This window comes from Chaetodon trifascialis, chromosome 22 (assembly GCF_039877785.1).
Source record: "Chaetodon trifascialis isolate fChaTrf1 chromosome 22, fChaTrf1.hap1, whole genome shotgun sequence".
Lineage (NCBI taxonomy): Eukaryota > Metazoa > Chordata > Actinopteri > Chaetodontiformes > Chaetodontidae > Chaetodon > Chaetodon trifascialis.
In genome coordinates, this window is record NC_092077.1 from 3,368,096 (window position 1) to 3,592,249 (window position 224,154).

Here is a 224,154-nt window from a genome sequence, read left to right on the forward strand (position 1 = left end):
TGATAAATTTGCTTATTATGTATGTAAGAAATTGAGATAAGGTTTATTCCACTGTTTGTATTTCACAGTACACTGTCTGTATGGGCAAATTAGTGTACTGCTACAGAGCAGTGAGACATGTTTTCTCTGCGTCACAGACATTAATCCAAGTCTTCCATCAAAGCACTGAACATGAGTGTGGTTAACAGGAAAGACAAGTCAGTGTGCAGCCTGTGTGTGGTTTGTCTGGTGAGCCTGACGTTCTGATTGGTCATTAAAACAGGAAGTCCACAGCTTCAGGCCATAGGCAGCTCATGATAGGCTGCGTACTGTCCAGTAACATGATGGTAGATCTGTAAAAACAAGGACAGATGAAATATATATATATATACACTAGTGTGCAGAGAATTAAGGTATGGAGAAAGTACTGCGCGTTGAGTGATTTCCCACCTGCCTCTCGATGTCAGCCAATAGGCTGCTGGCTCCCAGGCGGAACAGGTGAGGGCTGAGCCAGTCATTGCCCAACTCCTCTTTGATCAGAGTGAGCCACAGCAGAGATTCCTGAGCCGTCCGGATTCCTCCGGCCGGTTTAAAGCCCACCTGATGAAACACACACACCTCTTTCAACAGGACACACACTTCATTTAAAGCTGGGGTTTCAAACTTATCACTCAAAGGTCCACATCTGATTTTTAATCAAGGTCAGAGGTCCAGAATGAGTGGAAATAACATCGACGCAGACAGTTTAGTCAGTTAGTCCATATTTATTTGTGACTCAGACATATTCTTAGTACGTTTACACTAGTTGTAGAAATTGAGTACTAGAGAAAACGAGCCTCATTCTGGATCTGTGATTTAGGAGCTGATGGCCAATTCTCCAGTGTAACATTAATGTGTGAACTGAGCAACAACAAAACACTCTCCAGCAGTTAACATCGCCATGACAACGATATCAACGGTAAGGAAATAAGCCACATTAAAACCACATGCATCTAGGGACAGGATCACTGTGAATGAACTCCAGATACACTGAATATTCAACATCACTAACAACTGACTGATCAATAGATTTCAAATTAGAAAATGTTCCACTTTATAACATATTGTGGCCTATTCATCACATGAGGTATGGCAGGGGTCCTCAACTACATTAGCTCTAATTAGCCTATCAATGTTTAATATTTTCACTTCGTTAATGTTATTATTAAATGTTGCTATAATCATGATGATTATTATTATTATTATTAGAATTATTATTATTGTTGCAAATTATATTTTTTATGAGGCTAAATCAATGTGAATGTCAATGTTTTTAGGAGTTTTTAGACTCCTAAAAACATGGAAAATCCATAATGATAACCAGATACTGAACTAGAAAATGCTCTCAGACCTCAGAATACAGCAGCTGGCCAAAGAAAATACAGTGAAGTCCTATCTGATAAACAAGTTTCATGACTTTCTGTGAGTGTCCGTAGAACCAATGAAGTAAGAGTTACAGACATTTTGGCTCGTCACCAGGCGCTGGCATGCTAATCAACGATCACACTCAGGATGGACTGTGCCTCTTCCACTGGTGAGTAACATTAGATTGTGTGCAATTTCTGAAGCTTTGGAATAAAATATTATTTCTGAAAAGCTAAATAAAATGTAGAAATGCACAAGCACAACAATATATAATGAATAAGGCGGAAACTTATTGCCACATAACATGGCTAATGGTACACCTCCACAGATGGTTCACACTGCGCATGCAGCTGGACGGGGTGTGTTTTACTTCAGCAGTGTGGTCAGGAGCATCAGAGAGATGTGGAGTTCATTCCTCTCAGCATATCACTCACCACACTTGTCAACATACAGTTGACACTACTAGCAGTTAATTATGAAACAATGTGCACACACTAATTCAGTTCCAGAGAAATGAGGTGACGATTAACATTCCTGTTTAAAGCAGGTTAAATAAAGGCGTGTCCTTGTTAGGCAAGTAATGACAGGAAAATGTCAGTTACCTTGTCTAATTTTGAAATACATTATATTCTTTATTTTATATAAAAACATGCACATGCCAAAAACAGAACACAGGCTCCTAAAAAAGCGTCACTGTATAATGTGAACTGGCAGACACAGTGTTGAGTCTTTGGCTGCTGGACTGAAGTATCAACATATTTCAGACTGTCCTCTGATGAAGGACACACTTCTGTTGACTCTTTCTGTGTCTGCCAAACAAACACTGCTTTAATCCACCTTCTGCCATGATAAATGTGTAGAACAGCATGCCACCGCCTAGTCTACAGTGTGGGGAGTCGAGAGGAGCCCCTCTTGTTTGTCACTTATTGTAATGACGAAATGAAAAAACAACAAAATAAATAAAAACTAGACTGTAACTCTCTGTAATTCCATCAGGATGAGTACAGATTATTGTCTCATTTATACCTTCATACCCTGTGTCCATTAATACCATTGCGAGACTTTCAGAAATGAGCAGACCACACCGGATGTGCTTGCTTTAAGGTTTGTGCAGACACTGGTGAATCTATTTACTGACATTACTGAGCTGATTTCCACCTTCCAGACCTTTAAAATCCATTGTCTGGCTACTGAATGGAACTAACAAATCAGACAGTTCAGCGAGTAAAGAAGACTAACTCTATGCGGCCTATCTACACTGTCTGGCCCACTTCATCTTCTCCTCACTAATCAGAAAACATTCACGACCTAAAGAGAGGTAGGAGTGAGCACTGTACCTTGTGGCCTGTACACAAGAAGTAGTCACGGATGGCCCTCACCATCACTATGGCGACAGGGTAGGTCGCATTGACAGCCTCCTTTCCTGTCGAAGTCTTGATGAAGTCCGAACCTGTCGGGTTTAAAAGGAGACACGTAGACGTCAGCACAGCGACACACAGACTGGAACGTATGATACAGTCATGCTGCGCTCATCGTTCATCTGTCAGTATGTTTGCTGTTCAGCTGCTCCACATTAAGAACTGCTCAGGCTGATTCAACATGCTGCTGAAGTAGGGAAGCAGAGTCAGCGACAGTGTTGGTGTGGGGGTGCAGAGAGGATGGACAGGGCATTACTCTGACAGTCTGGCCTGGCCAGACAAGAACATATGCTGCTGCTGATGGCTAACAGAGGGCAGCTGCACGCTCATCAATAAAATCCTTCATTTTTCCTTCCCTTCCTTCACAGCCAATTATGTTTTATCAGCTTTCCTGATAAAAATAGAAGATGAAATGAAGCTCTTTAATAGATTACCCACAAACTGTGGGCTGCAGGAAAGAAAAAAAAAATCAGCCCTTCTGCCTCCCTGGTGTATAATGACTGTTCATTACTGAACAGAGCAAGATGAACATTTTCCAGTTCATTAAAGACATGTTCTATGTATTTTTCCAGACAGGTCTTTCAGCCTCTCTCCCCTCGTCCTCAAACTGGCATAATCCTTAAGATTCGTTATGGGGAGTCTTAATTACCAGATAATGGATAACGGTTATTAAATGCGGGTGGCGGTAATGAAGCTCTATTCATTTGCGTGGGCAGGGGGATACTGGCGGGGAACAGCGGAGTAAAATAGCCTGCATCAGAGATTAATAGGTGAAATTATCATTCAATTTCAGGAATCTCATACGCAATTCATAGGAACAAGGGGAGATTAAGGAGTGAGTGTGGTGACAAAAGCAATGCATTTTAATAATGATCTCTATCAGAGCCCCTGACAATTTGGTTCTGTAATCTGCTTATTATGTGATGGCTAGTTAAGCATACTGCGTGTGTGTGTGTGTGTGTGTGTGTGTGTGTGTGTGTGTGTGTGTGTGTGTGTGCGTGCGCACGTGCGTATGTGGGTGTGTGTGGATGTGTGTGTGTGCACACACATGAGAGAGGGAGAGCTCCATTCATCAGGTTTGCCTTTTCAAAAGGCGAGAGAAAAAGCTAAGCAGCAGCGCCACAAGTCGGATGATGGCAGGAATTACACAAAGACGTCGGCTTTTACTGACCTGGACTTTAGACTTTTTAAAAGCTTTAGTGCCACATGAAAATCAGACCAACGTTATCACAAAAAATACAGGACTGCAGCCTCTTTCTATATACAGTAGGTGGGGTACAGCGGCATCTGCAAACCAGGCACTAACAAGGCTGAAAAGGTAGAGTTAACTGCATATACTGAGCTTTGTGTGTTGTCCCTCTATGAGCAATCTCATCTATCATGAACCTCATCACAGTTTAACACAAGTTTATCTGTAATATTTAAGTTCACCTCAGAGATCCATCAGCCTGCAGACAAAGTCATACTGCCCTCCATCTACTGAAACGAGTCCGAGGAGGAACGTCAGTCCGTCAGCTGAGGGTAAGGAACTACACAAAGTCTCAACACAGGAGGCGTAATGTGAGCAGCACTTTAGCAGAGCAGCAGCAGCAGTTTACATCCTGTGTCTGTGTCTGCACAGGCACGGTACTGACTGCAGGTCACCCATGCTTCGGAGGCACTCAGAACCCAATACACAATCAATGTAGTTACGTGTATGAAACAACAGACTCAGATTACAGGACAGCCCACTTTGGGCTATTTCCAACTGACCTATTAGAGAACATTTAGCATGACTGGTTTCATTTTAAGACTTTAATTTGAATAAGATAAAGTCAGAGCTAAGGTACACCCTGCTGTTATGTAGCGGTACAGTCACAGCAGGCATTCTCCAGCTCGCGTCCAGGTTCCAGCCGCTTTCCGCTCTCCTGACTCTCTCATCCTACAGTTAACACACCCATTCATGTGGCACTCACACATCTGCAGGGCGTCACCATGAAATGGCACTTTTTAACAGAATCACAGTCATATGCACGTACATACTAGACCTATATGTGATTTGCTATATTACAGCACACTGTGGAGACCCATGTGCATCCAAGACTTGAATATGATAGTGTTTTTTACCGTTACACACACAAAAAAAAAACGTTTCTCCATACTTACACACTCTCAGGACAAAAGAGTATCAGCCTATTGGCCAAAATGTTAACTGAAACAAATGCCAACTACTCCTTCAAATAAACATTTTCTTTATGTAGAAGAAACATAACTGTGACTATGACTGAAACGAGTCAGAGCAGGTTGCTGAGTCATGCTCAGACTGACCTGCCATCATGGCAACCAGGCTGGCTTTGTAGACGTTGGTGAAGGTGCCCAGCTCTCCAATAGCCAGGATGGTTTTCATGTGGGCATCACCACAGGCCTCCCGGAACTGACGGATCTCGTTATACATGGCTGTTGGAGGGGGACAAGAAACACTGACGAAACATTCTTTATACATGATCAATTAAAATTAACTAATCACATTCATCATTAAACAGTACCTGACATAAAACATTTATTTTTGCTTTTTAGTAAGAAGCAGAAATCGTTTTTATGCTTTCTGTGGGGCTTGTTTTTCCACTGATCATGGAAATAGCAGTTGATAAAACAACCTCCACTCATGGTCCTTCATCCACTGATGAAGACCATAGAATATGACTCAAAGCTCCAGAAAGGTAAATAATTGGGCCTTGAGTGGATAATGTCAGTTTTCATTTTCCTCTGCAATGACTGGCCAGTCACAAATGATGCCAAGTAGTACCTTCCCACTGTCCTGTGATGGCAAGCGTCCGGTTGATGACTATGTCGATCTCGGTGGCTCCATCAGCCACTGCCATGCGGACTTCTTGCAGGCGGGTCTCCAGTGGTGTCTGGCCTGCTGGGAAACCAGTGGCCACTAAGAGAGGAAGCAGAAGACTGTCAGTGAAACTCAAGTTTTACTCGTTTTCTTTATGTACAGTGCGCACACACTCACACACAGCTCACCATTCATTTCTTTAGAACTTACCTGAGGCAACAGGAAGGCTGGAGTTGGCTGCTTTTAGTGACCTGACGGCATCAGCCACACGGGATGCATACACACACACTGCTGCTGTCGTCACTCCTGACACACAACACAAGACAGGCAGCAGATCAGAGAGTATGAGTGATTAGGTGGTCTGTGTCCCCCTCTGCTGGTGGAATTCAGGTCGGAACAGACCCTCTGACATGCTGAACCTTATTAAAAACTCCAACTATGACCATGTGATCCAAACCTTATCAGTCACACTACAAGCCATGTTTAACTAATTAGCAAAATGAGGTTTTTTCTATGATTTTCATAACCATGGTGCGTGGCTGTTGCAGCAGACCTTTGTTGTGCATATCGATCTTCTTGAGCAGGTCGTATCTGACCGGCTGGATGGCTTTCAGACACAGTCGGTGGACATTAGACGGTGTATCATCTCCAGCCAGAGTTGTCAGGTCGATACATGTGACAGCCTTTAGCAGCCAGGCAGCCTGCAGGACACACGGAAATGGCACCAAACATCAGAGTTAATAGTTTTACTTTTGTCTCCATCGTCAGAGCTAAATCTTACTGCTGTCCGATGCTTTGTCAAACAGAGTGGACATTAGTGAGACATCTGTTTTCTCAGATCTGTAGAGCTGGGTGACAGAATGACATACAATCTAAAACTGTCGACCAGTTTTGTCAAGCTGTTATTATTGTGATATCATCTTGATATCACAGAAAATTTCAATATTTTCAATTTGGAGCCAAAAAACAGACATCCCTGCCTGATTATTTCAACAATAAAGAGCTTCTTAATTGACTTTCCAGAAAGAAAGAAATAAACAAACATTAACATACATATGCATGCGTGTACGGACATATGAATGCATATTTATGTCATTGTCTGTTGAAGCAGAACGGGCCTCTTGTCATCAGTGACACACACTGAATGCAGCTGAAGGCGAGCTCTACCTGCCACTGTTTCTTCGGGGTCTTTTGTCCTTGGATGTGCTGAGCTCTCTTCAGGACAGCCTGTGTGTTCACTCTCACTCTGGATATCCACTCCAGGTCTGACACCCATCAGGGTGGAATGTAGAGGAAAAAAGTAATCACATATGTTATTATATGTAAGGGTATAAAAGTTTCTGAAACAACATTTATGACACCTTAAAACCTTCTGCTCACTCTCTTTGCAGTAATTGAACTACTACATCCTGGTGCATCTAATGTAGACATGCTTCCACCATGTGTTTAGCCTAGCTTAGCACAAAGCACAAATAAACAATTTACAACATGTCAATACGAGACCTTAGCTGGAAGTTGTATTCTTTTCAATTCTGATCCCTTTGCTTGTCGTCTTTGTGTTTATCATTACAGGTCTATGATTCTACTGGACACTGGACAAACTGATTTTCTCATGTGACTCTGAGAAGTTTTGTAATGCTTTAGTGTCCTTTAATGCATGTGCATTGAAATTAAAGTCTTACACTAAGGTTAGAAGACTGTTTCCATAGCTGTCATCTGGTGCACGGCATAGATGGGTTGAGATTTAATGTTTAACATTCAGCATCAACCCAGTATAAACTATAAACAAGCCAGTCTTTGTTGGAAAAAGACATGAAAAGTTTAAGAAACTGATGTGAAATTCAGACAGCTGCTGGCATGATGTGTAAACTGTCCTGCCGTCATCAGAGTATGTCAGAGTGGTTCACCAGCACTAAAACTAATACTGAGCTGAAGTACACTTCAACTTAAACTTCATGTTATGTAAAGTGGCCATCACCCAGAGACTCTCTGTACATTTTACAAATCAGTAAACAAAAACAACAGCAGAAAATAAAACACAGGAAAAGTACACACAATATCACACCATCAGACATAAACAGGTCATGTTAATATGACAACAAGGTTGAGGTTAGTCATTTAAACACAAAGATCACACAGTTAGGTTGAACCAGTCAGCTGAGCGGGGAGGTCTGAGCTGTCATGAGTTCTCAATTACGCTGTCACAGCAGCCAAGTCACATATTATTTAACAGTATGTTCCCTGACGGTATGCAACAGTGAAAGTGGATTTATTATTTAAAAGAACAGTTTTAGAAATACAATCAGGCTGCTGGGTCAAAGCTATAAATGACAACTGCATCACATTTATCTTCATCTAACTTCATCTTGCTTGCTATTAGAAATACTGTCAAACAGCTCCTGCTGGGTGAAAGTTATAAGGGTACATAGGGTAATATTTCACACACACTAATGTTGAGTTCACTTTCACTGTACATAGGGGTAACATGTTACAGTGTGCGCGTTACACTGGGTTACACAGTGACATCTCGATGCTCAGCAGGTCAGTTACCTCTAACATGTTACTTATTAAACGGCGACCCTTCGCCCAACTTTGACTGTTCAATGTCTTTAATAAACTGACACATCTGTTTAGCGGTGCAGTGAAAATAACATGCGAGGCGAAACACCGAATTATGAATTTCACGTTACATAAAGCTGGTAAGATGAAAAGCTGTGCTAATGTGAACTCACAGCAGAACGTTGTCAACCACACGTGTTTATATAAGGATACGAACATGTGGAGGTGAACGGGGAGCGAGTTTAGCTTTAGCCTTCAGCCTCTTACCTAGCTTAGTGCCTGGGTTCCTGGCCGACATGTTGAAGGACAGATAGTAACGTTATTTATTCATGTACATGTACAGATACTGAAATTAAGAGATGCAACCGCCACCAACAGAACTCTCCACTCCACTTCCTGACTATACGTTTGGTGTTCCGGAAGAGGAATCCCTCCGCAGTAAAACGACAACCACAAAATTGCTCGTATTTCATGTGCTCGTAAGCATAGACAGATTACTACTTCCGGTGTGGCTTCCGTTTCAATCAGTCATTCTTTTTCCAGGTAATATAAATAAGGCTGCTCACCACAGTCTAAGAAACGTAATAAGGACAGAACAGTGTGAGCAGTGTCTCTGCAGGTGAATATTTAGTGGCTTCAACCTCAACCATAAAATGCTGCCTCCACGTTGTTGCATCATTAAGGTGGTACTAACTTAATGATATAGCCTATTGTACAGCTGTGCACACGATCCTTGTGGAGACACATCCCGCCCAATATTCCAATATGATCAAAATGTCTACGCAGCATATAACGTAAAAATGATAAATCTACCTTTATCGGCTGCAATTTTTAAGTAACATATGTATTACTGCATAATACCATTACTTGGTCAATCTTAAACCATCCAGAGTGAAAGTACAAGGTCTAAGTACTCTTTATCACGTCACTCAAATATTCAGTATGAGCCATGTGCCATAGCAAGTTAGGGTGGAGAGCAAAGCTGCTTTTGTTAGTGTGCTTTTGGATGCACATCTGGACACTTCCTTTTCAGTGTCATAGTACCTCACACAGGCATGTCCAGCGGTTTCCTGAGAATGGTGACCAAGCTGAGGAATTTCTGGCGCATGAGCCAAGTGCTCTTTTTCAATTTGTACATAGCACAATTCTATGTCACTGCCAGCCCTGGAAGCAAAAGCCACGGTTTTCTTGTTCTTCACATACAGCACCAAGTCTATGCTGAGAGGCATCTGCTGACAGCACAGCCGGTTGAGGTACTGCAGCATTGGTGAATTTGTTAGTATAATATACTTCTATACTATAATATACTATCTTTCAGCTGAGGAAATTCAGCGGCAAGGTGTTGATGCCAACACTAGCCCATCTCCTGAATGTATGTCAGAATGTAAAGGAGATTTTAATCACTGTCAGTCAGTGCTGGGGTACCTCTGTTACCCCCTTGTAAGCAAAGCATTAGAGTATTCGGATTACTTTTTGTTGTAACAGGTAACTTAACTTCACAATTCACAATTCATTTTACAATTCAAGTAATAACTTTTTTAGTTATGTCATATAAGCTATCTGTTACTGTTCACATGTCATTTTTCCTTTTCCCTGCCCTGCCCCTGCAAGCTAAGCACATCTCCACAACACTCGTACACTATATTTGTATTTGCTTTTATTTTACTTCAAATGATTCAACTTTTTTCATTGCAGTTAAAGTGCAGGCTGTACTCTTTGGGCTATATATATTGAGTCCTGGTACCCTCTTAATCTCATGTTTACTTGTAATCAAACATCATTAATAAAGAGATGTCAAGGGATATTCCATCTGTCATTTCTTTTACTAGTCTGCAGAGTTACACATTATGGGCTGTAGATGGTAGACTCAAAACAAGACTTTTAGGTTATATGAAAAGTATTAAACAACACTACACTACACTAAAGAATTCTATTAGCTGGCTTTACTTGATTTGGTTTGACACAGTGTATAAGCCCAGAGCGCAGGTATTTACATCTCCATTACAAGAGGGTTACCTGCTTAGAGGTTTGTTTGGAACTGATGATGTACTTGTCTTGAGTTCCTTTCTGATTGACTTATTTTAAATTAACCTGTTCAGCTTTTGATGTTGCTTTTAGATTTTCTAACAGACACAATCTGGTAGGTTTTGGTGAATGGACGTATGTCCAACACCAAGGTCTTTGAGGATGTTCAAATTGCTGACACATATAAATATCTAGGAACAGTGTTTGACTGAAAACTCAAGTTCTATGTAAAGAGAGTTGCCAACAAAGAGCTCCCTTAATGCATAAGCTTAACTCTTTCCATGTCTGCAATATAATTTTATGTAATTTCCATCAATCATCCATTGAAAGCCTTCTCACTTTCTCATTTATTTGCTGGTTTAATGAATTGCCTGTAAAGGACAAGAATAGTCAAAATTGTATCATGACATTGTGGGATTGTGTCATATTAACTGTCTTGCTGTCAGTAACGTCATGTGATATCATGCTTACTTGCATATAATGTTCATGTCGATTGCACCCAGCGCAAACATGTGTTCCAAGCACTTTAGCAGTGGGAGTTTTGTGTGACATGAAGAAACTGGCAAGACATGTCTGCTTCGACATTACGTTACATTACACTGAAAGCTTGATTACATCCAGTGCTTTTATTTCTAAGCTTAAACAAAGGTGTCCAAGAGAGGCCTCACGTTCAAGTTAAAGGGCTGATATACTGACAGGCACTCGCCCTGCAAGCAGTTAAAAGCCTGCAAGACCAGACCCCAGCACAGTTTTACATGCTTGAGTAATTGTTGCATACCAGACTTGTACAGAGGCACACATAGGATCTGTGGCTGGGAAAGCCCAGCCCTGAGCCAAATCCTGCCCAGTTACCATGGAGCTGCTGCATAATATTAGGGATGCATATGTTAGTGAGGCCTAGTATTGGAGTTTTTCACAAGGACTCCATAAGTAGTAAATGCAAGAGTGAGGCCACAGTATTCATTTTCAGCTTTAGTCTGTGGTGACTGCACTGTACAGAGGAGGAGGTGCAACACGCAGAAACAGCTTGTTTGTGTGTGGTCCAACACTAGACATTTCACAAGCTGCTTGTTTAATGTCTGGAGGGTTTGTATTATTATTATTATTATTATTATTATTATTATTATTATTATTATTATTATTTTATAGGGTTTTTTTGCAAATACCCTGTGAAATTTATTAAACATCTTAGAGTTGATGTTCAAAAACTGGGAAACTTGTTACCTGCTTTAGATATATCCTTTAAAAGGTAAGGACACATGACATTCTCACTAAGACACACCGTCACCTTATTAAAATAATCGCCTAAATCATTTTTCAAAGTTTTTCAGAAAACTTTTACCAGAGGTGCGCAGCATCATAAGTTGATTTTGGGGGAGAAATCATTTTTGTCAAAAAACAGCAATTATTGTAATAAGGTGGCAACATGTAAAAACACTGGTCCTTTTAGCTGTTACTGTGTATCTGCGAATCAGTTTGTTTAGTTTGAACTAAGGATGTATAAAATGATCTGCAGATGACTCCATAACAAAAGGATCAATCTGAGAAAGAGCAAAAATTATTTTAGCTTATTGTTACTTGATTGACCAAAAAACTTTTTGTTTTACAAGTGAGCCAAATTAAGAAGTAGAGAAGTCCTTTATAATGCAGTGTTGACAGGTCGTTGTGCATTTGATTGTGTAACCATTGGTTATTGTTGTACCCAGTGATATTGACTTCATAATGAGTTTTCTGTAATGAGCTAAAGAAGCTGTGGATGAATTAAGCTTCCACTAGGTGTCAGTGCAGTGATGGATTTTGGCAAATACTGCGTCCTTAAATGTTGCTTGAACTCCAGAAAAGAGGAGACAGAAATCATATTTTTGTCTTAAGTTGTGATGGAAACCTAAAGATTTCCAAATATGCTAAATGTATCAGGCTGAATATAGGGAAATGTGTTCAGAATGAAGAAAGAGAATATTTACAGCCATAAAAAAGAGGGGGGGAAAGTAGTAATATGTAGTAATAGATATGGAAATCAGTAAGTTGAAAATAATATATAAATAGGACTATATGTATGTATATGTATATACTATAATAATCCTACCAGCAACTTGGGGTTGCAGGTTCAGTGCAGGAAAGCAGGGTTAGCAAGGTTCACCCTCTTTTTTCTTTTCTTTCCTTTTGTTTAATTTTCTTATCTTTATCTTACAGGTGTCATTGCCTTGGGCCCAGGCTCAGACCTTTAGGATGGAGCTGATGGGCTGCTCTCACATCCCCTGGGAAGGAGCCAGTCCATTGCAAGTGAGTTATTATATTTTTTGTTATTTTTCTTGTCTTTCTGTCATTTGAGGTGACATCACCCTCGCTCACGTTGGCCTATGCCAGGCGACATACGGTGCACCAAGTTGAAATTTGTCTTCTGCTGTCACACTCTGCATTCTGTGGACACTAACCGATCAAATCACTCAAGAAGAGGGACTACAATAAGTATAGTTAATTATAGTTTGCAATTTACCTCAGACAAGTACACAGATGTTCTTCAGGACTGATGGGCCTTCTAAAGTTTGTTCAGTTCATAAATCACCAGTCTCACAAGCTCCACAAGCCGCTTAAACTGCCCAAGTAAATCTTCAAATGGGCAGCATCCAGATGTGACTCTTGGACAAGCTGATGAAACTCAATGGTCAGGTCTCCCAAGGAGGATATCATGTACCTGTGTTTTGGCATGTTTTTCTCCTCCTCTTCAAGGGCAAGAGGAGCAAATACAAACTTTCCCTTGCCCATTTGAATTTGTAGCAGCATAGCCTTCTTTCATGGATGTCAGCTGGAAGGATGATGGAACTCATAAGGACTGAATGCATTTTGCACTCCAGTGCACCTGTGAGTGCTCATGAGCCTCTGTGTGCAGCACTCACAGAGACACTCACAGACACCTTGTATCTGATCACAGCTTAAATGAGCAGTTGTCTGGGATGGAACCTGCAAAGCCTTTGCCATGACTCTGACTGAAAGAAAGTGAGGAAATGTTTCAGGGCAGTCAAGTTAGCCGTCATTTGAAGAAATATGGCCAAGCCAGGCACTGCTTTGATTTTGTTGCCTGTCTATTTAAGATAAGGCATCTGAATGGAGGCTCTGAACCCTAATTTTAAGGAGAAAACTTGAACCAATCACACGCGACACTATGAGGAGTGTGAGGCTTAGTCTGGTCATGAAAATATTACACTGAAGCTTTATATGAATTACTTTGTTCATCCATTGTCAGTTGTATGTAGTAGCTAACATAGGTTATTCTGGTGAGTGTGTGAAGCCACACCTCCTAATAGCATTAAAAGAAAAAATCTACAAATGACATGTGTCTGTCATTTGTGACTTATTTCAACTTTGGCTGTATTATTCTGTTATAGTAACCCACACTGACCTTCTGTAAATGATTTTTCTCTGTAATAATAATAATACTGTAATAATCTCTATAATAATATCACTGGAACTGTCAGTCCTATCAAGGCTCTGCTGGAGCTTGTCAGTTGTCTCTCACAGTGCACTGTTAAAGCTGAGCAGTGTCCAATAAATGATAGCATAATGATACATATAAGAAATAAGAGTCTTGTCATTCTGCATTTTCAACCATGAGTGAAGGCTCTGCGTAGGTGACTTTATCTTCTGTCAATGAAGAATTTTGTTCATGTAGCGATATAGCAGGATGTGTATTTGTGTATTATGGCGAAGCGAAGTAGTAACTGCCATTCAGCAGTGAAAGATGAAGTAGAATGTAATCAACAAGACTTTGCTGTGGAACATCATGTGCAGCAATCTCTGTTTCTCATGACGGTGGCAAGTGTGGAGACTTCTGATGAATTTGTGTCTCGCTCACATGTACTAATATTAATAAAGGCACTGTACTTGTGTGAGAACAGCAATCTTTGTGAGAACCAATTTGATTTTAGACCTTGAGATGAGGACAGTTTTGGAAAGTGAAAACATTTTGGCCAGTCCTCAGTTTCAAACAGATCTTCAAAGGGCTGTTTGAAGGTTGCAGTAATAAGTTGCCATGATGAATGTCGCTCCAGTGTGTAATTCTTTAAGGAGACTGCAACACTTTTCATTAATGTTGAAAATAAAACTCTGTTTTTAAGTAATTGAAATGTGGGAACAGTGGAAGATCATCAGAACTTTGGATGACCAGTCTTGTGACATGCTTGACCTAATGACTCGACTTGCTTAACTTATTACTTGCTTTTCACACCGTAGTAACTTGGGACTTGCTTTAGACTTGGACCTGTGTAACTTACATTCACCTGTGGCATGATAACCCCCCCTCCAGATGCTCCTACATGACCTGACTTATGTATATTGTCACCTTTTTCACTATTCTAGGTGGTTTTTTAATTTCAAAATGTCTGTGCCCACCCAGTGAGCTCATGTCACTATCAGGGATCTTTTATTTTGAAAAGTCTGTGGCCTTTCATCTGTCTGTCTTTCTTTACAGAGACACCAAGTGTCCACACAGGTATTCAGACTCTGTCCAGACACTTAATAAGGCAGCTTTTCACCTTGGCTGTATTCATTTGTTTATTTCTTTTTTTATCCAGCGTGGACATTAACATGAACAAAAATATCATCAGCCAACAACTTTAATTAAAAAGGCTCCCAGTTTGATTGAAGCAAGGATAACATGGATAACATTACGCTTCCAAAGCAACAGAAATACTGGGGGGAGGACGAGCACCAACTCCAATGACATTTGAAGTGAAATCATCTTCAAAAGTGGAGCACATTTCAAAATACTTTTGTTCATAATTACTTTTTTGTGCATTTAATAGGCTAAATTACAAGTAATGATGTAATGATATAGTGTGCATTTGTCTTTGTATTCTTAGTTATTTACAAATGCATATAATGTTTTGTTGATTATTAGTTCATCATTAACTCAAGGTTTATAAATGACTTCTGAGTGATTGTTACAGTTTGGTAGTTGTGAATAAAGGGAATGAGAGGAAGAGAGTAGTGAGGATAGTGATTGTCTTACTGCTTCTTCTCTGGAGATGTCCGGAAGTAGCACTTCCTGACACAAGAAGTGAGATATTTAGGTTATTTACTCAAGAGGTCTGGGGAAGTGCCTGTCTGGAGTTCGTATATGGTATGTGTTAGGGGAGGTGGATAGGGTGGTGTGGTATATCCTACAAAGTTTGTTTATCCTGGGGTGCCACTGCAAATCCTGCTCAGTGTTCTGTTTGTCTGTTGTGACAGTGCTAACAGTCTGTACAGACTTTCTAACATCGTCCCTGTGCTCAGTAGTCCAGATGGCCTCAAGATGCCGCTACAGCTTATTTGCACTGACTTGAGTACAAACACTACCCACAGTACAACGGTCCCTAAGAGATGATGATTGCAAAATATATCTATTACAGTGATCTTAGATGGCAAAATGAGATGTTGCAACTTTTTCTGTAAAATGACTGTTAATTTTTACTTCTTACATAAGATGATGCAGGTCTGACAGGGGCTTTACACATTTATGTTGTTTTGTATGTGTTTTCTGTGTTCTTATTTTAGTATTGGCATGAGTAAACACAGTTTCCTTCAGCAGTGTACCCCTTCATGTTTATGGTCTTGAATGGCAATCCAGTTTATCTTGTACCATGTAGAGCCATTGTTTCCTCATGTTGAATGAAGCCAGTTTAGGTGGTCTGGGAGTAGGATCCAACCTGTACGCCCACATGTGAACGTATTTATGTACACATCAAACTGGGCATACCCAGAATGCTTTGGTGGGATAACATATCCCATCTAGCCTGGAAATGCCTTGGAATCCCACAGGAAGAGCTGGAGGATGTATGGGCATATGATATATGACATATGACATAAGCTGCTTTGTTTAGCTTGCAACCACTGCCACTGCAAAAAAGAAAATGGATGGATGGATGGGTGGATGGCCACCATGAAGTGACAGATTTGCTGTATGGATTACGTTCACTAGCAATGTTTTTTGTTTTTTTTTTCTAATCCAAGACATGCAATATTCTTATACTGTGCAGAAGTCACAGGGTGTCAGTGTACAAAGTACAACACTTTGACACTAGAGACCAGGGTTAATGTCGCGGGTCCCATGTGTTGTTATTTTTAAGATAGTCAACATGCACCATTTAGCCTGAGCTTCAAGTTGTCAAAACATTAAATAAATTCAGACATGGTATAACATAAGTGATATTTCTTGTTAAGCACATCATTTCCAGTTATAGTTCAAAGTTTTGTGTCTCTAGCATGTTCTAGCTCACCACAAATTCCTAAAATAAAATTCAAAAGCATATAATGATAAATAGTCTCATAAATAGATACTTGCTCCCAGAGCATGTGCACCAAAAATTATGTAATGATGAACTAAGTGTCATGAACCCGCCCTAAATTCCCTCTCTCTTCTCTTGAAATTGTTGCCTGGTTTGACCAGAGTTTAAAGGGATTACTCCTACAGGCAATGAAACGGTGGAGGGCCATGAGAAAGGAGTCTGTGTCAAGACCACAAAGGAGATCCAGGTGTGCGCAGCAAGTTGCCAAATACATAAATATAATGCTCCATTGCTTTTCTTTTTTGTCTGATGTCCTTACATTACATGATATAGACCAAAGCAATCCATTCTTATGTAATAAAAAACACGCTTGTGCAGCTGGAGAAGAGCTATTGGAATCCTGGCCATCCTGGGAACAACTGGTTTTTCATGCCACCATTGTCAGTGAACACAGCCATGTTGGTACTTACAATACTTACTGTATTGCATCTCTCACCCTCAAAATCCAGAACCACCTGCAGAGCACCGTGAATACCATTTCAGGACTGGAGTGGTTCAACCTTTCATCATAATCCCAAATGAGCAGTTTAGACACTAGATATTTGGGATTGAGGACAATTTTGTGAGTGGCATCAGGTTCCTGTTCACTCTGCCTCAGCCTACCTCCAACATGAATAAGGCCTGTTTCTGGACAGACTTCTGGTACAAAGGTGAATAAGAGACTGGTTGACAGTAGGGTCTCTGTGGGATGGTTTTACAAGCAAGCTAACCTGAGCAAGAGGAAGGACCCAAATGCAGATGCTTGATGCGAGGCTGAAGAAGTAAAAAAGCCTCACATGACAAAATTATAAAGGCTTAGAGGGATAAGGCAGGCAAGAGTCAAAACCAGATAAGGCAGTCTAAACAGACAAACTAATCAAATTGGGAGAAGGCAGGAATGAAAACAAATCCCAGAAACTACACAAAACAAATCCAAATCAACTAAACAGTTGACTAAATGCTAGGAAAAGGGTTGGCATTGTTGTGGTGGTTTTCTGTTGTGTTTTTTGGTTTGTTGCTCCTACTGATTCTCTCTCTCTCTCCTGTAGTGCGAGTGACGGGGGGCAGGGTGATCTGGAGCGCTGGTTCTGGCACACCTGCAGCTTATTCTGCCTATTCATCCGGCTTCATAAACCACCCTCTCGAAGTCTCCAGTGCTAGATTATTCTCTCTGCTTCTCGCATGCAGTGCGCTGCTTGAGATCATCTGCCCCTCGTCACGAGTATATTATTCAGAAGACGGTTCTCTCGAGTTCTTGGTTTTGTGCCAGATATCTTAGTTGTATTTTTGGTCTTGGCTTTTTCCCTGGAAGGTGATTTTCTGTTCATAGTTTTTAGTTGGAACTTTTGCCCTGTGAGTATTTCTGTTGTTACTTTGTTCCGTCAGTCATTCCTTAAGAACTGATTTTCTGTTGTTACTTTGTTAATAAATCTTCGTTTAGCTACACTCTGCTACTGGGTCCTGGTGTCCTTTGTTTGGCCTTAACAGAATAATCTGGCCCAACATGGACCCAGCAGAGTTGGAGAGCTTAAAATGTGCGCTCTCATCACAAGCTGCCAAGGTGAAACAACACGAGTCATCCCTGATGCAGGTGATGGATCACCTACAGCAGCTTACCGCCAACGTCTCGCAATTAGGCACTCAGATGATGGCTCTGACAGACCGGCTCACTCCATCTCACATTACTGCCGCTCACCATCAAGCCGATGACCAGTCAACCAGCCCAGCACCTCAAGCACGTGAGCCCTATATCCCCATACCTGCTCGGTATTCCGGAGATTTAGGCACATGCTCACAGTTTTTACATCTGTGCAGTTTGGTTTTTCACCAGCAACCCCACACTTATGCCACCCCTCAAGCTAAAGTAGCCTTCGTCATGAGTTAACTCTCTGGACAGGCAGCAGCCTGGTCCCTAGCCATATCCTCTCAACAGCAAGAACTCCTTCAGGACTACCACAAGTTCACCGAAGAAATGAGACGGGTTATGATCACCCAGTCAGGGGTAGGCAGGCCGTGAGTCGGCTGCTCGACTTGCAGCAGGGTCGCCTCTCAGTGTCACAATATGCAGTGAACTTCCGCATTCTAGCGGCCGAGAGTGGGTGGGATGATTTGGCTCTTCAGGCCATTTTTCTTAAGGGGTTGGCTGGTGAGGTTAAAGACGAATTGTCGGTTTGGGAGGAGTGTAATTCACTAAACTCCCTGATTGATCTAGCTATCCGCCTAGATAACAGGTTAAGAGAGAGGTTTAGGGAACGTCAGGAGACAAAGAGATCATCCAACCCAGCTCTCCAGAATCCACCCCGGTGCTTCCTGACACCTCCTATTACACTCACGAGCCTCGACCTCCACCTGCCGACGAACCCATGCAACTGGGATGGGCCCGCCTCACCCCAGCTGAGAGACATCGAAGGATGCACGACAAGCTGTGCTTCTACTGCGGCCAGGGGGGGCACTTTCTCTCCAGTTGTCCCAAGACCCCAAAAGACCGGGCTTGCCAGTAGTAAGGAGGACTCTAGTGAGCCGTATCTCCTCCGCCTCCGCCACGAGAATACAGTTGCCAGGTATGATTCACAGACTCAAACACTCGGTTCCGGTCCAGGTGCTGGTGGACTCCGGAGCAGATGACAATTTTATTGACGTTAATTTTGTGATTAAACATAACATACCCATGTATAAACTGTCGTCCCCCGAGGAGATACTCACGAGTGATGGTAAATTATTAGAACTTAGTAACTCATAAGACTGAACCACAGAAATTAGCACTCTCCAGCAACCATCATGAGTATCTTGAACTCTTTGTTATCTCATCACCTCTCAACTCTGTCATTCTGGGGATTCCCTGGCTTCAACTTCACAACCCTCACGTCGATTGGTCGACAGGCACTATACGCAACTGGAGTCATCACTGCCACGCCCACTGCCTCCGCTCCGCCTTGCCAGCCAGACCGGCAGACCAGTCACAAGCACCAGAGGTAATCGATCTGTCTAATGTACCCCCTGACTACCATGACTTACAACAAGTTTTCAGTAAATCTTCCGCCTCCTCACTGCCCCCTCATAGACCCTACGACTGTGCCATAGATCTGCTTCCCTGTGCTCCTCTCTCCACTAAAAAACTATTTAATCTGTCCAAACCCGAGCGAGAGGCCACGGAAAAATACATTACGGAGTTAGTTGCAGCCGGCCTCATCCGTCCCTCTTCCTCTCCAATGGGGGCTGGTTTCTTTTTTATTGAAAAGAAAGACAAATCACTATGACCCTGCATAGACTACACCGGACTGAATGAAATCACGATAAAAAACAAGTACCCACTCCCCTTGATCGACTTGGCTTTCAATCCCCTGCACTCCACCTGCACCTCATAAGAATCAGAGAAGGAGATGAACACCCATCTAGGGCACTTTGAATATTTAGTCATGCCTTTCGGACTCACAAACGCTCCTGCCATTTTTCAATGTGGGGCGTGGTGATCTCCTGGAGTGCTGGTTCTGGCACACCTGCAGCTTATTCTGCCTAATCATCCGGCTTCATAAACCACCCTCTTGTAGTCTCCAGTGCCGGATTATTCTTTCTGCTTCTCGCATGCGGTGCACTGCTTGAGATCATCTGCCCCTCGTCACGACGGTTCTCTCGAGTTCTTGGTTTTGTGCCAGATATCTTAGTTGCATTTTTGGTCTTGGCTTTTTCCCTGGAAGGTGATTTTCTGTTCAGAGTTTTTAGTTGGAACTTTCGCCCTGTGAGTATTTCTGTTGTTACTTTGTTCCATCAGTCGTTCCTTAAGAACTGAATTTCTGTTGTTACTTTGTTAATAAATCTTCGTTTAGCTACACTCTGCTACTGGGTCCTGGTGTCCTTTGTTTGGACTTAACAGGCATGCTTGTCACAAGGTACAAAGATGAATTGGCAAGAGAAGGCCAATGAGATACAGGTGAAATTAATAAACAATTACAAAGACAGGAAAAGCACAAAGATAGGAAGTATAACAAAATATGACACAAGGAGAGTAACTTCCAAAATAAAATGAGAAACAAACCAATAAAAAAAACCCAAAATCAAACCACTCTGAGCCATGAGATGAGCAAGATCTTTTCCAAAGCAGTCAGTCTGTGCCTGCTTTTTTCTATGTCTGGAGAATTTTTCAACTAAATTGAGATTGGCAAGTATTTAAGGTCTGAAATATGGGACAGACCTAACAGTAGCAACTGCTACCCAAAATTTCAAATTGATGATAATCTACATTATTGTTGGGGTCACTGGGAGCTTGGGGCCAGGAGAGTGGTAAAAGAATAGAAGGTCTTGGCTCCACCAGTTTGGCTGCTGGACCTCTACATGGTTTCTGCTCCTTGTAAGGTCATCAGCTGGGTTGTTGGCTGCATTACCTTATACATCCAGTCTTTGCAATTAGTAAGTTCTTGTAACTTGAACACTCTGATACAACAAAGTCCTAAAAGTGGAATGAAATGCCTTCGAGTAAGCAAATATTGGCACTGAATCTGCCCAAAGGATGGTATGTCTGATAGGAAGAGTCAGTTTTGTCCTCACAAAGATGAGCACCCACTAATGCAGCATGGAGCTCAGGTTTAGGAATTGAATGCTGGTGTTTTGGCACCACACAAGATAGAGAAGAGAAGAGAAGAGAAGAGAAGAGAAGAGAAGAGAAGAGAAGAGAAGAGAAGAGAAGAGAAGAACACAGAGAAGTTCAGCATTGCCTTGGTCAGCCATAGTTCTTAACAGCCTGTCTGGTGCTCGGACTCACAGGGCAAAGGCGTTAAGGCCATGACCATCTCCAGGACATACAGGGGGATAAACCATTAAGATCTTCAGTTCCTTAAGTGCTGCCTGTTGTGGTTGACCATATCATTCATCTAGGGCCTTTAAGGTTTCTGTGAATGGGTGATGTGCATCCGAATAGGCTAAATCCAGGTGTCTGGCCTGTTCCACCTTAAGGTGATCAAGAAGAATTTGAAACTTGAATTCTTCATTTTTTTTTCTGGATAGAGTAGGTTTGTCAGTGCCCTTGACAACATCCTGTATCGTACATCATCCTCTAGTGAAAGAGCCTGGAATGTTATGTTGCTGCCTCTCTGGAGGAGTACAAGATCTGGGTTGGAAGGAAAGAGGGAGGTGAGAAAACAGCGAGTGATAAGAGATGTGACGGATGTGAATGTGTTGTGGGATCTGAAGGCAAAGGATTAGACAAAATCAACTAATGATGAGGGAGTAGAAGATGCAAATGTATGCAGGAAAGAGAGGCTGAAGGATGAAAAGACATGGGTGGCTGATGAAATGGATGATGTGAGACTGGTTGCTGATGAGCTAAAGGAAGAGGGTGATCTTGTGGGTAAAGAAGAGGGGTTAACTGTGTGGGCTTTGATGCTACATTTTTCCTGTAAAGGTTTCTGGTTTGGAATAGAGCTACTGCTGCAGATTCATGACCAATAGCTGGTAGGGCTAGACATGACCCACCTGGAATCTGCTTGGTTTCGCTGGGATGGTTGTCTAGTGGTGGATGTGATATATTTTGGTGACAGGTCAAAGAGGAATAGTAACTTTCTGCCCTGGAGGCTTCATTTTGCTCCATGAGTTGCTGGAATATCCCCTTTTGCTGCTTTACAAAGAGCTGTTTAGTTGATGTCAGCATGGCTGAGTTCTGGAATATCACCTTTCTCTCTAGTAGCAAATGTAGAAGGTACTTGGGTTCCACTAGTGCTGATGAGAGGTTGACTGTAGTCAGTGAGCTCAGTATACTCTTCCTCTGCATCTCTTTCATGTTCTTCCTGTTGGCACTCTGCATTCTGTATTTGTAGCTGTATTCCCATAGTCATTTCATAGTCCTGTAGACGCCAAGGTGGTGGATTTGCCATAGATAATGGAGAGCTCCATGGCTTAGAGTTGACTTGCCTTCAGCCATGACAATGTTCACATCTCTGGCTAATAGGAACTTCAGCATCACCATGGTACATTGAGAAGAATGTAGGAAGAACAACTGATGTTTCCATTAAAGCCATTTATTTCCATTATGCAGAAATGTAGAGATGGCCCTCACACACAAGCACACACACGTGTGGACTTTGTGGTGGACTTTGTGGTGGCGTGTGTGTGTGTGTGTGAGCGTGCGTGCGTGCGTGCGTGCGTGCGTGCGTGCGTGCGTGCGTGCGTGCGTGCGTGCGTGCGTGCGTGCGTGTGTGTGTGTGTGCGTGTGGCCTGCATAGTAACGACCAACACAATACAGTTGCATTGTCACTCCCTGTCCTCCTATGTGAACATCTGCTCTTAAGCCTGAATGTATCTTCACTGTGGTCTAGGTAAGCCATTATCATGCTTGTATGAAACAGAGTAGCCAACTTAAGAGGCATATGAAGCTGCTCTGTTCCACCACTTCCACTCCACACACGCGTGCACCCACCTCCTTCTCTTCATGGGTCAATCGGGAGGAATTAGCACATGGCTTTATGATGAGTGCTGGCACTAACAGTGGGAGGTGGGGAGACAGAGGGGGACTAGCTGCTGAGTGACGGGGCCTGTCAAGCAACAGCAAGTCGGCCAGCTTTGATGTGAGAGAGGGAGCCCCCCTTTTTCACAGAAAAATCCCAACAAGGTCAGAGGTTTGGGTCTCTAAGGTGGTCATATCCTCCTGAGTCCCACAGAGAAAAAAAGGGAAGGAGGGAGATGGAGAGGAATAGTGAGTCTGAAAGGATGGACAAGGTGCAGTGTAGCATAGGGGGCAAAAATATTTTAAACTCTTTTTAATCACATCAAAACCTGCTTTGTCCTCACAATGTGAAAGACCAACATATAGATTAAATTAGATTCAACTTATTGTCATCATCAGAGAGCAGCACAGAGACAACAAAATGCAGTTTAACATCTAACCAGATACAAGTAATGCAATTGGCATGAGGTAAACAGTAATGAGGTATGTAAAGGTAGTGCAAGTAATTTCTATAAAACTATAAAACATGGGCAACACAGTATGTAAACACATGACATGGGCAACAGGTAGCAAGTGGCAGTTCAGTGAAAAGTATGTGAACAGTATGAGGAATATAGAGTGTATGTATATAAAATAGAAAGTGTTAAGTGCAGTATGACATGGGCTGAGTTGTAATGTTCATCTTTGTTTATACTCTCTTGGGTCCTAAATGAGGGCCACAAGGTGGTAAGAGGAGGTGTCAATGTCAATGGGAGGGTGGTGGGGGTTGGAGGGGGGCCTGCTGGGGGAGAAGCTGTTACTGTGCCTGCTGGTGTGGGAACGGAGACTCCTGAACCTCCTACCAGATGGGAGGGCGGCAAACAGTCCATGGTTGGGGTGGGAGCTGTTACTGCTGATGCTGCGTGCCCTTCTTAGACACCGCTTGCACTGGAGGTCCTCGATGGCACTTAGCTGAGCACCGGTGATGTACTGGGCGGTTTTCACCACCTGTTGCAGGGCCTTCCACTCGGAGGCTGTGCAGCTGCCACACCATACTGAGATGCAGTTGGTCAGGATGCTCTCAATGGTGCAGCGGTAGAAGTTAACTAGGATTTGGCCAGCCAGGTTAACTTTCTTCAGTCTCCTCAGAAAGTAGGGGCACTGTTGAGCCTCCTTTACCAAGATGGAGGAGTTGAGAGTCCACGAGTGGGTGAAGAGGGAGTAGGGAGTAGAGAAGAGAAGAGGGCTCAGCACACAACCCTGTGGGATGCCGGTGTTCAGGGTCAGGGTGGTGGAGGTGTGGCTGTCTAACCTAACAGACTGGGGTCTGTTGGTCAGGAAGTCCAGGGTCCAGTTGCAGTCCAGGGTCAAGCCTGCTATTACTCCTTTCCTGGGACACTGTCTTAACACACCTGCATTGTAACATACTGTCCAGTTACCCACTTACACAAAAGAGAACTGGATACATGTATACTGAAAACCTCATCTCAAATCCGCAACAGTGTTCAGCTGTTTTAAATTCTGAAGTTTTTTTGGGGGGGGGGGGTTGTTTGTTTGTTTTTTTAACGAAACTGTACAGTATATTTGGGAGGCATTTGGAAAGATTTACATCTTCAGCATGAACTAATGGGATGGAGTCCCACAGACAGGGTAGGAGAGTTATAAAGTATTGAGAAATGTATTAACATATTGCTGGTTTGGGTGTAGATTTTTAGATGAATGGTTCATTACTACTAACTACACACACACAATAACTGCTAACTACACACAACTAATAACTACAAAACATACAAATAAATCAGACCGTTAATGAAAAAATACAGTGGAACGCAGCAATCAGCAATGAATGAAATCAGAATCACAATCAGAAACGCTTTATTGCCAAGTACAATTTACAACGAGGAATTTGCTTTGGTGAGGTTGGTGCATGACACATCTATTAAAAAGCTATTAAAAAAGTAAAAATATAACAGTAAGTAGAAAATATAACAATAAGTAAAAGATATAACAGTAGAAAATATAGCAATAAGTAAAAAAAAACAATAGAAATATATATACGCAAGTTTGTTTGTTTGTTTGTTTGTTTGTTTGTTTGTTTGTTTGTTTGTTTGTTTACAGAACCACAATCCATTTTGAAAGTGTTATTTAATGACTGAAGTCTGCAATGCAACAACATATAAAATTTCTTAATGAGGGCATCAGACCAGTTCAAGCATGATATCTTAATCAGATGCATTAATTAGTGGAAACATGAAAGAACAAGTGGATGAAATCTTTGAGATTTAACAGAGAAATCCTAAGACACCATGGAGCAGCTGAGAGAAATGGTAAGCCAAAAGAACTTATCTGAAGTAACAACAATATTGATAGGAAATCCTATTTTTGATCTAATGCATCTTAAGTATTTCTGTTAACCTATGGCATCAAACCAATATATCACAGGAAAATTCTTTGTTCCATGTGTTACTTATAATGATGGGGTGTTTGTTCCCATATACCAGTTTAACCAGTTGATATGTCTTTTCCTCTTCTCAGAAGCTTCCTGGAGTTCTTGCACATTTTCAGGCATTCTGGATATGGTGACTTCAGCTTGAGTCATCAGTCTCTCAACAGCTAATAACCACTTAACAATTCGCACACTTAGGTGTGCAGGAGACGTGGTGCAGGAGAATTTGTCTGTCACAGTTCACAGTTCACATCTCTCTTTCTCTCTGCAGCACAGCTGCCTCCCTTAACAAAGAAGTAGAAGCGAACTAGTCTCTAAACGAATAGGCCAGTGGCTCACTTGACAGGGACAAGACTCAAAAGCTTTTAAGTCAATTGACTTAACTGAAGAACAGAAGAAGCATGAACCAAAGAAACATTAGCCTCCTCTTGCTTGTAGTCGTCTGTTGAGAGGAGTCTGGTGTCGATCAGCAGTGTCAATACATCCTGTTATCCACGGGATGTGTGCTTTCTCCTCTCCATCACTCACACATGTACTCTAAGGCTGGCCTGTGTGAGTTTTGGCATTTCAATTCTACCTTTCCTTTTATTATAAGCTGTGATCACTTCTGTGGTTAAACATGTACACATTAAGAATTTTTGCATTATTATCTTAACAAAGAGTATAAACATACCACCTAAGCTATAACAGTTGGAGTGAGGACATAATGAATCATGCACATCATAAAAATATAAAGTAACGTTTAGACATGTTTGAAGTTAAGTAAAAACAAGGATCAATTTAAAATATTCTTTGAAATATGTAATTAGGATTGAAGTAAGGGCATACACAAATGCAACTGTGTTTCCACAGTTATCAACAATTTCACTGAAAAATTAGTTTGTGTCAACTACAGTGTTTAGTTTAAAAGGTGATCGCACTTGGTATAAAAGCCTTTTTAAAAATACTGATTGTTGCCAATGGAACTCCAAGTTTAGAGCCTATAACAGCAATTGTAGAGAGACGGGATAGGGGAGGCATGCAGCCTCTGCACATGTAGTGTGTGCTGTGCTAGGTGAGCTACCGGTTCACCCCACAAGTCCCCCATTCTGCTCATGGTCCAGGTAATAGCAGGAGAAAAATGCTTCCAGCACCTCTGCATGTTGTGACATCATGAAAGGAGGCCTAAGGGAAAACTGTAACTGATGGCCATTGGTCACGGTAACTCCAATCTTAAGGTCTCCCCCCAAATTCAACCATGATGTTTTGTAATGGGCTAACAAGGGAGAGTGGCTGATTCTGGGAATTGTCAGGAATGAGGAGGTCACTTTGAGGGTTTCTAAGTCTGGGTAGCAGGTTCTCCTTTATTCTCTCACTGCTGGATGTTTTGCATCAAAAAGCCTCTAGCTGGGGCCTGAGGTTACCTGGTCCACATGGGGGGGCCTCTGGCAACAGCTGAGATACGGGTTTACGTTATCCACCTTGAGCTTGTGGTGCATCTAAAAAGTCTGAGAAGGGTAGGGGGACAGACTGGCCCCTGTATTAACCAGGTGGGTTTGTGAAGCCTCTGTGCAACTTAGTCAACATGCCAGCCATAATCCTGCAGTTCCTGCTATGGTGAGTGGCCTTGCCAAGAATAGAACATGCCAGTCAGATACCTGACTGGTATGCTGTATGCCCTAAGAATAGGGGTGACAGGAGGACATGCCAGGGACTTGAACAGTCCCCGATTTCCTCTCTGGCTTCACCCATTTTCCAATAATTTTCCGCAAGCACTCTCACTGCTTTAGTGTTCTCATACAACTAGCAGACAGCTCTGTTAACTTTGTCCAGCAAGGGAAGGACAAGGGAGGAGAGAAACGTGTCCTGTTTAAGACAACACAGGTTTAAACCCACCTTTAACATTAAACTGCAGTTAAGGTAATGACAGAGAAACAGCCTTGTAAACTTCAGTCTGTGTTATCAGCAAAACACAGGATTGACACACTTTGAAAAAAATTAAAGAACAGAAATCAAGAATTCTCACACATTTAAGTGATGGATGCCACACTTTTTATTGTGTTGAGTACAATGCAGTGAATATCTATAAAGACTTTTAGCAAGCAAGCAAAATTTGTTGTGAAATCAAACACATTAATACTATGTGGACAGGGAAAGCAATAAAAGTTAGATACTGTAGAAGACATGAAATGATACACAAGCAAGGCAGAGGGGGAGCTCAAAAATTTTTCAACTTCCCTCACAGCTAACTACAAAACATTGCATACGGTAAGAAAATTCCTTTTTAAAGGTACATTTCCAGTCTTACCTAATGGTGACTGAGAGGCAGAGAAAAACAGTCTTATAAAATGTATCCCCCACAAAAATAAACTATATATATAAAATTTTAAGATGTTCTCCATATGCTCTCTGACACCTGAAATTTAAACTGTATTTAAGTTTGAAAACGAGGTAAAAGTAGGCCTTTCTGGAGGTAGTAATGTGTATTTGATTGTACTAGGACATGAAATCATGAAGAGAAAAGATCAACTTCATTAAAACTCCCAGAGCTGAAAGCTTATCAACAGTGGCTTCTACAATCATTCTGCTGAACAGCGAGGTAACATCACTTCCAGAGAACATTAACTGCCATTTTATACTCTACTGAACAAGTCCACATCTCTGAAGGAAATGACAAACTTCAAAAGAAGCTTGGAGCTTGTTGAGTTCGGTGCTCAGTTAGATCCAATGTACACCTGGTCTTATCATGTGATCATGTGTATCTGGGTATGTCGTCTGGGTCTGGTCACATTCTGATTGCAGTGCATTCTGTGTGCACTAACATGTCTTTTCCCTTATTCAGATACATACAGATCACATGCTAATAGCAGGTCTACATGGGATCTGTCCAGCTGACGGATGGGGTGGTGTTTAATGATTCTTCAAATGATGAAGCCTGTCTGTTTCAAAGCCCTTCGTTCAAAGCTACTGATCAGCCTGCTTCAACAGGTGCACACAGTCTATTCAGTGCTTCTTAGCTAGCTGGTTTAATGGCAGCTTGTGATTCTCTTTGTTTGGGTTGGTTGGATTATTAGAAATAACATGACCTGCACAGTGTCTCAATATGTTAATTATTGAAGGTAATCTTTTACATTACTGGTGGAGATGTGTGGCTACTAGCTCCTAAAATTAAAGGTAAAACATTTCACACTTACATACAATTGTCTGATGTTTTGTTGAGAGAGATATGCTCAATTTCTGTTTGTCCAGTGCAAAGATTTATATTTTAGATTTACAGTTTAGTTAATCCTCACACACAAGTTACACTATCTTAAGCCTTGCAAAAGTCTGGAACCAGATAACCTTGCTTTGCCAAAAAATCTGCCTTGTGACAACTTCAAATTCAATCTATCTTGCACTAAAACATATTGCAAATACATGAGCTTATATAATAGGCTGTTTCACAGCATTCCTTTTGACTCCTCATAATAGGAAAAGAATGTGTATTACTAACAACATTAATAATGACTCAATTCCATTCACATGTCTTTAAAAATCATGACAGTGAGTCACCATGTACAATACCAGAACCCTGAAACTGAATCAGTTAAATGGAATTCCTTATTATTTATCTTTTAGACCTGTGCTTTTCCTACTATGATGTGAAAATGACATTGATGGAAAAGGCCTACTCTTGTAGGAGCAGTAAGCTAATGGTACGAAGATCTGCTCAGACTGGGTGTGCAAATTAAGTATTGTCAACATGAATAAACCCAAATTTGCCCAAGGCAGTGTGATATGAGGTAAAGACACACCAGCCCAAACTGAAAATGTTTCAGCCTGAGCAAAAAAATTCATGTTTAGGGACAACAAATGACAGCAGCATGTAATGTGTCAACACCTGCATCCATTGTTTTTTGTGTGCTTCTGCATGCCGGCAGCATCACTGCAAGACTGTGGGTGGCTTTTTACTTCAACACCATCAATTTTTTTTTCGTTGGTTTGGGTTTTTTGTTTTTTTGTTTTGTTTTCAGTTTCAAATATTGATTCTTAGCCACTCAGCCTTGTTAACTGGCCAGTATCCATAACGATTACTCATGAAAAGACTATGTTGCTGCCTAGTTACCAGCTACAGCTAACATCTGTACAATTGTTACAATGGCTGTGTGTGATGAATAAACACAGACTGCACAAACAATACAGGGGTCAGATTTGAATTCAGATCCATGAAAATGTGCTTTGCATTCAGTTTGAGGGCACCTTCCAAAACACTGTGCAGACTGTTGTTGAGTGAGAGTTTACTACAACCTCTGTTAAACTGCCACTATTCCATACTGGTGTTGCTGGTGAAAGCAGGTTGACCAAAACAGTGTAGCTCCTCTGAGGCTCTACCTCTGGCCCAATTCAAAATACCATCTTAACTTTTCAGATTGCCATGGTGACAGTTGAAAAATGATATAATCCATCACGAAGTATGAAGCAAGTCCATATACAAGAAAAGGAAATCACATTTGTGTATAAAGTACACAAAACAGCTAATCAAGTATACCGATATCTACTAATTAAAACAAGAAAACATTCATGAATACAACATACAAAATCCAAACATATCTGTTTCAAAACCTGAAAGTCACTTTGAAGGTTTGAAGGACTTCTGCAGTCCTGATATAGATCATATCATATGACAATGTAACTCATATTGACAGTAAACCGGCAAAGTCATTCCTTTTCAAGACTGGAGGTAGGTATTTGTCAATTGATGAGTCCATTTTTATCTGTCTGTTTGAGGTACTGTACATATATAGGTAGTACATAACTCAGGAAAAACAAGCTATTCAAAGTAAAAAAAAATAATAACATTTGTAGTCATATCATGTAATGTCATACAAACACTTGATCCTTATTAAACCATTGTGTATATCAGTACAAAATAAATTCAAGTCGACAGTCTGTCAAAAAGAAGTCCCAGTTTGCAGATAATGAAAAATATGTTCATTACAATGTTTAGATACAAATTAATGTTAAGGTAAATGAGAAAAACAGTACTTAAGAGGTTAGCTGCTTTTGTGTTTTAAGTATAAAAAACAGACCACTGAATCTAAGCTTTCTGTGGGAGTCCCTAAAGAAAGGAAACGTCAGGGAAGTCAGTACCAAGTGCTCGAGTGCTGGTGGAGACAAACTCTAAAGAATGCATCTTAACAATTACTTGACTTGTGAATGTGATGCCTTGATTCATATTTAAGTGTTTCATGTGTAACATGTTTGAAAAGAAAAACACATTTAGGATATACCCCTGTTTACCACGAGTATCATGTATAATATTATTCCCAAGTATTCTAATGAAATTAGACTATTCACATAAAAGAAAAAAATGGGGGTTTCCACATTTATTAAACATTTTGTATGGAAACCACAGCTGAAACTGCAAAAAAAGAAATTACTTTCAATGTGACTGTAATGTTTGAAGCAAAAAATACGGACATATGGACAAGGAAATTGCAAATGCTGGACTGTAGGCTCTAGAGTCTGTCTCCAATTAAAGACATTTTTCCTTTTTTAACAGCCTGTGTCTTATTTTCCTTGTTTTGACCATCATGCCTGAAAGTTATAATGACATTTTGGCCACATTGCTGGAAGATCCAGAGTTCTGGAGTCACCAAAGAAGTGATCAAATGAACACATCCTCAGTTTACCACTTTGAGGTACAAAGTGCAGACAGGACGTGCTGGGGCTAGCTGGTTAGCACGCTAACTTCAATAGATGTTACTACAGCACAATACATAGACATGTTGTACACAATGTCAGAACTATTAGCTGTTCACATTTTCTTGATAAGTTCATTTTTTGAATGTTTTTTGAATGTTTTAACTATAATTCTGGCCATATCTTACACATGGCTTTAACTATTTGATCAATATCACTACAAAGAACTCTTATTGCCTTATGTAGGAATAAATCCCAACTGTGTCGTTTACTTTTTATCCAAAGTGACTGCTGTGACTCTTGTAGTCTTGGCTACATTTTGGGGTGTTCCTCAGGTTTTATTTTCTCTTTTTAAAAAAAATGTCATTCAGATAATGTTGTTTGAAGCTGAGACGGTATTCAGACTTCATGTCTGTGCACTCCTTGTGACATTCTAAAAGTGCTTGTCTGCCCCGTCATAACCAACAGGAAAGATGGACACAAATGAAAAAAATAAGGCTGCTGTCATGACAAAGCTGAATCTTTCTTTTTTAAATGCTGATGCACATGGCTCTGTCATATCTGACTTTTGCTTCTTCAGGATTATGTAGGGTTCACTTGACTGAATCAAACAACAGAGTTGCAGACAAATTGCGCCGTGACAAAACAACAACCCGCATGACCTTGCTTTAATGTACAGTATAAAGTTCCAACACATTATGAAATATTTGAACGCGCACTGCTTTCGCGTGCATTGGTTTGTGTGTACTGAGCAACAGCATTCATGAGCTGGTTGTGCTGAGTCAGAGGTAGTTTGAAATTAGGACAAGATCTTGCATATCAGTGACCAGAATGCGCTGGCATGCTATCAGGTTTCCTCAAATGTAAGGCTCCCTGAAGTTACAGTGTGAGATGAGTCGTCTAATGTCACGCTGCTACTAAATCCAGGTATCAGTGTGTCATGAGGTAATTTGTGGTTTGTTCTTGTGGTTTTTGTTCTTGAGGTTGCAGTGTGACATTATTGATGGAATCAAGGTTTTAAAGCTATGTTGCACAAAGAACAAACTGAATAAAGCTATGCAAATGATCTTGTGAAAGTTAATCTGAACAAATGGCATACAGTAGTCTTGAGCAATGTCAAACAGTGTGCTATTGGAGTACTGACAGGTAGTAAAAGAGGCATGTCAGTCCACCAACAACAGGGAGAGCAGAGCAGAGGTCTGTAGTACTCTGATGTTCTGGTCTATCAAGCATCCTGGATTAAATCATGACCTTCGGTGCATCAAAATTAAAGCTTTAAATTCATACATGTACTTGAGGCACTATGTAGTTGATGTTCTCACAATGAGCTAAATTCACTGTTACTTCGAGGTAATCTGACTGTCCAATATAGAATCACAAAGTTCAAGTCAAGGATGTGCACACTTAACTATGATCAATAATTAGCCCTTCATTTTGAAGTCCATCAAGGTTAACGATCGGTTTTTGATGAAATTCATAGGTCATGTCATGATTTAGGTTCCTTAACTGACTGAGATCCACTCTGATCCCTTGCACGACCTGCAGCTATAATCTGAAAATGAAGTGAGCATTGATTTAAATTTGGATATATGAATGAAAGTAGGAGATTTCAACGGTTGAAGCTAATACACTGGGTTTTGCACCCCCATGTTGGCTTCATTTTTCAGCCCTGACGGTTGCCTCTTTGCCCCATGATCAACTGTTACACTGGGTGCTGTTTCTCCCCCTGCATATTAACCTTTATGGAAATGGAAATGTGATGTAAACACTCAGTAGGCTCAGCCCGATGCTTGAGTTCCATCTGAGTCAGTTCTAACAACTTCAGCAAGCTGTTTTTTTGTTTTTTGTTTTTTTTTGTCTAAATGGGTTTAAGCCAACATGATGGATAAACCACTGCCCTGAGGAAGGATCTCTGTGTCTCCCTGTCTTTGGTGGTCCAGTTTGGGTTAGGGGTCGGCAGGTCAGGGGGTGGTTCGTTTTAGAACTAACATTTGTTCTACATTTCTGTATGACAATACCAGCCTGTTCCAGTCTCTTGTCCTGTGTCAGTGTCTTGAGAATTGTGTGTGTGTGTGTGTGTGTGTGTGTGTGTGTGTGTGTGTGTGTGTGTGTGTGTGTGTGTGTGTGTGTGTGTGTGTGTGTGTGTGTGAAGGAGAGATGGAGGAGTGACACTGTGTGTGCATTTGATTTGCACCTCAGTACAAAGGTGTTAAATGATGCACCCTTATCTGAACTGGAGGTGGAAGGACAAAGGGTGTCATATGCTGTACAGATTGTAAAGCCCCTTGAGAAAACCTGTGATTCATGATAATATAAACAAAAATTGACTGGACTTGACCCTTGCTCATCTCATTTGAAGATGATGATGCTCTCAGGATCCTGAACCACAAATCTCAACTTTTGGCTTTTGGCCACACTTACTCATTGTGTCTGTCTGACCCCCTTTACACCTGGCATTAAAATGTACTCTGGCTGATCAGATTGCAATTATATAGTGCTTGATCACATGAAGGTATACATATAAATGCACCCAAGATGCATTGAGAATGGATTGTGAAACTGTAAATGCCATTGCGTTTTTAAGCCACATTCAACATCTACATGGGCAGAAATAGCATCAATAGCTAGATAACACTGGCCACAGTCTTTCACTAGGCAAATCAAATTGATGGCGCCGATTTAGGTTTGACAGCCAGTCTTCATCTGTGAAGCTCCCCTGTGCTCTCCCACCAGTCTTAACTCTGGTCCTGCATCCTGATCGCACTCTAAACAGTGGTGGTACTGACCACAGCTGAATAAAAACAGCATTCTCCTCTGCTTTGAAGACGGCTTCCTCCCCATGCTTTTGGGTGTCAGAAGGAAGGAGGACAAGACAAAGAAGAGGCTGGACAGAGTGATTGGATCTCAATCAGATGTCAATGTGGAGACACATATTAATACCAGGTGTAAATGTACATCAGATTAAATCATATCTGAATACAATCTGGATACATTTTAATGCAAGTTGTAATGGGGGTGTCTGAATCTGTTTGGTTTTAGTTTGTTCTCATTGAGGAGTGTAAGTTTGTTGACCAGAGCTGATGACAAGTCTGTGTCTGCCTGATTTGTCTGTTCTGACAGGTAAGTTTGTTTTTGATGTCCCATGTTGCAGCATTCTGTATGCTCTATGTAAAAAATGTATCAAAGGAATTAAAAGAATTTAAAGAGGCACACATACATTGAACAATTCTGCCCACTGAGTGACAGATCGTAGATGAAAAATATCTGAAATGAAACCAACTAAAATAACACATGGAAAAGTCAAAAATAAGTGGTCAAGGCAGTCTTTTCCCTTTGAAAGACCTGACAGCTGAATGAGGTAGAGGTTTCATGGTGTGGAAGCTTAGTCTTCCTCTGGGGACTCTCCAGCCTCTTCCTCTTCTTCTTCTTCTCCTTCTTCTTCCTGTGAATTAAAACAAGACAGTCTCATGTCATTTGGGACATGTCATTCTGTGAGCTTGTAATGTATGTTTTGTGTGTTTTTAATATTTGCATGTATGCTGCTTGATACACTGTAATGGTGCTATCTTGGCCAGGGTTCCCTTGAAAAAGAGATTTGTTTCCTTACCTTACCTTTCTTACCTGGTTAAATAAAGGTTTAGTAATAAATAAAATTAAAACTCTTTCAGTTTTGTTATACATAGAGTACCTATTTCATTTGACACCATCTCACCTAAAAAATGAGGATGATCAGAACTAAAGCTGCTCAGTCACTTGTTCAGCAGGTTAATAAAGCAGCTTCAGTAAGGTCACAGAGTGAATTATTAATCTCTGGAAGGAAATGTTCATATGCATGATGGGACAGAGCCATCACTGACGAAGAACCATCACACTGTCACGGTCCTGATGCACAGGTTAAGTAGAGGCCACATTTCAGTCAGTTAATGCTAACAAGGTTCTTAGTGGGCCGAAAACACCAACTCACTGTGCCTTCTGCCTTTTTTGTCAGATTTGGATTTCTTTAATTTACAGGCTGATGGCACAGTCATAACTGTGTATGTCCTAGTTTTGCATTCCATGCAGGATACTTAATGTCATTTATACACTTATATGAAAGGTAAAGCATTGATTAGATTGTCTTTGTACTCTTTTCCATTGAGCATACAGTATGTCAAAAAGGATGAGCAAATTATCAGCCCATGTTCCTCCACTTCATGTTAGGCTGCCTGTCAATGACATCTTCACTAGAATGGAAGTGCTGATAAACAAATAGAGAAATAGAGACAGTGAAACAGAGACAGATCGGAAAAAATCTAGTTTTCTGTTAGATAGGGAACCATGAGACAGTAGTAGTAATGGCTCCAGTTCAGTAATACAATTTGGATGTATGTGGAGTAGCGCTGCTTTCATTAACAAAACTTTAAGGAAATGTTCATTAACAACCTTAAAAACTAAAGAGCCTGTATAGTGTTTTGGTGTATGTTGTATGTATAATGCCATCTATACGACAACATGAGGGTAGTACTACACTATCATTGTCTGCCACTAAACAGAAGTAGAAGAGAGAGGGAAATGAAGCATTTTTGTGCTGTGTTGCATTTTAGTGTACATAGTGAGCTTTTAAAAAACATCTGAAAATGCTGGTGTGAACAGAAAACTTTCTTCTACTTCTGGTGGCTGTTTAGTCCAGAAAAGGGTCCCAGGTGCATCTCTCTCCAGATTCTCCAAGAAATACACACACACGCATTCATTCACAGTCTGTTACAGGCTTGGAAAAACAGGAGATCCAGTAGCTAGCAGTAGTTGAAACTTCACTGGGAAACGATGCTATGTGTGAGGCCGTAGCTGCCGGCGGGGTCACGCACCCACCCCACCTCACCCAGAGTACTGGACTGAAAGGGTTATGACATTTTGTACAGGCTGGTGGTGGGATTGAGATAAAGCAGCCTATCAAATCGGCAGAGCTAAATGACATTTTTACGGCCTGCAGCTCCCAGGGCCTCACAGCACCTCCTCAGCCTTGTTCCCACAGGGCCACAAATCAGAGCCGAGTTATGCATTCACACCAAGAAATGGCCCGCACCAGCGAACAGAGAGAGGCTGGTGGATTCCTGGAGTGTGAGAGAATGCCTTGGTTGGGGGTCCTATGTCTTGTTTCACTCACTTATAACCATTCTGCTTTCATCCTGCCTCTGATGCACACATGAAGGTGCATGCAACAACAACACAACATTGCATGTAATTATCTGCTGCATGTGAATAATGCTGGGGTGGGGAAGGGTGAGGGTGGGGGTGAGGGTGGCTTCAGCCATGAATGTTTTCTCAAAAGCCCTGAATCTTTTAGGTTTTAGATTAACTTTAAACTTAAATAACTTAGGCTAAAATATCTGCAACTTTGTTGTTGTCTTGTGTCTGTCGTATTTCATTCTTCGTGTGACCTCAGTGACCAAGTTTGTGGATTTATGGACAATGGAAATAAGTAAGTTTTTCACAAGGAGTCAACCTCAGCCACCATTCAAAGCTTCAGTAAGTGAACCGTGGACAAGGTGAAAGAGAGAGTGAGGGTAAGAATGAAGGAGAGAATAGGAAATGAAATGTGAAAACTTGTGGAGAAAGCAGGTAAAGACATGAAAATGTGTTGAGAAGAAAGGAGTGAAGAACAGAGGAGGAAAGGTGAGCAGAGGTGGCAGAAGCAGCTGTAGGAGAATAGATGTGTTTCAGTCTTTTTTGGATCTAACGTTCTTCAGAGTAGAGCTGAGAGAGCGAGAGAAGTTAAGAAGAAAAAAAGGAGAACAGAGCGACCAGGAGAAGATCAAATAAAGAACCATAAGATAATAATGTATGTCCATGTTGTTCATCCTACCATGCTATTCCCTAAAGAAAGCAAATACAATTTCAATAAATGTTCCTCTGTTGGCCCAATACTCAATTCAGAGTATGAAGAACCACATTTACTTGGTATTGTTGGGGATCTCTGATTTGCAATTAGAGCAGCCCAGATTATTATGGCATGGATTCAAATGCAGCTGATTTGTCAGCTGTTAAAGATAGTAACATCTGACAAGATTTTCCTCTTTTAGGTGTGAAAATTAGTGGTCCTCAACATTTGTGGTGCTATGGTTTCAGAATGATGAAGACAGTTTGAGAACAAATAGTTACAAAATGGGATGTAGACTCTACAGGATGGGGGTTTTTTTTCCCCCTGGGCAGCTATCATGTTTTTCCTAATGGATGTGTAGATTTTTAGGCATTCTGTTATCTCAAATGGCTTGTAAGATTGTGCATATAGCTGCTGTAAATGCCCTCAGGCCTTCCATGGTTTGGGCCCTGAATGTTTACAAAGTCTGGTAACAGTCAGACATGGAAGAAGTGCAGATGACTTACTAAGAGTACAACTTTCTCACCTTGTTGCACCTCTTGCAAAAGCCACTCCTGTATTCACAAATGCAACTTTAAGATGCAAAGTAAAAAAAAGTCAGCACAAGTGTGAGCTTTAGCTTCAGACAGAGTTACTGCTGCAGCAGCTACACAATGTTCCAAGCCTCTGAGAAGCACAAGAAGAACTATCACTCCAGTACCTAAACTGACGACAAAGCAAACACACTGCAGACCCAAAATGTGAGACTCGTTAAGAATGAAGCAATGAGCAACAACCTATGCTGCTGACAAAGACTTCTCAGTTACGACTGATGTTGTCATTAGTGCTGCAAAACTCTACATTTTAGTATGTATGATATGTTTAGTATGTTTGGTTTTATAGCATGAATAGCAGCAACATACTTTGCTATTCAGTATGGAAGTCCTGTTTCAAAATACAAATAACACAATCAAATTACAGTCATGTCCTCCCCTCATCCCAAGGTGATTTTAATCCAGGACACCTTCCTCCTCATGAGGAAAACATTTTTTTTTTATTTCTTATGCAATTTTCGATCATGATACAATCCTTAGGATCTCTTACCTGAGTGGACTTTTTCTGGACAACTTGCTGTGGCTGCAAGAGAGCAGAAATGAGAGGTTACTGTTGTTTCTTCACATGCTATCATGAACAAGAATAAGAACAGTTCTTAGCTGTCAATGTCCAAAAATACAAGACGGTGGCAATGATTTCAAACTGGAAATAAAAGGATATGGAATACACAGAGTATCTAGGCTCAGGTTAAAACAATGTCCACTAAGTACATCTGCAGTGATTGGTCAGTAGAGTATCATGAGACTGATGACTACCTCAAATCAGCACAGTTCTGTATACTGATTGCACAGGTCTTTTTGAACCCGGCCCGTACTGCAGGTTTTATCTAATGAGCTCAACTACTAGAGCGAAGTTTTAGACCTTAATGACCACTAGCTTGCAAAGCTAATGCAACAGGTTGGCTATGCCTCTGCCCATCCACCAGACCAGTAATTTACTACTGCCACTGCTTAACACAGTGGATAGCATGAAGGATGTAACAGCCTGCACTCTACAATCACACTCAAGTGTCTCTGGTATTAAGGAATGCAGAATCTTTGGCTGAAGTCCACACCACACCTGACCAATCAGGAAATCATGTGAAGTGGATGCAACTGTCAATGGAATTGAATTTCCTGGGAGTTGGCAGTGCTATCCAGTCTCACAATGATAAATAGCTTGGTATAAAAGCCCATCTTTGTGAAAGCAAATCTTTGTAGGCCCTCTGAAGATGTAGATATAACATACACTTGCATTTGACTGAAGTCTTTTTTCCTGTTGGCCTTTGACAGCACACACACTGAGTAGTGAAGGAGGTGCATGCAGCTCTGGACCAGAGTTGAACAGCTGAGCACTCCAATAGCTTTGAGAATGTAAAAAGATAATGTAGACTCCCTGGTGCTTCTAAGTCCGGCCAGCTGCTGGTCCTATGTAGGGAGGACCATGTACCTCACCCCCCCACACCCACCCAAGATCAGTTCAAACAGCTGGTGTTTTCTATGCCAGGTCTGGCTGGAATGTCAGACAGCTCAAACGCAGTAATGGAGTCCATGTCAACACTGCCTCGTATGAAGTATGCAAGCAGCAGTGATGGGAAAGCAATGCAGTGGAGGATGCAGACCTGTGAACACCGCCAGGCTACACCCTTCTGAAAGGGTGTTGTTGAGCAGGTGGATGCCCAACCTCTTCTCCCAAGACTGGCTGCTCGCCATCAACAGCTCACAGTGGGTGGTGTGGGAAGTACACCCCCTAAAACCAGACTTCACAAAGACCATCTCTCCGGAACTGGATTGCAAGTTTAAGGTTGATTCACTTACAGCGTATTAACAAAAAGTATAGAAAAGTATATCAAAATCCAGAAATACTAACTCATAACTTTACTATAGTTACTTAATTAAAGTAACAACAGGTACACAATATTATTTGGAATGTCTAACAAACTGAATGCAGTTACAATGACTATTAAGACAAATACTCGGTTTACAGCCTGGAGGTAAGAAAATAGTGCAGCAGCTAACATTAGCAACTAGCTATATTATCTGTTATTGCTGACATGCATGACGTTATGTTAGGATACCTTGGCCACTTGCAAACAGTAAACAGGCAGTGTCGAGTCATATGGATCTGCTGGGGAACACTGGCTAAGAGTGAAGAGCAACTTACTGTAACTGACTTCAACAGACAGACATCTAACTCACTAACTAACAAAATAAAATTAACAAAAGTAACTTTGTTTCATATCATGAGCACTGAAAAGGAATGATAGATTAAACTGTTGATTAAACACGACTGTTGAAGCCGTGCAGTGCATGAGGTTAACACAAGCTGCACTGTTCCTCCTCTCTGCTGACACACATGTTTCACCTGAACATCACAGTGAAGGACCACCTCGTTTCACAGCTTCGCATCAGTGATCTGCCCAAGTGTTCCCACAAGTGCTCAGTGGTGGACATTAGACACACAGCTGATTCTGTGGCCGCTGGATCAATGGACGCCTTACTCACTCTATATAAGTGCAATCATTTCTTAACCAGTGAAGATGAACACACTTTACATGACTGTACAGTGACAGTCCACATTTTTTGTGCAGTACATTATTTGCTCTGACTTTGGTAGATCCACTGCTGGAATTAGAAAGGTATGATGACTCATTTGGCTGCCAACTCACGGCCACAAGTTTATATTAACTACTATTACAGTAATTCAGATCGTATTATGGAGAATTCATCATTTCTTTTGCTATCTTTGGAAGAATCCATCCTTATCTAACTTCAGGATAATAAAATGTTAACATAAGTGTTCCTTAATAAACTATTGCAGTAATAGAAGGTTCCTGCACCGTGTCCCAAACCTTACTCTTCTAGACAACAGCCAAGTATGCTAACCACTCAATCATGCCTCAGCATGTCACATTGCTAGCAGCCATCACTGTGCTCTTTACCAGTCAGTTCCCCCTGCTGTTCATACTGTTCCCCTGCGCCTCAGGTGTCTCAACCCCTCCCTCCAGCCTTTGGGCATGCCTCCTCATTTAAATCCACCTCAAAAAGCCAAGAGTCACATGGAAAATGGTCAAAAAGAAATTGAAAAGGCCAAATGGTAAAGTGCAAATGCAAAATATATATATATATAATAATTATAAATAAAATAGTTCTTTTTTCTATTAAAGATTTTGGTTGAAATACTTTTATTATTATATCATTTATGTATATTGTATGACATTTAAGATTTTCCATTTCCCATTTTGAGTTTCATCTTTGATGCTTACCTTTTCTTATTTCCATTGCCATTTTCACCAACATCATTGAAGCTATTGCCATTTAAACTTTGGCATTCAAAATTTTACTTTTTTTGCTTTACTTTTTTTTTTTTTTCATATTTTGAATTTGCTTTTTCGAGTTCCTTTTACTTTTTAAGTTTAATTATGGCCTGATTATTCCTAGTAGTGTAGTAAAAGAATTTTCTTTTTTTAATTTTAATTATGACCAAAAACATCCTCCACATCCTCTTCCTCTATAACAATGACAGCATTGTCTTTGGCATGCTCTGCAGGTCTTTGATGTTGCCTAATACTATGAATCACTTGTAGGCCACACCAGCTGCTCAGCCCTACAAGTGATTTGGAAGGCAGCTTTTGGCTGAGCATGAGGACAGCACGGGCAGCTTCAATCCTTTCACAGTATGCTAGGTAAGTATGACTAAAAGTAGGAGTCCTATGGTGGAGACCTCATCTGTGCTGAAACCCAATCCCTCTGCTGCTACAGGAATGCAACGCTCCAGGCTCTCAGCTCTACAACCACTCAGCAGCCTGTTTTTCAGAAGTCTTCCTCTGATCAAAGAATGAAATGCCTTCGCTCTGCTGAGCACCTTGTACAGGCCACCATTCATAAAAGTGCCACCGATCAGGAGAGGTGAACCGCTCACCCTGCTCTCTCCCTATCACCACTGCAGCTGCCACTCATCACATTGACTAACTTTACTCTTTAGCCAACTGGGCATATAAAAATGCTGCTGTCATGCCATCACTTCCAGTGTCTTAAAATAAAAATAGATATGCACAAGCACTTGAGGCAGCTTGTAGACAGCTTGGTGTAATCACTTTTCTCTTGCTCAGCAGACTGCCTAGAGACCAGAACATCTTCCTACGGATCAATGAAACAGAATGAAGTAAAGTCTAAAGCAAGCTGTGCATGCTTCCCACAGAGCCTGCCATAATCAGTGTTGTCTCACCAACTATTAAACGTTCAATTCATACACAAACAGACAAGCTTAAGTCAGTTATTAGTGCAAAACAACGTCACTAAAATGGCGACATCGTGATAGCTGCATCAGCACCATGGACAGCACTATGCAACACTACGACAGCATGCAGCACACACATAATTTTATTCTACTCTCATATATATATATTACTCGATATTGGCAAACATACATTGAAAAAGATCCAATATTTTTAACTAGAGCTGGAAGACCATAAAGGAAAACAATTTACACAAAATGATAAGACTGATATGATTGTGGCCAATTTACTACACTTTGGCGGCTCAGGATGGGGCTTATAAAGCTGCAGTCAGTATTTCCCCGATGAATGGAATCTCCTCAGTAAACTGTTTTCCACTCTCTCTTGTATTTTTCAGTCAGCCTCTTCTCAAAAGCAACTTAAATTAACTTAGCTTTCTGGGGGCATGGCATGCTTCTTCAATGCTCAGTGACCAGTGGAAAATGGAAAAAGCTTTTTACAATAAAGCTGATGATGCGTGAGGGAAACAGTACACAGCATCGCCTTTCAGAGTACTCAAGCCAGGGTCTGTTTTTATACCGCGTACTGCCAAAAGTGTGTTTCTTCCCTGAGAAGAATTGTTAAACTTCTTGTTGGTAAATCACTTTCTTTAGTCCATTTCCACGTATAAATACAATTGCTAATAGTGAAAGCAAGCTAGCCAGACACTGGCTACAGTGAAGTATCATGCTGATTTAAAGAACAAATAAAACTCTTAAGGTTGATGTCACTCACGGTGTTACGCACAACTCAAAATCAGTCTTGCGAATCACCAGCAGAGGGTGTACTTAGAGTGTATTATTGGAAACAGAACCAAGGGCCTTTCAGCCTTTCATCCCACACCAAAAACATGATATTTCATACACTAATGTTGCGAGATAGTTAAGCACAAAAGAAACATTTGGACACAGCACAGGTCCCTCAGGGCCCACCCATAATGTGAAGTATGGGTGGGCCCATATACCACATTTCATGGAAATTTGACTTGCAGTAGATGACATCTTTAGTTAATTCTCAACAGTTAGGGAGCAAGTCCCGAAAATTTTGATTTTTCTTTGATATTAATAACATGGCCAAATCAAGTTGTCAAAGTTTTTACAGTGACGCTGGTAGCCCTGTGACAAAGGTAACACAATGTTGGTTTTACAGCCAAAAGCCAAAGTTTGAGCCACAGAATACTGTATGCAAACAGCAAATAAAGAGACATCCATGCAAAGAGTAGTGAGAGCAATGCATGGGTGCGCGGTTGGCTGTTGTACAGTGTCTCCATTTCTGGTCCATTCTTGCTGTTTGTGCTATCAGCTGAGCTTAGTAATATCTGGTCATTGTATCTTGATGACACGTGATGTGAGATCAGTGAGCATTTTGGCTGCTGCGTGAAGCTGCTGTGACCACTTTCACACTCACATGCAGGGGATGAGATGATTAATGGGATTAAAAAATGCAGCTGCATACAAACAACATGTAGTCCAAGCTACGTGTGCAAAGGCAGCCAGAAACAATTTTCAAATTACTCCAGCTTTGCATTCAATTCTCTTTCTATTATCCATATTATTGTGGCTACTCCTATGTTTTAACATGTCATTGCATGTCATTGTCATGTATAGTATTGCATGTACAGGATTAATAAATGTTAAGTATCTGATATACCTGTATTTACATAAGTGTACTTGATGTGTCTATATACAGTGTATTGTGTATGCATGTGCTCTAGATGTTCCTGCTCTGTTCTGCTGTAAAGTCTGAGTGTTAATTATCCCATAAGACAGGTGCTGCTGCTGTTTGTTCTAGTTAACCGTTACTGGGCCAGCTAACCTTTGGACCTCGTTTGAAGCTGAATGGATAATTTGACCAACCAGATTCAACCTTTCCTCCGCAAACAGTCTCCACAAGTCTGCATGGATGAAAAGTCAGTCATGAGATAGGCTTTAGATGAAATGCTGTGTAGAGTATGAGGTTGTTAAAACTTGGAATGCTTACCTTTTAAATCGTTAAACTGTAACAACCTTGCCTAATAGAGCACTAAGACAGGTAAACATTTGACTGGCAAGTCTGTGAAACACTGTGGAATTCACAGCTGGCTGAAGTGAGGTTTCTGGGAAACTTTTAGGGATACGAGTCAATCTTTTATGGAGGATACAGAGTACCAATGGAATATTACGGACTTTAAAGCGGTTATTATGATCAATAAGTTAACTAATACATTTATAAACCCATTTCTAAAAATAAACCATTAACTGATTAATTAAATTTACGATTACATGAAGTTATTTCAAAATAATTATTAGCAAAGGCAACCAAACGCACTGTGACCCAACCTGAGGATGAAGTTGAGGCTTTTTATGCAATTTTAAAGGTAGCCATGACATTCACTGATCAAATTGATCCTCCCAAGAAACAGAAGCTTGGCCTTGTGCCAAATGTAATAGTTTTGCACCACAGGTCATACAAATCATAAGTTTTCTGTTTCCCTCTATTCACACACACACACACACACACACACACACACACACACACACACACACACACACACACACACAGTCTGATCTCACCCACACGTGGATTCTGTCTGTTTCTCTCTCTCTCTCTCTCCCATTCTCTTTCATAAGGGAGCTGGTGAAATGACCTTTACATTGCTATCATTAAACTACTTTGCTATCCCGGACTGAAACACCAGTTCACCAAAGCATGGCAGCATTAGACCTGAATCTAACTCTGGTGAAAAGGAGAGTCACCTGACACACAGTAACCTATTTCAGTCCAACAACACTGCATCTTTTTTAATGTAATAAATCACACAAAGGGAGATTTCTCTCTCCACTAAGACATCCCTGTGTTTGCACTTGGTTGCACACATAAAAAGTGGTTACTCTTCCACCTCAGCACACCTGACCACTTCACTGCTTAACGTGAGCAAGATTGTTAGATGGTCTGTTACTAAAGGTGTCAGATGCACACTCCATTGATTCCACTGCTGGGAAAGTTAAGGGAGAGGGGATTGTACATCGCTTTTGCCCAGTGACAAATTGGAATTGTAATTGTAATCTCAGATGCTGTGACACAAGTATATGCATTAGTTTTATCTTGCTGATGCTATAGTCCAAAGCAACCATAAGGAAACAACCCAAAATTGCAAGAATCATGCAAATACATCCACTCCATCAACTGCTACATTTAGAAACAATAAGAGATGGATTTTACTGTTGTTGTTGTTGTTGTTGTTGTTGTTGTTGTTGTTGTTGTTGTTGTTGTTGTTGTTGTTGTTGTTGTTGTTGCTGATGCTGCTGCTGTTTGTTTTTCATGGGCCAATGTGCAGTCTGAACAGATGTGTAGAGTTTCTGCTGTCCTGATGTCAATGGGGAGCTCATTCCACCACTGAGGAGTCAAGACAGCAAACACTCTGGATTTTGTTGGTAGGTGGGCCCTCTTTGTAGTAAGGACTGGCAAGCCATTTGGCAGTAGCAGAGGCCTTGAACTTGATCCCGTGAGACTTCCGTACATGAGTGGTCAACCACATTCATGGCTTGCGGCTCCAGAAAAAAGCAAAGGTTATTAAATATGATCCGGAAAACCTTGGTAGCTCACATGCCTTCTGTGGGAGAGTCTTATTACAGCTTGTTGTTGTCTGTGTTCCTACAGAACAGGCACTCAAACTTGCTCAAACATGCAGGTTGTCTTCTAAAGATTGTAGCATTGTATTCAAAAGGTTATGTAGAGGTTTTACGGAAAGTTTGGGAATTTCTGTTGACTCACTCACTGCTTAACCCCAGAAAGCACACAGAAGAAAACAATCCAAGACAAAAGAACAAACATTCAATTGACCAGTGCAAATTACATCAACACACCACTACTATGATTACGGAGCGGGCCAACCAATAGCTTCCCTCCTGATCTGCAGTCCTTATCCTGGATTATGTTTTGTCACCTGGAGGGCAGAAGTGAAGGAAGTAAACCCCAGATCGAACAGCTTCAGACAAGTAGCAATTGCCTCATCATCTATCTGAAATATTTCACTATTTTATTAGATTCAGCAAGCAAGAGAACAATTACTGGGATGGCAAAATGCATTACATCATCTAACCAGATGCTAGATGTATACATTATTAACAGTACAGGAAGTGCAGCTCTGGCAGAAGGGAGAAATATATAGTGCAGATATACAGAATAAACAGCTGGAGGTATGGTATGAATAAACTGCTGATTAGATATATGTAGTATAGACCAGGGCATCTCAAATATAGGACCTTGGTCCACATTAGGACCACATGGCAAGTCAATCCAGACCCAGCCCTTTAGTCAGTGATCGTTAACTGGCCACATCAATCCTGCAGGATATTGATGAATTCTGAAAATGTGCCATCTAACATCACTCACCAGCGGAAGTGGCCCAGTCCATCCTGAGAGTTTGGTTTTAATTTATAGTTCACCTGCCCTACAGAAACCCATTACTCTCCAACTCCATCCTCTCTACTCCGTGGACCCACCATCTAACCGCTCAGCTCCTGGGCTGGCCTTTCCCTGGAGCCGACAGCAGCCCACTGGACTGACTATGTAAGATAACTCTGGTATTGTCAGAGAATCACAAAGCTTGTCTGTTGGACATAAGAGGTGTCGCTGTGACTTATTTTTGTTGGCCAAATGTTGTATAGCTTCCCAAACTGAGTGTTTTTATTTGCTTCGTGGGATCCCAAAGAGGAGTTTGTTGTTGATATAAGGACTCATTCATTGGTAGTTGAACTGTGGGTTTTGAATTGACTGCCTCCTTGGTGGAGGTCTGAGAGCATTTTCTAGTCAGGTATCCAGTTATCATTGTGCATTTTCTATGCTTTTGAAGGGTCTGTTCACACTGATGTAGGTTCATAAAATGAATATTAAGAAGAAGAAAGTGAAAATATTAAATAATAATAGGTAGATCCAAATCCATTTATTTATTCATTTAATTGAAAGTTTAGCCCCCACAGTGTCTGCTTGGAAAAATTCTGGCTCTTGGACAAATGGAGCTGAAGACCCCTGTCATATTTGTGCTATGTATTGGCTATAATACATTATTTAGTGTTACATTTTAGTGTTACATTTGTGTAACATTTTCTATTTTGAAAAAATTTTGACCAATAAATGGTGACATTGAATATACAGTATAGCTAGAGATCATTGACAGTGATTCTGATGACTGTGGTTGACTCCTAAATCACAGATACAGAATGAGTCTTCTCTCTCACAAACTAAGTGTAGTTGTAAGAATACATCGGAGTCAGATGTAAATATGGACGAACTGTCTGACCCAATCTCAAGAGACGTTACATTTATTCATTGATCAAATGTTATTTTGTTGTCACCAGTCGTTCTGGACCTCTGACCTTGAATGAAGATCTGAAGCAGACCTTTGCGTATTAAGACTGAGAACTTCTGGTAGCTGCTCTTCTCGTCCACTGTGCAACACTTCCCCCCAGGCCCCCCACCCCCTTCTCCAGTCCCAGACCTGCATCCCAGCCAATGCCCCAGCAGAGTTATGAATTGTATCTATCAGGGTCCAACTAAAGGGGGAATTAGGGGGAATTTGCCGAAGGGCCCTTTGTAGAGGAGAAAAATGTCTGCCGTTGCAAGGAATGTGGAAAATTCCTAGCAGACAAGCAGCCTTTTGTTGGGAGGGTTTTGCGGGGTGCTCTGAAAGGAAAGAAAGGCGCAGACAAATTGGATCTGCTCCATTTAGGAGCCTCTGCTGTTTGATGTGAAATCTGTTCCCAGAGTATCTCAAAGGAAAAGAGGAAGAAAAGCAGAAAAAAGGCGATGCAATATGTCTTCCCAGACTTTACAAATCTGTCTTTGCTTATTGTTTGGTTCATTGAATTTTGCATTTACAGAATCAAAGAAATAGCAAACATGTTTTTGTTTTGTTTGGTCTTCACTGTCTTGGAGCCATTTGATTCAAATGTATGCGGCTGTTTCTCAGCATGCATGCGTGGCTGCTTTGAAACAGGAAGGACTGGCGCTCAGCTCTGCCTTGTTTTCACAGAGCATTGCAGATGTTATGAATTAACCTGTTGTGCCTGAAAGAGCTCACTTCCTGCCACATAATAGTGTTAGCAGAAATACTCTAATGACATAAATGTCCATATCTATTTAAGGAATTTGAAAGAGCGGCATTGTGAAAGGAAGAGAGAAAAATCCAAGCCATAGCTAAACAAACAGCCAGGACACCGCAGGACAGCCGTGTAACTTCCTGCGTAAAGCAAACAGTGAATGAGGGGTACTCTAAGTAAGTGCTCTCCTTCGCTAACTGCCTGACAAATGTTTATCTTTATATTTTATGAGCTCATTTCATCACAATGTACCTGCAGAAGCCTTGTTTATTAAACTGTTATTTATTATTTATTGCAATTCTCTCATTTTGGACTAAAATAATTTATCATGAAGTTTCCACAAATTCCTCCAAATAGTGTGAAATTGAAAATAATGACTTTTTTTTTATCCTTGATGTTCCAGCAATGTGTGTTTAAGGTAACTCCATATTGTTTCCATTCAAAGAAACAAGCAGCTTGAGATCACGCTATCTGAGCAAAAATCCTCTCTCAAGCAATTTAAGCGTTTTGCCAGGTTTGCCATTGTGGTTTATCATTGCTCATGCTAACTACTTAGGGTTTCCTCTGTTTATTCCCGACAAAGAGGAAACATCATTCATGCTGAATCCCTATTTTGCTGAGGCAATGACTTAATGAAGTAAAAGAGAACTGTACTAAAATGTTGAATTTTTCCAAGATGGTATTGTATGTTATGACGATTGAGTAATCCCATGTTGAGCAGAATGCTATTTCTGTAGCAACCTGAAACACTTACACCGTAAACTGCTTTTTACATCCTAATCTGTGCAGCAGCCCACTGCCATGTTGTTGTAGTTGAAGACCCAGAGTGAAATGATTAAACTCTTCCAGAAGCTGCAGCAGGAAAAAAGGGGTGGGAGTTGGGGGAGGGAGGCATAGGTGACCTGTGGAAATCCGCTAAGGTCCCAGAAAACTCCGATGTTTGTAGAGTCCCTCTCTGAACAAAGGCCTCTAGTGGCTGGAATTCAGCCTTTTAGCCCGGCAGCAGCCAAGGCTGGAGGAAGGTGGGGGGTTGAGAATGTAGGGAATGAGGCAAAACTGCTGCCCACCCCCAACTCCTTTTGGTGTCTGTCAGTGGTCTCTAAGGTCTTTCTTTCTCTCGCTCTTGGAAACAGCCTGGGGAAGGAGTACGATAGCACCAACCTAAATATAACTGAAAGTACCTCATCCAGCAGAGCAGAGACACAATAAACACAAGTCACAATTGTAATTAGCTGCAACCTCAATACAAAAATTCTTTTTCAAGCAAGAGCAAATGATTGTAACTGAGTCATATGCATCACAATTTCTAACAGCATTAAGAAGAATGAACCCTTCACATGATCTTAATGTTGCTCTTGTTCAGTTGTACTGCTGCACATTCTTTCACGTGATAAGATAACCAAAGTGATCCTCAGCATTTTCACTGATACAACACATTAGCATAGGAAGTATTTAAGGTTTTCAGATTTGCAGTGGCATGCACTCTATGTTGGTTGGTAATGTGTTTTAGATTTCCTGTTTGTTTGGGGGTTGTTTAGAAGCAGGTAGTCAGCAGCAGCCAGCAGAGGGATGCTAGGGTCAATGAAATGTGATCTTGATTCTTTGTGATGAAGACATTTCCAGAAACAGTCTAATCTTTTAAATCTTTCTCAGAAAACAGTACTCAACCATAGATCTAATGTGTTTATCTAAGTTAAGGCTGGTGTTAAAGACAATATCACGAGTCCTATAATGTGACAATACAGAATGAGACGGTAGGCCAATCTGAGGATAGAATATTTGCACTGTCTAGACCCATGGTCCCTGTCTTATCACTATTTAGTTGGAGGAAAGTCTGAGACATCCACTTCCACATCCACATGAGAGCGGCTTAATGAACACTGTGAATGAGCAGATTTTAAGTTGATCTGACATGAGATTTTTCTCATGTCAGATCATTCTATGAAAAGATTTGTCTCCCTCATGGTACAAGGCAAAAGAAAAAAGTCATATAACTACAGTTAAATCAGTCTAGCAATTATACTATCCAGTAAACACATCACATAAAGCACAGTCCCAGCTGTCATTCACAGGTCAGTAGACCAGGTGATAAATATCACAAAACACTGCTGGTCTTTCCATAATGGTCCTGTCATTTCAGCAGATGGTAGTAATACAACACTTATGGATGCCACCATAAAACTCGACAGAGGAAGAAGATGTGCCAAGGCTGAATGTATGTGTAAACGATGGAACATGGTGGGCCAGGAGCTGTTTATGTCTGGTGCCTATGTTCTTGTAGTGTATTTACATTCAATAAGTTTGCAAAATTGCGATAAGTAATTTTTTTCATGATCTACATGAATCAGAAACATGCATTACATTAAAAGAACACTGAATGCAAATATTTGAGGTGGGAATTTGGTGGTACAGATTCCCTGAATATCGATCCCTGTTCTTCACACATGACCCCATGTAGGAAACGTTCCAGGCATAGACTGCATGTCTGAAAAGGGCGCCTCTCTCTCACTCACACACATCCACCCACACACACCTTATTCAGAGGCTTCCAAGATGAATGGACATGTATTCCTCTTAGTCTCTTATTTTTGTCCAAAAATATCAGATTTATTTTTTTCAGGTCATTAAAAAGATGCCCACACACCACATGTGTTTTTTGAATTAATACAAATGTGAAATATCTGCTATCACACAGTCCTGTGGTTGATCCAGTGGAATGTGGCCAGTTAGGTCAGAGTAGGCGATTGAGCTTGCTAGGTAGCACCATCAAACATAGTCAAAACAATATATAAACAGCTGTAGGCTATTTGATGTTCAAATCAGATAAATGTGACAGCTGATGACTGAGCAAAGAAAAGGACATCACCTGCAGAGCATCATAGTTCATCAGGTGAAAACATAAACAACGCATGAATATTCATACTGGACAAGCAAGACGACGAGTCTACAGCCATGCTAGTGACTCTGTGAGGCTGTACCTTTGCTTGAGTGGTATTTAAGGTAGACACTTAAGTCAGAGTGCTAACACAGTCACAATGATAATGCTAACATGTTGATATTTAGCAGGTAAAATGCTCACCATCTTAGTTCAGTGTGTTAGCAAGCTAACATTTGCTACGCATTTCCCTGGAGGCATTTGCTCAGTAATGCTTCCAGTGCCTTCAAGAGAGCATGTCTGATCTTCCACTTGTGTTTATTAATGTAGTATATTTTAGTTTCAGCTAAGTTTGTTTAGTTTAGCTAGCCGTACATAAGCACTATAATGTACTCTGCAATGTTTCTGCAGGAGCTATATGAGTGGCGGCTATGGAGGGACAAGCCCCCTTGTTTAAACCAGGGAGCTACTCCTCACCCGCAGATCGACTGAGGTGCCCAGGGAGAAGCTGGGGATCTTGAGTGAAAACAGGAGGAAGTAACAGAGCGGCAGAGCAAGCTGTGTTAACAACACTGGTCATATTAATGTCAAGGAATGTGTATGTTGAGGTGGGTCTTCATCTATATTATCTGTATACACAGGCTATTCTTGTTGCTGCTTACAGTCTACAGTCTCACTTAGTCACAGTCAGACTCCAGACACAATACTCCAGTGACTTCAGGGTGATCTCTGTACACTTTTACTAACACCCTGAAAAACCTCACACTTCGTGGAGTCCCCCGACAGAGACAATAAAATACAGGCTTTCCTATGTGCTAATGTCAAAAAAGATTCGGCCCCAACTCCCCAACCCCAGTGTCTAGCACTGGAACACACCATCCATACCCCAAACCATTACAGATGACTATGTGAGAAAAGGACAGCAAAGATTGCACTCAGGAAAGGTTACAGCCCCTGACAACGTGTGCAATGAGGTGCTTCAGGCGAGTGCTGAGCAGCTGATCCTCAACCTAAGACTGGAAAACGTCCCCATACAGTGGAAGACATTACATTATTTAGCTGAGGCTAAAGGCAACTTACAATCAGTGCATTCTACCATGTTCATACAACCCAAAAAGAATCAATTGCAACTACCAACTTAAAATATGTCGAACTGCTTTTTTTGCAGATGTGGGACATCAAGCACATCAGGCAGAGAGGCAGAGAGTTTTTGCACAGAAATAGAGGAGAAGAGGACACATCAGGCACAGTTAACATATTCCTCTTTGTCAGGAGCATCTACAAAGCTTTTTAAGTAATAGTAGGGTTAGGATAGGTACCCTAACCCTGGGCAAAAATACAGTATAAACACATATGCAACTATAAAGTTTGCCACCAAATTACACAACTCAGAATGAAATATGTGATTGCAAAAATGACATTTAAATCTTTTATGGTAAATTCTTTTAGAACATTTTACAAACATTCACTATTACTGAGCACACACCTGCACAGAAACAGGGGACAGATATAGCTCGTTGTCCATCAGAATGTGAGAAAGTACTCAACCAAAAATAACCTCAACCAAAGTAACGCTCACTCTCTCGACACACAATCGAAGCACACAACTGTAAAACAACACACTCTTATAACTCACAAATCCGCTGAAATCCATAAACTAGCATAACTCAACATGGAGCGATGTTTTCACCACCTTACCATCAGGAGCATCCATTAAGCTTTAATGTAAGTAAACATGTTTTAGAAAGGTGTGCGTCTTAATTGTGTCCCACTTGTAACACATTAATGGAACTGTATGTAGTAGACTTGAATCGCATAAATTGAATAAAAATTTTGAATGCTTCCTAAAAAATGAATGACATATTAATGTCGAGTGAAATGATAATTCAGCTACACTTAAATTGCCATATTGCCATAGACAATAACAAATAGAGAATGATTTTTTTGTGGGCTGAGGTGCTGCTCTAACCATAACCCTAACCCTACCCTAACCCTAACCCTGACTATCTGAGGAGATGAGTTTTCAGTCTGCGAGACATCATCCCTGGTCCAAGTAGCCACAAACGGGCATCCCGAAGTTTTAAATCACAACAGATCAGCCCTGACATCCCACATGATGAAGCCTGTGGCTACATCCAAAACTTTTGCTTTAGAAATACTGATGACCTTGTTTTAATTTGAAAACTCCAGGATTTGTGTGTTTTAGTTTGACAGGGTTCTTATCAGTCATGATGTGTCCTGTTATTTGTCATGCCCCTATCACATGGCCCTTTTCCAGAAGAAGTAGTTGCTAGCAGCTGTTGTCTTATTTTGCAGTTTATCATGCTACCACTGCCTACATGTGCGGTAGGCAAACACTAAACACTGGGACTCACATGCCCAGTGTATCAGTGTGTCAATGCTCATGTGATTGTTTCAGGTATGTTAGTTAGGCAGATATTATTTCTGATACAGTGATAAAATGCTTGTCTGGCTGTTTAAAAAAGGCAACATGTTCGTGTGGACATAGCCTGGTACTCTCCCACCTTAGGCCTTTGTTCAGATCAGCACTGGAACCCTGCACCATGAAGGTGAGAGGCACTATGAAGCTCAATGAGCTATTTAGAAAGCTGAGCTGGAATACAGAGAAGAGGATGCTGCCCAAGTTGGTTAGCACCCTGAAAAACATCTAACACCATGTGTGATACACTGGTTGAGAAGCATCTGGGATGTTTTCATGACTGCTGTCAACAGTCTGGATGAGTACAGCAAGGTGGGGAGAGATGCTAAATTACTGCACTCTGAGGCACTCCAACAGCAGCTCTCAGCAAATAACTCTGGTTCTGTCTGAAGGGGTCTCAGGCAGATCCAAATACCCAAACACAAACCTAAAGTCATTTGAAAGTTGCTTGAAAGACAATAGGACAGTCCTGTCACCATACCCATGACTTCATCCTCCAGCTCCAACTCCAGCCCACCAGCAACATCTTCCCCACCACATCAGGGGTCTGGGCCTCTTCAAAGCTACATACTGAAAGAGGCCCCTTCCTCTCCTACCACAATGCTGATTCTCTCCATCCAGAGGAAAGACATCAACAGACTGTTCAAGAGGCAGAACTCCCACAAAGCAGCCAGACCAGACTGCCTCTCCTTCCACTCCTGCTGAAGACATGCCATGTGTGAGCCAGCCTCAAAGCCTCCTCCATCCCCATGCATTCCCCCTACAGTTCACCTACTCTTCTCTTCATGCTGACCATTTCGCAACTTGATGCAGACAGAACGAGTTGGAGCTCAATCCTCTAAAGACAGTGGCGACTTGAGAAACAGCCCAGCCCCACTTGCCACTATCATCCTGTGTGACTCCCCAGTTAACACTGTGAAGTCCATTTGCTTCCTGGGCACCATCATCACCAAGGAACTCAAGTGGGAGGGTGGGATGTTCAGCTCCATCATCAAGAAAGCACAACAGAGGATGTACTTCCTGTGACATCCAAAGAAGTTCAACCTGGCAGTCAGTGATGGTGCACTTCTTCACCGCCATCACTGAGTCCATCCTCAATGACTCCATCATCATCAGGAAAGACTGTGGACGACCCGTAACACAAACTTTTTGAGACACTGGTATAAAGCTGCAGTCCATCAGGACAAAACCTCATGCCACAACAGTTTTGTCCCAACTGCAGCTGACCTCGTCAACAGGACACCCCCAAAACAGAGTCTTACCCCAAATGTTTTGCACATTCCTGCACAAAACTGTACAGATCTTTCATTTTTAAAATATGTATTTAACAGATTTTTTATGTATAATTCCATCCTGACTTAAGACTTGGACAGGAGCTGTTAAAGTGACTAGGGTAATCACAAGCATGCCAGTGGGACTCCCATTTACATGACTGGACTGTCAGAACATCTAACTATAGTCATAGCGCACTCTCTCAGACGATGTGTTGCCCAGAAACACAGGAGACCAACCTTCATATTTTCTCTATGAGGCATTCCAGAGCTATAAAAGCATTTCAATATCTGACACTGATCACAATAGCACAATTACCACTGCCTCACACATGCACTCATTCAGTGGGGAGAAGTTTTCACTTTCCAGGCCTCCTCACCACTTTTTCAAAGCTGCTGAACAAACACCTAATCATGCTGCTCATCGCCTCTGCCAGACTTTCCTACCTTTCTTGTCCCCTGAACTCTGATTCCATTGCTTGGCACCTGCCTTCAGTGTCTGACCTGAAGCCAAGTGCAGCAAAGCCATGTGTGAGATGGGAGATAGACCTCTCCCCTTCACACTACATCAACTCTCCAAACATACACTCAAGCCACGGCACGGCACTTGTGTTTCCTTGCTCATTCACAGAGTCATTTCCGCACATTTAATGCATTAGTCTCAAAGCAGTAGGGGTGTAACGGTACACAAAATTTATTGTTCCATATGTACCTTGGTTTTGGGGTCATTGTCAAAACAAAAAAATGGCAAAAACATTTTTGTAATTTATTTTGGGAAATGAAATCATTTGACAATAGCTCACTCATTAGCCATAATTCTCACTATAACAGTTAAAGGTCCACTGTGTAGGGTTTCACTGATGTACTCATGCATCTCTGTTGACATGAATTTTGCATCTGGAACATTTTCTGCATTTTCCAGATACTCTGCGTGAGGTGTGATGACTTTAACTAAGGTAACCCCACATGCAAGTAGTAGGCAAACCTACTCTATTTTGACAGTAATTGTTTGGGTCACAAGATGTGCAAAACCAAGGAAGTTTCACACAGAATGAACATCCTAAGCCAAAAGGTTTGCAACAAATACACATACTGGTACAACTGCTTCAGTTTGGAATCTTGTTTCTGATAGGGACAGTCCTGAAACTAGACTGCAAATATCACGTCAACATTCACTGAAACAATTGTATATATCAGTTCCATCTTGTCCACACATTTCAAACATGTATTTATTATAATTCAAAGCACGGAGCAGCAAAAAAGATAACCAAAGTTTCTGTGCACTGTCATCTATTTGTCCATCAGCACTGATGAATACTGTATAAATGACACTAAAGTCATTCATAATTTTGCATTGAACCTGACCATGAAGTACGATATTTTCAGACTTTTTTTTACTGATTTACATACTTTTTCCATGACAAATAGGCTCCTGTCTACAATAAAAAATGATGTCCATTATGTCTATTATTGGCTGTAATGAAACTTACTAACAGATGCTGAGAGTCTGTGGAATGTAGATCAACATATTCAAACTTGAAATGTAATTATCACTTCTTGGCGACAATTCTTTAAAAAACAAATTTAAAGGATCCTTAACAATAGAGGATCTCAAGCAGTCCTCTGGCTCACTGAAAAGGCAGCAAAATATATAATCATGTATAATGTATCACAGGGTCTTATACTGTGGCAGCAGAACTCTGCACTACCTGCAGAGGTGGGTAGTTCTGACCTGTGAGAAGAACCCTCACAGAGATCTGCAGTTTACCACCTTAAAAGTGAGTTAGCCCATTATTCAAAAATCTAGATATTTTCTGTCCTAAGGTTGTGGGCCTTTTCCACAGTGCAGAAGAAGTGAAGGAGATTTCATTTGTGCTCCTCAAAGTATCACAAGATCCATGCACATTCCAAAAAACTCAACAGCATTGTGTTTTAATTACTCAGGGAAATCAAGCTTCTGATCAACACACTGGGATGCTTTCTTGGGTAAAGAGCAGTTTCAATGAAAACTGTCAATACTTCACAGTTGGGTTAGCAGTGGAAATCTCTGATGGATGGATCTAACAGAGCTGCAAGTACCTGCATGGTTAGATACCACAAAGTTAAATAATATAATTATTTGGCTGACCTTTTGCCATTGGCTGAAAGGTTGTGCAGATTGTTCTAGTGCTAAATCTTCAATGAAAAGAACTCTTAACTAGATTTATCTAACTGAAGGAAATTCTACAACAAAGCCATTATTTTCAATGGAGAGAGCTTTCTAGAGCCAGATTTCAGCCACAGCTCAACTAAATTGAACTTACAGACTAACCTCCATGACATGCATCCTTTAGCCATCCTTTGTCCTACATCCAGGACAGGATGAGATGGTTGGGACAACGACAATTTCACCAACAGAATAAAGCTATTTACTCTGAACGTGCATGAGAAAATTCCACCTTTAACTAGAGCAGTCTCATTACAGTACAAAACACAAGGTACTAGTCCCATACCAGTAAGTGAGCACTGTGGCGTTTCCTTCAATAAAATGCAGCACTATCAAGGCAACTTTTGTTTTACAATTTTTATTGTTATTGCCATGACAAGAGGGAATTTCATATAGGCAGCCAAATGTTGAGGATGCCAACGTTTGATTGTAATAGGGCTACAAACAGGAACAAAGACTTTAGCTTGCCTGTAGAGGAACCAACACATAAAATCCAATGGACAGCAGCCATTTGGCAACAGAAAAGGGGAACTGCTGTGCACAACTGATGAATGTAATCTATTGGAGAGCAGACCCCCTTGAAGCTTTTACCAGCAGAGGAAGCTGGTCAGCTTGGCAGAGGTCTGTCTATCCATCTCAGCACCTGCACACAGAGGACAGGACCTGCAGCCAGGCAGTGGAGGAGCAAGAAGACATAGTGATGAGGGACAGACTCTGGTCAGCCAAGTCTGATTAACCCTAGCAGTTCCTGCCAGCTGTGTTACAGAGGTATACAGTGGATGATGCTTAATAACCCACATACAAACCCCATAGAGCCCCTGCACCAGCTGACTGAAAGGCCACAACTCACCTTCTGCTTGCCAGATATTTGGAATGTTTCAATTCACAAAAATGTATTCTGTACTATAATATACAGTGGTATTGATCTATCCATTATATATATCCGCTCATTCCATCAAAAGCAGGGGGTTGGCACAGAACCCACCTTATAATGGCTGAGACATATCTTGATACCCTGATAGCAGCTATAAGACAGCACCTGTAATTCAGTGAAAAAGGTGCACTATCTATAATACACAACTGACCAGTTTGCAGTCCAGCCTGTCTAGTTCTGCCAGACAGTTGACATAAAGCAGTGGAGTCACTGTGTGGGTGAATGTGTGTAGCTGGGATGTGCAGACAGTGGCCAGCAGCACTACAAAGGGGACACTGCGGTAAGCCTCAACTGTTTTATCAGTTCAGTCCAAGGGTTGAGTGGCGGCCTGCAGCTGAGTTGAGAAATTGATTTGGTGGTGTTGCTGCTTTGACAGAACAGGTGTCAGGCTGAATCATAATACTGTTAAATTACCTTCATTATTGCAATAAATTCCAGAGAAAAGACACCACTGTTTTTACATGTTTCAACCCATTTACTACAGATGTCTTTGCATTATTGCCAATCATTTTAACCATTGTGTTTTCCTATCTTCCAGGTGACCATTGCTCTCCACTGATTATCAGTCCACAGTGAAATCCAGCAGCCAATCAACATAATTTCTTGTTTAAAGCACAGTGAAATACAATTCAGGAAATCCATCTGAAGTGATAGATTAATATGTTTAAAGGCTAATCAGATGTTAAAACACTGCACAATGGTTTGTAGTACTCACAGACAGAAAAATTATCTGGTAACTGCACAACACAAGGTACACAGTAGAAATACAGCAGAGCATAAGTTGGCCTGAGACCCTAAGGTCATTATCAGTGTGCAACAAAGTAAAAGAACTTACATTAATTTTACTTAATTGAGTGAAAAATAATGACCAACATACATCACAACAGATGACCTTACCTTTAAATCAATTCAAAAGAACAAAATGCATCCATCCATCCATTGTCTACCCCTTTTCGGGGTTGCAGGGGGCTGGAGCCTATCCCAGCTGTCAACAGGCAAGAGGTGGGGTACACCCTGAACCGGTCCCCAGCCGATCTCAAGCCAACATGTACAAACACACAACCATTCACACTGACACTCACACCTTTTTAGAGTCACTAATTAACCTAATGAGAATGCGGAGTGCCCGGAGAGAACCCACGCATGCCATGGAAGAACATGCAAACTTCACACAGAAAGGCCCTGCCCGACCCGGGGATCGAACCGGCAACCTTCTTGCTGTGAGGCACGCGCACCATCTGCTGCACCATCGTGCCGCCCAGAACAAAATGCATACAATAAAAATACAAATACATTACCATACAAAGACACTGTCACTTTGAGTGATGTAGTGATACGCAGATACCCATTAGCAGTTTGTGAAGAGCACAAAAAATTTTCTTCAGTTACTTTCTGTTACTTAAAAAACAGGTGAGTTGGGAAATCCTACATCAGAGCGGAGACGACAAGATGACTACTCTGGTTGCACTGATTCTCTCTGACCAATGAAGGGACTGCAGTGTTTCTAGCTGCACATTTAAGTACTGTGTCAGTGTACTGGGTACCTCAACAGGTGGGTAATGAAAAAAGGGATAGAATGAAGTGGTTCTATTGGTAGAACAACTGTTAACAATGGAAATGCAAAAATAACTGCTCTAATGTATAACACACTGAACTGCTTGGGGGAAACGTGGCTATAAAGTCTGCAAAGTCTGTGGACTGTTGTTGAAGGAGGCCATAAAGGCTAAGAATTCAGTGTGCATGCATGTGCAGTTAATTTACTTGCCGCAGACTTTAAATCCACCGCATGGAGCTGATAAGTCTCAGCAAGTGCTCGCACCAGTAACCCAGCAATGTGAACAGTGGAGAATATACTAATATGCTGACAGTTGATTCGTGGAACACACCATTCCTTCCAGGAAAATAAAATAAATATAAAACATAGACTTTATGAACTTTGTTCTTGTAGACGTCCAATTTTTTCCCCCACTTTGACAAATAAAAATATGATATATGCAGGAAAAAGTTCACATTCCCTGCATGTCTCCTCACCCTTCCTAGTGGCACTTCTGCCTTCTGCTTTTCACTGCACAATCAATCAGGCCTGTTACTTTAGAGCTGATAAACACTGAGGCCTTCAAGCTGTCAGTGGAATTATTTAAGTATTCCTGCGGTCAGCGTGGAGAGTAAACATTTTCTTTGACTGATAACATGAGCATTTTGGAAATCTCCCTGAACACACAGAGACCAGCAACAACCTGAGAGGAAACTTGAGTAAAGTAAACAAAGTAAATAATGAGAAAGGACGACAAAATGTTCAGTGCAACAGCCCATCTCAATATGGACTAAAACCTGGAAACATACCAACTGAGAGAACTCGTCAGGTAACAGAATGCTTTTGAATGACAAATGTGTAGTAATAAAATCATTTCCTTTCCCATGCACATTTACCTCCTGTCAGAAATAGATTTCATCAACTGACACAACTCCTTCTTCACAGCATGTCTTTTGTTGTGTACATGTGTTCCAGTATCCAGCATGCCAGCAGCAGACACAAGCTCAGACCTTAAGAGAAACACTGACTCACCCATTTCCTGGGTCGCCCCCTCGGTCTTTTCTCCCCAGTTGCCTCGGCTTTCTGTGAGGACATAGATTAGGAGCAATGTGATCAGTCTTTATCCTTGCTATCAGTCCATGACATTAAAATTGTACATACAACACCTAATCAGCCAAGATAAAAAGCGACACATACTATGGATGTATTCATAGCACTACATATTATGTTCCAATATGGTGCTTTCTTCCAATGAAAGCGTATAGGGTTTTCTCATTTTGCAGACCATTAGAACACAAATGGAACAGAAAAAATTTACTGCTCCAGCTCTTCAAGACTTTTTACTCTTGATTGAACCTAATGGATCAAATTCTGATAATACAAAGAGTCACTTCAGGCTGACTGCTGTGCAGAAAAATGTATTAATCATTTCATAGCCATTCCATTTGTACAGAAAGTGTATGAATAAAGTCAAAAAGTCTAGTGTGGCTATCTTATCAATATTCCCAGCACAGAACTGTTTCTGAGAGCCACATTTTTAGTGCCTTCTCGACAGCCATTGTTGGCAGTCCAACAGGTCAAAAAACACTGCCAGTGGGACAAAACAGTTTATCCAGTTTATCTAAACCACTTTGCACTGTCCCTGAAAATAGTTCCCAACAGATGCACTACTGTATTTACTCCTTTTTCAGTAATATTTGCTAACAAAACTAGGCTGAAACCTAATAGATGGCTGCATTGTGTATGGTCAGGACATACACACATGACCAGCAACTTTCTGTCACTAAATTATGAGAAAACTGAAGTCAAAGTACTTGGCATTAAACACGTTAGAAACTCACTATCTAATGATATAGCTAGTCTGGATGGCACTGGTTTGGCCTCCAGCACCACTGTAAGGAATCTGGAAGTTATCATTGATCAGGATATGTCCTTTAACTCCCATGTAAAGCTAAAAGCTAGGGTTGCCTTTTTGAACCTAGGACACATCTTGTCTCAAAAAAATACAAAAGAACTAGTGCACACATTGTTTACTTCCAGGCTGGATTATTGCAGTTCCTTACTATTAGGCCACCTCAATATGTTGCTAAGTACTCTCCAGCTGATACAGAACAAACGTGCAAACATGATGCTCCTGTATTAGCCACTCTGCACTGGCTCCCTGTGAAATCCAAAATATAATTTAAATCCATCTCTTTACCTACAAAGCCCTAAATGGTCAAGCACCATCATGTCTTACAGAACTCATATTACCCTATTACCCCATTAGAACATTGCGTCCCCAGAATGCATACAAAGGCTCACTTATGGTTCCTAAAGTCTCCAAAACTAAAATGGGAGCCAGAGCCTTTATCTAGTTCCTTTCCTGTGGAACCGTCTTCCAGTCTTTGTCCAGACGGCAGGCACCCTCTCTACGTTTAAGAGTAGGCTTAAAACGTTCCTTTTTGATAAAGCTTACAGTTAGGGCTGGCTCAGGCTTGCCTTGGACCAGCTCCTACTTATACTGTGACAGAATTTGACTGCTGGGAGACTTCCTATGATTCTCCAAGCTCCTCTCAACTTCTGTCCATCTCGGTCTGTATGCATTCATGTCATACTAAGGCATGTTACTAACTTGGCTTCTTCCCCATAGTCTTTGTGCTTTCTCATCTCGGAGGTTCCCTTGGATAGTGGCTGCACCTGCTTTGTGGATTATGGTTGTGCCTCCTGCTGTGGCCCTGCCTGACATCCACTATCACTGCTTTTACTATTACTCATAGTTCTATAATTATTACATTAATAACATGGTTATTATGTACATATACTATCTGATACTGATATATACATATACTATGCGCATAAATATAGCACATAGTTATATACTGTAGTATATATAAATTGCCTCTTTCTTTCTCTCCCTCTCTCCACCTCTCTAACCCTCTACCCCTGTAAGCAAACAGTCAAGGCAGATGGCCACCCACCCAAAGCCTGGTTTTGTTCTTAGCCACTGTCACCAAGTGCTTGCTCATGGACGACTTGTTGGGTCTCTGTAGATTAAGACTATGGTCCTGACCTGATCTATGTGGAAAGTGTCCTGAGACAACTTCTGTTGTGATTTGGTGTCAAATAGTGGCCAAAATGTTACATGGATAGTCAGTAGTAGTGTTTAAAGGTTCATCTGCAGTTTTGTGTTGTGGTTCCAGTATTATTTGTTCTTAAAATGTACTGATGTAGCAGAGTTCACATGACATGGTTAAGCTACATTTAAATGCAGTGGCAAGATCTCTACTTTCCACAAATATTTTAAGATGTTTGATTTGAGTATATTAAACAGTTTATACAGACTGAAAAGTAAGAGCATGACATACAGTACATAAAGTTTATAGTATTTTCCAGCTTGTTGGAGCATGTTTTTTACAAGAATACATTATATAATTGGTGTGTATATAATGTATATTTCCATCACTTTAATTGAGTAAATTCAACAATATAACCATGATTTTTGTTGATTACTCGTGATGTGTTATTGTTCTTTTTTGGTGTATGTGTTAATGTCTCATCCAAACTGTTTTTTGTAGCAACGTACAAGTGCCACAAGATAGCAGTAGCTACATTTGAAGTACCAAGTGGCAACAGTGCAAGTCACTGAATTTTCCACAACACGGTTCTGCAAATGTTTCAGAATGAAAGTCTTGTTAGGAAATAAAAGGAGTCTGTCCACTGATAGGACTTTTAATTTGAAACAGATACAGGGAGTGTCACACTTGTATTAGCAGCTTAATAACAAACATTTAACGGAGAAAACGGGAGCAAATCAGAGAATAAGGAGGCTTCATACTGAAGTACATTGTCAGTATGTACATACGTGTGTGTGTGTGTGTGTGTGTGTGTGTGTGTGTGTGTGTGTGTGTGTGTGTGTGTGTGTACACCTATTTACAATAAACGTTCAAACTTACAAACGTACATATGTACACACATAGTTAGGACATTCCAGTCTCATTCTCATGGACACGGTATCTCAGGAATACTGTGAGGGAATTTCTTCAAATTTGGCTCAAACATTCACATGGACTAAAGGAAGAACTTATTAGATTTTGGTGGTCAAAGGTCAAGGTCACTGTGACCTCACATCTGTCTCATTCTCGTGAACCTGATGTCTCAGGAATGCCTTCAGGGAATTTCTTCAAATTTAGGTGAGACGTTCACTTGGACTCAAGCATTAACTTACATTTTGGTGGTCAACAGTCAATGGTCAAGGTGTCCCTTTCTTGTGATTGTGAACTTCAGGAACACCTGGAGGGAATTTCATTTGATCTGGCACAAATGTAAACTGAGGACTGTTCACACCTATTAATTTTAAAAGAGCAACAACCAATGAGGAAACTCCAATACTCCACAGCAATAATGAAACTCACTCAATCAGTAAGTCAATGACTGATAGTCACATTTCTAGAACTGGTGCCACTTTGCTGCAGTTGAGCCAAAACCTAGTCAGCAGCTGTTTTAGGAAATTACTAAGTATTTTTATTTTTTTAAATGAACTATACTTATGAGCTGTGTTTCTAAGATCTGCATCTGCACTAGAGACAATGTGTATTGAAAGCCTGATATATTTTATTCCTCTGAGACTGAGAGCTCCACTGTTGTCCAAAAACTATTAAAAACACATCAGGGAGCCACATCGCTGCACTGGGTGACATAATTCCTTGCAATGAATACACACTGTACACCATCCTGCATCCTGCACAATCCTCATGACAGCATAAAATGTGGATTAGTCCACTGCTGAAAACAGTCCCCAACAAATGCACAAATGCATTTTATTCTGTTTGGAAAACATTTGTTAAAAACTAGAGTACCTCGCTGTTTTAAGAAATTACTGAGCCTTTTTATTAAAACTGATGGAAAGTTTCATGTCTTCAGTAGGTGGTACTGCATTTGCATCCTGAATACACCTGTTACAGTAGGAAACAATGGGTTTGGGGCTGAGTGTCACAGGCAGGGTAGAGAAGTCAGGAGATTTGTTGACAATGAAAAGGAATAATTCCAGACTTCACAAATGTTCACTAGACATAAGACAAAATAAAAATACATAGCACATTTATATAGTGGAACATAACCTCAAAAGGCAGGCACAGGAAAATACAAATGCACATACAGTAAAACATTATGGTTCTGATATCGTATAAATAAAAGTATAAAGTAACAAATTATTAGTAGTAGTATTTATTGTCGTTGCAAACTGGCTTTCATATTGTACTGAAATGAACAGGAAGCAGTGACTGCCTGGAAGGAAGGGAAAACACAATCAAACATATAACAATCAACACTACGCAGCCTGGCTATATTCAACACCTGTACTGTACCAGTAGCATCAGTAGCATGTACTGGACTTCCCCCACAGGTCTCAACTTGCCAACTTCCAAACCCTGGCAGAACTCCAACAATAATATGTCCCCTTATGGCAGGAGTATTAATTTTGATAATCATATGCTTTCCTGAACACTTTTTATTTAACCGTTGTCATGTTTCCTATCCCCTTTATATGCTTGAATCAGTGCCTGCTGCCTCTTTGAGCTTCAATTCAGTCACTGCAATTGTCAAAATTGCTGGGATAATAATTACATATTAAGATGCATGTACTTTCAGTGGAATTGTGGGACTGTTTCTTTTTTCACTTTAACTCTATTTATTCTGTTGTCTAAATTAACCACTCAATGAATTTTGTCCTATCATCACCATCAGGTTTGACATTGATATGCCACTATAAAGTCAGTGCTCCATGACACAATATGCTTATTGTAGATGGTAGGCTGAAACAAAGAGAAAACCATTTTCAAATGTGTCCACATTAGCATGGACATTGCCTGAAGAAAGCGGCAAGCGTGTATGTTTACAGAGCATTCCCTTACTGTGAAATGGATACCTCCAACTGGAATGTCCCTGTTTGTTTGGCTTGAGGGGAGGGAATTACCTTTCTTACTAAGATAACAGAATGATTTGACATTTGTGGGAATGAGAAGCGATAGAGCCCCGCAGACCGTCCACTGCAGCCAGAAGGCCAAGGCCTGAAGTCATCCACGATTAACAAGACCAGACCAGTGTCAATAATTCATCTGATATATCCCGGCTCCATGGCTCTAGTTGGCAGGAGTCAGGTGAAATCAAATTGCTGAGCTGCGATGAATTTTGCAGATGATGACCAGCAAAAGGTCAGTATCAGTGATATGGTGGTGTTGGGGCTTGTCTGTGGCTTTCTGCAGTTGTTTGGCTCAGTAAACAACACCAGCTCCTTTGTCAGTCTGACACTGAGTACAAGCCACCCAGCGTGGTCACAAAGTAGCAGGAACCCAGAGTCAAAAAACCAATAGTAAGACATCTTAAACCATGTCCACATTAATGCAAACACATTATTCTTTCTTTTGGCCATCCACTCTAAGCAGTGGCTCACACTGTGGTGTACACAGGATAACTGGGCTTTTCAAAAAAGAAAAACCATTCAATTACAATTGTTAACCTTCCTCAGGCAACTTTTTATATGGCTTCTGGCAATATGGAACTTATCTTATTTACAGGCTGCACCTTTAAAGCTGCTAACTAGCCATGATACATTTAAGAATCACCTTGGTTTGTTTAAATTTGGACAGTGATTTGGTCTGGTCTTTGTGGGTTCTTCATATGGTGATTGTAGGTTATCTGTTAATGGTCAGTAAAACCTCAAAGCCTAGACTGGCAGCTTGCACAATGTTTCAATTCAATTTCCACACATATGGCTTTTTCAGTGAGCATTAAGTAACAAGCAGGTATATTTTCCAAGGTACAAGTCTTTCACTACAACCAATCACACAACACTGGAGGAAAGAAGACACTATAGTTATATGGTGCTTTAATAGTACTTCCATTCATTTTGAAGTACTCCACTTCTACCTACGACTCTACGTTTCATGGTTTGTTGGTGGCAATGCACAATTCTATTGTTTGGTGAATATTATTATATTAACAAGAAGGAAGGTCTTTTTCTGTCACTCTGACCTTTCAGTGTGGATGATCAACTCTTAGAAACCAATGAGACTGTGCTGGTGTTTATAGAATGTACAGTATGTGACTGATATATACATGTTATATTAATGTACAAGATAAGGCCACAGCTGGGTTGTCTTATATGAGTGAATTCACAGGGAAAAAACTGCATCCCATTACCTGCTCTCTAACTGAGCAGAATCAGTATCCCACTACAGAAAACCATCTAACCAATGCATCTATGTACAACAACTTGTAGTGTTATGTGCCAAAAAGAAAGAAAATGTCGCTTAAACTGAGCTTGAGAAAGACCAAGTGTGGTTGAAACATTGTTCATAAAGTAACTGGAGGTCAGTGTCATCATCGTCTCCTCAGTATACGTCATTGCCATGTCATTACTTAGTCTTTGGTGTGCATTAACTTTTTTTTGCTGGTCCTTTAAATGAGCTGCTTTTATCATCAAATAAAAGGAACAACTATCAGGTCGCATCAAGTGGGAGCAGGGGCTGGTTCAGAACCTTCCATTTAAGAGAATCAGAATTGTATTAAGCTACAATGCTAAGTTACTGTACAACCAAAGTCTGACATATTTAAATCTATTTGGTCATAATGTCCTATGAAAACATTCTGGCTCTACATGCTGTATTCCTCCATCCTCCACTCTCTCTCTCTCTCACTTTTCTCCTGATATTTCAACTTTGTGGTGAATTTTATCGTGTTTCTGTCAATTTGAATGAAGCGTGTTTTACAATGATAAAATAACTGTTCCTCTGAATGGTGTCTGGTCTGGTCTGGAATGGTGTCTGAAGTGGCTGTTTCTCGTTAAACAAAAAGGATCTTACTTTTTAACAAAAAGGTCTCTCTCTTTAGGGATCCTTTCCATAATGGTGTCAGAAACTTAGAATAACAATCTGAGTCTGTCAGTGGCAAAAATAAACACTTTTACAGTGGGCGTACAATGACAGCACACAAATGCCTGGAGGGACTACATTGCAGCCCGTTTCAGGGCTGCTGCCTGCAGCACTGTCACTCAATAGTGGACTAACTGGAATTAAAAAAAAAACAGTCATCCCCATTAGTCACTTGGACAGAAAAACATGGGAAAACAGGGTCCATAAACTCTATAAAAGAAATAATATTTAACCAGAATTTCTGCCGTTTGTCCAGGAAATTGATATCCCCCAGAACACGTGGATCAGACAGGACAGAAGAGAACAAAAACTGCACTCATGTCACTTTCACTGATTGAAAATGAAATATAGGTCAGACTACAAGTAGCAAAAAATTCAACATAACCATGAGAGTTCATGACGAAGCTCAGGTGCAGAGAGAGTGGTTTGTACACTGAGCAATCTAAAAATCCCTGCTTGGAAATACTTTAGATTGCAGTCAGTAGATCTCACCAGGATGAGGATTACCTAACATGAACAAAAAATAGGTTATCAAATAACATATCAAATTTAAATCCTTCATTTGATCTTGCTAAGAGAGCCAGCGCATTCACGGTTCTCATTGTAACATCAGCCATGGCACAAAGAGAGAGAGAGACAGATAAAGAGAGAGAGACAGAGCTCTATGGTCTTAAAATGAAGTTTTACTGTATAATGCAGATCTTTTAAAGATGTTTATGCTGCAATAAATAGACCTACAACATAGTATGTCTCTCATATTGGTTTGCCCTCTTATAGACATAATGCAGACGTGATGTGTTTTTGTTTTTTGTTTTTTTGAAGGAATAATTGAATCATTTCTTGCCAATTGTGACAGCCTTACATGTCATGTGCTGTTCATTGGCAAGTCTCTATCATGACACATCACAATGCTGGCTAGCCAATCTGTGCACTGTAATTCCAGTTCTCTGCTGCATTTTTAATGTGGAGATTTAATGGTCTGAAAGACAACACCCTGTTCAATTAATCATCAGTGTGTTTTATATGTCTGAGCAGCGAGACGCAGCACGTCTGCAGCAGCCCTGAAAATGCAGGGATCTGATGCCCCTTTCATCAGGATCACCTTGCAAGATCATTACAGATCACCCTTGCAAAAAAAATGTAACCATTTTTTGATCAACCACTGCTGCAGTTAAAATTTGGTTAGGTTTAGGCTGAAAAATGACAGCAGTGGGAAGGATTGTGATTTGGGTTTGAAAAAATACTTCATGCCTCTCTGATGTCTGCCCTCCCTTTCGCTCTGCTCCTGACATCTTCACACCTAACTCTGTCAATGAAGGGTTTATTTCAAACCAGAGTTAGTTTTGAGTGTCATGTCTGACTGACGTGTGTTTTATGATGATAAAATGACTGTTTCTGTAAATGGAGTCTGGTGGCTCTGGGATGAGCAGTATAGGCTGTTTCTGGTTAAACAAAAAGGATTTTACTCTTTAACGAAAAGGTCTATCTCTGCAGGGATCCTTTCCATAATGTTGTCAGGCCTGTTCACTGATGGTGCACCTAGTGACATTACACTGCCATTTCGCGGTTGTAGCATTCTTTGTCAATGCTGGACCAGTTTCAAAAATTGTTGCCTCATTAGTCATTTGTCCAGGAAGCTAAAATCCACAACATTTTTTGTAACAGAAACTCTGAATGAAATCCATCTTGGTTTAATAGAATAATGATTTGTTTGTTTAGGCCTACACAATGAAGAACAGATCACAGGGAATGAACTTGGCACTAGTCATACCATACTGTGATGCAGTTAGGTTGCTTTCGATGGTCCTCAGAATATGAGGAGACAAGTGGACCTTCTTCAGTCTCCTCAAGAAAAAGAGATGCTGATGAACCTGCTTGACCAGGGTTGAAATACTGAAGGTCCAAGAGAAGTCCTCTGAGATATAGACACCCAGAAACAACCTCCATCCCACTGATCCAGACGGAGGTGTGTACCAGTTTTGGTCTTTCTGAAGTCCCCAATGAGTTCTTTGATATTCTTGGTACTGAGGTCCAGGTTGTTGCTGGACTTCCTCCCTGTGGGACTCACTGTTTTTGAGTCAGTGCACAGGGTCGTAGGTGAAGAGGGACCAGAGGTGAGGACTCAGCACAGAACTCAGCACACTTCCTCAACCTTCACCCTGAAGGTTGGGAATGTGTGTTTGTCTAATCTTACATATTGAGGTCTGTTGGTTGGGTTGTCCCATATCCCGTTGCAGATGGAGGTGCTGATGCCAAGATTGATGAGATCAGAGATCTCAGGTGGTGATGATAATGAATGCTGAACTGTTGATGCTGCTGATGAGCAGCATTCTCACATAGGTTTTGTTGTTGTTCAGGTGGGAAAGGTGTAGAACTATGGGGATGGTATCCTCCATACAGCTGTTTTGGCAGTAGGCGAATTAGATGGGGTCCAATATGCAGAGGGGTTATGAGATGAGCCAAGACCAGCCTCTCCAAGCACTACATGATGGTGGAAGTGAGCGCAGCAGGTCGTTTGGGCTTGCCTTGGGAACACTGTAATCCATTTGAGGCTGATGACACTATTGATGTTGGTGTTGACAGAGTCCAGAATGGAGGATGCATATGAATCAATGTCTGTGAACAAGTCCAGAGTGGCCTGAATGGCAAAAGTTCTCCAGTCTCTGTGTTCAAACCAGTGCTGTAGCACAGCATCTGGTCTCTGCGGCCAAACCAACAGCCATGTTGGTGTAAACATGGTCCAAAGTCTTGTCTTATCTAGTGGTGCATGAGAGTACAGTCTTCAGGCTGTAGCATTTGAAGTAACCCACAACAAAGGCTGCCTCTGGATGTGTAGTCTGTTGTTTGCTAATGGAAGTTTGCAGTTCTTTCATTACAAGTTTAGCATCATATGCTGCATTCACAACAATATATGTAATAATCTGATATAAACATGTTAGTTCAGATCCAACTATAAGTATGACATGTTCTATAAATCATGACTTATGTTTTCAGAATGGTGTAAAAACTAGTCTGTACTTTGCAGTCAGGTAAGCAGTCTTCTAGTCAAAGAGTGCTGATTGTTTCTTCTAACAAGCTGCCATGATATCTGTCAGAGATTGCCCGAGTGATTAATATTGGGAGGGGAAGTGAACTTTTTAAAAGTATATGCTAAAGGTGTGGGCTGATCCAGAACTCGTTTCATCTGGAAAGATTGATAACTTCACTGTTTATCATAACAATGCCAGATGAGATGAGACTGGATTACGGTGAGAGCAGAGTGGTTCACTTTTCAAAGTGCTGGGAATGTTTACAGTGGTTCATGGTGGCAATGGAGCACTAAGGCAGCTGTCATTATGAGCCTAACACAGCTTCATCTAACTAATGAATGAAGACATAGGGACTTGCCTCGGCCTCGCTCAAATGTATCAGTACCACAACCCAAAAATTCCAAAGGTTCTCTCTGGATCAGTTTTTCTTTGCCACTTTAATCTTTTCTCATTCATCACCTCTATCTCTCATGCACACTGTCTCCATGTGGAAAAATGTACACAAGTGTGTGAGAATGCTGTTATGGCTGCATGTCTCTACCAACAAGGATGCACAAATACATTGATCTATTTCTGTGTTTTCATATCTATCTATGTTTTAAACTGCATTTTTACAGCCAAAGTGGATTCCTGTTATAGGAAGATTTAGTTTTTTTAAGTGTTGAGGTGCTTTTTAGAACTGGAACAATGTGCACAGGCGTCAGTTTCATGTTTTTGTGTTAACCACAAACACCAACATCCATAAAGATGTGTACATTTCCACCCTTTCATCCATGTTCTAACTGATCGGTGTCCAACAATCAATAGGTCAGGAGGAGAGCTCAGTACTGTGTGAAATTTTTCAAAACTAGTGCTGGCACTGATGCAGTAATAATAATAATAATAATAATAATAATAATAATAATAATAATAATAATAAACTTCAATAAAATCCAATAAAACCAGAACACAAACAGGGCAAAATAAACTAAAATGTCATAAACTAAATGAAATCATCAAAAAGCTTGCAAGCCTGATCTCCTCATGCAGGAACAAAGTACAGGAGCCCTCACTGCAAAGGCTCTGTCACACTTGTGTATTAATCTGGACCTTAGAACAACCAGGAAAGATCAATCCCAGGATCTCAGGGAGCAGGAAGGAAGACAGGGCCATAAAATAACTTTGGGAAAGGCCTCTCAGGGCTTTGTAAGTAACCAATAATAGCTCTGAAATCAATTCTGAATGCATCAGGGAGCTAGTGCAAGAAAGCAAGGAGCAGTGAAATGTGATTACGTTTCCTAGTCTGAGTAAAAATCAAGGCAGAAAATTTGTGGATGAACTGAAAGAGCGACGGGGATTTTTTACTGATGTCAAATCTAGGAATTACAGTAGTCTAATCGATAACAGTTTTCAGCTATTTGGTGGAAAGAAATGGTCTTTGATTGGACATGTTTGTCTAAGATGAGGCTTTGATCAAAAATGAAACCAAGATTTCTGCAATGCTGAGCTATTGGATGAGACAGAGAGCCAAGGCTGCTTGACAAAGGGGTATTTGCACTATCTTGTGTACCTATGATCATTATCTCTGTCCTATCAGCATGTAGCTGCAGGAAATTCTGTGACATCAACTTGTGGATGCCATGAAGGCGGTTAACAGGTTGACGGTGTTCTGATAGTTGTTTGCAGGGTCACAGCTTAGACAGAGCTGAGTATTGTGTGCATTAAAATGGAAATTGATATCAAGGTCAATGGCATCGAATGCTGTGCGTAAGACAAGAATCGATTTATGGCCAGCATAAGGTGACAGCAATTCGTCCTTTAAGACCTTATGAAGCACAGTTTCACTGCTATGGTTTTTCTAAAAGCACAGTGGAATTTCTCAAAAATAGATCTCCTACAACCTTTTCTAAAATCTTAAAATTGGACCTTAGAAATAGGTGTAATATGGGTAAAATCACAGGCATGAACAGACAGCATTTTGTAAAGGCTGTTGAACAAATCAGTTTTAAAAGATTCAGGAATAGAACCTGTCGACAGAGAGCAGTTTCAAATCTGCAGTGTCTTAAAAACATTCTTTAGAGATTTTGCTGATAGCCAAAGGACAGGTCAAGGGTGTCGCTTTTATTACCAAATCAGTTAGGGTAGATGGAGAGACTGGATTAAATGAGCAGAGGGAAACTGCACAGGGCTTATCAACAGTAATTGGAGAATCTGTGGGAGAAATGCAGCTTCTGATATTTGAGATCTTCCGAGAGAAGAAGGGAAGAAATTCTCCACATTTCTCAGGGGTGGCAGCTAATTTCTGGCATTGTGGGTCAGAGATAAAGGCATCTTCAGATTTGACACCTGGAATCTTTATATCATGGGATAATACCTGTCCTTTAGATAAGGTTTAAAAACTCTGAGCCCAGGGTCATCAGGGCAGCAGGCATGGATATTAAAGTGTCCTAGTTTGCCAAATCTAGGCAGAGCTCAGAACAGTCAATGAAAGAATTCACTGAAAAAAATGGGAACATTTCTAGTGATGCATATATTATCAAGTGCAGACAATGAGGTTTCAGGAAAGGAAGGGCTTCAAATGTGCTTAACAGCCCCAGATCACAGCTGGAACATCTGTAGTTTTCTTTATATAAAATAGCAACGTCACCACCCCTGCCTGTTTAAAAAGCAACAACCAGGTGGACAAGGGTCAAGAAGACAACATGATCATTCAGTATCAGCCAAGATTCTGTGATCATGAGAAGGTCTAGATCATTTGTAAGAATGAAAATCACCACACAAAAAAAGATTTGCTTCTCTCACATTAAGAAGAGCCGGCTGCAATTATTCAGGCAGAGATGACAAAGGAAGGGAAAGAACTGTGATTGAATGAATAAATCTAGATTAGGAAATTACAGCTGCTGGCCTTTTTGCTGTGAGGAAATTTGTGCCCTTTTTTTAGAATATACATGATCTATTTTATACAAGTCTGTCCAATTCCAAAATACATGGTGGCAGAACACTTTATTTACACACTTTTACAAGAATATCAATGTTTCTGTCCACAACTTTTTTTACTGAACAAAAGAAGCCAAACTTTCTCAATTCTAAATGTTATTTGCAGCTGTACACATATAAAATCGTGTGACATTTGGTACAATTTCAATTTAAATCAGAAAGTGTGTAATCAAAGGAAAAGTAAACATAATCACACCCAGACAGTTGATAGATCCTCTTTACTGAAAGGTGTTTCTAGTATTCATGTAATCCATCCTGATTTATATACATGAATGGAGCAAAAGCAACAGAAATATGTGGTAATATAGTGCAATCTAATAAAAGCCCACCACTTACTATGACCTCAAAAATATTTAAATCCACTCATTTTTGACACAAACTCAGCTCTACATGATAAGCCTCACTAAAGAGGAAATATGGCACAGCTGTTACATGGAAGAATACGTTAGATTGAACAGGCAAACCTAAAAAACTACTGAATCAGTCAGGCGTGTGTGTGTGTGCATGTGTGTGTCTGAGTGTGTGTGTTTTGGGGTGGGGTTTCAGTTAAGGAAGAATGAAATGTGAAGTGTGTTTGTTTTGTAATTGTCTCATTTTGTCCCATTAAAGTTGAGACAGGGTTTGCAGCTCAAATGTCACGCAAACCAAAAGTCAAAATATCAAAAGTTATTGGAAGGCGATATGATCCCAACTGAAGATAAAAGAATTAAACATGTTTAAAACAATCTTCATGACAACAAGCAGAACAATTAGAACTAGACCGCACACGTCCTCTCCTTAAGCCATGTATCGATTTAATGAATGTTCCCAAAAGTAACGTAGCAAATGTGTGTGTGTGTCATTCAGGTGCTCAGACTCCTCACCTTCTGCACTGCCTTGGAGGGGCCCTTGTTCTTACTTCCTTTGGGGCGGCCCCTCGGTCGCTTGGGGACAGGCTCTCCGCTGGGCTCCTGAAAGGGAGGGGGAACATGACATGGGTGTTGAGGACAGGAAACAAAAGTCTGAAACCCCCCACTTGATCATTGCTTTATGGTTCAAGTCCAAAAGAGGGACAAAGGTTTTGTGTGTGTGTGTGCGTGTGTGTGTGTGTGTGTGTGTGTTACTTGTACAGTTGTCTTTATGAGAATCAATTTGAGTTTTAGTCTCTGACAGTGAGGACACTTTTGGAAAGTGAGGACTCTTTAATCAGTCCTCACTTTCATACAGACTGAGCTGTTTGAGGGTTCAGATGTGGTCTTAAGTGTTAGTTTAGAATTAGGTCTAGGTTAGGGTCAGGCTTAGGGTCAGGCTTAGGCATTTAGTTGAGGTTAGATTTAGATAAGGGCGCAGTGCTCTTGGGGGAGCACTCCGAGGGGCACAGGCTCTCAGGGGCTCAAAGGATCTTTGATCCTTGGGAATACTTAAAAGACTGGCCCAGTGTGATGTTAAATAAAATGTGCTTGGTGGATTGGGCCACGGTGCAGGCCGGCCACGGGAACTTGTATGTTTATCAAAGTCCCCCCTCTCTCTCCAGGGTCTCTGCTGTAACATTTAAGGCTGTCATTACTTAAAAAAGAGCAAGCTTTGTACAATATAATAAAAGAATAAATAATAATAAGTGCTAAGATGTGAATGTAAGGAGTCAGACATAAAACAAGAGGGATTAGTAAAACATAAGTGCTAAAAACATGAAATAAGAGCATTTAGTTGAGGTTAGAGTGAGGGGCTGGGAAATGCAATAGGTCATTGTATACATGTATAGAAGCACAACTGTGTGTGTGTGTGTGTGTGTGTGTGTGTGTGTGTGTGTGTGTGTGTGTGTGTGTGTGTGTGTGTGTGTGTGTGTGTGTGCCTGCCTCTGATCTGCACACACCATGCAGGAAATGAATGACAGAGATTCATGTTCAGTCTGATTCTGCTCTTAAATGTCACACTGAATGTTCAGTAGTCGTATTCTTCTGCTGACCTCCGTGCAGCCTGCCAGTGTCGCTTCATAATGTTTCAAGCTGCAGGCGGAAAAACCAGCAGTCTACTGCTGAGTTTCTGAAAGAAACCCCCTCGAACACAGCAGCAATGTCCGCTTTCTATCGCCTGTGGTGTCAATGGACGTGATTTTGGTGTCAAATCCTGGTCTGAAAGTGAGTCACCCATGAATCACACCTATAAACACACTGACACGGACACGTTCAAAGCGCTCACTTGTCATGGCATCTCTGATTCAACTCACGGAAGAGCCGCAGAATTCCATGAATCACCATGCTTTTCTCTTTACTCATGTCAATTAAAAATCATGAGCAGAGCCGAGAATAGAGGCGCATTCCTCATCAATGTGCGGAAGTTTTCAGCACTCATACATACACATGTGTGTAAACAGCAGCTGTAAACTGCGCTCCAGCCCACAGAGAAGCTGAACTTCAGGAGCGCTTTTAGGTGCATAGGAAAGGAAGAAGTTAGGGTGGATTTCACACCCTGCTTCAGTGTCAACAGGAAACAAACAATTAGAAACTAAGACAGAATAAGCTCTGTGTCATAAAGCAGACTAAATCAGAGCCATCTAACTACCTCATTGCTGAAGTTTTACCTCAACTCAAAAAAGGCTCAATATAAGCACCACATCTCGGTCACAACCGTGCAGATACAATCTGGATTTGATTCTTTCTGAGACGTCTGTCTGTCTGCCTGTCTGTCTGTCTGTCTGTCTGTCTGTCTGTAGAGCGCCTTCCATGAACAGCACAGACACACACACTTACTTTCTGGGGCTTCCTCGGTCTCCCCGGCCTCCTCTTCTGAGGCTCCGCCTGGGTGCCGGAGCTCTCGCCGGCCTCGTCGCTGCGCCCGCTCATGGTTCCCGGTTCCTCCGTTGTCGTAAAAAAAAAGAAAAAAAAAAGAAAAAAAGAAAGAAAGAAACAGGGGAGCTGATGAGGATCGTTTCAAAGCCACATTCACAGGTCTGTTGTCCACTCGTAAGTCTTCCACAGGCAGGGGGACAGGCTAAAACAGCCCAGTGACTAGTTGGAGGTTTGGCTCAGTGAGCAGGAGACAGAACACCGGGGACAGCGGAGTGTCCGACAGCGCGGCACCGGGCAGGAGCATGCAGCTCGGCACGGCTCGCCTGAGAAGTGTGGGCATAATAACCCAGTCCAAAACGAGGCTCCGCTGGATGAGGATGGGTTTAAAAAAAGAAAAAAGAAGAAGAAAAAAAAATCACCTCTCCCGTGGGTGGATAAGGAGGGGTGGGGGCGGGGGTGGGGGGGTCTGGATGGGAGCCAGAGAAAACAGAGGAGACGGAATCCTGGCTGCGGGCCAGACATGGCAGCCCGCATTTATGAATTAAATTCACATTTTCACACGTTTCAATGGAAAGTGTGGGACACTGAACAGCCATTCAGAGTTCACCTCTGTGAAATATGAAGTGCCGCTTCATGTTGGGGAGACAGCATCCTCAACGCTGGAGTGAGACAGAACACAAGCTGCTGTAAGCCTGCTCATCATCAAGGACTTTTTCCAAACTTATTTCTGCATTTACTCAGCCTGCGTCTAGGCCCAACTTTCTTTCTTTTTGTGCATTTGTTTTTGTGAAATTGAAAATCACAAGTTGTGAGTTTGCATTTCCAAGTGGGAAATGTCTCCTTCTGCATGTTCCTCAGTGAAGCTGAACATTTCAGGGGCATTTTTAGAAATCGTCCTTTTCTGCATTTGTTTTAGTTTAGAACACACATGAATCCAGTTCATCCGTGAATGACGTCTCTCTGTTTAGAGCAACAGTTAAATGTAACCATGAGGATTTAAAAGCTAAACCTGAATGATGAATGGTGTCTGACATGTCCATGAAGAAAGACTCCAGTGTATTCTCCCCTCTCCTCATCATGCAGAGGTCATACAGTAGGCTTATTCTCCAGAGTTTCTGTCTTCATCTTGCATTGTTCAAACCTGCATAACTTTATTGAATTCTAGTAGAGATCCCACACTTCAAAGATACAAATGTGTCAAGCTGGGTTTTAGGAAATGTGGATAAAATGATGCACAGGACATGTTTTCACTTGGTGGAACGGTGCAGTCATAAAAAGTGTGGGGCTTTGAAGCACTCGGCCATGGACGTGGAGTGAGATCAATTACACAAGAACAACAGACACAAAGAATAAAGTGCCTTACGTGGAGGACCTTTCCCACGGTCCTGTAGCACTGTGAAAGCAGCTTAATGCTCAGAGAATATCAGCCACATTCTGAGCTTTCTGAAACGTTTCAGTAATATCATCTAAATGCACATTGTTGTCTAAAACATTTATTTTCATAACTGCTGAACTTCCCCCCACAGACACAGTCGATTTACTGAGAGAGTGTGTTGTTAATTCGCAGCTGGCATCCACTTCATTCATAAAAAAAAAACAGCCCTTAGACCCCCCAAAGAAGGGGTTTCTGTGCAGACCCCTCCCCTTCAGACAGAGCGGCGTCAGCATCAAACCAATACAATCAATGGCTGCACAGATCCATTACCTAAGGCTGGTTTCATGCACACGTTTGAGCCGGGCACACAGCTCTCTTGTGTCATTGTGCCAGCTGAGGCACAATGACACAAGGAAATAAATGTGTTATTGCACTGAAATGGAAAGCTTTGTGTGTGTGTGTGTGTGTGTGTGTGTGTGTGTGTGTGTGTGTGTGTGTGTGTGTGTGTGTGTGTGTGTGTGTGTGGCAGAGTGAACATTCATTTCAGCAGCAGGGACACACAGAGCACTGTTGTTATACTGCTTAAGACAGTGACCTTTCACCTTCTTTGGCTGAAGTGTCCTTCTGGATAAATTAGATATGTCAGAGTTAGGGCCATGATTCATCATATTTTAATGATTGCTGTTACTGTTGTTGTTGTTGGAATTTTTGTGATTATTATTGTGAGAAATCTTATCAAGCCCCTATTCTACAAGTGGTGATGTCATCACGTTCAGTGTTGGCATTCAGAGACTGAAATGAGTCTTTTTCTTTGTTGTAATAGCAAGTCGTGAAGCTCAAAGTTTTAGCCTTGCCTAAGAAAACAATAGACAGACAAAAGATTCTTCATTCAGGTACGAGATTTCTCCCTGAACGTTAAGCATCACATCTCATGAACTTCATCAGTGGGTGGTGTTTGTTCAGACTGTCAAGGAGACTGAAATACATTCTTTATGGGAACATATGATGCATTTAAGCAATGAATAAAAACAAATGGTTCATATTCATATTTTATGTTATTACAACTTCTTTACATTATTGTCAATTATTCATTACCGGTTTATACACCAGTTACAGATGCTTCTGTGATGAAGCACTACTGTTCAAATCCCTACATATTTGCTCACACTTGCAGCTACATGTGTTGCAAACATTTGTTAAGTCTTTATAGACTGCTTATAAATACAAAATGGTGAGATTACAGTGTTACCAATGTTACCCCAGTGTGTAAAATTTGTGCAAATCTGTACCATAATTCAGGTGTGCTGCTGCAGTGGGAGTTTTCACAGTCAATTTAAATGTAATACAGTACACTGCAATATTAATAGTAAAACATAATTATAGGCATATATTGTGTATATGTCATTATGTATAGCTAGTGATTCGTTTAAGGTTGGTTTGCATATTTGTCTTAAACTGATCATTTTGTCATGTTTATTTTTAAGATTGAGGGTCATTTTTATAGCTTTTTTTGATAGAAGCAGTAAGTATAGATGCTCATACCTACAACAAAACTATTTAGTGTTAATTTCATTATATTACATTAGAGATTTTGGAGCTCATCATATGGGCTAGTGTTTGGTCAGAAAAACTAATTTTGACCTAATAGCACAGAAGAATGGTAAAGTATGCCAAATTCATGTAGTCTCACCAACTAAGTTATTAGTTCTAAGCTAAAACAGCGACATCGTGACAGCTGCCTCAGCACCACGGACAGCACTGCTCAAGACTGGCCATGAGTCAAATATTGCACGTCCTACTAAATTTCTTAGAAATATTCAATTTTTATTGTGTTTTCTATATCAGCTTCTTCCAGGTACAAACTTTTCATTGACACTAAACGATGTTTATTTTGAAATGCTGTTTTTTATGGCTGCAGCATTCCATCAAATGATACGATTTTACGTCTGTTGAGTATCATTTTATACATCCATCCATCCATTATCTATACCGCCTATCCCTTTCGGGGTTGCGGGGGGCTGGAGCCTATCCCAGCTACAATGGGCGAGAGGCGGGGTACACCCTGAGCCGGTCGCCAGTCGATTGCAGGGCCACATGCAAGGACAAACATTCACACTCACACCTACGGACAATTTAGAGTCATCAATTAACCTAATGAGCATGTTTTTGGTCTGTGGGAGGAAGCCGGAGTACCCGGAGAGAACCCACGCATGCACGGGAAGAACATGCAAGCTTCACACAGAAGGGCCCCGCCTGACCCGGGGATCGAACCGGCAACCTTCTTGCTGTGAGGCACCCGCACTACCTGCTGCGCCACCGTGCAGCCCCATTTTATACATATTTCGGCCAAATATTTTGTGCTGTTGTAAATTTTAGATCACTTTAGACCACTGAAAATATAGTTCTGTTGGTTTAATTGATGCTTGACAGCACAACATGACTTTGCCTCAGAGATGATGCCACCAATACACACTCAGTGTTTAAAGGTATGATGTGCAAGAATTGGCCACCTGTGGAAGGTTGATCCAGGCCTTTATATCCCAAGAGTAAGTGCTAAGTGCTGCTCACTACTTTGGTGGAGCTATCTTTGGCTGTGGTTACTAGCTGTCGTTAGCTCAGTTAGCTGTGCAACAGTGGAGAGATGATGATTTCGTGAGTTTTATTTTGTTTCTTTACATTTCTTTAGCATTTAGAGGGTTGCATTTTTCTGCTTAATGGGGAAAATAGGTGTTTGGATATTTGCTTTCTTGACTTTTTGTCAGTTTATTTAGTTTATTCATTTGACTAAAAAAAGCTAAGAAAGCTTGTGAAACATAGCAAACACATACGTCTCCCAGCTGTAAAGACAAGAGCTATACTAACAGATACTTGAAACTTGGAGGCCTTAAGTTTTTACCATGTTCTATGTTGTTTGCTCTTGGTTTTGTTGGTTCGCCTGTCTAACTTGATGCTAGCATGTCTAATAATTATTTTACCTGGCAACATTATCTAACTTTGATTAACGTCAAGCAGTGAGCTTGCTCAGACCATATGTTTGAACATGTGCGGTGGTGGTTTTTATTTTAGTTGTTACTGTGGTGATACTTGGAAGTGCAGCCAGCTGGACATTTAAAACACCTGAACTAAGCAATCAGAGCGAACTAGGATTTTTGAGTCAAACTATTATGCTTCACATTCCTTCATTATCAAAAATAACCACCCTGTACTTTATTTTGACTAAATCCCACATATACCAACCTGCTACTCAAATACTCACTAGAGTATCAAATGCATATTAATCCACTGTTGAAAATAGTCCCCAACAAATGTCCTATTCCCTCCTGCTTACCAGCCGTTTCAGGAAATTACTGAGCCCTTTTTAAAATTGAAACAATGTATTTGTGAGCGGTTAATAGAGAGTCGAAGACAGGGTAGGGCGGGTGAAAGACAGACTTAGCACGTTGGTTTTGGTTTTTCATGGAAATTGCTGAGAAAAAAATACAGAATAATAAGCAAACTTTCAAAAACACATTCTTAGTCCTTTTCTTTCTTTTTGTGTGTGTGTGTGTGTGTGTGTGTGTGTGTGTGTGTGTGTGTGTGTGTGTGTGTGTGTGTGTGTGTGTGAGTGTGTGTGTGTGGGGGGGGGGGGGGTGTCCACAGCTCACCAAAATATGTGCTGTCTATCTCTATCTACCTCTTTGACCATAGCCTGTTTGCCACCCAGTCACTTTTAGCTGTTTGCCCTGCAGATATGTTCCTCCCACACCACATATGTGATGCATTTACGGTGCACGACGCTAAGAGGCCGCCTGCCACACACTTTCTATTTCTAACTACTCTCAGATTACATTATTTTCCAACAGATTTCCAGGGCATCGCACCACAGTGGTGTCCTTAAACCAGTTAAACACAGCAGCCACAGTGTCTCTGTCCTCGCGCTCACTCGCACACACTGAATGACAGTCAGGAGCTGGTTACTGCAGCGAGATGAGCTGTCTGTGCTCATCCCCACTCTCAGAGAGGAAATGAACAAATTATATATAGAAGCTGGGAGATAGATTAAGCCATCCACACACACATGGCTGTGTGTGTATGTGTGTGCATGTTCATATATGTCAGAGGTGACTATAAGTATGTACAGTGCTTATCCAGACAAATTCGGATCTGTACTAGATGTATTCTTTCTTCATTTCTGGTGGACAGTGAGAACACAAACAAAGGATGAGTATGGGGCTCTTGTGAAGTCCAGGCTACTCTGGTCTATTAATAGTACTTTCAGCTTTTCCTACTGTAAACGGACCTGTAGAGCTATGCATGCTGTAGATGACACTATACGCCTCAACCTTCCTGATCATCAGATCCACAACTAAAAGGGTCTTTCAAGTATCACGTCCTCTTATATGAAATCCATCAATATTCATGACCTGGGTGCCCCTGATAGACATTAAACTGATGGCAATGGGTGAAGATACACTGCATGTTAAGCACCCCTCCTCCACCCTCTGCTGCATCTGATACCACCAAGAACACAGCAGCTCTGATGTAGCTTAGACAATAAACATTAACGCACATTAACACAAGACAAGAAGATTATTAAGAACACATTTAAATCGTTTATCAAAATCTATCAGAACAAAATTATTTATTATATCCACATTCTTCAATTAGAAGTTAGGAAAGAACACATGCTTAAAATTTGACATATCTACAAATACTACTAACAATGAAAACACTTGCACATAAACAGCTCCATGAGTGGATGGATTTCAAACCTTATTCAGCATTTTAGACAAAAGTTGCAGCTTTATTAATAAAAACTTATAAAACAAATTTTTAAGTGATGGATTAGCAAAGGTTCAACCTGATTTGATGCTTATGATTCAAACAGGAATCATTAAAAACAGACTCCACCAAACAGGCATAAGAGTGCATGCAAAAAAGCATTGCTACAACTTGTTCCAACCGTTAACTGAAGTTTAAGTTGCAATCCAATAGGTCAGACGTTGTAGGTCGGAACTCTGCATTATCATGAGGTATTGTATTTTAAATGGTTTTGTTTATTCATGTCATTCATCTGACAGTCCCCCTCTAAAAGTCTGTTTTTTGACTTCACAGAGGTCTGTCAGGAAAAGGTCAAACTAGTGTGACCCCAATCCTTCTTCACACTGGCCTTAATTTGAATTTACAAGTTGTCCCTAATTACAATTCATTACCTGGCTGGTCTTGCACTCAAGTACCTTCCTTGCTTCCATGTAGCTACTGTGTGGCGACAGAGCTCAGGCTGTTTAACGGCACTGCGACCTTTAAGCAGAGCTGCTCACATTGTGACCTGTGTTAGGTGGCACATGATGTCAGTGCTTTAACTGAAGCTCCACGGCTTCTCTCTGCACTGACAGAGCAGCTCAGTTTGGGAGAAACTGATATGCAGGAGAAGATGACAAGAATTCATGCAGCACACTGACTGTGCACAGGCATGATTATGTTTTGAACTTCACAACAGTGATTCTCCTGTAGCTTGCAGCGCAGACACAAATTAAGTTCTCTGTCACAAAGTGGTGCGTATACTTCCTCTGAGAGATACAGAGGAAGCCAGTGGTTAAAAAAAAAAGACCTTTAAAGCAGTGCAGTTGAACTGCAGTGGATTTGCAGTGGAATCCAGCCACCACACCCACAGAGGTCAGAGATCACGTTGCAACAAAGAAGTCTCTCCCAAGAGCTCTTTGTCCGCACTCTGCAGAGACTGCTGCTGAAGGTATGTTGCAGGGATCTCATCAAAGTGGCCTCTGACATTGTTCAGATCATAACCGCAGATTTTCCAAAACACTTTTGCTGTGAGATTTATTTAGTGCCGTGTTGGGATGTACAAACACAATTATCACCTCTCATTATCTAATCAGTTCTAAATATAACAAGCAGTCACTGAAGAGGACTTGCTCTTGGTTTTCTTCTTTTGTTTACAGTAACAACCGGCCAACTCTCATAAGGCTCTCTATGGAGCAGTGTCACTGATGGCGGGGAGAAGGCTCCATCTGCTGGTCTCCAGGCCTTCAGAGCAAGTTTCTCCACATCATGAGTGTGCATACAAAAAATGACGTTTCCACCAGTCATGTGTTTCTGTAGCGTTGCATTTTACACCCTGTTGAAACGTACGAGTCATTTTTCTTCTTTTGTTATTGTTGCATTATTTATTACTTTTCAATATTGCTTCATACATGTTATTGTATATTGTATTGTTTAATTTGAAGCACATATTACCACTTTCACAGTTTACTTTAATATGCTATAACTACAATCTCCTTGCCTGTCAATGTATAGTATGAAACTGGGACATTTCCCATTGCATAGTTCTAATGTGAGGAAAGATGATCAAAGTCAAATTGCATATTGTTTCTTATTTATTGGTTCAGGAGGGCCAGGGATTATAAGACTGGGGTTCAGTCCATCGCATAAAATGAAATCATGCCTCCTCATACATGTCAACTGGATCAAACAAGAGTCTACAGACACACTAATGGCTCTCTGAGGGTGTTGACACATGGATACAGACAGTTCAACACACACATCATTTCATTTTAAACCTTTAACCAATGTGCTAGTGTTGCTTAATGTCAGAGGAGCAACAAAGTGGTAAATCCCTGGAGAGAATTTAATGGCAATCCACCATGTAGTTGTTTTCTTGGACCAACCAGCTGACCCATGGACAAAGCCTTCTGGAACCTGGAGCCAGCAACACACTTCAAGGCCAAACAAATAAATACAAGCACACACTCCTGGTGGATTAGTTTTGAAATCCTGTCTAAATAGCACAACTCAAACTGGACAGCTGGTTTGTTTGTAGCTATTTCTGAGAGCCTGTTAAGACTGAAAGTGTCTATCTGTTCCTTTGTGGTGAGTGTGTTTGCAGCATGTTGAGATGGACTCCAGCCCACCCATCTTGAAAAGTAATAGCTGGGTAGTGACAAAGAATCAGTGGAGGTGTAGGAAATAGACCCAAAGAGACATGACAGCCAGATAATGTGAAGTATTAAATGTGATCACTTTCATAGAGCAGTTCTCTTCATATGGAGTATAATGAGCTGAATATTTGTATAATACAGTCTTTTAATGACTGGATTGTACAAGCCAGATATGATAACCAAAGAACTTTCTTTCTTTCTTTCTTTCTTTCTTTCTTTCTTTCTTTCTTTCTTTCTTTCTTCAGGAACATTTATCACTCCTCAAAACAAGAACAGCTGCTATCATCTTTCTCCAGTCTTAATCATAAAACTTAACAAAACAAACAAAGTCATCCGGCTCTTAAGGAATCGTTCACCTCCTCCTCAGTCTGCGCCAGTGCTCAGCCCTTCTTTTCAATATTTTCTTCTTATTGGAGAAGGACACTTAAAGCAGACAGGAAATGTTGCTTATTCTATGGGACAGACACACAAACATGACAGCAGCAGCTGCTGGTGGAGTTGGTTGGATGAATTTCGTTTCAAAGCTAAAGGCTAGGTGTTTTTCTTTTCACATGTTCCAGGCCTGTCTCAACCAGCGGATGTTTGAATTTACACTAATCCACATTAAGAGTGTTCGGGTCATTGGTGTCACTTCGGAACAACTCCTCCATTCCTGCACACACACACACACACACACACACACACACACACACACACACACACACACACACACACACACACACACACACTAACATGTATAACCCCCCCCCCCACACACACACACACACACACGTCTCTAACTACATTACTTACCATAACCTTAAACATCAGACCATCAGACCGTCAGCTCCACATGCCTTACCCTGCCTTCCATAATGACCCCGTGAGGGACCAGACCAGCAGGTACGAGGAGTGAGGACAGTCAGTTCATTAAACATTTTGTGGCACTTAACTAACCCGCATACCCTGAAGAATCCTAGCGTCTGTTCTGATGCCTTCAAGGTACCATTGCTGTTGTAGGAAATTCCATACGTTGCGCAACGTATACAATATGCAGCAAAGCTCTGGGCCCATAAAAGAGGTCAACTAAACAGAACTAAAGTCAGGCTATAACTTTACAGACCCTGAATAAAAGTGAACAGACTAAACTGACTTCACAGAGACTAAATGGACCTCACACACTGAGCACAAAGGGGAACATTTATAAAGGCTGCTCAGTCCATTATTGAAACAAAAGGGGCAACCAGGACAAACACTACCAACTAAACAACAAATACAACAAAATCTAAAATTAGTTCAGTTTAGATATTTTAACAATATTTTAATATTTTAAATATAAAATATTAAATTTTATATTTAATATTTTTTATTTTATTTTAATATTTTATTTTAATATTTTAACAATATTTGGCCCTTAATACACTCTGATTGGCCACTTCCTGTATTTAACAGCTCTGCTTCAAGGTGTCCTTCCGGTAGCAGCAACAAGCAATGAGAAATTAGAGATAAACTATGAGTATCACTTATGAAACAAAAGCTATGTTTCATTGTACCCCAGAGATGACTTTGATTCACTGTTAATAGACAAACCATCTTGGAGTCTTTACAAGAGTTTATTACCTCATTGGACTGAGCGGTAAAGAGGAGGGAGGACCTCACCAAGTGTTGCCAGTCTCCAGCCTTCACTGCTGTCAAGTCATCGCTCTCTGTGATGCTTTCCTGCTAGCTGTTGGGTGGGACTGGAGCCGAGTTAAGACACTGACACTGAAAACAAGCCATTACCTACATCTGCCCTTGGATCACTTAATTATCAGAGACAGAATTTTTCAATATAGAGCTCTGTTATATTTTTCTGGGTGCTTTCTCATGGAGCGAGGAGCATCAGGGTGACAGGGAGAGAAAATCAACAGGACTAACATTTGACTGAAAAGCTTGACATTTATTCATAGGAAGATTCATTCCAGTCCATGACTCCATTCTTTGGACTTTGGTTTCTTGAGTTTATATACCAGAGGACATGTGGACATATTGTCACTGTGGCCATCATTTCTTTCATTCTTGTTATTCTTGTTTTGCTCATGTTAAAACAGTGTTGTGCGGGGCGAATGAGTCCGTCATTTATGGGGAAAATGAAAGAGTCAACATGGTCAGGCAGTGCATGTAGGATTTCCAACTTGCATCAACTTCCATGTATAAACACCTCAGTTGGCAAGAGGAAACCAGTTTGTTTTCTTCTTGTCTTGCTGTGAGGAACTTCTCCAATCATTTAGCAACAGCAATTCCATGTATTTCCCATGCGGCTCTTTGCCAAACACATAAAGCCAGTGAATGAAGTGAGGTATGGAGGGCACAAAATCACTGCTCCACAGTAGCAGTATGCAATAAACCACAGGCTTGTGAGTTTTTCCTAGAAGGTGAGTGTTTTTTCCAAGAGAAGAAATGCTTCCAGAAAGACTGAGATGTTCCTATCCCGCTCGCACACAGTGTTCTCTCTCAGTCTGTGTTGCACACCGCTTCTCACATTTTATCAAACGGCAATATTCTCTGTGCCAGACAGAAGCTTCATTTAGATAGCAAAGAAGGCCCTCTGTTCTGCAACGAAACCAGTCATTGAGCAGCAGAGAGGCCAATGGGGCTCTACGGTGACTTTAAATTTTGGCACTGAAAATAAGATTTGGCATTAAAAAAAGTTTTCGTTGAAACACTTGCATTGGATAAGACTGCATTGGCACTGGAAAATAAAAAAATATCTCATTTTATTCTGATGTTTTTGGATTTTTGATGTGTTTTTCAAAGACAAATTTCTGATTTTTATCCAATGAGTTATTTTGCCGGTGTCTGGTTGTCATCGTTCTTCATCATTTTTCATCATTCTATCAGTTTTGGCATGGAGAGGAGGGGTTTGAGGGGAGGTGCAAAGACAGCGTGATTTACATATCTGCATACCAACAATAACCTAAGCTAAAATCAGCTGTCATAGCTAACAGTTAGCTAATAGTGCTAATGTTAGCTGATGTCAGCTGTCGTAACTAATGTTAGGAAAAAAGGGAAAATTATGAAACATGGCTGTTTTCATTATATCACAACTATATTCAAGTCACAGTAATTTATCACTATTCCTTATTTCCCATTTCCCATTCATTTTTACCTGTATTTTTTCATTCAAATGAGTTTTCATCATCTTACATTTCTTATCAATTAATTTTTGTCACAGTGGCACGGTGGAGCAGCAGGTAGTGCGCGTGCCTCACAGCAAGAAGGTCGCCGGTTCGATCCCCAGGTCGGACCTCTCTGTGTGAAGTTTGCATGTTCTTCCCGTGCATGCGTGGGTTCTCTCCGGGTACTCCGGCTTCCTCCCACAGACCAAAAACATGCTCATTAGGTTAATTGGTGACTCTAAATCGTCCTTAGGTGTGAGTGTGAGCATGAATGTTAATATATGTTTCCCTGCAATCAACTGGCGACCGGTTCAGGGTGTACCCCGCCCTTCGCCCAATGACAGCTGGGATAGGTTCCAGCCCCCCCACAACCCTGAAAGGGATAGTCGGGTATAGACGATGGATGGATGGAATTTTTGTCACGTCCACTCCTCATACTCTTCCTCCTGAGCCCTAAAACTATGCAGAGGTACAGTAATGCTAACAGCAGCGTACTCCACAATGACATGATCTTTAATTCAACTGCACTGCTGTGCATGTTTGGCCTGATGACCAGCTGCTGGGTCTGGCCCACACTGACACTGACTCTGAGGCTGAATGGCACCTCTCTGGACATGGAGCGCTGCCCTCTGCAGCTGCAAATGCACCAGCAACTTCTTTTCTACGACAGCTCCTGCTTGGGCGACACTTTTCTACTCCACAACTCACAAGACTTTCATGTGACTCTATTCAAAGCAGATACAACTTTAAATGTAGTGTAGAGTAAGTACAATACTTAAGTACACAAAAAAATTACTATGTTACATTATCAGCATTAATTCTGTTACTTCAACATGTGAAAACTACCTATGACATAAGCCCATGATGACAAGCTTTTGAGATGAGATAAAAGCCCCAAAGAAACTAGTAGACTAGTACTAGTAGTAGTATGTGTACCTCTACTTGAGATTATTTTTGTTGCTGTTTACACTTTTCAAAAAAGGGAAAAAGTCATACAGTAATTCCAGATATTGTATTCAGTCATTACATGTTTTAATGCAAGCTGTGCACAAAAACTGAAGGATTTCCTAATGCAAAGAACTAAGAAAGGAACAAATACAGGAAGTGACCTGCAAATACAGGAAGTCCACGTCAGAGAATGAAGTTTCTGTCTGTCTCACTGCTGATAGGAGCACCTGCATATTTCACTAAATCAACCTCTCAGTATCAAATATCACTTCAAAAATATACTCTCACAAAATATATTTAAGTGGGAATATCAAAAGTTATTGTATAGATATATATATATTTTGTTTTGCAGCTTTGACTGTGGCTACACAATGGAAGTGTACAATTTCCCTGGTGATAGATTAGATATGAGTGTATTTATCTGGTCTGTGTGTGAGGCCTGAGTACCTTCCTACCTTTCATAATAAAACCACTTCCTCCATCTTCACTCTGTGAATGAAAAACACAGAACCTAACTATACTACCGCTTTACTGTATATGTTCCCTACACAGGCACAGACATCATGCAGCAGTTCTTGAGTTTTTCTTTCAGAGCTCCGTCTTCCCATCACTCGCTGAGCTGCTGGCAGCTCCACCCTCGGCAGCAGAACTGGAGGTGGAGGAGGCTGTGTGTTTGGGCTGGAAAGCCAACGAGGCCGAGTTAATGCAGTAGCGCTTTCCTGTGGGTCTTGGTCCATCATCAAACAGGTGTCCCAGATGAGCTCCACACTGAAACAGGATGGGAAAGACTGATGAGCATCTCTTTGCCATTTTAGAAACAGGCTACACATGTACACATGCACACTGTGAGCATGTCCATTTGGGATCCTGTTAGTTGTGTCAAAATGACTCTGGACACGTGGCCACTGGTGAGCTGTGTGTGCCTCTTTAGACAAGAACTTTTATTTCAGTCCAGCATCAATTCAAATGATTTTGATGGCAGAAACTGTGTCACGTAAAAATGAAAAAAAAAAAAAAAAATGTCTTCTGTTGTCTGTGAAATGCTGCACAGGTAAAGGAGTAAACATCAGATGGTGTTAGGGTGTAATGGAGTGTTGGCAGTATACCTTGCTGCAGGTAGCCTCCACTCTGTGCATCCCATAGGAGAAATCATCTGACTGGGTGATGGACTCCTCCTTCATGAGGTCAAAGAAGGATGGCCAACCTGAACACATGATGTGTGAGATGAGGTGACATGCAGAGGGCAGTAATAATTCATCAGACAGCTCTGGTCATACCGTGTGTTTGATGGAGCCTGAAGCTCAATATCCGCAAAACCAATCAGCTTGCTGTCGACTACAATGCTTCAAATATGGATGTTGCTGCAAAGAAGCTCCAAACTGTAAAACGTGGAGGCTTCACACACAGCTTCAACCCGACAACACAGAAGATCTAAACAATCAGCACAGTTTGAAGGTGGACACCAAGATTAGTGTCACCAACTCAGTATCTGACCAAATGTGAAATATGGTCACAATCTGCCCTTCTGTTCCTGAGTTATGGTGTTGAATAATGGCCAGAAAAGTGTTTTCGTGTGATGTCACAGTGAAGCTGAGCTTTGGCCTTTTGGCTATCACTTCATCATTTTATTATATTCAACACTTGTTTGAAGTTTTGTCATAATAAGCGTAAAAAATCTTGACTTGTGGTCAAAAAATGTGTTTGGTGTGGTCACAGTGACCTTAAACCACCAACATCTAATCAGCTCATCCTTGAGTCCAAGTGGACGCTCCGTGTCAGATGGAATAAAATCCTCTCCAGGCTTTCCTGAGATATTGTGTTGACATGAATGGGATGGATGTGAGGTCACAGTGACCTTAACCTTTAATCTTTGACCACCAACATCTAATCAGTTCATCCTCTTCTGTGCCAGATTTGAAGAAATTCCCTCAAGGCGTCTGGAGATATCGCGGACACGAGAATGGCACGGGCAGACAACCCGAAAACCTCATGCCCCCGACCACGGCTGTCACTGGCACAAAGGCATAAAAGTCTCATTATATGAGTCTGCAGGCACGGCGGAGGGATGAAAGAGCTGCATGTGGCTCCAGAGCCGCTGGCTGCTGACCCCTGATCTAGGGCAACAAAGGGTTTTACAAAGTACCAGTCAGTTAGAAGTAAAGAAGCCCATTGGATGAGAGGCGAAACTTTTCAACAACCAAATCCAGCTGTCATTGATTCAGCTCTTCTTGGATGAGCATGACCGATAATCCTCACAGACATCTTCTGCAGCTCATTTACTGTACAATGATAAATGTGGTAGCAGATACTCTTTGGCTGTACTTTCTGAGTTTTTACTGACTCTACAGCACAACATCTTAACTTCAGTTTGAGTGTTTGTTTTTTAGTATTTCATGAATAGTGTATATTACAGAAAAAAAATATGAGCATTCTTCTACTTCACAGACAGAGACATGCCACAAACATACAAGAAACATTTGATAAAGTCAATAATTTTAACTTCACAGTTAGCGAATATAATGATTTAGATATGGTCCATTCAAAAATGAATGAAAAAACAAGGCTTCTGAGATGTGACTGCTTAGGCAAACACAGCTTGTAAAGACAGCAGAGCAGAGCTGCACGTGAGAAACTGGACAACTGGGCTTACAGTGATCCAACTTACCCGATCCTGAGTCAAATTTAGTGTTGGAGCTATAAAAGAAAACAAAACATCAATTAGAAAAAAACATCATTTTCATTTTTTAAATAATACTGCCTCTATCTGTTCTTTTGTTCTGGAGCATTATTGCTTCTGATCATACACAGTAAATTCCGTTTTTCAATTTCAAACCCCCTACACACACACACACACACACACACACACACACACACACACACACACACACACACACACACACACACACACACACACACACACACACACACACACACACACACACACACACACACAGTGGGCGAAGCTCACACACAGAAACAGTGCAGCTCTTACTTGAACAGCGGGGCCCCGCAGACGACACAAGTGTAGGTCCCCTCATCTTTATGTTCAGCAAACTCTCCAGTGAAGGCACTGTGGAAGATGGCTGTTTTAGTAAACTCACCATGATGAACAAATGACTAGCTGTTATATTGCCATCACAGGCAAATACTATATTCACGGGAACAACCTCATGCTTTCTTTGAAAACAGCTTTTTTATGTTTTTTTGAAGAGATTGTCTGTCAGCCCAAAAGGATGGTCTAAATACAGTGACACGTAGACTTTTGGGCAGGTGACAAGGAAACACAAAACACTGCTGAGGAAGACTGAAAGCTGGCATCGAGGAGGCCAACTAGAGACATCGGGAGAGACTGGAAAGAGGTCTCAACACCAAAGGTACGTGGTAGGTGATCCAGGAGCACCCTCATCATGTGTGAGTTCACGATGCCAACCTCATCAGTTTGCATTCAGAACCAACAGTTCCACAGAGGACCCCGTCTTCACAAACCTTGAGAATGACAACATCCAGATTTCCCTTTTCACACTGAACCAAACAATAGCTTCTGCCCCAGTGTGTAAGTGTAAATAGCACGGCACCGTTCAGGAAGTCAGCATCTATACTGCACCAGCCAGCAACACTGCTGTCAGGATGATCTTGTCCTCTTCTCAGAGGGTAAGGAGCTCCCGGACTTTGCTGTCTCCCCAGTTCACAGACATTTTCAGTAGCTATTCTTCTTCTTTGACTTAGCCGCTAAGTGCTGGTATCTGGTCTTTAAATACCCCGCTGGTGGGTCATGCACATAACGTGGCCAGCTCATCCTTTACACACAGACATCTCTTCGGCTCTGTTACTGCCTCCTCTGCCGGCTTTAAGGTGGAACAACAATGTCCCCCATCCCATGTTCATACCTTTTATACAGAACAGTAGCACGGAACAGCAGGGCAACATTTCCTCCTTGAACAGACTGTGTATAAGGGGCTGGTGATATCAGCGAGGTGACGCTCCTGCTCAGATCCCGAAGGATACTGGAAAACAATACCCACCCTTGGCAACTGCCATTAACCTTCAAATTTGGGATTATGGAATGAAATTCAGATATATGGATAATATAAGTCTCAAAAAGACACTTTTTGAGGAAAAACACAATAGCATGTACTAGAGCAGCCACACACAAGATGAAACGACACAAAATATGAAATTAAACTTTGAAAATATTGAATAGAATCCTGAGACTATGGAATAGATTTGTGAGACTTCAGAATGACTCTTGAGAAGTCTCCCTGGGTATTTAAGAAACTCCTTTTCTGTTTGTGGATACAGTGCAAAATGATCCATGATATGGATATAAAACACAGCCCAAAGTTTTTGTATTAAATGCTTGCCTAGGTTGTAATTTGACTTCAAAATTGTTCAAAACAAAAACAAAATTTGACCTGGTGTAAAGTATATGGGCAAAATCAGTGTCTATACCATCACCTGCAAAACTGTGTACATTTAATTTTCATGACAAATATGTTGCTGGTGTGAGTGATCAGTAAAAAAAATAAAAATAAAAATAAAAAAGAGACAGGTGGTTCCAGCAGTTTGTCCTACCTCTCAGTTCCCCTCTCCTGGGTAACGTGGTACTGCATCGGTGTGAGGCGTTTCCTCAGCTCCTCCTGAGAAAAGCTCACTGGCCATGTCTTCTTAGTCCTACACGCTCCTGAAGGGCAAGGCAGGAAGGACAAAAATATTAACTAGGCAGTATTACCTGTCTTCCCATGGCACCAGGAAGAAAAAAGAGCTGCATGTCACTACTACACTATGCCTTAAACACAGCTATTCTACAATAAAATCTTCCTCAGTCTCAACATGTTCAGACATAGTGGACCAAAGAAATGAGCTTACAGTATAATACTAACAATGGAAAATCAATATCTAAAGTGCTTTCATTAGATATGACAGCGGAAAATGTGTAGTTTTGTCTGAGAGTGGTGGACAACAATATATATGGCAGCATGTTTACTCCATTATGTTTACACACCAACTGTGAAAATGTTGTCATAAATGGTTTTGGATCACAGATTCTCATGAGGTTCATCAGAAGGGAGCTCTGTATCACTGAATGAGAACAAATGAGAGATGTGAGCTTTTTATCAAAGATGATGCTTCCCCGAGGTGAAGAGCTGTGTAGCTGTGTGTGTGTGTGTGTGTGTGTGTGTGTGTGTGTGTGTGTGTGTGTGTGTGTGTGTGTGTGTGTGTGTCTCTGACTGTCAGATGTTCTGCTTAGTTCTTTAGGTTCTTTTCTACATGTGGTTCACGGTAATGATCTTGCCTGCCCTGAGGCTTTTTCTCCTCACATATCACTGCTTCATCATGCAGACACTTAGTGTGCAAGGATGCAACTGCGTGACTCGTCCACAAACAGAACATAAAAAGGTCCTCTGAGCAATAAAACCCTTTAACATTAAGAGGAAACACAACCAAAACCACTCCATGCATGCAAGCTGCGAGGAAGCCAAGCAGTGAATCACTGGATTATTCTGTTAGCACCTGGAGTTTCAGCTGAGTGACAACTGCATGTGAGTGTAGCTAAAAATTCAAGAGAGAAACTACCCTGAGGATTTTTAACCATTAATGGAGCTAATGTCAGAATTTTAATTTTATTATTTTAAAGCAAACATTAATAGGACTGTTAAGCTCCTTGCCTTTAATAACTGAAATAACTGTTTTTCATTGTGACATGAATTTTCCATGCCACATTAAAATCAAATGACAGCACAGAAAACAAAGGCGTGTGCTGAGTTTCACTGTTGTCCTGTGGAGGGCAGCAGAGACCTGCCAATACCAAATGCAGCGCACTGATGTCAGCCTTCATAAGGTGGAGGAGAGCTTTTTCTTTTTTGAGACTGACAAACACCTTCCATGCCACAATGAAAAACAATAAACTACTCAATCACAACTTTCAGAAAGTTACTGTAAGAAGAGACCTCATTGCTACAAATACAAATTACTTCCTACTTAAAAAGTACTGGGGTCCAATAATCATTCCTGTTTTGATGTGGTCCAGTTTGGGATATCTCAACTATACTTCACTGCAAACATTTGATTACTGTTCCCTGAGATCAAAATTAAGAAAAAAGGTGAAAGAAGCTCACATCATTCTGAACACTCACACACACAGAATGGGACAGTAAAGACATGCTGACACACCAGCCAGGTGTTAAGGCTTTAAGAGAGGCAGAGCACACCAGGCACACAGCACCCAGTCAGTGGACCTGAGGGAAGACTGCAGGACCTCAGAGCTACAGGCTGGCTCTTGGTTATTAGATGCAGCAGATTGAAGCCCGACATGACTGCTGGAGAGAGGTACTCCACCCACCACAAGAACCAAACACCCCTTCAGAAGGGCTACAACCAAGGACTGGGCTGGATGAAGAGGAGCAGACAGATGGAGAAAACAACACAAGACAATACAGGTCAAGATAATGAACAGCATCAGAGGCACGGTGGAATAAAAGTGCTGGTCATCAGGGTCGTTTGGGATTCCCACTGTTCATGCAGAGTGTGAAGGACACTGGTTAACAGGCATGAGGATCATGGACACACACCTAGAAAAAATGACATTAATACCTTTCCTGCATGGGTGACTAATTCCTTCATTATAATCCATATATCTGGAGTAGTTTCTGACTTTGAACTGATGCTGTCTAAAAATCACCATGAAATTTTTAAAAAGGTAACATTTTGAGAAATTTCATTTCAATTGAAACTTAAAGTAATTAACAGCAATTTCTGTACCTGACTACAAAGCATACAGAAAAAGTCAACCAGCCGATAACACCACCACAGCATTAGTTTACAGGGTTGAATAATCTTTAAAAAATAAAAAATAAAAAACTGAAGACTACACTACTATACTAAATCAGAGACAACAGAAGCACCCTTCAATGATAGTGATGATGAGACAGATGATTCATATGCACTGTGTCCAGAAAACACACGCACACACACGGCCCATCAGTGTGACTCATACAGTGAATGGCACTAATACTGTCATATTATTTGATGATGGATATTATTTTAGTTTGTGTGATTTCATAGTTGGAGATATTAAAACAACATGGTATATCTGTATAAAACCTAAGTTCACCTTCCTTATCTTAATGCAAACATTTTCACAAATGAACCACAATTATTAGTAGAAGTAGCAGCAGTAGCAGCAGTGTTAAACACATAACTGAAAACTGACACTGACAAACGTAGAGACAAAAGAGCAATGAACCAGAGGAGACCATACCAGAAGACTTTTCCAAACCATCAGTGCTTTGAAACTGAAATAATCAACTTCTGACCACAACAAAGTATGACTAGTTTGACCACTCAACACAATCCAGGTCCAGCTGCCAAGTGAGAAGCTTCAGGCGATGCAGGTAAATGCCTCCACCACCTCCTGGATTCCTGACTACCTGACAAACACACTGCAGTCTGTGCAGCTGGAGTCATGAGAGGTGTGAGGAAGATGATGCTGCACAAACTGTGCACATTACAGAAAACACTTCCCATCCTTTCCAACCACCTCCTGGTCAAACAGTGGAGCAGACTGATCCATCTCCGCTGTGACAAGGACCACTCCAGGAGGTCTTCCCTGCCGGGTGCTATCTCACGGTACAACCTGCCCCCTCTGCATCAGGACAGGGAGGTGAAGCCTCACGCTTCCTCCTGTAGGGCTAAGACTAACACAAACACTCTCACCCTGGACTCACACACCTTTCACTTATCTGATCTGTAACTGCATTACAACATTACAGTATACTTGCGTTTCATTTTGCACTGTATCCACTTCACTGGGTTTTATTTGGCTCCTGCTGCACTAAATATGCATCTGCATATATACAGTAAAAGTTCTCCCATGTAAAAAAACACTGAAAGCACTCCACAACAAAAGTCAGCACCCATCCATTCACACACTCATTCATATGCCGGTGGCAGAGGCTACCATGCAAGGTGGCAGCTGCTCATCATTAACAAACACATTCACATACAGACGCACACGCTGATTAGTGAACTTGCAAACAACCACTGTACCTCCTGAGCCAGTGTATAAATGTTTGTTCATCATCTTTGTCTCTAAGATAATGATTATCCATCTATCTTACATCCTAATATTCTAGTGTACACTGTTATAGCTTATGGTATCACATTACTCTTAGATATACTACACTTTGTTGACTTTGCTGCTGCTACACTTTGCTTGAGACATGTTGAGGCGTGCTGAGGTGCGTTCTGCTATTGCCTAAGTGCTGGTGCAATTTTGAATTTAATTGCTCTGTGTAGTTTTTGCCTTATTCTATTCTTATTTTTATTCCATATACTTCATGAATGTACTCTGCACGCTGATCTGTGTATATGTACACATACTTGGCCACAAAACTGATTCTCAAGCAATTCAGCATATCTGCTGACGTGTGGTGCACTTGCGTCATTCTTGCTATTTTTGGGTTGTATCCACATGGTTGAATGCACTTATTGTTATTGGCATCACCTGAATTAATGTGATGTAAATGGAATGATCAGTTCCACAAGACAAGACAAAAAAGTCCAAAAAAGTCTTCTCTTCAACCAGTAGCCCAAGTTCAACATCAGAAACCTTCACTTCATTACTTTCCAGATGCAACATGTGTACAGACAACCTGGAATCAGGCCTAGCCTAAACCAGCACAAACAAAACAGTCCACCATTAATCCTTGACCAGACTCTACAGGTGGCACCATGCATGCAGACAGGTAGCATCCTCCTGCTATCCAAACAGACTCCATTAGCCTGTCAGATAGGGAAGCAACACTGCTCCAGGGTCCAATAGCAATGCGCCTGGCATTGTGCATATTGATCTGAAACTTGTCAATCACTGTTTGATGGAATGGAAACATTTGCCAAGAAGCACCTGACAATCAGCTTTTATTCTGTTGTTTCCAGAGGCAGTTTGGTAGTTGATGTTACTACAGACGACTAAAGATTCTACTGAAGATTTGTGTCGTTGTGGCTTGCATGACTGTATGCTTGATTTTATGCATCTGTCAGTGCTAACGGGTGTCCACATACTTTTGGTCACATAGTGTACGGCAGGTGCAGCATATAATATGTTATGTTACAGGTATATCATGATTGTGGTAGATGAACTAAAACATGCATAACACAGATATGTTCCTCTAAGAAGCACTACATTGTCCTGTCACGCTACAGTTAACATGTTACTCTACCTAGAAGAGCAGCAGGCAGTGCAGGCTGGCAGACTGGGCTGCTGCCATGCCGAAGGGCATGATGCAGGGCGAAGAGCCCACGTCTGAGGAGGACAGCCATGAGACACACAGTCACACTGAAGAGGAAGAGGGAGGGAGTGAGAGTAAGAGAGAGAGACAGAGAACGAGAGAATGAGAGCGAGAAAGGGAGGGAGAGGGGGAGACATTATTCTATAACCACAAAAATATCCACTGCCGTGATTTAATGACTGTTCATTTGGCTGTGATTTATAAGTTAGATTGTACCGAGGTACATCTGCCCACTTCTGTAAATAAAACAAACATATCTATTTATGCCAGTTAAATGAATGTTTTCAGTCCCTGAGAACAGTCTGATCACTGCCTGCACCGGATGAAGGCTGGACTACATTTAATCACTCTGGATCAAAGCTTTGTCACAACTGAGAAAATATTCATGTCACAGAGACACACAACCAATGCCAGGCAGCCAAATTCCAAGAGGAAAATCGCAGTCTACATGAGTGACATGCTTTTGATAAATGGCTCTACAAAGATGGCCTTATATAGCAGTGTTTTCAGCAGTGTGTGGCTAATATTAACCTGCAGTAATGCAGAATTCTACCAAAGGATGTATCAGCCATACACTTGCTCAAAGGCCATAACACACCAAGCCAACCTTGAAGAACGATGGACAGCAGCGCCTAGCTGATCAGATGCTTTGTATTGCCTTGCATCACACCATACAGGCTACAGTGAACAGCCAGCTGACTGCTGGGATGTATGTCCGCTCAACAGCTGTGTGAGAGGACAAAATACAGTTTCCACAATACTGAATCTGTTTTAATGACCGATCAGCCTCTATTGTGGGCCAACTATTACCAATGCTGGTAGATGGACCACAAACAACATGTAATCTACAGACACTGTTGGTTTGGTGTGTGAGGACTCTAACACTCAAAGACACACACACACAGGTGGAAGTATTAGGAAAAGCTGCATTAGTAGGCGAATAGTAATGATAATTCTGCTTATTTTTCCCTCTTGATTTAGCACTGTTAAGCATTCTAATGACATTTTGTTTGGACTCTCATCAACACAAAATACATTTCCAATCTGCAAAGCCTTTTTAAATTGTTTAAAACCAGCACTTTCTACCTTCTGTGTTTCCATCAGTTTCCCAGGCTTCTCCTGTCTCAGTTAATGACATCTCTCAGCACACTGTTATGATTTGACACCACACATCACAACAAGCTGCAACACAGTAACACTAAATCCAAGGTATGAATATTTAAGTTGCAAACAAATAAATGTGACTTACTAGTGCGTCCACGGTGCTACAAAATCCTCTTTCAGCTTTGACCACTGAGGGAGGAACTTCACAAATACTTTCTACAGGTTTTCGTGCTCTCTCTCTCTCTCTCTCTCTCTCTCTCTTTCTCTCTCTCTGATGCCCTTAGCGCTGTTGCAGAATGAGGTCAGCCAAACAAACCCATAGCAAACAATGAACAATTCTGCCACAGTGTCCTCTGGTGCTGGCAGGAACGCCACAACTAAAGGCAGGAGGAGCAATCCACAGTTCAGCATCCACAATACAGCATCCAAAGGACAACGTCCACAGTACAATGAACACTGTCAAACAGTGAGAGAAGTCCTGACATTTTCAGCTGAAGGGAAATTCCACGTACTAAACCCTCCTCACAGGTAAAACAAACACATGGAAGATTTGCATTGCAACTGTAACATTACACCGTGTGCATCCTAGTAAGACACCTGTAAACCTGGAGGACCAGCTCATAAACACACTCTCTCTGCTCTGAAGTCTGTCACTAGAGGTGGAGTCAAGCTGCTATGACAGCCCGCCGCCACTAGATGTCAGCTGGGTGCAGCAATTTGGGATACCTTGATAGCTTCATCTTCTACATATTCACTTTTTGAAATGTTTCATAAGGAAAGGGTTCCGTGTGGTAAACCTTTCGCCACACAAATGAAAGCTAGACGAACTGTAGATATATTTAAGCGAATAAATTTAACTGACTCAAATGATCTCCTTCGTGACGTCAGCGTAGAACATGGATAACAGGGCTGGAAAACTATGAAACAGTCTTATCTGAAGTCCCGAAGCCCGCTACCGCTTTACAGCTTATCCTGAATCACCAGTGCGCCATATTGAAACACACGAAGTGCTGTTTCTATCTGCCCCAGACAGGCAGCCCCATCCTGCAGCTGCTCGAGCGTAGTTATCTGATAATACTTACGTTGTCGATGTTTAAGTATAATGTAAAACACTGCGTCGTTCCAGCAGCATGCCGCTAGTCTCTATCTAATACATGCTAGTCAACACATGAAAAATACAAGTAACTGGACACATTGCTGGTATTTGACTCAGTCTCTGACAGGTTGCCAGTCCTTACTGGTTGTTATTTTGTCCCACAAAATACAGAAGATACTTCCATACCGGTGAAAAGCAGCAGCAGGAACGCGACGTTGACGGTGGAGTGCAGCGTTAACGTTGCTCGCGAAAATGTGCCGGTTGGTCGGTACATGAACTGGACCTACAACAGGCCCCAAGGCTAACAGGCTAACAGGCTAACGCAGTCCGTCCCGTCGACCAACAGGCTGTATGTGTGTGTCTGTATCTGTGCGTGTGTGTGCGCGCGCGGGTAGGATGACAGCGGACCTGCACATCTCCAATTATGGCAGGACCCCACTCAGCTGCCGTTTTGCTGCGTCGTCACAGCATGATGCAACCAGACTACAAAGCAAACATCCAACCAATCCTTGGTTCATTTAACAGGTGAAACGACGAGTCAAACAACAGCTGAGCAGACAAAACAGCTCCGACTGATGAAGCTAACGAAGCACCAAGAAACACACATCAGGCGGATGGACACATCTAACAGCGTTCAGAGGAGTGTTGAAAGCACTCACTTGTGTTCACGCATCATTAATAAGTCATAAACTCGTCAGTGTGGAAGAGATTGTTGGTCACAGCTATGTAGACCCATCACATAAAGAAATAATGCAAATAAAATATGTAACCATGAAATTGGGAAATGATCCAATATTCGTTCAAAACTCACCGCAAACGTTATTTCAAAATAATAAAAAGAAGCAGGATGAAATGGCACCTGATGAAGAATTGAGTTTACTTCACAATCTAATGTTTATGTATTTTTTCTGTTTATGTTATATCATCATGTCTTATTCAGTATGGAACACTTGTGCACACATGGGCACACATTAGATGACCAATTAATGACACTGTATTCTTTTGACTTTAATTCTTAATTTCTCCTCATAACATCGTTATTTTTATTTGTTTTTGTGAAGCGTCTTTGAGTGTTATTATTATTATTAAATTATCTGATTATCTGTTATTGAAAGCAGAAATGTTTCTGTAAGAGTGTATAAATGGGAGTTTGACTTGACATGAAAAGGCGAAGCTTTAATGAGGTGAAGAAACTAGGCTCAGAGCTTAATGGACTGTTTAACTGAGGCGTTCAAGGTACTGAATGGCAGGTATTCAGGACTTGAACACCTATTGTGTAAATATAAAGACAAATGAATGGATTTCATTTAAAAAAAAACTGAAAGGTCCTCAACACAGATGAAAGGTTTCTGCCCCATGTGTGCAAATGACAGAGAAGCACAACAAAGGGTTTAAAAACCCCTAATAAACCTTTAATTTTAGCTGTTTGTACAATTGACAAATTACATTAAAACATCTGTATCTTTTTAAATGTCTGTAGTATTGTACACCTCCCCCCTCTGGCTAGCAGGTTAGGGATACTGGTAACTCCAAACATACAATGCAATGGAAATAAAGCTGCATATAATAGTTCATATTACAGTTATATCAATGTACAGTGTTTACATAAAATACATCAGAGGAAAAGGATGCATCCAGAAGGATGCATGTAAAGGTGGAGCACAAGCCTGGAGACGTGCCGTCACATCAAACCAACATTTACATGCAGCCTCATTACAGTCAGTGTGGGCTGAGACGCTGCAGGTGCACAATTCTGCTGGAGACGTACAAAAATAGATTGCAGTGATGCACTATCAACTGGCTTATTTATGAAAGTGTTCACTTTATTTTCATTTACACATCCTGACATTGTTTGGAAGCGGATATAAGGTAGATGAATCGATGTCTTGATGAAAAAAAATAATCCGACACACTAACAGATCAGCCACAACATTCAAACCGCTGACAGGTGAAGAACCCTGTTACAATGCAACGTTCAGCTGGGAAACCCTGGGTATTGGCATTGGTGTGGAGCCACTCTGACAAGCATCACCCACCCAAATACCATTGCAGACCAAGCAGTTTAAGGTGTCGACCAGACCCCCAAAGTCCCCAGACCCCAATACGATCGAGTGTCCGTGGGAAGTGCCAGAACAAGTCTGATCCTTGGAGGATCCACCTCACAACTAACAGGACTGGAAGGATCTGCCGCCAGCCACCACAGAGAAACCCCCAGAGGTCCTGCGTCCATGCCTTAATGCGGCAGGGCGGTTTGGGCGTAATGAGGGGGGCTGACAGTATGCGACAAGCCGTTTTCACGCTGTGGCTGATCGGTGTGTGTAACAGGTCTAGTGACATAAAAATAGTACACCACGACTGATTTTAAAAAATAATAATAAATAGAGAAGCATTTGGTTTAATATCAAAGGAAACCGCTACAAAACACCAAATTTGAAGATGTCAACCTAAACTACATCTATGGCAGGCCTTACTCACCCTTTCAACTGTTTCAACATGTCTTAAATCCAGGACATTCTCCAGTAATGCAGTGCCAGTCTTAAAAAAGCACAAATTTAAGGCACAGTTGGGTTGTCTGCTGCAGCGGGTTTTGAACACTTGAAATGTGCATCATTTGTACAATTTCACACTGCAAATACTGAATCCAACTTTCAATTCACTGCATTAAAAATGAAATTATGTCTGGCAACTCCTGGATTTTTAGCATTTTCTGGAAAAAAAAAAAAAAACACACAAGCAACAGGAATCCCTAAATTCAATGTTGGAATATTTGGGGGTATTACAGACTGTCAATATCCCCACAGGACACCTTATGACAAAAAGAGTGGTAGCATCATTACAAGAGGCTGATATGATCAACGACCAGTGCTGACACTGTCAGATTCCATCATGGCAGGAAACACCTCTGGTCTTTTGGACACGTGCACAAAGAGTTGACAATACACACCACTTGTTCAGGTTTGGAAATACAAATCAATGAGGGGACGCACCAACAGTGAAAATGACCCAACTTGAAAAAGGTAAATAATAAAAATAATAACTAATAATAATAACTTGGGAATATATTGGGTTATATCTGGAGAAGAAAGCTGCAGGTGACTGTTAAAGGTACACTCCCTGATTCTGTTATATCGCTCAAAAGTGGAGAGTTTGGTAGCACTGCTGTATGCTATAACAAAATCAAGGACAAAGGGAAAGAAAAGGCCATACATGGAATACATGGAGCAAACAACAAACACAGTGGCTGAGTCAACATCCTGTTGCCCTGATCTATCAGCTGAACCTGAGGCAAACACTGCCCGAGACGCTGCAGCAGCACACGCCTCGGGGAGCGTTCACCTCCAGCTCCAGATGTACTCTGCAGTGGTAAGAGAGCAGCAAGAAAACGTGAGCTTATGGTTTGCTTTTAATACAGAGGATGTGATAAAGCTTGTGCCACCATTCACGTGTATTTACAACACAGCCTCTACAAGTCTGTTCATGCCTTCCTCACTTGACTAAATAATAATAAGAAGAATAACAAGGAGTACACTGAACATCTTCAGGAAATTAACACCCACACTGTGTTGTATTGAAAGCTTACATAGAGGCATACTCTGATACATGCAGCCATTTCCATACAGTGCCCAAATGAACTCCATCATGGCATCAGTTAGACTGTGGAAGAGAAGGAGGGAGGGTTAGAGTCTCTGCACACATCTTAAATATTCCAGAAGAACTTTGCTTCCTTGTTATATCCATGACATGTCTAATAAAAAGATTACAGAAAACAAACACTGCACCGCCGAACAGCTTCTCTTGCAAAGATCCTGTGTTGAGAAAAGAAAAACAAACAGAAAAAAAAAGCTCTCCCATGACACAGACTGAGGTCTTCCCCGTTATAAAGCAGTGAGGGCGCAGCAGCAGCCTGGTGCTGTCATGCTAGGAGGGCACAGAGGAGAATGCTAAATCTACTGCTAATGCTGATCTCATGAGAAGCCCGAACAGTTGGCTGAGCCGCGGTGCTGCAGGCGGGGCGTAGTGTTCATGGTGCTTGTGGTGTTCAGATGGAGGCTGGAGGCCTTCAGGGGCGTGCTGCAGCCCTGGGCCTGTGGGAAGCGCTGGTGGTATCGGTCCAAACGCAGATACTTCACAGTCACCAGCTTACCTGTCAAAGTAAAGTCACAGTCACTACTGTGCTCTTCAACACAACACGTTAGAGTTTAGAGTTTCCCCTGAGGGAGCCAGGCAGGAACACTCATCCAAGAGCTCAACTGATGAGTCAAAAGCAACAGGCAGGACGCTGACACAGCGTCACCTTCTACTGCTCTTCCAAAATTCACCAAATCCTCCCACATAAAGTATCTGGTAGATGATGGAGATGGTGACTGAGGAACAGCTCAATTCTCTGGTATCTCTGCTGTTAATGATACTGTGAAACGATACCTTTTTTCAATCATAAGATGTGCATCAGCAGGAGTTCAGGCTGAGTTTAACTCTTTGTTAAGATAACACGAGGGGCTGTGTAGGTGTGTTGCTACAAGTGAGAAGACGAAACACAGTCCAGACAGTCCAGGTTTATCATCTGCAAGTCTGGAGACTCGACCACAAAACAAGAGACACCAAAACACTGCGCAGCGATGTCAGTATGAACGAGGGCTGACAAACTCTGTGTGCTTAAAGTGAAGTGTTTGTCAGGTGGTCCAACATCTGCTCAGAGATCTCAGACAGGCAAACTCAGCGTATCTCTTGTGAAGACTCACTGAACTGATGGTATTTCTTTTTTCTATGTTTTATATTATAGTCATAGGTTTAAATAGTCAAATAGATTCAAACTCATTTAACCCTTATTAAGATCACTATTTTAAGAGGGTGAAATGTCAGAGCTACCTTATTCAGTTCTTAGTAGCCTTTAAACAGTTTAAGATGAAGATTAAAATGAGTTTTAGTAACTTCAATCTAAATGTATGTAAATGTCCAAATTCAACTGTACGGTTTCAATCTGATTGACTTTTATTATTTGCTATTACAGCTCACTGTAACTTTGGTTTGAAAGCTAATTTATAAATGAAGTTATCATTATCTGAAATCCCATCCCAGCCAAACTGAAGACCACTGAAACAAACAAAACAGTCGAAAACAGTCGTGTTTCCATCTAACTGTCGAGTGGATCTGACGCACACTTTAGTGTTTGTGGAAAAAAGAAAACGTGAATTAGCTGGTTTGGAGGGGGGCAGTACAAGCTGTATGTCAACCACCAATAAAACTTAAAGAGGAAGAGACAGGACCAGTTGACTTGGCCTTTTAGCAGAGGAAATGAAGAGACGCTATGAAAATATCTGGGAAGACACCAACAGTGGAAACACCCTCTAATTCTTCTTTCAGAGTGGAAACAGCTGATCGATCATGTGACTTGTTCCTTATGTCAGAACTTATTCAGAAATCAAAAGGATAAATTATTTTCTAAAAAGGCAAAAACCACTTCAAGGAAGTGTAAAAACCTTTTTGCTAAATTTTGTTGATTTTTTTTCTTCAAATACTGCCTTTTCCCATCCAGTAATTCCAACCGCATATCAAAATACATTGTTGGAATCACGGCCAATGATGGCCACTTCACACAGTGATCTGCATGGTGTGTGGGGCTGTAACTGTCACTTTTTGTATGAACAACCAAACTTTGCAGATTAGGTCTCAACACTAGTAAGGACAGCATGCTCCTCACTCCATCATGTAGTGCATTCGGAAGCATCACCCTGCCTTTATGCTGCATTTGGACCACTGTGTCGCCTCATAAAACTGCTCAAACATAATGGCTGCTCAACGTAATATTGCTGTTCTGGGTAAGGAAAACTGCCATTTTTAAGGAAAAACTAATGTCAAGGGCAAACAGAACTGACCCACCCGCCTGTTTCGTAGCAACATAAACTGTATTAAGACTGATCAGCTTTCAGATCTCATGGAGGAATAATTCCAACTAGACTTCCTGGATCGTATGTCATCCTCTTTGTACATGTAGCAACACAGCCACCCAAACACAGTCCCTTGTTTTGTTCTCTTCTCTTAGTGCTGTTGCTCTAAATGAAAGTGTTAAGTGTATCATTTACCATCAAACCAGGAGCCATGAAGTGCCTTGAAGGCTTTCCCTGAGTGCTCTGCAGAGAGACACTTCACATAGACGCAGCCCTGTGGAGAAAGCAGGAAGCATGTCGTGACATCACTGCAAGTCACAGAATGGAGGCGTGACATCAAAGTTTGCTCACTGCTCGTTGGGACGGCGCATACCTCTCGTGAGTTCTTGTCAACAGCGATGTGGACGATGCCGTCATTGTCAATGCACTTCTCCAGGATGGCCTCGTGGATGGCTAGGTCCCAGTTCTCCCCCACCTCCCTGAAAACACACACACAAAGAAGTTAAAAGCAGAAGTCGATTCAGGCTCGATTTGGTAACCGCTGACAGCGCATGGAACAAGAGAGGTACTCACATGACTGGATCAAACATGTTTCTGATCTTCAGACATGGAGTCAGGCTGTTGGGAGGTGAATTCCTCCGATCTAGAGGGAAAGCTGAAGAAACACAATCTCACTCAACCGATGATTACGTCAGAACACACAGATGGTTCAGAACAGTCCACTTAATGTGTCAACTGGCATGAACAGTGGAGTCACAGCGAGTCTGTTTTCTTGGATCTGAACAACACTCAACAAGTTCACTTTGCTTTTTTTGGTTTAGACGACCAAGAGCTCGACTCAAGTGGATATGTGCACACAAACTGCTGCAGACAGTGAACACACTCGCAGGGGAGGTTATGCTTGGTTCATTGCAACGAGAATACAGGACCATCTATTGTCAGTGATAAAGTGCTGCTGCCCATCAGTTCTAAATGTCTCTTTACCCATGATCCCTGGCCTTTTCAGCTTTCTGATGAGTCCTTTTTGCAAAGACATGCTCTATGGAGAAATGTTTTTTTGTGTGTTACCTTTTCCCTGCCAGACTTTGGAGGGCATCGAGGAGAGTTTGTCACAACTGAGCGAAGGCTGAATCCACCTCCAGACCAGGAAGTCTGCTCCACCAATCCTCTGAGTCTCTGTTCGGATCCTTGACTCGTTGGCAGAGAGGAAGTTCTCAGCCTTCTCCCAAATCTTCTTCATTTTCTTCCTGTAAAATATCACACATAAGCTCCTCAATTGATGGGTCAATAGACATAAAGTCAGTCACTTCTCCCTAAAAGTCACAACAGATAATGGGCCAAGTAACATCACTGCAACATTTGGAACATGAATGCAGCCACATTAGCGTGTGCTGTAGCGTTGTGTACTGACCGGTCCTGAGGCTGAACCAGGGAGTCTCTGACATGAGGAATGGGCAGGTAGGGCTGAAGGTCCTGGTTCTCTTGACAAGCCTCACTGTGGGTCCTCAAGACATCTGACAAACAACATAATTAGGAGGAATGAAAGATTAAAGCTGAAGGAGAGAATACAGCACAAATCCATTAAGTCAACTGACACAAAAGACCAAAACATCCAGTACATGTTTTCATTTCATATATTTCAAAGCAGCGATTCACATGAAATGGAGACCAGACATTGGCATTAACTGATAAAACTACACAGATAAAGGAATTGTGACATTCCACTCAGTAAAACAGTTATGTGCAATAAAGTGGAATGCCAACGGAAATAAAAACTTGAACACAGGAAGAAAAAGCAGTAAACCAGCTGACTCTACTGATCAGTCATCTGACTTCAGCTAATTAGAATCTCCTCATGAAAGTCATTGTTTTAATCGCTGAAATCCAAGAAAATGAGAGATATGAATGAAAAGAGTTGACTTTTATGGGCAATCGAACAGTCCACACGTCCGTCAACACAACTGCACTACTGAGTTTTCAGGTAAGCTTTCATTGTATCACTGGAGTGAGAATATTCATATAAAGCAGGCCACACAGGAGACAGTTAACACCTTCTGCTAGCTGCTGCTTGCTAGCTGTTACCGTGTGGGATGTAGCTTAATTGAGCAGGATAACTGACGAGTTATAATTAATCTATTTTCATTCACTCCTTCTTGTAAAAAATGTCTTTTACAAATTCTAAGCAATAGCTTTCCTCATTAGTTTGCTAACTCGTCATATGTCACATTTCACACTGTGTGCATTTGACAAACTAATGTTCAGTACAGTGTTATATGAATCACCTTGTTAGAAAAGGTTTGTTTCCACCTTTATATGACATACAGTCTGAGCAAAGAACCCATGTAATTGGACTCACACAGATGAGAGTGACAACCATTTCCTTACCGATAATCCTCTCCACCATGTCATACATCTGCCTGGTCTCCTCCTCTTCTCTCCTCCATCGATACTTCATGTAGCAGACCACGCTCCACACACAGCCGACCACTGCACAGGAGCACACACACACAGCATCCACAGGTTCAAACTCTGCTGAAAAACTGCTCAAATAAGCCCATCATAAAATATGATACGGATATGAATTTTAAAAAAGCCCCTTAATCAACAAGTGTGTTCGTGATTTGTCTGCATCTAGCAAACAACTTCACAAAACCTCTTTGACGTCTCTGTGTAGGATGTCAACATGTCTGGCTTTGGTGACTTCTAGTGTCATTAAAGACATTTTCTCCGTTTCTCGAAATAATCATTGACCATAGTGGTCAGTCCTGAACTAGGGATGCACCGATCCGCTTTTTTCACCTCCGATACGGATACCGATATCTAAGGTTTAGTAATCAGCCAATACTGATCCGATACCTATTCAGGAAAACAGCACTGAATTACCTGACAAACGGTATGTCACTGTGTGGAAAAGACTGGGATCATTCTTTTGTGCATCAGACTTGACTTAAACATTTCTTTCCTGTTTTTTTTTAAAAACAAACAGATATAAATGTACTGTTATTTATTTAATAACTGTGCATCAGTACAACAATCTTAAACCAACAGCTTCTGTAGCTTGGTCAAACAACATGTAAAAAAAATATAACAAGTGTAACTGGTTCAGTCAGTGCATTTAGGAATATTAAAGGAATATAAAGTGTGCAACAATCTGTCTCCCACTTGCAACAGCATCACTCGCAATGTATGCGCAACGCAGCCTAAACTACGCACTCTCATGCTGTCCATCGCCTTTCACACGTTGCTGGCGTTGTCCCTCAGAATCACGTGGACTTTACTCAACGTACGTCAAACATTTCCTTCAGGGTGGCTGCGATCGCGTCGCTGGTGTGTGACCCACGGAAGTGTGTAGCATTGAGCATTGCACTGTGTGGCACGTAACTCTCATCCAGCCAGCGTGCAGTTAAACTTAAAAGTGACACGGGACATCCTCTCGGTGATTTTTGCTGCCTGCACACTGTTGGGTTTAAATTTTTCACCTCTTTCCTTCATCTCCTGCAAAGTTAGCTGCGTCATACCGCCTCCTTTTTGTTTATTCAGTTCAATGAAGTCAGCGTGCTCCCTGGCGTGAAATCTCTGTAGGTGCTTCATTAAGTTGCTCGTGTTATAACTTGGCGTTTTACCACCGCCCCTCGGAACATTTACTGTGCAGGTATTGCAAGTAGCCGTCGAGTTTATAGGCTGAGGTAGTGTGAAAAAGTTCCAGACAGCGATCCTTTCACTTGCTCTATTTTGAAAACAATGCGGTCCACATCATGTGCACTTCAGCACTGCGTGTTGCTTGCGCATGACGCCCCTCACAGCGCCTATAGCATAGTGTTAGACTGAATAGATCAGCCCCTATGTATCGGGCCCATTGTCGCCAATACCTGATCTAGAATTTTCTTCAATATCGGGGCCGATACCAATACCAATATCGGATCGGTGCATCCCTATCCTGAAGTATCATTTCTTCAGGACTTTATCCTTATTCCACCCTTTTTTTCTTCAGTGTTATTTTCTCTTGATGTCAAAGATGAAAGACATATTCTAAAGAAGGAAATCAGGCTGTATATGTCGGTCAACAGTTCTCATCTCTGTTGTGTTCTTTTAATTATTCAGTCATCAGTAGTGACACAAGCAGTGCGACTGTAAACAGGTTGCGGTAATCAATTGTGGGCTTTGGGAAAACACAATTAACTGTGATGTAAGAGTCCATGTTTCAGGCCTGCTGTTGTTTATGCTGTGCGGCTCACCAACTGCGATGAGAAAGACTCTGCTGATGACGGTGAGGAAAGCTCGGCGGAAGCGGCACGTGAAGGGCATCTTGGGATGTGTGGACTCCATCCGAGATATCTCAGACACATCGGTCACTGGATCATCTGCGACCTGTCCAGTCAGCCTGCAATTGCACGTGTGCACGCACACACGCACACACGCACACACACACACACACACACACACACACACACACACACACACACACACACAGTGAGTACACAGGTCACATGCAAGGCCTGTGATCACCATGGATTCATATATATCATGTATTACCTTATCCCAACATCCTGGCCTGTCCGGATGATCCACTCCAGAGAAGTCTGAATGAAGTTTTCAAACTCTTGATTCTGACCCTAAAACAAAAGACACATGGCACTGATGAGAGGAACAGCATAGATGTAAAGATCTAGACCAATCTGTGTGCAAACAAGTCCGGGCTGGGAAATCAAATCTCCCTCTGGGATAAAGACTATCCATCATCTTTGCGCAAGAGATAAAACCAAAGTTTACGACTTTAAAAAGCTGCCCCACCCTCCAGAGAAAGGAAATACACTGCTCCTCTTCTGCTATCCACTCTACATCAGCATCTCTCTCATACCATGCTTTCATACTGGACTCGAAACGTCTAATCCAAAGGAAAAGGGGAAAATGCACTCGAGCTATGAAGGCCTCAAGTTACCCTGTCTGATAATGAATTCAAAGAATTTTAGCGCCATTGTGAACCACAGTCCTCACATACCCTGAAATCTCTGCTTGTTGGAAAAACTCAGTAATGATGCTGACAGACCAGTGGACATACCAGTAAATACGTCGAGGCCTCCTCCATGGACAGACTCCTGTTTGGATGCTGCTGGTCACCACAGTCATGTTGGCCTGCAATCACAATATCAACCCATCACTGAAGATGCTCGTCACTGTGCGTTTGACACTCATTCAAACTGTAAGTGTAAAACCAAGCTACACACTGCTGGATTCTGTTTACTTTCCATCTGTACCATACCTCATCAGCTTCACTGATTTTTGTAAATATCTGCTTATTCTGAATTAGATGCAGCAGCATTTGTCAAACCAGTTGGGACAGGAGCAACTAAAGTCTAGGAAAGTTGTGGAATGCTCCAAAAACACCTGTTTGGATCATTCCACAGGTAAACAGGTTGATTGGTAACAGGTGATAGTATCATGATTGGGTATGAAAGGAGCATCCTGGAAAGGCTCAGTCGATCACAAGTGAGGATGGAACGAGGTTCACCACTTTGCGAACACATGATTGCATAACAGAGATTACTACATTTGCTCAGGAACACTTTGTAAAACTGCTGCCAGTAAACAGAGTTTCTTTGGAACTGACTGCATTCGGTTCCTGTTTACACTTTTAGAGAGTCACATCTTTATTGCAGTCCGGGTTGTAATCATTAAAAGCTGGGACAACAGCAACATGCTCATTGTGTCTTTATGTCTAATGAGACATATGTCACTTAAACATTTCCTAGATTGTCTGGACTAGGGCTGGGCGATATGGCTGAAAACTGTATCACGATATGAGTGTTTTATATTGGTCGATATCGATAATTATTGATATTTTTTATTACCTATTTAAAATAAGGACCAGGAGAAAAATACAGTCAATTTAAACATTTTTATTTTAAATTTAACCTTCCTCTGATTATAACCCCCTCAGCTATCAAGGCAGAAAGGAAAGGAAATGTCAACACAACCATGGAAAACACTCAAATAATAAATGTAAAAAAAGTGTAAAAATGTAAACAGAGAGAAACCTGAGAACTTTTTTTCTGCAGGTTTAGTGCAGAAAGTTCACAAGCTGATTCACCTTCTGCTGAATAAAATGTTTTCAGATATGTGCAGTGTTTTGGAAACATAGCAGAAACTGAGGTAGACTTGATATCTTCACACAAACATGACAGACAGTACAATAAGATTGACTGAGCTATAAAACCAGCCTAGACATATGAACAACTTTAGTCACTCTTCTTACTCTAAACATACATGAACTATTCAATTATATTTTTGTTGTGTGTTAACAAAAAAAAAGCATGTGTAACAGATGTTTAGAACCTGGCTTCTCCTCAGTGCTCAGTGAAGCATGTCTTTAGCTATATGATATGCCGCTGCCTCAGTTACGTCTTCGTGCCTTTTAGATGATTTGTCATCAGGCACTGAAGCAGATACCTCTGCATGGTGGTCTGCTGCTTGTGCGGTGGTGCTGCGGTTGGCGGACGTTGGCAAATACGGCTGCGCTCCAAAGAGTGAGCGTCGCTAAGGTGGTTAAATAAGTTTGTGGTATTGCTGGTCTTGGTGGGGACGACAGTCTTGCATAAGTTACAGACCACATTGGTCTGACTACGGTCCGACTTCCAAAAAACTCCATACTGGCGAGCTGACTTTCCCTGTTTTATCAACAATTTCTTTGCTCGCTGCAGCGCTCACTTTCTATTTCTCATCTCACTCCTTGCGAAGCATCAAATACAAGACAACGAGATGGTGCAACCGAACTTGATACTGTTACGTGATTGGCGTGTTAGTGTGTCACTCCCACTGATCAGCGATTACTCCCTACGTTGCTCGGTTACCTGAGAGCGAGTGCCTTTGTTCATGTAATCAACCATGGTTCGCAACTGTTTCTTACAACAAAGAAAAAAATTATCAAATGTTTTATCGAACGCATTTTTTATTGATCTTGGTTACGTGTCTATCGCGAGACATATCGTTATCGTTTTATCACCAAGCCCTAGTCTGGACCTTGTGTGAGCTATCAAAGTAGTGAACATACAGTCAAATGTGTCAACGATCAGGTCCACTTTCCTCTTAAATGATACCTATCATTTGTCCCTGCGTTGGGTATCAGCTTGTGGGCCCACTGACATGCTCCATCTGCCTCTTGTGATGCAACATACCTTTAAATAACCTATGAATCCTACTCTCAACCAAGCAAAGAGCGAATACTCAGCAACTTTACCCAAACATATATCTTCATAGCTCCTTAGTTTGAACTGACTCGCACAGTCGGTGGACACAGTGCAGAGAGTTAATAGCTACCTGCAATATGAGCCAGGTGGTTGTGCAGATTGAGCAGCAGCTTCAGGATCAGGTCCTTCTCCGCCTTGTCCTGCAAACAACAAATACTTAGTGAACATGTGATACCATAAGATTTTGCATTTTATCATTTGTAGACCCATCTGACGACGCTCAAGTTCAACCTGAAAACCCAGAGGGAGGCTACATACTACATTCTAGCTGGGATGTCCTGGTTTCTGGTCCCAATCTGAGTCCTTTAACACTGGACATCCTGCTGACGCTGAATCTGATCTGATGCTTCTACTTATTTAAGATAATGAATGTGGCACACCTTGTATTTCACAAGCTTCTTTGTGGAAATGCAGAGGGTAAGTTTAGAAGCTTAAATTTAAGATTTGATTAGATACATAAGCTCAACAGGCAGAATGTGACTCTGACACTGACATGATGTGATCATTACTCTGATGGACGTGTTGAAAATACAAAAACTCTTTCAGTTGCAGCTGTACAGATGTTAGTGGAGCTTCCATCACAAATGATCTTTAAGTACAAATAGTAGAGAGCACTTTAGACAGGCAACAGACAAGGTTATGGCCTTTTATCAACTTCCTCAAAGAATTAACAATTAGTGGGAGCTAATATGATATGTTGCTGGTAGTAAGACAGTTGGTACCCTCTAGCTTTCCAGGCGATCAAAGATGGGAGGGTTGAAGGGTATCGCTGTATCTGCGTCAGTTCACTTCAGTACAGCCACGAGAGCGAGTTCAATTCATTTCCATGGCACAACTTGTGCTCACGTTCACTATTTCCAATCTCATTCCAGCCCATTCCAAGTGTACAAAGTACTTCCTGTACTCTATATATTGACCAAAAACTTTACTACACCACTTTGCTGTACACAGAACTAAAAGATGGGGTCAGAGGAAAATATCTACTTACATAAGTAGAGTCAAACTCGCTGCCAAAAGGGTGGCTCTTAACTGCAACAAAAGAGAAAGAGATAGAGTCAAGAGACAGAAACAACACAGAGTCAAACCCCACTGTGAACCACCACGTCGTAAAAGGCACAGGCTTGATTAGTGGAAGGGAAAAAATTTGTCTTTTACAATAAGATGGCATGTTTGGAGACTGTGGACTGTGAGTGAAGTTCAGACATCACATAACACATGAGTCAGTGCACATGAAACTCAAGCCCTGAAACCTCACCACATCAGCCAGCCAGTTGGAGCACTGCCATTTCACTACATTGACCATAATCACAGTAACAAAGTACTGTAAGCTGAATTATACAGTATGGAGCAGGAAGATAACTTTTTTAAGCTGAAACATATTTTTACACTGGTACGAAACTTTTAACACTCAGATGGAAAATGTAAACCCCACTTTCCCTGCAAACCCCACCTATTGACATACATTATATTCACACACACTATTCAAGAACAATTCAACACCACAACATTTTAAACCCCATTATGGAAATGTAATGCTGACAAGGCTCATAACACAGTGAAGAATAATACCACTGGTTACACACCAAGTGACCGTGAAAACAGAAACCTCTGTGTAATGTAACGCCAACCTACAGTCCTGTAGATACCTGTGAGAAATGTGCCATTTTTAACTGCTGACACTGTGTCAAAGAGGAGCTGAAATCCATTGTAATCCACAGTAATGCTTTAGACGCTCTGCATCTCTGTCTCTTTGTGTGTGTGTGTGTGTGTGTGTTGTGTGTAGATATTTCTGCTACAATCAAAATTCCTCTCACCTCCACTGTACTGCATGGTGGTACAAGTTTCTAGCAGAACTTAAAATAAGACTGTAATTACATGGTGCACAGCTAGACAATACTTTCCATAAATGGGAAAATCTGTCTTCTTGTGATCTGAGTGAAAACCAAGGAATAGGTTATGCAGGGAGGGTTGACCTGAATGACCAACAATGTGACAACAGATCAATTATCAGGTTTTAGGGCATTTAATAGATTAATGACCCCCCCCCCATTTAATTTTTTTGATTTAAAAAAAATACGACTTTATTGTCAAATTAGTACAAATGTGGAAATGAATAAAGTGGGTTTATTTGTTTCACACCAAACTTTGTTTTTGTTGGCATATTATCACCACCTGTGGATCAGTAGTCTGACACCACTGCCAGGAGTGTGTATCACGTCACCCATACGCGCATGAGGGGCGCCCATGTGTGCCTGCATGACATATCTTGGTATCTGTGAAATTATTGTAAAAGAACTGCTATCCTAACATGAATTAATTCATCAGTCCTAATACTTGTTTTAGTTATGTGTGAATTATCATTTTTCTCTACTTGATGAACTGCAGATTTTGGCAACCCTCAGCAGTCACAGACCTACTGGGAGCACATCCTTTCAGTCCACTCAGGGAAGTCTGGACGTTTGTATCCTTCATAAATCAAGGACGGCTCATGAAAGTTTGGGCCAACACTGAGCCACTGCCTGGAGACTGCTGAAAAGTTATTTGCTTGATCACAAACACGGCAGAAACAAGCATCTAGGGTCTGTTTGGAGGCAGAATTGAACCAACGTTTGCACCAATGTATCTCAGAGGGTTTGGATTACGTTCCCGTCAGATGGCTAGCTGGCTATTACAAAGTAAATCTTGTGATGGTACCTGCGGGGGGATAGATCGAAAATCTGGAGAACAGTGTGTGGATTCTACTTTGTCTCTTGTCAGTGAACACAAGCAGTGCGAGCTAATGAGCAAGTGTAGCCAGTCTGTGTTGGAACTAATAAACACAGTGCATGTCTGAGTTCTGCTTAGTGGCAGTAGTGACAGTTCATAGCTATTTGGGACAGTTGCACAATTGTTTTAGCATTTGTGCAGAAAAACCAAAATGCTGTATATTTCTTCTAAGCTTCTAAGGCTTTTTGCCATAATGCTGTATTCAGCAGCTCTGTGTACACTGTGTATCATTCTTTCAATTACCATCAATCACCACAGAGCTGATGACTGTTTGAACAAAAAATAAATAAACATACAAACAAAAACCCACTAACATGCCACATGGGGATACAATCTACTTAACACTGAATTTAAAATGCCACTCAACAATCAAAAGCTTCAATAGCACATCTGGTCATATACTTACTGACTCCATCCACCTCAGAGGATCCAGAGCCCCTCATCCTGAGGTACATGAGGCCCAGCAGCAGAAAGAAGAGGCAGGCTGCAGTGAGCAGGAACATGGACAGGTAGTGAGCGCTAAAGCTGCCAGACGAGGCCACCTCTTCCCTTTTGAATTGCTGGAGCAGCTCGTCCTCCGGGACAGACACCTTCTGCTTCAGCAGTGCCTGGCTGTATGAGTGGTTGGGAGCGTGGTTGGAGTGGTTGCCCCTGTAGGTCTGGGACAGGCTGCTGTAGTTGGAGAAGCGCGGTCTCAAACCGATGCTGAACCTATTAGAGCTGCTGCTTCTGGAGGCTCCGTGATCCCCGTCGACGTGGTTGTTTTTGACGGTCTCTCCTCCATGGTTCTCTGAGAGGGACACGTAGATGGACTTCCTGGGAAAGTTGTGGCTCTGCAAGCCTCCCGATGAGTCCGATTCCCCTCTCTTTGCCTCGTCTTCTCCCCCCTCCTCCCTACGGCTTCCCACCATGTTTAGACTCTCGGGCGGGTTAACCTCTCTGGCTGCCCCTCCCGTCTGAGACCCTCGGCCGACTACGTGGGAAGGGAACGCCGCTCGCGGGTGGCTCCGTCTGGGCTGCAACCTATCCCGCTGTCGGTCTGCGGCACCATGACCCCCAACCTCTTCCTCGTCCGAGTCTGAGTAATCCCCGGCTAGCTTACTAGTGTTCAAGTGAGACGCCCCACAACCATTTAAAGAGCGAGAGTTCTCCGTTCCCCCCTCATAATCGTCCTCGTCCCCCGATTCGTCGTAATCCCTCCCTTCCGCCTCAGGGCTGGATCTGGCACGAACTCCCCAGCCCAGCGAGACACTTCTCTGTCCGTCCGGATCCGGGGAAGAATTGTTGCTATTCAGCGGACTCGTAGCGACAAACTGACTCTTGATGGCCACACTCGGTGTTGTAACGGGTCTTATCTTCGGTTGTTGTTGAAGACCAGAGCTTCGGTCTGTCCTGCCGCTGTGATTGAGGCCCTTTCTTTTCAATGGAGTTTCAGCGTCAGACTCGTCAGAGCTAAAGCCGAGGACGGAGGACTTCCGGCCCGGTCTCCTGCTAGAGCTCAGGTGCGTGACGTCATGGCTGGCTGGCCTGGATCCCGCCGTGTTGCCGCCGCCAGTGGTGCTGTTGATGGCCCCGCTGCTACGGGTTTTACCTACTCTGGAGCCCCGCTGCTGTTGTTCTTCGCGAAGCTTCTTCAATTTCTTCAAATATACCGGACGGGTGTTTTCAGTTACGGGGCCTGGAGTGAAACCAAAGCGCTTCAGTTCGGAGAAAAGCTCCTCATCTGTTAACTGCGTTGACGCCATCTTGGACAAAACTCGGAGAAGGTTGTGTAACGGAAATGACGTAGGGGTGAAGTGGCAGCGGACCAACTGGGCTGCGTTCAAAATCGGGTGCAAGCTGTTTAGAAACGACAACGCGCACCTTTTAGTTAGGAGGAATTTCTTGGATCTAAAACGTCTTCCACTACTTATAAAGAACGTCAGAAGATAATAGATGCTTCTCCTGGTGTGGTTTTACAGCTGCTGACTCTAAGCAGCAAGGGTTTAAAAATCAGAGTCTATCTTCTTTGAAAATGGTACAGATATAAAATGCCATAAATGTATCAATACACATATTATGAATCATTTCTGCAGTATAAGGGAAATTAGTCCACATGTATGTATCGACGGGAAAAGGCATAAAAAATGTCCTATTCTCATCAAATGAAGAGAAGTTCTCCCATGCATTTGTATTCATGATTGAATTTGGAGTATGTTGAGCTCCGGCATGAGAGATAAAGAAAAGATGCAAAAAAGGGATATTGTATTATCACATTTTTAGATACAAGGGAACATCACGTCAGAGAAGGGCTTTGCTGAACACCAGAGAGCATCTCTGAGCAGACAGGCTACAATCATCCCAAAACCTTCAGTTATATCATGACAAATGAACTATTTCTCCAAGAGAAATGAGCAAATCTATCCTCAGATGAAGACTGTGAGCTTTAGTTGAAAGCTAGTGAGTGAGCCTTAAGCTAAGAGGGGGTTTTTTTTGTTTTGTTTTTTTGTTTTGTTTTGTTTTTTTTGTTTTTTTTTTCAAATATTATTTCCAGGTCAAGAATGAACATCCATGCTCCTGTGAGTGTTTGTTGTCACAGAACAGTTGACGGTTCTGCAGATCTGGAGCATCAACAAGTCTTTCTTTACATTACATTACAGCATTGGATTTTCATCGTGTGAGAGACAAACAGCCTTCATAAATACATTCCAGCATGTTTTGTATGAGCTCAAGGCTCTCCATAATGTCACACTGGATCAGATGCAATTTGATGTATTTGTTTCTGTTCTCTTGTTATGTTCATGTAAACATGAGTTATTTTTAACTTGCTGGCACTTCAACAGGTACAGCTTGATGTTATTGAATTTGGTCCTAGAGGTTTGTTATTGCTCACTTATTGGTTTCAAAAGTAATGAGCTGTGATCCATCTCTCATTTCAAAACACCTTTAAATGATAGAACAAGATTGTCCTATAGGATAAGTCCCCACGAGAATTAAGCAGTCCATATCAGAATCCTCCAGGTACCGTGCAGGATCGTCATACTCTACAGGATCGGATCCTCTATAGATGTCCTGCATGACAAGACAGTCAGCTGTCCAGCAGGACATCTCAAAACTTCTTGCAGGACAGCTTGTACCAACTGCACAATACCTGCACATTTCCCACAGGTCTCCTTCACAACAGAAACACATTCCTATGGAATGGATTTGTAAGGGATGCAAGGACACAGTTAGGAACTAGGGGATACCAAACATGGCTGAGTGGCTACAGAAGCCTCTGAGAGCCTACATGTCTCTCCATGGTTTACAGATGAATTTTTTCCTCCAACCATCAATTTATAGCAAAGCAGGATGGTTGGTGCCGGTTCAAGTTCTTCAACATTACTCTTTTGCCTGGGAGACAGCCTGGACATTCTACACATACATCTCTGTCACTAGGACTCTACTCATAACTGTACACAAAGAGCATTATTGTCAGCGTCATTAATTAAATTCAGTTTTCATAGCACGATAAATCTCTTGTTTTATGGTCAGCAGCATTATGGGAACATTGTAATAATGCTGAGGTGCCAGCAGCTCCAACGTTAAAGCGCTCATTTGATTTTAATGCAACAGCAGTAGACGATGATAAAATGAAATAATAATGACGATTATACATTCAAATGATATGTCAGGTATAATGTAACAATGACAGAGGTTATTCTGCTGCACAATGAGTACTTTTACTGTGACACACTGTACCTACCTCATCCACCAGTGCATTCAGAAGTATTCATTTCTCTTTTGCAGACATTTTATGTGAATGATGGGAAAGACTCTTTGGGGCATCACAGCTTTCTCCAGCAAAATCCCATTGACTTCTTGTGGTCCTTGAGGACATGGAGTCATTCATGATTATTTTTTGCAGTATGTTGCTTGTCCAAAGCACAGGACAACATGTACAGTGCAAAAAACCAATGATAAGATAAGACTTTATTGAACCCACACTGGGGAAATTAAGATGTCATTTACATTAACATTCAATCAATCAATCAATCAATCAATCAATCAATCAATCAATCAATCAATCAATCAATCAATCAAACTTTATTTATAGAGCACTTTTCATACAAAGGAGCAGCCTAAAGTGTTTTACATAAAAGCAAAACAACAAATAATAGACACAAGAGATACACATACGTACATACGCACGCACACACACGCACACACACACACACATACACACACACACACACACACAACTTTAAAAACACTGAGGAAATTAAGAAAAACTGAAAACTGAGGAAAACTGAGGAAACGCTATCCCACACTCGCCACTTTGAAGTGAGGAAACACCAGAGAGATAAATCATAAAAAATCATTAAAAAAATCAATTAAAGACCAGACTAAAAGGTAAAAAATAATCAAATAAATAAGATTCAATTAACAACCAGTCTAAAAAGATAAATAAATAAATAAAAATTCAGAGAACCAGGCTAAAAGGTTAAAAATAATAAATAAGATTTAGTTAAAGGCCAGACTAAAAAGGTAAGCCTTGAGTTTGCTTTTAAAATGTCCACATTCTCTGTTTTCCTCAGGTCCTCAGGCAAGCTGTTCCACAAGCGCAGGCCGTAATGGTAAAAGGAGGCCTCACCATATGTTTTGGTTAAAACATAACATTACAATAATAAAGGACACCAGGTATACAAAGACATCTGTAATTCAAAAAGTTGAACAAGCAGCATATAATCGTGAATATCAATAATGAAATATCTGTATTATTGACAATAAGAATTATTATTGTTGTTGTTGTTGTTGTTGTTGTTGTTGCTGCTGCTGCGTGTGGACTGACCATGGAATACTATGCACTAAAAGCCTGGATGGGTCTGGAGGAGAATAAACAACATTGCTGTGGTGGGAAGCATTCCAACAAGAATTTGTTCAAGAATTTTTTCACTGAGCAGTGCAAACAGTGGGCAATCATTTATGCTTTATTTTGTCTGAGTAGACTTGTTGATGGTAGATAAGAGATATGATAAGTGATCCCACACTGGAGAAATGAAGTTGTTACAGCCAGCAAAGTATTAAAAAATAGGCAAAAACAATGGCATATAACGGTCAAGATAAAAATCATACAGGATAAAGAATGAAAAATCAACTATGTATATGTATGTATATTATGTACAGATTCTAAAAACACTAATTGCCATAAAAATACTACAGCCCATAAAAATACTGTTGCAATTATTCTTATGAAAAACTACCGATGCTATATGTGGAACTGCACTTGAGAAGCACTGTTGCATAAAAAGAGCATTGAATTGCACAAGTCTATTTATATATACAATTATTCATCATTTATTCTATGTATAATATGTGCAGTTTATAAAAACACTGTTGCCAATATGGATAACAAATACAGTGTTTGTACTACTGCACAGTTGAAAAATATACACCAAAGTAAAAATTGCACAAGATGTAATGGATAATGGATGGCACAGTTTGCAGGCATGTATTATTCTGTGCTCTAGTGCATCGCTCAGACGACTTGACACAGTGTGATAGATTCCATCCATACATTATCTAGAACTGCTTGTCTTCTGTGGATCACAGGGCTATGGACACATTCCTGCAGACATTAACATCCACATGTTTTGCCCAGTTTGGGCCTTCACGCTGCATTTAATATGTACTATTCTACAGATTGTCCTGAATGACACTTACATATATGTAGTATTGACAGTGTACCTGTCAATACTACATATACCTTGAGTGTTGTATATTCAGTGTTTACAGGTTGCCAGTACTCCACACATGGGTCAAGGGCAGACAGGTCAGTAGAATATGCAAGATGGTGTGCAGGCAACTCTTTTGAGGAACAGGTGCTTTACCCTTAATCAGAAACACCACCAGCCACTGTGAAACCGTTCAATGATGTTTATCTCATGTCAGGCAGGACAGCATTCAGGCATGTTATTGCAAACCTTTCATGGCCTGTTGAAGTCTAGTCTAGGGGACTAACACCTCCTGCCAGCCTGTCTGCACAGAAAGGTGTGTGATAACCAACATGTCCGCTGTGCACTGAAGTAAACCAGAAGGAAAGGTGTCCATAGATATTCTAAAGTGCACAACTGAATTACATTTTTGAGCATTTCAAGACAACAGAGGGGACAAATTGTATATTTTTTCAACGTAATTAAGCTTTCATTCAGATACACTAAACATTTGCAGTGATGTGTTACTTTCTATTAATGAATTGAAGATAATTGCCTTTTTGTTTTATACCAATCATGCAGAAATACCAAACTGTGATAAGAGCAGTGGAGCTTACCACTTCATTCCTTCTCTCACACCCCGACATGTCGTCTTGGAGTGCCTCATTAAACAAGTAAGAAACAAGCACTTTCACTGCATACAGACTGACCCTCAAACTCCAATGTAAGATTTCTGATTGGCAGAATCTCCACAAATTGATTTCAATTAAATACAAATAAAACATGACATATCCAGTTAGAAAATATGCTGCCCATTCACTCAGTATTTCATAGTTTTCAGTCTGTTGGTAAACTGTCCATATCCTCTTAGGATAACAGGATACATCCATGGTTTGCAGACTCAGGAGTGAGAATCAAAAGCTATTTCTGACAATAAAGCCATTTGTTTCTGCTGTTGTACGTGTATCTAAAAGATGTTCCAGCAGAATCCCAACAAATCAAACACAAAAAAATCAATGTAAAAAGGAACTAATCAACAAAACACCATGACAGACCCAGGGGCAGGGCTTGCGTTCAGGCAAGCCAGGCATTTGCTGGAGCCCCCAGCCACTAGGGGTCCCCGGCCACTTATTTACAACAACAATTGCTGGTAGGCCTGGGCTTTCAGGGACCTCTGTTGGTCCCTGGACCTCACTTTGAGAACCACTAATCTATTAAGAGAGACCAAGAGACCCTACCAACGCCACTCGACAGACCAACAGACAGACATATGAGTCAACTTCATAGACTTTCAGATAAACATTGCATGTGGTCCTTTTTATTAAAATCATTTCTTGAGAACAGTTAAAGCAAATGCCTTCATATTTACCCATATCCTGATGGTTGAGTATCTCAAAGGACAGAATCGCATTGCACTTCTCTTAAGTCTTCACTAACTTCAGCACTTCATGTTTCCCAGGTTCAGCTCTTGATCCCAAAAACTGTACAGTTACATTTACACCATAAAAATATATTCACAAAACCAGGCATGCACTTTATCAAAATGAGCATACAATGAGCCATCTTCTTGCTATTGTACATCATTGACAGATGCAGAACATGAGAGGGGTGCAGTGATACTCAGGACAGCTCACTGATGGAATATAAAACACTCATTTTTGACAACACTGAAAACATTCAACCATAAATTTAGTCTGAGAATAAACTGGTGGAATGATAGATCTGAAAGCCCAGTGAGAGATACTGCTGGAAAAATATACTTTGAAAAACCCACTCGCTAATTTGTTCACGTCCACTCGTACCTCTTATCAAGTCCTACCAGCTCACTCTTAATGTTAATGTTTTGTCAATACCAAAAACTCCCTCCAGGCCAGAACGTGTGCATCACAAATCTATGACTCATTTCCAGAGATCAGTGCACTAAACTGAAGTTTCACTATAACACAATATATACAGTGCATAATATATATAGATACATCTCAGGATTTTTAAGGATAAGGCTGGTGAGATGATATATTCATCTTATTATCATTAACAAACCCCGTGAAGAGATCAAAACCAAGCCTGACACATGTGATTTCTCTGTGCCATAGAGCTCCATTGTAGTGTACTTTGACTCAATCTCACCTACACCGTCCACCAAATGAGGATTCGTTTGCTGGCAAAAGTCTGACTGAGACCAAAAATGCAGAGTTAAGATCCAATTAGGCCAGTTGGGGGTGCTAGTGGGCTGTATATCAGATCAGGTAGTGCACCTTTAACTCACCGAGCTGTGTCCTCATTGCACACATTTTGGTTTCAGAAAAAATAAAAGATACCTGATATAGATCGAATTAACTTCATATAAAATAGTTGAGTGAAAGAGACACAAGCACATAGTACAGCTACCTGTAGAGAGAGTACACCAAGTACACACTGTTTTTTTTCCATTTAGGAAGATTTCTCTTTAAGTCCCAATTTTTGGTGGACTTCAGGACAGTAACATTCACATGAACACAAGGCAATCACAGCACAATCTGTGGGTTTCCAGTGAGGCTGCTGGAGTGACGACAAGCTATCAGAGCTGAACGGAGCAGTGTGAAGCTGTACTGCAGCGTTCAGTGCTTCTTCAGCGAGTCGAGGACACGCAGGATGTGCAGGAAGAGGTTGACGATGTCCAGGTAGAGGTTGATGGAGGCCAGGATGTGCTCCTCGGGAGACAGCTGCTTCATCAGCAGGTTGGTGTCGTAGATGATGAAACCGCAGAAGACCAGAGCCCCGGCTCCAGCCAGCACCAGCTCTGTGCTGTCACTGTTGAAGAAGAACTGCAGGGAGACCAGAGGTGGCATGAAGAGCAGATGAGGCTGAAGGCTGTTTTTTCTGACATTACGTCTTTGTTTCAGTTTCTTTATGCGACATGGTTTCTCTTTCTTTTGTTTGTTTTCTTTCTTTTTTCGATTTCTGACTTTAATTTCTTTTTCTGTGCTTTGCTGAATCTCTTTCTCTCTATTTTCTCTCTATTTGCTCATCTCCTCTTTCTTCTTTTCCATTTTTTTGGCCGCTTGCTGACTGACTTCAAAAACACACACAGCTTCCTCATTCATTTCAAGGAGGCCATTTTGTTGATGCCATTGGAGCCATGACGCAGAGGGCAGAAAACACAGCTGTCCATTAAAATATACTGAACCTGGCCTTCTGCAACATTATCTGGCAAACATGGATCTGTTCCTCACACTAGTCTTCCTGGATCATAATTCACCTGTAGCAACACGCACCTGGACTGCTATTTTGTCTCTGCAGGCTTCTTAATTGCTTTGATCTCTCTCCTTCTGACTGGGATTTTCTCTCCTTTTATTTCTTTCATATGAAAAAGACACATGAATGTAAGTTCCACTTACCCTCATGAAGCTCGCAATGATGAGGATCCACAGGCAGGCGAACAGTCTGGAAGGATAAACAGATCAGATACTGTGAGTCCCTCGAGAGGACAAATACAGCAGCACTGATAACACCACTGAGGAGACAGTCATGAGACACTCACCCTGCTCCCATTTTGCTGAAGTCTCTCTTGGACTGGAAGGTGTATGCTGTCAGTCCAGCAAACACAGCACAGGTCAGGAACAGGGCTTGCAGCACGGTGGAGTACTCATAGAATGTCACTGTGGAGAGAAAACCTCTGCAGTCAAGACAATCCTCAACAGGCTCAAAGGATGGGAACTGACAGACTTCATCAAAAGTTACTTACAAGCTGTGGCCACAGAAACTGCTTCCAGCAGAGTCTGAAAACAACACAAACAATCTGTTCAAGTGTGTTTAAGTCTACAGGTCCTAAAGTCCGGCTCTACATGCTGCTTTGCCCTGCTTCTCGTCTCCACCCTCTCTCTCTGTAGTGGACATACACTGATGGTGCGCAAACACCCGGAGGATTACATTGCAGCGCGGTTTGTGGATGCCGACTGCAGCACTCGCACTCAATACTAGACCAATTTCACAAACTGCTGTCCCCATTAGTCACTTGGACACACTTGGAAAATAGGGCCTACAAACCAGAATTTTTCTGAGACGTTGAAATCTCTCAGAACACGTGGACCAGCACCAACTGGAAACTCTGAACACTATGTCACTTTGATTGATTGAAAATGAAATGTAGGTCCAGCAGAGCAAATAATTCAATAACATGGTACAGGACTTTATTTGATCTATTTTGTAATGAGTAGCTATGTAGATATTTTAAAGGACATGTCTTATGTCAAAATCAAAATAGCTTTATAAGTAGTATGTCTCTCATTTGCCCTCTTAAGACATTATGCTCAAAAATAGATTCAAATGGTTAGAAGCTATGCCTGTTTTTAATTTTTTAGGAGAACTAACCAAACGTCATTTTTGACCAATTTTGACAGCCCCACTGAGCAGCTACTCTAGCATCACAAAATGAAAATGTATGTATGGAAATAGATGGATAAATATACATTTGCAACAGTGCTAGTAGGCTTTACTGTCATGCTCCAGCTTCACAGATGTTCTAAATGTTAAGCTCCCTAACAATGAGCCAGTGAGATAATGAACAATGAACTATTCACTTACGAATGCGATGAGCAGGTAGAGGTTGACTGGATGTTGGTGTCTGTACATGGCCAAGGCCAGCAGGAGAACCAGAGAGCCCAGAGCCGAAACCAGAACCACAGCAGGACTGAGAAAGAAATCAGACAGGCAAAACAGGACGACACAAATAAGTGTGAATGTTTGGAGACATTCATTATAAATTCAACCCTACTGGTATGAGGTAGCACCTCAGTACAGATATCCCACAATCTGACAAAATCTGCACTGTTTGATATCACTGGAAATGAAACAAACCTTTAACATGTATATGTTTGCATTTTGGATATTAGTTGCTGTTCAGCAGATAATGTGCATTGTTATGAGTTGTCACGGTCAGCACCACAGACCTTTAGAAAATGTCCAAAGAAATAGAGCGGTTTCCTTAATGGCTTATCGGAAGAAGAAAATGGTCACTTTCCAAAAATAAATAAGATCATTCACTTTTTGGAAGGCTGTTACGAACACAGAAGGACAAGTTAATTCAGGAAGAGGTCATGATTCCCCAAGCTTTCAATGTTAAGAGGGTCATGAGGCTGTCACTTCTCATCCTGACACTGGGCGTTTGTACCTTGGTTAGACGATAATCAGACCATCCTCACCTGGCATGGACAAACTCCTTGATGGTTTGAGAGAACATGAAGAGGGCGGACGTGGCTGTGGTCAGAATGATCTGCAAGCTCAGAAGGGTGTACACCTTCCTTAGGAAGTCTGAAAAACAAGGAGAGCAGTGGAGACACAGCATTACAGCATCAGTGAGCTGAACCCTCAGCTGGATGTGCACACATAGCTTGGAAAACACTATCAGCTTGCTCTAAGGGAACAGCTAGCTCAATCTGAACTGGAGGTGACAGTTATTTATGTATTTATGTACAAACAGCTGGGTATGTTGGAGGAATGCTAACATATATATGAGCAGTTCGTTTAAGTCAGTGACACAGGTGGGGCTTCAAACCAACAACGTCAGGTAACTTCGTTATCATTGTTATGTAATGGTTTAACTAAGCTAGTAGCTAACGTTATGATTTAACCAGTGTTATCCAACCAACGAGCTTGCAACCGAGGTAATAACTGGTGATTAACGATTCGTATAACAATACAGTGGAGGCAGTCCTCGTGATCTTTGCAGTAATAAATACTGACTAGCGTTAGCTTCAGCCGCCAGCTGCTGTTTACATTACGAGCCAAACATTATTTTACTTACCCATTCGTATCTGGACACTGGCTGTGGCAACATTTGTGCCATAGTTGAAGTCGTCTTCAATGGAAGACCTGGGGTATGTTTCACTACTCATTCTGTCGTGTTAGTGGGTCGTTTCCTCAGCTAACAAGCGATGTAAAGAAATGTAGTTACTGTGGAGCCTGAAGAATACGGAAGGACTGCCGTGAAGACGTCATCTACGTCGACGGAGTGCTGACGTAGAAAAAAGTTTTAAAAAATCTTTATTGATTATGTACAGTGAACAATGCTAAGAACGGAATAAAAAAGCAGGTCTGTGTTTAGAAATGAAATTCAACTTACTAATTTACAGCTTTATGAACTGCTCGTGATATTACATATATACATAATACATATATACATCATATGTCGCGTCTATAATATAGATCTCAGAATTTGCTCTATAATTACAATAATTAGATAAGTTGGCTATTCATTCAAAAGCAAAAATACCAATGACATAAAAATTAAATAAAATACACTTGCTTTTGTGATCAACTTGCTGAAACGCCTCACAGTCTCTTAGTCTGGAGACGAAGCAAAATAGAAACAAAACAAACAAAAACAGTTTCAGTTTCTACAGTGAACAGATGATAGCTTTAACAAAGAACACAGCGCAACACATTTACAGTATTCCTTGGTATTTTAAACGATAAATTGTGTGTTAGCATGGAAACATCGTGGAAAAGGGAAATTGACAGCATCTTTTGTAAAAACAATTTGTGGCTCTGTTTATTCTAACAATTGTAAAAAATAGAACAAAAAAACAAAACAGGCTCTACCACTCTGCAGGGTGATTCAGTGACACATGACAGAGAAGACGACGCCATTACCAACAGAACCTGTTCATTCTGGATCATAAAAGAAAACGCAAGTAGTCTTAAAGCACAGCTGAAGTTCTTAAAAAACATGGAGTCATTGTGCTGTTCTAAAAACAAGTGGGCACTTGGGATGTGTTGGAAATCTAGGCCGTGTTCCAATCTCAGATACAGGCTTTGTGTTCATGACAGTTCATGGTTATTCCCCTGTGCTTGCTTGCTTATTTATTTATTTATTTATTTATTATTTTGCACATTTTTCCCACACTGTTAACATACCTGCACATTCATAGGCTGAACGACTGAATATGTGACACAACTGCATGTGTAGAGACTAAACTCCAGATCCAGCATGATGATATCTGCAAGGTATCATTTATCCACTATTCAACAGTGCATGAAGAACCTCTTGTTGAGAATTTTGTGTTTTCTTTTTAATTTAGTAACTAGACAAGACAAAAAAGCAAAAATTCTGTTTTGGTTTGGTTTTAATGCTCACCCACTCTCGCTCTGACTTACTCATTATGTCTGAACCAGTGGTGGATTTGAGGGGCAGGGGGAAAAATATAAAAAGGTCACCGGCTGCATGCACTGCATTACATTTTCAATGTGATACAGCAGTGTGTTGCTGTAGAATTACTGCATTGAGCCGTGATTTACCAGTAAAACACACAGCAAATTACATGATTCACGTCCCACAGGAGCGTCTAAGAAGGCAGTTTTGCTGCATTTTTTTATTTTTTTTTTTATTTTTGAATGTTAGAACATATACAAATGACACGGAGTAAATATAGAAAACAAGAGAGAAATGTTGTGAAATATTTTTGAAAATGTATCCCACTGCTGGTGTCAAGAACACTGTGAATTGAATTGACAGTAAACACATGGGGAACACTGGGGGCAGGTTATGGCTTATGAAAACAAAAAAGTATAGTTAATATACAATCCAATTAGATTACAGGAAGGACAGCAAGGGAGATTAGAAGATGAAGGAAAATGGAGGATAGAAAGAAGGAAGAAATGCAACAAAAAAAAAAGCCAAGAGAATAAATAAGGGAATAAGGAACAGGGGCACTGAGGAAGGGTACAGCACAGGGCCCTTCTCTAAACTGCGGGGTTGAAATCCCGCCTTCCTGTTCTGGGACTCTGGATGTCATGCTGACTTGTTTTTAGAACTGTTATTCAAAAGGAGCTTAAAGAAAAAATCAGTTTCCTTCAGATGGTCACTCTGATTCTTCAGGGAATTTCCACAAACCTTCTATGTCTGTTGTGAACCAAACCTGTTTTGTCAAACCTTACCCAGTAACGGTTGGATGGAAATTAGTGATTGGCTGATGTCATTAAGGGCGGTGCATTAGCGCTTTCTTATCATGCTCTGCTGTGCTCTATGCTTTCACTTCTGGCTGTGTGAAGGAGGTTGTTGCACATCTTTTTCTCTCATTTGAGCTTTTGTGAGCTTACAAAAGGTGACTAACAGACAAACATGAGGCTTCTCATCTGTCTAGCAGCGCTGGTGGCTGTGTCCTACTCAGAGGAACCCAAACACTGTAAGTACTATTTTTTGATCTACCTTCTATAACTTAAACCATTACTGAAGAATCACTGGAAACTGTATCTCACACTGGCCTTTATTCATAATGGCTCCAAGAACTAACCTGAGTCCCCAAAAAAAGGTGTGGTGCTGAGTAAAGCAGAAAGAAAACAGAATGTGACCATTAGCAAATCCTTTGTGACATATACTGAAGAATTTTTCCATTACACAGTCATTCATTTCATTGATTTTGTAAATATAAGATTATTCTGAATGTGGTATAAGTTTGAAACAAGTAAGGACAGGAGCAACAAAAGACTGAAGAAGTATTCAGAAAGAAAAAAGCTGTCTGTTTTTCATAACCATCATGGAGAATATGAGGCAGGCATAAAGGTGTATCTGTAGGAAGTTGCTTGTGATCTGTTAGAAAGCCTGAGATGTCAATGGAAGAGTTGATGTTGCCGTCAAATGTAAAAGAGAAAGATGTTTTCAGTCAGATGGAATTCCCCTCCACAGTCTAAATTTACTTTCGTTTTTCTGGAATAGCAGTTGTGCTGTGGCAGTGCCCTCCATTGGCCTCAGTGAGGCACATTCAGTTACTGAGGAGCGCTCTGAAGATTCCTGTGCAGCTCAAACTCCAGAGGCTCAATCTCTAAATTTTTCGTGAAATAACTCTCTCCAATGAGTGACTGATAAAAAATAAAAATCTCAAAACGTGCTTCATGCCACTCCAAAATCTCATTCTATATATGTGAAACATTTTGAGCTGATGCACTTAACACATAACATGGCGCACTTGTGTTTCATGGTAGTCTGACCTCAATTCCTTCTCCCTGTTGCTTCCAGCTCCACCCAAGGTTCAAGTCTACACCACTGAGCCAGGAGAGTTTGGGAAGGCCAACACTCTGATTTGCCATGTGAGCGACTTCCACCCCCCTGACATCACCATCGAGCTGCTTCACGATGGCACCGAACTCCCTAATGCCGTGCAGACTGACCTGGCCTTCAGACAAGGGTGGCGTTTCCATCTGACCAAGAGTGTGGCCTTCTCACCTGAGAGGGGACAGAGGTACAGCTGCAGGGTCACTCATGGGACGAGCAGGAACGACTATGCCTGGGGTGAGTAAGGATCAGCACATCGCACTGCCAAGGCTGAAAAATGTTCATATCAATTATCTATGTTTCTTTTATTCATAGAGAACTGAAAAAAATGACACATCTTCATGTAGGCCTGCAGCACAACACGCAGTGGGAGACAATTACAGACACGATATATGTAGTCCTTTACACCTGACTAAATATCGAAAAAGAAACTAAATGTAATGAAATGCAACATGAATGATGTTAATGCATATGGATGCTTCATCGGCTTATATGAGATTGATAAAACTTCTGTTTTTTGTTTGTTTGTTTGTTTTTTACAGAGCCAAACATGTAGATCAGCTGGTTTCAGCCACAGCAGGGTTATTCTTCGCATCACCAATCAACAGGATCCAACTTTCTCCCAACTTTCCTCCATATCATATCAAGGGGATTCTTTACTGACATTTTGATTATGAGAGAATGAATGGGCTGCAGGTCATTTAGTCATTTTTGTTCTGCGATTGCTGAGAATACTTGCTATGTATGAATGTCTTTTCCAGCCTTTGATACTGAAAAGTGTGTGTGTATTAAACTAGGTGATAAAATGCTTCTGTTGTTCAGCCTATGATATTAGTGCCCGTATACAAACTGTTGTCTGTTTAGCTTTAATGACTTAACTGTTTCTTAAATAAAGAAGAAATGGTATTTCATCAGCTTATTAATATATGAAAGGGTTGTTTTCTTTCTGGAATTAACAGAAGTTTGTTCTACAATTTTGATTTGAAGTTTAATGTATTTCAGTGTCCACTGCGAAATAAAAGTTTGTGAAACCCCCTTGACATCTGCCTCATTTTAACACAAACCTCTGGTAATAGTTACATTGCAGGGATATTAATCAATTTTATCTTTATGGCTGCAAATTGCACATATTTGTTCTGGTATATAGTTTACAGCTCTGGCTCTCTCAGAAAGGCTGTCATTCTTTGTTTATGTACTTAGTTATAATGTATTTTATTTATATGCATTATATACATATTATATTTTTAACAATTGCTGTTATTCTTGTTTACATATTTATATTTTAAGAATTGCTGCTATTTTATGTTTATATATTTGGGGGGGGGGGGGGGTTGAGAACATTCCTTCCTCTTACTTTTATTCTCATCCTTATTCTTCTTTATTGTATGTGTATGTTTAACCTGCTGCTGCAACAAAAGAATTTCCATCAATAAAGTCAAGTCTAAGTAATGTGTAGACATTTAAGACAGAGTATTAACTTTTTCAGTGGAGGCTTCTTCCTGAGACCATTTAACGTAGATTTATTTGGTATATTTAGCTTCCATAGCCTTGTATGTGAGGTCACACAAGCTGTATCACAGGTGGTGTGAAATGACCAGCCAGTTCCACTGCATAATGTCATACCTGACGATAACATGGTGGATTGCTGTGACCTTATCCTTCGATCAAAACTAACTTTGCGTTTAAAATGACAATGTATCAAGCCCGCCTATGTCATTAGGAGCGTATATGTGTATTTGAAAGACAACAAATAATACAAACACACCACAAACATTAAGAACTCTTCAATGACTCGTACGCGACTCAATTCACATAAAACATGTAAGGACAATCGACAAAACTGCGCAACAGACGGCAACATGTCGGACGAAATTCTAGCTAGCAACAGCTTCCCTTGATTTTTCTATTGGTTGAATTAGGAGCCGTGTAACCGCCTCCCGGAGACCACTTTGTAATTCGACTAAGACATGCGGAAATTCTTCTTGAGGGCGGGGTTATCGAGTTCGCTTGATTTCCTGATTCGCCTCCAAACATTAACCCCGCCCGAAAGTCTGGCTGTTTATCAGCGACCACTACCGAGTACGAGACTTCTTTACTTTCGTTTTGGGTCGTTGTCCCGTTTCTTGTATTTGAACAAACATACAATAACATTTCTGTATAGACCGACGGAAGGTGGAATCATGAAGGCACTTTGGGTGTCTCTCGTCCTTCTCTTCTTCACCCTGGACCATTCAGTGGCCTTAAACTGTAAGTATTCCACTGTAGACTGCCTGTAAATGTGCTTCTATATTTACAAATGGCGCCGTGTTACACTGAAGGCCCTAAAATGACGGGGAGGCCGACGATAAGGAACGTCAAATTTCACGATAGCTATACGGTTCAGTGTACCGCCTATCCACAAATGTGTAGAAATAGCTCAAGGACTCGTTTCCACACAAAGATAGCGTTAAGAATAGTTAAGAAAGTCGAGTTCAGAGCTCAAGTTAATGTCTTCGAAGGAGCTGTGACGTCGTCTAAAACAAGAAGCTGAAAAGCCGACTCCAACCTGCTGTGTTCACCAATTTTACTGTCACATTATGATAAGTCTGGTTCATAATACTGCTACATCACAGTAGATTAATAGTAAGGACAGAAGGTACACGTTGAAGAATAGAGTGAGTGAAATATCAATTAATCTTTGGCAGCTGGACTTTGATCATATCCTATCTGTACAGGTGTGAACATTTTTCTGTCTCTTGGCAGCTCCACCCAAGGTTCAGGTGTACAGCCGTGTGCCGGGAGAGTTCGGCAAAGCCAACAACTTGATCTGTCATGTGAGCGGTTTCCATCCACCGGAAATCAACATTGAGGTGTTGAAGAATGGACAGGAAATGACCGCAGCCCGCCAGACTGACCTGGCCTTCGAGGGGGACTGGCACTACCACCTGACCAAGTCTGTGCCCTTCACGCCAAGCAGCGACGACAAGTATGCCTGCAGAGTGACTCACCTGGGAATCACCAAGACCTTTGTGTGGGGTATGTGTCTGTCTGTCTCTGAGATTTCGTATGATTTATTGCCATGACCATCATTCAGTATAGTGTTGGTAAATCAAGTTGTGCAAAGTTTGCAATGTAAGTCTAATAATTTTGAGAAGGAAGAAAAATTATCAATACTATTGACATTACATGTGTCATATTGTATTAATCGTACAGCTATGTTACTTAGATAATATATAGATATCAATATAGGTCCATGGAATGACTATTAGTACTTACTTACCCTAATAACACCTTAATAACAGACAACAGTATATGAGTTATTACTAATGATAATCAAAACTTAATTTTTTACAGAGCAGCTTATAACATGAGAAAACAAACTCCTAAAACATCAACAAACTATGTTCGTATTCACCTGTGGTCAGACTGGGTTTGAGGTTTGAGAATTGTTGGTTCTCTGTAGATAGAAGAGCTTGGTCTGTACCAGCTCTATATGGAAAGTGTCCTGAGACAACTTCTGTTGTGATTTGGCGCTAGACAAATAAAATTGAATTGAATTGAATTTTTATTATCCGCTGAAATATGAATACAGGAAAACACAAATTTTCCATTTTTCATTCTGACAAAAAAATATGGATTCATTTTCGGTTTCAGTTCGCTAGACTGAAACTTCTTAACAGTTTTCTGTCATTAGTTTAATTACCATTCATTTTTATAAATGGGAAGAAAAAGATTGAAATTAAAAATGTGCTTGAAAACTAGACGCTGGCCTACAGAATGAACTGAAAGGAATCCACACAGCACCTTGAGTGACTGTCAAAACACTAAACACTAATATTCATTGGGTTTACATTCTGTGTTTCTAAACTGTAACCAATCAATAACTCAAGTATTCCCACCCCAACTCAATGAAAAAAAGAAAACAATGTAAAAGAGGCAGTAGAAAGAACAGGTTCTCATGTTTTTGTAAATTATTTCTCTCAACAGAGTCAGATATGTAAGTTCTACGCTTCGCCTTGCTTCAGGTATGCACCACACTCATTCTCAGTGTCATTCTCCAGTTCAGTAAACAGGTAATCTGTGAAGTGACTGAGTGACTACTAACTCTTCTAATCCTTTGTTTGATAACCACAGGTCTGCGCTGTCTCAAGAATACAACAAGATTTGAAGTTTCTGTCATTTATTTTCATTCATTGTGAAGGATTGAGCCTCAGCAAGTGATAGAAATGTCTGCACATCAATGGTATGTTTTTGTATCAAAAATTAGAAATGCCAATAAAGCTTCATTAAGTGGTTGTTGACCACAAGAGGGCAGAACGACTTTAAAACTCAGGGTTGAACCTTTAACTTCTAGATTACATGGGTTCATTAGGAAAATTGTGTTTAAAAAAGGGGCCGATTAATAATGCTCACACATCTCATACGCCAGAGTTTTCTCTGTTTTGCTGTCCTAAACCTGCTTGCGTGCATCACACTCAGTGTGAGAGAGAACTGAAAATATGAAATCATTTTGGTTTAAAAATCATGAATTGACATGTGCCTTTCACTGTGTCCTGGCAAAAGTCTGAATTGCAGTCTGAGGAAACTTTTCTGTGACTCTGTGAGCGCCACAACAAAGCTGACTGTGCCACACTGTCCAGGTCATGTAGTCCATTTTGCCTTTATTATTACAATATGAAGTGAATATGGGGTGTGTTATCAAACAGCAGTATAGCAACATGGACATGTGGGGCTATAACACTGACAGTAAGTGTAAGTATGCTAGTATTGCCTACGTAGTTAAGGAAGACTGAGCTATGTGTATGCTGTGGTATGATTCAAGGTAAAAAAAAAAAATGCATTAAACTCTGAAACTGATATTCTGCTGTATGTGCTAGTCTGTTGGTGAGCAATCAGCCAGGAAAATAGAGTGATTTATGAAATCATTTGAATATGAAATGACATAAATGTGTGAGTGCCTGCTCCATGTAATACTCAAATATAAAGTGCATGAACAAAAACAGAAAAATCCATTTTCCAGTCAGGTGAGAGGTGAAACATTACAGTGTGGAGGTTTAAGATAACCGTTTACAGTGATGGTTTGGAAATGTTTGCATTTGTTTGCGTGTTTGACGGCTAATCTGTGAAGGCTACAAAAAGACTTCTGTCTGAATTATTTTCATCACCTAATTCATGTAAATGAAATTCTTTTAAGACTATTTTGTGCACATTGCAGCCTATGAAATATTGAGAACTCAAGGTTATATTCCAGTTAATATTTGTTATGCACAATGACTCCAATTCCTGAGCACTTCGTGTTTCTGAGCTATGTATAAGCGGAAAGTCAGTAAATGTACTATATACCATAAGGTTGCGTAATAAAAGTATTTTCAAGCTTGAAATTAAAATAATTTTGAAATAAGTGTGGGAATGAGTTTGTCTGTCTGCTGTTATCAAAGGGCAGAGTTCCACTGAATGAATCCTTGAATGTCTTCTTCAGTTCTTTGAGTTTGAACTCATCTTACCTTTGTCAGCAGTGTTGAAACAGAAAGGAGCTGTTGCATTGGAATCAGCTGCGCTTAAACAGTGTCGGCCTCAGTATTGGCTCAACATGCCTATTGCCAACTTTCCTGCCAATGTATTTTTAAATGTGTAAGGACTGAGGAACAACCATTTTAAGGAATGTGTGGGAAATTTTGAATAAAGCTAAGGTTACTGACTCAGTCTTGCTGCATGCTTGATGGGAGTGGACAAAATACACTCCCTGCTGATGGTGAGTAACACAGCCATTCCCTGTTTACACACTCGCCGTTACTCAGTTTGCGGCTGAAATATGTTTGTTTTTTTTGGGGGGGGGGGGGGGGGGGGGACGTCTCTTGTTTATATGTGCGCTCTGACGCAGACATATCAGCGCTTTTATTTTGACAAGCCGTTGGTCACATTTTTGCTCAGTAAGCGCGTACTTTGGGTCGGTCAAAGTCATTTCCCCAGAGGCCCGGGTTACTGCTAAAAGCGCCGTCTAACTCGTCGCCCCCCCTGATGCTTGTGTGCCTGCTGCTCCCCCTCCGCCCCCCTCTGTGTCCGTTACCTCCGGCATCGGCGCAGGCCCCTCTGCTTCCTCCAGTGGGTTAGATGGGCCGCTTCCTCCGCTGTCATCCGTGTGAGACTGAAAGGATGCCGTGAGCTCCGGGATGCTCTTTAGTAAATTTTTCTCCCTGTTCTGTTTGTCACGAGCCGATTTTCTTTTGGAAGCACCACTGTCGAACTTTATTTTGGCCGACATCTTCCACTGGTCTCTCTATCAAAGTCATGAAGCGTGAACAGATTGACACATAGGGGGGCGGGGTTGGGCATTGTGGCAACGGGTTAATTTAGATCAATCAGCAGTCTCAAATTTGCACATAATGTGATTGACAGGAAAACTGACAAGTTATATAACAATTTGACATTTTATGCTAATTTGTCCCAAAAATGATAGGCCCCTAAACTCCGTGGGCCCCTGGGCTTCAGCCCAGGTAAGCCCGTGCATTAAGGCGGCCTTGGTTGTTGTACCCTGCATTGGATCTGCTGAGTCCATACTAAAGGGCCAGTTCGTTCTGTTTCAGGACTCCAATGAGCAGACCAATATAAAGACAATGTCAAAAAACAAAATTTATTTATTTACAAAAAGGTAAGGAACCAAAAGCACACTCAAAACTGAGTGGAAATAACAAAGAACTAAGCTGGAAAACTGAGGCTGAGAGGCATACAGAGCGGGACTGAAGACACTGAAACAAAGAGCAAACACAAGCATAAAGTCCAAAGGTAGAACAAAATAATCCATTGGAAACTCCAGGACAATTCATAAATGCAGGACTTTCAAAGAGTTTCTTAGTTAATTACTCACAGGAGGGGTAGGATGAACACAAGGTAGAGATCAGGACGAACTGGCAGCCATATGTCCAGAAAGCCTCTCCTGAGTACTGCCAGCACCCAGGCTTTAACGCACCTCAGGTATGCAGGTAATTAGGCATGGCAGCAGTGCACAGGGAAGACCTGCCCAGTCTCAGACAAACAGGGGAGGCAGACAAACAAATAACACTAGGGAAAAGGGGAAAGAGAAAACACTGGCAGAAGACAAAAGCAAATTCTAACATTTTTAGGAATGGGTATTGTCATTAAGGCTTCTCTCAGAATCACTGAACAAAGAGATTCATTGTACTATAGAGAGCGACTACCGTTAATAATGCTGCAGAAATTTTCTGAAACTTATCTCACTGAGCCTGAGCAAAAACAAATCCTTCTAGTCTGTCAACCCTTTCTGCCACCAGTAATCTGCCATAAGTATTGCATATAGGGAAATCATGAACACAGATAAAAGCTGGTTTATTTTCAAAGTCCTTAATATTTTTTTGGAGTTCATTTGCAATCAGACGTCTAACCTTCCACTGCAGGAAAAGGACCATCCAAATAAAACTAAGCATCATCCTGATCATCAAAGATGTCACCATCATCAAATCTTCACCTTCCTCCATCTCTCCCTCCTCATCCTTCCTCTCTGTATTGCTTGAAGCAGATAAACAATGAAAAAAAATCTTTCTGGAAGTACTTCCCCCGCAAAAGTCATAGACACAGGAGCAATTGGATTTCCCCCTCCTGAACTTTAAATTGCTAAATATCTCTTATTAATCCCCAATAACACTTTCCGTTGTCCTTCTCTCCAAATACCATAAATGACACCTTAAACATTGCGCAACATTTTCACACACCACCAGGGTTTGTCTTTCAAAGGGTTTCCCACTTCACACCCTCCTGCAACTGTATCATTCATTTTAAACACTATTTTATATTCAGTTGCAGCATTTGAAACTTTAATTATGTTTCCTGTTTTGTCTAAAGATGTATCTTGCTTCTCTCTCTGTCCTGTCTCCAACTCTGTCTACTCCCTCCCACCTCCATTCTGAGCCATGGCCAAAGCTTTGCACTAGCTCTGTTCTGCAGTAGTAGCACCTTACTACAAGTTGGCAGTCTGCAGACAGCCCCTCTTAGAGGGTTTGCTTTAAGTTGTATACTGTAAAACAATGTGCTCTGAACATCCATAGCACAGACTAGATGGAGTGTTCAAGTCTTTTATTCCGCAGTGGGTCTCTCACACACGCATGCACACCGAGTTCAGGAGGATGAATAGATGGATCACTCAGGTAGTGCGCGTGCCTCACAGCAAGAAGGTTGCCGGTTCGATCTCCGGACAGGGCCTTTCTGCGTGGGTTCTGCATGCGTGGGTTCTCTCCGGGTACTCCAGCTTCCTCCCACCGACCAAAAACATGTTCATTAGGTTAATTGGTGACTCTAAAATTGCCCCTAGGCGTGAGTGTGAATGGTTGTTTGTCTTGTGTGTTGCCCTGCGATCGACCTGCGACCAGTTCAGGGTGTACGCCGCCTCTCGACCGTTGGCAAATGGGATAGGCTCCAGCCGCCCCGCAATCCCGAAAGGGATAGGCGGTATAGAAAATGGATGGATGGATGGATGATAATAATAATAATAATAATAATAATAATAATAATAATAATAATAATAATAATAATAATAATAATTTGTATTATTATTGTAGGTGGGGTTGCACGGTGGCGCAGCAGGTAGTGCGCGTGCCTCACAGCAAGAAGGTCGCAGGTTCGATTCCCGGGTCGGGCCTTTCTGTGTGAAGTTTGCATGTTCTTCCCGTGCATGCGTGGGTTCTCTCCGGGCACTCCGGCTTCCTCCCACAGACCAAAAACATGCTCATTAGGTTGATTGGTGTCTTTAAATTACCCCTAGGTGTGAGTGTGAGTGTGAATGGTGTGTGTATGTGCCCTGCGATCGGCTGGCGACCGGCTCAGGGTGTACCCCGCCTCTCGCCCGTTGACAGCCGAGATAGGCTCCGGCCCCCCCGCGACCCCAAAAGGGATAAGCGCCATAGAAAATGGATGGATGGATTATTGTAGGTTACAGTGTTAGCTTAACAATTTAACATTGTTGTCTTTACATTGTCATTGCATAGTGATATAATGTCAATAAAATAAACTTACATATGAATGAAAATTAAATAAAATGACGTGCATCTTTGCACGTGCATGTACAACAGTAATGCCCAATAACATCAACATCTACACAGTTGAACTAAAGTTATAATCGTTTCCTAATAATTGAAAAGATGAGTTATGTAATTTCATTTTCCAAATGGCAGGGCTTTTTTTTTTTTTTTTTAATAAGCGATACTTAATGTAGAAATGGTCCTCTGCTGCCGCCCTCAGGGATGGTTCAGTAACAGCAGGTAAGCTGGTTTATCAGTCAACAGGCACGAATGAACAGACTTAACCGACTGAATGGCACATATAACTACACGCTACTTCACCACTTTGAACATACAATCAAAGTAATAAATATTATTTCATTATTACACGGTTTCTGAGTTCAGTATTTACATAGACGTGATACGCTGTTATTCTGGAAAAAACAAAAAACACAAAAATAAAAATTACCGGAAGTTGTTCCTGGGAGCGGAACTCGGGTCGCACGCGCGTGGTCCAGCCCTTTGAGCTGAGCACCTCCAGCATGGCTGCCATAGGAGTTCATTTCGGATATACGTGCGCTTGTGTGGCTATCTTTAAGGTGAGTTTCGCTCCGCTGAAGTAGACAGCTGCCTTTCCTCTGGTCGCACAGACTGTAATGGCGGGATTTGATCCCGCATCTCACTGAAACTCGCATTAACGTTACACAGGAGTCCGGTGAATTCATGAAGTCATGTCATTTGGGATTGCTCCGTCATCTGAGTCAAGATACAGGTGTAGATATCTTCCAGGATATTCACCGCTGCCAACCAGAGCTCTTCAGTAATTTCCTATATGTTTTGTCTTTAACAGTGCAGCCGCAAAAAGATGGTCTTCTTCAGAAAGGTTGAAACAAGTCCAAACAGTAGAAGTCAAAGCGAAGCTTTCCTGTAATGGATCTGTTACTATGAAGTTTAGTGTGCTCTAATGTTAATGACTGATCACAGGGGATCTGTTGTGCTTTAAAAATATACTGAATTTGGATGTGCTCAGAACACCTCCACATGGTGGATCCTGAGCAGATGCTGAAGCATTTGACCGTTTGCAACTCACTCCCGACCCAGAGGGATCAATCCACTGTTTTCTAGCGGGGCACCATTGCCTCAGCCTTGAAGGTGCTGATTTTCATCCCTGCCGCTGGACCCCCATCCATGAATCTTTCCAGTTCACACTCCTTCCTCTCACTTGGAATCACTTACTCCTCATAAAGGATCAAATGTCTCATAGTCACGGCCCTGGATCCAAGCAGCACCCCCTACACGACATGAGGGATGCTGCCAGAAGCCCTCTGAGTGTATGAGTATACTGCCCAGCTCTGAGTTAAATTTGTGTGTGTGTATGTGTGTCTAGGATGGGCGGGCTGATGTGGTGGCTAATGATGCAGGAGACAGAGTGACTCCAGCTGTGGTGGCCTACAGAGACACTGAGCAGGTACAACATATGCTTTACTTCTCTGCATGTTACTTTTCCTGAAGGACTGCATGACCTGTGGGATGTTAGAGGGGGGTCACAAAAGCAGGGCCAATTGTGAAAAGGCCTGTTGAAGATGTACCAACAATCTGAACCAGGATCAGTGGGTTTCACACAGCCGGTTTGATGCTGGTGTACAAAATCAAGCACTGACCACATCAGTTAACAGTGAAGAAAACAGACATGTTTTAACATGTCTGTTTTCTGATTAAACTGACGTTTGAGAACACTAAGTAACACACATGAAAAATATACCAAAAAATACAGCAGAAAGTAACAAAATCACTGTAATATACAAGAAAAGTGAACCTTTGGCAACATGTTGGAGGTCAGCAGTTATCTCAGACGTAGAGAAGTAGAGATGATCTCAAATCAGCTGTTCTCCTCTGTTAGTTCAGTCTGTTGCTGTGCTTTGCTTGTTGTCATGACTACACGAGTGAATGAATTTTCTTCATATAATTCCACTAAAAACTGTATAGATGTACAAGATTCAACATGCTATTAAACAACTTTGACTAATCAAATAGGAAGAACGCAAACGTCGCCCTAATGCGTCCTGATGCATCCCTGACGGGGAGGTAACAGGAACGTATGTCTGCTTCAGTGTGGCAGATTGAATGCAACACAGCTTTAGTCTGAAGTGAAGCTAAGCTGACCAGGAGCAGGCCAGTCTGGAGGAATACATCTCCATAGTGATTTAGGTCAGATTAATCTCCTTTATGATATGGAATCTCATGGAAAAAGCAGGATTTCCTGAAATAAGCCTGATGTAGTCGGTCGTCTTTGCTTCATGCAGCACCGCTCAGGGTGAGGGGAGTTACTTTTTGCTTTGTGGAATTTATTTTCCATTGACAATGTCCTTCACCCGGACAGTTAAAGATGACTGTCACGCCCTGCCACTTCCTGTGTATTTCTACTGCCTTTGAACAACTGTTCAAATATTTCTACTCTCATATCCATTTGTATACCTGTGATACCTACTGTAGCCATAGAGTATCACACAGGTCACAGTATAACCAGCTTTGCGATATCTGTGTACTATTTTCTAGCCTTTCATGTATAGACGCATGCAGCCTTGGTATGTATACAGCCAGTCCTCTGCTAAATCTCCCTTGAGGGAGCTGGATGGTTCTAACATTACTGGCAGCAGCAGTGTGGTGCAGCAGAAAGGCCTTGACAGCTCCTTCAAAGACCTGCTGGGTTAACATTTTGCCATTTGTCTCATTGCTGCTTATTGACTGATATCTCTCCTCTGCAGATTGTAGGTATTGCAGCGAAGCAAGGACGGGTCCGCAATGCTGCCAACACCGTGGTTAAAGTGAAACAAGTGCTGGGGAGAAGGTGACGCACTTAATACTGTCTTCTTTGCGTATCTTAACGCTGCAGTGTCAGATCAGAGAAAATGGTGTTAGAGGCATATGACCATGCAGTTCTAGCATCCATAGAAAGAAATGTGAGGGGTCTACTGAGTGAGATCAGGGACAGACGTCAGCGGTTTGTCATAGACAGCACTGAGGCTGGAAATTCTCTAATCAAAGTTTAATCTGTGGTGTCTTGTGTGTAACCTCATTTCTGAGAACATTTGTGCTGACTCATTCAGGATATAAAGGACCTGTAAACTGCAAAATTAGTCAACTGCTTCACTGATTTAATCATCTTATTAACAAATCTGGTCTGTCTAGCAAGAGACTACCTGCACATGACAGACAGGCCGTGTATTAATGAGTGAGACGTTCAGAGTGACTGATAGATTTTTATTCTGTCTCTCTCTGTGTCTCAATGAGCAGCTTTGATGATCCAGAGACACAAGCTCACAAAACACAGACCAAGTGTCAGGTGAGTCTAGCAGATGTGTCTGTGCTGTGTGTGACACAGACGCTGCACGCTCTGTCCTGGTGGAGCAGTGAACCCTCAGTCTGACCAGTGATTGTTGTGTTCAGGTGGTCAACAGAGAAGAGAAGCCTTATTATGAGATCACAGCGGGGGAACACCCGGAGTACGTCGCTCCAGAGGATGCTGCAAAGCTCATCTTCCACAAAATGAAAGGTAGTTTTTGGACAGCAGACACACACACACAGATGGCAAGATGCACACTGTGTTATTAACTGTAAGTGCGTTGATCATTCCTGTTTCCACAGAGACGGCTCAGTCAGCTCTGGGCTCTGATGTCACAGAAGCAGTCATTACTGTACCTTTTGAGTTTGCACATGCTCAGAAGCGCGCTCTCAGGTAGGCCACATGGCTGCTCACTGCAGCCGCACTGTTTTGTTGTGGGACAGCGAGATCTTTACATTCGAACCTTAAAGTGTGACGCTCTGCGTTTGTTCTGTGCAGGGGGGCGGCTGAAGCTGCAGGTTTCCACGTGCTGAGGCTGATCCACGAGCCTGCTGCTGCTCTGCTGGCCTATAACATTGGACAGGACTGCTCTTCTGGAAGGAGGTACAGCACTGATGCTGCAAGCTGAACAAAATGAATGGGTCCTGTCTGTATTACAGCATGTCAATACATAGATGTTGCCCCGTCACCATTTAAAATCATCTCTTCAGTTGTTGATAGCTGGCACCTTCTCTCCCTCTCAACATCATGCTTTTAGTTTCATGCTCAGAGTATGGGCACATGTCTCTGGTTTACTTATTTTTTTTAAATATTTTTTCCACCTTGGCTTAACCCACTAATCTAAATTCCATGATTCCACACTGTTTGCCCTCATATTGATGTGCACTGTGTTGACAGCCACGTCCTGGTGTATAAGCTGGGTGGGACGTCCCTAAGTGTGACAGTGCTGCAGGTCAATGGAGGAATATTCCGGGTTCTGAACACCCACACTGACCACAGCATCGGAGGGGAGAGCTTCACGCAGGCCTTGGCCCAGCACCTTGCAGCTGAGTTCAAACGGTAGATCCTGTGCTTTTCCACTCTACTTATGTCAATGAGGGACGGCTAAATAACAGTAACACCTCTGTATGATGTAATATAGTTCAACAGCAGCACAAACTGCATCCTCTAAACTGATCATACAGTTGAATCGATCAATATAAACTGAACGTGAAGGTTTTTTTTGTGGGAATATTGTCATAGACTGCATCAGATTTAGCTCATAGTACATAATAAGCTGGGAACTAAGTGTGTTGCTGCACGCTGTAATATAAGTGGAGCTATGTTTGCCTTGTTGCAGGTGGCTTCTGTTCCCTGTGCCTGTACAGTGCTCAAGCTATGTGCAGCCACATATCTGCACCTGTACAATGTGTTACATATATGCATATTTATGTATATATTAGTGCTGTCAATTGATTAAAATTGAAAACAATGTGTAGTGTTATATTTCACACTGACATTCTCACTTTGAACAGTCATTCACATTTGAATGAATCAAATCTCACACAATCTAACACTGTCAATAAACAGATGACAAAAAAATAAACAACCCTTTCTAAGGGATCAAAACAGGGTGATCCAAAATAAAGTTATAAAGTGCACGTCATTGTAACTAGGACTCAGGCTGTAGTGCAGTTAAACCATGGCTTAAACTTTCCTTTCTTAAGTTTCCTTTGAACATAACAGCATCCATATGCCTCAGTTGAAAGCCATTCATCGTCGCCTGGTTTTGACAAGACTCTGCCAAGAATTTGCATTCGCCGTGTGTTTGGCCATCAAGTGTTATTTCAGACTGGATGTGCTACGGTGATAATTCAGTTCACACCAACAATACACACAGATAACTTTGGTCTTGTCAGTCGACCCATCTGGCAACTTTTTGAAAATAAACTTTCCATTCAGAATCTTCTTCACATCCAATTCGTCGTTTTGCGCTTGACATCCACACAAACCAGTATAGGCTACTCTTTTACAGCTAGCAAGCAGACAAAACCAAACACGTGCATGGGGCGTGCCTATTGTTTTGTTTCCGGTTTACAATCGGATCCTGTAGTTTTTCTTATGTTACTAGCAGTGGCCACAGCTTATAAAAAACTACAACTACGATTAAAAAAAATGACGCTGTTTTGCGTTAACATGTTAATAACGCGATATTTTTGACAGCACCAGTACATATGTGTATATATATATTACATATATAGATGACCCTTCCAGCCATCCTCATGTTATGTGTCCATGTTTGTCGCGCAGCACCTTCAAGCACGATGTGAGCAGTAATGCTCGGGCAATGCTGAAGCTGATGAATGGAGCAGACATGGCCAAGCACTCTCTGTCCTCATTAGGATCAGCCAACTGTTTTGTTGACTCCCTGCATGATGGCATTGACTTTGAATGCAACGTCTCGAGGTAAGCAAGCAGTTAAGATGACAGCAAGTTTGTGTTTTTAAAAAAAAGACATTAAAGATAAAAAAGTGAATTAAAACACTTGAAACTGGACGATGATTGGACACTAAACATGCTGAATACAGGATGGAATTAAAGCACACTTAAAATACTGATGTGTGTATGTGTTGGTATGGTGTGTGTGTGTGTGTGTGTGTGTGTGTGTGTGTGTGTGTGTGTGTGTGTGTGTGTGTGTGTGTGTGTGTGTGTGTGTGTGTGTGTGTGTGTGTGTGTGTGTGTGTGTGTGTGTGTGTCAGTTCTGGTTTGAACATATATTATTATCATTGCCTTCATTGCATTTTAACATGAGTTTAAGTGGCCCTAGTTTGTCAAAGTCAACAATTCCAACTGTGTGTCTCAACATCTGACACTTAACCATGCAGATGACAAACATTCAGTTTTCTGTCTGGAGGATTCCAGCTGTAATACGTCATGTAGGCATTAGCACATGTATGGAATCAATTGTCTGGCAGAGCTAATAGTTGTTACCAAACATGCCAACCTGTTTTCTCAGGGCTCGATTTGAGCTGCTCTGCTCCTCACTCTTCAACAAGAGCATCCAGCCAATCAAACCCCTTCTGGAGGAGGCGGGACTCTCCACCAGTGACATTAACAAGGTACGGTGTGCGCAGGAAGCTTACGCAGCCATGGGTACTTCCATTTATGCTCCAGTGTTTAAAATGATCCAACTGCAGTGATAGCTGTATGTGATGTGGATAAGAGTGACCTTTATTTTGATAGCAAATGTGAATGAAAGGGGAAAAAAATCTTTGGCTCCATCAGTGATAAATGCCACATTCTTGTCATGTGATGGGTGGGTTTTAGGTGGTCCTCTGTGGCGGCTCAGCCAGGATCCCTCGCCTGCAGCAGATGATCAGGGAGATGTTCCCTGATGTGGACCTCCTCAGCTCAGCACCTCCTGATGAAGTCATTGCTGTGGGAGCGGCCCTGGAAGCAGGTTTACTGGTTGGCAGAGATGGCCTTTCCCCTGAGGAAGAGTCCGTCACAGTGGATGTTTCTGCAACGGACATACTGGTGAAGGTATGCTGGTCAATTAAAAACACATTATATGTAAGTGATATATGTAACCAGTGGAATCTCTATCTGAAGAATTGAGTTCATTAATTGTACTCTTTCCTGTCTGGCTGGGTGGTGTGTGGGTGTTGCAGGAGGTGGATGACTCTGGGGCGGAGGTGTTCACTGTGCTCCTTCCATCGGGCACGCCCCTCCCTGCTCGCAGACATCACATCCTGAGCGGAGAGGGGAAGCTGTCCTCCTTCTGTTTGGAGATTTACCAGAGATTTGTCAAAGAGCAGCCAGAGAAGCTTGCTAAGGTATAGAAACACACATCAAACGTTCAGCGACAAACACCTGCACGCAGTAACGCCTTCAAATGATCTGGTTTCCTCCAAGTTCACTGGTGATGTTTTGACACTCACTTGTCAACTGTGGTACGTTTCAAAAATATTGAGCTGGAAGGAAAGTCGTGGTGCAAACGTGATGACCAGTGCAAACAATTTTTGTGACACTGGTTTGTGTCAAAGGTAAAGATAAAGTAGAATAAACACTACTGTTCAAATGTTTAGAATCACCTGACATGCAAGCTTAATTCAGTACAGTCAGATGGCTGAGAGACAACTCAGAAACTATGGACAACAATGTTGATGAAGGGTTTTTCATGGTTTTAGGTTATACAACCCAAATTTTAAAAAATTGGGACGCTGTAGAAAACAGAATGTGATCATTTGCTAATCCTGTATGGCATACACTCAACCGACCACTGAGCAAAGACAACATATTTAATATCAATCAATCCCATCCATCTCATCCAAATATATGCTTGTTCTGAACAGAAAAAGACAAAGGTGCCTCTGAGCAGCAGTTAAATAAGAATATAAGAAAGCACGAGAAATTGGAAGCTTAGCATCAAAATCTGTGCAGATTTAAAGAGGAACTGCTTCTTGTTTCAGTGTCAGTGCACAGTAATGCCTCTAACAGGGGTGTTGCTGCAGCAAAGCTACTTTTAGGGGAAAGTGAAAATTTGAATCATTTATTTATTCTTCTTTTGTGGCCCAAACTCTTTCATATGTAAATAATACACTTGTTGTCTGAATTACACTGTTTTTATCCGTGTTAACAGTCATCACGAAGGAAAGAAGAAAAGTATGTTGATCACAGGGTGTAGTGTGGTGTGGTTAAAGCTGCAGTAGGTAAGATGGAGAAGAGAGCAGACTTAGCCTGAAAATTTGAACCAACACAAGTTCCACGTCACTCCCCCTCCCTCTCCGCTGCACTCGTGCCCTGCCTCCAAGCCCCTCCTCCCTGCAGCGTCTGCTCGGCCGCCAACCAACAACCAGTAACGTTAGCCTTAGCATCGGAAACAAGCTAACTCTGCCCAGCCACTACATCAGTCGCTAACATACTGTACGCGCTGCAGAGTGTTACTGTAACAATCACCATATTAGCTTCATGGTTATTTGCTGTCTTAGCCGTATGCTGTTGTTGGCAGCGGCGCTATGGGCAGTTTCTCCTTTGCAGGTAGCTGTTGCTCCGCCATAGCTTTCACTGACCTCCTAACACCTCACAGAGCTGTTTGACTGAGCGGCAGCCGGCAGCATGAGCAGAGGGAGGGGGCGGTTCGCAGCACGTGTTGACGGATGTCAAACACACCCTCAGACACTCCTCTGGCTCTGATTGGTTGTTTTGTTTAATCTTGTAAACCATTTTTTTTCACAGATTACATGTTTCATGTACTGCTGTCTGTGCATGGGGACAGTTTTAGCAAATATGACAAAAAATGACTTTTGTACAAGTTACCTACTGCAGCTTTAAGGAGTTTTACTAATCAAGTGAAGTGGTGATGTCTCCAGAAAAGTCTTGATTTTGTTCAGGAAAATTGTTACAAAATATATATGTCAAGACCATTTTTTTCCATGACAAAGACAGGATGGGAAGTGGCTTCATTCAACAATGACTGTGACAGATTTCCATCCACTATTGCTAATAAAAAAGGAGGTAACAGGAGCCCCGTTCACACCTGCAGTCTATCCCTGAGATGTTCAGGTTCCTTTCCTGCATAAGGATGAATATTCAGGGAAATCTGTTTTCCCGCCTCAAGACCTTGTAACGTTTGAGGGGAAATGGAGGCACAGATTGGACAATGTCCACTCAAGTTCCAACAGCTTCCTGTTTCATGATGCGTCACCATGGCTACAGCTTTCAATGAAAAGTCACAAGCGTCATTTTTTGGCAACACTTTGCGGAGCACATGAGGTGGATCTGGCTGACCTGCAAGGAGGAATTAATAGGAGTATGGGCCTTGTAACTTCCTGTTCCAGTAGGTGGTGCTGTGATGGTGACTGAACGCTGGCATGTGTGGAGAAACTCATGACTCCTCAGAGACCCTCAGAGCAGGAAAGAGACTGTCAAGACAGCCAACCAGAATGACTTCAGGTTCATGCGAGGATGGAGGAGCTGAATCTTAACTCTGATACAAATAATTCCCTGTAAATGCAGGAAATTCTGTAACTTAGAAATTGTAGCAGGTTTATCAAAGCTTATTGAGTGTCTGGTAAAAATGATCATTACTTATGGTGATATTAAGTTGATATTAACCATTGATCTGTTTGTGTGTGATGCATAGATCATCTTGAGAGACCTGCAGCCCAAAGAGGAGAACCATGACATTGACACCGTGGTGACCATGAAAAGGTATCCACCCTTCCAGGATGGGCACGTGGTCATGTGACGTGCATGCTGTTCAGTCATTGTTTGTGTATGTTGCAGGGATGGTTCCGTTCATGTTTCCTGTGGAGAACAGAGCACCGGAAAGCCAGAGGTCATCACCATAGCAGCTACTTCATGAAGCCGCTGAACTGCTGCCCAAACGACACACCAGCACACACTGGCAGTGCAATGGATTTGTTTTGGTTGTTTAGTTTTTTTTATCCCACTCAATAAACAGTGTCAAACTCCGACTGTGTGTCCAGATTTATTACCTTCTGGATGTCTGTACAATCATGCAATAATGCAGAATGCATCATATTCAAAGCTAATTGGTGTCAATATGCACATGGCAACACACACGTAAACTCTCACATGAGAATAAATGTTAGTTTTTGCTCATTCAACACTTGTTTTGTTCGTTTTAAAGCACACTTCTAGTATCTCATCTGTATAATCCCTGCACACGTCAAGACTCCACATATCCATTCCTATTGCAAGTCGCTGCAGTTTTTTGTCTCAGTACAGCGCTCACATGCTCACTCATCGTTAGTGCTCTGCATACTGTTAAATGATCTGCTACCACGACTGCTTTGTAAGAGATGCAAAGCAACTCTTTCCATTTGTATATGGTACAGAAGTGAGTCATGTATTGAGACAAACATCAAAAAGTGTGACCTGAACTAGCTGAACTTTGGGCCTCAAGGCTTTCACAGAGCGTGTCTTGCATCAGCACATGCATGGAGTATTTCCTTTGCAGAAATGACAATAAAGCATTGCATTCATGTTTCTTTAAATGTTTTATATGGCATCATTATATTTAAAGATGATGGCTGTTCTACATGAGTCTATCATAACATCTATTACACTCATTCCATCCTCTCCACACTAACATCAGGCATGAAGCAGGGTGGGCAGAGTCTTTGGGTTCCAGCAGCACGTCAGTCAGGATAGGAGTGAACATACCTGTGTATCAGTTAACATCCCAAACCCTGCAGATAAAAACCAAAAACTACAGTTTTATCCGTGTAGTCTCTAAACGCAGCATTTCTGTTCCAATGTGCTGAGATTTCTGGAAGTTAAACACGGCCTCCATTCTTTTCTGGCCTTTAGCATCCGTACTCTGGAACAATGCGACACTTGAGGATCTTCAGGTAGTTCTGGACCTTGTTGGAGTCTCGGCGAAAGCAGTAGAGGAGGTCGTAGTCTTTCATGAGGCGCCACTCAGCACTGTCAGATGGCAGCAGAGCCTCAGGGGAAGCCAGGCTACTGACAGAGTTACTGATTATCCCCAACATCTGCATCTGGAGGAGAGAGGACACACTTCAGCTCCACGTGGTTATAGCAAACCAGAAGTGTTTCTGAGTACACATCAGTCTCAGTGATGTAAATATGCTGGACAAAATAATGGAAACACCTCTCATAATAATGAGTCAGCCTCTTGATTTTCAGTAAGAAATATTTTTAGAAGGCATCTTTTTTATTGTTGTTTTTGTTTTCATTGATTCATATTTCACCCAGTTTAATGTACAATTTCAAAACAAAATCCACATAAAATTGAAACTATAACCACACTGATTTGTATGAAAAATGTGTGTAGTCTGCTAAAAATACCAAAAAAGCAAAGAAAATCTGAGAATACAGCAAAAGCAACTGTCAGCTGACCGTAAATGTGTAAATGTAATGTAAATCTGTTGTGTGGGGTAACGACTCGGTCATCCATGTTTCATCCTTAAGATTACACAACCTGACTAGAAACTGCATCCCTGGAAGCTACATGAGACAGCAGTACGAGCGTCTACCACAGTTACCATTTTATATGAGGTGCAATGCATCATCACAGACTTAATATTCTTTGGTCCTACTTGTCTTTAATGGTGAATGAAACTGGAACTGAGTATGAGGTTCATATAAACCATTTCACTTTACCTTCTCAGCCACTCTCTCCACACCTTTACGCAGCTCGTGCACCATGTCACTCATCTCAAGAGCTTTGTTGGAGCTGAAGTTGTTGAAGTCATGGTGGTGAGCCATGCTTTGGTGGAAATGCCATAGAGGATCCCTCCATGCCACCAGGAGCTTCAGGATCACCTCCGTCAGCTCCTCTCTCTACAGTGACAACAGGACACGTGGAGCCATTAGATATGTGTAGTTAGAATGAAAGTCGCATTACTGAAAGTGATCAGAGGTTTGGGATGATGAAAGAATAAAAGTACACAAGTAATAAAAGGACAACAACAACAACATATGTGAAGTAACATAAATAACAGTTGGAAATTTAGAAATAGAAATAACATGCATTATGAAATCATTGTAGCGATGTGCTGTTCAAGCAAAGGGAAATGCTGTGAAAGGATGAGACAGCTCTATGTTCTTATTGTAAATAGACAGAGCATGCCAATGAGAGGAAATAGCTCTTATAAAGGTTAATTCACCGCCATTCTCTGAGCGTTCTCTTTGCCATTTGGGGTGAGGATTGTGGAGGTGTGACAGTTGCGACTGACCCGGCCAATCTGATTCTTACTGGGCAGGAAGTACTGCTCCTGACAGGACAAACATGAATGCGAGAGTGAAATGTCAGAGGTCAGATGTGACCTAAATGTCAACCGTGGCGAGAGTACAGAAGTGATGAATGAAGTAGTAGAATGGCCTGCTATTGCAAACAATCACAAATGGCTAAGGCTACGTACAATGTCTTTATCGCCTATCTAGGTTTTCTCGCAGGACTGTTTGACTGCATTTGTTTTAGCTCGGTGTACCTAATAAAATGGCCCCTGAGTGTGCATATGTTTGCAGTATCCTCGTTGAGCTGTTTTTGTCTAATCGGTTAAAATACACACACACACACACACACACACACACACACACACACACACACACACACACACGTATGTGTATATATATATATATATATATATATATATATATATATAGAGAGAGAGAGAGAGAGAGAGAGAGAGAGAGAGAGAGAGAGAGAGAGAGAGAGAGAGAGAGAGAGAGAGAGAGAGCATCTACACAATTTGTCTACATTAAGCTGGAATTTCTCCTCAGTCCCAATAACACATTTAGTAACATATACAAAAATCAAACTAGAAAAGCACTGTCAGACAAATTGCAGACTTACAAACTCGGAGTGCAGGTCGTTTGAAATGCCGTGCATCCTGGCCGAGTGCTGGATGACCCGGTCAAACAGGTTAGCCAGGGAGAGGACGTGGCACCCAGCCTGGGCATTGGTACAGATGGGTGCTGCCCCCACGCCGGTCAGTCTGCTGCAGAACAACAGACAGACCAACACCAACCATTCCGCGGACACTAGGAGAGACCGAAGAACAAGAACAAAGAAATTAGATCCACTACTGAGAAATTGAGAAAGCATCAACCTGAATCATTTCTGATTCTCAAGAATCTGGTATAAGGTCATGTCTTTAAAACAACTGGATATGTGTGTGTGTTTTAAGATGTTTGAGAGGCTGAAAAAAGTGAATGAAATTAAGAGACAGAATCATGATGGTGAACATGAAGGGAACAGGGTGGCATGCAGAGAGAGATTCCTTCATGCAAAGTTTTGACATACCTGATCTGATGTTTCCAGGCATTCTGCAGAGCGTGGAGGAGCTCCTGTCTTAGAGCAGAGGGTGCACAAGCTTTTCTGTTCGAAGACCCCCGCAGCTTCATATGAGGGTCCCTCACTGACCATTTCCCTCTTACACTTTAATATCAAAGAGAGAGACAGGGAGGGAGGGAGGGAGAGAGGGTGGGGGCAGGGAAAGGAAGGACAATTACAATGACCAGTAGCTGCTGTCCCATCAGTCACACATAAGGACTGCCACATAGTAAAATAAAGTGTGTGTCTGTCTACACACACTTTATTTTACTATGTGTGTTTATGTCTATATATGGTTATATATAGTATATACGTACAAACCTGGTGCTTCACTGGACTTCTTATTAATGCAAAATGTTATTTATTTGTTTATTTACCAATATATAATTCCATTTGACAATATAAAATAAAATATAAAATGTTTTCAGTATCTGATTATAATTGTTATCATTATTATTATTTCAGTAAAATAACCTGCACTTAAGCAAGCTGAGTACTAAGGTTCATTTGTGTCTATGTCCTGTGCTTGTCATGTAGTGTGTGTGTGTGTGTGTGTGTGTGTGTGTGTGTGTGTGTGTGTGTGTGTGTGTGTGTGTGTGTGTGTGTGTGTGTGTGTGTGTGAGTGAGTGAGTAAGACTATTATGTCTCATCAATGAAGTAACCTAAGGCATTTTGCGAGAGCAATGACATCATCAGCGTAGGACGTCATTCCAACAGAGCGTCACTGGACACATTTCTCTCATCACACTCAGCAGGCATCTCAGTACCTATGATTAATGTCTGTGTGCCCTCTAGCTGGAGAAAAATATACAGACCGTTAAAAAGGTCATTTAGAGCACCGTGGGCACTAACAGGAAGAGAAGAGGAAGCTGATGAGTGAGCGTTATAGGGGCAGCGCTAAATGAATGTCATGTAGTTTAGAAAGTCAGTTGAATGACGTCAAGTAATTGTAACCTGGATCAGTTCATCTCTGTTGTAGGCGGCTGACTCACCTTTCCGCATGATGGTCAGGCATCGTTTGGCTAAAAGAAACATTCTCATCCAAATGTAAAGATTACCATCTGTAAAAATACAGAGAGTTCAGGAATTTATAAAGTAGATGTTTTCTAATGATCAGCAGCAGCGATGAAAGAAATAGCTTTAAGTGTGTTACTGTATGTAACTGTGTGTAGAAGAAGCTCTGACACAAACAAGTGGACATTCTCCTTACAGTTCACGCTTCAGCATCTGTTCTAACACTGACTTTAATATATTTTGATTTCTGTTCAATAGTATTTATGCCATGATAGACTGTGAATATACATCGCTGTAGAGGTACACCCTTCATTCCGGGCTTAACCACATGCTTTGTTCCCCAGCAGCAATAATAATGTAAAGCATGGTAATAATGATGAGTACTCCATATTTCAAAACATCTTCATTGTAATTTCATTTCATTGCAATATTCACATTTCTCCTGTCACATTACCCAACAATAATATAATTCTGTTCTATGATTATTAAATAGCCATCTTAAAAAGTTACAGTGTGGTTTGTTACAAACTCCATATTAAACATTCCTGATCCTCATCTTCTTTCTCTCCTGGTGTCAGTACCTCGCAAGTATTTCATTGAATGAATGTAAGTAGTTTGCAGCCTGTAACATTAAGTATTACCAAAACAAATTGGTCGAACAAGTCTAATAGAGGTTCTAGATGTAAAGCCATGAGATTACCAACGTCAATAAAACACAGTACAATGTGTGTGAAGTACAGATGACTGAATCACAGTAATCTATCCAATAGTCAGTCAAGATGCTTCCCTCTGGACAAAGTGTTGGACAAACCATCGGACACTGCCGTCTCTACAGCCTTACCTCACAGCTAATCTAACGCTGCATGTGATGAGGCATGGCAGAAGTCTCCCACTGAGCACAGCATGTGTTATTGTCTAAATATGCATGGAAGAATTTTGTGTCCACTCCCTGGATTCACGGTTAGATCTGTGATCAGGGAGCTCCAAACAGGTTTAACTAAGACATCCTGCACATATCCCAGGTCATGCAAACACTGACGTCACCTCTGTACACATTAGCAAGCTCCTCCTCCATCCACACACACATACGTGCACATACTGTACACAATCCAAAACTCATTCATTCACACACTCATTCACAGGAAAACTCTTTTAAAGGACAGGTCTGTTCAAAAACTCGACTGCACATATTATAATGAGATTTTTTCCTATTACATAGTATTACAGCTGTATTTCTGACAGACATACTGGTGTGTGGATGTGTACCTCCCTTGCCCTATACTCACACAGCTCTGTGCTCTTTATGTAGTTTTTAGCTTTTAGCGGGATATTTCTGTTGTAATGAGATGGTTATTATACATACTATCAGAGTATGTCCTCCATGACAGTCAATGACTCCCACCCCCTCCAACACACACTCACTGCACTGAGGAGCTCCATCAGTGACAGGATGCTACATCCAAAGTGTGTGAAGGAGCGGTATCGCAGGTCATTCCTTCCTGCAGCCGTCAGACTGTACAACAGAAACTGCTCCAAGTAATCAGTACAATAATATGTTTACAATCTGTGCAATAACCTGTGCAATAATGCAATAATGTGCAATAATCGGTGCATAACAATCTGTAAATACTATCTACAATTTCTTAGGATGACGTTATTCTTTTATCCCACTCTTGTATATATACTTGTTTTGAATTTGCATTGCACTTGTTCTAATACTTTATACACTTTATTGATGCTGCTGTATATTGGAATTTCCCCTCGTGGGACTAATAAAGGAATATTGAATTGAATTGTATCTTGTTATAGTAAGAAAAAAATCTGTTTAAAAGAAACAGATTTTCTTGTCGCTAAGAGAAACTGAGCAGATTTCCTGTGGAGGGCAGGGACAGCAACACACTGCCATAGGTGTACACACATGCTTTACTCAATAAAAGTTTCAGTGATGACAAGATGCTGGTGCTCCACGTGACTCTGCTGCACGTTCACACACACACACACTGCCATAACACACTGGAACAGTGTTGTTGGGCAGATGGTCTCGTGTTGTCATATTCAGGCTGACCTGCAGAGTAACAGGGTGACATGCCCACAGGCCAGCACCCTCACACGCTTTGGCCTTTCACTTTATTTTTACGGCACAAAAGCTTGTCCTGTGATGACTGACTGGCAACTGAAGCCCCACATTAAAAGAAAGTTTTGTTCTTTAACGTTTGGTTCAGACATCATCAGTAGTCATTTATACATGGTCATTTATACATGGCTGTAATTTGTTTAACTATCATAGATCATTTAGATTTACAATTCAAGTTATTAAGAGAAGAAGAAGAAACGTACTTTATTGATCACATCACACAGTGAGTTAGTTGCACACTACACGCCATGCTTCTCGTGAAATTATATTTCCGCATTTGACCCATCCTTGGACTGTCACTCCACGGCAGACCAGGAGTGGTGGGTGGTGCCCGCGCCCGGGGACCCATCTTTTTTCGTCACCATTGGTCAGGTGGTGATCTTCTTGCATGTTGTTAGTGGGGGTTATTACGGAGGAAACCCCGGGTGAACACGGGGAGAACATGCAAACGCCCCCTTTTTTCCTCAAGCAGCAGCACCAAAGGCATGGTGGAGGACACGCCACCAGCGCCCACAGCGGGATTCGAACCGGGGACCTTCTAGCTGTGAGGCAACAGTGTTACCACTTGAGCCACCGTGCCACCCAAGTTAGTCATGTAATTAATGATTTAAACAAGTCAAACAAAAGATAGAATGATAAAAGCTGTAATATTCTACAAGTCAAGATGTGTAAAATGAAATGTGCCAAACCAATCCCCTGGGCAGCCTTCGATCCATGTCCCTGAAGAAGACTGATTTATCTTCTGAGAGACAGGAAGCACCCAATGTCCATCAGCTCCTCAAGTCCAAGTTATCAAGGAAAGTAGTCGCCTCTGAAGAAAAGGAATGGCAGACATTTCAGCTCTTGAACAGCAAGAAGCACAAGGACACACTTTCCTTGCCCTGCATTGATAATTCCTGCTGGTTCCCAACTCTGGACATGGCTGCTGGGTACAACCAAGCATAAGCACAGAAGAGGCCGAACTGAAGAGTGCATTCTGGAACAGACCAAGACCAAACAGATTCAGACCAGATCAAGTATGATATCTCAAACAGAGGCATTCATGAATCAATCAGTGGAAAGACAAAAAAGCGGATAAAATCTTTGGAATTAAACATTCAAATAAGTCTTAAGGCACCGTTCAGCATCAGAGAGGGATGGGAAGCCAAAAGAGATTATCTTTTGAATTGAGACATCATAAATATGTTGACGGGAAATCCTAAAATTTGATCTAACTCTAAGTTTTCCTATTAAATCTACAGCATGGACACAATATCACATGGAAAGTGTTTATTTCACCTGTTATTTATGATGAAGGAAAAGAAGATATTCTGGAGAGGAGGAGCAGAAGCAATGCTGTATTTGTGTGGCCGGGGTATTTTCAGGTGTGTTTAGTCCCACACAGCAGCCTGGCCAGCTGATCTGTCTCTTCTTCACGTCTGGAGCATACAGGAGTGGGCATTCTGGATCCCACATAGCAACTTAAGCAAATGTTGAATGGTGGAGACCTCTTCACTAGACTTTAGACTGCCTCTTTATTGATCTCAATTTGGGAAATTATTTTATTTTATCTAGAAGCAAGTTGGTCTTCAAATGAAGAGGAGAGGGGCCCATTCACCAGGGACAAGGCTGGAGAGCCTTTTAAGCCACTAGACTGACCTGAAGAGCAGAAGAGCCAACTGAAGAAACTCTTCGTGCTTTGTAGTCTTCTGTAGAGAGAGGGCAATGTCAGCTGTCAGAGGCACTAATGCACCACTTTTCCCTCTAGATCTATCTTGTCCTTAGTCTTTTCTTTTGTTCCAGTTTCTGAAAAGACATAAGGTAGCTCACCTGGCAGAGTGTGCACCCACTGCAGAAAGGCTGAGTCCTTACTGCAGAGGCCTGGGCTCTATTTCAACCCGGGGCCATTTGCTGAATGTCACCCTCTCTCTCTCTCTCTCTCTCTCTCTCTCTCTCTCTCTCTCTCTCTCTCTCTCTCTCTCTCTCTCTCTCTCTCCAGCAGAATGAGGAGCCCATTCACAAAGACCGCACTGCTTCCTTCTGGCAACACTGAAATGCTCATTGCCATTGTGGCTCATATTAGAATATTCCTCCGACAGAAATAACATTCCCAAAATGTGATGCACATTTTATGTGCACACTGTTAAATCACAATTCCATTAAATAATTCCACAGCCACATGTTGCTCCATCACAGTAATTTGCTGGGTATTGTGAACTGTGATTATCATGAAATCAAAGTTCAATACAGCAGTTCTACAGCAACATACTATATATCCCAGTCCAGAAACTTAAGTATCATCAGCCAAAATAAGCGAAACACCTTTGGGTTTGGATCATGCATGGAGAAAGCATGATAAAGTGCCCTCTAGCATGCCCTTCCAGTGGAGAAAACGTGATAAAGTGCACTGATTGGTGCCCCTGGAATGGAGAAAATGTGATGTGTAGGGTGCCCTTCCAGTGGAGACAGTGAGATGCAGTGTATTCAGCTGATGTCCGTTTATTTTCTTGGCTCCTGACCCTCAGACAGCCTCAGTCCGCCAATGCTCCTCACTGTTTGAGATCACTTTGGTCCCTGCTGAACTCACCTCTGCTGACTACACATCCTTCTTCCTGATGCTTGGCGCCCCCTTGTGGACAAACTGCAACATTAATACCAACATTAATTGAATTGATTGCCTTTTAAATTTATGTGTTCGCACCATGGACATAGGTGGCATAAGAAGACTGCTAGTATGGCAATTTATATATACCTTTTTACGTCAGAATCTGACCTGTGTATCAGTTGAACACGGCATATCGAAGAAAACAGATCTGGTCAGAAAGGCCTGCGTCTCTGCAAGAAATAACATCCTTGCTTCTAACCAAATCCCGTCTGTGCCCTTCATTGTGTTTATGCCCTTTCACATGTTGCAACAGACCAAAAGTTACAAATAGACCTATCCTTGGCCGTTTTGTCTTTGGAATGATCATTGTGAATGTTAAAATCCCCATTTATATCAAGATACTCAGAAAACAGCTCAGTAAAGGTGTCCACTTTACACTGTATGTAATATTACTTTATTGCTGAATGATGATATTATTCCGTACAAGAATGCAGACATACTAAGCTCTGGCGCACAGGTAGTCTTGGGGTCATGACGTTCATCTGTGACTCGACGTAAGCGTCTTTAAACAAGGGTGGCCTTGTTTTAACTGTCAGTGCGGTCCGTAGATGCCGAAATATTAGTGGAAGAAGCCTGCTACGACCCGAGTTTTATCCCGTTTCATTCAATGCGTTTCAACACAGAGAGTAAACAAGACAAAAGAATCAATTTGTCTTCATTTCTGCTCATATATGGACGAAGAGTATATAAAAAACCTGGACATATAATGCCACGTAACCACGCCTGAAGGCAGCGTCTATGGCTTCCGCGGGTCACGCAGAGAAATTAATCGAGCGTCCCCTCCAGTACCGTTTTGCAAGTTTGTTGACAGAAGAGAAGAGGAAAGATGGCGGCGCCCACAGCAGTAGAGCAAGCAATGAACAAACAGACATATCATTTTTTAAGTCCCGTTTACACTACCAGCCAAGATAGCGAGTCTTTTCCTGACGGTTCCGAGGAACTACAGGACTATGTTGTAGATTTCCTGGAGAAAAAGGTGGGCAGCGACCTGAAATCCTTGAAGAATGTTGGCGACCTGCTGGAAAAACTGCGAGAGGAAAACAACGTACTGGAGGGACAGGCGAGTTAGCAGCTTCGACACATGGCCAAAACACTTTGACAGATGTCCTTGTTTATCGCCTTGTGTATGAGGCTTCATAGTACGGCCTCTCAATAGGTTTTTGCGAGGGGACGTTGTGTTATAACAGTAAATATACTGTATTCTACAGCAAATACACGTAGATTAGTGCCCAGCAACAGTAAAGAACACGCAAAAGCCACAAAGCTGCATGAAAATGCTCAAACCACGCTGTTAACTGTGCAACTGAGATCCCTAAAAAACATAAGTATAAAGGCAGACATGCGCACTCGAACACAGCTCATCACTGCCAAAATGGCCTGATCTTAATGCATCACCACAATGACAGGCGATAAAATGCTTCCAACTTCGCGTCAGTAGTTTGGCCCCAAGAATGGCACCAAATTTTCCAAGTTTAGTGTGTAAGATCTTCACAGGCCTGCAGAGCCCTGATCTCAGCCTCATCCAACACCTTTGGGTTGAAGTGGAGTGCTGCTTTATGCTAATATTGTGCTTCATACTCACTTCCCCAGAATGCTTCCCTCACTTAGCTTCTGATAAGTGGGCTACTCAATCACAGTCTGCAGGTTTGCTGTTAATTATGTAACTATAAGATGTTTGAATTTCAGACAGATTAAAAAATGAATTCAAAATAGTCATTTTCCACATACAGATCTACACAACACATGCTGTATGTACACATCATACAAGTCAGTACAAATATTGCAAATCAGTATGGGTTTCATCCAGGCAAGCAAGTCTGTGTAAAAATAGACCAAGCAGAGGAGTGTGTTCATACATGGCAAGATAATGCATCTTGCAAATCTGATTATGGGACATTACATATACGACACACATACTGCACCTCATTTTTAGCAAAAATCTATTTAAAATCTAATTAAAGCCACTACCAGGCCACTGCGCTTCTAAATCCAGTTCACTGTATCTCTGAAACCGGCTTGTGGTCATGAACCTTCATGCCGCTCCATCACTCACTAACCTCACTAATACTCTTCAGTTAGTAGCAACTAAGATTCCCAAAGGCTCATACCATAAAAAACAACCACCAGCATCAGTTATAATGCCAAATATCAAGCACACCCAACGATGCTATGGTAATACATATGGTCTATGGTAATACATAGATATGTTACATGGAACCAGATTAAGCTGAACACGAGTCAAGCAGCGCAATCTAGTAAAGCAGAAAGAACTGGCTGACTGCAGGTTTTTTTGTGGTCTGGTAGCAGGAGAGTGAAGAATGTTTCCAACTTTAGTTTGCAGCTGACCACAAGACCTGAGCAATTTATGTCCATTACGGTGTCAAGAATGAGCAGTGACTCTATGATTTGTGTCGTTCAGGTTCTGACTGTGTCCAGTTCTGTGCCTCCTAAAGTGTCTGCAGCTCTGACTGCTGCTGAAGAGGCCAGATGTTCTCTGGAGGACCTGCTGCAGAAAGAGCGGTTGATCTCCAACACGCTGAACCAGGTAGAGACAGAACCAAGAAGCAGAGGAAAAACGCTGAAGTCATTTGAATGAGCAAACAAGGCAGCAGTGTGTGCTATACACTTGTCTTTCTACCTGCTTGGCTCATATGTTTTCATAATGTTACTTTAACAGAGAGATGAAGCAAGCAGTATTCCATGACGGACAGAGACTACAAAGTCCTGTCTCCTGTGGCATTCTGGGAGGTGTATACAGTTGTTCGTCTTGGTTAATTATTCCGTCTTCCAGCACCTACAGGGGGCCCAGCCTTGGATGGATAATCTTGGCCAGATGCTTAACCAAGTCGACACTGTAGAGAGACACATGAAATACCTACGGTGCCTTCAACACATAGAGGAACTCAGGTACTGTAAAGGAAGTAGAGTTATCAAAGACAAATGGAGAGTGACAGAGATGTGCGAAAAAAGAAAGAGGAGAATGTAGACATGAACCCTGAAAGCAAAGCACAGCTGAGTTCTTGTGGATTAGTGGTCTGAGGCATTAACATAACTTTTTCGACCCATGAAGACCTCTACTGCAGAGTTATGTATCAGTGGAGATTCATTATTGGTCTCTTCAATATTGTTCTTCTTTCCACAAGCAAAATTTGTTCACCTGCATCAGTATTTGAATATTAAATGGATATTCTGAGTTTTAATATGCTTCTCTGTGTCTGTCTGTAAGAAGCAGTAATGTGTGAAGTGTTGTGTGCCTGCAGTGCTGCAGTCCAACAGTGTCTGATGACCAGCAGTGTCTGGGAGGCCATAAGGGCAATAGACAGCATGGCTGCACTGGACACTGGACTAAACCAGTCTGGGTGTTCTCACCTCCAGGGCTTCCTCCATGAAACACTTCACTTCTGGCACAAGATCATCAAAGACAGACTGGCCAAGTATACCTCCACCCCACCCCCCAGCACGTACACACACACTGTTCCTTCATGTCACTTTGAGTCAAAATATGGCCTGGTTCAGAAATGTGAAGATGATCCACACAATCACTGTCTCGTCGTCCTGTGTTCTCTATTTGACTGTCCTCTTCCTCACCTCTTTCCCAGTGATTTTGAGAAAGTCTTGACTCAGCTTCATTGGCCGATCATCTCCCCTCCCACTCAGTCACTGACACCCACTGCCAATTATCAGGAGATCAGCAGCCAGCTGGAGCTGCTCGTCACACAGCTGCTCGCCCTGCAGACCTCGTATCCTTCAGTTTGGCCTTCTACACACCTATACTCATCTATAGTTCACATACACTTGTGTTGGCTAATATGCTTTGGAGGAAATGTAATGCCACCCTGATTATGGTCTTCCTTCGCCTCAATATTGGGTTGGCAATATCTGTTTGTTGGCCTGGAGTGACATATCTTGAATAATGAATGGATGGATTTCCATAACATTTTCTACGGTTCATAGTCCTCAAAAGTTAATCCTGCTGACTGTAGTGATCCCAGATCCCAGAAGATTGATATGTTACCTATTCTAATGAAATATGGTATGAGATTGAAGATGGGTTGGTCTAGTTATCCATCCATCCATTTTCTATACCTGACTATCCCTTTCTGGGGTTGTGGGGGGGCTGGAGCCTATCCCAGCTGCCAATGGGCGAGAGTACACCCTGAGCCGGTCGCCAGTTGATTGCAGGGCAACATATATTAACATTCATGCTCACACTCACACCTAAGGACGATTTAGAGTCACCAATTAACCTAATGAGCATGTTTTTGGTCTGTGGGAGGAAGCCGGAGCACCCGGAGAGAACCCACGCATGCACAGGAAGAACATGCAAACTTCACACAGAAATGCCCGACCTGGGGATCGAACCGGTGACCTTCTTGCTGTGAGGCACACACACTACCTGCTGCTCCACCGTGCCGTCCTGGTCTAGTTATTTAACTTTTAAATGTTGTTCTTGAAGATTAGCTGCAAACATCAGCTAAGCGTAAAAACATGACTTTGAAATTACGAGTATCCTCAATGTGTTGGTGAATAAATGAATGACACTGCTGTAGGGGAGTAAGGCCATTAAGCTTTTGGGTTTAATATTTGCACTCGTTAAAATAGAAAGGGGTGCCAACCTTAATCAGATCAGAAGGATTTTATTTATTCTTTTTTTATGCTTATTTAATAATAATTAATGAATTAATGGTAGATCAGTCTCATCATCTGAAGCGTAAGCTCTCGATACAGTGATCGTCTATTTCCAGCTCAAAAGGACACTGTCTGACAACGATTTTAGTGAAAAGATTTATTTATTTGGCACAATAATGAGAATAGATATGAATAATGAATGATAGGATGAATGATATGGATCATATGATGTAACACAAACTGAACGAAGAAGCTACAGCAGGATGATAATAAAATGAATGAGTTTGGTGATAGTGGGAAGTAGTTTTGAAGAGAATGAGGACGCAAATGTAGTGTTGATTTCCTGAAATAATGGTTAAGGTTAATGACAGGTGAACCCTTATATTTCATCCTGTAAAAAAACATGACCTAACGGTTGCGTGCGATGCACTCATCTGCTTCTCACTGTGGTCAATCACAGAGTTTAAATGATTCATTTTCAATCACACTTCAACTTTGTTCACAGCACAACATTCTTCAATACTGATACTAACTTAAATGATAACTAATAGTATAGCTTACTAATAGAACAAAGAAACAAGGAAAGGCACATTATATTTGGTGAATTAAGCACTACTAATTAACTAATAACTGTCTGATGTCACGTATCTGAAGCCTAACTGCTACTAGTTTCTAGATGGCAGTATGGGTCCATAGTAGAAACCTGGACAAACATGCTTATGAGAATTAAGATCATAGTTTTGTCATTTTACAAGCTAGAAACACAGGAGATGATAACATGTAAATTGTGAGTTTAGTGCTGTGGGAACATCCAAAGTTGAATCAAACATTTCGTTTGCATTATCCTGATGTGGTAGAAAAGCTCTGGTTTTTGAGTCCTTTTGAGACCTGTTAAATGTCCGTCCTGGTGGTTTTAATGGCTTCATCTGGTGTGGAGCTGTAAGAGAGAATTAACATCTTCCTGGAAACAGTCTAAGTGATAGGTAAGCCTTTGTAGTTGGAATGTCTTTCCTCCCCCAGCTCTCCTGAAGGATTGCGGGGGAAAAAGGGGTCAGGGCCAGATCTTGTTCTCCTACACTGCATAGAAAGTAGAGCGTGACCAGGCAATGACATGAAACAGGTCAGCAGCAGTACTCAATCTGAGGACATTGTGGGTTGAAAAACTTCAGGTGCTCCAGTGTTTGACTTCTTTAACATCCCCTGGCAGTGATGACCTGTTGTCCCAGAGGCCTTTGACCTCTTCTGCACCCTCCACCCAGCCTGGTTCTTGGGCCACACTTCAGCCGCAGGCTCCCCCCCTCTGTCTTCCCATCCAGATCATGCTGTTGCCGCTCAGCAGGAGGTTCAGATACCACTTCTATGGGAACCGACAGACCAACACCCTCAGCAAGGTCTCCCACACACACACACACACACACACACACACACACACACACACACACACACACACACACAGAACACACAGCATCACATATAAAAACACGTACAAACAGGCCAGACTTGCACTTTCAAGAACACACACCACTAAAAACAACTAGACCAGCTTCAGTTTGTAAGGTTAGACACATAAATGCATATAATTCACGCACACACACAATTTTAATGATAAGTGGAAGCCAAGGAGCCAAGGTTTGAACTGCTCTCTCATTTCTGCCACTTTTCACATGAACAACCAAATGCCACATGTAAATGAGCTCTTCTGTGTCTTTATTTCGGCTCTTTGTAAACACTGCTTGACCTCAAAAAGCATAAAAATAGAAGACGTTGAGATTTTAGACTGCTTCTTTATTGATCCCAATTTGGGAAATACACAGAATGTATACACAATTATTTCACAAAAAATATAAACAGGAATAGAATAAAATTTATGACTAAGTAAAACTAAATATACAGTTATATAATACGACTTTTTGCACAGTGTCCATTGAGCACCATATGTAAAGGATGCTAGCTGCTTCACGTCTGGTACTAGGCACTTGTAAACAGTGCATACTTGTAAGAGCCATATGAGATACTCCTCTGGATTGCCTATTGGATTTAGGGCTTTGTGTACCATGTTCATAATGTCTGATGAGGTCCATGGTTTACACACAGTCACGTCTCCTTTCATGATCTTTGGAGCTGTTAAAACTGGCTCTGACTCTTTGTTTTCCTGTCTATGGATTTAGTCACTATTGATGTGTGTTTCATGTTTGCTATCCACTTTTGCTGCTGTAATACCTGAAATTTCCCCACTGTGGGACTAATAAAGGTATATCTTATCTTATCTTATCTTATCTTATCTTATCTTATCTTATCTTATCTTATCTTATCTTATCTTATCATGTGTCTCATTGGCATGCTGCTCTTTTGTCTTCCACAAACTAACATTGCTCCTTTTTGTGTGTGTGTGTGTGTGTGTGTGTGTGTGTGTGTGTGTGTGTGTGTGTGTGTGTGTGTGTGAGTGGGTGTGTGTGTGTGACCAGGTATTTATCACGTTGTGGGGACAAAAATCTGTTTACACAGTCACATTGTGGGGACTGACCTCCCTTATGGGGACAAAATGCAGGTCCCCTTAATGTAAATCATTACAGGTACAGGGTTAGGAACAGGCAAATAGTGGTTATGGTTAGGGTTAGGGTTAGGGTAAGGCTCCAGGAAATGAATGTAAGTCTATGTAATGTCCCCATGGAAATCTGAGTCAGTGCTCTACTCTCACCCTGTGCAGAGCTCTGAGCCTGAGCTTCTTGTTGCTCAACTCTATGCATTTGGCCAGCTAACTGTGCTCAGCGGCTTTCTGTCTTTCCTCAGCTTGTTGTCTCTGCAGCTGCAGAGCAGCTGCAGCTATGTATAAGAAAATCATCATCTGTTGGCCATATGTGCAATATTGCAGTAGTGCAGATAATATATAAATATAATATGTAAAACACAAGAGTTTGTGAGGTTGGTGGATTAACTGTTCTACAGTGTGATGGCTCATGGCAGGAATGATTTCCTGAAAAAGCGTCTTTTGCAAAGCTTTTGAACCTCAGACTCCTTCTCTGTCTGTGCTTTTTTCAGCCAGAGTGGTACCTCACACAGGCTCTGATGTGGATGAGTAACAGCTCAGCTTTCATGGAGGAAAAGATCCAACCTATCCTGGACCGAGCTGGGGCCACCATCAGTGCCAGGGTATGCTGTCTACAATTGACTCTCCTTGACTGTTTTAATCCCCTCTGGTTGAATGAAGTCCAAACAGAACAAAATACTGTATTCCTGTGTTGCTTCGGATGCAAGGCACATGTGCAGCGCTTTGTGTACTGCACAAAATAACACTATGTAAGACTTTTTAATGAATGCATGTGTAGGAAAATGGGACCCAAGCCTGGGCCAGATGGGTTCAGGTTGTTCAGGTAGTTACCAGTAGTCGTACCAGTGTGTTGCCCAAATGAGCACAGCAAGCAGAGCAGGTGTCACTTACTGTTGTTGTGCATGTATGTGTGTGTAGGTGGAGTTGTGTCGAGGCCTGTTGTCTCTCGTCCAGGAGAAGGTGGCCAGCGATGCTTCTCGGCTGATATACGATGATATGCTCTTCTGCCACTTGGTGGAGGAGGTGCTGCAATTTGAGAAGGAGCTGCGAAGCAACCAGTCTTACCCAGCAGTGCTACCTGGTCTGCTTCACCTCCTGCTGGAGGACGGAATCCTTCAGAAGTGGCTCACTGTGGAAAAGAAGAGTAAGTTGTCACATATGAGGGTGCTTAGCTGCATGTGCTGATGTCTGGACTGGTGTTTGCTTTCTCTTTCTTTTTTGCAGCAGTGTGACTAATAGTCAAAGACATCTTTCATTTCTTCCACTATTCTTAAATCAGCTTATTATTATTACAGTTTATGTTTGTGTTCATATGAGTCATTGGTACTCTTTGTGGTGGAAATTCTTGTGAGCTGAAGGAAGGAGTTCACCAGGAGACTTCAGATGTCTCATGCAGAAGTATTCATTGCAGATTTGATGCATCAAGGAGACGCTGATGAGCAACACAATGTCCACAAGTGAACCAAGATAGTGCCACACCAAATCCTGAAGATGTCCTTTCTAATGGGGTGTATTAATACTCAATGTCACATGTTTTCCTTTCTACTCCTTGAACTATTCCCTATTATGGATATTCTATACCTACCTTCTACATTGGTGGTACTCTATTGGATAGTCAAAACCAAACAATAGCTCCTACCATACCTACATATGCTCTGACCTCCAATCCTCTAACTGAGGACACTTTGACCTAACTCCTTATTAAAATGTGAAGAATTGGTCTTGTCTATGTCTGTCCAGTTTATCTATAAGACCTTGGTCCGTAGTAAGAACAGAGGAAGAGGTTACCTATCTGCTGTCTGCTAGAATGGTCTCTAAATATTATGCTAATGTCAAGGTTGTCCAACCTTGAGACATTTGGGCTCCTAACTGTACAAAGAAGGCCTGTGATAGAAAATTCCCTCACAGTCTTACTACACCAACTGCACCACAGTGCAGTCACACAGTGACAATGGAGGAGTAGAAAAAGAGAGGAAATAGAAAATTCCCTGTCAGTTCCCCCCTTTTTGATCGTAAGATCAACTCTAATCAATAATCAAACTAATGAACCATGTGACAGCCAAGGACACCTGTCAGAGTTAAAGTAGCAAAACCCTCAACAATAAATCAACCACAACAGTATTTAAGTGCCAAACAATGAACATATGACCACTGCATCGAGCCCTCAAATTTGAACCCCCTTCGGCCCATAGTCACACTATCCACAAACCACAACACACCTGATAGATGTGTATGTGATTCACGGTAAATTTGTTCCAAAGAGGCAGTCACAGGTCAAACATCTCCCTTGGGAGACAACTTGGTTTCTGTATAAGCCCATTATCTTGCTCATTGTCTCTTTCCAATTTTTAAATTGCCAATCAGGAACTGCCATTTTGTAACATGATGCAATATGTGGTTTTACATTTTGCATAAGGGTTTGAATTGTGAACATTGTTTTCACGTTTGATTCTGTAGTATAATTTTTTTCTAACAAACGTGAAGAATTAAGTATAACACTGTAACTAATGGCAGACAATAGTAGCAGCTCTGTAGAGCTTGATATGATAGTAGAAACTGATTGCTTGATTGCTTGAGTAAAGAAGGAGCACATAAAAGGTCAAGACGACATGGTGCAAAGATAAGCAGAGAGCTTGCTGTGCAGTGATGATGCTGTGCAGCAATCACACCATGCAGCTGAGATTATGAGGGCAGGGCACCTGTATCATGAATCTTTGGGGCTTTCCATGGCCTTGCAGGTGTCTCTGCAGCTGTTTTAGCCGGTCCTGACCAGTTTCTGACCAGGGTTGTTGTGACCTAATATAACCCTACGTGTCCTTACATAACCTTACTGCATTTAATCCATTTTTGAATATTTGTTATAATCATAAAAGAACTGAACGGTCTTATAATCACACTATGATTAACTGTGCTGTAACGAATGATGGTTTGGGATGATTCAATATACTTTGCTATGTTTTTAATACACTCTCTATGTGATCTGTCTTTATGCTTACATGCAATTAGTTTGCTTCTCGGACTCTGACTCCTGCAGACCCTTTTTCAGCACTTTTTCTCAGACAGCTGAGTTTGACTGTTCCTGGCCTGTTGTGGATTGTACATTCGGCCTGCACTTTCCACGACAATTCCAGCATGAGTATCCCATGCTTTAACAAATCTCTGTAGAAATCCTGGTAAGGGCTCTTTATATCCTTGCACACACTGGACAACTTGTAAAAAATCGCTTGTGCAATTGTGCACATGCACCAATTGCGGTTTTAGCATCTTCAGCAAACCAATCATGTAATGATGGTGTTCAATAAAGGAGTCAGAAGTCTGAAGAGCAAAAGACTTTGACTAGAAATGCACAGTATGCTTACCACGCCTCTGGGGATGTCTTCTTTTCATTTCTAAGGTTTCTTCAATTTTACACCATTAAGTAATCTTCTGGCAGTCGATTTGCCTTCTATTTCCCCTTTCTTTCCTGATTCGTATTGATTCATTAAAGTTGCAGCCTAAGGGCGCACTCTTTTTATTTTCTCTCCATTCTTCCCAAATTACATCATTGTTTCTTGGCCGTCGTAAATACAGATTTTTAAAAAAGATTCAGAAATTACAATATAAGGTAATAAATGCATATTACAAAGTATAAAGGCATATCACACAATAATACTGTCATTAAGTGCACTTTAAGATTCTGTCAAATCATGGTGAGATTATAAGAACGTTCAATCCATCAGTAGTTATGGTAAAACACACAAGTATGGGTTAGAAGAGAATACATGCTGAAAGGCCTTTGTCGGACAGTAAGGCTGTATGAGGTTAGCAGAGTTCAATGCACCACGCAGGGAAGCAGCTGCCAAGACACCTGCGTATGAGGCATAGGAAAGTCTCAGAAAGCCCCTGATAAGAGTGCTGATAAGGATGCTTTATGAGCCCAGTTGATTTCATGATTCTTCTATTTCTCTATTTCTATCACAGTTTCACACTCAGCAAATCAGCTACTATTGGTTACAGTTTTTCTCTCAAGTCATCACATATCTGTGATGACTTGACAGCAAAAAAAATTATACTACAATGTAAAGGATGCTAGCTGCTTCACGTCTGGTACTAGGCACTTGTAAACAGTGCATACTTGTAAGAGCCATATGAGATACTCCTCTGGATTGCTAATTGGATTTGGGGCTTTGTGTACCATGTTCATAATGTCTGATGAGGTCCATGGTTTACACACAGTCACGTCTCCTTTCATGATCTTTGGAGCTGTTAATACTGGCTCTGACCCTTTGTTTTTCTGTCTATGGATTTAGTCACAATGGGGGGGGGGTTCATGTGTCTCATTGGCATGCTGCTCTTTTGTCTTCCACAAACTAACATTGCTCCTTTGTGTGTGTGTGTGTGTGTGTGTGTGTGTGTGTGTGTGTGTGTGTGTGTGTGTGTGTGTGTGTGTGTGTGTGTGTGTGTGTGTGTGTGTGTGTGTGTGTGTGTGTGTGTGTGTGTGTTCAGTAACTGCATGCGATGCCGTTGCTCCCTGTGGATGTGTGTCTGTGAATGTTTGTTTGGAAATCTGAGTCAGTGGTCTACTCTCACCCTGTGCAGAGCTCTGAGCCTGAGCTTCTTGTTGCTCAGCTCTATGCATTTGGGCGGCTAACTGTGCTCAACGGCTTTCTGTCTTTCCTCAGCTTGTTGTCTCTGGACCACAGCAGCTGCAGCATGTATAAGAAAATCATCATCTGTTGGCCCTCTGTCTCTCCCTGATTCACTAAGTAATTTGGGATATAGCAAAGTCGTATAGTTTGTGTCACTAGTCACAGTCCTGGTGCACATATAATTCCTACCTTATTGAATAGGAACTGGTAAATGAGCCTCACTCAGTACTGTCAACAAGCTGTCTGAGGTCGGTTTGCCTTGACACCTTGCCCAACCATACATCATTGATTTCACACTTGTAGCAATGTCATCCTGGTGTTATTCTTTAATTTTTTTATTTTCTGCAGCTCTAGTTTGCAGTGTGGCCTCTAACAAAGACATGTGACAAGGGGCGAAACAAGCACCACATTTGTCTATGGGCTCACAGCGCATCATCACAGCGCTTTTCATTCACTCTCACATTCGTAGCACCCTGTCCTTGCCTTTGCGAGCCTTTGCGATCTCCTGCCGCACTCTCAAACAGTCTCTCATGTATCTGTAATCCCGTCTTGGATTTCCTTTGCAATCATCTGTCATTAATTCAGACAGTCGCAGCTGGCGTACCTCAAAAGAACCTTCATAGGGCCATTCACCGTTTGTCCACTCACACGAGTGCAGTGAAAGACATTGCACAGTGCCATTTTTCGTCTCTTGCATTAGCTGCTCTTGGAGAGATCATTGCCTCGTGTGAGCATGTCTCATTTTGTGAATTATCTTGTATTTGCCTGCCAGTGGACTGTTTTCTTGGATTCAAGTATTTTCTTCTCGCCCTTTCTGCTGAATTACCATAATTTGCCCAGTCATTCAAGGATTTGTTTCTAGCCTCGGCTGTGGACTGATTATTACCCATTTACAACTTTCACCTAAATTTATCAACAGCATTTTCAAACAACAAACAATAATATTTTCTTATCAATAATCACAAGGAATTGCAATTGTAACACAATACGAAGTGTAATTGTAATCGTCAAGAATAAAAGCATAAACTAACAAATTCAAGCTATGTTTAATCAAAATTCAAATAAGGACATATGACAAGTGAATAATTAGAACTAAAACAAGGAAAACATAATTATGTCATCTGAAATCAAACAGAATAAGCCAAATCAGTAGACTAAAAATCACCCTTTCTCTTCAGTGTCTTCTCAGATGCTTGCATTGGAACCAACTGGTGGTTTTTAAACCGCCAGTCGAGGTGGCTCTTACTTCAGGCAATCCACCCGTCCGTGGTCGAAGGTTAATTCAACACAATTCCTATATCCTTTTCACATTCGATTAGCCAACACTTAGCAGATACACATTTGAAGCATTTGTTTGGCATTTGATGCTGTGCCACCTTGGGAGAGAACTTAATTTCTGTATAATAATCTGTATAATTCTGTATTCTGTATAGCATATTTCTGTATTGAAAAAACACTTCTACAGCATCTAAACCTCCATAGTGTTTAAATTTGCTTTAGCGTTGTGTCAGTGGTACAATTTGTGAAGTTTATCAAGATGAAGCTCTTTAACAACTTGTAGTGTGTACTACCTTAATTTGATGTTGCATTCGTTGATAAAATAACGGGGCACCACCTTCCTCAGCTAAGAAGGACTGCAGAAATTAACTGCTATAACGCTGATAAAATACTAACGAATGAATTTAACGATAAACCAGTCTGATAATCTGAAGTGTAAACTCTGGATACAGGGATCGTATATATTCAGTTCAAAAGGACACCGTCTAACCAGGACTTATATCAAAATATCATTTATTAAGCAGAATTATGGATAATGAGTGATGTATCATGAATAATAAGACAGAAGATGGGAGGTGATATGACAGAACACACAAGAAACTTATGGCAACACAATGGTAAATAAATTGGCGATAGTGAGAGGTAGTTGAAAGGGAATAATGGGGACACGAACGTAGAGTTAAGGGAATAAACGATTAATGGAGAGAATTTGGACGAATTGACCATCTATTAACCTCACGGACCAACTCTTATTCAAACCCGCTTAGCATGCCTGCTTGACTGATGGCGTCCCGTTGTGCTCTGCTCCGAACTAACTCGAAGATGCCCAGATGGTCGTCCTTGGCTCGATCTGCTCAGTGGTCTGGTGAAGGCCAAGCGCACCAAGGTGGAGAGCTGATGTTGGACGGTGACGTATCTGGAACTGGTTCTAGAGTGTCGGTTACAGATGAGGGACGGTCCGGACGGTTGTTAGCCGGACCAAGGATCAACAGCTGGCTGCAGGGTTTTGGTTTGGTTGAGTCCGTGAAGGATTATTTTAGACTGATAGTAACAAAATTGATAGTCTCCTCGATGGCCGGTCGAAAAAGGCTACAAAATTATTATTATTTGACTAAAATTTACTGAGGTTAAACCAAAAACATTTAGCTAAAACAAAAATTCCACGCTTACGGCAAACTGTAGGAACACGTCTTCTGAAAAATAAATCACGCTACTCGGTATGGCTTTTGAGTAGCTCGAAGACAGGAAAAACTTAAAGAGCAAAACGACTGTACAAGACTAAGACAAAGAACTAATAGACAAAACTAAACATAACGCAACATAACTTAAGACAAGACGGAGTAACGCGCACTCTGAGTAACGCGCGCACACTAAATTCATGCTGCGGCTGCAGACATTTAAACCTCGCTCCAGGGGCGTGTCTAATGGGCAGGCCGTCGAACATGTGAGACGCTTTGTGACGCGCAATCGCCTCAAGGAGCTGAATTAATCAATGACTCACACGAGGGGCTCATCTGCTTCTCACTATGGTCAATCACATATAATTTCAATAACAAATTTTCAATGACATTTCAACATTGTTCGCAGCATGCATCAGGCACTTCCTATGGTTGGGTGACAACATTCAATGATAATCCTGGTACAGTTTCATCCCAACATGAATAATGACTCAATCTATAACTAATACAACAACAAAAGAAAAAGAAAGAAATAAAGATAAAGAAATAAAGAAATGCAGACTATATTCGCCAAAATGATTATCATCCTTATGATTATTCCTTAATAAAAGTCTCATAAAGCACAATCAACTTCAGACCCTACGAACCCTTAGATGGTAGGAAGGCTCCATTGCAGAGCCTCAGGCAAATCTTAAAACAAGGCTAGATTCACAGCTTTGTCATGGGACATGAGAGAACATGGGCATCATACAGATCATGGGTTAGTCATGTGCATATATCCAGCATTGAGTCATACAGAGATGCAATTGTCAGGTATACCAAGAAACAAAGTCCTCCGGCTTACAAACAGTTTGTTTTAAGGTTGGCTACTTTGCAACCCATCAGCAGACTCGGTTTGGGGATTCAGTTGAAGCCTGGCCTTTGTTCTTCCAGACAGTTTAATTGTCTTGAGTCCTTAGGGCTATTAGGGGAGTAATCAGCATTGACATGGGACATCCTGTCTCTCTTCGAAATCACACTTCATTATGAGCATTCTAGATGGTCTATAGTTCAATCAGTTAGACTGGTTTACAACTCCGTTTCTCATGAGAAGTCAGAGAGGGTAAGAGAAGGTCAGTTAGAGGCTAGTTCTGCTACAAACTCTTCATCTGGTGACTGTTTTCTGTGGTTCTCAGACACTACAGAATTTCCTCTCTCTCTTTATATATACAGATACAGATTCACCACATCTCTTGATTACACCGAAGCAAGCGTTTCTCAGACGTCCCAGAACGTCTTCACATGGATGTAATCTCACTGTGGGTCTAACCTGCCTACAGGGCACAACCCAGAGTTGCCCCAGAGACCACCGTATTCAAAAATCTTTGGTCACTTTCACCAATTGACCACTGACATTAATATTTTCAATACAAGGAGCTTCTTCAAAGCTTGTAATCCATCCATCCATCCATCAATTGTCTATACCCAACCATCCCTTTCGGGGTTGCGGGGGGGGCTGGAGCCTATCCCAGCTGTCAATGGGCGAAAGGTGAGGTACACCCTGAACCGGTCACCAGTCGATTGCAGGGCAACATATATACAGTAGACACACAACCATTCACGCTGAAACTCACACCTAAGGACAATTTCGAGTCACCAATTAACCTAATGAGCATGTTTTTGGTCTGTGGGAGGAAGCCAGAGTACCCAGAGAGAACCCACGCATGCACAGGAAGAACATGCAAACTTCACGCAGGAGGGCCCTGCCCGACCCGGGGATCGAACCGGCGTCCTTCTTGCTGTGAGGCACGCGCACTACCTGCTGCATCACCATGCCGCCCAAAGTTTGTAATACTTCTATAAATTTAAAACCACGCTGAATCCAGTCACATCAACTCACTTAATCTACAATTCGAAACCTTTTAGCACTTTTGATTGAACATCTACTGGGAAGTTTGCATGGCACATTCGCCCCAAGCAATGCCCCCAGACAAATTAGCCAGGAGTCCGGCTGAACTCACAGTCCAGCTGATACTGCCCAGACACTGATCTTTGACTTTGTAAAGGTTCGGAGGTTCATAGATTATTTCAGATCAAAATACAGTTTCCTTCTGATCTCGTCAAACTCAGACGTGGCAAGGCAAAGCAAAGAAAACTTTAATTTGCACTGACCATTCTTGTAATGTTGAGATCCTGTTTGTGGTGCCAAAATTGTGGTGGAAATTCTTGTGAGCTGAAGGAAGGAGTTCACCAGAAGACTTCAGATGTCTCATGCAGAATTATTTATTGCAGATTTGATGCATCAAGGAGAAGCTGATGAGCAGCACAATGTCCACAAGTGAACCAAGATAGTGCCACACCAAATCCTGAAGATGTCCTTTCTAATGGGGTGTATTAAAACCCTCAGTGTCACATGTTTCCTTTCTACTCCTTGAACTATTTTCCTATTATGGCTATTCTGTAACTACCTTCTACATTGGTGGTACATGGATAGTCAAAACCAAGCTCCAACCGTATTTACGTATGCTCTGACCTCCAATCCTCTAACTGAGGACACTTTGACCTAACTCCTTATTAAAATGTGAACTCCAGCAATCCTCCTAGAATTGGTCTGGTCTATGTCTGTCCAGTTTATCTTTAAGACCTTGGTCGGTAGTAAGAACAGGGGGAGAGGTTGCCTATCTGCTGTCTGCTAGAATGGTCTCTAAATATTATGTTAATGTGTCTCTGTCTGAGGTCTTTGTGTTGTCCAACCTAGAGAGCTTTGGACTCCTAACTGTACAAAGAAGGCCTGTGATAGAAAATTCCCTCACAGTCTTACTGTGTGTGTGTGTGTGTGTGTGTGTGTGTGTGTGTGTGTGTGTGTGTGTGTGTGTGTGTGTGTGTGTGTGTATTATATGTCCTTTTCATCCGATATGCTTCAGGCTTGGTGAATGTATTGCCAGGGACTCATCTAAGTGCAATGTGGTGGCACGTTCAGTTTTAATAAAGTTAGTATAAACAAGCGCACAGTGCTCAGCAGTGGCGCCGCCAGGATTCAATTTCATAGTACGCACAGATTCTTTGCGTGGATTCCACCAGAGAACAAGCTGCAGTTAGAAACACGATCATCTAAAGTGTGGGAGTATTTTTGAGATAGAGTGAATAATGTGGTGCTCTGCAAGCTCTACAATTTGGAAGTGGCCTAAATCTGCTCTGCACTTGAAGTGAAAGCAGCCACAGCCAGACTGACTTGAAGGAGTCACTTCAAGTTAACGTTTCTCCATCGCCTGCATTCCTCTCTGTGTACAGTGGCGGTGGAGAAGATGGATGCCATGCTGTCGGCTGAGGGAGCCTGGAGCTCTCAGTACAAAGACATCAGTGATATGGATGAGCTGAAGGCCCCAGACTGTGCTGAGACTTTCATGACTCTGCTACAGGTCATCACTGGTAAGACTGTTCATTTCAACAGTTCTTTTAGAAGTCACCGTCAGTACGTCTTCTTCTGTGGAAAAGCATTAAACGTGTGTTGGTGTGCTCTGTTGCTCTGTTGTTGTTTTTTTTTTGTAAATATCAGTTTTTGATGTGGTACCTGGAGCTCTTTCTCCAGAGAAGAGCTCATAAACATGCGGGAAAGAACAGCAGCTCATTTTCCACTTTTGTCTTGTCATCAGTGGATGTAGTGGACATTCTGGTCAAGGGTGCCTTCACTGTCATGCAGTGAAATGCCAGAAGAGAGCTACACTTGCTGGTGTGCATCTCCCCCGACATTGATTTTGTAGACTGTTACCGGGAATGTTTCTTTTCAACGTGCATTCATGCGTGACAGTGGTGTACTGGCCATCTCAAGTTCTGGAACAAATCCTGATGGGCTGCCTGTTCATTAATAACGGGCCCTTGTCTGTCACTGCACTACTGGTAATGTTATTTAGGGAGAGGCTGCCTGTAGTGACAGACAATGGCCCTCTCTCTGTGCCTGTTGTTCAAGGCAGCATGAGAGTGTGCTCTGCATGTGCCAGGACTGGCCAATCACTACCAAGTGACTACCCGCCTCAAAGCCGTCACTGACCATTCAGTTTGCCTACAGAGCCAACAGGTCTGCAGGTCATTCAGTATATGGTGATATTGTCTTATCCTAGAAATTAAGGGATTCTGTCCAGTGAAACTCTCAAGGGTTTGTAAGTGTAAATGGATACAGGAAAGGTTGGGTTTGTGTTATTTAAGAGGGCAAACGCATGGACAAAGGTCAGGACACCTTTGACCAGAATGTCCAATAACCCCACAGATGAGGGGACCTGCTTGAAACAAAATGACTCCACAGCTCAACCAAGTGGTCAAAAACTTCACCGGGTACCGGGTATCACTGTATGCTGTTAGAGTATAGAAAACATTTAGAATAAAAGTATTTTGTCATCCTGCTGTAGAGCGCTACCGGGCCTTACCCTGTCCATCTGCACAGCTCAAGTTTCTGGGGCTACAGAGAGAACTGGTGGATGACTTTCGCATACGGCTCACCCAGGTAACGATGACGCTGATGTTAATGAAGAGTTAAACTCTAGTGATGAAGGACAGACTAAGCTTTTTGGGACACGCTGCCTATTTGAGCAGCACTTGTTTCATTGTGGAGCCTCTCACTTTTCATTTCAGCCTATTTTGTCTGTTTTTTCCTACAGTTTCAGTGTTTGAGTGAAAAAATATCAGGTGAAGTATTTTTTTTCCAGTGCGCTCTCTCTTTCTCTGACTCTCAGAACGAGACACATAAACAAAAAATCCCATCATTATTGATGCCAACTATCAAAGACAAACAGTGTAGACACGACCCGCTGCAGTTGAGCGAGGTGTCCATTGCGAACAGGAAGAGATAAGCAGTGTGTCCCGGGTGTTATTCAGGGAGAGACATGATTATCAGCGAAACACTGAAAAAACTATGGTTCTGTTGACCGCCATTGTGCCGTTTTGTTCAGTGCGACTGCCTTTTTATTGCTGATTGAAAAATGAATGAGATGGAGCTGTTTTCTTTCCAGGTGATGAAGGAGGAGTCTCGCTGCCCACTGGGTGCCCGTTATTGTGCCATCCTTAATGCTGTCAACTACATTTGCACCATCCTTGGAGACTGGGGAGACAATGTGGTGTGTGCAGTTAACTGAATCTATTTATTTTATTTACCCATTTTTGTCACAGCACCAGAAGAATATTGCCGTGACTGGACAGTCCTCAGTTTTGTCACTCCTGTATGAGAACACAGCCCCTGGTTTTCACATAAAAGCTACACTGTGGTTTTACATGTACATCCCACAGGAAAGTTTGGATTTATGAACTTGAAGGGAGAATGTGCAGAAATTCTGACCCAGGCACACAAACATTTAGGAGTCAGCCAAAGTTGGTGATGTAGATGGTGAGGTCATGAATTAAAGCCAGATTATATAATATTCCCTTTCACACATTTAATTTCACTTCATATAAAAGAAAGATGATACCCACTAGGCCGGCTGTTAATATATTGTGTTTCTGCTTTTTTTAAGCCACAGTTATTCCATAAATACCTTTCTATTTAAAAAGATGGAAGCCAGCCCAAATCTTAACCATTTCTGAATGATTCCTTTTTGAATTCCTCGCCTACTCTGCAGCTGAAACTGGTCATTCCGTCAGCTGCTGGCTCATCATCATGTTCCCAAACATGTGTGCAGGCCGTATGATGTCCTCCGGCATTTATGTCAAAATGAAATGTTTGTCGATGTCTACTTTGAATGATATAAACGTTCCTGTGAATAGTTTTTCTCTAAATATTCTTTTCATTTAATTAAAGAAGCCTTTATTTTTCTTCAGTTTTTCCTCCAGCTGCAGCAGGCAGCAGTGTCGCTGGGTGAGGAGGTGGTACTGGGAGGCCTGGGGGTGACGGAGGTGGGCCGCCTGGCCTCTCTGGAGGGCTCTCTATTTGAAGGTCTGTTGGCATTGCTGGATCGACTTAAAGGAGACATGATGGGAAGACTGCTGGAATGGACCATGAGAGAAATCATCGAAAAAACCAAACCATACTGCCAAGACAGGTGAGACATCAGCCTGGTGATGAGGTCAGGTGTTAACTCAATCCTAGGGACTGTAACAAAGAAGTAATATCGAAAGGCAGAAACGGCAGAAAAAAAAAAATCCAGACGATTGATGTTGGGTCAATATAAACAGTTATCGAGGTTAAAGGTGATCAATAGCTAGCAGCACATTACTATTTGTATCCAATGCATACAGTCTGCATACAAGGTTGTTTTGTAACAAGATCAGGTGGAAACCCAGTATATGGGTGGACCATGTACAGTCATTGTGCTATAATTAGGCAGAATTCATCTGCAGCTTTCTTTAGTGATGAGTGACTTTTCTATGGAACTGGCCTGCTTTGCCTGAGACAGCAGGTAGCTGCATATTGGCATTGGCCAGGTCTACCTGCAAAAAGTTAATTGTGATGTGTTCACTGAACACATTTTGATCCTGAGAAAGGTCGCGCTACAAAAAAACCTTAAGTGTTACAGTGTTACACTGGAAGGAACACAAAGTGGAATATATACAAGGGACACAAGCAACAAACGCACAACTATGGAACAGATGCAGACAACCTGACAGCTGAAATAGGGAAAAACACTGAGTGAATACACAATGAACTAATTAACGCAAGTGACACAGACAACAGGCGGGATAAAGACAGGAAGTGAAATAAAACACAGGAGACAGCCTAAGCAAACCCCCAAACCATAACAGCAGTGTTGGCAAAATTGGAAACTGCTCCTTCTGTCACTTGATTCGAGTTTGGATCTAACAGAAGTAAATCAGGTACAGACAGATTTTTTAAACAATATAATTTAATATATTTAATACAAACAGAATGTCATTTCTGTTTCATTGATGGTATGAAGAGCATTTTGTTAGGTAAGTGTTTCAGGAAACCACAACAAGGAAGCTTGCAGAAGGAGACAGATTGTTATTTACAATGCAGAAAGATTCCTGCAACTTTGCAGAAAGAGGTCAAGGAGATTTGAAAGAGGTGGTAAAGAAAAACTATACTTTGACAATCATTGCCTTTGCCTGTCTCATTGCTCAGCATTTGACTCTTGCATTTCGAAGGTGGATGTTTTCTTCTTTTTTCCTCTACCATCATTAATTTTCTCCTAATTTCATTGAACAGGGTGGACAAAGACTAGGGTTAGCACTGATTAATCCTCTTTTGCTTTTACACTTTTATCTCTCTTTTAGGTGGTTGTCCCTACCATCCCAGCATGACCAATCCACCATGTCCCTATCCAGCTCAGCATGTCCCATGATGCTGTGTGTGAGGGACAGATTGTTGAACCTTCATCAGGTCCTGAGCCTTTCTCTGTTCCAACTGGCCTGGCAAGGCCTGGCTGAGAGACTTGACAACTTTCTGTACCAGGATGTAAGAGATTAATATTCACCAAAACTCCACCATACTGATTGTGTTTCATTACCATTTGTGGGAGAGCATCTAAAAAACAAACTGTATAGAAGAGAGGACACAGTTAGGCTGTTTGGGTTAAGCCCTCAACTCTGTTCCCTCAAGCACAGTTTCTATATTTGATGGTCAGGGCTCTGCAGTTAATAATTTACCAAAAACACTGTTGTGCACCTCTCACCAACGTAATGCAAACTGATCCTTCACTGAACCTTACTGTCTGTCGCTAGTTTTCCATTCTCACACTGCACATATGGACTTTTCAGGGATAATGGTGGCATATTTACCAGTGACATCTGTAGTTATATTTGAAACACTAGGTCTAGGATTCCACGCAGAGGTGGACAAAAGCAGGTTTCTCATTTGTAGCTGATGACAGTGGATTTTGTTGGCTAAAATGATGATCCTCACCAGCTGATTATGTAGGTATAGCTAGCTCTTGTAAGCTAATGCTAATGCTTAAACTGTGTGAGTCAGCTGAGAAGTCTGTCTCCAGCTGACGTTTCTATTTGACACATTGGAAAATGAGAACCCTGTAAAAGGGTCTTAAATATGTACATGATGGCTGCTTATAATGCTGAAAGACTGAGACTGAGACTGAGGCTAAAGCTACATGTCCCAGGCATAACATCAGCATCTTCACAGTGGTTGGTCCATGGAAAGTGTACAAGGGAGAAGCATTGTTTGGAATTTATAGGTTCAGCATATTCATGTCTGTCTGAAGTGATAAATAAAGTACGTTTCTTCTTCTCTGCCAGGTGATCCTGTCTAATCATTTCAGTGATGGCGGGGCAGCTCAGCTTCAGTTCGACATGACCAGAAACCTGTTTCCTCTCTTCGGTCACTACTGCAAAAGACCTGAGAACTTCTTCAAGCAGTAAGTGTTGCATGCAAGTGTGCATGTGTGCCACAGCTCCTCCTGATTGGTCTGGCCAGAGAAGGTTCCCCAGAGTGATGCACGACTGGCTGTAGAGTGTAGTGTGTTTCTCAAGGGAACCATTTTTTGTCTTCATTTTTATACCATGCATTTAACAGTTCATGATGCTGTCGGGGCATGCGGGATTATACGAGGAGTAAAAGGGTGGCAGTTGAAGAGTGAACAGGATAACTCTGGTTCTGCCAGTATTCTGATTAGGTTTGTCTCTGTCTGTCTGTCTGTCTGTCTCTTTCTCCACAGTGTCAAGGAAGCATGTATCATCTTGTGTCTTAACGTGGGCTCTGCTATTCTGCTAAGGAATCTCCTTAAAGAGTCAGAGGACGAGACAAGAGACTGGGCAGGTGTAGAGGATCCTCCGCCAGAGTCTGCACTGCATGAGTTGGGGATTTACTGCTTGGCATCCTGTGATGTGTTGATTCTTCTCAACCTCAGAGCCTCGTGGCCTGGACAGTAACAGTTCTCCCTGGCGATATTTGTCAGTGTAGTGTGTGCATCAGATTGAGTGCTTTGCAAATTTATCTTATTGCACTTATGTCATTAGCTTCAGGTAGTGTTTGTCATGTTAGGACTGTTCACATAGCGGTTAGTAAGTTCATAATATTGAATTGTCACCATGTGAACTATTTTTGGGGACCTACTTACCCTTCACTTCAGCAATATATCGCAACAAATTACAAATATTAATTGTCCTTTGTCTGGATTAGGTAATAAACTCTGCTGCACTGCAATGCTCAAGCCTGCAAGCCTTCAGTTTTTGTAATGGTTTTTGAGTCCTTTTTTGTTTTTGTCTGTGTATGAGAATGTTTTATCTTTGATTTTATTTTTTAGTTTGATGCTTAGATTTCCCTAAAGGACACAGCTGCTCAGTGCACACTCAATCTACAGCTAGATGACATCAGATGGATCTTAATTCATCCTGAAAGCAATTTTTGTGCCAGAGATGCAGTATACATATACATCGTTAAAATAATTTGAATCACTATGACACATTATGTCTATAATGCATTATAAACATACTTATGTGTTATAGTCTGCTTATAGTGCTGTATAATAATAGTTACAAGCATATAAATATTCATAATGCTTTATGCAAATAACACAAAAACTTTTTAATCACTGATTGGGTTTAGTGTCGTACTTCATAATTGCTGGTCAATAATTGTTTTTTTGTTTTTTTTTTGCAAGGATTATAGTGTATTATAATTCTTACAATGCACTATTTGATTATATGTTACTCTAAGTGGTCAGTGGGTGCGTTCAGTGAAGTGATGAAGTTCCTTAGGTTGTATATACACTGCTCAAAGGGAAGACTTAATCATCACAGTATAACACCAAGTCAGTTAAACTTCAGGGACATCAATCTGTCCACAAGTGACTGTGACTCAATTACATCTGAAAGTGACGAAGGGTACAATAGAGAGGCAAAAGTAATGCAAGCCCCAAAAGGGGAATGGTTTTGCATGTGGCGGCCACAGATAATTGCTCTCTCCTTAACCTCCCTGATTCTTCTCTAGTTTTGAGTTCTCTTAGTGTGCTTGTCACTACTGGTAGCATGAGGCGGTACCTGCAGCCCAGTCAGGCTGCACAGGTAGTCCAGCTCTTCCAGGATGGGACATCCAAAAGTCCAGTTGCAAGAAGGTTTGCTGTGTCTTTCTGCACAGTCTCAAGAGCATGATGGAGATACCAGCCATAGAAGGGCATCAACCCAGCAGCAGGACTGGTATCTGCTCCTTTGTGTGAGGAGGAACAGGAGGAGCACTGCCAGAGCCCTACAAATGACCCCCAGCAGGCTACTGGTACACATGTTTCTGACCAAACTGTCAGACACAGACCCTTTGAGGGTGGCATGAGGGCCCAACGTCCTCTAGTGCAGTGATTCTCAACTGGTCACAGGCTTTTGCCTGGGCAAAAACAAAGAAAACTGTGCTTTTATTTTGAAGGGGATTTTTTTTATGCTGCGAGTACCGTCTATTGTCGTGCCTTGTCTTTAAGGGGTAATGGTGGGTCCAGAAGCCAGACCACTGGTCTAGAGCAGTGGAAAGCTTGTGAGACCCATTTTCAGTGGGTTGCGGCTAAAGTCAAAGTGATGATGATGTTGGTAAAAACAAAGAAATTCGTGTTACTTCTGAAATAAAACCATCAGTTCATTTGAAACCTTCAAAGGGTTGCCTTGACTGCTTTAAATATTTTACTTCATGTAACTTCACAAAAATGGTCAATAAATCTATATTTAAAGCTAATAGGAGTATTGAGAGGCAGATTAATGGAAGTACTACGGAAATGCCAGTTTTGGACTTGACTGCTGAAATATTAGAGACCATTTGTTGAATTGACTAACCTACTTTTATTATTACTGTACATGGTATTGTCGATAGCTCTCTCCTTTAATTAGTCCATTTAGCTACTTCCGCTTGTCATTAAGGGGTGATGGTGGGTCCTGAAGCCAGACCAGTCGAACACCACTGATCTAGAGCAGTGGTCAACTGGTGGGATTTATTTTCAGTGGTTAGTGGGCCTTTGCCTGGGCAAAACAGAAAAAAATAAAGGCTGAAAAGCCTGTGCTTTTATTTTGAAGGGGATTTTTAATAGAGTGCGGGTAATGGTCCATCCCAAAGCCAGACTAGTTGAGAGGCACTGCTTTAGATCATATTGAACCAAAAGCTGCAGCTGGACCAAGTGGACCAACTGATTTCAAATGTAGACACATTTTTGAGAGGATTGCTTTTGGAGCACACAGCCTCATAGACTTTGCTCCAAAATCAAGGACACTGGAGGACTGATGGCTTCTTTGGTTGGATCTATCACTTCATTATGCTTAATGTGTTGTGCAGGAAAAGGGACCTTGTCCTTACTGCCAGGATTGCAGGAAGTGAGGTGGAGACAGTAGACTTACACAAATAACCTACCTGAGTTTCCACTTTGCTTTTCTGTCATGCATGTGTCTACATATGTGTGTAATAATCTATTACAAACTGTAGATGTTGTCATCAGTCTCTCGAACCTTGCAGTTATTCTGGCCCCTTCTGTACACAAACTATAATAAACGAAGGCTTGTTCATGTTTCCTTTGCATGTAGGGAAAATATTTGTAGTTTACCAGTGTACCACTGCCCAAAGGCATCACAAACCACATCCTGTTAATAACAACAATAGGAATCAAAGTTTTTATTATTCTTGTTGATTCAAGATGTTATTACTAGGGTGGCAGCTAGTTACAACAGCGCCAACTGCTTTTGTTTTTGTGTGTTTTTCTCATGTTTCTTCCTCCACTAGTCTCAGTCGATCATGCATATGTATGGATGTACAACTGGTGAGACAAGTGATTTGCTTCTTTCTGTCTTAGATTATTTAAAACAACATCGGGAGATCCATTCAGCAACAGCTCTATTGTTTACACTCGTGAACAAATGATGAAAATGAACATACTCTCAATGCAAAGAGCGTAGTGCCTTCCTTTTTCCTTGATTGGGGTTGTGGCTTGTCATTAAGCAGTGATGGTGGGTCCCAAAGCCAGACTACTGAATTGAATTGAATCTTTTCCCTTTTCTCTGAAGGCGACGAGTCCGCCTACAGATGGGAGGTTGACCATCTGGTGACCTGGTGTAAACAGAACAACCTAGAGCTCAACACTCTAAAGACAGTGGAGATGGTTGTGGACTACAGAAGTACTCAGCCTCACCTGCCCCCATCACCCTCTGTGACTCCATCAGCTCCCACATCAAGAAAGCACAGCAGAGGATGTACTTCCTACGGCAGCTGAAGAAATTCAGTCTGCCAAAGACAATGATGGTGCACTTCTACACAGCCATCATTGAGTCCATCCTCAGCTCCTCCATCACCATCTGGTACGCTGCTGCCACTGCCAAGGACAAGGGCAGACTGCAGCGTGTCATTTGGTCTGCAGAGAAGGTGATCGGCTGCAATCTCCCATCTCTCCAGGACCTGTACGCCTCCAGGACCCTGAGGCGTGCAGGAAAGATTGTGGCTGATCCCTCCCACCCCGAACATAAACTCTGTGAGACACTCCCCTTTGGCAGGAGGCTGCGGTCCGTCAGGACCAAAACCTTAGGTTTATTGAGGTTTAAACCTCAATAGTTTTGTCAGATTACCGTCTGTCCCCGTTACCATCGGTATAACTGTACAACACTCATCCCCAAAATGCATGCAACTGCTAATTGATTCCTTCCAATGATGATACTGTCCAGCTAATAAATCGCTGTTGGTTGTACCATAGAAACTTCACCCATCTACTGTTTCATGCTATATATTTATCACAGGGCCTGCCACTGGTATCCAATCTTCCCCTATAGCTCGGTGTTCATCTGGCAGCCGAATAGGCTCTTGATTCCACGCCATGTATATTTTATCATCTGGTTTCCATGGTTTAAGTATATGTTGACAGGCCCTTTAGTTGGGACGGCTTCCACCCATCTGTTAAACCTGTTAACCACCACTAAGATGTATCTAAATGCTCTCACTTGTTCTGTCATATCTATGTGGTCCATCATTAGATGTCGAAAAAGGACCTTCTGGTGGCAGAATATGTGCAAATGGTGCAGAAAATGTTTTTCTTATGTTATGTTGTGCACATACCTCATGCTGTGTGGGCTGATTATATAAGTCTTTTTGTGGCCTTAAGAACACATCTGTCTATTCTAGGCAGTCATGGGGTGTCCCATCTACAGGCGTCACCATCCGTGTGGCGAGATTAATTGTGGTGCGTCGCTGAATGGTGAGCTCTGGGGCTGAGAGGATTACCTTGTAGCCTGTTTTTGAGCTTGTGTTAACACGAACCTGGGGCTAGTGATTAATGCATGCAGTTTCCCACAGAAGAAAGACAGAGTCATTATACAGAATCCATCAGATATTGTGATGCAAGATGGTCAGTTACTGACAAAGAGAGCTGGACTGACCAAATATTGATACATAAGGTGTGAAGTCTCTACTGATGCTATCACAGCTGCTGAAATGTATGACACAATAAGATGGAACCACAATTTTCCAGCTGCCAACTTGAGATCTGAGAGTGGCAATACAGTTACTGACACTGCTGTTCCTGTTCAGATGACACAACCTGAGAGCTAAAAATAATTAAAATGCAACAAGTAAATGTAATATATTTTTATTCTTATACTATTAATAAAAAAAATGATTCCACATTTAAATGTCTCTCTTGTGGTGACACAGAAGTACATCAGCCAAACTATAGAGGACTAATTTAAGATTTTTTTAAACTATTTAAAAATGAATGTGACATTACCCATAAGAAAATCAGTACTGAAGACAGACAGTACAAATACATATAAAACATAACTGTTTCAAGTTTAGACCGTATTGTGAACAAAAACCATGCAAGAGCTTAATGCTGCATTTTCAAACACTGAGGTAGGTGAAAAGAATACAAATAGCCAATATGTGTATGTGTGCATATGTGTATATGCATACAGTTAGAGTTAAAATACAAAATATTCAAATTTACAATATAGGTACAAATTAGTCTGTCAAGGAACTATACACAAGTGCTTTGGAAAATCAAAGATAGAATCAACTACAACAACTGCAACTGCTAGTGTCAGCTATCAAAAACCTGTCCCTGTGGGAGTGAAACACAGGGAAACACCTTTTTCTTCAAAGATGGGGTCTTGAAGGGGTCCCACACCTTTCCCTCTACCTACTGGAACCTACCAATGAAAAATATAAAGGAACAAGAGAAAAAAGGATTAAAATTAAATCCCAGAAACCAGAACACATGGTGAAACAGGATAGCGCAGATGGTTTTAAGAGATTTGTTATTAAATGGGCATATGTTAATCATCACCTTTTGTTGGTTTAGCCATTGTTGGCTTCTCTGACCACTTGTAACCATCACCCACACAGTATCCTATGGTAAGAATTAGGGTTAGGAACATGCTTTCATATTAGATACAGGAAAAATAACTGAAACTTGTAAGAATTTATTAAGGATCATGAAAAAATTGATTTTTGAGACGTCAAAAGAACACACTTTGTTTCCCTGGGGCATCTCGAATTCTGGCCCTGGTCAACTCTTCAGCAAAAGGCCTGGTCTTCTTCATCAGGGGGGCTGCAGACTTGAGGGAGTTGTGTCTATGTCTGGGTGCCCTGTCATAGTGACTAGGCTCTTGTCTAGTATCACTCCTTGAATCATTATTACGGTGTCTCAATTCCTCCTCCAGGTTACGTTTTCTGTCTCTCCTGGTTGGGAAAAAGCTCTTCTCCCAGTCATTGTTCACTTGTTCCCTTGCTGATAACTTCATGGTTGCAACAGATGATGGGCCTTTTGAGTGAGAGCAAAGATAACCTGGTGGTGGAGGGCTGCTAAAAGACCGAGACAGGTGCATTTTGGGTGAGGACAAATGTTGTCTGGGAGTAGATGTGCTCTGCTTTGATTTAAAAAGATCACGGTTGTTGGAGTTGGAGGCTTCTCCAGATTGAGGCAAACCTCTACAGGAGGCAGAGATTTGTCTGGTTTCAGAAAGTTGTCCACTTCTGCAAGACAAGCTACCAACGGAAGTAGATGGGCCTTCCTGGCAAGGTAACAAAAGCTGTCCTGAAATCAGTGAAGATTTTACTACGCTGGTCTGAACCATACTTGTTGAATGGCGTCTCCCATTTGCAGGTTTTGATTTGGACATAAATCTTTTATTTCTGTCCACATTTCGTGTATTCTTTTCACAGTCAGTACAATTGCTGGTCAATGTCAGGGTCTTTGGAGATGGAGTTTCATCATTAACCTGCATATGGACACTTGATTCTTTTAAGAGTGTTAAGTATTCAGTGGGTTGAGAAGACTTCACAACAACAAGGCGAGGAATCACAGGATTAGGATTCAAAGTTGAGTCTGTCTCCTTATCCACAGACTGGGGCAGCTTCTTTGGTGAGTCTTCAGATGACAGTCTGGGGTTTTTAGTCTTTTTCTTGGAAGTTTCGAAAAGATAGTTCACAGTTTCAGTTGAAGGTCTGTTTTTTGTCGGAAAAAAGCCGGAATCACCAGTGTCCTCTGATCCTAATGAGTATATTCTCTTGGTTTTTCCTCTTTCTTCCAGTATCACTCGTCTGTTGGTCTTCTGTTGAATGTGCCCCGAGACACCATGAAATTCAATCAGCTGTTGACTCTTTTCTGAACTATGTGACAGCTCAGGGCGAATATCCTGCATCAATTCTTTAGAATATGTATCATGAAGTTCAGAATGGTGCTGGAACAGTGGTGAGTCTCCAAAAGACACTCTGGTGTCTCTGGGCTTTACTTCAGCACTTTCATACTCACTGTCCCCAGATTCACATGAATCTATCTTTTGGTGAACACATGAGGCATGGCCACCGTCTGCTGATGCTGACGAGTACGGTCTCTTACGAGTTGCCTTTTTGTAGTGTTGGTCAATGCCATCTTCTGTGTCAGAGTCAAGGATTATAACGCTTTCTTTTTTTGAAATCTTTTGACTGTTATGAAGAACATTTTTAGAGCCCCCTTTGGTTTCCATCAGCTGTCCACTCTTTGACCTGTCACACAGTTCAGAAAAGGGTGCATTCTGTGTCACTTCTTTAAACTTTGTATAACAAAGGTTAGAGTGTTGCTGTGGTGCTGGTGCATCTCCACTGTCGTCTGAGCCCGAAGAGAAAAATCTTTTCCTTTTTGCCTTCTTTTTGCCATTTTGGTCACTTTCATCCTCTGTGTCAGAATCCAGGACTATTATATCATCCTTTTTTGAAATATTTTCTCCGTTGTTATTATGTTGAACATGCCTTGAGGCAGCTTTGGCTTGAATCAGCTGTTTAAGTTTTTGCATGCAACCTGACTTGTTCGAGCCCCTGGTTTGACCATTTTGCACAGTTCCAACCTCATCTTCATCCTCTTTTTCAGACACAGAATCATCTGTTTCTGAGGACAGGGTTGCTGACTTCTTTAATAACTGTCTGGGCACAGTCAAATAGTTACGTTCTGATCCAGGTGAGTATTCACAACTGTCCTCTGTGTCGCAGCTGTTTTCAGGCTCAGAGTATGACTCCCTCCTGTTTTGAGGTGGATGGAGTTTTCCCTCACAGTCTAGTTCATGTTCAGTTGTGCTCCTATTCTCAAATTGTGCATATTTTGCTTGTAGAAAGCACTCAATTGTGTCAAACACTTCCATTTGGGAAGGAGGAGAAGCTGGTACTTGATTTGTGTCGCACTGCGTTTGTCTGTCTTTAATTTTATCATCATCTAGCACAACCTTTTCTGAGCTGTCCTCCTCATCTTCTGCTTCAAATTTAAGGTCAGACATACTAATAGGAATGACTAACCAGTCATCATCCATCTGATCGTCAGTCTCATCTTCCTCTTTCAAAACAAAGGAAGGACTATATGAATCAGAGTGGTTTGTCTGGCATCCCTGATGTCTCTTGCTATTGCATTTAGCATCTTCAGTTTCAACAAAACATGAAGAAGAGCAATGTGCTGCATCAAGTGCTTCCATCTCTTGTGAAACCTTCATTGGATTCAGTTCCTCATCTGAGATGATTTCTGTCTTCATCAGAGCCTGAGCCTGTACATGTCCATAGCTTTCAAATCGTTCAAATGGTGACTCTGTATTATTTGGTTCAGGTACTTGTGTAAGTGAAGGCCTCTGCACAGCCACATTCTCAATCTGTGGATTTTCATCTTCACTTATATCTACATAATGAGAGTCTTCAAAACATGCAGAAACCCTTAATTCCTTGTGGTCTGTGTTTGGGAGTTTTGTGGCCAGCTGTGGTATGTCTTCACAATCTGAAATGTCTTCGTACTGGGGATTTTTTAAAATGTTCACAGAGAGTGCTTCCTCACATTTACTTTTACACAGAGGTGCATGTTCTTTGTCTTTTGTAAAAATTGCTATGCTTACATCAGTTTGTAAATGCAAAAAACCCACATTGTCCCTCACACCTTCACACACTGTGTGGTTGTACAGACATTCACTTTGATTTGTAGGAATGGAGACTGCATTATGAACCTGAATTTTATCAATTAATAAGTCTAGCTTGGAACTCGACTTGGTTTGGAGATCCTCTGAGACGTCAGTCACACCTTGCACACTGTTTAACCCTACTGCCTCCACTGGTCTTAGGCTTGTATCTCCTTTTTTCCTCTCTGTCATGTGTTTGGGTGCGCAAGAAACACCGAGCGCTTGGTCTGTGTGATCCAAATTGTTGTTGTTGATATTTAGCCACAGAGACTTATATTCTTCTTGTGATGAGCTGCAGTTGGATGATGAACTGGGGTGCTTCTTAGTCAGTTCATCCAAGGCCATTCCAGACACTGCGGTGAGAATGACTGGACTCTCATCTTCATTCTTTGTGCAAGTGGCAGCAACTTTCCCCATAATTTGTAGGTATTCTGTGGATGCAAAAAGATGAATGTTATCTATATCCCCACTCCAATATTGTTGGAGTATGACTTTAGGAAAGTTATCCATCTCTGTAATGGTCTCTACATTCTCCAGAGCAGCAATGAGCTCTTTCAGTGCAGTTAATGAATAGCGAAGAATGGTTACACCATTCTGTATGTACTTATCACACCATTTACTATAGAAACCTTCATCATTGCTACAGACAAATGTTTTACTTTCGCAGTCACCTGAATAAACACGTCTGATATCCTCATTTGCAGGCATAGTTACATCCAAGTCTTCTTTTTGTGACAATTCAAACTCTACCAATGCACTCATCTCAACAGATTCAGTCTTTGGAGTATGTTTTGAGCTTCTTATATCAGAGACAAGTGTACCTGTTGAAAGTTTCTTTGGTGCAGGTGTAGCACAAGAACTCATCTCTTTAGACTTGGGAGTTAACTCATTTGCTCTGCTGCCCCTTGAATTGTCCTCTTCACATCCTTGTCCAAATGCAGCAGTGCATTGCTCAACCACACCACAGCTGAGACTTTGCCTCTTCACATCTTTGTCTAAGGCAGAAGTTGTGGCCAAATGGGCAACACCGTTTGACTTGATGCATTCAGACTGTGGTGTAGAGTCCCTGGTATTGTTGGAGAATATGTGTCCATAATTTCTATTTGTCTGAGTTAAAATGGTCCGAAAATGTGCAACCTTCTTTGCAATATGGTCCTTTATTTGGTCATCTGTGGGTGGTACCGTTTCTCCAACTGGCAAGACTTTGTCCGTGGATGGCTGATTGCTGAAATTGGGAGAGCAGACCTGCTGCTGAGGGAGGGTGGCATGAGTTCCTCCTGAATGATGCAGGCTTTGTGTTCTGGTCTTTCCACAGTTGAGCGCAGCTGGTGGACTTCTCACTTGCTGACTCTTGTGGTGTACTTCATCTGAAAAAATAGTACTAGTATTAAGTTCAATGTTGGCATTTGTTTCCTCTGATGAAGAGGATGGGTTAGTCAAACAGGAAAATCTCAGCTTTTTGCTCTCAGGCACAGCATTAGTATTAGCTTTTGTGCTTATTTGGTAGCAACTGTTCCCAGGGCTACATGTACCATCCCTGGGTTTTGGGTGCTGGAATTCAGTGCTTTCTGTGCTTGGCTGTGACTCCGGATGGGGGAAGCCCTGGAAATTTTATTGCAATTGTAAATTGCCTTGCTGCCACTGACCTGGAACATAAACCACTCTGAGCTCCCCAGGATACTGAGTGGCTACCATGTTCTCTTGTGTTCCATTTGCGGGGTGAATCGCTGATACAGGTGTGATATGGTTGTTGTGAAGTGATGCAAAAGCACCAAGGCGTTGGAATGCAGGATAGGCCCCTGCTTGACTGTGGGGACATCCAGAGCGCATTGCATGTGAAGCTATCTTTCAAATGATGACTTCAGTTCAGCACTTGTCAGGTCTAGAAAACAAAAACAAAAGGAAAATTAGTGGTTGGGAGGTTTCACATTTAATAAGACATACAGGCCTTTTTTTTATTTTACATGCATCGTTTGTCTCTGATCCTGGTTCAACCTTTTTTTCCCCAGAAGGAACACCTTAACCAGACTAATGCTTTTTGGAAATAAATCCTATGGACTGATGGAAGTTAACACAAAACTTTTTGGCTGCACTGAGAAATAGATGTGATTAAAGGGGTAAAATGATCAATTGTCCCCTGGAAGAAAACTGCCAATTTTAATGATTATATGCATCAATCTGGCTTACTCAAAGAGAAAATTGAAAGATTTGCTAAACTTAAAAATCAATTATTAACCCACACATTGTACAAACAGAACAAAAATAATCGGCATTTATGAAGACCAAATCATCCCTAGAGCCTGTACCAGACAAAAGGACAACGACAAAACATATCACCTAATCACCTAATAGTAGTTTATCGTTTAACATTATTATTATAGTTTTCCATTGGTTTGTGGGAGATGGTAATCAATGTTTAGGCACAGCAAGCAGGGAAAAAAAACAGTGTTGCCTTCCCCTAACTCCTCCATTCTGAAAATAACCGGAAGCAACACAAACATTACACTGCAACATCCAGCAGTTTATAGACTACTATGGTGGCATTTCCCCTTAGACTACACTGAGTCAGAGTTTAGGTTTTTGAATCAAACATTTATTGAAAATATTTGACTACTGTGGCCCTTGGTCTAGCTAAACATAACTACTAAGAGTCTTTTCCAAAACACCAACCCACAACATCAGAGATTAAATTTAGAGTCTTTGACCACCAGAATCGAATCATCTTTGAGTCAAAACAGATGTTTGGGCCAGATATAAAGAAATTCCCTCTCGGAGAGGAGACATTGTATTCACAATGTCTCCTCTCTAACATGAGGTTACAGTGAACCTGACTTCTGACCACCAAAATATAAACAGTTCATCCTTGAGGCAAAGGGAACATTTGTTACCTTGGTGAGAACGGGACGACGGACAGATGGACAACCTGAAGACATAATGCTGCCAACCATGCACAAAAAAAAAAAAAAAAAAAAGTGGGCTTAACCTTTGGAGTCAGAGAACAGCTGATTTTACAGCAAGACTTACACAAGTGGTATTCATGTCTTATCCCGTCTTCAGTTTATTAATCAGGTAGACAGGGAGGAAAAGAAATCATTCAGCTGTTACTTTGCTTGCCAGTTTGGCAATTTCCCTTCCAAATCCATTTTCCAGTTACATGAATGTCCATTCATTACATTGCACACTTTAGGAGCCTCCCTATCCCTGGAACATAAGTAGTTTGTAAGAGCAGCATTTAACAGTGTCATGGAACTTGCAACACAAGTAATCCTGGCCAGTCATAAGCGACAGAACTGTACATTACCAACTGTAGATAAAAGAAGCATACTCCAACAATGTAATCCACCAAACCACACTTCAAGATCCTCAAATTAAAGTACTTCATAGATTAAGCTATTTAAATGTTACATGTAATATATCAATAATCAAACTGGAGTCAAGATCAATATCCCTTTAATAATGTAAAAAGAACTGAATTTGTTATGGTTGTTTGGTAGGTTAACCAGTCGCAACGTTCCAGCAACATTATTGTTTATTTTTAACATTATCATTATTTACCAACATATTGGTGGTACAAATTTCCACATTCATTTATTTTGTGTGGGGCTGGGGACAGGACCCCTCATCAGGAAGATGCTGCTTTCCTATTTTTCCATTTTGTGATGATTTTCATGATAAAATGTTTGGCAGAAAAAGGAATGTTACATTGACTGAACCACAGAATTAGAAATACATTCTGTGGATCAAATTTGATTTGGTCGTTTTTTCACATTTGCAATAAACAATTTTAAGTCAACAGTAGCTCGGACATGTAATGTGATATACAGTTATGTGATTTTATTGATGAACATAACCCCTGACAACTCAGAGTTGAGACCAGGAGGCAGAGCTGCAGTCCTAAATGCTTCTGCGCTTCCATTAGAGCATTTATCCACACAACACTCCACAGAGTATGTCTGCCCCCGATCTTGTAAACTAAGTAAACCAAAAGTAAAGAGAAGAACATAAAACAACCACTACAATAGTTCAAGATAGGAGAATTAAATGGAGATAGCTTAACATCAGATCTCTGTCCTCAAAAGAGTTAATATAAGACCATAATATTGATTTATTTGGATGACTGAAACCTGGCTGCATCATGAAGAGTATGTTAGCCTAAATGAAGCTGCTACTCCGAGCCAAATTAATACTCACATTCCTCGAGGGAGCCGACGAGGAGGCTGAGTTGCAGCCATTTTTGCTGGTCCTTATTCCGAAATTATATCTGAGTTCAGTTTTTATCAGGTTTAGTCCTTAAAACTGATAAGGTAATTATCATAGGTGACTTTAATGTACATATCGATGGTGGCACAAGTGGTAACACTGTTGCCTCACAACTAGAAGGTCCCAGTTCAAATCCCGCTGTGGGCGCTGGTGGCGTGTCCTCCACCATGCCTTCAGTGCCTGCTACTCGAGGAAAAGGGCCTTTCTGTGTGGAGTTTGCATGTTCTCCCTGCGCTCACCTGGGGTATCCTCCATAAAATACCCCCACTAAAAACATGCAAGAAGATCACCACCTGACCAATGGTGACGAAAAGAGTTGGGTCCCTGGGCTGGCAGCCCACCCCTCCTGGTCTGCCGTGGAGGAAGGACGACCAGGATGGGTCAAATGCGGAGGAATTAATTTCATGGGAAGCATGGCGTGAAGCATGTAGTGTGCAACACTGTGATGTGATAATAAAAAATACCATTCTGCTTCTTCTTCTTCTTAGCACTGAGTTTATCCCAGTATCAGACTCAGTTGGTTTCAGTCAGAATGTACATGAATCTACTTACTGTTTTAACCACAACCTCGACCTTGTTCTGACATATAGCATCGAAATTGAAGACTTAATAGTCTCCTCACAGAATCCTCTTTTATCAGACCATCATTTAATAACATTTGAATTCATATTACAGACTACCTGCCAGTAGGCAAAAATTCCTATACCAGACTCCTGTCTGATAGCGCTGTAGCCAAATTAAAGGATATGATCCCATCAGCATTTAATTCAATGCCATGTCTCAATACAACAGAGGACTCCTATGCTAACCTTAGTCCCTCCCAAATTGATTACCAGGGGCCCGTTGCACAAAACTAGGATTAAGACATCCAGGATAAGTGACTGAGCTGAGTTCAACCAATCCAAAACATAAGCGTCCAGGCTTAATTGGTTGCACAAAGACCAAGCCAGGATGAGCAGACACGGATTCAACAAGCCAGGTGAAACCTATCCTGGATAAGTATGTGCACACGGTTTCCTCAAGCCACCAAGACCCCACCATCGATCACAGATTCACCGATTCACCATGGCAACTAGAGCGGCATACTTTCCCCTGTCGGAGGCAGAAGTCCTCATGGAGGCTTACGAGGAGGTGAAGGACCAAATTAAAAAGAAAGGCAACACCGCCACAGTTATAAAACAACGAGAGAAAGCGTGGGCAAGTATTGCAGACTGCCTGAATGCGTAAGTAGCGCACAAATACCCACTCACTGCTCCGCTGAAACCATCACAATTACAATCCAAATAGTTGATTAACATCTCCGAAAACGTAGCTGTACTCTGATTATGAATCAGTTGAAATTGTAAGTGAAATTGTGTAAATGTAACATTTGACTGTATAACTCCTTGTACCATGGTCTGGAAGAATACTCGATTCTGATTAGCTGCAGGGTGTCCGTTAAAAAGTGTCGTAGGACACCTATAAAAAAGTTCCGGTCAAATAGCCTGATTGTTCTAAATTATTGCGCTGGCTCAAACGCTCGTTGGTAACAGAAACTGTCTTGCTTACCTTACTTACTTACTCGCTTGATATAGAGTGAATTAGCGAACGATTTAGGATAGACTTACTTGCTTGATACACATTTACTGTAATGATCAGAGTGAATGATGGATAATATTTCTTGCAATAAAAACGATTTAGGACACTCTCTGTGGACTTTGATTCTTTGAAACAAAATGTCACATCATCCTCTGGACACACACAAGCGGTAAGAGGTGCACTTGCCCTCTGAAATGATACTTTGTATCACGTAACATAACGTTAAGCAATCATCTCACTTCCCTCCACTGATTATGCCTAATATAACAGTTGTGGCTGACCGAGCTGCAGGTTCTGTGGCCAGAGCCGGTTACCTTGGCAATGCGTCACAACGAGAGATATTAAATAGTCCACTTCTTGTGGAAAAACTTACGATTTTAACAGTAGAAAGCAACATTAACGTATTAATAATTGATTTAATATTTATTTCTTTTGTAAGTGGTGTAAGCGGAGCTTCGCGTTGGACAGTTCACGCCTCCGCGTCATCCATTCATTTCTGATAATGGACACCTCGTCGGGCATTATCTCTTACATAATTTCTCTTTGGGATAAATAAAGTTGATCTGATCAAGTTAGATTGATTTGGCCTCTTATGTTTGTGCTGTACACAAGCTTGCAGGCTCCTGCATCCATTCATTTGTCTGTTCACTTGTGTACGGATTTGTCCTGCATTATTTTATTTATTTGTATTATATACAGACCGTTGGATGTGTATTTATTCTTGTGTTGTATAATATGCTTTGATTCTGTGCTTTCTATCTTGTAGAGTCCCTGTGTGACTTCAGTTTGGAAAGGAACTGATGCCTTGATTTATCCTTATTCAATAAAGGAACATCATGTTACTCTTTGATGTGTATTTATATTTATATTGGATGTGTATTTTATATATAGCCTATGGGAAACTGTCTATCTGATGATTGCAACACATCTAAAATCATCATTTATCTACAATGATTGAATAGAATAAATCTCCATGGTAACTTATCCCATAACATATCCCACTTTTCGCTATCCTGCTTTTGTGCAACCGGATCACGAATAAGTTGAGCTAGGATAACCAACATATCCCGGCTTAATCCCTTATCCTAGTTTTGTGCAATGGGCCCCTGGTTGATAGTGCTACAGGTTCATTGCATATGACACTTGACTCTGTTGCCCCCCTAAAAAAGAAGATAATAAAACAGAGGAGGTTAGTTCAATGGTATACCCCTCAAACCAGCAAATTAAAGCAAACTTCATGGAAAATAGAAAGGAAATGGCGTTCTACCAATATGGAACAATTTCGGTTCGCCTGGCAAGACAGTCTTAAAATATACAGGAAAGCCCTCTGCAGTGCTAGGGCAGCCTATTACTCTGCGATAACAGAGGAAAATAAGAACGATCCCAGGTTTCTCTTCAGCACTGTGGCCAGGCTGACAGAGAGCTATAATTCTGTTGAACCATGTATTCCTTTAGCTCTGAACAGTAATGACTTCATGAGCTTCTTTAATGATAAAATTCTTGCTATTAGAGACCGAATTTATCAGCTCCTGCCGTCAACAGTCTGTCATCAATCTGTCTTCATCAACAGGCTACTTACCACAGTTCTTTAATGTAGCTGTAATAAAACCTTTACTTAAAAAGCCTACTCTTGATCCATGGGGTTTTAGCCAACTACAGACCAATGTCCAGCCTTCCCTTTCTCTCAAAAGAAAGCAGTTGCTAATCAGCTGTGCAACTTACACAATAGCTTGAGGATTTCCAGTCAGGATTTAGAATGCATCATAGCACAGATAGAGCACTGGTTAAAGTTACAAATGACTAGAGATCAGCCGATATGGATTTTTCAGGGCCGATACCGATTATTAATAATCAAACGAAACAGATAGCCGATATTTAGAACCGATATTTGTTTGCAGCAAAAATGAAAATTTTAGTGTCGAAATTTAGAGTAATACACCTGGAATTAGAATGAATACTCTTTCTTTGTTTTGTGTACTCTGAAAAAAAGACCTTAACTTTTTGTAAAATAACACAAACACAAAATCTTAATTGAAATGCCTTTAAGTTTAATTATCTTTAAAACAAAAAGTGCAGGGGCCTTCCAGCAGCATTTCTTAAAACTCACTCAAATGAATGAATGAATGAATGAATGAATGAATGAATGAATAAATAAATAAATAAATAAATAAATAAATAAATAAATAAATAAATAAATAAATAAATAAAATAGCCCTCCCTGAATTTTTGAAATATCAACAAAATAAACTGAACTGTTCTGAAATTTGGGTCCGAGTTAGTACTCCCAATTTAGTAGCACGAGACATGCCAGCACCACAGTTTTCATATCTTCGAGCTTGGAAAAGCGTTTCATTACACACGTGAATTGTAGACACGACGGTAAATTTACTGATTGAAAAAAACACTGAGAATAATCTCCTCAACCTGTGCTCTCTGCCTGACTTATATCCCTGGACTTTACGAGTGATGGGCAAAAAGACAATCATTTAACACCAGTAGTTACGTTGCTGCACCATAGTGTAGTGAGAGCACGAGCGCTGAGGGAGATGCGACTGTAAACAAACAAGGACATGTTAGCGTGTAGTACTGTTAAACTTATAGGCTATAATCACCTCCGGTGTTGTTTATTGATAAACCAGGAGCTGCCCCATGGGCTGAGACACGTGAGGAGATTTATTATTCCCACGAAATAACGGTAACCAAAAGGGGCCTATATTATTATTGTGCGTCTGGCCACAGGTATAAAGCAGTTGTGGCAATTAGAACGTAGCGGTGAGTCATCATGAAATACGCCTTGTTGAAGTTGTGAACATTTTCATCTCCAGAGCCAGACAGCGGAATTCAGCAAGTTTTCCTCCCTTATACTTGCTATAGTCTACCTACCGGTATGTCATGTCTTTTTTTTAATTATTGTTCAGTAAGGAGCTTCAGGTCATGTTCACTTTGTTACGTCTTTTTGTGTGTGTGTGTGTGTGTGTGTGTGTGTGTGTGTGTGTGTGTGTGTGTGTGTGTGTGTGTGTGTGGTGTGCGGGCGTGACACTATTTATTTTATTTTGCAAAGTCGTATGCTTGATGTGATTAAACAAGTAGGTCAGTGAAATTTCTACTCTGGGCTTGCATGTTATCACTGAAATTAATCATAAGGTTGTAGTATTTTTAAAACTTCATCATAAAGGGTTTCTATTGCAACTTCGACTGACTCTGTCGCCTTATCTCTTCTGGATCACCAGACCAGTTGTCTGCTTCTCCTTGTCTGTGGCACTGCATGTAGAGGCTTCAGTTTTAATTGGCTGTCACTTACTTGTGCCATGTAGCCAAACAGTGAGAACAGCCAAGAGCGGTGACTTCAGGCGGAGAGACGGCTGCATCAGAGCCAAAGAAGCACGTTTTAAAATACATTAATTAATTTTATCAGTCATCGGTGGAAAAAATGGCCGATGCCTATTATCGAAAAAATGCCGAATATCGGCCAATATTATTGACCTGGCCGATAATTGGTCAATCCCTACAAATGACCCTCTAATTGCATCAGATAAAGGACTTGTATCTGTACTAGTCTTATTAGATCGTACTGCTGCATTCGACACCATGGACCATGGTATCTTATTTCAGAGACGGGAACACTTCATTGGCATTAAGGGAAATGCACTGAGCTAGTTTAAATCCTACTTTTCAGATCGCTCTCAGTTTGTACACATTACTGACGACTCCTCTGTGCTCGCTAAAGTCAGCTACGGAGTTCCGCAGGGTTCTGTGCTTGGACCAATTCTATTCATCTTATATAGGCCTTCTTTAGGGAACATTATCGGGAAGCATTCAAATTTTCATTGCTATACAGATGATATCCAGCCATATTTATCAATGAAGCCAGAAGAAACCAATCAGCTAACTAGACTACAAGTGTGTCTTCGGGCCATAAAGACCTGGATGACCTGCAATTTTCTGATGTTATATCTGAACTGAAGTTATAGTACTAGGCCCTAAACACCTTAGAAACTCACTTTCTGATGACATAGCAGCTATGGATGGCATTGCGTTGGCCTCCAGCACCACTGTAAAGAATCTGTGAGTTATCTTTGATCAGGACCTGTCCTTTCACTCCCATGTAAAGCAAATTTCAAGGACTGTCTTTATTCACCTATGTAACATTGCAAAAAATCAGTCACATCCGGTCTCAAAATGATACAGAAAAACTAGTCCATACGTTCTCAACTTCCAGGTTGGATTATTGTGATTCTTCAGGATGCCCAAATTCATCGCCAAATATTCTCCAGTTGCTCCAGAACGCTGCAGCATGTGTTCTGACAAAAACGAGGAAGAAAGATCATATTTCTCTAATATTAGCCACTCTGCGCTCCCTGTAAAGCTTAGACTGGAATTTAAAATCCTCCTCCTTACATACAAAGCCATAAATGGTCAGGCACCATCTTAAAGAGCTAATAGTACCTTATTAGCCCACTAGAACACTGCGTTCCCAAAATGCAGGCTTACTTATGGTTCCTAAAGTCTTCAAAAGCAGAACAGGAGCCAGAGAATTTAGCTATCAAGCTCCTCTCCTGTGGGACCATCTTCCAGTCTTTGTCCGGGAGGCAGACACTGTCTCTACAATTAAGAGTAGGCTTAAAACTTTCCTTTTTAATAAAGCTTATAGTTAGGGTCGCTCAGGATTGCCCTGGACCAGCCCCTAGTTATTCTGCTATAGTATTGTACCTTCAAAGATACACCAAGCTCCTCTGTCCTTCTCTCCTTCTCCATCTGCACGCTTTCATGTCCTACCACAGCGTGTTTCCAACTTAGCTTCTTCCCCGGAGTCTCTGTGCTTTATTGTCTTGCAGGTTCCCATGGATAGTGGCTGAATCTGGATTGTGGATTACAGCTATGTCTCCTGCCAGGGCCCTGCCTGACATCCACTGCAACTGCTACTACTATCATTTCATCCACTGTCAGTGTTACTGTGATTGCAATAAAAAAGTAATTTTTGCCAGTGTAGGCCTGAGAACTGGACCCTTTAAACGTAGAACTGGTCTAGTTCTTCCTGTACAGGGGTGCCTTGGGATCTTGACAATGTTAATGTACCACATGAATTCTTGTTACAGGGCAAGTTGTAACAATGATTGACTTTAATTTACGGTTATTGCAGTCAATCATCAAATTAAATTATAGGAATAAGGGTGATTGAGAGTTTAAACGTAATCAAGTAAAAAGTCTTTTGGCTTGAGGCTGAATAGGCAAAGGAAGAACGAAGCTCTCTGCCTCCCTCCTCTTTATTACACACATCCCACTATTAATTCTCTCTCTCTCTCTCTCTCTCTCTCTCTCAGATGGCTGCCCACCCAGAGTCCAGTTCTGCCTGAGCTTTCTGTCTGTTAAAAGGAAGCTTTTGCTCGTCACTGTCTGTGTTAGTGAGCACTTCTCCTTTGCCGAGATAATCCATCGTACCTCACAGGCGTGGCATATCAAGATGCTGATTAGACAGCATGAATACTGCACAGGTGTGCCTTAGGCTGGCCACAATAAAAGGCCCATCTGAAATGTGCAGTTTTGCTTTACCGGGGGGGTCTGAAAACCAGTCAGTATCTGGTGTGACCACCATCTGCCTTACACAGTGTAACACATCTCCTTCACATAGAGTTGATCAGGTTGTTGATTGTGGCCTGTGGCATATTGGTCCACTCCTCTTCAATGGCTGTGCAAACTTGCTGGATATTAGCAGGAACTGGAACACGCTGTCGTATATTCCAATCCAGAGCATCCCAAACATGCTCAATGGATGACATGTCAGGCAAGTATGCTGGCCATGCAAGAACTGGGACGTTTTCAGCTTCCAGGAATCGTGTACAGATCCTTGCAACATGGGGCCATGCATTATCATGCTGCAACATGAGGTGATGGTTGGGGATGAATGGCATAACAATGGGCCTCAGGATCTCATCATGGCATCTCAGTGCATTCAAAATGGCATCAATAAAATGCACCTGTGTTCGCTGTCCATGACATACGCCTGCCCATACCATAACCCCACCTCCACCATGGGCCACTCGATCCACAACATTGACATCAGCAAACCACTCACCCACACAATACCACACACGCTGTCTGCCATCTGCCCTGAACAGTGAAAACCAGGATTCATCCATGAAGAGAGCAACCTTTCCAATGTGCCAAACGCCATCGAATGTGAGCATTTGCCCACTCACATCGATTGCGACAACAAACTGCAGTCAGGTCGAGACCCGGATGAGGACGACGAGTATGCAGATAAGCTTCCCTGAGACGGTTTCTGACAGTTTGTGCAGAAATTCTTTGGTTATGCAAAACAATTGTTGCAGCAGCTGTCCGGGTGGCTGGTTTCAGACGATCTCGGAGGTGAACATGCTGGATGTGGAGGTCCAGGGCTGGTGTGGTTACACGTGGTCTGCGGTTGTGAGGCCGGTTGGATGTACTGACAAATTGTCTGAAACGCCTTTGGAGACGGCTTATGGTAGGGAAATGAACACTCAATTCACTGGCAACAGCTCTTGTGGACATTCCTGCAGTCAGCATGCCAATTGCACGCTCCCTCAAAACTTGCGACATCTGTGGCATTGTGCTGTGTGATAAAACTGCACTTTCTTTTGTATATATAGAAAATGTTTCAGATCTTCGAGTTTAGCTTATGAAAAATGGGAGCAAAAACAAAAGTGTTGCGTTTATATTTTTGTTCAGTGTTGTTGTACATAAACCTAGAAATACTAAATAAACTTTACTCTAAAAGTATAGCGAGTTTTGAATGCATGCATGCATGTTTTGACGTGCATGCAAGACACATGCGCACAATACCCCACCAAAATATGTAAGTTATTACTTTTCTGTTTTAAATTTGTGATAATGTATGGGTCCACCTACATTTGGTAGTTTGACGCAAGAAATGTTACTGTTCACAAGTTAATTTAACGTTAACATAACGTCCAATTGGTCCGTGCTGGCCTGTAAACGGGAGAGCTGCAGTTTTTCAGGATAAAGAAAACTAAAGTTAGGCTATTAAAAAAGTACTAGGTAAGAACAAAAACGCCCCAAAATAAGTTTTTAAAACACACATTTACAGAATGAAGCGTCAGAGGTCTTTGAGAGCACCAGCGAGGTCTTTGAGAGCACCAGCGTGCAGATACAGGGAGACTTCGCCAGCAGACGATCATGACTAGTGGCTAGTTAGCATGGCTAGTATCGTGAGCATAGCTGTACCTGTGCGATGTGTAACCCACAGTCACTTAATGATGTGTGGATCGATATTTTCGATACCAAACATGTCCGTTTTAGTATTGACACTCATAATAAAGAGTCTATACTTTGACCAGTCCATACTAATTTGGGGTGAACTTGTTTTTGTGACAGTAGACAGTTATGTTGCTAGTTACAAGACCTATTCACCACTGGTTGTCTGCTTCCACCTCTGAACTACATTTGTGTGAATCAATGCGCCCCTTCTGCACACGCAAGGCTAAGGAGAGGCGCACCTTAATGATGGCAGAAGCTGAACGTGATTTCTGATGTGCTGATGTTTTGATACATGGCGATATGTACAAAAGTATTGGGACACCAAACTAATACAACAGCTCTGCTGTACATTCTACTTTTATGAAGCTTCTACGTGTTCAGTTTTTGTTGACATTGTCAAGTTGGGACTGGTTTTTCACACCTCTAGTCCATCCCCTGGGCATTGTAGATGTTTCTGACATAATACACCATTAGGTAATTTCCCAGCAGATGACTTTTCTTGGAAGCACCTAAAAGGGAAATGTAGGTGCTTTCCCCTTGCTGGGTCATCTCTTTATAATTTAGCCAAATTCCACCAGTATTTTCTTTCTTTGGTCTGGTTTTCCAGTCGTGTCTAAGTTATTGTCAATTCCAGACACCATTATTTCTTAGCCGTTGCTTGGATTTATTTATTTATTTTTTTTTAAATAGTATTTTGATGAAAGTGTACATAGGATTACATTAAGGCAGAGGTGGGACCAAGTCATTGCTTTGCAAGTCACAAGTAAGTCTCAAGTCTTTGCCCTCAAGTCCTGACTCAAGTCCCAAGTCAAGACAGGCAAGTCCTGAGTCTAGTCGCAAGTCCTACACTTTGAGTTTCGAGTCCTTTCGAGTCATTTTTAAACAAAGCAATAATATATTAAATGTCCACAGATCATGTATGCTTTTAAAATCTATATTTATTTATCAAAACAAATTTGATGAACATATACATGAACATAACATTGAACAGGGTTGTGCATTTTCTGTTGTTTCAGGACCCTATGCTGCATTGTATTTGCAAAAGACGAAAATGGCCAAAAGTCTGTCAGCCCTTTGTGCGCGATGGGGCCGAAGAATGATGCCACCATGGCAGAAAGCACTGGAGGCAGGCACTGCCAACACTTTGATGGCCACTTGGAATAGTGAACGAAGAGTCTTCATGTTCATTGTCCAGAACAAAAGAGCATTCTGTCCTTCGCCAATTTGACATTTGACATTGGTAGTTACTTGCTACCAGCTGCAGTGCTGGAGTGGTCACCACATCTTCTGTCTTTTGTGGTATGCAGCAAACAGCCCTTCTCTTTGTCCAAGCTCCTCTTGCTCTTCTTCATCAACAAGAGGCACAGGTTGCTCTGTCTGTGCTGCATCTTGCAGGATCAGTTCTGGCAACTAGCAGAAAAAAGAGCCCTTATTACAATTTCTGTGGAAGATCAAGTGTGTTCTGCTTTGAGGTAAACTGGGCCTGCAAAGGGAGCATTGACCCCATCTTGTGTCCTGGCCATTTTCACATTGATGAAGATTCCAAGAAATCTTTTGTTCAGGAATGCCTGGAGACTTCTGACCATGCCACTCAGGAAACGGTCTTGAGGCTTAAGCATCTCAAGGTGGTGATTGAAGGACAAGACAGATGGAACCACGACACTGAATTTGACTACCTTCTCCCTGTGTCAAATCAGTTGCTTCACCAATCGGCTTCAAGATGTTCAACAACCCTTTCAACAGATTCCACTCTCGTGTGTGAATGACAACTCCTTGTGCCCAGACTTTTCCAGAACAGCACAGAGCTTTAGATGTTCACACTGGAGAACTGCCTTCACTTGCCTCACTGGTGAGTTTCATCTTGTGTTGACCGCAGCAGGAAAGCTTTTCTGTTCCCCAAATTCAGCATCGAACACATCTCTGAGTGTCGTGCTTGTGTGCAGCAGTGAGCTGAGTTTTAATAACTCTGAAAGAGAAGGAGATGCCACTTTTGAGTATGCGCAAAACACTGCAAGCACAGTTTCTTTTCCATAGCAGCATCTACTGTTTGCTGGTCTTCCGGGGTTAAGTCATGCCAGAGCTCTGGGTCATCAAGATGATCCCCGTCATCATCATCTTGCTCAGTGGAGAAGCACACAGAGAATGCTTTGCGCATGTAAGCAGCCTTGTCACGAATAATATAGTCCAGTTTATCTTTGATGATGTATTCACATATTAACTCAAACTGGTCACATATTCTGTCAGCTGTGTGAGCCTTTGAAGTGGTTGCAGGCCAAGAGATTGGACTTCAGCTGTATCCTCTCTGCCTCTTTTTCTATCCAATGCACAGTGACTCCAAGGAACCCCCTCATCTTTCGGTCAGACCAAATGTCCACAGTGACTGAAACATGGTCAGTACTCCTAAGTTGAGTCTTTATTTTTGAAAGTCTCTCTGCAGCGAGGTTCTCCGTTTTTGATGTCAATGTTCTGTGACAAACTGGGCTGTACTTGTCTTACTTACAGTACTTGTCAAGTACCGTCAGAAAGTGCCGAAAGCTCGTTTTCAACAACAGACGGGTAAGTTGCAATGAATAATCAAGTATTGCATTGGTGATGGCCTTTTGTTGTGGATGGCTCATACTGTAATGCCCTACACGAATGTCCAGGAATTGGGCGATTGTAGACTGTTGTGGTTCATTGGTGGTGCTTTTGGTCATCTGGTATTCTTCTCTAAGATGCAAGCATATTAAACAGACATCAGAAAATCCCTTCTAGCCACACAGGAATTACATTTTTAAGTATTAGTCGGGGGACGAATCCGCAGTGGACGCAACAGATCATCATCATGTTTCTAATGTAACGCTAAGTTTACAATCTCACTAACTACTAGGGATGCAACAGATAAAAAAAAACTCACAGTTCAGATCGTATCATGGTTTTGAGTCATGGATTGGATCATTTTTCCGATCAGCAAAAAAGAAAAAAAACACTTGCTTGGCTTTGATCTCTGTCTGTCTGTAAGTATTACCATAGTCCTGTAATGCACAGTATAACACACAACTACGCTCTGAGGTCTGGTTCAATGTCCCGCTTATAGCAGATCTGATTGGTTGGAAGTCTTGTGTGATCAATCAGCACAGACACTGTGTCACAGACAGGGTGAGACAGAGCTGCACCGGTAAGCAAAGAGGAGCTGTGTAGAAGTTGTGACAGCTGATATCACACACATAACAGTCTTATGATCTGTTTCTATGACGACAGCATAGTTACATCAGTGAAATAAGTCATGGTCCGGATTTCACTCAAGGCGATGTGACGGCTTTTAAGTCAGTCGCTAGTCGCAGAGATGCGCTGCGCACAGCAGTATCTGTCCTGTCTTTTCACTAAAACCATGCATTGAGATTTCGGGTAATATAACTTATATAAAAAGAACACAGGAAAACTATGATGCTCACATGTAGTCCACAGATCACATGTGCTGAACCATGGAGTGAGATTCTTAGGGGACACGGATCAACTGTGATCCGTTGCACCCCTATGAACTACACAGCTAGCACAGTTACTTAGCTGATAAGCTAATGTTAGCTGAGCATTGGCTCACCAGTTCTACTTACCGTTCTTTGTGCAACTTCAGATGTCGAACAAAGTTGGAAGTTGCCTCTCTGTCTGTACGTCTTTAAACCGCATGTTTTGCACACTGCAATCTGGTTTTTGTTCACCACCTCGTAACTTCTGTACCCGAACGACACTATCTATGGTATAATTTTTCAAACTGGTGTGTTGATTACCATTACTTCTTCGCTGGTTGTTGTCCTACAATTTGATTGGATGCTGTCGGATCAAAACAACATAGATCTAATTTGATTGGATGTTGTTTCTGCAGCTCACACACACACACACACACACACACACACACACACACACACACACACACACACACACACACACACACACACACACACACACACACACACACACACACACACACACACACACACACACACACACACACACACACACACACAAAGAGACAGAGATGCAGAGCGTTCTTTTCTTAACATACATTTTAATCTTTGTGATTTGGTGAAAGTAGCAAGTCTTTTCAAGTCAAAGGGCTCAAGTCCAAGTGAAGTCACGAGTCATTGCTGTTCAAGTCCAAGTCGAGTTTCAAGTCTTGTAACATTTTGACAAGTGGAGTCTAAAGTCATCAAATTTATGACTCAAGTCTGACTCGAATCCAAGTCATGTGACTCGAGTCCACACCTCTGCATCAATGCCACAGTGAAGGAAAACCCCTACTGTCATAGCATGACACATGATCATGAGTCATAGGAAAATCCCTGAAAACCCCTGATCGTGAGTCATTACTTCATGGCCCTAATGTGTTTCTTTATTTTAACTCCCAGCATGGCACAAAACATTGTTACAAGACATTTTCTTCAGCACATCACTTAACTTTTAAGGAAAAATTATCCCACATAACCACTCGCAGTGGTCCGGTGAAACACCACTAAAGAGGTGGATTGTCAGGAAACAAGACAGGGTACATTATTTACGTTCATCTGTCTTTCTGTGAAACTGTTAATTCCAATTTAACAAGTGTTAGTTGTTAGGTCTTTGGCAGGCAAATCATTCTTAATCAATGATTTTATCATCAAGCACAAGCTTGATGTTTTTAACTGAAACTTGGTTAGGACAAGATAACAGTGCAAAAGTTCTCAATGAGTCAGTCCCTCCAAGTTTCAGTTTCCTTAGTGAAGTAAGAATGCATAAGAGAGGAGGTCGGGTCGCCATTTTGTTTAATGATAGCATTGTATCTTTGAAAGTCTCCCCGTCAATCAGTCTTCGTAACCATCTACAAACCCCCAAAACACAATGCAAAGTTTTCCGATGAGTTTGCCAAACTACTGTCTGTTTGTATTGATTTTGACTGTGTTGTGTTAGTGGGTGACTTCAACATTCATGTTGATAATCTCAAAGATGGATGTGCTAAAGAACTTTTAAACATTCTGGATCATTTTGGCCTATCTCAGCACGTAACACATTCAACACATAACAAAGGGCATATATTAGATTTGGTTATCTCCAAAGGGCTTAATATCTCTGAGGGTGTGGTGACGGATGTTGCTCTTTCTGATCATTACTGTGTGTCAATTAAAATGGCCACACCTGCTATTTTTAACAAAAGTGGAACAAAGGTAATCAAAAAGCGTTTTATTAATGATAACACCTGTGCAGTCTTCACTCAGTCTTTTACACCATCACCAACACTGCCCTCACCTTCAACTGATGACCTTGTGAATAGTTTCAGTCCCAAAGTTATGACTATTATTGACTCCATCGCCCCAATTAAGACCAAAGTTTTGTCAGGAAGGAAAAAGGCACCTTGGAGAAACACCACACTGGTCAAAGTCCAGAAAAGAGTCTGCAGACAGGCAGAGCGCAGTTAGCGAAAAACCAAACTCCAGGTTCATTATGAGATTTACAAAAACAGTCTCCACACCTATAACCATGAACTAAAGAAGGCAAGGCAAGCATTCTTCTCAGAGATTATCAACAGAAACTGTAATAACGCCCGCACTTTGTTTTCTATTGTGGATAGACTGACAAGCTTCACAACATCAGTCCCTCCTGAACTGCTATCCAACAAGTCATGCAATGGTTTTGCAGCCTATTTTTTACAGAGAAAATTTCAAGGGTAAGACAAACAGTGAGCAGCTCCATATCAGGCAAAATGATAAGTCCACCTGTGCCTTCTTGTTTTCCAGTTAATCTAGCACATTTTAACCTTCTAGATCATGCAAGGCTGACAGAAATTGTATCACAGTTAAAATCCACATCATGCTGTCTTGATACTCTGCCAGCAAACTTTTTAAAAAATGTTTTTCATTGCATAGCTCCAGATGTATTGCAGACAATAAATAATTCTCTTCAGTCCGGTCAGTTTCCCCAGGCCTTGAAAACTGCAGTAATAAAACCTCTCCTAAAAAAGACTAATCTGGATGCTTCAGTAATAAGTAACTACAGGCCAATATCAAATCTTCCCTTTCTAGGAAAAATGGGATGGGTGGGACTTACTGGCACTGTACTACACTGGTTCAAATCCTATTTACAAGATAGAGACTGCTTTGTGTCAATTGGTGAGCATGTGTCTGATCGAAAAAAGATAATGTGTGGGATGCTACAAGGGTCCATTCTTGGACCACTTCTTTTCAACATATTGCCCCTAGCTCAGATTATGGAGCATCATAATATTTCTTATCATACTTACGCAGATGATTCACAACTTTATATTTCTGTGTCATCACATGACTACAGTCCCATATTTTCACTGAGTGAGTGTATTCATCAAATCAATGAGTGGATGTGCCAGAATTCTTTTTTTTCTTCAGCTTAATGCAGATAAGACAGAAGTGACCGTATTTGGCCCCAAAAATGAAAGGTCAAAGATCAGAGCTCACCTTAACTCCATGTCACTGACAACAACAGATAAAGCCAGAAATCTTGGTGTAATTATTGATTCTGACCTGAATTTTAACAACCATTTAAAGCTCATTACCAAATCAGCCTACTACCACCTGAAAAATATAACCAGAATTAAGGGATGTCTGTCCAAAGAAGACATGGAAAAACTTGTTTATGCATTCATTTTCAGTAGGTTGGACTATTGCAATGGAGTCTTTACTGGCCTGAACAAAAAACATTGAGGTGACTACAGCTGATTCAAAATGTTGCTGCACGAGTCCTTACAAACACCAGAAAAATGGAATGGAATCACACCAGTCCTCAGATCACTACATTGGCTTCCTGTGAGTCAAAGAATAGACTTTAAAATCTTACTGTTGGTCTACAAGCATTAAATGGTCTTGGACCAAATATTCTAGATGTATAAACTCCATATGAAGTATCCAGACCTCTCAGGTCATCAGGGACAGGACTATTGGGTGTTTCCAGAATCAGAACCAAACAAAGTGAAGCAGCTTTCAGTTATTATGCTCCTCACCTGTGGAACATTCTCCCTGCACACCTGAGGTCTGCACCAACTGTCAGTTCATTTAAATAAGGGTTGAAAACATTATTATTTGCTACAGCTTTTACTTAAAGTATATCTGCTCAACGATTTTAATCATTCTAAAGGCTAAATTATTGTCTTTTACTGGCTTCTGTTTTCATACATTCTGTTCCTTTAATGTATTGTATTTTACTTTCATTTTTCTATTCTCTTCTAATTTCTTTTTTACCTTCTTTTTCTCTTTCCTTGAAATGTATGATTTTAATGTATTTTTATGCTTCTGTAAAGCACTTTGAATTGCCTGGTGTATGAATGGTGCTATACAAATAAATTTGCCTTGCCTTGCCTTGCCTAGTCGTGTTGCTTGTAGCTATTACTCACAAAGGTCTGGTGAAACTCCACTAAAGATGTGGATTGTCACGAAATAAGACAGGGTATGTCATTTACATTCACCTGTCTTCTATGAAACCATTAACGCTGATTTAACAAGTGTTAGTAGTGTTGCTTATAGTTATTAATTGTCAGTTGAATGTATGGATTTTCTTTTTACAACTCAAAACTAAACTTGAATTTAGACAGCCCTTTTCTGCAGCAAACTGTTTCATTGCATTTGTCTAGGCGATGAGGAGGAGCTGGACCATGAAAATATGCGTCATGTTTTAATCAACGCTTTCTGATCATTTCGATCATTGTCTCTAATCTAGTCACTTGTAACTGCTGTATATACATAGATGGTACACCTGAATGCCTGAATGCATCAGTGGGCATATTGTAAGTGATTGAAATGAGAAGAGAGTTTAAGAAACATCCAGCAAGTGGTGGTACGCACACAAAATGGAAATTTTGCTGCATAGTTTAGAGTTGCTGAAGCAAGTTATCTTATTTTGAAGGAAGTCAGAAGACAGTTTGGATGCACCGTAGGCAGCATCATTTTACCAACTCTGGTAAAGGCAAAAATAAAGTGAAGGATTAAACCCACATTAGATTTGTACGGAGCCCCTAAAGTGCCACAAAGAAAAAAAACTATATCAAGCGCACAAGATACTAAAACGTGCGCATGTTTTAACATCTCACACTCTATACAGGGGCGGCTGGCCCATAGTGGGCGATAGTGCACCGCCCTCCTTTAGCCACACGAGAAAAAGAGAGAGAAAAGAGTTTATTTTGCCGGTCTAAGTCTTAATATTATTGTCCATTCAGCAGCCTGAATATTGCTGTGACATTCAGCAGCCTGAATATCACTTTCCAACCAGAAGCCCCGCCCCCTCGGGGCGATTTCAGTGAGATTGGAAATCGCCCCAGGCGCTCTCATAGACTTACATGTTGAGATTTTTTTTTCTTCCATTTTTTGGACCCTACAATTGATTTCTATGGGCTCCGGGAGGGCTTGCCCCAATGTGATTTCGTCATACGCACTGATGCGTGCTCGGATGATATGCACAGCAGCGCACGTGTCGGGAGTCGGGAGACTGCAAGCTCAACATGGCTAGCAACGGTGACATTGCCCTTGCTTTCCGTGGAGAGAGAACTTGTCAGGAACATGTCAGATTTCAATGAGGGTAATTGATCACTGCCCCACGATCGGCTGGCAACCGGTTCAGGGTGTACCCCGCCTCTCGCCCGTTGACAGCTGGAATAAGCTCCAGCCCCCCCGCAACCCCAAAAAGGGATAGTCGGGTATAGACAATGGATGGAGGGTAATTGATCACTTTGCCTGCTTGAAATAGAGGCGAGCAAAATTTCAGTAGAAGTCTTGAGTGAGTGTGTTATGAAATGGTGAGTTGAATTGTAAATAGTTGTATTGATTGCATATTGCCAGCCAAATGCTGTATATGCTGAATATGTACTGGAAATTTTGATTAATTACAGTTTTGATGATAGTATAATTTGATTTGATTGTTGCTATGGCATCCATGGTACCTATAAATTGTAGACTGTGCTAAACAGTAATTTCATGGGCAAACTAGTAAATGACTGTATCTGTTGATGGCCACGGTGGAAGTGTTTTACTGTGGAACCTAATTTATTGTATTTGAGACATTTAACTTGATATAGCTGTACAAAAATACTGTACAGTATGTACAGTTCATGCCTGGTGTTGCCATCTAGTGGTTGAACAGGAAAACCAAATCAAACAATACAATGTAACACTGTAAAGTTAGCTATCTGACTTTTATTTGATATTATTTTACTCATTGAACAGGTCATCTTAGCCATCATCGCAACAGTTGCCCCCCCTGAGAAATTTGTCAGGAGCTGCCACTGACTCTATATGCACTGAGCTGCCGTCAAGCAGATAGGATGTTTGCATACCTAGTTGTCCCTTTCCAGAATGATTTACACTCGCAATATAATCAAATTAATTTACCAATACTTGAAGTAGGTGTACTTGTAAGTGTAGTACTTCGATGCTTCAACGGAGCCCGGCTGTCTACGGTGTTGCCGTCTGTTTATGAACAGTAAATTAATTAGAGCGCACGATTTAGCTTAAACATGCGCATGTTTTAGTACCTAGTGCGCTCGATTTAGTATCTATAATAGTTTTTGTTGTTGTTGTTGTTTGTTTTTTGTTTTTAATCTTCGTGGCACTAAAATTTCATATACGGTCATGTACGTATGGTGACGACGAAGTTGCCCAGCTGTAGCCAATCAATCAATCAATCAATCAATCAATCGAAAAACGAGGAGGGGTCGCTCCAACTTCGGTTGGCAGTTTCGGTCTCGTCTCTGCATCAACTGAAGAATCGGCGTAATTAGCTGACACAGTAACCGGTTACTGTGTCAGTCGTGCTGACTACAAATGTGGTCAGTACAGGGAACAAGACATATACGAACGAGCAAAGCAACTAAAATACCTTAAATAACAACACCTTTACTCTGATCAAAATGTGGCTTCTGGCATTATGCCAATAGTGCCGCAAACATCACACAGCATTTGAGGACACTGTTACACTGATGACGACAGCCAACTGTTTCACATGAAGTGAAACGGAAACTGCGTAGCGGTAAAACAAAGGGATTTTCTGTCCCACGCATGATTACTTACTGCGTTTTACTGTTTGTCAAACGTAAACAAAAATTCGTAGAAAAAATGCACGGTAGATTAAAACGACGATGTGTCCACAAACGTTCAACGTCACTTACCAGGTCTCCACATATCGCTTTATTTAACGCATTGCTCAACACTGCCAAATGCTCCTCAAAACCGTTGGAAAGGTCCTCCGATATTTCCCTGCAGAGAATTTTCACCGCGAAAAACTCTCGACGAGGAAGACCCTCAACTCAAAGAAATCCCACTGGAGTGCTTGTTATCCATAAACGTCCATGCGTCCAACGAAAAAACAACGGTGTATTCCGTCTGAAATTACAGTCCTCTTTACAGAAATCCTTCTCTCCAGCAGGCTCAAACTTTCTGAGGTGTGTGTAAAGTGGGGAACTAGATTTATAGAGTTCAACGTGAGCTCTGATTGGTGAGCTTTTTGGAAGGAGTGTATCTCATTGGATAAATAGGGTCTTGTTTCCAATGACGCGATAGTAGAATCTGGCTGCATGGGAGCAGTCTGCCATACAAACAACTTTCAGTTAGAGATGTGTAGCGATACTTAAATTCCGACATAAAAGAGTTTACCTGGAGTAATGCAAATAGATCTTTGCAATCTAGAATTGACTTGTGGTTGATATCATCTTCATGTCTACAATTTGTTTCAAACTCCTCTCATGATTTGGTGAGCTTTGGTGGTACAGTTCATTTAGTAAGCAATAAACAAAAACAACAAAATTTACGTGGTTTATTGAAGCTAAATAATGATTTATTAAATGATGATACATTTGTAATATAGTGGAAAAAGCAGCGGGACAGATATTTGGGGATACCAAAATGAATCACACACAGAAATTGGAATTTTTTAAATTCAAGGTGAGAGAAGTAGCAATGAGACAGTGTAAAGAAATAGAAAAAATAATGATGCAAGCAATCATAATGATGAAAGCAATCATTATCATGAATGAATGAAACACATTAATGAAGAAAGATAATCTATCAGAGGATGAAGAAACTAAATTGAAAAGACTAAAGGAGGAAATAGACAATGCATATGTTAGCTATGAGGCTCGGTTCTTTATTGGAAGCTCAAGAACGATCCGGAGAAGTCTTCAGTTCACAGTCAGAGTATTTATTGTAGGTCACAGGTAAAGCAATGCAGCGCTGGACTCAGACTGACAGAGCTCCCTCAGGATCTCAGCCAGAATGAGCCCCGTTCACAGACAATCGTTCACATTTAAGGAGTTGGGATTGACCAGCCCCGTACATTAATCAGTTCAGGACATTCTAGACATCTTCAAGTACTAGCCTCTAACCATGTGATAAGTAATCCATATGTGTGTCTGTGTGTTGTGTCAGGCGTGAAGATAATATTTGCAGACATCGTAAATAAGGAGGAGAGGTGCCATGAACATCTTGTTTGCCACTACTGATTGTCTCTGGGGACATGATATTTATGACTCAGGGCTAAGAGTCAGGCCTTCTATCACAGTGACAAGATGTTTTTGTATGCCAGAGCACAAAACAAGATGTTGAGTGTTAAACAAGATGTTCCCCGTAACACATATATTAACATGGCTGAAGGAGCTTTTATAAGGTCAAGAGCAAAATGGCTGGAACTAGGTTAAAGACATTCTAGCTACTTTTTTGTTCTTGAGAAACGAAACCAAAAGAGAAACAATATCTCTGCACTCAAAATTGATGATAACATAGTCACTAACCATTTGGACATCTCAAAATATGTTGGTTCATTTTACAGCAATATATACAGTACAAGTCAAATTCTAGTATCACTGATTGCTGATTTATTGATACAGTAAAAAAAATTTACACCCACTATCTCAGAACACTCTAAAACTAATTGTGAACGACCCATCACAAAACCTGAAATTTCAGAGGCAATCCAATCAATGAAAAAAGGTAAATCCCCAGGCAGCAATGGATTCTTGGTAGAATTGTATTTACACTTTTGGGATATCATTGTAAATCCTTTATTCCTTGCATGTGGTTTTCTTGTTCCCTGTTTCTACAGTGAGTATCCTGGCTTAGTCCTGTTTCTCTTTTTTTGGTATTTGGATTTTTGTTTTTTCTGGCCTTACCTTTTGTGTTTTTTTGTCATTTTGTGTTAGGATCCTGTCTCTCCCTGTGTGTCTCCTCTCCTTTTCCCCTGTGTGTGTGTCTGTCTGTCTACCCCTGGATCGATGGCTGGGCAGCCCCTCACCTGCTGCCAGCTCCTCCCACTGCGACTCACCTGTTGCCACTCTCCCTGATATGGGAGAGTATTTAAGACGTGGACTTCCTGCTCCTCGTCGCCGGATTATTCCTCTTCTCCATGTCGAGTTTGATCAGTTGGTTCGTAAGTGCAAGTCTTGTTGTTTGTTCCATCTTCAGAGAAAGTTTGTTTTTTGTAGTCCCTTTTCTCCAGCCATTTATTGTGCTGTGTTTTTCTTTGTTTCAGTGCCTGTCTGCCGCTTCCACGTGTGCCTCGATCCATACCCGCTTCATCGGTGCTCCCTTAGTTCATCCACTCCGTTTGAGTGCGCCTTTTGTTTATTTATCATTCCGCTCGTTGAGTGTGTTTTCTGTTCTTCGTTTTGTTAATAAATTACTCCCTTGTTTTACACAATTCCTGTCTCCTGGTTCTGCATCTCTGGGTCCTAATACTTGGCGGCTGCAAAGCCTTAACATTTTGTGCCTGACTGTTTTTTGTTGGCCTGACCTTTTGTTTAATAAAACACTTGGACTCAACCTCTTTTGTGTCAAGTCTGCACTCTTGGGTTCACTCCTTTTTTCTGGCTCACCACAAATCTTAACAGAATGATCCCACCAGAATTGAACCCAGCAGACTTTTTTCCTTGGTTGGAGGAGACAAGAGACATCGAGCCTATTTAGGATTTTCTGCTTTTTTATGGTTGGGATTGTTCCTTGGACACTCAGGGGAGGAAGGTTGCTTTAACCTCTTTAGAGACCTTTTTATACAGCAAAGCCTGCTTTTGGAGTCATCCTTCGCCACCGGCCTCCAGAGGGGCTCCGCTTTCGCCAACGGCTCCCAAAAAGATATCGCCTTTGCCACCGGCCTCCAGAGGGGCTTTGCTTTTGCCGACAGTCTCCAGTCTTGGTCGAGGGATTCACCTTCGCCAACAGCCTCCAGAGACGCTTCGCCATTGCCAAGGGGCTCCGCCTTCGCCAAAGGCCTCTGGATGGGTCCGCCTTTGCTGGCCATCTGTCCCTGTGCTGCTGCTGACCTCCTGCCCGCCTAGGGATGAGAATCGAAAACCAGTTCTTTTTGAGAACCGGCTCCCAGTAGCTTAATTCCTTGGAATTGTTTGCCTGCCTGGTTAACGATTCTGTGTATAGATTCCGCCTGTCTTGCACATGTGTGATAACGTCACGCACACTGCATTGTTTTGGTTTAGAATGTAGCCGATATGGCATTGAGGCAGAAACGCTCCAAAGTATGGCTATATTTCACACGAAAAGATGACACCGGGGCCACTTGCAGCACGTGCAAAGTTTCCATTTCTTCAAAGGGGGGAAATACCTCCAATATGCTAAAACATTAGTCCACACAGCATGCAATTCATTTGTAGGAATGTCACATGTTTAATACGCTACTTAGCGATGCTTGTGAATCTAGCGGCAGAGCAAACACCAGGGTGTCTTCTGTTATTAGTGCCGAAGGTAATGTTGAACTCTTACAGGCCGTGTCTGTTGTGTTAAGGTTAGCGCCATTTCACTGTGTAAACTGCTTTCGCCATATGAATCATCTCCATGTCCTTCCATCAAATTTAGATGATGATGACTGCCAGAGTCAGGCTGGCTCAGAGGCTGCAGCGGGCACCGGCAGGTCTCGCGCACCTCTGTCCACTGCTTTCACTGAGGCAGGGAAGAGTCAAATGACCGAGACGAGGATAAAGGAATGTCACAGAGAGGTCACTAGATTTGTGGTGAAAGGTTTGCACCTTTTTGCCACTATAGATGCCCCTGAATTTCGGTAGGTTCATTCATTGCATTTTATCTGGCAACTCTGTTCAAATGAAAATCAGAAATTTGAGTTCTGTCAGAGTTGCATGTTGTTATTTTTACCAGTGTAGTTCTGCTTTATTCATTCCCTACTCTGCGAAGTAGCTCACCTACTTTTTAGGTTTGTTCTGAGGTTTCGTCACACATCATTTGTGCATACTGTATATGTTATATTCTCTCTGCAGAGATGAAAATATAAAAGTTACAGTTAACAGCAACAAACCCATTTGTACTCACCCAACGAGAATCGATAAGAGAATTGAAAAGGAATTGGATCGATAAGCAAAATCGATAATGGAATCGGAATCGTTAGATTCTTATCAATTCCCATCCCTATGCCCGCCCCCCTGCTCATCCTCCGTCATTGGACTCTGCATTTTGTTGTTGTTTTTGTTCTTGTTTTGTAGGGACATCTGGGATCTGTCCCTTGGTAGCCTTGTTCCTGTTTTATTTTGGCAGCCTTCCCTTGTGTGTCTTAGTTTACTTTACTTCCCAAATGTTTCCCTCCTTTGTGATCTTGATTGCGTCCACCTGTGTCTGTTTAGTTCCCCTGGTCTATTTAAGTCTGTCTTTCCTTTGTCTGTGTGGGATCATCCCCTTGTGTGTGGTTTTCTTGTTCCCTGTTTCTACGGAGAGTATTCTGGCTTAGTCCTGGTTCTCTCTTTTTTTTTTTTTTGGTATTTGGTTTTTCTGGCCTTACCTTTTGTGTTTTTTTGTGATTTTGTGCCTGACACTTGGACTCAAGTCTACACTCTTGTGTTCATTCCTTTTTTTCTGGCTCACCACAAATTTTAACACAAACTAAATAAATCTAAATGTGAAATTTTATGTTTGTATCAAACGAATGTTAAAACTTTATGTGATATTCCTGTCAAAAATGTGTTAGATATCTTGGTATTTATGTCTGTAAGAGTGTTATGGAGTGCCAACAACTTAATTTCTCCCCCAAAATGAAAAACAAACAAACAAAACAACTAAAACTATATTGAACTTATGGCTTCAAAGGGACTTGTCAATTGTAGGAGAGTCCTCTTGACTAAAGGTGTTTCCAGATTTGTGTACCCAGCCCTTTCCCTCAATGTTTATGATTCCACATGCAAGGATATTAATAACATGTTTATTAACTTTGTATGGAAGAATAAGCACCATCATCTGAAAAAAAAAAAAAAAACCCTTGCTTTCTGGACCTAAAGATAAAGGTGGTTTTGATTTACTGGACTTCATGGACTTGAATTATACATTTAAGGTGAAATGGCTAAAAGAATTCTTAAAAGCTCCAGAATCATTATGGCATTTCATTCCACAGAACATATTTGGGAATGTTGGAGGTCTTCAGTTCTTATTGTAATGTAATTATAGTATCTCAAGGTTACCACTTAAGTTGTGTAGGAATTAGATGACTTACTAATCCTGGGAATCAGTCTATGAATTGTAAAACTCTTTATGGCCCTTTGTCACTGAGGGGAGAAAGAGGATCAAAGGACATTCAGTGGGGGACACCGGATAGAGGGGGAAGGTAAAGGTACAATTCACTGTACCTGAGGAGTTTATGGTATAGTATAAACCCTAAAGAAACAGGATGAGTGAACTCCCCCAAATGGTCATTGTTCTTTAGATTTATGATTACCAGGTGTGTGTGTGATAACCAGTTGTCCTTTTCCTGCTAACAGTATAAAAGCCAAGACATTGTGGAGATCTGGAGAGAACACTCTGCATGAGTCTTCCCTCCATGCTGCATGTATTAAAGAGACCTGATTCATCACACCGAGTCTGTAATTCTTCAGAGAATTAGCAACTCTCAACAAGCAACACGGAGAATTTCCCTTACAGTTGTCCGAATTTTATCAACAAGCATTGTTAGCATGGAAAATATGTTATTCACATAACTTTTCTCCACATAAATCTATCATCTGGAACAACGAATGTATCACTAGAAGGAACAAGTCTTGTTCTTTTGTAAAACTGAACCTGAAAGTGTAACTCACTTGTTTTATAATTGCTCATGTAGTAGTACATTTTGGAAAGAACTTGAGAACTATATACTGTGCAAAACAACAAATAAAATCAACATAGAAGGGAAGAACATTATTACTTATTTTGAATTTTTTTCAAAAAAAATGCACTATTGTCAATCATTATATTTTATTAGGAAAATTCCACATCCATAAAAGTAGACAAAAACACTGTTTGTGCAAACCACTGAAAAAAGAAATAAAAATTATCTGTTGTTTGTTTCAAAACCCAAATCAGAAAATTTGCCTTTGTGTGTCAAAATCACGAAACCAATAACCAATCACAAACTGAATGTTTTAGGGTTTTGGCAGTTCCTTTGGTCATTGTTCCACTTTGATTTCAGAATGAAGAGTATGTTCAGAAAGTTCACGGCTTTGTTTGAAACCAAAAACAGTCCTTGTAAAAGTCTTCAGTTGGGACAGTTGTTCTCCACAACATACAACTTACAACACCTTTCCTTTAACTGCCAATGATTCAATAATAATTAAAATTGTTGATTCACTGCTAAGTACCTCCCCTGGGTCACCTGGTTACTCTATGATGTATTTAGTGACTATTGGTATCCCAGCTCAGCTCAGTTCCAACTATAAAGCATTAGCAATATGGGCATGTCTGGGCCTGTCAGCCTCAGGCATGCAACTGTTCTGCCAGAATTTTATTTTATTTATTTTTACTTTTAAACTTAAAGCATGGTTTAAATGTGATGTGGTCTCTTAATTTTTGTTTCCAAATGTTAAATGAGAAAAGTAAATTCAAAAAATGGTCCAATTATAATTTTTTTATTTCTCAATAGGGACAGACAGGTGAATTGTGGACAGACAGGAAGTGGAAGTGAAGCATGAGATTAGATAGATAGATAGATAGATAGATAGATAGATAGATAGATAGATAGATAGATAGATAGATAGATAGATAGATAGATAGATAGATAGATAGATAGATAGATAGATAGATAGATAGATAGGTAAGTTGGTAGGCAAATATTGTACTTTTTACTCCATTGCATTTATAACTTCAGTTGTTTGTCCATTCAGGTTAATAATACAAAATTCACATGCTACCCAACAGTATATATCGGAAAAACAACAACAGCTCCACCTCTACCAGCTGCAACATTAAAGTAATGCATGTATTAATACAGAAATAATTATAATTCATCAATACAAAATGCATAAGAAATGGGTCACTCTGCATATTTAGTACTTTTACTTTTTGTACTGTAAGTATATTTTGATGCCAATACTTTTCTGCTTTTACTGAAGTGAATATTAAATACAGGACTTTCACCTGAAACTGAGTATGTCTACACTTTGGTATTGTTACTTTTACTAAAATTAAAATTATGAATTGTGGAATAGAAATCAACACCAGATCTAGATGGATTCAGACTCCTCGCTGCACAATTTGTAAATGCAACAAGCACTGTAATGGTAATTTCAGTTCCCTGTTCCCCACCTCCCATTTTGTCACCAGGATATCAGATCCTTTTGTGTTTTAAATTGTGATGTCCAGACATACATACAAAACCCTGCAGGAAGCCTCTGGTGTGGACCACACCCTAGGGGGTTGGCACCAATACCTACAACAGACCAGAAGGTGTGAAGGTAAAAATTTTTAGCTCTCCCCATGCTTGGGGTCTTTCTTCATTTTACCTTGTTGCCCATTAGAAGTCTCTATTTCATTCTTCACCAGCAGCAGAGCATTTCCACAACAGCACTCTTCAGAGTTCAGTGTAGCTTTTATCGCCTTAAAGCAGATACACCAAAACAGAGCTGGTCCCAGGGATGAACTGGATCGGAAACAGAAATCACACACAAGCACATGACCATCACTCTTAGTCCTTAGCCTGGCTTCACTTGTTAAGACACCATTATTTCACCTCTTACTGCAATAAAAATAAAATGCATAGTTAAAAGAGCATATAAAATATGTGCCTGTGGGAGTTTGTGGTATAATGTAAAACCTTAAAAAAGGATCAGTGTAATCCTCAAATGGCCATTGTTTGTAAGGAGTCCATCAAGCATTCTTCAAGTTCCATTAAGACATTTAATAGTAATGTGAAGCAGTACTTTCTACTTGGTGATGGTGGGTCACAAACTGCCTGCCTTTGGGTCAGAAGTGAACATTTAGTTCAAAAATACTTCTGGATCAGTTATTGGTGTCTTTATGAAGGTTTCAAGAAATAGGCTGCACAAGGTCTTCAAAGTCTGATGTGAAGTTGTTTATTCAAAGCAAAGATAGTTTGAACTTAACCTTAACCTTTATGCTGCTTATTTTTAACTTAATGCATATTCCTGCTCCTTTTTTTATTTTATCTTACTGTATTTTCCTGGGTTATTTTACACACTGTTTATTCACATACTGTTTATATCAAATACTTTGCTGTTTTATTTTAACATACTTTAACCTGTCTGTACATATTACTACATACTTTTTACATACAAAATTTCGATTGCAGCAGGCTCAGTAATATTTAAAGAGTGTATATACACTTTTTAAATATATTCAACCCTGTGCAGTGTACACTTGTTGTCTACTGAATGACAATAAAGAAAATCTAAAGTCAACAAACAATAGCGTGGACCCTGGGGTCCTGCATCAACATTCAAAAGCTCTCTACCTAAGCTCTTTCTGTCTTTCTCCTCCTCTTCTGAGAAACCACAACCCTTTCTTTTTTTAAATCCTACTAGAGACATGTAGGAGAACCATAGACCTCCAATTCACCTTTCCCTCTGAAGGCCATTCCTTCAGAGAGCTGGGGTGGAAAAACAACCCAACAAAGAGTTTCTTATCATTTAAAGTGTTTGCAGGAAGGTGTTAATGTAGGAGGCCTGGGCCTGAACTCCCCCCAATTTCTTCAGGAGGGCTGAAGGAGAAAGACACATCAATTACAAAGATTTACCTATCATGTAAACTGTTTACAGGGAGATGCTAATCCTTTCTTCCAGCTCCACACCAGAAGAAGGCATTAAAATTGTCAGGATGGACAATTAACAGGTCTCAAGAGGCCTCCAGAACCAAATGACAACTTGACAATCAGACATTCCTGTAGTAAACTGTTTTGTGTGTCTGTGTGCTTTCCTTTCTACCACATCCGGATAATGCAAAATGTTTTTAGCCCAGTTCTCTTGTTGGAAACCCAAGAACAGACCGGAGAAATCTTCAGTTCACAGCCAAAGTATTTATTGAGGTCACAGGTAAAGTATAGCAGCGTTGGTCTCAAAATGACAGAGCTCTCGCAGGAGCTCCGTCAGAATGAGACAACCTCATTCAATAAACAGACATACATTACAGAATGTAATTTGAAAGTTTCCAAGAAGTCTACGTATCATGCTTTGTTCATGTCTTGTCCTTGACATGTAAATGTGTGTGTGTGTTGTCTTGAGATGTGGACAGACGTCATAAACGGAGAAGAGAGGACACAAAAGTGTCATCTGCTGCTTGTTATCAGAACTGGCTTTCATTAGTCATGTTATCTTTGCGACTCTGAGCTGCGAAGGACATTAATTTAGGTTACACAAGTGTCCGGAGAAGTCTTAAGTTCACAGTCAAAGTATTTATTTTAGGTCACAGGTAAAGCAATGCAGCAGAGTTCCCTCAGGATCTCAGCCAGAATGAGCACTGTTCACAGACAATCGTTCACATTTAAGGAGTTGGGATTGACCAGCCCCGTACATTAATCAGTTCAGGACATTCTAGACATCTTCAAGTACTAGCCTCTAAACATGTGATAAGTAATCCATATGTGTGTCTGTGTGTTGTGTCCAGCGTGAGGATAATATTACAGACATCATAAATAAGGAGGAGATGGGCATCTTGTTTGCCACTACTGATTGTCTCTGGGGACATGATATTTATGACTCAGGGCTAAGAGTCAGGCCTTCTATCACAGTGACAAGATGTTTTTGTATGCCAGAGCACAAAACAAGATGTTAGAGTGTTAAACAAGATGTTCTCCATAACAATCCCCCTTTTGACATGATTCTATCATGTCAACACAAACAATAGGAATATAAGTGGATAATTGAAAACCTCAAAAGCTAAAACCAGTGATCGTATGAGTGATAAAAATCATAAAAATAAAACATAAAATGAACAATAAAACAACAGAAGAACACACAAGATGCAATAACCTAATCCAATGAACACAGCAACAAAATGAACATATTTGAAAACAAAATAATAAAATGGAGCAAAACAGGAATGACATAAATGTGTATGAAAACAGAATGATATGATATGAGGGTATACTGAAAACAAAATAACACAATGCAATATAACTCATAATGATAAGTGAAATGGATCAAAATCATCAAAAAATAATAAACAGTAATAATAAGGATATAATGAAAATAGTAAAACATAAATGCTCTGTTGTTTTCTCTTGTTCTCATAATTGTTTTTCTTTTTTTCGTTTTTGTCGTTTTTCTTTTAAATGCTTAAGCAGATCTAATGCAACATGAGCGGATCAGTGCAAGGCATGAAAGTCAATTCAGCAGCAGCATGAAAGAGGCCTTGTCAGCATCACTCCTACAGAGGGCTGTCCCGAACTGCCATGAGTGGGGCCCAGTCAGTCTGAGCAGAGTCGTACCACAGTGAAAACAGGAGAACCAGAATGACCGTAGCAGACAGCCAAAGTAGGGCAGACTCGTATTTTATCTGGGCCGTCAGGTTCCGGTAACAGCAAAGGAGCGCGCATTAGGGTGATCATGCAACCCAATTGAATGATTGAGGCCAGCTGCAGGACTCCGATCCAGCACAGTTGCACTAGAAGAATAGAAAAACATATCATAATTAATAGGAGCTTTGACTGTGACTGTGAGAGATATAAGTAATTGAAAGTGAAATATAGAAAAAATGATTAAAATCAACTGTAAAACATATTAAATTTTTGGATAAAAATTAAAAGTTAAACCTAATAAGTTGTTGTGTGTCTGTGTTTAGCTTCTTATATGTGAGCAATATGTGTAAGCTGTTCTTCATTGCATTAACAGGCAGCAAGCATATCTTCGTTGCGCAAGCATGTTGGAAAAGTAAAACATGAAAAAATAATGAAGCAATTGGAAATAAATTGTTAAAAAATAATGAAACAACTAGATATAAAATTGTAAAACGTAAAATAATACTGTGTTCATTGGAAAAACTGTTGTGTGTTCAAAACAAAGAAGATATAATTCAAAACAATGGAATACTGAAATATAGCATACAATGTAAATTCTTAGTTGTAAATATGAAAACGTAAAATAATAAAAGAGAACATCACAAAATGTATAATATCA

General features: G+C 41.3%; 10 protein-coding genes and 1 long non-coding RNA gene across 17 annotated transcripts in view; 4 read left to right on the top strand and 7 right to left on the bottom strand.

The window, feature by feature from the left end:
* Positions 1-8,677, bottom strand: part of dera (deoxyribose-phosphate aldolase (putative)) — an 8,679-nt gene extending 2 nt beyond the window's left edge. The window contains exons 1-9 of the mRNA XM_070992532.1: positions 8,449-8,677; positions 6,790-6,887; positions 6,176-6,323; positions 5,833-5,928; positions 5,587-5,721; positions 5,109-5,237; positions 2,721-2,833; positions 430-579; positions 1-332 (exon numbers count right to left, since the gene is read on the bottom strand). The exon at positions 1-332 is cut by the window's left edge and continues 2 nt beyond it. Coding sequence (XP_070848633.1) covers positions 276-332; positions 430-579; positions 2,721-2,833; positions 5,109-5,237; positions 5,587-5,721; positions 5,833-5,928; positions 6,176-6,323; positions 6,790-6,887; positions 8,449-8,479 — 957 coding nt within the window. The 5' untranslated portion in view covers positions 8,480-8,677 and the 3' untranslated portion in view covers positions 1-275. The remainder of the gene's footprint in view (positions 333-429; positions 580-2,720; positions 2,834-5,108; positions 5,238-5,586; positions 5,722-5,832; positions 5,929-6,175; positions 6,324-6,789; positions 6,888-8,448) is intronic.
* Positions 8,678-32,886: 24,209 nt separating this feature from the next.
* On the bottom strand, positions 32,887-76,075 carry hmga2 (high mobility group AT-hook 2). The gene is made up of 5 exons (XM_070992533.1): positions 75,721-76,075; positions 73,855-73,941; positions 60,109-60,159; positions 37,971-38,003; positions 32,887-34,472 (listed from the first exon to the last, which is right to left on the bottom strand). The coding sequence occupies exons 1-5, from the start codon at positions 75,811-75,813 to the stop codon at positions 34,413-34,415; spliced, it is 324 nt and encodes a 107-aa protein (XP_070848634.1). The 5' UTR covers positions 75,814-76,075; the 3' UTR covers positions 32,887-34,412.
* A 12,128-nt stretch (positions 76,076-88,203) lies between these two features.
* msrb3 (methionine sulfoxide reductase B3) lies at positions 88,204-100,294 on the bottom strand. Of its 6 annotated transcripts, none has more exons than XM_070992253.1 (7): positions 98,691-100,294; positions 97,373-97,488; positions 92,727-92,835; positions 91,147-91,224; positions 90,820-90,848; positions 89,261-89,358; positions 88,204-88,922 (listed from the first exon to the last, which is right to left on the bottom strand). In XM_070992253.1, exons 2-7 carry the CDS (start codon positions 97,470-97,472, stop codon positions 88,743-88,745), a joined length of 594 nt encoding a protein of 197 aa, XP_070848354.1. In that variant the 5' UTR covers positions 97,473-97,488; positions 98,691-100,294; the 3' UTR covers positions 88,204-88,742. The 6 variants fall into 6 exon arrangements, with proteins under 6 accessions (XP_070848354.1, XP_070848353.1, XP_070848352.1 ...); XM_070992252.1 differs by having other exon boundaries at positions 99,828-100,128; XM_070992251.1 differs by having other exon boundaries at positions 100,050-100,072.
* Positions 100,295-101,031: 737 nt separating this feature from the next.
* lemd3 (LEM domain containing 3) lies at positions 101,032-117,310 on the bottom strand. The gene is made up of 13 exons (XM_070992172.1): positions 115,943-117,310; positions 113,759-113,799; positions 112,841-112,910; positions 110,586-110,659; positions 110,060-110,139; positions 109,762-109,907; positions 107,912-108,013; positions 106,938-107,040; positions 106,595-106,773; positions 106,100-106,181; positions 105,900-106,005; positions 105,722-105,800; positions 101,032-103,785 (listed from the first exon to the last, which is right to left on the bottom strand). Exons 1-13 carry the CDS (start codon positions 117,279-117,281, stop codon positions 103,607-103,609), a joined length of 2,580 nt encoding a protein of 859 aa, XP_070848273.1. The 5' UTR covers positions 117,282-117,310; the 3' UTR covers positions 101,032-103,606.
* Positions 117,311-122,497: 5,187 nt separating this feature from the next.
* Positions 122,498-127,168, bottom strand: tmbim4 (transmembrane BAX inhibitor motif containing 4). Its single transcript, XM_070992534.1, has 7 exons — positions 126,991-127,168; positions 126,389-126,497; positions 125,772-125,877; positions 124,933-124,966; positions 124,729-124,846; positions 124,586-124,631; positions 122,498-124,012 (listed from the first exon to the last, which is right to left on the bottom strand). The coding sequence occupies exons 1-7, from the start codon at positions 127,079-127,081 to the stop codon at positions 123,806-123,808; spliced, it is 711 nt and encodes a 236-aa protein (XP_070848635.1). The 5' UTR covers positions 127,082-127,168; the 3' UTR covers positions 122,498-123,805.
* A 2,048-nt stretch (positions 127,169-129,216) lies between these two features.
* Positions 129,217-131,276, top strand: b2m (beta-2-microglobulin). Its single transcript, XM_070992535.1, has 3 exons — positions 129,217-129,370; positions 130,201-130,473; positions 130,779-131,276. The coding sequence occupies exons 1-3, from the start codon at positions 129,307-129,309 to the stop codon at positions 130,790-130,792; spliced, it is 351 nt and encodes a 116-aa protein (XP_070848636.1). The 5' UTR covers positions 129,217-129,306; the 3' UTR covers positions 130,793-131,276.
* Positions 131,277-132,287: 1,011 nt separating this feature from the next.
* On the top strand, positions 132,288-135,916 carry LOC139350889 (beta-2-microglobulin-like). Of its 2 annotated transcripts, none has more exons than XM_070992538.1 (4): positions 132,288-132,483; positions 132,979-133,251; positions 134,203-134,240; positions 134,350-135,916. In XM_070992538.1, exons 1-3 carry the CDS (start codon positions 132,417-132,419, stop codon positions 134,214-134,216), a joined length of 354 nt encoding a protein of 117 aa, XP_070848639.1. In that variant the 5' UTR covers positions 132,288-132,416; the 3' UTR covers positions 134,217-134,240; positions 134,350-135,916. The 2 variants fall into 2 exon arrangements, with proteins under 2 accessions (XP_070848639.1, XP_070848638.1); XM_070992537.1 differs by having other exon boundaries at positions 134,344-134,481.
* Positions 135,917-139,482: 3,566 nt separating this feature from the next.
* On the top strand, positions 139,483-149,021 carry hspa14 (heat shock protein 14). Its single transcript, XM_070992536.1, has 14 exons — positions 139,483-139,822; positions 140,611-140,691; positions 141,989-142,071; positions 142,518-142,566; positions 142,671-142,776; positions 142,869-142,959; positions 143,065-143,169; positions 143,464-143,625; positions 144,856-145,011; positions 145,562-145,664; positions 145,873-146,088; positions 146,217-146,381; positions 148,691-148,758; positions 148,834-149,021. Exons 1-14 carry the CDS (start codon positions 139,766-139,768, stop codon positions 148,910-148,912), a joined length of 1,521 nt encoding a protein of 506 aa, XP_070848637.1. The 5' UTR covers positions 139,483-139,765; the 3' UTR covers positions 148,913-149,021.
* A 663-nt stretch (positions 149,022-149,684) lies between these two features.
* On the bottom strand, positions 149,685-152,450 carry prl2 (prolactin 2). The gene is made up of 5 exons (XM_070992348.1): positions 152,345-152,450; positions 151,895-152,082; positions 151,206-151,313; positions 150,700-150,879; positions 149,685-150,074 (listed from the first exon to the last, which is right to left on the bottom strand). Exons 1-5 carry the CDS (start codon positions 152,364-152,366, stop codon positions 149,880-149,882), a joined length of 693 nt encoding a protein of 230 aa, XP_070848449.1. The 5' UTR covers positions 152,367-152,450; the 3' UTR covers positions 149,685-149,879.
* A 6,511-nt stretch (positions 152,451-158,961) lies between these two features.
* On the top strand, positions 158,962-181,513 carry rint1 (RAD50 interactor 1). The gene is made up of 15 exons (XM_070992501.1): positions 158,962-159,226; positions 160,586-160,711; positions 160,958-161,073; positions 161,427-161,600; positions 161,766-161,906; positions 164,003-164,186; positions 165,835-165,945; positions 166,262-166,487; positions 175,698-175,835; positions 176,810-176,904; positions 177,410-177,514; positions 178,212-178,432; positions 179,625-179,805; positions 180,600-180,718; positions 181,019-181,513. The coding sequence occupies exons 1-15, from the start codon at positions 158,993-158,995 to the stop codon at positions 181,230-181,232; spliced, it is 2,385 nt and encodes a 794-aa protein (XP_070848602.1). The 5' UTR covers positions 158,962-158,992; the 3' UTR covers positions 181,233-181,513.
* A 4,680-nt stretch (positions 181,514-186,193) lies between these two features.
* Positions 186,194-188,286, bottom strand: LOC139350924 (uncharacterized). The gene is made up of 3 exons (XR_011603553.1): positions 186,782-188,286; positions 186,596-186,658; positions 186,194-186,458 (listed from the first exon to the last, which is right to left on the bottom strand). It is a non-coding gene; the product is annotated as an uncharacterized lncRNA (long non-coding RNA).
* Positions 188,287-224,154: the final 35,868 nt, after the last annotated feature.

What these genes read in the sequence shown, in the direction of transcription:
- hspa14 (XM_070992536.1), top strand. Translation starts at nt 139,766, where the DNA reads ATGGCTGCCATAGGAGTTCATTTCGGATATACGTGCGCTTGTGTGGCT. An exon ending in CCACCAGTGACATTAACAAG is followed by an intron (nt 145,665 to 145,872) that starts GTACGGTGTGCG and finishes GGTGGGTTTTAG; the next exon opens with GTGGTCCTCTGTGGCGGCTC. An exon ending in CAACGGACATACTGGTGAAG is followed by an intron (nt 146,089 to 146,216) that starts GTATGCTGGTCA and finishes TGGGTGTTGCAG; the next exon opens with GAGGTGGATGACTCTGGGGC.
- tmbim4 (XM_070992534.1), bottom strand. Translation starts at nt 127,081, where the DNA reads ATGAGTAGTGAAACATACCCCAGGTCTTCCATTGAAGACGACTTCAAC. An exon ending in AAGGAGTTTGTCCATGCCAG is followed by an intron (nt 125,878 to 126,388) that starts GTGAGGATGGTC and finishes TTTCTTTCTCAG; the next exon opens with TCCTGCTGTGGTTCTGGTTT. An exon ending in TCATTGCGAGCTTCATGAGG is followed by an intron (nt 124,013 to 124,585) that starts GTAAGTGGAACT and finishes GTCTCCCTGCAG; the next exon opens with TTCTTCTTCAACAGTGACAG.
- lemd3 (XM_070992172.1), bottom strand. Translation starts at nt 117,281, where the DNA reads ATGGCGTCAACGCAGTTAACAGATGAGGAGCTTTTCTCCGAACTGAAG. An exon ending in AGTCTTTCTCATCGCAGTTG is followed by an intron (nt 108,014 to 109,761) that starts GTGAGCCGCACA and finishes GCTCCTGTGCAG; the next exon opens with TGGTCGGCTGTGTGTGGAGC. An exon ending in CTGGTTCAGCCTCAGGACCG is followed by an intron (nt 106,774 to 106,937) that starts GTCAGTACACAA and finishes GATATTTTACAG; the next exon opens with GAAGAAAATGAAGAAGATTT.
- LOC139350889 (XM_070992538.1), top strand. Translation starts at nt 132,417, where the DNA reads ATGAAGGCACTTTGGGTGTCTCTCGTCCTTCTCTTCTTCACCCTGGAC. An exon ending in CCATTCAGTGGCCTTAAACT is followed by an intron (nt 132,484 to 132,978) that starts GTAAGTATTCCA and finishes GTCTCTTGGCAG; the next exon opens with CTCCACCCAAGGTTCAGGTG.
- msrb3 (XM_070992251.1), bottom strand. An exon ending in CAGGAGAGGGGAACTGAGAG is followed by an intron (nt 91,225 to 92,726) that starts GTAGGACAAACT and finishes CATCTTCCACAG; the next exon opens with TGCCTTCACTGGAGAGTTTG. An exon ending in TGGAGGCTACCTGCAGCAAG is followed by an intron (nt 88,923 to 89,260) that starts GTATACTGCCAA and finishes ATCCTGTTTCAG; the next exon opens with TGTGGAGCTCATCTGGGACA.
- b2m (XM_070992535.1), top strand. Translation starts at nt 129,307, where the DNA reads ATGAGGCTTCTCATCTGTCTAGCAGCGCTGGTGGCTGTGTCCTACTCA. An exon ending in CTCAGAGGAACCCAAACACT is followed by an intron (nt 129,371 to 130,200) that starts GTAAGTACTATT and finishes TGTTGCTTCCAG; the next exon opens with CTCCACCCAAGGTTCAAGTC.
- prl2 (XM_070992348.1), bottom strand. Translation starts at nt 152,366, where the DNA reads ATGCCTGGAAACATCAGATCAG. An exon ending in GCCTGGAAACATCAGATCAG is followed by an intron (nt 152,083 to 152,344) that starts GTATGTCAAAAC and finishes GGTCTCTCCTAG; the next exon opens with TGTCCGCGGAATGGTTGGTG. An exon ending in ACGACCTGCACTCCGAGTTT is followed by an intron (nt 151,314 to 151,894) that starts GTAAGTCTGCAA and finishes TTGTCCTGTCAG; the next exon opens with GAGCAGTACTTCCTGCCCAG.
- hmga2 (XM_070992533.1), bottom strand. Translation starts at nt 75,813, where the DNA reads ATGAGCGGGCGCAGCGACGAGGCCGGCGAGAGCTCCGGCACCCAGGCG. An exon ending in GACCGAGGAAGCCCCAGAAA is followed by an intron (nt 73,942 to 75,720) that starts GTAAGTGTGTGT and finishes CCTCCCTTTCAG; the next exon opens with GAGCCCAGCGGAGAGCCTGT. An exon ending in GGGGGCGACCCAGGAAATGG is followed by an intron (nt 38,004 to 60,108) that starts GTGAGTCAGTGT and finishes GCTCTCTTGCAG; the next exon opens with CCACAGCAAGTTGTCCAGAA.
- rint1 (XM_070992501.1), top strand. Translation starts at nt 158,993, where the DNA reads ATGGCGGCGCCCACAGCAGTAGAGCAAGCAATGAACAAACAGACATAT. An exon ending in ATCAAAGACAGACTGGCCAA is followed by an intron (nt 161,601 to 161,765) that starts GTATACCTCCAC and finishes CCTCTTTCCCAG; the next exon opens with TGATTTTGAGAAAGTCTTGA. An exon ending in CTGCTCGCCCTGCAGACCTC is followed by an intron (nt 161,907 to 164,002) that starts GTATCCTTCAGT and finishes ATCCCCTGGCAG; the next exon opens with TGATGACCTGTTGTCCCAGA.